The 256,890-nt window shown below is 31.0% G+C and overlaps 10 protein-coding genes and 1 long non-coding RNA gene across 18 annotated transcripts; 6 read left to right on the top strand and 5 right to left on the bottom strand.

Annotated features, from left to right (window-relative positions):
- Positions 1 to 3,915: 3,915 nt before the first annotated feature.
- On the top strand, positions 3,916 to 5,125 carry LOC129916940 (U5 small nuclear ribonucleoprotein 40 kDa protein-like). The gene is made up of 3 exons (XM_055997239.1): positions 3,916 to 4,183; positions 4,265 to 4,887; positions 4,952 to 5,125. The coding sequence occupies exons 1-3, from the start codon at positions 3,973 to 3,975 to the stop codon at positions 5,123 to 5,125; spliced, it is 1,008 nt and encodes a 335-aa protein (XP_055853214.1). The 5' UTR covers positions 3,916 to 3,972.
- Positions 5,126 to 5,818: 693 nt separating this feature from the next.
- On the top strand, positions 5,819 to 10,714 carry LOC129906352 (U5 small nuclear ribonucleoprotein 40 kDa protein-like). The gene is made up of 4 exons (XM_055982085.1): positions 5,819 to 6,043; positions 6,102 to 6,231; positions 9,802 to 10,427; positions 10,484 to 10,714. Exons 1-4 carry the CDS (start codon positions 5,936 to 5,938, stop codon positions 10,661 to 10,663), a joined length of 1,044 nt encoding a protein of 347 aa, XP_055838060.1. The 5' UTR covers positions 5,819 to 5,935; the 3' UTR covers positions 10,664 to 10,714.
- Positions 10,715 to 15,991: 5,277 nt separating this feature from the next.
- Positions 15,992 to 20,865, top strand: LOC129906868 (uncharacterized). The gene is made up of 3 exons (XM_055982823.1): positions 15,992 to 16,350; positions 16,418 to 16,569; positions 20,401 to 20,865. The coding sequence occupies exons 1-3, from the start codon at positions 16,165 to 16,167 to the stop codon at positions 20,669 to 20,671; spliced, it is 609 nt and encodes a 202-aa protein (XP_055838798.1). The 5' UTR covers positions 15,992 to 16,164; the 3' UTR covers positions 20,672 to 20,865.
- Positions 20,866 to 28,794: 7,929 nt separating this feature from the next.
- On the bottom strand, positions 28,795 to 205,422 carry LOC129921295 (protein split ends). Of its 8 annotated transcripts, XM_056003054.1 has the most exons (17): positions 205,279 to 205,422; positions 198,367 to 198,974; positions 192,467 to 192,864; positions 93,894 to 93,952; positions 58,784 to 58,990; positions 54,242 to 55,194; positions 53,256 to 54,155; positions 52,487 to 53,182; positions 52,245 to 52,405; positions 35,849 to 49,004; positions 35,675 to 35,778; positions 35,473 to 35,550; positions 32,421 to 32,542; positions 32,194 to 32,351; positions 29,978 to 30,325; positions 29,565 to 29,908; positions 28,795 to 29,334 (listed from the first exon to the last, which is right to left on the bottom strand). In XM_056003054.1, exons 4-17 carry the CDS (start codon positions 93,896 to 93,898, stop codon positions 29,047 to 29,049), a joined length of 17,520 nt encoding a protein of 5,839 aa, XP_055859029.1. In that variant the 5' UTR covers positions 93,899 to 93,952; positions 192,467 to 192,864; positions 198,367 to 198,974; positions 205,279 to 205,422; the 3' UTR covers positions 28,795 to 29,046. The 8 variants fall into 8 exon arrangements, with proteins under 8 accessions (XP_055859029.1, XP_055859031.1, XP_055859025.1 ...); XM_056003056.1 differs by lacking the exon at positions 58,784 to 58,990; XM_056003050.1 differs by lacking the exon at positions 93,894 to 93,952.
- On the bottom strand, positions 107,784 to 135,168 carry LOC129921296 (uncharacterized). The gene is made up of 3 exons (XR_008773494.1): positions 134,259 to 135,168; positions 133,852 to 133,915; positions 107,784 to 108,535 (listed from the first exon to the last, which is right to left on the bottom strand). It is a non-coding gene; the product is annotated as an uncharacterized LOC129921296 (long non-coding RNA).
- Positions 205,423 to 210,167: 4,745 nt separating the features above from the next.
- Positions 210,168 to 211,857, bottom strand: LOC129916875 (kelch-like protein 4). Its single transcript, XM_055997111.1, has one exon. It carries the CDS (start codon positions 211,827 to 211,829, stop codon positions 210,168 to 210,170), a length of 1,662 nt encoding a protein of 553 aa, XP_055853086.1. The 5' UTR covers positions 211,830 to 211,857.
- Positions 211,858 to 214,090: 2,233 nt separating this feature from the next.
- On the top strand, positions 214,091 to 215,392 carry LOC129916803 (kelch-like protein 4). The gene has a single exon (XM_055996989.1). The coding sequence runs from the start codon at positions 214,091 to 214,093 to the stop codon at positions 215,390 to 215,392; it is 1,302 nt and encodes a 433-aa protein (XP_055852964.1).
- Positions 215,393 to 224,431: 9,039 nt separating this feature from the next.
- Positions 224,432 to 254,470, top strand: LOC129921292 (uncharacterized). The gene is made up of 3 exons (XM_056003047.1): positions 224,432 to 224,590; positions 224,653 to 226,232; positions 254,344 to 254,470. The coding sequence occupies exons 1-2, from the start codon at positions 224,514 to 224,516 to the stop codon at positions 226,058 to 226,060; spliced, it is 1,485 nt and encodes a 494-aa protein (XP_055859022.1). The 5' UTR covers positions 224,432 to 224,513; the 3' UTR covers positions 226,061 to 226,232; positions 254,344 to 254,470.
- On the bottom strand, positions 230,807 to 233,076 carry LOC129921291 (serine/threonine-protein kinase RIO3). Its single transcript, XM_056003046.1, has 2 exons — positions 231,301 to 233,076; positions 230,807 to 231,233 (listed from the first exon to the last, which is right to left on the bottom strand). Exons 1-2 carry the CDS (start codon positions 232,870 to 232,872, stop codon positions 230,907 to 230,909), a joined length of 1,899 nt encoding a protein of 632 aa, XP_055859021.1. The 5' UTR covers positions 232,873 to 233,076; the 3' UTR covers positions 230,807 to 230,906.
- LOC129921294 (serine/threonine-protein kinase RIO3-like) lies at positions 235,549 to 237,585 on the top strand. The gene is made up of 2 exons (XM_056003049.1): positions 235,549 to 237,039; positions 237,105 to 237,585. Exons 1-2 carry the CDS (start codon positions 236,032 to 236,034, stop codon positions 237,330 to 237,332), a joined length of 1,236 nt encoding a protein of 411 aa, XP_055859024.1. The 5' UTR covers positions 235,549 to 236,031; the 3' UTR covers positions 237,333 to 237,585.
- On the bottom strand, positions 240,143 to 242,012 carry LOC129921293 (serine/threonine-protein kinase RIO3-like). The gene is made up of 2 exons (XM_056003048.1): positions 240,795 to 242,012; positions 240,143 to 240,724 (listed from the first exon to the last, which is right to left on the bottom strand). The coding sequence occupies exons 1-2, from the start codon at positions 241,845 to 241,847 to the stop codon at positions 240,482 to 240,484; spliced, it is 1,296 nt and encodes a 431-aa protein (XP_055859023.1). The 5' UTR covers positions 241,848 to 242,012; the 3' UTR covers positions 240,143 to 240,481.
- Positions 254,471 to 256,890: the final 2,420 nt, after the last annotated feature.

Below are 256,890 nucleotides of genomic sequence, written 5' to 3'. Positions count from 1 at the left end.
AAATATATTTTTGAAGTGAAAACTTCTTTAGTATCGTAGTGATTTGAAACAAGATGAAACGAAAACGCGACAAGACTTCAACTTGTTATAACTTTTTTTGTTTTAATAGATAGATAAATGAAATTTGTACTGTAGATAGGTAATTAAATAAATTATAATTGTTCAAAATTTCAATTAATTTTATATTCAAAACTCGGAGATAACGGTAAAAAGATGTTCTTTTCCAACACACGTTATATCTTTTGATCTAGTGCACATACAAATTTGATTTAACTTTAATACGCATGCTGATAACATAACCTTTTATTTGATATATCACACATAACATTACGTGCTCTACAAGTTACACAATCTTAAATTAAAAAAAATTTAAAAATACCTCAAACCACCTGTGGAGATCTATTGGCGATGACCAGCTACCAGTGTAGGAAGTACCGTAATCTCAGTCTGGAAATTAGGCATGGTTGACTTTAAAAAATTCTAACTTCTCTTGTAGACATCTTTGAAATAAGATTTATGCATCGTTATACAAGGTGAAACAATAAGCTTTCACATGGTATAAAATTTTGTATAGGTTGTCAAACAAAAAAATTGATTTATTAGCATGAGAACATAAAAATAAATGTTTTTTTTTGCTTTTTGGATGAAATTTCATCGAGTTTAATTCTAGCTCTTTTTGTAGAAGTCTCATACACCTTATCGATATACACTGCCGGTCATCTGAATACGTCCACATTTTAGTTCATCTTATTTTTAGCCTGGCTTGGTATTTATTGCAATGGTACATCTTTTTTACATACGTAACGAGAGAACATCTTTATGCGCTTAGCTTAGGAGAAAAAAAGTTGTCTTGGGACCTACCGTTCTTCTCACACGGTAGCTAGACAAAATCTATTCATAAAAACAAGTATATTTTTTGACTCATCTGAATAGACTCAAAAGCAAAAATGTTAATAAATGATGAGTTGCATGGGTCAGTTGTACTCAAAATTGTGTCTGTCAATAAATCTGATTGTCTATAACCTATAAGGACGAAAACGGGTCTAAAAAATCATTAGGCGCGGGAAAAATGGCGAAAATAAAAGAAGTCTTTGAATTAGGCCGAAATCAACGATGCATTGGGACAAAAATTAACACAAGTTAAAATTTAGTATGCAGTTATTCGCGCAATATCCAAGGGTATAGAAACAACATTTACAATCGAAGTTGCTTAGCCACAACATTGGCTGATAGATGTGCAATGATCTGAACAGCATGACTTCGCGCTAAAAATTAAGCTGAAAACCGGTATGAAATGCAGTTTAACGACGGAAAAACGGGTTGTCAGAAGTGGTAAACATTTGAGAAGAACAAATCTTCGCAAAAACTACCACTTTACAAACCACGAAAAGAAACTCGCCTCCAATAGTAAAAAAAAAAACATGTCGTGAAAGTCGAATTTCCAACCGGTGATTTTACAAAGGAAAAAAATGAATTAAGTTGACCCTGAGGTCTAAATTCCTATTTGTATGACCTTCGTAGAGAGAAGGATTATTTTAAGTTGTCTGCATAACTGTGAAGGGAGTGTCATTAAGTGCAAGCTATTTTTTTCTAGAAAACTTTCGATCTGCAATTTCTAACACAGTTTTTTTTACTATTGGAGGCGAGTTTCTTTTCGTGGTTTGTAAAGTAGGGACGGTAGGTCCCAAGACAACTTTTTTTCTCCTAAGCTAAGCGCATAAAGATGTTCTCTCGTTACGTATGTAAAAAAGATGTACCATTGCAATAAATATCAAGCTAGGCTAAAAATAAGATGAACTAAAATGTGGACGTATTCAAGTGACCGGCAGTGTATATATTTTGAGCTAAGACAATAAGCTTTCAGATGGTGTAAAAATTTGTATAGGTTGTTAAGGAAAAAAATGAATTAAATAGTGTGAGAAGATAAAAATACGTGTTTTTTCGCTTTTTTTGCTGGAAATTGATCGAGTTCAAAAAATTCTAGCTCTTTTTGTAGATGTCTCATAGACTTGATCGATTTATGTATATATTTTGAGCTAAGACAATAAGCTTTCAGATTATATAAAATTTATCTAGGTTGTCATATAAAAACCATTTATTTGAAGGTGATAGAATAAAAATAGGTAGATTTTTTCTATTTTTTTTTTGCAATAAAAATGATTTTTTAATGTTTCACTTCTACCAAGTGTGAATTGCACACATGATTTTTTTTGTAAATATACATTTATGTAATAATTTTCAAAAGAAGAAATTTCACTGATCTGCAAATAGAGAATAGAGCTTGAAAAAAAAAACATACTTTTCTAGATGATTTTTATTTGCTGCTCCCGAATCTGGAGTTAAAATTTAACAGGTAAACTTTGACGGAAACATTTTTTTTTTTAACAAATATAGAAAATAATTTCATAGAATTTCACTTAATAGAGACAATAGTGATAAAATAACATAAAATATATAATATAACTAATTCTTGTTTCCGACTTTTGAATGAATCCCAAACTTTTAACCACAAAATTTGTAGTTAAATGTGTTAATTAATTATTCTGCAAACCTTAGGGTCCAATAATGCAAAAAGCTCCATAATTTGTATCTTTTCTGTTTCTGAGGAATCATGTACTTCTTAAGATGAAGAAACTGAGTTATCATTAGATCTGCTTTCCTCGTTATTTTATTACTAAAAGCATATTTGTTGCCTACATAATCCTCCAAGGTAGCCCTATCATCCTTTGGGGTGTTGTAGATGGTTTGATAACCAATATCTAAGGTCAAAGGGTGTTTTTTTCGAGAGAAATTAAAGATTAGATTTTATAAGGAGAAAGAAAACAGAAAACTAAAATAATGAAAATAAATTCATAATTTTGTTTTACATAGTGTGTTTATGCTGTAATTTTAATAAGTGTTGGTAATCATCGACCAAAAATTTTGTGTCTTAGAAAGGTTACAACAGCATCTAACTGATGAGCCCAACTGTTGTACCTGAGCGAAATGCATTTTGAACTACAGGTCATAAAAACTTTATTAAATTGAAGATTAGATTAAATAGCTTAAATTTTATTTTGGAGCAATGGAAGGAAGCATATTAGAATTGTATTTCTTAGTAATGGAAGCATATTGTCCTTTGGACATAAATGTTAGATCTGTTAAAAGCCAAATTACAACAAAGTATTAAACCATTTATTTACATCAAACATTAATTTTTTATATCAAATAAATCAATTCAATAAATTAAATCCCGTGAATTAAATCCATTAAAATTACAAACAAAATACGTATAAAGATCGAATAATGTTATAAACATTTCAATTTCTGAGCATGGGACGTGACGTTTTCAGAGCTGGTTTTAAACAATAATTGACAAAAATAAAATAAGCATGATCGAAAAGAGATGATGAATAAACAATATCTTAATCCAAATATTTGTTCCCGATCTCTTATTTTATATTTATTCACATAATTTATTTATGAGTTCCTTTGAACTCTAAAGCCTGGTATGCTGCTCGCGCTAAATTTTAGCTCCCATACAAATTTTCGAAAAATTTAAGCTGGGCTAAAATGAGTTCCATACAAATTATCGATAACTTGTATGGAAATTTTATCTCAGCTAAAATTTAGCGCGAACAGCAGCGTACCAGGCTTAAAATAGAAATTTTAAATTTTGGTATTCCCACACTAATTATTCCAGAAAAGATGATTATTTTCTTAATTATCTAATAATAGGCTTATATTGCCTATTTAAGAAAATTGAGATTAGAAAGGATAATAAAAATAAAAGTTGCACATATCCTTTCTCACCTTTGTAAGGTAATTAGCATAACAGGTAGGGATTGTAATCTTTTCGACACTTGCGTAAGTTCCATAAAAGGCAGACGTAAATAAATTTTACCATCAGTCAAATATTAGAATCAAGGAGTGTTGCAAAGACTTAATTTTTAAAGTCTATTTTCAAGCAGTTTTAACTGAAAAAAAATTCAAATGGGAGCTATTACTAATAGACGATCACCATCATGGATAAAGCGCATGGAACCTCACAAACGAACCCATTTCAATCCATTAGGTGCTCCTGCACTTTCAAGTCTTCGTGCTCCTATTGTACGTATTGAAGATCACAAAAGTGAAGTGACTTCTTGTGATTTTCATCCTTCTGGAAAATTTATTTTATCAGGAAATAGTAAAGGACAAATTTGTAAGTGTATAATAAATATTTTTTATTTTGTTTTTAAATAAAGATGTTGGTACTATTTACTAATTTATATTTTATTTCCAGATTTGTGTGATATCTATGGAACTTTTTCAAAAACAATGCTTTTTAAAGGACATGCAGATTCAGTGACCGAAACACATTTTTCTAGAGATGGATTTGACTTTTACACATGTTCCAAAGACGGTACCATTGGTATTTGGGACACTTTTAGAGGTTATAGAAAAGCCAGACTGGAGTGTCATGAGGATGGTGTTAACTGTGTGCAGGGAGGAAGATTAGCGTATCCAATTCTTTGTTCTGGGTCAGATGATGGAACAGTGCGTCTTTGGGATGCTAGAGAAAAAGAATGCGTCTTGACCTTAAATAATACTTCAACTGTTACCGCAACTTGTTTTACTGCTGATGGAGACTACGTCATCTCTGGTGGACATGATAGTGATATAAAAATCTGGGATCTTCGAACATGTGAAATTGTTTGCAAGCTTCGTGGTCATATTGGAAAAGTTACAGGACTATCGTTGTCGCCTTGTGGTTCGTACTTGCTTTCTCATTCAGTTGACAATACACTTCGCGTTTGGGATATTCGACCTCATGTTACATTTAAAAGATGTGTTGGTTGTTTTTCTTCATATCAATTTTTCCCAAGTGCACTTTTGCGTTGTGCCTGGTCACCAGATGGCACTATGGTAAGTTTTATTAAGAAAACTCATATAAATTTAAACTATAATTTTATTTTTATACTTTTTTTAGATATCAGCTGGAACATCGGATCGTGATGTTTTCGTTTGGGATGCTCTGACTGGAGAAACTTTACATGAATTATCGGGACACGAAAGTGCCATCAATGATGTAACATTCCACCCAAAGGAATCTATCATTTTATCAGCATCAAAGGATAATTATTTATTCCTACATGAATTATAAAACAGTAACTTGTGAGATTTATTTGTAAACTAAGCCAAAAAGAAAGTAGATTTTAATAAACATATTTTTAAATAATAAAAAAATGTTTGATTTTCTTGACCCAAAAATTGACTTCAGCAGCAATCTAAATATCTCGAAAACGGCTCTAACTTTTGATTGAACTTTGCAGACGTAATTTTGTGGAGAATTATAATCGAAAAATCCTCTACAAAATCATAAACGAAAAATTTCGTTGATTTTCATTTCACACTACGCTGCTTGACATACGAAATACGTATGTGTATGTATGCTAGAATATTTTGAGGTATTTAAATCATTTGTCAGTCATATTATACACCAATTTTCCCCCACAGTCATAACTTGTGAGAGTCACAAAAAACATTAATTCTTTGAGAATTTTTCTGACTCTCTTAAAGTTGTGACTGGTGGGGGAGAATCGAGGTATTAAAAATATTTTCGTTTCGTTTTAGCAGCGTACTAGGCTTTAACGTTTAACCGTGTTCCTCTTCAGGTGGCATCGAGTACTCAAAGAAAGATTAAAATAATAATCTAGTAGTATCTTTGCTCGAATAAACGAAAGTACCTACAGCAATCAGGGTCTTAGTAAACTAGTACATTTGAATTTATGAAACTATTACGTTATTTTTTTTTTAAGTACTAAATTTTGTCCTAAATTTTAACTGTCAAAATTGACATCCCAAAAAAACCAAACACGATTCCATTTTATTTCGTTTGCAAGCGTATTTAATCGAAATTAAACAATTTAATTAATTAAACATTAATATTTACTAATAAATAAAATCATTTACGATGGGAACTAAACGTGTATCAAATAGTGTTGTTTTAGCTCAAGAAATTAAACGCTCCAGACATGATATCGTTGCATATTCCAACAGAGACAAGGCTTTACTAGAAGCGGTAACTTTCTTCAAAATCTTTTCAAGAAACATAAAAAACATACTCTTATTGCTTTTAGGGAGTTCAAAGGACATCTAATTTATCTGCTTCCATTATGCTACTTGAGGGTCATCAAGGTGAAATATATACTTGTGAATTCCATCCCGATGGAGAACTACTCATGTCTTCTGGCTACGATAGACAAATATGTAAGTAGAAGCACAGCACAACGAATTCAATCCTATGTGGGTTTGAGGTCTTGTTTATATCAGTGGGATTGTCTTTCGTCTAAAAACATTAAACAAATTACAAATACGTTCTTCAAATTCCTTCCCCTTGAATATAATAGGAATAGGAACATTAGTCTTGTCATTGAAAGTGGTAGTCTACTAATAGATGCGATTTGTATTGAATCCGTTGAAAGTGCGTTCACATGTATAAATTTGCCATCTCCCAAAAGAACAATCCATTTATTTAGACAAATTTTGTTCCAAGTCAAAAAAAGAAAAAAAAAAAATCCAAATCGAATGCTAAAATCTGCACAAGGTTTGCGTTTGACTCTACTGTCATTAGGTTTGTTTAATGAAGAAAAGCTAGAACAGAACAGATCTAAACAGCACAAATTCGTGAAAACTGTCAGAACGAAAAGATCAAAAAAATAATTGGAATATTTGTTCACATTTTGAATTTTTCTTCATATTAAAAAATTTCCATTATTTTGAATTTATTTTATTATACAGGGTGTCCCCGAATGAGATAAGAAGATTTTGAGGGATGATTCTTGGGTATATTCTAAGAAAAAAATTGTTCTACAATTGATATCCATAAAGCATATCAACTTTGCAGATAGAGAGTTACTGTAGAACAATTTTTTTCTTAGAATATACCCAAGAATCATCCCTCTAAAATCTTCTTATCTCATTCCGGGACACCCTGTATATTTGTCAGAATGAAACAAATCAGCAAACATTCGGCAGTCGAATATTCGGCCAACGATATTGGTATTTATCTTACTCCTACCTGACCTTTTTCATATTATAACCTATCTTATTCTATTTCATTGCACGTGGGCCAAAAGATTAGAAGTATTTTTAATTGAATTTGCGAGTGATAGAATATTTTCAAAAGCTGGAATTGTTTAAGAAGATAGTCGCAATCGTTTGCTACTAACTAATGCTGAAAAAAAATTGTTTTTATTAGCCTCAACTTACCATTAGTAAATTTGAAATGCTAAAATAACAGGTTTTGCATAAAAAAAAAATTGTAAGATAAATGTATGTCTTCATTCTCTTTTTAATATTCGGTATTCGACCGAATATGGTGAAGTATTCGGTCAAATACCGAATATCAAAAATAGGCCGAATACCGAATATTCGCGGCATCTCTAATATTCCCCATCTAATAGAAATATAGAAAATGTTTATATTGCTTTTCAGTCGGCAAATATTTTAAGATCCTCATTGTTTTCGAATATGAAAGACATTTTCTAAAATTGAGAAATCAAACATTGTCTATAAAATAAAATGTTTAGGAGATGGGACAAACCATTGTCCTTCGGTTTATGTAGGAACTTCGATGCAAAAACTAATGAATCGTATAGCTGATCATCTTCTTCTTCTCCATTATCGACGATAGTCATGATCTCGGATGGGGTCACAACTCTCCCACTCTACTGCTTCACACTACGGCTCCGCATGTGCTTTAGCTTTGCATTGTATTGATAAGGGACATAGACCAGGGTTCGAATCACGGCATACGTTCGTTAACATATGGCCGCTATCTGTCCCTATCTTTTCTACTGATTAACTAGAAATGGCAAAAGTCAAAACGTTAACGTATGATCGTAATCGTTTGCCGTAATTCGACCTCATATTTCACTAACGTAGATATTTTACTGATAGAAAAACATTACAATAAAAGAATGTTAATGGAAATCTTATAACTTTAAACGAGCTAAAATTGTTTATATATAAATATATATATATAAAATTGGGATCTCGGAAACGGCTCTAACGATTTCGATGACATTTTCAGGGTTTGTTCATCTAAGCGAGTAAAAAGTTTTGGAAGTATTTTTGGAAAAATCCGCCCACTGCCACGCCCACTTTTTTAGATATAAGTTTTTTCGGGAACGGCTCTAACGATTTCGATGAAATGTTCAGGGTTTGTTTATCTAGCGAGTAAAAAGTTTTGGAAGTTCTTTTTGGAAAATTCCGCCCACTGCCACGCCCACTTTTTTAAAATATAAGTTTTTTTGGGAACGGCTCTAATGATTTCGATGAAATTTTCAGGATTTTTTTTATCTAAGCGAGTAAAAAGTTTTGAAAGTGTTTTTGAAAAAATCCGCCCACTGGCACGCCCACTTTTTAAACATAGAATTTTTTTTCGGAAACAACTTTAAATATTTTGATGAAATTTTGAGGGTTTGGTCCTCTAGGCGAATAAAATATTTTGGAAGTACTTATAGAAATATCCGCCCACAGCTACGCTTATTTTTCTCACATATAAGTTTTTTGGTTATTGCTTTCCTCTAGGCAAATACAACATTTTGGAAGTATTTTCTCTTATATTAGTTTTTTTCGCGGAGACAGATTCAACGATTTCAATAAAATTTTGAGGGATGTTCCATGTTTTACGCATTGTTCTTTTTCTTTTTGTTACAATAACTAAACAAAATTTTTTAGATCATGACTTTTTTGATCATGTATTGAAACTTTTAAGTAATTTGTTAATTTGTCATCACTAATTATCTTTGTTTAACGTTTTTTTTTTGTTTTAATGCGACTATTGTTAACGTATGTATAAGAATAAAATAACTCATAACAAGCAACTGTGAAATATTGTTCCACCAATTGAAGAAATTTCCAGAAGAATATATTGAGAACTAGAAGTTGTTTATTGAACAATAGTTTAACGTAGAATGAATAATATAATAACAAATTAATTTATACAGAGAAAACAGATTTGTCAGAGTAAAGATTTAGAAAATATTGTAAAGTTGAAATTATAACAAAGTAAATATAAGTATATGAAACAGCAACACCATTGACCTAATGTCAATCTTTAAATACATACATGAGTAAAAAAAAGAAAAAAGTAAAGCATCCACTGATACAAAATAAAACAGAGACAGGGATAAAAATAGTATTTCTTCATACTAAGCTTTGCCGACAAGGTTAAACTTGAAAAAAAAGATTAACTTTATATTCACCATCTAAAACTTTCTGATCCGTAAATTAAAATTTTAACAAAAAGGAATCTCATTACTGTAGGCATTATCGATAATGCAGATTCCTGTAACCCTTCTAGCCATTGCTGATCGTCGCATGTATATTCAAACGTAAATAAACTGGATTATAAAGTGGGAATGCGGTGTTTTGTAACCCGCGAAAAAACTGGTCATTGCAAACTCAAACCCACTCCAAAAAATTGCTGTTTACATTTGACTTTTTTCACTGAAAGTTATAACATTTAAAGATACCGAGCAAAGCTCGGTCACCCAGGTACTGTTACATTTATTTTAGATACAGACAATTCGAATTTTTTGAATTTTTAAAATTATAACAAACAAAAACAAACCAAAGCTTGAAGTTATAAAGATTAGAAGGCAGAATACTCTGTCTCTGTAAGTATAGATATTAGATTTTTAGCATCTATTATAATTTTTTAATTTTTTTTTTAATTAAAAACTGAATCAAAAAAATTAAATATATAGGTCACGAAGATAGGATAATACCACAACGAAGAAATGGTTTCAAACTCTTGAATTTCGATTTTAGATATATGGAATGTGTATGGAGAGTGTGAGAATATAATGGCCATGTCTGGTCATACTGGAGCTGTAATGGAGGCTCATTTCTCAACAGATGGAGCCAATATTTACACCTGCTCTACTGACAAAACCCTTGCAATCTGGGACATTGTCACAGGAACTAGAATACGTCGACTTAAAGGTCACACTACGTTTGTGAATTCAGTTCATGGAACCCGAAGAGGTGTTCAAATGCTATGCTCTGGTTCGGATGATCGAACTGTAAGAATTTGGGATGCCCGTAAGAAATTTCCAGCGCATACCTTCGAAAGCAATTATCAAGTGACTGCAACTTGTTTCAATGACACCGGTGAACAAGTTATCTCGGGAGGAATTGACAATGAAATTAAAATCTGGGACATTCGTCGCAATGATGTAGTCTATAGGTTGAAAGGTCATATGGACACAGTTACAGGCATTTCTCTGTCTCCTGATGGATCTTATATCCTATCAAACTCAATGGACAATACACTGCGGATTTGGGATATTCGTCCGTATGTCTCGGGTGAGAGGTGTGTTAAAATATTTAACGGAAATCAACATAACTTTGAGAAGAATTTACTGAGGTGTGCCTGGTCATCGGATGGCAGCAAAGTGAGTTCTAGTTTTTGTTTTGTTTTCAAGAAACTAAATTTTATTTCTTCTTTTAGATATCAGCAGGTTCTTCTGATCGACATGTGTACATTTGGGATACAACAAGTCGTCGGATTTTATACAAATTACCTGGGCATAATGGTAGTGTTAATGACGTAGATTTTCATCCTAAAGAACCAATCATTCTATCGGCATCAAGCGATAAGAATATGTTTTTGGGGGAAATAGAAGATTAAGTAATAATTTTTATACCATTTCTGATATCAATATAAAAGAGTTCAAACAAAAACAAACTATTTTAGAATTTATTTTGAGATGCTTTCTTTTGATCTCAGTAGATCTATAATTTTCTTAACGTTGCCAACGTATTATAGGAGGGTATAGCTATTTACAAAAAAGTAAATGCCTTTTTTGTATTTTACTAGAGTGTCTTTAGCGTTTTTTTTAAAAGCAAACACTTGATTTTTTCTCTGTTCACGTAAAGTGTATCCAAACGTTGCCAGTCAGAAGGATATAAATTATTTAGACCGAGAGCTCAGCAAATTTTGGGAGTGAAGTTATTACCAAAATTTGAGTATTATAGCCTTATGAAAAAGAAAAATTTGATAAATAATATTACGATTTGATTTTCGAAGGAATTACATATTAAAAATATAAATAAACGTTTAAAGTCAGCCCTATCGTGAGTTTCACTATTCCCCTATTGTGAGTTCCGGACGAAAAGTTGTTTACGTTAGGATATCTCTCGGCATTTGTCAACTGCGAGAGATAGTCAACAGCTCTTCTCCCACTTAAATTTAGGAAAAAATCGAAATTCGCTTGAGCCTTTTTTTTAGTAAAAAAATTTTGTACATAAATATTATCAAAATTTTCTACAATAACATCTTTAAACAAAAAATTAAAAATACACACAAGTGTTTTTTTTTTATTAATATTAGGCGTCGTGTTTTTTCTACAACTCAGTAGCTACTCATTTATTTATTTTATTCGACTGAGTATTAGAAAAAACACGCATATTGTAAAATCGTAGTGACTATTTGTATGAAATTTTCCATTACGAATGGATTCCGTGATTGTTTTTTCGGGAATCGCAGGAAATTTCCGATACGAATGGAATTTATGATAAGGCTGATTAAAGCCTAGTAGGTACGCAGATGGCGGTAAATTTTAGCTGGAATTTTTCTCCGTATGCAGATCGAGATAAGTTTTAGCTCCTATACAAATTATCGAAAAATCAGCTTAATTTTTTTTTTTGTTAGTATTTCGCCCGCTTATCGAGACAGATTTAAAATGTACAATTGAAACGAATATGTAACTTTTTAGCTAAATATTAAATATTAAACAAATTTTAGCTCGGCTTTAATATTTTTGAGAATTTTGTATGGGAGGTGAATAATGATGGTGAAAGCCAAGATATACAGAATACGAGGTAATATACATACATCCATTTTTGTGACGTCATTTGAGCTTTTTAAATGGAATGAGAACTCGCCTAAAAGATTAAAGGCAGTCGCTCTTGAATGTTTTATGTATGGAATGCAAAAAATGCTACACACATCGCTGCCTGAAAACTATAATGTTCTATGTTTCCAAAAAATGTTTCGAGAAAATCGGCTACAAAGTTTGGAGTATCTGAATTTCACCCTTTATTTATGTATTTTAGCATGAAAATAAAAAATTAACTACCGTAGCTATCTATCGATTCAAATGCTAAAATTTCTTTTCTGATGTTGGAAATCTATTTAATTAACGTTTTTCTTTTTTGACACAAAACATTTATTTGATTTGCTTGCATTTCGAGTTGATTTTTTTGTTCTATGTTCGACATACAACATTAGCCGTTTCTTATTATCCCACCTGATCCATATAGATCACTAATTAACACGTATTACAACAACTACATGATCCTGATGAACAGCAAGATCACGATTCGTGATCCTGATGAAAAGCAAGATCTCATGTAGTTTTTGTAATACGTGTAAATTAATGATCTATATGGATTAAGTGGGATAATTAAAAAACGGCTATTATAGTAATGGGACGGTATATGAAAATAACCAACTTACAGTCAAGACAAACAATATTTTTGGAGTAATTATATTGCTTTTTAAGCTTCTTGTTGTTTTTTTTTATTTAAAAACATAATTTTAATGAAGTGCATCACGTCCATACGAGTTCAAAGATTTCAAATTAAATTATTATTTAAATAAACATTCAAGTGAAACTTACAAACTATTGCTGATTACACTGGTCGGCAACGAAAATGGAGCTTGAACCAATCCATACTTTTCTATGGGACTTTTGTATGCTGATTCCGAATCTGAAAAAATTTCACTGGCACGTCAAGTTTTAGAAATATTTAAATATTAACAGGTCAAAAACGCGTTTTTGTGGTACTTTTGGCGTTGAATTTCATCACCGTTAAATTTTTTTTCGCAAAACTACATATGCAATATTCAAAAGCTATAGGTATTTCATCGTCTTAAATACGTTTATTTTTATTTTCAAAATTGTTTTTTTCTAAAAGATATTTGGTTAGAAAGGTAATATATCTCAAAATCTTGGTGGTTAAGGTAACTTATGGTTTTTGAAGCAGATTTGAAGTAAATTTCTGTTTTCGACTAAATATAATAATATTTTTAGATCAAATGTCAAAAAACATTTCATTTAAAATTAGTTTTTGGGACTTTATATAGCTAAAATTGTGATGATAATCTTGCATTAAATGTGAGATGTGTTAAAAGTAAAAGTTTTCATGGTAATTTATTTTTGTATCACTTAAATTTTTAAAATAAAAAAAAGAATATTAAAGAAAAAAAAGAAAAAATTACATGCCCTAACTGTGACTTGAACTTGGTACCCTCCACTCGCTGACCGACTGCTCTACCTTCGGACTACCGAGCCTTGAGATATTTATTGTAAAACTATGTCTATATGACCTTTGATGGCCAAAGGTACAAATATTTTCCCTTTTTTGACAGTTTCCAATAATTCCAATGGAATAAAAAATTTACAGGGTTGCTTCTCACATCGAGATACAGACACAGGTTATTTTTCCAAATAGAGAAACGTATGGAATTTTTGTTTTAAAATTTTTCGATGCGAGAAGTTCTCGACTAAGTTACAGAACGTAGGCACAGAGCTCGAAAACTAGACGTGATGGAAAAAATCTGTAAACTGTTTTGAATTCAGCACACTCAAGATTAATAAAATCACCTTACAGTGTTCTTGCTCCCGACTTTTTTTTGTTTTTTTGCCGACCAGTGTTATTGTCAGTAAAAAAACAAAAAAAGTCGGGAGCAAGAACTCTGTAAGGTGATTTCAATATTGCTTTAAAGGATTTTGTTGTGGAGTTTGGCAGCTAATTTTTAAATGTAAAATGTGGAAACTTCATATTAAAAAAATTTAATTTTTAATTCATACTCAAATGACGTCACAAAAACAGAAAGAGATAAGATGAAGAAAATCTGAATATATTACACTTTATTCTGAATTATTTTGGGTGAAACTCCAGTTTTCTTAAGGGAAATTCTCAATGCCGAAAATAATTAAATTAGGTGTGTTTTTTTGTTTATCTATATAGATTTTGTGCAAAAAAACGACATCGGGATTTTTGAAATCCATGCAAACATTTGGCACCACTGTACATTATACTTTGGCAGCTGTCTGTCAAAAATGTTGCTTTTGTTTTTTTTTTATTTTAACTCCGAAGTGGGAAGGCCATTACATCCATGTTGGATGCAAACAAAAATTTTCATATGGCCATGGCATCCATGTTGGATTCAAAAAAATTGTTTTTTCACAAAAAACCAAAAATTATCTGTATATTCTTAGCTACATTTTAAGACCATGACCATTAACATTAGTTGCGTCGTTCTTGTGTTATAAGCGTTTGAAGGTAGCCATATTGAATTTTTTTTCGATTTTTTAAAAATCAAATGTGAAACCTTTTTTATTTTTATTTCTAATTTTTCGAAAAAACTTTGGTAATTTTATATACATATCTGTTCAACAATCTTATCAGTGCCTACGTTCTGTAACTCTCGCATCGAGAAATTTCTCGCATGAAACACGCAAATCGGAACAAAAATAATGTGAATCGACACAAAAATCATTTTCTCACATTCGTTTGTTTCTATAAACAAAATTTTTCTCGCCTTGAAACATTTCTGAATGAAAATGCTTGACAGACTGGAAAAATGTGAATAAAACTGTGTCTGTAAGAAAATAATCGAGAAAATTTCTCGATTGAACTGCCAAAATTTCTCACAAGCAAAAAGGATGCGAGAAAGTAAGATATTTGAAAAAAATTGATAATCTTGCATTAAATGTGAGATGTTACTACTGAAAATGTGTTCACGTTAATTTATTTTTGTGTCACTTAAATTTTCAAAATAAAAAAAAGAATATTAAAGAAGAAAAATGAAAAATTTTTATGTCCTAAACGTGACTTGAACTCGGTACCCTCCACTCGCCGACCGAATGCTCTTCCTTCGGACTACCGAGCCTTGGGATATTTAATGTAAAACTATGTCTATATGACCTTTTATGGCCAAAGGTAAAAATATTTTCCCTTTTTTTGACAGTTTCCAATATATTCCAATGGAATAAAAAACTTACAGGGCTGCTTCTCACATCGAGATACAGACACAGGTTATTTTTCCAAATAGAGAAACGTTTGGAATTCTTGTTTCAAAATTTTTCGATGCGAGAAGTTCTCTACTGAGTTATAGAACGTAGGCACAGGATCCATTTAAGACTTTTATCTGAAAAGTGCATTGCGTATATCTCGAGATATTAACATTTCAATGCAACCATGTCAAACAAATTTTTGATTATTTTTTTATATGAGATTTTTTTTCAAACCTCGTTTTCTCCGCTTTTTTTTTTGTTAATATTTTCAGATTTTTTTTTATGAACACAACAAATAAAGTACTTGGCACTACTGTTTTTATCGAGAGAAAGTAAAATCTGGATAATTATCTGGATTTTTCAAAAATCTATACTGATAAAGTTTTTGTTGTTTTTAACACGTAAATTGTTTTGATTTCAAAAATCTCGATGTCGTTTTTTTGCACAAAATCTATATAGATAAACAAAAAAACACCTATTGTGTACCGTTTGTCCATTAGCACATTGTATTTTTTTCCAGCATGTTTTTCTTTCTGTTTCTCATGGTAAATTGTTGTACAAATTATAAAATATTTGAATATTTTTTATTTATACAATCTGGGTCGAATTACGGCACACGATTACGATCATACGCTAACGTTTTGACTATTTCTGTCTCTATTTAATTATTAGAAAACTATAGGGACACATAGCAACCATTCGTTAACGAACGTATGCCGTAATTCGACCCCAAGGTTTTGCATAAAATTTCTGTAGGTACTTGCTTATTAGAACCATGTTTGCTGCGGTATAAATTGTATCGCTGCGATACCGCTTGCGGTCTACCGTCGTAATGTGAGTCCAGCCTTAGATACACTCATAACCAAAATTTTATTTATCTTACCAAATCTACTACATTTCATTTTGACATATTTCTGACAGCCAGACGTCAAATAATTTTGCAAAAGCAAAAATAAACATTCGTGGCAACAAAGATTTTCTTAAAATTTCACAAAATTTTTATTTATTTATGTGCCTAATAAACTAATCAAAAACAAACGAATTATTTGTAATTAATTACCTACAATCCAATCTCAAGGAAGCCAAAAACGAATAACTTAAAAATATGGCCAATTTAAAACAAGACCTCGACGAGTATTTACTTTTGCAAAGTGATCAGAAGAAAAATTTTGGCATAAAAATGCCCGATATTAAAGTTCCTGAATTTGGAAAATTATTTTCGCGCACTGAATCTGCTCCCGAAGCAAATAGTTGGTTAAAAGAAACTCAAGATTCGTGTTGTCCGAAATTAGTAAGTTTCTTATCGTCACATCAATAAAATCTTTGAATGAAATTTCTTTGTTTTTTGTCTTTTACAGTCACGGTTACAAAGAATCGTCGGATTTGTTGCATGTTTGGGCATGGGGGCGCTTTGTTTAACTATTTCCACATTCTACATTCCTGTCCTTATGTTTAAAGCTAGAAAATTTGCTCTTCTTTACACACTTGGCAGTGTTTTCTTTATTTTAAGGTAAATTTCAATAAGTGCAGGTAAAATAGTACACATACAACCAACAAAAATAATTAAAAAAATTGTTACACATGAAACTTGCAAAAAGTTTGCTCTTTGGATAAGAACCAATGACAATGACCAAAAAAGTCGATACAAAAAAAAAAAATGGGGTGAAAGGGTTTTTTTTTCGTGACAGTAAAATGTCCCAAAAAGGCAATGATTCTAGTAAAATGCTTAAGAACATACACTGCCGGTCAATAAAATAGGTTCACCCTGTAAACAATAAAAAAATTGCATTTTGCGCCTACAAAAACACTTTACGATTTAAATGATCAAGAAAAAAATCTCGTCTCCTCGTCTCGCAATATTGTAAATCAGTTGCCGAATTACGGCATCGCATACGATTACGATCATACGTTAACGTATTGGCGATATGTGTCTCTTTACTTTATTACTGATTAAATAGAGACAGCAATAGTCAAAACGTTAACAAGTGATCATAATCGTATGTATGCCGTAATTCGACTTCTTTTATTGAATTTTTTAAGTACCTATATTTTATTGAAAATATTTATCTTCACTCATAGAATTCATAAACAAGACTTTTCCGACTTTTTCCAACAAGTTAAAGGTCCAAAGAGTAGAAAGACTATTACAAAAGTGCGAGATTTTACTCGTTTTTCTACAGTAAAACTGTTCTGACGGTGTGAATACCTCTCTGCAAAAAAGTCTACCTAAGGGATCAGTTATAGCTGTCAGTAAAATCCATCAGTAAAAATTTTGTTTTGCTATTTTGAATACTTTAATCTTATATTTTGAGGAAAATTTTGATGTAATAAATTGAAAACATATTTCCACAAGATTTGCAAGCGTCCTAAATTTGGACACTTCTCATCAATGTTTCTACAGTTCAAAGACTAAGAGTACTTGCAGGGGAAGATTTAATTTAAGATTTTAACACGGAAGAATCGAATACCATTCAAAGAATAATGAGTTTTTTTATTTTTAGGCTCTTTTAAACTCGTATCATGTTTTTATACCTTATAGTTTTTTCTTAGTTTTCTTTATTTCTTAAAAAAAATGCTAACGAGGTTCTTCGATTTTTTCTTTTTTTTTCTTCGAAACTGATTCACTTGGACCGTCTCATTTTCCTTAAAACATTTTTAAATAAACCTCACTTAACTCCACCAAAAAACCCGCCCCTAATCTAAGTTTCTTTGAACCCAAATATACAACGTTTTAACCAAATTTCATTAGGGTGGCCAATTTTTTGTGTTTTCACTCAAAATTACACCCTTTCTTATAGACTCTTCAGATTCTTGTTTCCAATCTCAAAAGTTACATCATTGCTGAATTTCAATAGGGTACTACTATATATAGACTTATTTTATTCGTAATTCACATGGCAAAGGCAACATTTTTAATAAATGAAGTAAGTATACCTTTTATACCATTGATTTTATTAAACTTATCGCGGATTTTCCTTATTTCCCAAAAAAAAAAAACACTCTTTCACCTAAAATATTTTTATAGACTACTTACAACAGTCGGAAAAAGTATTTTGACAAAATGAACATTTTTCTAACTGATGAGAATAATCTGTAACGGTTAAACATAAAATAAGGAAGTTGACGGTTATTTATTAAGTATATTATGGTGAATCTCACGATGTCATATAGTTGGTATTATGCTTCGTGGCTGCATTTTTTGTATAAAAAGTATTAATTTTTGAGGGAAAAAAGTATTTTGACAAACGTTCTTTTCCAACGTTGGTAAGGTAAGGCAATGCATTTTACGTGTTTCAAGCACGTATACAACTGACAGACTTGTTAAGGCCCCGATTTGTAAAAAATTGGGCAAAACGGCGGAACTTAACATTGAAATTAGTGCATCTTCTGTTGCAAGTCATAACTTCTGTGTGTCTGTTAAAAAATCTGTGGAGAACTGAATTTATCGCGGGAAACTAAAAATTACCAAATATACAAACACAAAAATATAATTATACTATTCAAAATTTACCACAAATGGACAAAAAATGAAAAAAATGCACTAAGAAAAATTGAAGCATTTTGAAGAATTCACTTTATCGCGGATTGACTCCAAAAAGTCTGAATTTGGAAATGCCATTCTTTCATCAAAAACTTTGTTAGCAAAAGTACCCTTTGCATTGAACTCAAAGAAGACAATTTTTCCATGTTTATGGGAAGATAATACAGTATTTATCTCATAAAACAAAAATTGAAAAAAACTGAATTCTCAAAAGAACATATTAGTATGCTTCTTTCACCCAAAAACAAAGTTTTATAGACCACATTCTCACAAATTTCTATCTCAATGATCCGGGAAACAAAAAGGAACTGTTGAAGCTCCGTAAAAATTTGGTCAAGTTTATTCCAGAAGCGAAAAGCACAACAACATGTCCCTTTGAGAATTAAATTTTTTTCGATTTTTGTTTTATGAGATAAATACTATATTATCTTCCCATAAACATGGTAAAATTGTCTTCTTTGAGTTCAATGCAAAGGGTACTTTTGCTAACAAAGTTTTTGATGAAAGAATGGCATTTCCAAATTCAGACTTTTTGGAGTCAATCCGCGATAAAGTGAATTCTTCAAAATGCTTCAATTTTTTTTAGTGCATTTTTTGTCCATTTGTGGTAAATTTTGAATAGTATAATTATATTTTTGTGTTTGTATATTTGGTAATTTTTAGTTTCCCGCGATAAATTCAGTTCTCCACAGATTTTTTAACAGACACACAGAAGTTATGACTTGCAACAGAAGATGCACTCATTTCAATGTTGAGTTCCGCCGTTTTGCCCAATTTTTTACAAATCGGGGCCTTAACAAGTCTGTCAGTTGTATACGTGCTTGAAACACGTAAAATGCATTGCCTTACCTTACCAACGTTGGAAAAGAACGTTTGTCAAAATCCTTTTTTCCCTCAAAAATTAATACTTTTTATACAAAAAATGCAGCCACGAAGCATAATACCAACTATATGACTGACATTGACCATCGTGAGATTCACCATAATATACTTAATAAATAACCGTCAACTTCCTTATTTTATGTTTAACCGTTACAGATTATTCTCATCAGTTAGAAAAATGTTCATTTTGTCAAAATACTTTTTCCGACCATTGTAGATTCTTGGTTTTTGTTATAAATGAAATATTTGTACCAATTTTCATTCGGATAATATTATTGTCCTGATATAAGTGGTACTAGTTCTGAATTTCATCCTTTCTTAAAAAAACACCCTTTCACTCAAGTTAGTTTTGTAGACTCTTTAAATTCTTAGTTCTTAGTTTAAAAAATTAACAAAATTTATGCCAGCTGTTATGATACATTTCTGACACATAACTCAATCCCTCTAAAAAGCACCCTTTCACCAAAAATATTTTTAATAACTTTATGGATCCTATTTCCCTACTTTATCTTAAACCTTCATCCCAAGTTTCATCAGTGTATCATGCTTTTCACATAGGTTTCGAATAATTTTACCTGTTGAAGTCAAAAAACAAACACCCTTCTTTTTAATCGGCAATAACTAATCTTATTTTTATGTCATTAGATTCAGCATCAAAATACCTTAAAAACATGTATGTCATATGATTATATTCCACAATCAATTTTTTTCACTATATTACTGACCTTCACCCTCTTCCTCTTTTCCGCGAGAAAAACACATTTCCAACCAATTTGTTTTTAAGATTTTTTTGATCCTTGGTTCTTATTCCAAGAGCAAATTTTTTGCCAAGTTTCTTTTTTTTTTTAAATGCCTATTTTACCTGTACTAAATTGAATTATGATAAAAACAATTTTAACATTTATTTTCAAATTATAGTTTCTGCTTTCTATCTGGCTTTACGGCATTCTTCAAACAAATGTTCTCCAAGCCGCGACTTCTTGTTTCAGCTTCTTATACATTTTGTCTCATTGCTACGCTTTACTGGTCTTTGTTTGCCCAAAGCACTGCACTCACGGTGCTCTTTGCTGTGGCGCAAATAATCGCCTTGCTTTTTATGGTTTTGGGAACTGTTCCTGGTGGTGCAACAGGAGTTCGTTTCTTTGGTCAATTATTTAAGAGCAAAGTTACCAATACACTGCCGGTCTAGACTAACAACAACTTGCCTCAGTAAAATAGGAAGAAAGGAGGAAGCAATATTTAATCGATTGCTGAATAAATAAAAAGTACCACACTGTAATTGGTATTTGAAATTAGTTTTAAAAATGCTATAATGTAAGTTTATGTGATATATTTTCTTTTTTTTTGTATATATAATTACGAAATACAATCGAAAGCACAGTATTTGTAAACACTATTATTTTTTGGAATCTTGAAAAACAGCGTAAGTATTTCTGAACGTTTTAACTCTGTATTTTTAATCGATTGAAAGGGTGAAAATCGACCCTTGGTTATCATAGGTGAAGCAATTTCAAATTTCAATTCGTGTATGTATATTATTTTTTTTTGAGCGGTGACCATTGTTAAAACTCGAGGTTACGCCGTACCTTTTACAAGTTAAGCAATCTTAAAAAAAATTCGAGAATGTACTTACAGAGGGGGGAAATTGGAATTGATTTTTTAGTATAATTAATTAAAAAAAATTAATTAAGTTATTTTATTTTATTATTAGTTAAAATGCTAGTTTTTAGACAGGATTTACCTTTTAATAAAATAAAAAGATTTTTTTAAAGACCTATATACCTACAAAAGAACCTTTTTTTAATTCTGAATTTCTCCAAAACGACTTGGTCAATTTCAACGTAATTTTGTATACAAAATTATTTATAAAAATCAAGACATTAATGAAGTTTTTATTGTAAGTATTAACGGAGTTATTAACATTAGCAAGAGTAAAGGCATACCAAAGTAAGCGTTTTCTTAAATCATCGCTAAAGGGTATCAACTTTGCAGATAGAGAGTTACTGTAGAACAATTTTTTTCTTAGAATATACCCGAGAATCATCCCTCAAAATCTTCTTATCTCATCCCGGGACACCCTGTATAGTTTTAATATAAATCAAAAATAAAAACTTGCAAATACAATTTTGGATTTTTGAAAAATCAAATATTCGAAAACGGGATGAACTAACTGTACAATATTATTTCAAAAAAATTATTTATGAAAAGTAAGTTTTTTCTTTAAAACGGCTCTAGCGATCTGTATTAAAGAGATCCTAGTTCAAGAGAAAATTGTACATATGCTTTTGAAAAGCTCAACGCTTCTTCTTCAAGCAAGAATCGGTTATTTTTATACGTCCTTTTCGTGAATTCACTTCGGAATCGTTGATTTGCTACAAAACCTGAAAAAACAATAACAGAATCCGTTCTTCATGGAATATTTCATTCAAATTGTCGTGCGCCTAAACAAAACAATTTGTTTCTTTTCATCAAGAGACACATAAAAAGTTTAGTTTATTTAAGGTCTAGTTGCTGAGTTATATGCATCCAAACATTTTTTTTCCTTACATTCGGAGGTAAATATCTGGGGCCAAAGTCTCAAAACAAAATTTGGTTTACAAATATGAGTTCTCCTTATGCATTTTGGTAACAAAATATAAATATTTTTTTTTTTTTTTGGATTTTTGAGAAAAAATCAAGGTTAACCCCTTGTCGAAAAAAAATGGATTTAAAAAAATTTCATCCAAATTCATCGAGTGAGAATTCATCAAAAGAAAGGTTTCTTTAAACTCTTTTCATAACTGAAAACCAAAAGATTTTTGGAGGCCTGATTTCTGAGTTATTTGGATTCAAACATTGTTTTTTCTCACATTCGGAGGCAGATATCTGCGGACTTAAGTCTCGAAACAAAGTTTGGCTTACAGATAAGTTCACACTGATCAGCCTTACGCATTTTGGTAAAAAAAATTATATATGTATATTTTTTGGATTTTCGAGAAAAAATCAAGGTTAACCCCTTGCCGAAAAAAGCTGCATATAAAAAAAATTCCTCCAAATTGAACGAGTGAGGCATCAAAATAAAGGTCTTTTCAAACTCTATCCATAGCCGAATACCAAAAGTTTCTTGGAGGTTTGGTTGCTGAGTTATTTGCATCCAAACATATCTTTTACATTCGGAGGCGGATATCTGCGAACTAGTCTTGAAACAAGTTTTGGTTTACAGATATGAGTTCACAGTGAATAGCACTATGCATTTTGGTAAAAAATTATATATTTTTTTGGTGTTGTATTTTCGAGAAAATACAACAAAAAAAAATTCATTTTAAAAAATTTCCTCCAAATTCATCGAGTGAAACATCAAAAAGGGTTCTTAAAACTCTATTCATAACTGAAAACCAAAAGTTTCTTGGAGGTCTGGTTGCGGAGTTATTGCATCCAAACATATTTTTTCTTACATTCGGAGGCAAAAATCTGCGGATAAAAGTCTCGAAACAAGTTTTGGTTTACAGATATGAGTTCACAATGAAAAGGCCTATCCATTTAGTTAAAAAAATTACAAATTTATTTTTTTGGATTTTCGAGAAAAAATCAAGGTTAACCCTTTGCCGAAAAAAATGCATTTTAAAAAATTTCCTCCAAATTCATCGATTGAAACATTAAAAGAAAGGTCTCTTTAAGCTCTATTCATAACTAAAAACCAAAAGTTTCTTAGAGGTTTGGTTGCTGAGTTATTCGTATCCAAACATTTTTTCTTACATTCGGAGGCAGATATTCAGATATCTGCAGACTAAAGGCTTGGCCACACCGGAGGGTATGCGGTATAGCGGTAACGATATTTGTACTAAAAAAATTCCACACCTGAACGTTGATGTGTCAGTTTGGAATTTTTTTCATACAAGTACCCTCACCGCTACCCGTACCGCTACCGCATACCCTCCGGTGTGGCCAAGCCTTAAGGCGGATAATAGTTTTTTTTTTGGATTTTTGAAAAGGTTAACCCCTTGCTGAAAAATCCCGAAACAAGTTTTGGTTTACAGATATACATAAGTTTACAGTGAAGCAGCCTTATGCATTTTGGTTAAAAAATTATAGCCGATTCGGCTCCTGTATAGTTTCCGTTAATATTTTACTTACTTTACGTGCCCCGACTTGGAAAAATTTAGCTCAAAGTATTTTAGAGCCATTTGTAGACTCAACTAATCGCTCAATCCATTCAAGGGGATTACAAATTAACTCAATATTGCCGATAAATCTGAAAACAAGAAAATACAATCCCTTTCAATAGAAAATGCCATATTTTTTTAAATTTTATTATTTTTTCTCATATTTTATTTCTTTTAATCCATTGACTTTTTATTACTATTTACAGTAGTTTATTAGTTTTTCATAATTCTTTTTTCTTTTTTGTTTTGTTTTTCTTTTTTTTTTTAGTTCTTCAGTAATAATAATATAATAATAATAATAATATAATAATAATATTCTATATTTATATGCAATACCTACAAATTAAATTCATTTTTTACAGATTATATTATATAATATATTATATATTTATTTGTTTTGTTTTTTTTCTCATAACATTAAAATATTTTTTGTTTATTTTTTTTTGTATTTTTTCTTTTACTTATTTTTATATTTAATTTATTTATATATATATATATTTATCCAATTTGTATATTGCTAAATTAAATATTTAAATTTAATTTAATCAATTTATTATGAACTTTTATTTTTTTGTTTGTTTGTTATTTTTTAATTAAATTATTTTGTATGTTTTGTATATATATATAGATAATATATATATATATATAGGTATAACATTTTTTCTTTGTGTTTTCTAAAACTACTTTAAATTATCTTTTTCTTCTTTTTACTTTTCATTTATACTATGTTTTTTTTTCTTCGTTTCTTGTGTTATTTTTTCTTTTTTTTATTAAGTTAACTATTCAAATGGTATTTTTTATCTTTGTTATTTAATAATAATGTAGTTTGCAGTTTTTTTTCATCTTTTTTTATTTAAGAAAAAGTTGCCTGTATACACATGGTTTTTTGTTATTTGTTGCTTAGTATTTTTCGTAGTTTTCTTTATTTATTTTTTTCTTGTGTTTAATTTAATATTTGAATTTGCTTCTTGTATACGAAAGAAAATTTGTTTGTTTGGAGAAAAAAAACAACTCTTTATTTTTATTCAGTACAAAGTGATTATTGTGTCAGAAAAAAAGAAAATAATAATAATAATAAAAATACAAAGAGAAATAAAAAATTAAAAAAAAAAACAGAAAGACAAAAACTTACACAATTTTATGCTACAAAAATTAAATTAAAAAAATAATTAAATAATCTGTACACTGTTTTATTATTTTTTATTTATTATTTTTGAAATAGTAATTATTTTATTTTACAAATTTATTACAGTAGTTTGTGTATAAAACCGACAAAACATTTAGTTTTCTTATTTTTTGTTTTTGTAATTTGCTGAAATTCACAAAACAAAAGAAGTATTGTTTTTTTCTTCTACTTTAAATAAACTCGATACAAATGGTTTTTTTTTTTTTACATACATGGCAGTGACAAAACAAACAATTCTGTTTGAATAATTTTATTTCTTGTTGTAATTTGTTTGAAACGAAGGTTTATTTAAAACGAAACTGATTTTGCATAGTCGCTCTTCAATGGACTTATTTTTTAATATTTCATAAAATAATAAAAATGTAATTCAAAAAGTCCCAAATAACAATGTATCCGTTTTGTTCTATTTTTTCTGAAGATTTCTGCCGTGCAGTTGCTTCTAATAGACCTTAAGTCTTTCTGTTAAATATTGTTTTTATTATAATTTAAAATATGTATTTTTATTTTAAGTATATAAATGACTTAAGTCACCATTTTGAATTTATTGACTGGACTGCGTAAAATAACTAATGGAAAAATTTCGACATTCCAAACTATAGCCCCATAGTCGATACAAGTTGTTTCATAAAATGAACATTTAGCCCTCCTAGTTCTGCTATATTCGACTCACATGAAAGTCTCAAATAAGAAGGGTTTTTAAAGGCAGTAAAAATTTAATTTAAAAAAATATTTTTTCTTGGAAAGTTCCAAAAATAACAAAAGTAATGTTTGGCTCTATAAAGGTAGAAGATTTTGAAAGACAAGTTTCAGGTGAATCGAATACCAGAAAACGCCTAATTGTTCCATCAGATAACACTTTTACGTAGGCTAAATTTAGGACAGAAATGGCCTAAGAGTAATTAAAATTATAACGGGTGAGATACAAAATCAAACTTTTTCGATGCCAATTATTTAGCTTTACAGTCAATAAGATTTAGAGCAATAACATTTGATATATTTGTTCTTAAATTGCTGCATCAGAATATTTCAAGATAAGACGTAACTATTGTAGTTTCTAAATGATACGCTCCTTTAATATATCGTGATTATGCAATAAAGATTTTAATAAATATAATTTATAGAAAAAAGAAATATAATAAGAAAGGTTTTAGAGTTAAAATACTTTACTGTATACGATTAAGATCGAAGAACTCGTATCACACCCGTTACAATGCAAACATTTTAAGGTGATTTATGGTAATTAACAATGAGTGTAAAAAAACACAAATCATCTTAGCCAATTCATTTTAGTTCATAATGATTAAACCAAGTCGTATCAAGTATGGGGCATTTTTGTATGTGCTGTTTCGAAAACAATCATCTATATCACCGATATCGTCAGCAACTTAAAAAAACAACAAACTTGGAATATTTTCAATTTTGCGTTTAAACCTTCAATATAGTCACAACGACATTGATAATAGGATGATTGATATGGATAATCATTGATTGCGGATTCAATGAGCGTAAAACTTAAACGATCGAAGGAAGCCATTCGAAGATGTATTCCCCTAACGACATCGTTAAAACAAAATAAAATCAGGAAAATTAAAAATATTATTTTCATGGAAAATCTACATTGATTATGATTTTTTATAATTCATCATAAGAGTTATAAATATTTATTAAAAATATTTATAGTAAGTGACATAAAAACATAGATATGAAAGGAAATACATACAAATAAGTTAGCTCCTTTGGTTGAACTGAGTCTACTGAATTGTACTTTAATGGCTTTTGTAAGTTCTAAAGAACTACCAAAGTCATTTGCTCTTTTAAGAGCAATAAATAATAAATCCATCTAGTTGTTGGGATGAAAAAAAAAAAAAAACTGCGGGATGCATTTTCAATGTATTCATTTAAAATGGTTACCCGTAGGTACATGTATAATTATACATGTGTCTGATTGTGTATAATCAACAATATCAAACTTATTTTGAGTTCCATGTGTTTCTAATCTTGTATTCCAAGTGAATTGGGAATTTATTCTTAGATCTTTTTAAACTTATATTTTTAGGTAAACAATATCGAGTATAAATTTCATTTCCATTTCTGAACGAAAACTCCCGGCGAAATGTGTTCCGGAGAAGGGCTGCCAATCGAAAAATTTCCAGTATACATTTTCGGAAGATTTATCAGTTGGACCCTTCTCCCAAATACATTTCCCCGCGAGTTTTAATTTAGAAAAGAACTGAATAAATAGGATATAAAGTTTTTCTGTTTAAACTCTCAACAAAGCTGGTTGGAATAATATATTTTTTTAATTAAGGTTGGCAGCACTCATGTTTTCAATTTAACCGCTTTAATAAGTTACGAAACATAAAATAGAACCAACAAAGGTATTATATATTTTTTTTTAATATGACAAATTATTGAAAACTTTCAATATGAATAAGTGGGGAGAGTTTTTATTTTTAAAATGAACGTTATTCTTTTCTAAATAACATTACATAAAATAGAACAAAAAATAAAGGCATTTCATTTTTTTTTTTAATTATGACAAATTCATAAAGATTTGAAAATTTGTGTGAAAAACCATTTTTGTATCAAGAATTTGTTTTCCTTTAAAATTTCGGAAATCGAATGATGTTCAAAAATTCATACAGTTTTGAGAATTTGATTCAAAATCCATTTCCGTAGCAACAATATATTTATTTTTTTTTATGGAAATGTTTCCCCTCCCTTTTTAAAATTCATAAACGTGAAAGATACTCAAATGCTTCCCTTCGCGGAATTCACTGGTATCGGAAATTAATTTTCCAAGGAAGTTTTTGACTGTCATTTCAGAGTAAATCAAAGGAGATTCCTAACACTGCCCAATGTCATTACATAATTGTTTGTTTTCTTTATCATTTAAGCTATTATTTTTTTTTTGTTTTTTTTTTTCAAAAAATCGAAATTCAACTATTTAATCCTTAAGGTCACAAATAGAAGAGAATGTCGTTGAAACAAACAAAAAATAAAGAATTATTACAAATTTTGTTATTTGAACTTCAACAAATTTAAAAATACGATTGTTTTTTTTTTCTTTACAACAGAAAATAAAGCATATTTAAAAAAAAAAAGAAAAAAATAACAACTTATTTCTTTCTTTTCAACAGAAAAAATAAAAACTTCATCATATTTACACATACACAGTACACATCTTTTTGTCATAGTTTTTTGTGTTTTTTTTTTATTCACATTTTTGTTTATTTAAAGTTTACAGTAGTAAAAAAAAAACTAAAATCGTTTCAAACTTAAAAAAAAGAAAATTATAATTATTATTTAAAAAAAAAGAGAACATATACATTTTGCTTGTTTTTTATTTGTTTTCTATATAAGTTAAGGGGCGGGGGGAGAAAAAAAGAGGAATAGTAGATAACATATATACATATTCAAATATTGAGATCAAATAAAAAAAGTATTATTTTATCGTTTTTGTTTTTTTTTTTTTTGTGTATTTATATAATAATAATGTTTAACCTATTTATAATAAGAAATAAAAACATTTAAATATATTTATATAAAAAAAAATTAAATTAAATTATATATCTTCACTTTTGTTTTTGTATCCAAATAAGCATGTTTTTTGTTGTTTTTGTTTTTTCTTTTCGTTTTTAAATACAAAAGATTTTTTTTTTTAATTTAATACACTTTTCATAGTCGTGTGTGTTATTAATTTTTTTACATTTTTGTTGTTTTATTTTTTAAATATTTTTTATGTATAGCTAACTATTTATTTTATTTTTATTAACCTATTTATACATTGTTTTTTGTTGTTATTTTATTTTTTATTATATTCCTCTTTTGTTTTATTATTTTTATTTTATTTTAAACTTAAATACAAGTCCTTCTTCTTTCTTCTTCTGTTTATGTTTCTTCTTCTTTTTCTTCTACTGGTTATATTCAGAATATTTTTGTTTTCATTTAGTTTTTTTTAATATAGTATTCGTCTAAGTCTAGTTTTATTTATTTTTTTTTGGTGTTGATGTGCATCATTTTGTTTAATTATTTGTTGTTGTTGTTGTTATTGGTAAATGTACGCGTAAAATTGATTGGGTCGTGATTATTTGACTGTTTTACAGTCATAATTATAGTTCATAGTTGGGTTTCAGAAATTTTAGCTAGTCTTTCACTAGTTTTTTTCTTTTCTAGTTATAATTTTGTTTTAATTGATTACCTGGCTGAGTTTTGTGCGGCTACAATATAATTGTTTTACACAGTTGCAATTACAATAAGTAGATGAGCAATTTCGGCAACTCGATTTTTAAGATCTGGTGCGGCTCGTTCTAGATTTTCATTGGCAAAGTCACATGATGGGAATATGTGAACTACATAGGCAGCTTGTTCACTACCTGGCATGGGTATGTTGACAATTCCAGCTGCCATCTTTTGTTGTAGATAGGTGATAAATCCGGTTTGTAGGTTGCGTGATTGTTGAAGGACATCCGCATGATCACGACCACATGGAAGAGCCAGCAACATACAATGTTCATTTTCATACTGAGAAAAAAGAATGTTTATTAATACAAAGCACTAAGTTTCCAAATCAGCCCTATTTTGAATGAAAACTCCAGGGGAAATTTTATTGAGAAAAGGCATTATTAACAAAAAGGGAACAAAATTAAAATGGAAAACGAATGATTTTCTTCACCTGAACACATTTCTCCGAGAGTTTTCCTTCAGAATAGAGCTGAATACGATTTATTTTTTGAATTTCAAATACAACTTACCTGCATTTTCTTAGCAACTCCTTCCAATTGAGTCTGTTCCAATCGCATACGCTGTGCAATACGTAATGGTGGTGTACTACCATCACTATTGCATGGCAATGATGCTCTCGCTACTAATGGATTACCAAAAACGAAATGCATCTGGACAGCAGCTTGATCGGTCTTGAGAGCCAACAGACCTTGCCACATGACTGGATATCTTTGCAGGAGTGTCAATAGCGAGTCTGGTTGAGGTGGTGGTACCTGACTGGCATGTGGTGGTGTAGCAACTTGTAGATTTCGGCCACTAGGTGTTGGCAATGCTGGAACCAAACTATCATGACTTGGCATACTTGTGTGTCCTCCTAAAATTGATTCAAGCATATTATTAGTAAACCAATTAAAATTAAGAAAATTATTAAGCTCATGCATACCTGGAATAGATATTCGTTCTTTCTCTCTCAAATCACGATGATCGCGTTGATCTCGAAGTTCACGTTCACGTTGTTCACGTTCTCTTTGTTCTCGATCACGTTCACGTTCTCGTTCGCGTTCACGATCGAATATCTTTGGATGCAAATGGGAATGATTTGCTGGTCCTGCAGCTTGTGCAACATAACCAGATGGAGCAGGTGCAACAACACTGTGCGATGGTCGATGAGCTGGTGGTGGTTCGGCTGGCAATTGACGAACAGATTCGTAAAAGCGTCCTGGAACTTCAGGAAAGTGAGGATGTGGAATACGAGTGTTGTGTACGTAAACTTGAGCAACTTGTGGTGAATCTTTAACAAAAAAAAAAAAAAGAAACGAAAATTGAAGTTAAATAAAAACTTTGAACGAAGAATGTCATTTATGATTTTTTGTCAGACTGGTTTCAAGCTACAAACCAGCGCTGCAAAGAAGGACCAGAGTTGCCAATGATCTCTAAAAACGAAAAGAACGGAGCCACATCGGCTTTTTAAGAAAAAAAACAAGAGGCAACACGAGAAGGGAGCGGCCGAAGAAACACAGAGAAGCTAAAGCAGGGGGCTCGGAATTTTAACCACAAGGTAAAAAGAAAATATCAAGGTTATAAACCTAGAACTGAATGATGATTATGATGAATGAAAATTCATGAGGAGAGCCCTGGTTTCTGCAAGAAAAATAAATCACTTTGCACCTTTTCACAAAAATTCTTTAGCTATTGGAAAACTTCGGTTATGATGTACTCGCCAATCCCCACTATTGTCCTGATTTGGCACCATTACACTTTCATCTGTTCCCAAGCATACAAAAAATTGTATATTGGAAGAGATTGGGGTCCAATGAAGAAATTGAAAGGGCTGTAAATGAATATTATGAAAGCCTTACAGATTCTTACTTTCGGGAAGGAATACAGTTGGATAAACGCTGCACCAAGTGTGCCTAGGTCCGAGAAGATTACGTTGAAAAATAAAACCAATTTCATCTGAAAATCTCTGTCGATTTTTGAGTGTGGGTTGACCTTGCTTTCTGTCCAAAAATCAATAAAATAATATCTGGTTATCCCTATTTCTTTGGAATGTAAAAGTAACTGAAGAAGAATTAAGATGAAGCTGGATACAAACATCACCATTACGCTCTTAATATATGGCGCAGGAGCATAAACTCTCTCTCTCTCTCTCAGAGAATTGAAAGCTCTTGTCATATTCTAAAATAAATTGTTGCGTAAGATTTACGGTCGTTGTGATAAAACCAACAAGCTATATACTTTAATAACGTGTTTAGACACGTGCCACTTGCCAAAAAACTACAGATTAGACATTCAGAATGACTATGAGAGCGATTATAGAAACTGTAGGTACTCCAACCCATAAAGTTTTCAACTCCAATTCGAGGGGTTATTGAGTGCAACTTTGGCATAACCAGAGGTTTTATGCTATAAAAAGAAACCTAAAGCACGTTACACCTTAGGGTGATTCCATGAAATGGTTTTGATAGATTTTTGTATGTTTTTCGATCTTATTTATTTAACTATTCACCTTAGTTACGTATTTTAATACCTTAACACTTAGTATATTAATTTGATTAAATGTTCTTATTATTAAAAGAATTAAAATTATTGTGCTGTCTGAGAATATCTTAAAATAAGATGTAACGGGTGTGACGTTAGAAAGTCACAACAGTTGTATCTTGTTTTAAGATATTCTCAGATAGCACAGTAGTTGGAATACTTTTAATATTAAAAACTATTAAACAAATTAATATACTAAGTGTTAATGTATTAAAATAAATTAACTTAGTGAATAGTTAAAGAAATAAGAGCGGAAACATAAAAAAAAACTGCCAAAACCCTTCCATGGAATTACCCCTTAGTAAGGAATAAATAAAAAAAACTAACTCGGTAAATTCTGTACTTTAACAGTACATCCAAATTTGAGCTAAGCTTTGAACTTAACAGCATTCCTAGAACGACCAGTGTTTCAGGAGAATTTTTCAAGGGAAAAGATTCAACTTGCATTCTACAAGGTATTCATTAAACATTATATTTTTTATTATTTTTTTTCATCCTAACTTTCTAAAGGAAAACATTTAAAAAGGAAATTACTTCGTTTTGGACAATTTTCGGTGAAGAAGAAAACAAAAAATAAAACCTAATGCACCAGTTGAATTTTCAAAATTTGAAACTTACCTGTTGCTCTATCCTGTGGACTCTGTAAGCTATGTGGCACAGCAACTGTTCTTGGTACACTTCCTGGCCTACGCAATTCAAGTGGTGGACTAGCCACCATTGATTCATCAAGTTCAACAACATCTTTTTGATCAGTGGCACCAGGCAATAAAGGTGATCTAAAAATACAAATAAAAAAAAAAAAACAAAATTTAGTATTGAGTTTGTATTAAAAATAAATAACTTACCTTGCAATATATGGTATTCTGGCAGTTCCAAGGGCATCTTGAGCTCGCAAATATTGCTGGTACATAATGATGTGATCACGAGTAACACCTCGAATTGCACCAGCAGGATATGGTCCTTCGCCCTAAAATAAATTTAAAAAAAATAAATAAATAAAATAGTCATTCAAATTATATTTAAATTTTAAAATCAAACTAACATTCACTACAAGAATTGAAAAAAAGTACATTTTTACATTCAATTTTATACAAAATCAATCAAAATGTATATTTTGTTACTTTAAATTAACTATTTATTTGTTTTATCAAATAAATAAATAACTCGGGAATGTATGGGAAACAACATCCCTTCGAAACTAACTCTGAATCTATACTAGTATACATTTATAAAAGGGATATTTACAGGAACTTTAAATTCTGGAAATTACATTTATTACATATGTTATGTATATAAAGGTATGAGAATTCAACCATGCACATACTACTATTATTTATGCTTGCCTAGATATAAAATACATATCTGCCCTGCGCAATCATTCGTGTAAAAACATGACGTATTTGGTTCGGATGTAACATTACAACTCCACAGGACATATTTTTTTTTTCATCTCTGAATGTCAAAAACTTAAAAAAAAGTTGAAATTGTATGTCTTATTTGACTTATTATGTTAAAGTTTGACGTCCAGAAAGAAGCGTAAGTATCTCTTGTTAGGTGGGGTGGAAAATTGTAGATAGAAAGATATACCTACGAGTACAAAATGCTATACATAGTTTAAAATCCCTTCGTGAACTAAAAATAAATATTCCCTATCATTTAAGTCTTCAAAAAACACAACTAGAAAACGACTTGTTATAGATGTTTCAAAAACCAGGTAGGCAAACATATGCAGAAAGATATGGTATGAAAAGACCTCATACGAGTAAGTCAAAGTTTTTTGATTTTGCGTTTCTTTAGCTTTTCGATGATAAGGTTGAAAATATCTTAAGTTAGATAGTTTTACAGAAAAAAAAAATGTTCGAACAAACGTTCAAAGAAATTGTTTAAAAATATTGGTTTGATTTTTTACCACCATATAATCATGTCGATTTAGAGTTTTTTTTTTCTCTGAAGGACTCAGAAATATTCATAAATGAATTGAAAGATGAACTGATTGATAGATAGTCGGTAATTGAAGCAAAACAATATCACTGTTTGCAGTGAAAGAAAAGAATATTCCATTTATTGAAGAAAGTTAAAGCGAATCAAGCTGTTATAGTCAAACAAATGTCTCCTTTCCATGTAGCTTCGCACAACTACAAATAATAAAGGTCTAGAAAGGGATACCCAACTTTATCGTACGTTATCCTATCGGCTAGTTTCCTGGTATTGGATTCAAGAGATGCTTAAACAAGAGCCGTTTAAATAGTGGTTAAAACTAAATTTAAACAAACAGTTTTTCTTGAAAATTAATAACACAGGCGGAAGAAACAATTTCCCATTGAAAGCTAGAAATTTTTCAAAGCCAGATTGACGGGCTGTATATTTTGCCTGGATTTGCCTATAAGGTCGTTTTTTCATACATTTTTTTTGCTGAAATGAACATTTTTATTTTTAATATTTCTCTCTAATATTTGATTCTTCTAAGATGGAAAATATTATGTTATTCACAATTTCCAGATGAGTGTTATACTTTTTCCTCAATCGAGTCACTGCTCTACATAACTTCAGAAGATATGCAAGTGGAAGATGGATGACCAACGTTTGCTATGATAGGCATTGGATAATATTTTTTCATAAAAAAATTGTTCAAAATGAACAAAATTGAGCTGGGGTAGTCATCAGAACATTTTTTGTTGTTTATTGAAAAATAATTTGCCCGTACCAAAAAAATTTAGGTACCCTCAATATATAACAACACAGTGCGAGCTTTATGAAAGAAGGGAAATGTTAAAAAGGAGTAGCCGATAGACATTGGTTTTGAAGTTCTGAACTTTAAAATGGCAGGGAAACACTGAGGTGGGTATTCGTTCCACATTCTCGTAAGACGAATAAAGAAAGAATTTCTCCACTCCACTATAAAAAGCCGGTGCTCAAGAGATGGAATTGTATCTGTAATGAACCTTTAATCTACAATTTTTAAAGCACTAGTTTGGATTCTTGAATCAATCTAATTGAACAGTTCGAAAGCTAATTTCTAGTACCAGTAGATTAGAACCGATGAACATGCAAACCACTGCTTTCTCCAGCTTGGAGGAACACCTCTTCAATAACATTATTGTTCATGAATTACAATCAACGGCGTTTTTTACAGATCTATTATTAATGGCTTTCGAAATATAAAAAATACTTAAATTATTGAAGAAAATATCCAATGGCTAGGAACTAAAAACTAGCCCGATTTGAGATTTTTTGAATTTTTTCGTTGCGGAAACGTTAAATTTTTAAACAATGCGTAACAGAAACCGGTCAAAAACTTCGAGTTACAATTGACAATCCTGAGGTGACGCAGTGGTCATATGCTCGAAGTTGTGTATACAAAACTAATTGCAGAATGTATTCATTCGATTGAATCGAAATGAGTAATGTCTTAAAAAAAAATACCAAGTTTAAAACTACATACCATCGATTATCGATCTGGTTTATGTTCTAATTTGACGTTTACATTTTTATTTACTACTGTTTGCAATTCTACTGGAAACTAAACTGATAACATTTAACAGTTCTGTTCTATTTTCCACAAACAAGTTTCAATTATTTCCTAAAAGATTGGAAACACTACAAACAAAGACCCAGTTTTTCAATGCAAGATTCAAGTTTAACCAGAGTTAAACCCACCAATTTGGTGAATTAACTCGAGATCAAGTGAGCAAGAACTTTTAAATGTTTTATTTTCTTATTTTGAACATTTTGTCCTTTAATTCTTTTTGAATCTACAAGATTTAAGATTATTCGTAGGATTTACTCGCCATTGAAAAACTGGCCCTAAAATAATACGAAAAACTACAGACAAACAAAAAAAAATTATCTATCTAAACTATTAATATAAATTAATTTTTTTTTTGTAAGAAGCTTTACCGCTGTAATAGGTGTTGCCTGCTGATGAGCAGGCGGTGGACTTTGCGAACGAGTTGAACTATAGTTTCCAATTTCATGCTGCTTCCATTTAAAAAAAATAATAATAATCATTTTGTGTGTTAGTAAAGTTTGTAAGAAAATAAGTTGCTTTGAGGTTAGGAACATTATTAAAAATTAAAAAAATAATAGAAAAAAAACTCACCATGTTTGCTTCAAAAGCAGCAACTGGCAGACCAGGCTGCAACAAGTGCCTTGATTGTCCTTGGGGACTTATTGGTGGTACAGTCGCACGTAAACTACTTGCACCTGCAAGACGAAATCAAAGAAAAAGAGTTATAAATTAAATTTTTACTAAATATTTTAAATAATAACTTACCAGTTACAACTGGTTGCTGACCAGCAAGATGGGCTTGTTTGAGCGGTGGACTTGCTACAGCGCCCGTCATTATTTGTGGTGCTTGTAGACCAATAACAGCTTTGCCCGCTGGTGGCACTACTTGCTGCTGGTGTGCTGGTTTGGCTTGAAGCAACGATGCACCAGTTGGTTGATGCAAATGCGCCGTTGGATGTGCATGAGCCATGATATGTTGGGAGCCTGATATTATGTTTGTGCTGGTGTTGGTATTGCCACTGGCTCCAGCTACAGCCTGGCTGGTTAGAACTAAAGGCTGTGCTTGGACAGCTTGTTGCTGTTTCACTGATAAGAGATGTTGTTGCGATGGCGGTTGTTGTTGCTGTTGTTGTTGAACAATATGATGTGGAGGCGGCTGTTGTTGTGGCACTGGTTGCTTGATTATCTGCTGATGTGTCACAATAGGAACAGCCGATAGTGCTGCCTTTTGTTGTTGTGCCGCCTGCTGTTGTTGTTGTTGCAAATGCAAATGTGCATGAGGTATTGGAACTTGAATTGTTGCCGAATGTTGTTGCTTGCCCACTGCTTGTATTGCAGATTGTTGCTGGATGATCTTTCCACCTTGGACCATTTGCTGTTGAGCTTGTGATGGACCATATGGTAGATTTTGTGGATGTTGCTGCTGTTGTTGCTGTGGCGGCAATTGTTTGCCATGCATCACTACAGGTTGATGTTGCTGTGGATGTTGAGGATGCTGTGTATGATGTTGTTGCTGTTGCAATTGCTGGTGGGAAGTTGGCGCTTTGGAGGACACCACATGAACAATTTGTTGTGGATGGAATTGTTGTTGCTGTGACTGTTGTTGGGGTCCAAATGCAGCGGGGTGTAATTGAGAATGTTGTTGTTGTTGCTGCTGTTGTGGTGGCGGTACTCCCTGTTTTATTACAACACCTTGTTGGATTCGAGGTGAATGGACAGCACCGTGCGGTGAATGAGCTGGTGGAATGTTCACTACTAAATTAGGATGCGTCACTGGTGGTGGGACTGTTGGGTTTTGCGATTGCAAACCTCCTAAGGCGGCTGCATGTTGAAGATGTCGTGATACCATGCCAGATTGAATCACATGACTAGCGTTGGTGACAACAATATGAGGTTGTTGATTAGCATGGGCTTGTGATTGTGTTGGATTGGCGTGTCCCATCTTAACAACACTTTGACCCAATTGCTGGGGTCCATGATGTTGTTGTTGATGATGGTGTTGTTGTTGTTGCTGGTGCTGATGTTGCTGCTGTTGTTGTTGCTGCTGCTGTTGTTGTTGCTGCTGCTGTTGTTGTTGCTGCTGCTGTTGTTGATGATGCTGTTGTTGTTGCTGCTGTTGATGTTGTTGCTGCTGCTGTTGTTGTTGCTGCTGTTGTTGTTGCTGTTGTTGATGCTTTTGACTATTGAGCACATGAGCTTTCAAAGTTGTTGGTCGTGTTGAGCTCAATTGTGGCTGCAATGGAGGTTGTACTTGTTGCACTACAATTGCCTGAGGTTTTGGAATATGCTGTTGCTGTAATTGTGATGAATTTTGTGAGACAACAACATTCATTTGAGGAGGAGCTTGTGGTGTCGTCAAAGGTAGATTTCCAATAGGCTGTTGAGTATTGGTCGGCTTAACAACAACACTCATTGGCTGCGAAGGTGGATTTGCTGGTATTTGTGGTACAGGTTCAACCTTTGATGGCATATGACTGGTTCCAGATGTTGGAACTGATGAAGGGAAAGGTGTCACTTTTTCCGTTTCAATTACTTTGATTGGTTCCTTAGTGCTAGGAACAGGTTGTACAACCACAGGAGCAGTTGGAATTGTTGGTGGTATAGATTTCTTTTCAACTATTGGCTGTTTGACTGTACTTCCAGGTTGATTTGCAAATTGATTCTCCTTTGGTGGTTGTGTGACCACAGTTAGATGACCTGTGACCGGATCTATCAAGAACGATTCTTTCATCGATGATGTAAGAACAGCAGAATTTGATACTATGGTCTTAGTTACGGGTGTGGTTTGTACTACACTGGGCACAGTTGTTGTTGTTGTTGTTGGTTGTGTTGCAGTAACAACTACCTTGACATCTGGTATGACTTCAGTTTTCTCAGGCAATTCTTTCTTCTCTGGCTCAGGTATTTTCTCTGTGCTTAGATCCTCATCAGTTTGTGGAGATTTAAGTTTATCAAACTTATCTTCAGCTTCTGAGGAATTATCGCCACCACCAACCTTGGAACGATCTTTGGATCGTCTGGGCTTAGGAGTTGATGAATTATTCAACAACTCTGCTGGCTGGCCTGGTTTCTTTGGCTGAGCAATGCGGGTTGATCGACGAGGTGGTGTTTGTCCACCTTTGGGCGATGTCTGAGTATTACGAACAACATCTTCAATAATATCATCCACTGTGTTGCGATCTTTCTCCTGAAGCCGACGTGACTTTCGAGTGTTGGGCGTTTGAAAGTCTTTCTTTGAGTCTTTCATGTGACCTTCAGTTGGTTCAGGAGTCGATGGCGATTGTGGAGGCTGAATTGATGGTGCCACTGATTGGGAGGAAGGCGATGATATGGGTGCTTCTATTGGAACAACTTCTTTTTCGGTTGTTTTTACAACAGCTGCTGCAGCTGGTTGACCTGGACTTTTTATGGTTAAAATGAGACGAGGACGATCACCACAAACTGTCGATGAAGTTGCTGATTTTGGTTGTGTCTCTTCACCTGAATCTTCATGAAATTCATAAACATCTTGGTCACTAGCTGAAACGGCATTTCGTTTCTTATCGACCACCACTGGTGTAGAAGTTGGTTGCAACACCTGGTGTTGAATTGGTGGAAGCGATTTAGTTGGTGGACGACCTTTACGACCACGTGTACTAGGTGTTCCTTTAGCACGTCGTGTTTGTACACCAGTTTCTGGTGGCGAAATGGCTGCCGCAATACCGGACGTCTTTTTACCACCTCTTGGTGTACGTCCACGTTTGGCAGATGGACCACCTCTCAGTTGTTTTCCAGTGCCAGAAGTATCTGTTGTCTCACTTTGACTCTCTTCGGTTGTTTCGTCATCATCATCGTGAGTATCTTCACCTGTACGATCAACTTCACTAATGTCCACACTAGCCGAAGAATTGTGAAGTTTCTCTTCAGGAGTTATTGGCGGTGGAACTACAGAAGCTTTAGATTGACTTGGTTCTTTCTTTTCAATTTTCTCGATATTAGTAGAAATTGTTGGAGATGGTATTGGAATGACAACATCTGGAGTTGGAACTTTCTTGCTCTCCTCAGTGGAACATATAGCAGCATCGACCTTTTTGATCACCGAATCGATGTTCAATTCTTTAGCAGACCAATAATCACTGTCCTCTTTAGAATCTTGTTCGATTTCATCTTCTTTAGGTGGAGAAATCTTTGTTACATTTTCTTCCGTCAATAGAGATTTTTCTTTATTTTGATGTTGTTGGATTGGTGAAGATACAACAACTGGAGAAATTGTTGGTTGATTCTTAATAACCGATACATTTTCTTCTGCTGGTTTAGATTCTGTAGGTTTGACTTCAGCAACCACAGGAGTTGTTGGTGGTTTTTCTAGAATCTTTATTGCATCAGAATCATTTGGTTTAGGAGTAACCTCTTTAGCTGGTGTAGATGGTGGCTTGGTGATGACTGGTTCATCATGGAGCAACTGTGGCATATGAGGTGCATGACTCTTTTGTAATGTAGGCAATTCTTGTTGCGGAGGCTTCACAACAATGTTTGGTTGTTGTGGTGGTTCCGGTTGTGTTGGCAGGTGATGTCTAGAATGCATTGGTTGTTGTTGTTGCAATGGCAGCAAATGTTGCATCGGCTGCTGAGGTGGTTGTTGTTGAAGTTGTTGCAACGGTTGTACATGTGGTGCCGATTGCTGATGTGGTGGCATAGACTGCTGCTGCTGAGGTGTCATCGGTTGTTGTTGAGGTTGAATCTGTTGTTGAGGTTGTGGCTGCTGTATAAAGGATGTTGGAACAGGTTGTTTCTGTTGAATGATTAGATTAGGAGTTGAAGGCAACTTATGATGCTGTTGTTGTTGTTGCTGCATAATTATTGGAGGTTGTGGTTTGGCGGTAGTAACTTGTGGTTGCTGCGGTTGCAATAAAACCTTTTGCATTTGCGGCATTTGAGAACTTATTGGTTGTTGTTGCTGTTGTTGTTGCTGTTGTTGTTGCTGTTGTTGTTGCTGCTGTGGCTGACGTACAATTACAACATGTTGCGATTGTGATTGTATTGGTCGGCCAATGGCATCTTTTCCACCGTTATTGCAATGCAAAGTTGAACCAGGATGTGGTGTGCTTGACGGAACTCCACTTGGTGCCGAGACTGGAGGATGCAAAGTTTGCAATAACCTTTGTTGTTGTTGTTGCTGAGGAGGTTGTTGTTGTTGATGTTGCTTTAGTTGAGAATTCTTTTGCTGTGCATTCTTCATCTGTAGCTGCATCTGCAAAAGTTGCTGTTGTTGTTGCTGATGCTGTTGGGCTTGCTGCATTTGCATCATATGCTGATGGTGCATAAATTGCTGGTGAGTAGCCATCTTACCCATCTGCTGCAAGACATGTGGTGACATGCGATGCGGCGATTGGGAAGGTTGCTGTTGTGGCGAATTGCCATAAGCATTTGCAACTGGTTGACCAACTTTATTTGCAACAGTCGAAAGGTTTTGTTGCTGCATCATGTGCTGATCAAAAGCGTTCGGTTTCATTGGCGATGCTTGATGATTCTTCGAATGTTTAGTTTCTTTGTTTTCAGGCTGTTCAGTTGGAACATTCATATTACTAGTTGCGTTGATCATATTGGGAAGCACAACAGGATGAACAGTGGCTTTAGTTGCCGGAGACAACACCGACGAGACGGTAGTTACTGTCATTCTGTTAAGTCCAGTCGCCATGGAGCTCGGACTGCTTGTTTGTGGTGGAGCTGTGCATGGCGGTGACATCAACTGCCTCTGCTGTAGGATCACATGTGGCTGTGGAGGTGTCGGTGATGTTACCGGACTTAGCTGCTGCCGAATGTTACTTGCACCACGTTGTTGCACATTTGGACTATGTGGAGATGGTACCCGGACACCGCTAATTGATGGCGAAGGCGGTTGTTGTTGCGCTCGTGGAGAATGCATTTTGAGATCTGTCGTAGATCTCGGTGAAACAACAACATTTATCGAAGGATGTATAAAATGTGCTGGTGGCTGTGAATCGGGTATACTTATTGATGGCGGTTGAATGGTAAATTGAGGCCGAGCAATTAGTACCGATTGATTAGTAGGTACAGGAACTTTCGGAGATTGTGATGGTGGTGCTACCGGTGTAGCATTAGTTTTAAGAGGTTGAATTTGCAATGGAGTCTCAACTTTAACAACCGGAGTTGTTTGCGCCAATGTTTGTTGCTGCGGAGGCTGAAGAATAGTCTGTACTGGTTGTACAGCTGGTTGTTCTTTTGTTATGGTCGGTGGTTCAATTTTAGGAGGAAGAGGTTTCTTCGGTAGCTCAGATGATGAGGGTTTCTTATCTTCTTCCTTCTTTGTAGAGTCTGTTACTTTTGTAATGACCGATGGAGTTGTGGCAGCTTCAACTATGGACTTCTTTATTTCTTTGGTCTCTTTAGGAGCCGACGACACTTCCGTTGGTTCTGACTTTTTACCCTTCAATTGATCAAAATCAACATCTGGTGTTTTTGGTCTTTCATCTTCGGGTGACTCTTCAGTATCAGTATCAATTTGCAAGTCTTGTTCGGATTGTGGTGTGTCCGCTTTGATATCAATGTCTTCATTGCTAAGTGATTGTACAGCTTTCAACATTTCTTCAGCATCTTCTTCAGGAATAACAGCAGCTGATTGTTCTTCTTCAACAGTCTGTGATACCACTTCATCAATTACTGTCGATTGTAAATCACAAGGATCATCGGTAAGAGAATAATCAACTGTGCTAGAGTTGCCAAAACTTTCTCCAAGCAAAGCAGCTACAGCATCTTCGGTTTCTTCTTGAGATATAACCACACGTGATTTTTCTTCGATTTTTTCTAGGTGTTTGGTTGAATCTGGTGGACTTTGTACTGGAATCTTTGGTTCGACATCAACAATCGAATCAATTGCTGATGCAGTAAAATCAGCCGAAATTGATTGCACTGCTGATTCACTGATTTTTTCATCAAGTTCACCATCAAATCCAGGAATGAAATTCTCTGGTTTCTTCTTGGGTTCAGTCACTGTTGACATGGTTGGTTTAGTCAATGATGGAACCTTTGATGATGGCGGTGTGGTCGAAGTCAAGACAGCTGTAACAGGTGTTACTGTAGAAGATATTAGAGTTGGAGTCTTTGGAATTGGACTTATCAAAGTCTTCTCTCTAATTGGTGATCTCAAGAGAATATCTGCAGATGTCTTGGGGATATTTGTAGGTTCATCATCATCAAATAGACATGGTAGGCTTGGTGAGGGCTTACATAAGGGAGCTGGATCTTTAAGCTCATCTTCAATGTCAATTGAAAGCTTGCTAGAGCACAATGGTGGAGGCGACATAATTGCTGTCTCATCCAATTGTTGCTGCTGTTGTTGCTGTGTTTGTTGCTGTTGTTGTTGATTATGATGGTGCTCTCGCCGTTGATGATGACGTTCCTCTTTGGATCGCTTCTTTTTCTTCTTCTTTTCTTTATTTTTATGATGATCTTGTTGTTGTTGCTGCTGTGTTGGCTGATGTGAAACATCTTTCTTTTCAGCTGTTCCTGTTGCCGTTTGAGGAGGAATAACTTCCATACTATTTTCATCACCATCAGAGAATCGAAAGACGTCTGTCATATCACTGCGATATGTCGCAGCTGTAGATGGTGTCGTTTCGTCTGTCATTTTGTTATCAGAATCTTCCATTAGTTGAGCTTCAAGTGCTCGACCAGCTTCATCCAAGTCCACGCTATTATCATCTTCCACCTTGGCTGTTGTGTGGGCAGAAACTGAGGTTTGGAGTGCTGCCAGAGCGTGTTGTTCTCGAGACTTCTCACGTTCTTTGCGTTTCTTCTCTCGCTTTTCTTTGCGGTGTCGCTCGCGTTCCACATGTGAAGAACTCAAAGTCTTTTGCTTGTTTTCTTCATTTTCTTCGACAGTGTGTGACTTGGGTGTAAGAGGTTCGGTTTTGTAGGGATTTATTGCAGCTGACACGACTGGACCACACTCTGATTTGGTGTGAACAATCGGTTCACTACCCGACAGTTGGGATTCCTCCTCGTCCGAGATGGGACCAAATATGTATTCCATTTTTTCTTCAGTTCTCTTCTGATTTTGTGAAGAAACTGTTGAATTAATGGAAGGTGTTGTATTAGCAGATGAAGGAGTATACCGAGTAAGATCAGCACTTTTTGACTTTTTAGATTTCTTAAGTCGATGTCGTTCTTCTTTGGATAAAGTGGACTTGTCAAAATCAACACTGCGAAACTTCTCACGTTTCTTATCCTTGCGATCCTTATGACGCTTCTTCTCACTTAAGATGGTAGTTGGTGTAGAAGGAGCAGCAATATTGTTCACTTGTACAGTTGTTTGATTTGGCGGCGGAACTGTTGCTGCTGCAATGGTTTCTTCTTTGAGTTTATCGAAAAGATCAATCATTGGAGCTGAAGAGCAATTGGTTTCGAACTTCTCAACAGTATTTTCAATCTTTTCCATTTTATCAGATACATTTGTGTCACTGTCCAAGGGCAGAGGTGTTTTCTGTCGTTTCTTGCTCTTTTTATGTTTCTTTCGACCCTCTGGTGAATAATGAGAATCAAATATGGATTCTTTACTTTCGAGAGCACTTTCAGAATGTACATTATTATTGTCCGATTCGGTAATCAATTCGAAGAAATCTTTACTTTCTTTTTTGACTTCACACATAATAGACACTGGTGGAGGTGGAAGTACATTTGGTTTAGTTTCTTCATCGACTTCACAATCTTCACCTTCAGATTTGATTTTTTCTGTCTTCACAACAATTTGAACTTGTTCATCTTCTGAATGTTCTTTCTTAATTTCAGGCTTGAATTTATGTTCGACAATGTCTTCTGTGTCTTCGTTGTTTTCTAGTTTCACAGATGATGTCTGAGTTGGAGCTTCAACATCCATATCGGAGGAATCCGATTCTATACGAGTTGATCGAGAGTTGCGTTTTGAAGAAATCTTTTTGCATGGTGAACTCTTGCGGATGTAGATACCCGTTTCAGAGCTATCATCAGCATCACAAAGTTCATTGAGACGTTTGCGATTGAAGCTCATTCGACGTGTATCCGAGTCAGAATCATCGGATATGTTATTGCAGCCAGTTGCACTAACTCGCCGTTGAATTATTACACTTTCATCGGAAGAGCTTATAAAGCCTCCGCAGCGATTCAATTTGTAGCCACTACGATACCGCTGTTGGCGATCTTCAAAATCTGAATCGGAATCTCCATCATATGAGGTGGAGCGTTTCTTTTCTTCTCTTTTCGCTCGACACTGCTTCAATTGAGAGAACTTCGCCTTGATTTTCTTCTCTTCTTCTTGCTTTTGCATATTCTTGCAAGAACGTGCTTTCACTTTGTCGTACATGGACACATACGGTCCTTCGTCTGGGATATCAAATATGGAATGCTTCTTAGACGTCTGCGCATCAGAATCGGAATCATTGGAATCACTCAGCATGAGACGACTCGTTGGAGTCGATTTATTTCGATGCGATGATGATTTTTCACCTCCACTATTGCTACCACATGAAGATGATGGCTTTGGCGGATGGTGTTGTTGATGTCGATGATGCGAGTGTGAACCCTCATCAGAGCGGGATGATTTGCGATCGTGATGGCGACTTGATGATTCGCATTGATCTTTCTTTTCGCGATCTTCAAAGTCTCCAATGCTGTGACGCTTCTTTTCACGATGCTCACGTTTGCTCTTGTGTCGTTGGTGATGATGATGATGGTGTTGCGATTGTTGCCGTTGACGATCTTCTTCATCGGACGAAGCTGCACCAGTGTGTTGTGGGGTTTTAGGAGCTACATTTTCTGATTCTTCTGGCTGATTATTGACAAACATATGCTGGTCTTCATGTTTCTCGTTAATGTTATTTGTAATGGCATCTTTGTCGTCTTTATTGTTGTGCTTTTTGAAGCGTTGCATTAGCATCGAAAAGGTACCTGGATCACTTTTCTTGAATTTTTTCTCTTCAAAGCCAGAATCTTTACGGTATCTATGCTCAACAGATGTCGCTTCATTCAGCTGTTGTTGTTGATGTTGTAGTTTTTCATCATTATTAGTGTTTTTGTGGGATGACGAGGACGACTTATGGTGCTTCTTGGAGCTGGGATCTTTAGAGTCCCGTCGATCGCTGATTTTATGATTGTTTATCAGGTTTGCAGATGTCTCTGTTGAGGACGTCATACGAACACGCTTAGCTGGATCTTCAATTGTATCCATACTATCTTGCGAACTAAGGCGACGCTTTGGCAAACGAATGGGAGAATTTCGTGAAGACTTGCGGCTACGATTCTTTTGACCTTCGGCTGATGGCAAAAGAATATCGTCTCCGCTGTTTTCTTTGTTGTGCTTGTCTTCAAAGTGCTGCATGTGACGAAAGAATCGCTTTTCAAAGTCGAGAGTGTCGGCGCTGGTGATGTCACTGCCATCGGCACGAGTGTGATTTTTGCGATTTTCTTTTTCGTGACATTCATTTGGTGGAGGTGCTGGTGGTGTGGGAACTTCTTTTGGCGGTTCGAGAGGAAGTGCTGGCTGTTGTTCACGCTGCTCACGTTCGCGTCGTTCTTGTTCTTGACGCTTTTGTTGCTGCTGCTGTTGTTCACGATATATTCGTTCGTGTTCTTCTCGGCGTTCACGCTCTCTTCGTTCTTTCTCTTCACGTTCCTTTTGTTCACGTTCTTGTTTTTCTTGTTTCTCTCGTCTTTCTCGCTCTTCTCGTTCTCGTTCTTTTTCTTTACGCTCAGCTTCTTCACGTTCGCGACGTTCACGTTCTTTGCGCTCTTTTTCTTCTCGCTCCCTCTCTCGCTCACGTTCACGCTGCTGCTGCTCTTCGCGTTCTTTCCGTTCTCTTTCTTCACGCTCTTTCTCTTCTCGCTCTCGTTGCTTTTTGAGTTCTTTTTCACGTCGTTCTTTTTCTTTCTGTTGGTGTTTTTCTTTCTCTTTTTCTTGTCTCTCACGCTCTTGGCGTTGCTCTTTCTCCTTTTCTTCGTGCTGTTGATGTTTTAGATCGGTCTTATCATTCTCAGCATTCGTCGCAGAAGACGATACCAACGAAGATTCATCTATCGATGCAGCTGATGAAACAGAATGTTTTCTTCGTTCTGTTGACGATTCGCTTTTCACTTTCTCACTTTTGGTCGAGGAGGAGGAGGATTTTTTGTCACTATTCGTCGAGTCACTGCGATGATTGTGTTTGTAGCTTCTTTCGCTTTTTTCACAGCCTTTTCTGCTACTGCTAGATGATGTCGAAGTTGAATGTTTAACCTTTGGCGTCGCCGTTACTGTCATAATTTCATCATCAACAACTATTGGGTTATTATGATGTTGTTTTTGACTGGATGACGAAGTCGAATGGGAGGAACTGCTACCGGTTGTTGTTTTAATTGTACCAATGTTTGTGCTGCCTGGAATTGAGGCGGATTTCACAAGAACCCTTGAGGGCTGTGCTACAGAATGCGACACCGTGGGCGTTGTCGTATTCACTAGCGTCGCTGTAGCTACCACTGTGGCCACTGGGACGGAAGACATCTTATCTCCAGGCATACTCAAGCTTTTTTGTATAGAATTAGTCTTTGGTTTTGTTGGTGGTTGTGGCGTCGTAGTGGTAGTTGCAGTTGCAGTAGCATCCTGCTTGCTACTACTACTATTACTATGTTCTGAGCCATTGGGCGAAGCACCACTAGCAGAGCTAACCAACGGTGGGTGGCTGGGAAATGGATATTGTAATCCTTTAGCAGGCTGGGGAGTTATAATTGCTGACGACTTCGAATCAATCGACGACGGCACAAGTTTACTTCCATTCGGTGCTGTGCCACCAGTCACAATTGGTGATGGCGATGGACTATTGTAAGGCGACATCGAACCCTGTGGACTGTTCATGGGTGATGAATTACTTAGCCGCTGTAGCACTGCCGCAGATGTCACTGTTACACTTTGTGTTACTGCTGGAACTATTTTATTGAGTGTAACGCAGCCGACAATAGGTGTTTTGGTTGCGGCCAGATTTGGAAGCGCTGGCGATGTTGATGCCGCAAGAACTGCCTTTGTCAAATGCGACACATCTGCTGGTTCGTATTTCTCGTTGATATTCTTCAGTCGCTGCAGGTCATCGTCGAATATGGACTTTTTCGCCAGAACTGATTTAACAATGTCCGACGGTTTCATTTCCTTGACGTCCAAATCAAAGAGTTTGTGTCGCGTGGGAGTGAATGATGATGAACTGTTGGTCACAACACTGTTCGGATGTTGATAGTGCGGGAAGGTGGTATGTTGCAGCGGGTGAGACGAACTATCAACAGATGATGCTGAGGACGGCGTTGTCGATGCTGTCAGTTGGTTTAACCGTGAAGTGAGACCACTGCCTCCGCCGTTCCATTTCTCATAGAGCTCATCGAGTGACTTGATTCGCTCTTCAAGCGTTGGACTCGAACTGCGTCTCGCTCCCGCATCTGAATCACTTGAATTTGTACTCAGTGAACGTGATCGCAGAGAGTTGGCCAGTGACGAATCTGGTTGTTGTTGATGATGCATTTGGGAGGAGGACATATGATGCGCATTATTACCACCACTTGTATTATTATGCTGCTGATGATGATGGTGGTGATGATGGTGATGGTGCGGATGATGATGCATCGCCGACGACGACAATGATGATGCTGTATTGGAGGATAATCTAGAGCCACCTAACAGCATCGAAGCAGGCGGACTTGACAGCGTACTACTAAGACTAGAATGATGGCCGCCGCAGCTACTGTTTGACAGTAACGCCGGCCCCGCATTTGCAGACGAAGAAGAAGAAGAAGAACTTGAATTTATTAAGCTATTACTAGGATTACTATTACTATGATTTGCCGCTGCTTGCGCTGCCGTTCCTAACGACAACGATGTAGATGATAGCGCTCCCGCAATAGAGGACGTTGAGGAAGACGCGTACATCTGTTGATTGGTGGCGGCCGCCGCCATTCGATACTGTTGAAAAAATGGTATGCCAAATTTTGGCAGCGGTAAAATCATCGGCTCGTGCGGCCGATCGCGTGGTATTCGTCGCGGTTCACTGGGTACTGGAATTTCGGGTCGTTCATCGCACAACGGAGTACCGGGCCGTGAGCCGTCCGCACTTTCACCACCGGACGCTTCATGCGAGTGATGGGAATGTAATTGATGACCGCGACCTCTTGAAGTGTGGTATTCGTGGTTAGCATCGTTAAGCGTGTTTGTTGTTGTTGGGTTTGTTGATGATGATGTTGATGATGAACCTGGTGCTGCTCCGCCACTTGCCGTTGTGGAAGAGGATTGCGCTCCACCAAGTACACCACCCGCCATAAGGCTACTACTACTACCCACAACTCTTCGTCTTTTACAGGCTATCGACGACGATGAATTCATAGTTAACACTGATGACGAAGAGCTCGATGTGGCAGACGAGTTAAGAGTTGAGTTTTGCGTGTGCGTGTGCGTATGCGTATGTGTATGCGTATGCGTATGATCGCTATTACTGCTAGAACGGGCAGTTGCAGCCAACGAGGATAATTCAATGGACGGTCGCCGGCTACTACTACTGTTATTCGATAGCTGTTGTTGCAGCTGTTGTTGCAGCTGTTGTTGCTGATGGTGATGATGATGCAGCAATGGAGGTGGTGGTTGTTGCTGCGTACCATACTTAAGACTATTGCATTCTGATAATCTACGAACTTCAACGCCGCCACACATGCTGCTTTTCCGGTGAGGGTGAGGGTGCGGGTGTTGTTGTTGCTGCTGTTGTTGTTGCTGTTGTTGTTGTTGTTGCTGCTGCTGTTGCTGCATTACTGCTGAACTATTTGTATCAGTGCTTAAAACATCACAGTTGGAATCACCGATTAAGGCCGGTGGCTGTACACTACTACTGCTATTGGTGTTGTTGCTGCTGTTGATGCTACTACCATCAATTGAATGCGACTGCGGCTGTAATGAATATAAAAGAAACAAAACAAAATAAATTAGTTAAAAGTGTTTTGATTTGTTTTATTTGTTGTTGGTAATTTAATGAAGAAAAATTTTATATAAAATATAAGCGTAGACTATTCAAGATCAATTAAAAAAAATATTGAAAGTGTAACATTATTTTACTATTGTTTCAATAGTAGTTGGAGATCATATAGGACCACTTTGTTGTATAGGCTAAATGATAAACATTTAAAGCATCAATATAAAATAAAATAGTAATTGATTTTTTTCTATTTTTTCTGAGAAAACAAAAATTTATAAAATGAATTACAAAAACAATGGAAGGAACAAAATATATATTTGTGCATAGTGAATGAGACATATGGAGAAACACATATTATGTAGTTGTAGAATTTCATAACAGACAATGAACATCAATTAAGAATTTGAACTGAATTCAATAAAAGTTCAACATTCAACGCAGGTTTGCCACCATTCTTTGATTGAGTCATCAAGTGGCAAAGCAAAGTAAGGCTTTTTATTGATTTTATTCAATATTTTCTATTGGTTACATTCACACCTAAAAATTAATATACATATATTGTATGTATGTCTTTCATTTAGAAGGTACTTGATAGCCTTCCACTTAGATCAAAGCAACAAAAGAACAACTTCCCATGAGGTAGTGCGTCATCATGAACTTAGTTTATAATCGTGGTAGAAAAAATTTTTTTTTTTTTTTTTGATACTTTACAAGCTTCAACTACTTCAAGGAGATGAATTTTGAGCAATGGCAGAGATTTTTGATTGCTACATTGCAAATGGTGTGAAGTCATGTTTTGAATAAATCTAAGAAATCTCCTCTCTACCGAAGGTTTTCTATAACAGTGTGAAACAATTTACACAAGGACTGTGATTAAAACGGGAATAGATAGATTAAAACTGGTATAAAGTAGTAGGTAGGTAAACTGCTAAAGGGCAAAGATGCCCAAAAATCTGCTTAGCGCAAAACAATCCATTGTTCTATCCATCCACCTGAACAATTAAAAGTGAAAACAGCGGTATCAAGACACAAATCGAAAAGTTGGCGGATGCCTTCCGGCCAAACTGTTTAAAACATCTAGAGATGATTTTTGCCGGCTATCTTGTGTGATCGCCTAGAACCTTTTGCCAACGACCTGACCCATAAGTGTGATTTTAGGCTAAGTAAATATACCAAATCTTCACACTCCGACAGATCTTAGGAAAAACCCAAGAATACCAAATTGATACACACCATATCTTCATATCGATTTTAAAGTCACCAAACTCGTTCGCTCATGCAGGAAGAATATGCCAGAACATCACAGGCGCGTTTAATGTAGAGAAAGGTTTACGAAAAGGCAATGCTCTATCATGTAACCTCTTTCACATCATGGTTGAAGCAATTGTGCTTAACTCAGAAGTCAACACCAGTGGCACAATTTTTCAAAAGTCCGTTCAACTTCTGGCTTAGGGAATGACATTGAAATTATTGGCAGAACAATGCGTTCTGTCAGTGGTGCGTTTGCTGATATTGAGACGGAGGTGTGTTTGGCTTTGAATGAGACGAAAACAAAGTATAAGCAGTCTACAAGAAGAGAGGCACAGCACCGTCGACTTGGGCAGAACATCACAATTGGCAAATATAACTTTTGAAGTAGTCAGAGCCTTGGGTTCCACTATAACCTCGCACAATGACATCAGTGCAGGAACAAAGCAAGGAAGCGCTGCACAAGACCTTTATCATCCCAGTACTGCTGTAAGGTGCGGATGAAAATTTTCTGGGTTACTTTGATAGAAAAATTGTTCACGCAATGTTTGGTCCAGTGTGCATCGGCGGGGAGTGAAGGAGAAGATACAACAACGAGCTATACGGGCTTTACAGTGATCTTGATCTAGTCAGAAAGCTAAACATTCAGCGGTTAAGATTGCTGGGTCAAGAGGAGCGAAAGTATATTTGGAAAGCAGAACTTTTTGTTGATCAGTTAGGAATTTTCTGTTCCAAAATGTTCTGATTGCTCATCAAGATGACTCATTCAAAACTTAAAAACAGTTAATTTTGAGTTACACATGTTTTAAAGCATATTCGTCAAAACTGTTAGTTAAGTGTATTTGTTGCTGAACAGGAGATTAGGATGGGTAAAACATGGCTGTCTCTAAAAGCGGGACGTTGATATAGCTTCTTATGAAGAGAAAGAGATTATATTTCTCATTGTGTATCTCCTAGAAGAAATTCATGTCTGTAAGAAAGAGCAATGATTGAACAAAGAAGATGTAAATTGGATTCGTCTTTCAATTTTGAAGATTCGATTTAAAACTTGTCGTGTCGTGCGACACTGCCCTATGGGAGGGTTTAGATGATTTTACCCATTAAAGCTTTATGGTTATTTCTTTTCCAATTTTTACAGGTTCATTAGTCTTACAAACAGCATGAAATGCCTCTATTTCCCGGCAACCAACAAAGTGAATATTTGTTTTGGGCTTTAGAAAGTTTGAGAAGACTGATTCGTGGGATGTTAGGACACCCTGACTATCTCAGAAAATACGGATAACCGACCTGGAATCATGTTTTCAGTGAACCAAGCTTCAAAAATAACAAGAAACCATCCAAGAAGAAACCATCCAACTGTGTTGGCTGCCTCAATAGCAGGGTTAAAAGATTCATATTTATATAAAAAGTAGATCTGGAACATAGAAGACATCTAAACTATAACCAAAATAATCGTTTTTTATCCTTTGTGGACCACATTTTTTGCAGAGATTCATAAATTTATATGTTAGGTTATTATGTCTCCAAATTTTTGACATCTGAGAAGGCATACATAACATAAAGTGCATAGTAAAATACAAAAAAATATAAGTAAAATACTATGAAACTCTACATAGTCATGCATAAAATGTTGCAATTAAATAGACACCTGTAAATAAAATAAGAAACAAAAACAAAAAATGTGTTAAAAAAAATAGATGCAAACGGCACAAAAAAGTTCTGTAACACCATAATTATTTCTCTTTTTGTTTATTAAAAAAAATGAAAAAAAAAAATTATGTTAGTAAAAAAAAAATCAATAAGCAAAAGCAGAGATGTAAGTATTTATAATTTTGCGTGTTTTTTTTTTTATTACAACCTTTTCTACTATCAGCCTCTTAACTAATAAACATTCATTTGCATAAACATATAAAAAAAAGCCTTACAAATAATTTTTTTTTTTTTTTTTTGAAAATATATAAACTCACCAATCCGGCTAATGTGTGATGATGATTGTGGTGATGCAAAGACGATGGATGATCGAACTTCATACGTTTCTTAGGACTAACTAACTCATCACCACTGGACGGGCATTCTTCTAGTTGTTCCAGCAGATGGGAACGTTCCTTTTGTAAATTTCGTATATCACCTGGGAATAAAAAGTATTTTGTTAGCAATGAGCGAGAGAAATTACCTTTAACAAGTCCATTTGAAAGCATTGTACAACTACCTTTTTGCTTTCCAGGACTTTTGTCGCAACGACGTCGTCCATTATTAGAATTACTAATATCAAACGTATCGATGGTATTGTTAATGCCTGTAAGTCCAGCAATGCTAATAGCACTGCTGAGGCTGCCAGCACCACCAACAACACCACCACCACTCCCACTGCCACCACCACATATTCGCGACAAAGGCGAGTCCGATCGCTGTGGATATCCGCTGCAATGTTGACTCGTCGGTGTCGTATCATCGTCGTGAGACGCTGTCGATCCTTGGCTGTATTCGTCGTAACTGCGAAATCTACGCTCCGACAAGTACTCATAATCACCGGTATTGTGGCGGGAACTTCTGGATCGTGCACCTCGAGGTGTTGTGCTGCCTGCAGCTGGAAGTACACCACCACCAACTGCCGACACAACTCCAACAGACGGAATAACACCGGAATTTGCCAAGCTGCTGCTGCTAGATGATGATGCACCACCTAAAACAGCAACGCTACCAATACTTGATGCCGCTGCTGGCAAAGATGAACAGCCAACAACAGATTGCAGACTACTGCTACCGGATGAACCATTCGCACTAGTCGATAGTACTGATGACAAATTACTTGGCGAACAATTGCCGCTGGAATTCTGATGACGACTGAAGGAAGACGCCCGCGATCGTGATGATTGTGAATCGTATCTATTGAAACGACTCCCAGCTAAAATAAAATGGAAAAACAAGGTTTTAAAAAACTGAATCAAAGAATTCAAACAGGACTACAAGTTCTTTACCTGCAGTTTGTTTTTCTAATTTCTCATAAAATGCCTCTTGGCATTCACGTGAAGCAAAATCCACCTGCAGTTTGCGACCTCGCATCGTTGTGCCGCGCATTTCTTTCACAGCCGTTTGCGCATACTGAATCTGATCGAACATAACCAGCGCCAGTTGCCGCACTCGATCGATAATCACTTTCGAAACTGATCCATACCGCGAAAACTGTCCCATCAGATGACTTTCGCTAACATTGTCCGCAACGCCATCTATCCAGACACAGTTTGTTGGCATCGATTTGCCAAACCCCAACTTTATCCGATTATTGCCCAGATGTTCCCCGTCCATTTTACGCATTGCCTTTACCACAGACAAAATGTCCGAGTATTGACAAAAAGCATACGCATTCATTCCTTGCTTTTTGATGTCGATTTCGATGATTTCACCAAAGCAATCGAACTGAGCCCGCAGTTCACTTGCTGTTATATCCTTCTCGAGGTTACCAATGAATAGTGTACGCGTTGATTTCGGATGGTATTCGTCCAGCTCGGCTTCATACGGTCGAAACTCATTGTCGTCGACATCATAGCCCTGATAGGGTTCAACTTCGATTTTACAACCGAAGAATAATTTGTCGTGTGATACCTCGAGGGCTTTGTCGACGTCGTCGGGTTTCTTGAAACAAACTAACGCATAACGCTCTGAGTTTTGGCCGACCACCTTTACCCAGGTTACTTTGCCATGTTTTTTGTACTCATGGAAGAGACCATCCTTAAGGGATGTGTCCGAGGAACGGGCCGGTAAATTTCGAACTCGTATTGCCAGCGGCCGGTTATCTTCGGAATGCACAACAGGATTGCCACTGCCTCCACCACTGCCACCACTGGATGTTGATGATGATGATGTAGCCGTGCTGTTACCTAGAGTTTATAAAATAAAAACCAACAAATTTGTGAGTTTCTGCAGTCAAAATTTTCCGTCTATTAACAATTGATTAAATACTTACGTTTACCTTGACCGGGAGTTGACACAGCCGATTGTAGATTTCTCGTTCGAGTCGGAGGTTGTTCACTACCGGACACCGGGCTGGACGCATGCGAATTAGACGACGAACTGTGCGTCGAACTATAGCTGCTTGGACTGCGTGAATGTGATCGACTTGACGCCGTACTCCCACCATCACCACGGCCATCGTGATTATTCTGGCTGTGATTGCTGCTTCCACTGCTGTTCCCCCGATCTACCAGGTGACAACTATGACTACTGTTTGTTGGTGTTGTCGTTGCATTGTTGTTGTTATACGCAGCAGACGACGACGTTGTTGAAGAGGAGGAGGGGATATGGCCAATGTTTAAAACACCGCCACTACTACTTGTATTATTATTATTATTACTAGTGCTGCTGCTTGGGGCAGCGATGATTGTACTACCACTATTACAACTACTACTACTACTTGCGCTACTATTGACGCCCGCTGACGATGCTGCTGCTGCTGCAACAACAGCTGCAGCTACCGCCGATGTTAAATTATGTATGCTACCGCTGCATGGCGACTCCGAGCCACAACGGGATTTTTTACTTTTACTCTTTAAGATTTGTAAATCATTGTTGTAGCTATTAGTAGCACCTAATCCAACTCCACCTCCTACTCCACTTCCACCAATACCACCTATACTGCTATTGCTGCTGTTACTATTTGTATCTGGTTGAACAACAGCGCTGGCCACGTTTCCGTAGACAGTTCTTGAAGCGGCGGGTGATTGTTGAGATGACGAGGAACCGGCAGCGACGGCGGCTGATAATAGGGTCGCAGCAGAGTTTGGTGCAGAAGTTTGATTTGGTAGACTGCTGCTGCCGCTGCTGCTGCTTCCACTGTTGTTTCCACCATTGTTGTTGCTGCTGGGACTTGTGTCGTACCATGACGGCACTCTATGGTGGCCCACTGATGAGGGTGACGGTCTGTAAATGACAAGAGAAGAAAAGAAAAAAACATACAAATAACAGTTAAGCGATTTTTACAGGCAGATCTCTATATTTACACAAAACTACGTGTTTTTTTTTTTTTTCAAAGATTATATAGAAGATTTTATAACTCCAATTAGCAGGAGTTAATTTTCAAAAAGAAAAACAATTAAAATCCTATTTAAGTTATATCCCAAGAATAGCCATAGGAAATATTTTGGATAAATACTAAAAAAACAAGAAAGTTCCAAAGGCAGACTGTTCGGGTGAAACTTTGGAATTAAAATTTCATTTTACGCCGTCAGGATCACAAATAGTACATCCAAAATCCAGATTTTCTCCTCAAATGGTTGTTCCTAGAGAGAGATTAAAAAATATTGCCGCGTTTGAAGTTGGTTAGAATTGGTTAGAACACGCAGAAACACACAAACACAAACCAACAATTGCTATTGCCAATAATTGTTGTAGAAACTTTTGCAGAAGCAATAAAAACCTGCACATTTGTTAAAAATTGCCTCATTGATTATTTTGAAAATCACAGAATTAAAAAAAAAGAAGAAAAAGAATGTTTATGTTGCCAAATTTGTTAGTTGATTTTGTGAGCTTAGTTTTTGTATTTATCAATTAACATTTATTACCTATCATTTAAGGGCCAATTTTTTAATAGTCAGATAAAACCTCAGATAGTGCTTATTCCTAGGAATTAAAGTCTTTTTTATATTGAAATTTATTATACCAAGAAACGTATAACATATAGGACACCCTTTTTTTTAAGACCAGTAATTCGTAATAAATGCAACGCATTACTCCCCTTTGTATATTGTCTGCAATTCTAATATGCCAAAATCAAATACCAGCCTGCATAGGTATTGGCTTTCTAAACCCTCCATGTTCCACTCTCACGACTGACCTTTTAAACGAAAATTAGGGCTTAAAATAAATAACCATTCTCTACATGGGAAGAAAGATGAAGAACAGATGTCACCTTTTAATTGAACTTTTACTTAAATTTCTTTGTTCGCTAGATCATATCGTAATCATTTGTTTTAGAAAAACGACTACGATGATAGGCTGTTTGAAAAAAAAGTGTTTGCTTTTGCCAATCACTTTCAAGCTACATGCTTAGAATGTACTCGTAAGTCCATCCAGGAAATGCAGTGCTCTTATTTGGTAATAAACTGTTGAAGAAGACAAATGCTTCCACCCCAAGACAATAAATAAGATTTCCGAATGAATACCTCGAATCGAGACTTCTTGATTGATAGAGGCAGTTCGGAAAATGAAGTACCTTGGGATGCACAACAAGAAATGTTATATAGTGGTCTTCCCCACTAGTCCAAATAAAGCTTAGCTGAATTTAGCTGCAATTATTAACAATAACAAAAACAATCAGGGCGACCTTCACAAATAACACTAACGATATCTACCGGACCTTACACCCACCTGTAGCCTAGAGTACTCAGAAGAACCCTGTTATCAGATCAGATATCTTCTGCTTTTGGCAAAGAAGTTAGAAAAAAATATATACACTTAGAGGCCAAATATACCTATTAGGAAAACGCATCGAACAAAATGAACAGTTGAATAATTCTTTCTGATGGTCGTTTATAACGATAGTGAAAATTGTCATTTTCCAGGCCAGTCAACCTACCTAACGTATTCATTTTTTTGGATTGAAATACATACGAAAAAAAATGTTTATTGGAAGTCAAATCAGTAAAACAGTCAATAAATTGGTAGGAAAAAAATTTTTATCAGGAAAAATACATATTTTAGAACGAAAATCTGAGCATTGGCGTTGTAAATTAAATGAAAACAGTATGTACTTTAAAATAGCCCTCAGGCCGATGAATATTTCAATCCCTCTTAATGTCACCTTCAGTGCTGATTTATGTTTACCAGCCAGGGTTAACCAATTGTAGCAAGAGACAACTAGGATGTTCTAGTGAATCTATTGGAGCTGTAAGTTCAAGTTAGACAGAGTTAACATAAAAGACAAGTGTTTTCTGGGAACGCATTGGATAAGGACTCTCACTTTGGAATTGATACAATATTTTGTAGAGTGGTTGTGGATAACAGTCACTAAGTTTATCATCTTGATTGATATCACCCACCATTTTATAGACACCAATCTTCACGAATCATTGAATAGCTTCCACCCTTCGTGGTGATAAATTTTGTTGTATTTCAAAAAATCTAATCTTCCTATATCAGAAATGGTATGTTTTCAGTTAGGGCGGCACTAAAATTTAACATCGAGAAAGTTCGTAAAAACTAAAACGCGTATAAGCAACATTTTATGTTAAAAAAAAAAAAAAAAACAAATCGTCGCTGCTATAGAAAACCGACATAACCCAAAAATCTTAATTCTTCAGAAAAGCTGTTTTAAATTTCAAAGATTGTCAATTTTCCATACTAGATATTTTCATAAAATGAAGAAAAAGAATCAGCTGTATGATAGAATGCAAATCGTTTAATTTTATACTGAGTTTACAAAAATGAGGAATGTATTATTGGCAGTATACTGGCATTAATGACTCAAAAAAACAGGATAAAAGTGGGCGCACTTGCGATTGTATAATAGGGTTTTTTTCCAAGAGCTACTAATATACATAAGAGGATTGAATTTTCAACAAGGGACACAGTTTAATTGTTTTTTTTCTATATATGAGGCATTCCAAAGTAACGTAGAGGAGAGTTTATCTGGATAAGCAATTTTTTTTTCTTGAAATTTGGTAAGTCTTAAGAGCATTATTAAACGTAGCCAAATTATGAACAGTCAAAAACGGAAAACTTTACGATGAGCTCTTTAGACTGGTGAGTCTAAATAATAGAAAATAGATATATGCAATAGTAAAGTATACATTTTGTATTCCATATCCAAACCTAAGCAAACAAAAGTTTAGAGACCGGCTGGGCTTTATGGAGCTCATAGAAAACAATGATCTGGCTCTCAAGATTTGGTCATTTAGCAGTGTTTCTAGCTAATTGGATGTTCTTATGACCATAATCTACAGAAGTATTATTAGATTAATATTCCCCAAATGGATTTATAAGAAAATTGGAGTTGTTTAATTTCATAGATGAGTCTAGTTTACATATACAATTTTAGATCCAGGAGACTCTTACCCTTATAGATTTCTTAATCAAAAATGAATTTTATAGAAACCTCATTTTTATCTTCGTCACGTAACCTGAAGGGTTCGGGAACAAAGATTTCTGTAAGATCCCAGAGTTATATTAGGAACCCATTGCTAAAACAATCTCACAACCTATGTGGGTTATTTATTTATCTAAAAGTCTTATTGAAAAAGACTAGGTAAAACTTTCCAACAACAAGTTTTGAGGCCTACAACTCCAAAATTGTTTCATCTGGTTAAAATTATCAATTGGAGTTGGGGAGGCATTTATAAGGAAGACCTAGTAACAAACTCTGTTATCCTATTCTACCACCCTATTACCCAACCAAATGCAGAATGAAATTGTATAATTTTTTTTTTCATAAGAAAAAAGAGAAAATAAATGAAAAAAAAAAACTAGACTTTTTTGAAAATTTAATGAAATATTAATTAAGAGTTACACTCACCTATCGATTATCGAACTATATGGACCATTTCTGTACAGTCTATCCCTAGTACGACCCCGGCTATCACCAGACGACGAAGAAGAATGATAATTAACATTTGGTCGTCTAATATATTGTTCTGTATCAGTAACTAATCTCGAACTGCGTTCATAGTAGCTACTGCTGCTACGCTGTTCGAAATTCGGTGGTGATACGTCTTCTGTGGACCTGTAAGAGATCAAATGAGAGAAAACACTTCGTAAGCAAATTTTTTTTTTTTTTGTTCAACAAATTACAGACTCTCGGCTGTAATATATAGTTTTTTTTTATATTTTGAACTTTTTTTTGTAATAAAACAAAAATGGAATTTTATACCTTTTCATTTTGTTGAGAGAAGAGAGAATAATTTGTGTATTGAATGTTTTTTTTTAACTTAATTTTCTAAGTAATCCCACTTAAGCCACTTCAATTGTTAAAGATCACTTTTACACAATTCCAGAAGCATTTTTTTTTTTATAAATAAATTCAATTCAATAAAATGCTTCTGTGTGTTCGAGACTACTTTTGGTTGTGAAAATAACAAAAAACAAAAAAAAAACATTTGAATGAGTTTTTTTTGTAATTGTTTTACCACGCGTGTGGTACATAGAAGCTAAATTGTTTATACAAATTCCACTTTCCACACAAATTGAAAAATTAAAAATAAGAAATAAACAAAAAAAAAAAGTAATAACTTTGCGCGCGGCGTCAAAAAAAAAAGGAAAAACCCAAAACTATTTTTTTGTTTGTATGAAACAAGGTTCCCCCCTCAAACATAAACAACAATGAATTTCCAAATCAAATTTAGAAAACTTGATGTGTTATTAGTTAATAATTTATTGATGAATTAAATTTTCTATTTTATTTATAACATTTATCCACTGGAAGGTTTTTAATTTCGCTATTTTTAAGAAATTTTTAAATTTTTGTTTTCGTCGCTTTGCAAATGAAACGTCAGTAGTGTATTTATCACACAAAACAAATAAAATAAAAATGGCGTCTCCAATGCATTTCTATATGCAAGAGGGAAAGAGAAGCATATTTTTTTTTTTTTTTGACAGCAGATTTTTTGTATTGTAGTAGATTTTTTAAATGTAGCAAATTTAAGGAGTTGATTACATGTTCTTTGATACAAAACAAGAAGAAAGAAACGATTTAAGGGGTTGTTTTCTCTCGAATGACTTTTATAACTTAGAAAAGGTGGTATGGGAAAGATGTTTAGGAATTATTTCATTTGAATTTAAAGGGAAATAATGATACAGATGTTCTAATTTATTTATTTATTTTTGAAGATTTCGAAATTTCTTGGAAGATTGCGAAAGATAAACGAATTCGAGAAAAGTACAATTTTTGGAGAGTTTTTCCTATAATTATAATCTCCAGCAATGAATTTATTAAAGTTTATAACTTAATTTAACTCTACAAATGATTAAACAACCAGTTTTAGAATTATTTCATTTAAAAAGGGAAACAATGCTACAGATGTTCTAATTCATTTATTTTTGTAGATTTCGCTGTCTCTTAGAAGATTCTTTCGCAATGAATTGAAGATAAATACTATTTTTGGAGAGTTGTTTATATAATCTCTAGCAATGAATTTATTAAAGTTTTAAACTCTTAAGTCTTCAAATGATTAACCTACCAGATTTCTGCAGATTTCGTTGTCTCTTAGAAGATTGCGAAAGATAAAAGAATTGAAGATAAATGCAATTTTTGGAGAGTTTTTCCTATCTCCAGAAATTAATTGTTAAAGTTTATAACTTAATTCAAGTATAAAAATGATTAAACAACCAGTTTTTTTTTTATATTCGCTGATATTCAACCTTTCTTTGTTCTTTTTTAGAAACAAATAAGAAGCGATTTGTCGTTCTTTCTAAAACATTTAACAACTTCTTATAAAGGTGGTATTGGAAAGATGATAGAAATTATTCCACTTGAAATAAAGGACATTGATGAAGAACTTAATATTAGTTTATTTATTTATTGTGTCTTAGAAAAAACAGAGTAGATAAATTGTCAGAGTGCGAAAAATAAATGAAGTTAAAAATAAATTCTATTTTTGGAGAGTTTTTACATATAGCCTCCAGCAATTATTTATTTAAGTAAATAACTTAATTTAAATGAATTACTATTTCTAATAAAGGCTGTTTTATTTTGATGAAAAAACTGCGTAAATTAAAGGAAAAAAAATATAGAGTACCTATTTCCGCAGTCTGTTAGGAAGGAGAATGCGAAGTATAAACAAAACTGAAGATAAATTCTATTTTTGGGAAAATTTTTTGTACAAATCTCCAAAAATGAATTGCTATAGTAAATGATTTAATTTATGACTACGAATGATTTAATAACCAGAAATGTTACTGTACTCTGCTTTATTTTGTTTTTGAGTTCAACTAAAAACTTAAATAAATCTGTCTTGATGAATAAGTTGCGTGATATTATGACATATAAAGCTTTACTAGAATTGAAATAAAACTCACCCAGAAATGGAAAAAGAAGGAATATCCTGCTGTTTAATGAGCTTTATAACAACTAAACATCAAAAAGTTAAAAACAAAGTTAAACGCAAAATGTACATTAGGTGATAGGTAGAACAAAAACAATATGTAAAACAAAATCCTTCTAACATTTAACTCTTATATCACAAGAAAATAGGTCACATAAAAGTTGTAAAAGAAAAAGTTTTTTTATATTTAAAAAAAAAATAATTCTGTTAATTAAAAACTTTCTTTTAAAGCAGCCCCTGTTTTTAAATGATTGTGCCTCGTGGGGATGTTTTTTTTTTATTGAATAAAATGAGTTTTCTGTTCATGTTATTTTTAACACCCAAATTAAATTAGACCTTTTGGGTATATTAATTTCTTTATTTTTATTTTTTCAAGTTTAAAAATAAAGTTCTTCTCTTATAAATAGAAGAAATATTCCCTTGATGATTCATCTATACAAAAATCAAATAGGCTGTAGGTTGAGCAGAAGATATCAGATAAACACCAGATATTTTTTTCACGGAAGTACAAAACTCAGAACATGTAAAAATGCGATGCCTAAAAAAGAAATCTGTGCAACAAATATTTCGTGAGATGTTCAACATGACAAACAAAAAATTGAACATTTTCTTTTTTTATTCAGATTTGACAAACGGGAAAACGTTGTGTCTGATGATGGCAAGGGGTTACACCACATAGAAGTAGTAGTATTAGTATATAAATAGCTTGGTACATAAAAAAATATATATAATTATAAAGAACAGCGACACGAAAAAGGGGCGATTTCTCTATATCTACCTCTGCTCTGCTCTGTCTTTGTTTACCCAGCCATTGATTGCATTAAGCAACAAGCAACCTTAACACGACTTAGAGACACACAGGGCAAACCAACAAACAGGAAATTTATACCTGACTCTTTCAGTACGGGACAATAGACACACCTTTGTTTTTTTGAATTTGTTTGTGTACCTATGTTTTTATTTATATTTATTGATGAATAAAATCTTATGGTTTTTTCTGCAAACATGATATATTTCATTGAAATATGTTTGATATTTGTCAATTTGATTTGTTTGTGTAATAAGACAAAAAGTTGCAATGCAAATATTATAATTATTCCAGATGTTATTTATTATAAAAATGGTAGCTACATAAAAATTATGAATTATGAATGTAATAGTAAGGAAAAGCGAGTTTTGGATAAGTCTTCAAAAATAGGATAGCAAAAATTATCCAGGGAAAGGATTTTTCAAGTGAAAATAAGTAACAAAAGAATTAAAGGACTTAAATGTGGAAAGTCTCCAAGGCCATTCTATGGTGTCAAATCAGTATGCATATCTTTTTCTTTAACTACTAATCATATCAGGGTGTCTATGACAACCAAGTTTGAACAAGTTAGTTAAGGAAAACCTTCAAAAATTGTCCAAAGAAGAGATTTATCAAACAAAGAATTTAAAAAAACGGAAAGTCTCCAAAGCCAAGAATGAAAGATCTATTATATAGTTTTGTCTCATTTTTGTATGCAACTCTTTCTCTATGATTACTAACCATTTGAGGGACCATAGACACCCAACTTAACTAATTTAAGTTCTATTGATATTGACTAAAAACTAAGACAAAAATAGGCCTAAACACTGTTTTTCTCCATAAGACATTTGAAACTGTCAGTTTGTTTTCCAATTCCAAGACTATATTGATAAATTCCACAACGTTGGTTGATTTTTTTTTGTGGCCAACAACCTACCTTCATGATCATGTTAGTTAAGACATAGATGACCCTGATCAGCATCGGCAGCATAAAAACAAAAATAAAAACAAAAACGCACCTAATGTTAACAAACTCTTTTAAACGTATAAGTACATCTATACGCTTTCTATGTAACCTAACTTAACCTACCTACTTTTAAGTGTGTTGTTCACTTGAATTATTGTGTGATTGTCATAAAATTTGTTTTTGTAAAATTTTACCTTCAACTAGGTTGGTGCCATCTAAAATTTCAACACAACTTTAAATATATATTTTATTTAGCAATAGTAGAGAGATAGCAATAGTAGAAGAAAAATAAAATAAATAGTAAAACACTCAAACAAAATGTGAATGACTCTGTAATGATGTCAAGTTGACTTTGTTTTTAGTTTTTTTTCTTCATTTTAATTCTATCGGTTTTTAGTTTTTTTTTTTATTTTTTCTTTGTTGATGTACGGTTTTCTTGGGCGCAATAATAATATGTAAAGAAACACATGTGGACGGTGTTGGCGAGGTTGCTGTCGATAAAAGAAAACTTGATTCTAATTGAATATGAATGTTAAGAAAAAAAAAAAACCAGTAGGTTTATGCTACTTGTAATAATAGGTACCATATGGACATGCATAGAGATAGAAACGTGTGGGTGTTGTAGGTTTAAACTATAATATGCTCTGATTTTCTTCAAGATAAAATTTAAACAAATTTTGATTTTATATCAGGGCCATTATTAAACGTTATGCAAGAAAAGATGAATTAATAGATAAATATTTCGAAAATATATTTAAAACAAACGTTTTCCATTTAGCTCTATCTTATTGCCTTTGATGATCTTAATTGATGAATTTGTAACATTTGTAATGCAAATAATTATAATTACAACCAATAGAAGTTTTTGTAATTTTCTTTTGGAATTTTTCGTATCATCTTTCCGCTGTCGAACATAAGTTAACACTGGGTAATATAATTGTTGATCAATTCCGTTAGCATAGGAGCGTTTATTTGGTTTGTTGTAAACCCACAAAGAGAGTAAATCTCATGATCAAGGCATACCCGCATTACAAAAATAAATTTTGATAATCCAAGTTTTTTTTTGTAGATGAAATTTAAAAAAAAAACTATTCTAGTTTTCAATCGTAACTTGAACGCGCCTATTAGATCTGTTCCCTTAGGAAGTGGAAGAGTACTATTAGCACTTTAGCATGAGTAGAAATCTAGTACAAAAACTAGATATTCCAATCTCCTCGAGTAGGAGATCATGACGTGTTAATTGAAGTACTAGATCAACTCATGAGTTAAGTACCACCTCCAATAAAACAGCGCTATGCATACATATTTAGCTGAGCAGAAGATTGCGTTTTGATTTAAGTACTAGATCTGCTGATAATAGCCCTGTTCCATTGGAGGTGGTAATCTACTAATAGTAGATGTTTTGGTTAATCCATTGAAAATCGCTAGTAAACTACTAGTAGTACTTAGCCACCTACCATCTCCAAAGGAACGCGGATTTTACTAGCGATTTTCATTTTTACGCACTTTCAACGAAATCAATGCAATTCCTATATACATATGTACATTAGCAGAAGAGTATCAGCAGTTCTCTTAGTAAATGTAATAGATCATCTACTCATGAGTAGTTTTCTACCTCGAAAGGAACAGGACTATTAGCCCTGTTCCATTGGATGTGGATGTGGTTATTCTTAAAATGTAATAGATTTTGCGTATATGGAAAATATCTTCTTAAGCTCAGTTTACACTAATGTTTTATATTATTTTAAAATTATTTCAACATAAAATCGAAAGTCAAATTTTAAAATCTAGAAAAAGTTTATAAAAAACAGAAAAATCTACGTATTAACCCGTGTTCAACAGGTTTCAACCCTCTTGAACATAAATTGATGAATTTGACCAATTTTAGCTTAAATTGGGTTTAAAAACTATCGATATTTTGATAATAAAATAACAATTTTGTTTTTAGAACCATTGTAACTTTATACAGTCTCTATAAAACGTTTCTAAAAAAATGTGGGATAGGCAATTTTTGCTTCATATTTGTATATTTGTATTTGCCTTTTTTAATAACAATGCAAAACTGCCTTACATTACCAAAAGACATGACAAACACAAATTCTGAGCTCTTCAATGTTATTAATTAACGAATGAAACATCAACCAAACTTTAGGTCAAAAGAATACAAATTCCACGATTCTACAAAAAATACCTAGCACCCTTTTTAACTCCAATCTATTATGACGATCTAAAAATATAACAAAAAAAAAAAACACAATCTGTCTGTTGTATCTTGTATGACTTATAGTACTTAACCTCAACATTTTAATTTAATTTAAAATTGCAAAAAAGAGATAGAAAGAGAGAATCTATATAGAATCATTATTATACTGTGCTTTACATAACGACGACGTTTTTCTATATATGTATATACAAGTATATTTTCATCTGCTGCTGCTAGCTGTTGTTGGGTCTTATTCAAACAATTGCAGCAGCTCACAAATTGACAGACAGATAAGAAATCTTGAATACGCTGCTGCTGCTGCTGCAGTCCCGCAAGTAAAAACATAAGTTGAAGGCAGTTTATATTTTGCCAATGCAAATATGCATACCTACATACAAAGTTATAGAACAAAAAAATATATAAAAAATAAAAAACAGCCTATCCAAGGAATACATACATACATTATGTACTTAACTTTCGAATTGCAAATGTGAGTTAAACTTAGATATTTTTTTATTATTATTTGTTTGCTTATGTTCTGGAATATTAAATTACCTTAGTGTGGTTGCTGTGATTTCAATTTTTTTTTTATTTTTTTGGTTTTATAGAAATAGGAAACTTTTCAACTAGAATGTAGAACAGTTTTCCATAAACTATAAAAAAAAAACAAAAGCGAAGAACATTTTTGACAGTTGATGTGAATTGTGACAAACTGAAGTACAATTTTCTAAACATTTTTGACATTGAGATTTCTTAACTTGTAAAAAAGAGGATATTTTGGCTTAAGATTCTCTCAATTTTTAGTCAAGTTAACATTTTTTGACAACTTATAAGAATTTTGACATTTAAACAGAAATATTTGACAGAACAATTGATAGTTGACTTCAAAAACTATTAAAAAAAACTACTGCTTTAGTACGTATTACAATCATTTTAAGACCTAGCAGAAGATCCATTAAAAGGCGGAGTTCACATTGCACTTAGTCCTCTGACACATTTTGACGTTTCTGTGTTGCTTTCTCATTCGCTCTTCATGATGGAAAAAAGATGCCTCATTTGGCTATTTCGTTCTCACCGTGAAGAGATAGTGACAAAACAACACAGAGACCTCAAAATGAGTATAAGGAATATCGAAGTCTAATATGAAGACCATGAAATGTTGGTAATGTACGATCCCTAATAAAATTTTTGACGTTTCGCACTAGTGTCAAACTTACAAAGAGACATAATATTACTTATGTTTTAAGTTCTCAGCCAACTTTATTATACAAAAGTTCATGACACCAAAGAAATGTCAACTGACATGCAGAAAAGCGAGGGTCACACGGTTAAAAGTAGCCGTTGTCATCAGCTTGTTGTGCACAAAATCGTTTCTGAAAGAGACTGCTGATGACCATTTAACAGTCACTTTTAAATTTTTAAATCAAGCGAGGGCTACCAGATGGTAAAGTTTAATATGCAGTCAGTTGCGTAATGTAACCCGTGCTTAATCTCTCAACACTTCCAATAAAGTTCTCTCAAACTCACACCTGTCACGTCGGAAATATTTCGACTTAACAAAAAGTATAACACTTTAAGACTATAATTTCAAGGTAAACGTAAAACAATATATTCCAAGTTTAAAATTTCTGTGTTTTTTTTCGCAAAAGTATGGCAGCACTGATATTTTTTTTAGAACAAAAAAAATGCAGCAGCTTCGCCAGTAACAAGCTCTTTTTTATGTATCTGCAGCATGCATATACCGACAAGATACATACTCTTAACGTGTATATCTTTTTTTTTCTATAGAAAAACTATCTGTGGGAATCCAAAAAGCTCGGCCTACTTTTTCATTTAATTTTTTTTTATTTTTCTTATTTTTTTGCTCATTTGAGAGCAAAAATTTTCTCGTTGGTTGCAAGCATTTTTAGTGCATGTGCATGCAGTTTTGTTATTTCTCTGTGTATATTTAAGTTTTTTGCTACTATATAGCACTGCTCTGTGCACTATCACGATGCAATTTGTATTATTTTTTTTTTTTTTATTTTTGTTATTTTTATTTTCGCTGCATGACGTTTTAACGTTTAAAACGCCTGCAGGCAATTGAAGCTACAAAAGTGCTGCTGCTGCTGCACACATGGTTGGGGTTGTGTTGAAGCGTATAACAAGTTATTGCTTGGTAGGAGCTTATAATGAATTAGACATCTAGAGAGAGAAAAAAAAATCCTTTTAGATGAGATCTTTTAGTGCAATGTGCAACAAAGCTTATATGAAAGGTCACACAGTTGCTCGAATGCGTTTTTATTCGAAAATGTCACACAGAGAATAAGTGGAGAGAGAGGGATTCTTCTATAAGGAATTTCATTGCAAGTGCTTTAGATTTTTTATTTTATGCATCAGTAGGAGAGAAAAAAGTGTAGAGGTAAGTATCTCTAATACGTTGGAAAACGGCATTAGGTTTGACATCAGAGCGACTACATAGAAAACCAGCAAACGATGGTTTGGTATAAGATGGAATTTTTTCATTGTTTTTTATTTTTATAAAAAAGTCGTGATTGTTTTAACTTTGATGAACTTTTCGATAAATAAATTAAAGTCGAAGAAGACAAGTGAACTGAAAATCTTAAGAAACGAATTTAAACGGAAATGCTGCTCCCCTTGGAGTTTATATTATAAAAGTTCAGGAAACTGGATTTTCTTTTGTTCTAAATCTAATTGAATCTTGAAAAAAATACATACATATTTTTCAAAGAAAGAAATAGTGACAAGACTTAGAGAAGTACAAGTAATAAATAACATTCTTGCAGTTTGTAGTTAATCGCAAACAAATCATATTGAATTGAAAACATGTTAAACACGCTCATTTGGGATTTTATTTTTCGAGAAAATCAGAAATATATCTGGATACATATAACAGATACTTGAACGCGCCTATTCTTGATCATAAAATGTAATAGATTTTGTATCCACGGTGAAATCGTTTCTTAAGCCGTACTTACACTAATGTGTTTTATGGTTTTTAACTTTACATCCATCGTAAGATTTTAAAAGATGGTTTAATTTTTTATTTTTAACTAAGTGGCCTGATACAAATAAACTTGAATTGATTTTCCTTGAAAACATGTATAAAACACGTTCATTTGGGATAACTTGAGATTTTATATATTTTGACAAAAACACAAAAATATATCTGGATTCTTTTGATACAAAAAAGTAATAGATTTGCGAATTTGGCAATACAAAAATAAAAAAATTACGATTTTTCAAAAAAGTTGTCACAAAAAAGTCTCTTTATAAGGGTGAAAATATTTTTTTTCGGAATTGTGAATACAATATTCGAATTCCTCGGAATATTCTACATCAATTTCATACTTGATTCTTTATAAAATATTGTGACCGAAAAAAGTTCTAGCGACATGAAAAAGTATAAACCAAATTCGCACCCGTGTGCCTATCATGTCACAAAAAAGGGGTGTGCCTACAGAGGGTTAAAATAGTTTCTTAAGCTGAACTCACACTACGCTTACATTAATAGTTATATTTAAAAATTTGTGTTAAATTTTTATTTGACGCTAAGTAGCTTAAAGTTACTACAACTGTTTCTTAAATTTTTTTAATTAGGCTGATTTTTATTGTCCTATAGGTATTGTTTTTTTTAAATACGATCCACACTTTTTAATCAAGCTATGTTGTCAATTCCCAAATATACGAAAAATAAGTAGAGTTTAACACTGACTTTTACCTTAGAATTGAAACTGGAATATGTTCCACAATAATTATGAAAATACTCAGCATATCATACCAAAGTTAAGTAATAATTTGTAAATACGTTCCACAAACTAAGGTCGAATCTAATTCAGTTTTCTTTGTAAAGGTTTGGGTTAAGCTGGGTCCACACTAGGTTAATCAACACGTTCAACATACGTTCCAAATCGACATATTGAACAATTAAAAATTTCTAAATAATTCTTACTGACGCATAAAGGACATGTCTGAGCCTAAACATCAATTGACTAAGTTTGGAAAGGTTTAACTATTTATTATTTCAATTTGGAACGTACATATATTTAACATGTTGATCAACCTTGTGAGGATCCAGCTTTAGGTTTGCTTCAGTCGATTGTAAATTAAAAACAATCCATAACTTAATTCAGTCAATTTTTTTCAATTTTCTTGCTATGCAAGTAGACGGGTATTTAATTCACCTTGTTAAAGTGGAAAATAGTTTTCAATAAACTTTCTAAGTCGATTCTGCCCAAGTGTACCACGAGGTAGAACATTAAATAAGGTACTTTAGTGGAAAAAATGCAAAATAACTTTCATTAAATTTTAATTCAAATTTAAAATCACAGCAATTAGTCAAAACAATACTGGAATTTACCCAGCTAATTCTTTAGGTAATTATTTTTTACGATTAAATTGTAATTGCCTTTCTAGGTACCTATACCTAACCTAACACTATGTAGGTATCTCTATCTACCAACCTACTCATTTTTTCATCTTATGTAAAAAAAAAAAAAGCTTACGCTACATGATTTAACAATTAGCTAATCAACTATGTATAATCTTATAACATGTTTTAATGTAAAAATGTGCAAAAGAAAAAAACAAACTTACTATCATAAGGTGTCATTAAATTTTACCAATCACTATGTATACACTGTACTGTATACTTGAAGCCTTAAATCTCCCAGAGACACACTTTCAAGTGGATAAAAGGACGGCAAAGTAGAGATAAAGTACACACAAGTAAAAAAAAAAATAACATTTAATCCAATGTAACAGCAGTTCGGCTTTAAAGGATCCATTAAAAGTGGGAAAAAGTAAATGACAAGAAAAAGAAAATAACAAACTCCCACAGCCCGAAGGAGTAGGTAGGTATAACTACCACCTTGTAGTAGTAGTAACCACCATCCATACCACGTCTGTCTCATTAAATGAGAAATCGCAATTCGTAATTTAAAGCTTCCCTCTCGCTGTTATATCCTGGGTAAGCTAACTTAACGCACACACCCATAAAACAAAATCAACCAAAAGGATCAGAGAAGTATTCCAACAAAAACAGTAACAGAAAAAAAAAACAACAACAAAAAAAACGGTACTGTTTAACCGTAAAAAATCAATTCAGCTATGTACAGTAAAAAAGACCGGGCCGTGAGAGAGAGAGAGACTCGAGCTCTTGTTGTTGTTCTTCTTCTTCTTCGTTTTCGTCTATTTGCTTTTATATGATGCTCCTGCTGCTGCATTATAAAACCAGAGTTCATTTTTCACATCAGACCTAGAGTTTCATTTCATATCCCGGCAAAAAGTTATGGGATATACAAAGTTTTCACTCCCAAAAAACCACTGCAAAGTATTTTATGTTTCATGTGTACTGTGTGCAGCACCATTACTGCCACCATCTCTCTATATTCTACTAAATGGGCAAATGGGTTATGGTGATGGGGTTGGCTGGTTTACATTATTACCTCTCTTCCCAACATACCTACTCGTAATACTCTCCAAAATTTATTACCACCCTGTGTATAGTGTACATTGTACTCTATATAGTTATACAACTTCCTTCCATTACTTTGGTCAATGGATGGGTTTACATTACTGTGAAATTTATTTTATGTGCGCAAATGTTTTTTCTCCTCCATTTTTGAAGCTGGATGATACAATGTTTACCCCACATTTAGAGTACCTACTACCTCGATGTATATAAAAGCCACCCCTACAATATCTGCAGAATCCTTAAACCTTTGCATATGTATGTGGAGAGAAAACCCCTTTAAATGGGGATTTAGCTGGGATATTTTATACCCCCAGCTTTAGATGTGGTTGTGGTTCATTCATTTTCCAAAGTATGTACATATAAACGTTGGGGGTACATAAATATTTTAGGTATACCCCGCTGTATAACAGAGAACGTCCTTGTCTGAGGTTAAACTAATACATTGGTAGAAAACTTTTAGCTCTTTTTCAATGTGTTGGTAGTGTACCTAAAGGTGGAAGTGATGGCAAATGACCTCTACTTCACCATGCCAATCATCTGCCCCATAAGCTGATAGAATTTTCCGGGAAATGGTGAGAAAAAAAAAGGAGGAAATTCGATATTATTCATGAGTAAGCTATGTTTCTCTGGTATGTACTAGATTTATGTACTCATATACTGTACATAATCTGCCTTATATAACAGTTTTTTTTTTTTTTGTATATTTTTCTGTCAGATTTTTTCGTAGTGTGTTCGTGATGAGGTTGTATTTTGCTTGCATCTACGAAATATAAACAACAACAATCCCCCATAGCATGTGTCATCATCTGTTAAATTTGTGTTTTTGTTCCATATTGAAGAAGAAGATGAGTTTCGACGACTGGTGAAACAGTATATTTCTAAAGTTTGATAAGAATGCACATCTTCTGTTCTGAAACTTTACTTAATGGTTTTTATTTTATATAAGTACAATTTCTATACAAAGATATAAAGAGATAGCGACATATAGTTATAACAAACATTAATACATATAGACGGGAAGTACTTATTTTTTTTTTAAGTTAATGGTGTTTACTAAGTGATTTCTCACATTAAGGCGTAGGTTATAGTTGAAATAGGCTTCAATTACAATTTGTAATATTGCAAAAGTTTTTTATCATGCTGTGGTATTTTTAGAAAGCTATAAAAACACTTGAGATGTATAGAAGTATATTATGTTTCGTTAAATATTAATTGATATTGATTTTTATATAAGGGAATTATGAATTTTAGAATCATTCATCAAATGAATACAAAACTATCTTATAATAGGTTTGTGGTGTTAAGTTAGTTCGAAATATATTTGACGTTTAAACATGACGTTCTCAAAGACAATCATCTGTTGAATATTTATCGACACTGTTGATTGTTAGCATATGAGAACATTAATGGTATATTTGAACAGTGTTATACAATGCATGCACCTGAACACGCCTAATATTATTTTTCTTTCTACCAATCTATTACTTTTTTTGTAGGTGGTAGATTAGTTATGAGAAGATGATTAGCAAATCTATTACTGCAATCAACACATGATCTTCTGTTCAAGTTGATAGGATGTGTGGTTCATAGTACTAGATTTCTTATTATTAGTAGACTTCCACTTCTTCTTTCTACATAGAAAAGTTAAAAAGGTAAAGAACTTGTTATAACACTTCATTTGAAGCCAATTTTTATATACGGCGTGCTTTATGAATATCAGTGGAATAGCCTTTTTCTTTTGAAAGCTGATAGATAAGAATTCATGAGTCATGTCATGCTGAAAAGCTTAGTCTAGTACCTTTTTATCTTTACAATTTTCAGTTTTGAAGTAACAATTAGTTAAAAATCAGTCTCCCATAACAATTTTTGTATTGGAAAAAGATAAACAAATGTTCTTAGCATCAGACACTGTAACGTAATAGAATGTGGGGTAGTTTTTGAGCCATTCCTTAACTTTTCATTCATAAATGTTTCGAAATTGTATGATAGATCCTCTTAGAATGCGATTTCAAACATATGTATTAGAAGACATCATGAACTTCCTAAAGAAAACAGCTCATGTAGTTGTTGATCTTGTAGAAATGTTAATCAAACAAACCTATTTTAACCGAATGTCATATTTGCAATGCGACACTTGTCATTAAAATTGACACATAATTAGGCGAGTTCAGCCTCTACAATGTCAGATGTTGAAACAATCATGTTTGAAATTCGACACCTGTCATTCAAATTGACATATTAGGCGTGTTCATTTTCCTGCAATCTCTGACAATATTCTTCGTGAAAAAATGAGCAAGTGAATTAAAATTTGTTTCCTCCTGTAATAGAAAGTAATAAGACGTGGTTCAGGAATTAGTTTTCTCATCTCTTCTGTGCGGTCGGCCCTTTCTGAAAGTTTGGTTAATGTTAAACTAAATAACATTATAAGTTCATATAATGTATTTATTTTTGAATTTCTAAACTAAACTCTTCAACATTTACTTTGGTTAAGATTTCCAGATTCACATAAACGATTCTGTAAGATTAATGTTTGCCTATATGAGTTGCTATTTGAATCCAAAAATAATTCTGTGCTCGGTTTTTCAAGAAAAACATATAAATTTACATACATATTAACTGCTTAAAACTCTACTTAAACTATCTCAAGAGAGATTTAAGCAAAAAAAAAAAAAAAAACAATCTTATCCGCACAATCTCTTAAAAGATAAAGTTATTTCTTAAAATATATATAACCAAAGTTCATAAAATTGCTTCAATTTATAGCCTGCAGACCATTAAATAAAGCTCCATTCTGCCTGCAGGCAGACATAACCTGCTTCAAGCCACCACCTCTCTTCTTTATACCCCCTCCTTTAACCTCAAGATGAAAACCTCTTAAAAAACATAAAAAAAATACAATTTTTCTTTTCTATTTTTTTTTTCTTTCTTTGTTATTTTATAAATTATAATTTCATCCCTCGCTGGATTTACCATAAATATTTCAAAGAAAATTCCATTGAAGATCTAAAAGCATCAAAATAATAAAAGCAAGAAAAAAAAAATAGAAACAAAACTCTCCAAATGGAAAAATACCTCTGGAGAGAAGACAAAAAAAAAGTATTTTTTCTCCGCAAATCGATGGGTTTTATGTCAAAAAAAGTAAAAAAAAAAAAAACAATATGTAGTGTGCGCGTAGCCTAAGTGAATGGAATACAAAATAGAATTTAAAACAACCCGGTTTGTGTATGTGTATTGGTGAATACTAAATTTTTTGAATACACTCTCAAAACAAATAGGTGCAAAACGCTGTATTGGAGAGGGTGGAAGGGAAGATAATGTGAACGTGCATGAAAAACAAAACAACAGCGCCCCCTATAAACCCGTATCGCCGTTTTTGTCGACGGTCGGTCTGAAAAAATATAGAATTTAACAAAAACAAACATATTTTGAGTGCATTGGAGTTCGAACAGAATCCAGGAAAATACCACCAACTCCAAGGATTCCCCTAGAGAGAGCGAGAGCGAGAGGGAGAAAGAGATGGAGAAAAACAGAGAGAGCGAGAAATTATTTAAAACTTTCGACCTCTTTCGCTGAGAAAGAGTGAGAAAATTGTTAACTCTCTTTTTTTTCGTTTGAAACCCGGGAGCTGATTAAAATGAACCCAACCATCCTCAAGCTGTGCAAAACCAAGAAAAAAAAAACCAACGACATGAATGACATACAACATTCCTCGCTCCCCTTTTTTTTCTATTTTCAGAAGTTATGTTTTATGTATAGTATGTGTACTTTGATGGTAAATGATTATTTGGGTTGAGTACACTGCTGCAAAAACTCAGGGGCTGTGTGATGAAGGAGGAAGAAGAAATAGCACATCCAACAACCATCAGCCGCACAGCACAGAACTCGGTGTGTACAGATATTCACAAACCGAACATTGACAGGAGGACCATGAGAAAAAGAGCGAGAGCATGAGCGAAATATTTCGAAATTCCTTTGCTTTTAACCATGTGTCAGACACTCAGCGTCACCGGTTTCAAAATTCGTGTATAGTGAAAATGTAGTAGAGTGTGAGTGAGTGTTGGCACTGATAAACCCCAGCCCCCGTTTTAATCTAGAAAATTTGCACTTTATGGCCAAAATGAGGTCGAAGAAACGGAAAACGAAAGCTCATGAGAGCAACCCTGATGAGCTCTGTGTTGGCTGTTTCTGCTGGTACTGTGGCTGTTCTGGTTGTGTGGGGTGTGTTTTCTTGTTCTCTCATGTTTTCTGTCCGTAATAAATTTTTTGGGCTTGGACAATATACGACTGACAATACGACAAACGCGACGACCGAAGGACTGAATTGAATGCAGAAAAGTGTAAGTGCACACTTATACACATACACCCAACGAATAATTTGGATGGTTGTGTGTTGGAGGGTGTATTTTTGGGTGAAAACATATAAAACATGAATGCTGGACATCCATGATGTTCATCATCGTCAAAATGTAGTAGTGCGGATTACGACAACGAACAGTGCTGGCGTGGCATGGCGTGATGATATAGAATGGAGTAGGGTTTGGTGGGTGGTTTCACCGAAGAAGAAGCCTGCGGTGGCATTGCTCATGGTGGTTATTTCAATTTTGCGCCCGGTTTTATCGAATGTACTTGTGTATCCATTGCACGTCCGGTGAGCGACCCTTTTAACCCGGGGTAAGCTATATAAGCATAAAAGAAGAAGAACAAAAAAAATATTATGAATGAAAGACACACAAATTGAAGGAAGTTGAAACCCTGCAGGTCTGCAGCAGCAGCAGCTCTCCTCATCAAAGCTATCTTGCAATTTTTATACAAAAACAAAAAAAAAAAAAAACAACATGGAGGAGGAATTTAAGCACTAGAGATTTAATTCTGTAATCCTTTGTAAAGTTCTTGAATATAAAATAGTTGGCAACTATGTTTTTTTTTTGGAAGTTCTTTTTTGTTGAAATTTGTAAAAATTGTTTTATTTATTAAAATACTCTCATATTTTTTTTTAACCTAACTTACGAAGGCAATCATTCTTTTAAAATTCAACCCTGGTTTCAGTTATAAACCGGAGTTAGATCATAGATAAACCATCTTCTTCAGTCAGTTTTGATCTTGGTCTTAACTCAACAAAATTTACTAAATTCACTCTGGGATCAAATAAAAGTAAATTTTTGACAGCTCTGTATTCAAAATCTATTACAATAAAAAAAGCTTAAAACATGTCCCTAAACATTCCGATCTCTTAAAATTTGACAGTTGCTCTTCCTTTTTAATATCAAGTGCGGCTTCCTATAAAGGAGCTGTCACAAACTGACACCAGACTACTAGAGCAACAACTTGGCATCTGCAGCAAACGTCAAACAAGATAGCCGGTTTGAGTTTTTATGACTTTGATGATGACTTATTAAAAGGTAGCAGAACAGACGTAAACAGAAGAAAAAACAGACATAAAATGTCATAAATAATTAACCAAGGACATTTATAATTGTAATAACTTACAACGCGCGCTTTAATTGCAAAACTAGAAACGTTCATTTGGACGAACGACCCCTACACACATAACGGACAACGAACATCGGAACGGAACCAATGATCCAAACTTCATGTACACTCACATCGTATCATTACAAAAATAAAACTGTAAAAACAACTATTCTGCATAAATTTTATTTTTGTCATATACATATACGTCTCTCCTTCACGTTTACACCTTCTATATTCGTCACTGTTTTTTTTTTTTTTTTTTTATTATTTTTGTCTTTTAACTTGCAGTGCAACATAATCCAAAGATGTCTCTGTCGTCGTCTGTCTGATCATTCGATGTTGTAGTTTTTGTTTTTTTCTGACAGGAGTAGTTTTTGTGACTGAATGTTTTTCTTTTTTTTTTGTTGTATTTAATGCAAGCTGCATTTTTAATTTGCCATTGTGAACTACAAAGAACCTATATTTATAGCATAGACCCCACACAGGCGCTTATAATAATAAAAGATGATCTTTGATGTTTTTCTTTCTTTTTTTCTGTATTCTGTATTTTGCTGTGTTGGTGGATATTATGCACTTTGTGTGGGTGTTATAAATAAATGCAAAATCAACCAGACAAAGACTTGCAATTTGTTATTTGAATTGAAAAGGTAAACCGGGAAATTAATCTATTACAATTTAAAAAAGCAAGAAGAAACTTTTGAGTTATGTAATTTCAAAACTATTTTGAATTGTAAAATAAAACATTTCCAATTTGTGGTTGATTGTTGGCAGCTCTTCAGGATTGGTTTTAAAACCTTCACATTCTAAACGTATATAAATTTTTAGTCTGCAAATCATAAATTTGACACTTTTATGTTGACATGAGTGACATTTCACCTTAATTCTTGTCAAGTTGTCATTTTGACGTCTTTTTGTTTTCTCACTCGAACTTCTTTATCACCAAGAAATTTGAGTGAGAAAACAAAACAGATACGTCAAAATGTATCGGAAGCCTGAGTCTAGTATTAACACCATCTTTGTCTTCAAAACTGACTTTGCGATTTTCCATGAGTTGTAGTACATTCACAGAAATCAATGCAGTTTCGCGCAGCAGAGCATGTGCAATTGGTATGACTAGATTTTGTGTTTATCCATGATTACTTTTCCAACTCTAATGGGAACTTGGTACATGTGTCACAATTACAGCCGAATTCCTTTGGAGGTGGAAAAGTACTTGTGAGTATCTACTTTAATCTACTTCCACTTTTTATCTACTCTACTCACACAGAAAGCAGGTGTAGATGGTAGTAATAGATTAATGTATAGGACATACTTTCAACGAAAATAATGCAAATCCCATCTACTCGGGGAGTAGAGCATGAGTAGATCTACAAGTAAATGTACTAGATCACCATACGTATAACTTTGAAACCAGCTGTCAGCAATATCGCAGCAAATATGGCAGGTATCTTAAAAAAAATATGACGTATGGTCTATCTGCTACAATTTTCTACAAATGTATTTAAGCTCTGTTCAATTAAGAATAAGTAGAAAAGAAACTACGCAGAAGAAAACTGATGAAATGTGAGTACGATGATGACGCAAAAGTTTGCCAAAAACGGACATAAAACTTCAGGTCTCTAAACATTTTGTCAAAAAATTTTAATGGATATCACTTTCATTGAAATCAATATGCAATTCCAATTTACTCGGGCAAAAGAGCATGAAAAGATCTAGAAGTAAATGTACTAGATCAACTACTTATGAGTAGTTTACCACCCCCCAATGGAACGAGATCTATCTTAAATTTCAGTTTAGTAAACCAATGACAAAATATTTGACTATTTGGTGACGATATTTTGGAAATTTTGTTAAAAATCAAAATTTTCCGTAAGCTTTTACGATTGTTTATAAAAACAGTCACTTTCAGTTTAATAGCGCCTCATGCATAGAAATAGAAATATTGTTCAACGATAGCAGCATGTTAAAGGTGTTTTGAATTTCTGTACAAATATTTGTTTAGTAGAATTTTTGACACACTAAGCAATTACGTTTTAAAATTACCCAATATTTTGTTGTTTCTAAGTCCCCAAATCCACCAAAAGTTCATTGAAATCAGACTTTTTTTTTTATTTTTGTATTTTGAGTTAAATAATGAAACACAGTACTTATTTTGATATTTGGCAAGTCAATTTCTAAAACCTTTTTTTAATTTTTGTCGACGCAATAAAAAACGTATGAGTTTTTTATTAGCACAATTAAAACAACACAGCTGTACAAAAATTCCCCCTAATAACAGTCTTTTTTTTTTTTTTATTATTAGACCTTTGACAAGAAAAAAACGGAAATTGTAAAACTCCATAAGGAATGTGGGTAGAAATGAATTTCTATATACCATACCTTGATACAGAAGCCTGTAGGGTTTTTAAATATTTAAAAAGGTCCTTTCCAACATATATCGTCAATCGTCTTACGCACGAATTAAAAAACAAAAAAATCGACATAACATTCTCTTTTGAATTCAATAAAATTTTTTTTTTTGTATTTCAATTTTATACTGTTGCTTAGTGCCAACGCATATACCATACACATACATATAGATACATATATAAAAGAGAGTTTATCATCAACAATCTCTGTCATTCTATAGTCGACCCTTGTCGACTATAACCCATCTCTCCTCGGCAAGTTCCTGTATTTTGTTGGAATTTCTGCTGTTGTTATAATACCTATTGCTATTCTCTATCAATATATCACGTTGGAAGGCTCCTTTTTTCGAAGGGAACATTGTCCGGATTGTGTCACACCCTCAATTCCCAACCCGTCCACCCATATTTTCTTCAGATATCACATTCTAACAATAGCACCACCACCATCATCGTCATCATCATCATCATCATCATCACTAACACTGTCCACTCCTGCCCATTCCATATCCAAAATGCCCTCAACACTACAATGTATATCCTTTCTTCGAAACATACACACACACACAAGAAACAGCTCTGAATTGAGAATTGAGAAACTCTGTTATTGTTGTTCCTTGATTAAATTTCCCTAGAATATATCGATCCGAAAATCAATTCTAATTACATGACGAAAGGATGGGGTTGACTCAACTGGCTGGCAGGACCCAGGACAGGCTGGCTGACAGACTGTTTGGTGTGGTGGTAGGTACTTTCCTATAGTTGCTGTGGGTTTGTTTTATTGCGGAAGCCTAGAGAAGAGAGATGTTATGTATGTTACGAAAACTTGAAGCAAGTCCATCGTAATACAAAAAAATAAGAAAGAATAAGTAAAAAAGGACCATAAGATTGCTTCGTATGTAATGCAATCACTTTGATTGTTATATTACGTTATATGATTGCATTACACAACATCACAAGCCAGCAGCAGCACAAAGCTTTACGCAGAAATACGTAGATATAATAAAATTAACAGAGGGTAGTTCTTTTATTTTTTAATTATTTCTCATTCTTACAGTATTTCTGTTTCTAGATATAATGTAGAAAGAGAAAAAAAGAAATTACAATGTTGCAATGTGACAACGTGATTGCAATTCCAAAAAGACTGTCTCACTTTTTGTATGGCTTAGGAAGAAAACTTGATCAAAAAAAGATGACATAATCATAAAATATAGCCAACAATAAGATTGTAAACATCGTTTGAATCTATTAAACATAAAAATGACGGTCATTACATTACGTTACGAAACTGACAGTTGTTACAAAAAGATGATTTTTTTCCAATTTTTGTTTTAATCAATTTATTATTTGTTTTTTATAAAAAATAATAACACAAATTTTATAGAATGCCAGTGTTTTAGACAATAAATTATAGCAAATTCAAAACGAATTCTATTACAATTTTTTTTTCATTTCATTAAGGACACTTATTGAAGTAAAGTACATATTTGTGGGTAAAAACAATAATCTAGTACTACCAACTACACAAGCTCTACTTTATTTTTATTTTATAAGGCACTCATGAAAAAGGTACCATCTTCTATTACAATTTGCTGTCAAAGACGTTTCTGGGCTCTTGTTTTAATTCAAAGTATAATACAAATTATACATAATGCCAGTATTTTACACAACGCGGTAAGAGTGAATTCAATTAATATTCTACTACAATTTTGTTTGAATGTTTAAAGACGCGTCTGTAGGTACGTCCAATCACAATCGACTTCCAATTTTAAGCGGGATGGCTTTACGAGTATATTTTACAGTGTTTAACTCTATAATAATCTTATTTCTATCTATTTTAGCAGAAAAACCTTATTACAGAGGAAATTCGTACCCCTGGTATTTTGTATTATTATTCTACTACAATTTGCTATGAGTCAATATATATGGCCGCGTTCTTTTGGATGTAGTAGACTACTTATAAGTAAAATATTAGTAGATCTAGTACTATAATCAACACCTGATCTTCTATTCGAGTAGATATGTTGTTGTACTAGATTTCTACTCATAAACGTGAACACGGCCAATATAATATGTAAATTAGGATGATCTCTTGGATATGACAAAGTACTTCTAAATGCAACAATATCATATTCTAGTACAACCGAATAGGAGTTCTTGTAAGAAAAACACAACCCAGAAAACCCATTCAGGAATTTTGTTTAAATATAAAAAGTAGTAGATTAATTTAAAGACTTATTGAAAACTGAAAGGGAACGAGCCAACTAAAGCATTGTATTTATTTCTAGACAAACATTAAATAATTAATATACCTTAATTGCAATTTTTGATAACGAATTATCCGAACAAAATTTCATTTCTACATTTCCTTTGAATAATTTAAGTCCTTTTTTTTAAATTGCGTTTCTTATAATTATTAATTTTCTTTTCATAATCCTTATAACAACCTCATATCCGAATCACATAATTCATTTTTTGTTTCATCATTGTTGTATTTTTTTTTTTTCGTTCGTTATTCTTTTTTCAAATTATGTAAGTCTTTCATCTTTGTAAATGACCACAAAATTTTGTAAATTCCTGACCAAAGCTCATTTTTGTGATGTTATCCTTCCCCCCGTGTCCCTATCAGGATCTCATTATACGTTCTTGTCATTTCGAATAAATTTTATTAGGATTTTATTATACGTTTTTTTTTTTTTTTCTTCGACTTCTAACGGACAAGAAAATTGCTCACGTTGGCAATTTTGTCATTTTGAAATGATAAATGAGATTTTTGGAAATGAAATATAAAGAAAAGAAAAAAAAACAAAAAAACCTGCCAAGGAACCCGGCGCTAACGACAAAGATGAATGGAAGGGGAAGAAAATGCTTTTAGGATTGCGTTTAGGTATATGTTGGAATTGGGATTGTAATAGAAGTATTCTTTTTTTTTTATATCCAGGTTTGGGGGATATTAAAATTGGGTGTGGTATTACAAAAAGGTATGTAAAACAAAAAAAGAAAACAAACACACCTTATTATTGAGAAAATTCTTTATGTACCTATCTAAACATATTCAACAGGAAGAAAAATATACATAAATAATTTTCGACAATGAAATAAAAAATCTATCATTGTGTAAGTATCGATTCACATCAAGTTGAATTTCAATATCCTCATTATTTGACAGTAAGCCAGGATAATTTGATTTAGCAAATTTATATATTTTAGAAAAGAAAATCACTCAACTATAAAATTTTTGTATAAAAAAAATATTTTACTTAACTCAGGAGTAGAAATCAGGTACAACAACTGCACATTCCTATCTACTCGAGCAGAAGATAACGTGTTGATTGAAGTACTAGATCCGCTAATCACCTACTCAAGAGTATTCCCTAAAGGAACGCAGCTATTGCTTTCGATCTATACGTTACGTTATAAAATCTGGAATTGTAGTAGATTTTTTTAACAAAGACTTATAAGAAAGTTTTATATAGTTAAATTTTTGTTTTTTTTTCGAGAAACAATTTGAATCGGAATGAAGTTCATTTTCCGTATTTTCATTAAATACAATAATCTACTACTACCATTTCTAACTGCTCTTTTTTGCAAGTAGATGAGAATCGCTGATATCTTTAAATGTACGCTATACTAAAATTAACCGCTTATCAAGTCCTTATGAGTATTTTGTCATTTCAAAATGTACAAGTTTAATTTCAATAAATAAATCTAGTACAAAAAGATTACTGACAACAAATTGCAAAATAAGCGCAAATCTTAAGGCAATAAAGAATTTGTGAATAAACGTTCGATTCTGATAAGTCAACCTTAAAAAATATCACTATCCGCCTTTGCTTATCTCAATGCTGGCCAAGACCATGGCCATGGGACATGGAGTCACAAATATTATCCAGTTTTGTTAGGATTCAAATTTTTTGTCAGAGCACGTTCCATATTAAACCCAGGTGTTTAATAAATTCAGAAAAAAAAGCCATTCAACTTAGCACCTACAAAACTATAAATGGCCAGGCAACGATTACGTGACGTGTTTCAAATTTTAAAACTAAAATACACCAAATAGAAATCTAATAACTCTTTTATGATCTTTTTTTTTGTATTATTTTAATCGGTTTATTTATTATAATTTTTTCTTTGAATTGAAAAATGGTGACTTTATTCGGCAAGAATAGAGTGAAATTATACGTTTAAATCCAAAAAGAAATATATTATTATAAATTTTTTATTTTCTATTCAATAGAGACGGGGATTTTAAATCGAGCAAATAATATACCCCCAGCAGCAGCAAATTGAGTACGAATAAAAAATTCAAAAAAGAGAGAGAAAAAAAATATAAACGTAATGAAGAATACTAGCTAAATTACAGTCACCTATTTGCATTATAATGCAAATTAGGTGCACATTGCGAGGCGCAAATGAACTTTTGTACTGCCACAAAAGCCATTCAATGCACTCCTTTTTCTCTCCCCAACTAAAAAAAAAACCACAATTCGTCTATTACTTTATGGTTATTATCGTTTCTGACTCTGCGCCTTTTTGGTTTTTTTATTTTCTTAGTTTTTTATTGCATTTCATCAACGTTTTTATTACTTTTTTTTCTTGTTTGCCATCAATGTTCTACAAATGGATTTTCATGTTAAAAAATAAATGCAATTCATTCAACTTTAAATTGTTTTCTTGTACGATTATAATCTTTCACTATATAGCTCAAGCTGCGCTAGAAATTGGGAACAATAGGAGGAATAAATTATGAGGAGAATGCGCTCAATTTGGCTTTTTTGCATCTATTACGTTTTGGTAAGATTCTATTCTATATTAAAACTATTTTTCAGTAAAATTACAGGATTTGATTTATTTATGACATTTTGATATTTTTAAATAAAAGTTGTAGAGAATTTGCCAATAAAAACCTAAATTGAAGACGTAATTTTTAGATAAAAGGAATTTCTATTTTTAAATTGTAAACATGGGAACAAAATACAATTCTCCTATTTATTGCATCTACTACAAATAGACATCAGATCAAAAGGTCAAAGTTAAAACACAGGGAATGTTGATGAGAAAATCTCACCTCTAATTTCATTTGATCGTCGTTTTGTTTTTTTTTTTTTTCTCTTATTTTTTTATTTAATTTAATTTAACAAATTTCATCATGACAATCAAAATTTAGAGAGAAGAGCTTCAACGATAAACAATATTGTCTTCAATGACAGTAGAGGAATAGATAATATGACGCCCCAAATGTGCTCGATATATTAGTACTAGAACACACCAAACATTGAATATGAGTCACTTTAGCCACGTTCCAATAAAATGATGGTAAAATTCTCATTAGTAGATGATCTAGTACATTTACATCTAGATCTCCTCTTGCTCTTTTGCCCAAATGGATATGAATTCAAGAATTCAAATGTTCTTTCATACCCACTGACGTTAAACACAGCTCATAGCTTCTGTCTGAGCCAATATTTTTGACAAAAAATCACAGACAAATTCTGTTTAATCTCTCCAAGTCGAGCAAGGCATTTTGATAATCTAGTACAATTTTGTCAATAAACAAAATCTAATCAGCTCTGGAATCAAGGAAAATTACATTTTTTTTTTGTTCTGTATCAAAGTAGTTTATAATTTTATTTTGATAATCTAGTACAATTTCGGTCAGAAACAAAATTAATAGAATCTTTAAGAAAATTATTGACAACTTCGTTGTTAAAAGATAAAAAGTTGAAATTGACCAAATAATGGATATATATCGATATGAAATAGTAAACTTGAAAAAGCACTGAGAGTAGTGAACACGGCCAATTTTGACAGTTTACTCCTCATCACATTAGCCACGTTCCCTTCGAGGTCGTATACTGCTCATGACTAGGAATCTAGTACAAAAACTACACCTTTCTATTGACTCTTGCGGAAGATCATGTGTTAATTGTAGTAGGTACTAGATCATCTACTCCCGAGTAGTCTACCATCTCCAAAGTCAGGAACGCTCCAAATAAATAAATAAATAAAGATAAAGGCCCTAATCATTTAAACCATCAAAGTCTAGCCGTGTTCATAAAACACAGTGAGCAACACAGTGAGCACACAAAAATTCAATGCAACCCGGAGAAAATGCTTTTTAGCGAGCGACATAATAAGCGGTTTCGCCAAAGCGCGCACGTCATGTACTCGTTTATATTGCAATTTGGCAACAATTACCAAAACGAAACGATCGAAATAGAAATAACTTGTCGTTCATGTTTTGTTGTTGTTGTTCCTTTTTTGATATATTTTTGCTTCAATTTTATTTCTTTCTTTCTTTGATTTCAAGGTAGAAAGGGAAGAAAAATATATATTTTTTTTGGCAAAGTACAATAATTTATAGTAATGCACAAAAGCAGCAAACACGAACTGAATGCTTTTTTTTGTGTAGAGAGAAGACGAGTGGGAGAAGGTAAGGTTGTGTGCATCAAACAATTTGTTAAATTATAGTAACAATGTTTGATATAGATTATCTAATTTGGTCAAAAGGTACATACAAAAAATAAATATCACTAGAAAGTGACAAATTAAATGAATTTTGGTGGGGATAATGAAGAAATATGATAAATTGAAAAACATGACAGTTCACTGATGCAGTCAGCTTGACAGAAGATAATATGGGCAATTTATAATTTCACCACGTAAGTTGCATTTGTCAAAAAAAAAAAAAAAAACAACTGTCGTTTTACGGTTATTAAGTTTTGTTTTGATTGCATACAATGAAGATTCATTTGACATTTTGTAATCGTTTAAGAGAAACAGAGTTTATTTCAATTTTAAATTTTATAAATTGCAAATCGAAAAAACATGTTAGCATTTTATTTCAGCTGTCAAATGGACAAATTTGTAGTTTAAAGAAAAAACTGTTGTCATTTGTTTGTGTATACGCAATGTAAATGACAGAGGTTTGGAGCAGTGATCTAATAAGTTTTAGTACTTTCATATTTCGTCAAAACCGTCACTATTTTAGAACTGTCAAAATTTGTGAATAAAGTAGAACTCGTAATATTTTTGACATTTGCAGCCAACTTCATTTCAGCGAATCGCTATTTATAGTTTTGAACTGTCAAATTAACTAGAGATGTTATGCATTGATTCGTTACTTATAACAAAAGTCTCTAAATTGACATTTAATCAATGGTTTTGACATTTGAAACCAACAAAACGATGACGCTGCTGATTAAATGGAAATTAATTTATGGTTAATATTCTAATACAAAGAAAACCAAAAAAAAAATGTACTAAAAACTCTGTCACTTCAAAACTGACCAAGGCTCTCCTTAACTGAGGTCATCACCATCATCATCATCATCTATCTATTCATTCAGTCATAACATTTAAATTGTTGAATTTATTATTCGGCATGTATATACTTTTTTGTTGTTGTTGTTGTTGACTAACTCTATATTCAAACTGATGGTGATGATAATAATGGTACCAGCACTAATAGCCATTAGTTGACATACCTATTATACCCCAGGACAAAGTTCACATTTAACCGACACGACGACGAACGACGAAGTCTAATGAATAATTACAATAATTTTAATTATACATTTTTTTTCCTACTACCGCTGCGGGTGTGTCTTATTATAATAGTTCCTCATTGAAAACGATCGTTTATATGTAACTAAACTCGTCGAATTGAATAACGAGTTGGTATAGCGGTTCACTTGTTTTATGTCTATACATTTACACATATAGACGACATCTATTGGTAGGTTTTTGTACTAGTATTATAATTTTGACACAATAAACCGGTAAAGCAACACAAATTTTATGGTTGAAATGGTTGATGGTGCAATTATATTACCATTGTTATTATAGCAGTTTGGAAAATCTTTTGAAAGTGTCATTACTTATGGAAAATAATAATAACAATAATTTTTGCACATTTGATTAGAAACATTTTCAAATGAATTTTACTGGCAAAACACATTTTATCCTAAGTATTGTTTTATACAATAAATGATGGTGATGATGATGATGCTGCTTTTCAAAGTGAGATGAGGGAGTGAAAACCGTTCGTTGTTGTGCGGTTGTCAACAAAACCACTTTATTGTCAGGTCTAAAGCTCACACCAACAAATATACCGAAAACCATTTGTATGAAATGTATATAATGCGTTCTAAACAATTATAATGATAATTATAATTGTTACAATATATGTGTTATAAAGACATATACACACAGCAGCAACAACGACGGCAAGCAGAAGCAGCTTCTGGTAATCTCTCATGCAAATCAATTTAATTTCCTGTTACACATGAATGCATGACGTTCATTCGTTGTGTCGTCGTGTTGCATTAAATTTTAGTGTGAATTTATTGAGTGTGTGATATGTTATCTCTCTTTAAAACAAAGTAAAAATTTTATAATTTAAGAAATTTAATAATTTGTTGTAATGCAACAAAGTGTTATAATGCTTTTAATGTACTAGATTACCGACTCCTTGACATTTAGAAAATGTCAAAATTGAAGTTTCAAAGATTTTAAACAATTGGTTTATGTTTGGGTTAAGAGAAAGTTTATAGTCCAAAAGGGGCTTATCTGTCAAAATCAAAAGTGACAACTACAATTTTAATGAAAGTGACAGGTTTAAATTTGCAAGACTTAACGATTCTTTTTTCAATTTTATTAATTTTTTTTACTAAAAGTTGCCGAATTTGCTTCCAAAGAAATAACAAAATGTCAGATTCATCAAAGTGAAGATTTTGATGTTTGTTCTGTTTGTACATTTGCTTAATTTTTACACACAAAACTGGCATAATCTATTATACAAAAATGACAGATATACAGTTCCAAAAACAGTAAAAGAAGATTAAAAAAAATGAAATTGTTGATTTGTTTCAGTACAAATATAATGTACACAGTTTCTGTATTTGCTTCTCAAAGAGATATTCAAATGTCAGATTCATCGAAGTAGAGATTTTGACGTTTGTGAATATTTATTAAGAAGCCATGCATACCATCAGACCAAAATTGCTTACAGTTGTTGTGTTTTTTGTTTGTTTACTTAATTTTTGCAAACAAAAATGAGATAATCTGTTATACACTGTTATAATTTGTTATAAATTCGTTTGAAAAAATTGTGTAATTAATATTACTGTACAATTTTTCGTCAAATTGAAGATTGAAATCATTTTCAATATACAAAGGCAGTTTAAATAATTTGTGTTGCACAAAAGTAACATTATGACATCTATATTCTTAAATATTTATAAGGTTTTGCAATCAATAATATTAAATCGACAGCTGTCATTGATTCCGTAACTGAATAATTTAATATAAGAACTTTTTCAACCTACTAACCAATTTTATATAAAATCAATAACTATAATTGCAACGCTTTGCAGCAACTGGATTTCGATTTACGATATAAGAAAATTTTACCTTATTCTAGTACTTTTTTTTCAGTACTTACGTCATAATGTCAATTCTAATGGATTAAAATTCAATGAAAAATTAAGGAAGTCCTTTTCCAAAGAGATTTGAATAATGAAAGCTACTGTGAATTGGAATTATTTATCAAGGCACACTGGGAAATTAGTGTGATAATACCTAATGTGCTGAGAATTTTGAATACAATTGACAGCAGTGAGGGAAGTTTTAGCGAGAAAATAACAAATACTTGTTACCATACCAAAGGTGTAGTTTTGAGAATATGGAACGTGTAATTTTTGAAAGAATCACAGAATCCATAAGTTATTATTATTTTATTTTTGAATAAAACGGTAACGATCTATTACTTTTATGTAAACCAAAATGTAATTAAATTTGAAAAACTAAGGCATATCTATCAGAGGATTTTTTGCACTTGCAAAATTTAAGTCATCCTCATCATAAACGACAGTTTAATCGTTTTTATTTGATTTAAAATAAAATAATAAAATCGCAAAAAAAAAAATTAAAATGCACACAACCATAAATAATGGTGTTAAAACTGAGATTTTATTTTATCAATTTAAAAAATTGCACTTATTTCATTATTTTGTCTTTACATTTTCATGAGCACTTTAAATTATAAAACAAAACAGAAACTCTCTCGAGTGCCCTTATTTCTTATTTTCGAAACTGAGTTACATAAACTCTTAAAACAATGACACAAAGTATAAAGAAACATCCACTGGACGAACGAGTCCTCAGAGACAACATGACATTAATTAATAAAATTTCACATTGAAGAAACCATAAACCCATCATCATTATCCACAATTTTTTCCATTAAATATATATATATATATTATATATAATATAAGAGTGTATAAAAAAAAATATGGGATGGACAACTGACGTCAACTTAAAAACAAACAAAAAAAAATTACAACTCAGGAAAAAAAAAACTTAAAAGATATCTATACATTTTACAGCATTATACAACACTCTCTCATACCACATTTATGGCGTAAACAGAATTTATTCTTGCATTTAATTGACATATTTCATACAAAAAAAAAAAACGGAAAAAAAATAAATAAAAAGGACGATTAAGGGATTCCAAAAAGGAAGAGGACCAAAAGTAAAAGGGATCTGTAAATAAATAAAAGTTTCGCAGTGTGTATTTTTTACTTCATTATTTGGAGAGAAAGCAATGAAATTTAGCTCATCATCATCGTCATCATCAATGTCATTTTGTTGGATTTTTTTTCTTTTTTGCATCGGATTTTAAAACAGTATGAAGAAAATTTTCATAGAAATTTATTTTTATTTAATTTCTTGTATTTTTATATGTTAAAATTAGTGACTGCCTAGTATTTTTCAGAAAAGCTTTTGGTTTGGATAGCAAAATTACTTCCAAGCTCACCTATCATCATAAAGAATCTTTTAAAAGTTTCAAGTAATAAATTGCATTTAAAGAAATCTTAGAATTGTTTAATTGATTTAAACGATTTTAAAAGCACGCCAAAAGCTCAGTTAACATTTAAAAGTTTAAGGCTTGGGAGATCCAATTTCTTCTTATTTGTTTATTTAAAATGTAGCTTTTTAAAAGAAATTAGAAAGCTAATATGTGTTTTAAATATAGTAAAAAAGAGCTTTTCAAAAGCTCTTTTAAACACTTAGTTTTTGATATAAAAACATTTGCCAGTTGATGATATTGGATTGTTTTTTATTTGGCATTCTGTACCGCTAGTTGGAAGATCTTAAAGGATCAAATGAAAAAAGCTTTATTGTGATTTAAAGCTTTTTTAAAATTTTATTAACCTTTTTTGTGTATTACTGTTGTCCTTTTATTTAGCATGTCGCAGTATTTAATGAATGATCTTTAAAGAAAAAGTCAATTTTTTTCACAGAGCTTTTGAAAAAAAAAATGTAATATATTTTCCTTTGATTTTTTTTTTTTTTTTTTCAAATAAATACTCAAAAAGTAGGAAAGGATAGTAAGAACTCGAGATGTGGTGTTTTCTATTTATCATCCTACAACACTTATTAGATCTTAAACAGAAAATTCAAATATAATAACAGAAAGTAGAGCTTTTTGTGAGCTTTTACAAAATATATTATGTCTTATAACATCCTACCAATGCATGACACAAAATTTAGAAGAAAAAAAAAAGAGGATCGAAATCAAATTGAACTGAACATCATAATTATAGTATGCAAAAGCTTTCCCAAAGTTTCGTAAGCTTTTCGTATAAAAGCTCTTACTAGTCGATGATTTTTATTGGATTTTTTATTTTTATTTTCTTTACCATCTACTTCAAAATTATAATTTTAGGTTTAAGTACAATTTTCCAAGAAACAAGAATGGAGCTTTTTAGGAGCTTTTTTTCCAGAAATATAACTAAAACTAGAAAGAATGTGAGAGTAAGTGTTCAAGAAATTAGAAGAATTTTATTCATTACAAGTCGAAAACTGGTTCAAAAAACAAAGTTTCAAACAGGTCTGTAGTAGATTTAACGAAAAGGTTTTGATACCAAAAACAAGAATTCTTCAAAATCAGCCAGTTAAGCATATACATATACGAATTTGTTCAATTGGGCGATCTTCCCTTAAACCTATTAAACTTCTTATTTTCTTTTCTATTTATCTTCCATTGAAACTGACCCAAAGAATTCACATTGTATGCAGGCAAACGATAAAAACTTTTAGCTAAAGAATTTTTGGAAGAAACAAAAAAAAAAATAAACTTTTGATGTATACTGCAGGAGGAAAATGGGAATGAAGACGGTTGAGAATTATTTTCGCAAAGACCATTAAAAAGGATTTCTCTACTTTGTCTTATCCGTTTTAATCTTTTTTATGGTGAAATTTGGCAACAATCTTTTTCTTCTTCTAACAACGCAGTATATTCCTAAAAAAAAGAAAAGAAGATTCAAAGAGCACTCAAACTTCACATCCTCCTTCTTCTGCGTCTTCTTGGTTCAAATTTTCAACATCATCCCTATGTGCCTCCCCCATCGCATCGCACAAAATGCTTTCTTTGGTCTCTCCTCTGCAGATAAGTGTGTAATACAATCTAAGCATTCAAAACAGTTAATCAGCAAGAATACCCTCAAAAACAAAGAACACACACAGAACAAAAAAAAAAAAAAAATAAAGAAAATGGATAAAACCAGAGACGGCAATTCTTTTTAGTAAAAACGTTTATTTTCTTTTTTATACAAACACACTCACACAGATACAATAAATATCTCTATGTATATGTATAAAAGTATTATAATAAACTCAATGGTTTTGGGTAAAGGAATATCTGCAATAAATTGCCGACTAGATAAGAATTGGCTATAGCACAGTACACAGCATGGAAGTGAAAATCTACATAATGTAGACTTTGTTGTATTGCGTCGCACACAAAACAGAAGCGCATACCGTACACGACACATAAGAGGCAGCAGCAGCAGCAACTATAAGTAGGTATTGATAAGAACATTGTTCAACTTTCATCATGTGCTATCTGTCATCGGTGGCGGTGGTGCCGCAATGGAACAAAGTCTACACACATATCTACACCAGAGTCATATACATTATAATCATATAAAAGAAATCATAACAAAAAAAAAAAAAAAAAATACACAAGAAACAAGAAACGACAACCCAAAAAATTCCGAGACAGTAACGCATGAAAAGTTTGAAGAACTTAACAAGAGAATGGGGTGATGGTTTTTGTGCGCCTGGTGTCACATTGGCGGCAGTGGTAGTGGTGAGTCTCCATTTTGCGGTCTTTGTCAAACGTCAGATATGGGGGTGTTCTATTCAGACATGACAAGACATAACTCCACACTCTGTGTGTAGAGGGAAACACTCAGAGAAATAAAAGAAGAAATCGACAAAAACTGTTATACAAGTGTTTTTAGAAATGTTTATGTCCAGAACTCTGTTAAATTTGCAAGTTCGAACTAGAAAATTTGTTTATGTGATCAGTTCAACTAAGTAAACTGCATTTTTAGGAACCACAGTTAAGTTGATTCCAATTTTACAAATCAATATCAATTCATCCATCCATCGCATCGCACTTGGAAACTATTATAAAGTCATCAAACAAACCTTCAATTATTAATTTGTTCCAGTTTCAGTACTACGGTAGCGACTTATACAAAAAAAACTTTGCACTTTTACAACCATCGGTAATACAGTTCGCTTTGGAAGCCCATCGCAAAAAGCACTACCAAGATTAAAAACAAAACAGATACATACAACAGTACGGACACATAAAAACATCGATCTGCGTACTATTTTACCACTGAGTAGATGATCTAGTACATTTACTAGTACCTAGATCTACTCTAGCTATTCTGCATCAGTAAGGAATGTTCCATGCAGTTTCGTAATACATGTACAATGTAAAAAATAAAAGCACTACCTTACCGACCCTTCACCCTCTAGTTCGATGAGCATTGTTACAGTCGAGTTAATGGCACAAAAGTGGCCGCCATTGGAAATAGTGTCATTTTCACAGTCCACACTCAAGTTAAGAGACGGTAAGGCAGTGTACATTTTCACATAGACAATGCCACTTAGGTATCCAATATAAGCCACTTAAATATTACGTACTGACATATTTCCGTTTTTCAAACTATAGTATCGACGTTGCTAGTAAGAGAAATATAGTGTCGATAATACAGTTTGTTGTTAAAGTCAATATCAAAAATTGTAGAATTTACTAAAGAGTTAAAATTTTGTTTAATATGAATTTCTTGAAGTTATTTTTCTCAGTGTATATACATAATACAACAAGGGAGCCATCAGCTATTCTGGGAACCATCATCATCATCATCTTGGGGGATTTAACAAGACTGACGGATGAAGGTGGAATAAGAAGAATATAAAAGAATTGCAATTTGAGATAAGACAAGACAAAATTCTATAGCATCACCCTCTATCGACCAGGAAAAAGTTTCATCTCATCATCATTGGTTTGGGGGATTACTCAACTTAAACTTAACAAAAAAAAAAAAAAATTATAATAAAAACTACGAACAACTTAAGAATTGTTAGAATAAAAACTTTAATTTGAAGTCAAGAAAAGGTTAAAAATACAAGACTATTTTTGGTTTTAGTATAATTTTAACAAAAAAAAATGAAAAAAAAAAAAACATTTGTCTCCAAAAGTTGTGTAGAAATTTTTAATTTATTTTTGTTTTTGTGTTTTTTTTTATAACAAAATGTCATATTTTATTTTTACAGAAAAAACCATTAAATAAAATAACAATAATTTTTTGTTTTGTTCCAAAATATATATAAAAACTAAATAAATAAACAACACTTTGTTCCTTTTCTTTTTTTTTTTATTTTTCTTTGAGTTAAATTTCAAAAAAGAAAAAAATCAAAAGAATAGAAAAATTAGAATAAAAAAAAAAATAATCTGAAAAATAAAAACAACTCGAAATATTAGTCATGTGTGTAATAATAAGATAAGATAAAAAAATTAAATAAAAAAAAATAGAGAGTTTAATAAAAAGTAATATCCAAATATTTGTAGTAGAATTGGTCGTAAGTGGTTTGAAAAAAAAAAAAAAAAATATCTAACTTAAACAAATATTTTGCGATTTTTGTTTTTTTGTTCGATAAGAGGCTGATAACATCTTTTTTTTTAATTTTTTATTTCTAAACTGCAGTTGTAGTAGTTATCGCGGGGTGGTTAATAATAATAATTATAAGTAGTAATACTTGTGTTTTTTTTTTGAGATAGTCAGTATACTTATATATATAAAAAAAAATATTTATATGTATGGTAATGTTGCTTTTTTGAGGTTTAGTTCTATTTTTTGTTGTAATTTAGCAACTCACACAAATAAAAGTAATCATTCAACTTACATCATTATTTTTGGTTATGCACTATTACTACGCATTTGTAATCCAAAAAGCACACGTACCTGAAATAGAAAGAAAACAATACAAAATAGGAATTAGATTTTACAGAATTAGAGTTGCATTAAAAAAATAATAGAATATAAATGGAAAGCTTAAGGAAAAGTTTGCATGAATTTGAACACGTCTTAAAAACAATTTGGGTAAATCATTTAAGTTCATAAAACGTCAAACAGTTTAGACCCACTGTCAAAAATTTGTTAGGGCCAGTTGCAAAGTATACAACTTCGTTGACAGAGAAAAAGAAGTGTCACTCACTCTTTACTTATGAGTAGATGATCTAGTACATTTACTTCTAGAACAACTCTACTCATGCACTTCTGATCGCGTATATGAAAAAACACGGCATATTTTCACCATTTAAGTTTCACCGCGCTTGGCTGTCAAAATGAATCTAAAAGGAGCCTTTGCATGTAATTTGTAATAGATTATTTGACAGATTAGCCGTGTTCATATTTGGAGTTCTCATGTTATGGAAACTTTGTCAAATGTAAAGTGGATCTGAGCTTAATGTGCAAAGTTTAAACCAATTCAATTTTGAAACAATAAAACAACGACACACAAGATGTTTATTAAAATGAAAAAAAAAAAAAAAATTAATAAATCAAAGTATTTTTAGTAAAATGCCACATTTCTTATTAAAATCGATTAATTGATTTTTCGCAAAAATCGGTTCATTCTTAAAACACTATTTTTAAAGTATTTATTTATCAATAGAAAAGTATTTTACTTAAAACATTTTTTTTTTACTTTTCTGCGTGAATCAATTAGTTTCTCAATATTAAATTTTAAGAAATCGACTACCTTGAACTCCCATTTAAATTTTTTTTCGTTTACTTGAAAAAAATGTCAAACCTAGAGCAGTAATATCTTTGATTTTCAATAAAATATGGTGTACCACATGACAGTCACCTAGGGCCACTTTTATTTAGATTATAAATTACCTGTCTTCTATTAAAAACAAAATTGTCGGTCTTATATCCTTTTCACAGCAAACTTAGGGTTGGTTACCCAAATTTTCCGTTTATTCTTTCTTTCGTTAAATCAAGCAGTTAGAGGTAAAAAGAAAATGGGATTTAAAGCTTGGTGTAATACAGATTTAAAATCACGCCTCAAAATGGAATATGTGTAAATTCTACAAGAAAAAAGTAAAGAAGAAGTGCGTCCTAATTTAAGCAAAGAATACAGAAGACCTTTGACGACTCCCCAAATATATTGAAAGTTACCTTTAAAACATCAAGCTTTAAGTTTGAAGTTACAAAATTCTTCATACATTCCATGTCAAAACTACACGTAAGATGTACTGGCAAAAGCTGTTTAGAAATTTTAAAATTCCGAAAACCTATCGAAAAACTAAGGATTCACAGAAATATCCTAGTGAATAAAAAAAAAATATTCTTAGAAAGATTTTTAGGGACAAACCCTTTTCTAAAGAAAACCAAATTTAAAACGGAAATTATTAGAACCTGATCGTTTTTTGAGTTGTTAATACTTTGTGATTTCATACTTTTGGAACAAAATAAAAAAATCTGGCATAAATAGTCTCCACTTAAGGTATTTTAAAAACAAACAACAAAGTTAACATAGATTGAAAACTACTCTTTCAGGATTAAAAAACATCAACATGTACCTTTTTTCAATGTGCCTTTATGAATAAACTGTAACCATAAAAATACATATTAGAAACATAATTCTTGAATATAAAATAAGGGTATTGGTTTATGTTTAAAAGAATAAACCGAAAAGTTTCACCTCAGTGTGAAGAGTCTTTCCAAAATTCACATATTTTTCCAATTCACTCCAAAATCTTTTCTTATATCCTTATTTCTCTATAAATTACGTATGCCATCTGTATAATATCGATATCAACTAAATATATACATATATAAAAAAAATCTTATTCTATATTTCGTTGAAAATATTTCAGCTTTTATATTCGTTCCTTGTCGAAAAGGGTTAAATTCCTTAAACGTTATAATCCTGAAAGGAATTTTTCAATTGTAAAATATTTTTTTTTTTTTTTTTTGAATGCCAAAAAATATGTACATTCAGTATGTGCATTCAACCATGATTTATTAATGAAATTGGGTAGGTACATACTTTTTTTTTGCTTCTTGGATTTTGTATAAAATTGTTTGGATAGGTAGCTATTGTGAATTGTGAAGAACGCATGAATCAGTCTAATTTTTTATTTCTTTTGTACAAAAAATAAAAATAAAAAGTGGAATGTTATTTACGAAATAATTTCTTTAACGCGTAACATACAATTGAGGATCTGAAATAACTCTAGTTTTCATTAGAAAAGATTCACAACCAAACAAAAACTAACAAACTTGTCAATAAATACTTTACCAAACTTGAACATTAAAAATTTTTCAAAGGTTACAACTATCAATATTAAAATAATAAATTTGAGAGAACATTAATACCATAAAAAGAAAAAAAGTCGTTGTCTATATTCCACATACGCCCCAGTGACCCAGCACTTAAAAATTTGAATTTCTCTTTGAAGGAATATCTTTGTATTTGATTTTGATAATTTTTATTTATTTAAAAGCGAAGCAACTAATTTTAAATATTATGTCTAAAATAAAAAATAAATCTAATATTTCTTATTTAACCTTTAGACTTACAAAAAAATGTGTGTTTAAATTTACGAGTACTAAAATATAACTAAAGAATTCGAATATAACTTTATTTTAAAGTTATATATTTTTATATCACATAATTAAGACTTTAAAACAACATCATGTGAGTATTTCCGATTCACACAATGTCATAAAGATTTATTTGTACACTTGATAGCACATTTATGTGGATATAGCTAAGATATTTTTAAGAGAAGAATAAAACAACGCAAAAAAAAATGTGTCAATTGTGAATCATTTTAAACAAACGTAGACTAATATTATTTAAAAAAAAAAATATATTGTGGGTGGATTATTGTGCAGAAAATTATTTGGTAAAAATTTAATGAATCATAACAGAAACAAGATACAACATATTCTAGTTCAGGTGATTAATCAATCTGAAAAGTCAACGTTCTTTTAAGTAGGTGATTATTTTCTAGGTTGTCCTTGATTTTTAAAAAACTAAGTTGTTCATAGTTTTTATCATTAAAAATATCAAAACTATATTTTGTGCCTTGAGTGTCCTTGATCGGATGTCTACAATGAGCAACACAATTTTGATGTCTAGAAACATTGATTTTTAATGATTTGACATTTCAGTACAAAGTTTCAATAACACATACCTAATAATTTTTATTTGCAAAAACCTCTCACAATGAAAATAAAAAAATATTGAATAATGAATGCTCTTTACCTAAGATTTAATGTTCCCCAAAATCCCCCTTTTTTTTCTAAAATATAAAATATGAAGCTCTAGCCAATCTTTATTGTTCGATGAAAACATATTCTAATTAGTTATTTTTTGAACACACATTAACAACAGCACAACGTAAAACACAAGGAATCTACTACATTTTTCATTTATTAATTTTAGGGATTCGGATAAAAGATTACTCTTCGACCACCATGTTGACTTGACTCGGTGGTTAAATCAAAAGAAGGCATACGAAATTGCATAAAACCACTATTTCTCACATAAAAACGTGATTTAGTATGTTTTTTTTTTTAAGATTCTCACATGAAGACGAGATCTACTACATTTTTTCTTAAGATTGTCACAATGGTTACCTACGTGATCTTGAACGTTTTTGCAAATGTTACTATGAATTAGATAAAATGCCTCGATTGATCATAAACGTTTGAATAGTCAAAATACCGTTTTGTTATTATCATTATCAATCTAAAAATGTTACAAATGTGACGTATATATTTGCGTTTTCCAAAAGTATTAAAGCTTGTGAGTATAAATAAAAATAAACGATTCCGTTGTAAAGACAGACGATAATTTTTATTCTTGTTGAGCTACAAATTAAGAAATATTCTAGTACGTTTTTTTTTTTTTAAAGGGAATATGCTTCATTAGCTACGTTTCATTGGATGTGGTTGACTACTCACGAGAAAAAGATCTAGTACAATCAACTACACATTCTTTTATAATCCAGCAGAAGATCATGTAAACATTTTAGTAGGAGGTAATAGACTACTCATGAGCAGATTAAAGCGATAATCTAGTACTGCCAAACGGACTCGCATCGCAGAAGAGCATGCGTAGATGAAAGTATTAGATCAAATGATCGTTTTCTCATGATTAATTTGTCACCTATTTAAGTCTAGTACAATTCAAACTGGAATATTTTCAATTCCATTCCTCATGCAAACTTATCTTATTAAATTCACATAAAATGTCAATTTTTTCCACAAATCAACCTTCAAAACCATCTTTATTCACTAATTAAAAAAACTAATCATTTGTTTCAAGTTATAAATGTGATAAACAAACAATTATTATATCATCCTTCAATTTATAACCCTTATTACTGTACAAATAAACCTACACAGAAAAAAAGAAAAAAAAAAAAAAACTTTGACAAAAGCCGGTTTATTAAACTAGGAATTCTTAATGGCAACAACAAATAATTTATAATGAAACCTTCCTCTTCGTAAATCATGAATCACTGCTGGTCATAACAACTTAAAAAAAAGAAGAAGAAAAAAAAAACAGCACAAGGAAAACAAATTGCTCTTATGTCACAATGTAATTATTGTGTTTCCAGCTAATAAAATCCATGTGCTGTCAACTTAAGCATCAGGGAATGTCATTAATTTTTCTTTTCTTTTTTTTTAAGAGATAGTAGGTACCTTTTACACTCATACTGTCAAACTTATACTATATGCAAGTACAAGGTTCTTTTTTGAAAAACAATATTTAATCTACTACAAATTCGTGCATAGTGGTGAAATATTATTTTGGTTGTTTCTATTTAAACTATATTTATTTTTTTTTTGTTTTAAAGGTTGAATGAATATAGCAAAGGCGGTGCGCGCATGGTGATCAGTAAACATTGAATTATACCAGAAGCACACGTTTTTTTGACAAGCACAAACCATATCGCCGCTGCCATCGCTGTGTATTTGTTGTTTAAACTGATATAATCTACTCGGAAATATGTACATATGTATGTGAATATGTATATTTGACGTTTATCGTTTGTAAATATTGTTAGCCTTGAAATTATTCAAAATAAGCGGGCGGAATTTTGTACAAGTATAAATATATGTATGTACCTACGTGTACCTATTATACATTGATAGACGATATGACGCGTTCAATGTTTCTTTCTCTTTCGATTTTGATTTCCTAATCGTGTTTGGTAGTTTAGTTCTTATTTTTGTTATTGTTTCTCAATAAATTGATTTCAGGTTATGGATTATTATACATGTGTGTCCCTATTTGTATAAATGCTAATTATATTTACATGGAAATATTTATTTGAACATAAAAAATTCGTCCAATAAAGGTACGGTCAAATTAACCGCGTTCATTTGTAGGTGGTAATTTAGTCATGAGTAAATGATTAATAGATCTAGTACTACAATTGTGTCCCCTAGAATCAAAAACAATCTATTCCACTTTTTGTGAAAAATGAGTTAGAAACGCAGTTTATCTCAATTTTTCAACCTCTTTCTTTGAATGTGGTTAAGGACTTTCAAAGCCAACTTGTTCCAGAGTTATACTTTATAGAAATATTACAGTTTGAATCAAAACGAATGTATTCCACATTCTTCACATTCTTTGAGAATCAAAACAACACTATTCCTGATATAAACCAAAATAATTCTTTTGCTAAGTTTCAAAACAAAACTATTCCTCTGCATGACTTTCAAAACACTTCTATTCATTAATTATTAAATATTTTGGGAACGCGTTGGGTGACAAAATAAAGCACAGTCAGTTTAAAATCAAAAGTACATCTTTAATTCGATTCAGAAGTTGTTTTTTAATAAAGCGGGAAAAAGTGCTTAGGAACGTTTTTTTTTAAATAACTCAATAAAAGAAAAAGTGGAATAGATTGTTTTTGATTCTAGGGGACACAATTATTAACACAAGATCTTATCGACGAGTAGATGGGAATATGTAATTGACAGTACTAGATTTCTACTCATGAGTAGACTAACACCTCCAAGGGGATGCAGCCGTTATTGTTAATAAATGAATGAAAAAAAAAGCAAGAACATCTATTCTGCCCATAATCTCGTAAAGGCCCTAACTACACTTTTCTTAGTTCTGAGTTAAAGAGGGAAATAGTAAATGTAATATCGCAAATTTCATATAAAAATGAAAAAAATCAAAAGTTCATTTTCAATTTTCTGACGTATTTGAAGACCTAGGCTAAAAAAATAAATAAGGATAAATCAGAGACAATGCCCTAACTCCAAATATGCAAAAAAATCAAAATCGAAAATTTTGTAGATAGGGCCTTTACGAAATTATGGGCAGTATTACTAGATGTTCATTTTGTTTTTTTTTTTTTTTTTTTCAATAAAACTTCAAAATTTATAACAGTGTCTTGAAATTTGATCTCATTTACAGAATATTTACAATCGGTGAAATGACACTTTCTAGTACACTGCCTTACCGTTCTTTAAACTATGTTTCGACTGTTAAACTGTGTCAGACTTTTAAAAGCTCCGTTTCTTTTGATGTGGTAGACTACTTGTGAGTTTAATCTAGTACTATCAAATCCTATGTACTGAAGATCATGTGTCCATTTTACTACTACATCTACAATTTATTTACACCTGTGAAGGAACACGGCTAATAATAGCTGCGTTCATTTTACTCAATAGTAAAAATCTAGTACTATCAACTACACATTTCTAACTACTAGATCAGAAGGTCATGCGTAGATTCTAGAACTAAATCCACAGCAGCAAATAAATCTTTGCGGTATAGGAAAGAGGGAGACTGACTTTTTAAATGCAGTTACTTTGCATTATTGCTTCTTTTATAAGAACCTGCAAAGTACCAGTTAAGTTAGAGTTTGAAGCGACTGCATTTAGGAATTTAGTTTAAATTTTACGGTCAAATCTGACCAATTTTCATAATTCATAATGTTCGATGCCTCCTCATAAGCTGAAGCCAATCGAGAAATAAATGGTGCGACAAAAAAAGAGTACGAAAGGGAATAATCATTACCATGTTGGCCAGCTATGAAAATTTAAATGAAACTCCATGTGTAAAAATTGACACTGCATTATCGACTTCATGTAAAAGAATGGACACTGCTTTATCGTTTAAGAATGGGAAATGCCTTATCGTCTCTCCAATTAAGTGTTGATTGTGACTCTAGCCCTAAGGTAGCCGCAGACAAAGCTTCAGTGGTTTAAGTTATACTTTACATCAGACAGCTATCCAAAAATGATACTGATTTACAAAGCAGTTAAGAGTGATAAAAAAGGAAAATTGCATCCATACAAAAAATCTAGTATAAAAAATGGCATCGCAAACAATCTAGTGGACTTGATTAAAAAGAGTCTTCAAAGTTCTCAAAAAATCGGTGAAAGACGACTACCATGTTATAGGAATAGAAGTTCGAAACACAACTCAGTACAACTCATATCAGCAACTTTAAGTCTTTCTCTCTATCCCTCTCTCTCTTTTTCTCTCTCTCTCTCTTTCTCTCTCTCTCTCTCTCTCTCTCTCTCTCTTTTTCTCTCTCTCTCTCTCCCTCTCTCTGAAATTCCATTTCAATATCAGCAATTAAAACAGAAAATCAAACCAATTTAACTATTTCACTAATAAAAAATCAAAACTTTTGTTAGTCTTAAACATTGTGTACATTCTACATACAATCACCTGCTGAAACCATACAAAAAAATAATACTGATAGAAATGACGTTAGAGAAATTCATCATCAGTACGTCCAGGTCCTAGTCTCTATAATAAATAAAATGTATAGGTACATTTTATACAAATAATAACAGTGCACTCAAACTAAGGTATAATAAAATTCAAACTCAACGAACCATTTGATTTGAAAATCTAAATTGAGTTCCATTTAGTTAAAATCTAATTTAGTGACAAGCAAAAATATATATGTATTTGTATAGTCTAGTAAAACTGTGCTTCTAATCAACCTGACCTCGGTTAGAGAAATGTTCTATTGTTGATTTTTTAGATTTTTTTTTTTTTATTTTTGATTTTATTTATCCCAAACACTGATTGGAAATGTGTTCAATGCAAAAAACCCCAGAGTCCGGGTATTATTTTTTGAATTTAATAAAATGAATTTTATAGCTATGTGTACCTACATAAATGGAGAGATAGATTGCCCACTGCGGCAGACATGTGGCTACAATCAGTAGCAAAAAAAAAAGAGAGAATCGTGTTGTGCGTTATACAAATTCCAACAATGTTGATATAGCACAAGTACCGCTATGGGGGTTGATCAAATTCAAAGAAGACTAAAGAGTTCTTAGAAAATTGAATACGGTTGAATTTTATTAACTGAAATGGAAATTTGCTAAAATTTTGAAGCTCAGTTGGAGTATTTTGCTTTACCTAATGAATTTTGGGTAGCAACAAAAAAAAAATTTACTTTAAATTCGAGATTTTTGATTTTTGTTTAAATCATTTATTTAACAACATGAGCATGAATATTCTATCATATCTTCTAGACTACTTATCAGAATTTTACAAATAATGTATCATTAGAACAGTCTTTCTTGTTCGCGTGTAATAGGTTTTTTAAAGTTTTAAATGAGATAATCTTTAAAGGCGAAAATCATGAACTCTCCAGGTTTTAGTTTTTGAGCTCTAAGTAGGTACATTAAAATTCATGTTTTAAGTTCATGAATGTTGCCATATTACAAAGTTTTACATGGCATTTAACCAGCGGCCAAGGAAATCCCTTTTAAAGATTTTTTATTTGTTAAGTTGTGGTAAAGTAGTTTAGAAGTTTTAATGAAATATACATCCCCGCATTCATATAAACTCGGGGCCTGTTTCAGGACTTACTGCATAAACATCTGCATCAACAACATCAGCGACCTCAAAAATCAATAGATGAATGTCGCACAATGGGGAAAAATGGCACTTGAAATTTGGAACAAATCCTACTTATACAAATGTTAGTTCATAGGCAAAATGTCGAATGGCCACGCCCATTTTTAGGGTTACCACCCATACATTTTTTTAAGATTTTCGAAATTTTTCGGAAAATCCTCAATCAGTTTAATTTAAGCTTTGAATGCCTTTTATAAAATAGTAATACAATTGCAATTATAAAAAAAAAATTAAATAAAAAATAGGGTCGCTAATTTTGAAATTTTGTGTTTTTTTTTATTATTGTATTACTATTTTTTTGAAATAAATTTATTAAATTTTTTTTTTAATATTTTATTATACATAAATACGCATTTAATAAATGAACGAATTTAATAATTTAGATGTCTTTTTCACTTTCAATTTTTACTAAAAAAGGTGCATTTAGAGAAAATGCCGTCACTAACTAAAAATCAACAATTCACACAGGGTAGCTAAAAGTAGCAAGAAAACTTTTCATATTCTAAAACTAGACAAAACGCAGAACAAAATAAAACTTATTGGCGTTTTACGGCAAACACAATTAAATAACTAAGGCTTTCAGAAGAGAGCTGAAAAAAACATTATTTTCAGGTTAATTTTCATTTTTGACAACGAATTAAAATATTTTGATAAAATGCCAGCTTTTTTGAGCAAAAAATGAGAGATTGTTCCTTTCGGCGCAACAATACCTATCGATACGACCATTACTTTCGTCTAAATCCTTGAAGTAATGCATAATAACGCAGTAACGCATCAAAAAATCTTTAACTTGCAAATAAATCAGTTTCGAGTTTACATGTCACTTTGCGAAAATTCTTTAATAAATTATACAAATATGTAGTTCAAAAATGATCAGACCTTGACTTTTAAGACTAATCATTCATTTCTGTTTCATTAAAAACCTCGCCTTCAAATTTATTTGTCAACTTCTATACCAGGAAAAAAAAAAACACGCCATGTTCAATTTGATCGAGCTAAAATAATAATCTACCTAACTTGCATACAGACTCTTTAAAAAGGTTTTTTTTTTGCATAAAACATTAATTTATAAACCTCATTTATTTACATGAGAAGAATCAATTGAAACAAAAAAAAAAACACCTGCTGTCATATATCTAGTTGAAGCTCTTATACGATCAAAACTTAATCATTCAGTTCTTTTATAAATTTTCAAAAATAACCATCGTTTCGTATAAACTTTGGTATTTTTTTTTATTGATAAACCACTCACAAAAATGCTATCTCACTATTCATCTATTAAAAGCAAACCTCAAATTAAACCAAAAATAAAACAAAAAAACAACAAAAACAGCCAAATAACGACCCACTGAATACAATAAAAAAACAAAAAAAAAAAATCAATAGATATGTCGTTAAATAAAAAATAGGACGAACCCATAAGATATTCTGTGATCAATAAAAGCTATGTATATCTCCTATCCGTCACACAGCCATCAATCAAAAATCTTTTTATCTCGACAGACTATATCTAGGCACTTTAAGTCCATGCGCCATTTGAATGAATAAAATTTCCATTTTTCGTTTCAAAAAATCAGAAAAAAAAAATATAAAAAAATCAAAAAAAAAAAAAAAAATGTATAAATGCCAGCCAAACGAATAACAAAAAGATAAGGACAAACCATCCATTAAGATTAAAAACAAAACAACATTTCTCATTTTTATTAATATTTCAAGTTAAGAACACAAGTGCTTCAAGCTCTGCACTAGCACACATGTGGTTTTCCTTTTTAAAAATGGACTTGCGTCGCGTCAGTTGCGTGCGTCATTACAAAGCAAAAAAAAAAGTAACTAGATATAAAATAATGAAAAAAAAGAAAAGAAATTTATATAAACATAATAAAACTCAATTTCCTTAGATGAACTAAGCAAAAAAATTACATAACATCTATTCTAGCTGTAGTAGATTCACGTCGAACATCATTTTTATTTCTATGATATTACTTCACCTTTTCTATCTATCTATCTATTTAGTAAAAGATACATCCACGTCGGTTGTAGGGTATATATTATTTTACTCTTATTGTAAAAACCTCACGTTCAAAATACTAAAAAGAAAAAAAAAAAAAAACGCACCCTTAAAGTTAGATAAGGGTGTGTGTTTCTGTTTCTGCCTCGTATCATTTTTAATGACGACGTCGACGATATTCCAGTTCGAGGGTGGTTATGATGATATGTTTGCCTATAGAATTGACCTTGAACAATTTTTTTGTTCCCCCCTCCCCGTCTTTTACCCCTCTGTTCAAAAAATATGATGATGACTTGTTTCGTTTATTTTTTTTTTTTTTTTTTTGTATTATTTTGTTTCCCTTCAACGAACAACGGTTGTTTGGTTTGGTATGAATAAATATGAAAGTGTGTTTTTCAACCATTAAAACAGAGGGCGGATTTCAGACGTCATAGACAAATATATGAGTCGTAGGTACTTTTTTGTTTTTGTATTTGTTGTTGTTGTTGTGTTATTTTTTTTTTTAATGGGCCACATTTTTTTTGTTTAATATTTATTTCTGTACATTCTCTTATCAAGTGTACTTGTTTTTGCTGTTGTTGTTGTTTTTTTTTTTGTATGCCCAACAACACAGATACAAAGGTAATTTACTTTTTTGCTAGTAGTAAAAGGTATGAAATATTTATTTTACCTTAAGTAAAATACCATGTCATGCCATTAGTTGTGAAGAACACAAAAAAAAAAACATTTTTTGATATTTGAAGTATACAGTTGCTTTTGAAAAACAAAAATAAAATACACAACGGGGTACAAAAACTTACAATTAGAAGAGAAATAAATTTAATAATTATGTCAAAATTATGGGTTTTATGGAAATGTGAAAGATAATATCAGTTTTTGTCTGCTATTACAAAGAAAGGAATAGAAGAACTGACAGTCAAGATTTTATTTATGTATTTTGATCTTAAAACAAAGTAAAATTAATGCAACAGATAAAATGTTTGCGCTATAAGAATTTTTTTTCCGATTGTTTATTAGGAAATTAGTTGAAATGTGTTCAAAAATTTTCAAACGAAACAATTACATATAAATCCATTTCAAATTGGTTGTAAATAAGTTTCAAAGTAATTCAATCTGGTCAATATTGTATAAACAACCATTTCTGAGTTTTTATAGGTGGACAAATTTGGTTCATCAGAAAATAACTTTAAATTGATTGCAAGTTTCAAATCGATTGTAATCTAGCAAATAAGTAATTTTTCATCACAGCAAGGTCTTAATTTTTTAAGTCTGATCAGGAAATCAGCAGAAGTCTTTATTTATATCAACTGCACATTTCTTTCAAATTGATTGCAAATTCCAAAGCATATAATTTTCAAATATTTCTAAATTATTCTTTAAATATTCAAGTATCGAAGGATGTAAAACAGTTTAAAAAAAAAATTAAGTTACAAAATGATTGCAAACAAGTTCAAAAACAATGGCAGTCTAGAATATATTTTGCCTTGTCATTGATTTCTGAAAGTTGTTTTGCAGTTTTAAGACAAAAACGCAAGTAAGTTCGAAATTTTTTGCAAAACCTCATAGAAAACAATGCAGTTTAAAATCGATTGCAAAATAATGCGATTTCCAAGTATTGTAAATATTTATTTTTTTAAAACTTGGTGGAAGTTTTGGAAGTTTTCAGCTTATTGAAAAATAGGTTGAGATTATTGGAATTGGACGTTTTTACCTTTTTAATGTCAAGTTGTCCATTTGTAAAAATACCATACTTGAGGTAAAAATCAACTATGACAGAATTCGAAACAAAGTGGGTCTCATTGTTCCGCAATTATTTTTGTATAAATTAACAGTCTAACCCCATTTATCTAATATTAACGGTTCTAAGAAACTCCTTAGAGGGTTTTTTTGTATAAATATTTGTAGTGCCAAAAATAAAAGGTACTTGCAATATATATCGTCACTTGAAAAGCAAAATGACCTAAATATTTCACTTTGATTTACAATATTAAAATAACAAGTTTGAGAGGTCACATTGGAAGTCGTTTTTTATGTTACACATACACCCTAGTGACCCAGCATTGAAAAAACGTTTTCTCTCATGAAATCGATTTGTTTTTATTTCTAACTTTCTTCCAAACAAATGTAAAAAATTTCACATGATGTGATAAAATAAAATAAAACAAAATAAAATAAAATAAAATAAAATAAAAATAAAATAAAATAAAATAAAACAAAACAAAACAAAATAAAATAAAATAAAATAAAATAAAATAAAATAAAATAAAATAAAATAAAATAAAATAAAATAAAATAAAATAAAATAAAATAAAATAAAATAAAATAAAATAAAATAAAATAAAATAAAATAAAATAAAATAAAATAAAATAAAATAAAATAAAATAAAATAAAATAAAATAAAATAAAATAAAATAAAATAAAATAAAATAAAATAAAATAAAATAAAATAAAATAAAATAAAATAAAATAAAATAAAATAAAATAAAATAATATAATATAAAATAAAATAAAGTAAAATAAAATAAAATAAAATACAATAAAATAAAATAAAATAAAATAAAATAAAATAAAATAAAATAAAATAAAATAAAATAAAATAAAATAAAATAAAATAAAATAAAATAAAATAAAATAAAATAAAATAAAATAAAATAAAATAAAATAAAATAAAATAAAATAAAATAAAATAAAATAAAATAAAATAAAATAAAATAAAATAAAAGAAAAGAAAAGAAAATAAGATAAAATAAAATAAAATAATATAAAATAAAATAAAATAAAATAAAATAAAATAAAATAAAATAAAATAAAATAAAATAAAATAAAATAAAATAAAATAAATAGTAATTGATATCTTGGTCTTTAATTTGGATGTATATATCTGAGATCCTTGCAGATCTTATTGCTCTATTTCCGAAGGAAATTGAATTAAAAATGCAGTTTTCTAAGTAAGTATACATAATACCTTCAAAAAATTGTTGCAACAAGATATAGATCTTGTTTGGCTTACGTCTGGTTTATAAAAGTCTTTAGGGATCCATCTAAGCACAGTATTCACTTAAAGTTTGCCTTTTCGAGTGCAATGGTAACGTTTTATTTAATTTTTAATAATATGGTTACTATGTTATTTTTTCGCTTAAATTTCCTTAGGAATTTTAATGTTATTACTTGATAAATGTCGTTGTTTAAACATTTTCACATCAAGTATAATCAATTCTCTATTTTTTTTTTATTTTTTATAATCTATTGATTTCTTAATTTCTCAATAAAATATCAATATAGAAATGAAAACAAAATTTTAGAGCATAAATAATATCAAATTTGATTATTTTTGAAATTTGGGAAACAGATATGTGTGTCAATATTCTACTTTCTATGGGACAAATTTTGATCAATAGCTTATCTAAATAGAAAAAAAAATATATTTACAACAGGGTCAAATAATCACACATATCTTTAGAAGCGTTTAAGCCAACTATGTATTGAGGTATATATCGGTATAAGTTTATTAAATTAAAACTTACAATTTGTGCATTTTTATATGGTATATCCAATTAAATAATTTTGATTATATTCCAAAGAACTCCATATAACATTACGTACCTGAAAGTATATAAAAGAAAACAAGAAATTAATAAAAATTCAAAAATTATTGTTAATTAATTCTAAAAATACATTTAGTTTTTTTAAAGGTAGATATGTAAAACTGAAAATAAAACAAAAGTAATAGCACGAGCATGAGAAATACAAAAACAAACAAACTTTGATATTTAAAGTACTGACCCATTTTTTTGGTGAGTGCACTTTTATATTTCAATTATCCTTTTTTTTTCAACAAATTGCTTTATTCAAAAACAAATACTCGTAAGCGTTTTTTTTTTTCTTTTTTTGTAAAAGTAAGTTTCACAAAGGCAAATTATGGATGGAAGAGAAAGAACATCATCATATTCCTTCCTCTATACTTTTTTACTCTCTCTCTCTTTCTCTAGGTTGATTATTTTATACACGAATGCATCTATTCTTTATAGTTAACGACCGATATGGAGGATAGATGCCCTTTAACATATTCACACAACCATTTTTTTTCGAGCTTAATTGGCCAACAACGTTAAATTATAAAAAAAAAAGAAAAAGAGAGAATATAAAAATGAGTTACTACTAAGAGTTAAGGACTCTTAAAAAAAGCCTTTGTAAAAATGGCTAGGTAAGGTTTTTATTAGGTTATTTTGTATGATCTTGTTGGGGTTTCTTTTTTTTTTTTTGCTTTTGGGAAACTAAATAATTACGGATAAACTCATGTTCCAAAGTTAAAAAGTAGTAGATTTTATTTGTTTAGAAATTACTTTTTGTTCCAATTGAAGGCTTACTGACAAGTTCGTTAATCGAATATTCAAACTGTAATTTCTTCTTGAAATAAAACATATTAACATAGAAATCATTGAAATGCTTTCAAAAATTTATACTAAGTTAGTAGTAAGAAAAAACCATTTTAATGAGAAAGTAGCTTAAACCGTCACGTACAGACAAATATTCCTAATTTTTTGTTCTAACTATCTCGCTTAAGATTGTATCTATTAAAGGCACCATTCTTAGATTATTAGGTGATTACAATTAAAACATAGGAATGTCACGTACAGACACATAAAATCAACCAAGAAATGATGTGAAAGTCAAAGAGTTATCCAAATTTTTGTAAAGAGACTTGATTTAAGTTTTCTTGTTGTGATTTTCAAGAATTACTAAAAGCAAAAGATTTGCTGTTATAGTTTCATTCGACACCTGTTGGAAATTTTTGCCTATAATTTATGTATATTCTTTTGTTTTTCTTTTGTATTGATTCATTCTTCAGAATTATGTAAATCAATGAATCGAATTGTATATATCTTATTAATTATATTTTTTTTTAATTTACATCTTTATCTAATTTGTATGCCTTCATTAATCTATCTTATAAGCTTATTCAAATAAACTATAAATGACAAAAAAAAAAGTCATAACTTTTGTTTAGTAAATTTCCATCGTTTTTTTCGTCGCCACCAACAACACAAAAAAATTAAACCTAGGTAAATCATAAAAACAAGATTAAAAGAGATATAATTAAGTTTTTTTTTTGTTGTTGTGTTATTATTGTTTTTGTTTCTTTTTTTTTTCATAATAGAAACTAAAGAAGATGCAAAAGCAGCATGATGATCTTGTAAATTTATTTAAGAAAAAAAAAAAGTACCACAAAAAGATCATTGAACTCCATCACAAAGAAAAGAAAAAAACAAATGAAACAAACAAACGAACACACAGAAAAAAGGAGAAAGAAAAAAAAAAGATATGAATTGAAATTAACAAACAAAATAACAATCGTTTTTTTTTTTTTTTTACAAAACTGCGTCGACGAAATGTCGACTATGATGAAGAAGTTGTGGACGCACGAACACCCAACCACAATGTTAATGATGGAGTTGGTGGTTTCTTTCATTTGCTGATGATTGTGATTCAATTTTAATGCCATAATTACAAATTTATGATAATTGCAACAAATTGGTTTAATATCTGTTATATGTAGTAAAAAAAAAAAAGAAAACATAATGAATTACAACTGCATGATGATGATGAGGTTACGAAGTTAAAGGATTTTTTATTAACTACCTATTCAACAAAATTGTTGTGTCTTTTGAAACTATATCGATTTTTATTGATGATTTTCTTCTTTCGATGTTAATTTTCTATATATAAGTTTAAAATCAATTGACCATAGTTATCACGGTAATACTAAGGTCTTCTATTCGTATTTTAGTGTTTCTAAAAACAAGGTTTGCTGAAATGCGTCTCTAAATTTGAAAATTATGGAATAGAGATAAACTTATCTTGAAATGGTTCTTGAATGATTTTCTATTAGATAAATATCCGGAAAAAAGTACTGAAAACTCCATAAATCTTATGTTTTTGGACCTTAAAATAATTTACTGAATTAAATCAACGCATTTGTTTGCTTAAAAAAGTTATGATAATATTTTAAATCTTGCCTTAATCTAGGCTTCAAGGAAGAAATGTCATTTTAACGTAACTTCCGACTCCGATGTTCCACTTAAAAATTTTGGTCACATCAATATCATTTAACCTCACGAAAATTTACGATACTAAAAATTTCATTAAACTCCCCAAAATCTGGATATAAAGGACCAAAAAGATCTTTGGACGTTCAGCTATTTTTTTTTTTTTTTTTGGTTAGAAGAAAACATTTCTTACGATAAAATATTATAACTGAAGAATTTCAAAACTATCTTCATAAAAAACCACCCTAATGTATGTATTAATGTATGTACGCAAAATTATTTTCTGATTTTTATTAGTACCAACAACAATGCAAGCATTTGCAACTTGTTCGTGCATTTTTATTTGATTTTAACTGCACTGCCAATCCGAAATGAACAATATCTTTTCTTATTTGTAAAGCATCACGATTTCCAATGTTGTAACTAAGCACACCTCGCCCTAAAAAATACAACACAAACTTACTTACTTTTATTTATTTTTTTTATTTTTCTGCACAAATTCGTGCCATAGAAGTTGAATTTTATTGCAAAAATTGTTGCACATTAACTTACTAACGAAGAATACGAAAAAAAAAAAAAATAATAAAAACAAATAAACATTATTGCAAGTGCATCGTTTTATGACTTGAAAGAGTTGCCAGAAGGACTCGAAATGGATCAAATATATTTTAAAAATCCTGAATAACTTAATTTTTTGACACAAAAGAATTGTCAAAAAGGTCAAAAACAAGTCTTTTCAGTTGATTTTAAAAAACTTATTCCAAAATCCATACATTTTCTTTGACATTTCGCAAAATATTTATCTTTCATTGTTCGAAAAAATATATTTTTCGATAAATTATTACAATTTTTTTGCGGTGGCAACACTGCAAGTAACCAAAAACTAAACCAAAAGGTTTCTTCATCAGACAAATGCACTGACTTTTTATAGTGCAGCAAAAATTCAACAAAAACCGACGAAAGTCGTTTTGATTGTGTGCCACCATCATCATGCACCGCCTCCAAGTTGGTTTGTTTTATTGCAATTTGCCTCCTTTTTGCAAGTCTCAACCCCAAAAAAAGAAATCGGCATTTTGAATTTTCTTTCCATACGCGCTCATTTACAATTTCCGGGCGAAGAATTGTAGTTTTTTTTTTGTTTGTTTCCTTCGTATCGTGCTTGATGGAAACTTTTATTGTTGAAAAAAAAAAAAAATTCTCTCCAATGCTGGATTTTAAATTGTTTAATTTAGTGTATTTTGTTTTTGAGGTAACCCCAACCTAAAGAAACTGCAATTTTATCATCAATCTTAAGTTTTTTTTTTTTGTTTTAATGTGTCAAAACTTCAAAAATAATTGACATGAAAATGAATCACGGAAGTTCCATATTAATTAAATTAATGTCACTTTAGGGCATCAAAAAAAACAACACCCAAGTCCGGCACTGGTTGCACATCCACTCAACTCACATTGGAATATTGTAATTCCACCTCTTTCCACCCATTTTTATTGTTGAAAAGACTTCTTTTTCTTCGTCTTCTTGATGGCTGCTAGAGTTGAGTCAAGTCGACAAAGACGCACGAAGTCGGACTATGGTGTCATTGACTTTTTCTCTCATTTTAAAAAATTTTTTTTTCCTATTTTTCCGCCATTTTTGTGTTCATTTTTTTTTTTTATATATATCTTCTATTCATATTCGTTTGGGTCACTTCAATATTCATTAGCAGCAGCATGGTTAACTTAAAGAAGAAACTTCTCTCCATCATCACCACATGAGTTTTTTGATTATAATAATTGGTTAGTTTTTTTTTTTTTTTGTATTTGCTTCTTTGTTTTGTTTTTTTTTTGGATGGAATATTTTTTTCTTCTTCTTCTTTGCAACTTTGTTTAGTCATAGTCATACACATATTGTTGTTAAATGAATGAGGTTTTTGCGTCAATTTTGGCGGCAAACTTTGGATCAGTTTTTTATTATTATTCAGTTCTTGTATAGTTTGTGTCTAGGAATACTGTCAGGGAATTAATAAATAACAGTTGGATGATGCACGTTTTCAAATTTGTTGCCCTGATTATTTAAAATTAAATCTATTGAACTGAAATTTCGTTGCTTTTATAATCCATTAGTTTTTCTGTTTGCAAGATTTCTTAAAAAAAATTACAGCTTTTTTGAGATTTTTTAAAAGAGGCAACCTAAAAGAAAATCTTTTCTTCCAAAACATACGAATCTCTAAAAAACAAAAAATTGTAAAATAAGTTATTGAATTCCCCCACCGAAACAGAACAAATATCTTTTTAATTCCAAAATGAAAAGGAGGTTACGAAAAATTAATTAATAAATACAAAAGGCAAGATTATGGAAGTTCGATGCATATTAATGTTCACTATGGCGTATACGTACTTTTTTTTCTAAATATTTTTTTCAACTTTTTTTAAATGCACTTCAAACATTATAAACGAAATTTGTTAAAGTTCTGAAAAATCTTTTTTATCTGACCCGATAAAGGTTGTTCTTTCGGAGTGTCTTAACCCCTTCTTTCGAATTGAAGATGTAAACATACGAATGTTTTTTTGGGCATAATAAATCATTATTCAATAAAAACTTCTTCACTAAAAAAAAGAGTTGAAACATTTCTCATTTGTAAACGTTTTGAAAATAACTGATACTATTTGTTTGTCTTATCAATTATGGGGAGGTACTTTAAATAAATTAAAAAAGAAAAAAAAAAGTTTATCAAAGTTCAATAAAATCGTGCTAAATTTATGAATTTTCTATCAACTCTCGAACAATATCACAATAAATATAGACGTGAAAAAATGACAAAACGTGCTGCCACACTACCTATTAATAATTATTTGTTGATGAGTGCATCAATATTTATTGTTAATTTCATGTTATCAAATGTTTATATAATTTTGAAAAAAATATATACAAATATTTCACAACAAAATATTTGAGAGGTTAGTTTTTTTTTTCTAAATTACTAAATATTTTTAGTTTTATATAAAAAATGCATTTTTTTTGGTCGTTGCACTTACGACACACATCACACGTTATTAGGTTAATTATATTGTTATTTTAAAATATTATATTTGTGCAATAAACCTTCTACAAAATAAAATAACAAACACTATTTGTTTAGATTAAATATTTAACAATTAATTAAATGCAAAAAACAGAACAAAAAAAAATTAAATATTTTCTTTATTTATTCATGTGCGTGTTGAGTGCGTTTATCTGCTGCAATACGAGTCTATGAGTGTACCTAGTTTCTAATTTGCATTTGTAAGTTTGCAAATAGGCTATACAAAATCAGCATTTCCCAACAACAAAACAATAACAACAAAGAGATCATAATAAATTTTAAATGTTAACCGAAAGAGATAGAGAAAGAAAAAAAAAAACCTTTAGTCTGACCCATCAATCTTATTAAGGTGAAAGCGTATACAACACACATTATAAACGCGTCTTCTTTTCCTGCAATGGTCTGGTCATAAACCCCCCAAACAACAATGATTCAAACCGAACTGAACTGAAGTTTTGTTGTGTTTACATTGTGTGTATTTTTGCTTTTGGAAATTTCACTCTTTGTTTTGTTTTTTTATTTTATATTTTTTTTTTTATTACATATTAACTAGTTATTTGTTTATTTTTTTTTTATAGGTAACGGTAAAAAGGTTCTTTACCTTTGGCGCGAAGTTTTAATTTTGAATCATTTTACTTTGCGGTTGCATTTTGTGGTGACTGTGTGCCTTGGAACAAAAAAAAAAAGGTTAAAATAATGACGTTTCTCTAAAAAAAAAAACCCAAACGCTGCTTTCACCTCTTTTGAATATTTTTTGTTGTTCTTTTTTTTTTTGATTATTTATTTTAAAATTGTTTTTTTTTTTTAATGATGATAGGTGGGCGGTTTGACTTCGACAGAAACAAACTATTGTCTGCCTATAATAGCTGTAAAGGGAAATTTATTTTATTGGTTTTTTTGTGACTGTCAATGATTATTTTAAAATTTATGCTTGGTGACAGTTTTTGAGTTATATATTCAAATAAAGAGAAAAAAAGATGTCATCAATATTTTATACTGCTGAAAGTTTCAGACCTTTTTTAACTGAATATGGATCGTTTGTGTGGTTAGCAGATTATATAAATTAGCAGAACTTGAGGGTAATTGAAAAGATTTTATGATCTTTAAGTCCTTTAAATTAGGTAGAATGTCATAAAATTATCAAACGAAAACTAATTACCGTTATTCATGATGAGACTTTTTTGACAGTTCGTGGTATCTACTTAAACAAAGTTAGATTTATGCAAAATATCAATTTGCGAAATAAAGTTGGCATTCAAATAATTATGGATTTGTTTTGAGTTTGTGGAACTAGTAATGAGCGTTGCGTTACTGGATAAGAATGTGAATTTTTATTCATTAAACAAATTGGAGCTTATAAAAAGCGTTGCAGACGACTCCTTGAAGGTCGATCGGAAGTTTTTGCCTGATACAAAATTTTTGAAAACATACAATTAATGAGTTACATGGCTGTTTGAGAAAAGCTGATATAATTTGTGGAAAATTAGGTTTTTTTTTTAAGTCACGACTGATCCTCTTGGATGGCTTAGAGCAGGCATGTCAAACTCAATGGTTACTAGGGGCCAAAACAGCGAGATGTTAATTTTTATGGGCCGCAAAAAAAAGTTAAACCAAATTTTTTATAAAACAGATTAATAAAAATAAGAAGAATGGTAACATTAATGTTTTCTTCCTGAATACCTGGAATCTCTTCTCTACTATCATTTTTTCTTAAAACCAAAGTGTAAGTTAGGCTGGATCTAAGTGACTTATTCCTCTCTATACATAATTAAAACATGTGCTCGCAGGACAGGACATCATATTGCTCTTGAAATTTTTCGTGGACCCTCAAAATTTCAAGTTATCGTCAAAAAACCGTTTTTCAATGTTTTCAGATTTCAACGATTTTTTACTTAGCCGTTTTTCGGTCAATTTCAGATTGTTTTACAGTTCTAAACAGAAGAGTACTTGTTCTTTTTGAAAATATTTTTTTATTATGCTCAAGCACCTAATTGAGTGTAGATTTTATGGGCTGAATCTAAAAGCACAACATTTTTTCACAGTTTTTTAGAGTTCGGAGACCGTTTAAAGCTACATTTTTTGTTTTGGAAAATATATGCTTGCATCGATTTTATATGGCAGTTTTAAATTGTCCCAAATCTGATTGAAAAATACTTATAAAATTCGGTCATATCCACTTCACAGAAATTTTGAAATTACTTCAGAGTCACACTAGAAATCGCATTCCTCCATTTCCATATCATTCGCCATTATTCTATTTTAGTGGAAAAAATCAAAGAAAATGAAGGGCACTTGCCTTTCTGGTATCCCAAAAAGCTAAGTTGCTTTTGAATGCCGGCCACGAAAAATGATTCAACCTATAGTTGCGAACAGAACTTCCTTCCATGATTTAAGCCATAAGATTTCATATTTTATATTTATTATTATATTTATTTGTTCATTAAAAAAAAAATGTGAATGTGCGTTCAACAGAAAATATAAATCATAACCTTAAGCTCAAAATTATTAAAAATGTCGAGGGCCGAAAAGTTATTCGTTGTGAGCCGCAGGCCGCGAGTTTGACATGCCTGGCTTAGAGAAAACTCCGATTTGTGAATTACCAAAGGAATTTGAGTGAATTACTTCAGAATGGACCAATTTTAATACATCTGTACCAAATTTCATTTAAATCGGTTTAGTAATTTAGTAATTCATATTTTATTGAATTTTGACCAATTGTCCCATACAAACAGAACCACTGTACATCGTCAATGAATACAGTCATTGAATTCTAACAAAAATTTCGTCAGTCCAATGTTCCATTAAATTATGGATAGTAGAACCTAGCGAGGTACAGATTCTTTTACATAAAACTCTCGTGATATAGAGTCGTCAAAGACCATTCAATTATGACGCCATTGAAAACAGAAAATTTTAAAATTCACATGAGGTTTGATTTATCTCATTTTTAATGGTTTTCTGCACTGAATTTTTTTAATTAGAATAGTACTGACTATTTGAAAAGCATTAATTCGTATGCCCTTTAGCCCACAGAGACTGTTATAGGCTCCAATGATATTACTTTAGAGAACGTGTTACAGCCTTTTTCTCAAAACTAGTCTAAAAACTAATAAAAAAAAATTGTTGCATTTAAAAAAATTATGATTGATAACTTAAAATATTCATTTGCCTATAAAAACTTTGTCAAAACTCAAAAGTACCGGATTTGATGCACGATAAGGGTCCTAGACGCAAGTAACTAAGATTGTGTGAATTTCATTTGTTGTAGTATTCGGCACTGAAATCATGCTTTTTTTAAATTTATCCACCACTATTCAAATTAAATTCTTTCTTTTGCAAACCAAATTCACCCTCTTGCAAATCAAATTCATCTTCTGGATATAAAATGCTTGAATTTAACAATAAGTATAATTTAAATACAGAATCATTTTCCTTAAGGTTGAAGACATCAATTTTGGCTGTACGATGGATAGAACATAAGATATGATAATTTTAAACAGTCCATAACTTCTCATTAAATATAGAATTCAAAGTTCAATAAAAAAAGTAAACAGAAATTCCTCCAAAACAGTTGCTTAACAAGTAAACATCTTGAGTTCTGTACATCGGATCAAAAAAAAATTGTGAAAAATGACAGAGCATCAATTCCAATAAATGAATTGTAAACTTCAAGCTTTTATTTTTCAGGAGGTGAATTTGATTTGCAAAAGTCTTAATTTATTTTGTAAAAAGCTTTTGAAATAGTTGAGGAAATAGAATTTCCCACAAAATTACAAAAAAGATCGGATGCCAATATTTCGAGAACTCAAACTGCCAAAAAAAGTGAAGAAAGATTGGAAAATCTTCAGGCAACAAAGAAAGTTTGATATATTTGAATAATTTTTAATAATTTTGTAATATAAAAATGAAAAAAAAAAAAAAAAAACACAAAACAATAATAAAATCAGCTGATATGTATCGTTCAATAAAGAAAGAAACAAACTTGAACTCAAATTTACTTTGTATAAACTTCAAGTCCAATAAATAAAGCAATTAATAAGACTTCCCTGCATATTTTTTTTTTTTCTTTGTATGAAAAAGATGTGATCACAGTTTAATCTTAATAACCATCCATTACATGCGATGCGACGAACAGAAACAAAACACGATACAAATCGTGGTCTCATGGCGTGGCCAAACCACACTATACATCACGTTACAAGGACGAAGTCCACACTTGTTTATATTCCATTCAGAGTTCCCATAGGATATTCTACTCCTCTGAATAAATATATTCTTTTTTTTGTTTCTTTCAGGTCCAAGTCACATGCATCGAAGGAGAACTGTTTTTTTTTTTTGAAAAATAATATAAACAAAAAAAAAACAAAAACTGCAGCGCAACCAACTAAATATTTTTTTTCATTTCCCACATAAATCTCAATCATTTGTTGTTGGTTTTTTTTTTTCTGGTTGCTACTACACTACTATTGCTGCTGCTGCAGGCCTCCAGGAATTCTTTTGTTGCTTCAACTATACTCTTGATCTGTATGTGTGTGCGCTTCAGCCTCTGTGGCAGCAACATTTCTTTTATAAAGATGCAATGGATTCTGTTGCTGATGCTGATGGATTCTTATGAATAATTTTTCCCCCTACAATGATGGTATAATGTTGCAATGTATGGAAATGGATGTATGTGGGGGGAAGAGAATATTGTAAGAACGAAATAGAAATCCACCTGCATTTCAACTCTCACAAAAAAAAAAAAAAACCTGATGTTATGTAGTGTTGCCATCATAATGAACTTGAAAAACAAAACAACAAAAAAAAAGTAACAAAACAAAACTGCATTGCAGATTTCTTAGAAAAAAAGCAAAGTAATCCAAAATTTAATCTTAAATTCAAACGTTGTTAATAATTGAAAAGAAAATGTTCAAAATATCATTCAAAGTCAATCAGGAACTAAGTTTCAAATTCTTGCATTAGTTTCAAACCAGTTGCAAACTAGAAAATGCTAATAATGCTTTTTTTTTATGTACAATTTCGTTAGGTAATATTTTCTGAATACAAATTTATATCAATAACTTTGAGTTCAAAAAACCTTTTTACTGCAGTTTTACAACTGAACAAAAACTGTAAGAAAATGAATTTTTTTTTACCAATCTGATTTTTTAAATATTAGTTAAAGTCGTTTGTATTGAGCTCTTAACTTTTACATAGTTAGCATATTCGTAAACTTTGACAACAGTCAATTAGTAAGCCGCAGTCAAAAACTATTGCAGTCAATAAAAGAAAATTTATGTTCTTGCAAAAATATTTTAGTAAAACCATCCAGTATTTTGTGACTGAGTTCGTCAACTGTAAAGCAAAATACTGCCATTATTTTACTAATAGGCTGCTAATGCAGGCTTCAGACAATCTGTGTGGTTTAAACACTAATATTTTTAGTTTGCTAGTATCTAAATTTTAACTGCAGTCAGATTTTTCTAGTATTTTTTGGGGTGCTGAATCCAAATCTGAAGTCAGAAAAATTTTATTGGCCTCCGTTTTTTGAAATATTACCGTTATAAAATGCTAAAAATCGTCATTTTGGCTGTTTTCGAGCTTCGGTTTTTATGTGGGGTAATTCATTATAAACAAATTTGTGATTATAAGAAAAGATATTCTTCTTTATAAAACTGTTTAAATTTTCCCGATATCTCTATAATTGCTCGAGATATCTTAAGTTTCAGTTAGTAAGCCAAAGAGAAACTAAATTTAATCTAAAGTTTAAGTCACTGGTCACAGAATTTTTGCCACAAGAACCAAAATATACTTTTCTGAAGGTTTTTGGGTTACTGAACTCGAATACGCAATCAGAAAAATTCTATTAGCCTCCGTTCTTGAAATATTACCGTTATAAAAAAAAAACCGTTTTTTGCATTTTCTAACGGTAATATTTCAAGAACGAAGGCTAATAGAATTTTTCTGATTGCGGATTCAAGTTCAGTAACCCAAAAACCTTCAGAAAAGTAAATTTTGGTTCTTGTGGCAAAAAAAGTTTCGTTTTGTTGGCCTGTGTTGTTTCTGATTCAAAGACCGCTACTTAAATTTTAAATATCTCGGGCAGTAAAAGAGATATCGGAAAGATTTAAATATTTTTTGAAAGAATAAAACTAGCTCTTATAGGCACCGTTACAAATTAATTCATAACTACCTCACATAAAAACATAGCCTCGAAAACAGCCAAAATGACGTTTTTTTGACATTTTCTAACGGTAATATTGCAAAAACGGAGGCCAATAACAATTTTTTGACTTCAGATTCGAGTTCAGCCACATCAAAAACTACTAGAAAAGTATATTTTGGTTGTTGTGGCAAAAACCTTGTTGACCAGTGTAATATTAAGAGTTCTTGTCTTCTTTAAGTAACTTAACGTCAAAGTATTTAAAAGTTATTATCAAACAAATTTTAAAACTTTCTTCAGTTAAAATGTTCATGGCCAAAAGTAAAACAGTGTGCAAAAAAAAAAACTTTAAACTGGCCTTAAACTGGTCAAAATATCTGAGCTAAGAGATACAAAACTTAAATTTTATATCATAGTGCAGTTAAGTAAAGCAGGTGCAGTAATAAAAAACATCAACTATCTAAACGACTAAAAACCCAGTCACAAACTACTGCAGTCATGAAAGAAAATAAGGAGCCCGATTACGGTTCTTAAATATCAATTGACAAACGATAGAAACTATCAATTGCAAGAAATGTTGGTATTACGGTTGTCAATTGATTGATTTGAAAAATCATTTTACGTTTCAGTTGGCGTTAAATTTTTATTTTTTTTGATGTTTTGTTGGAAATAATTTGTTTTATATTAATTTTAATGCTTTTAGTTCCTATACCAATAGAAAACTACAATTGATTGTTGCTAGTAATTGATCAACGTGTCTAACTAGTATTTAGTGAGAGAAACAAACTGTATTTAGTGCAAGAGTATGCCAAAGTTACGTTTTCTTAAATCCCATATAAATTACGTGATTATTGGAAATAATTCTTCAACTAGGATCCTTCACAGCATTTTAGCAACTACTATCAAACTGTAAAAGAAAGTTATTCTAGGTGGAATTTTTTGAAAGACTCAAATTAGAGAACCAGATTTGATCCCTGAGACTACTAAACATAAGATACGAGCAGCACTTAGTGAATTGAAAAAGAATAAATCAATTCAGATGGGTTGAAAAAACTTACAAAACATCGATTCTCGTGAAAAACGAGGATTCTTCAGTGGTTTCTCGATTTGTATTTTTTCAGTTGTCGAATAAAAAAAAATTACCACAATAAGTTCAGAATACACTAAACATGATTTGCATTTGCTTTGATTTGAAAAAAAAGTTCAAAACGCTCCACTCTACTGTTCAACTCGTTGAGTCTTTTTTTTTTTTTATTAAAGAGTCAAGAATCAGGATAAAATGGAAAACTTGCAGTCTTTGGTGAGCATTCGTCTTAAAAACCGTGAAAGTGATACAGCGCTGGGCAAAATATGTGGTTCACTGTCAAAACTAACTATTTTCCGGTTATTTTGAAGTTTCTGATTTATATTAACCGATTTTGGTTTAAAAAAAAAAAAATAATTTCTTTAAGTTGTTCTGATTCTATTGTACATTTTGGAACTGGAAAGATTTTCTGAAATCCAGTGATATTCGGCCTTGAAGCCCAAGGGCGGTCTTTAGCTATATATTATTCAATTGTACATGTATTTTTCTTAAACAAAGATGGAAGAAAAAAAAAAACTACCAAACTATAAAATAATTAAAGAACAATGTAAACACAATTTTCTGCACATATAAGTGTCATACAAAAAATTGAAACACACAGAAATAAAAAAAAAAAACTTACAAATGACAAGAGAAATGATGCAATCTCTAGGCAATCTAGGGTCAAGCCTATTTGCCAAATGTCAAGCCTTTGTTTGTCAATTAGCAACGTTTTCATCATCATCTTCATCATCATCATACAGAGATAGATACATATTCTCTCATCATTGTGTCGACCTCCTTTTCTATGTATAATATTTTATATATATGTAAATTGTATGTATTCTTTTTCTGTACTTCTTCAATATTCTCAAAAACTCTTACTATTCTACTCGCGGACAACAAGTACACAAACCCTTAATACAAACAAAAAAAAAATAATAAAGAATATAAAAAAAAAATCCCCTGCGGTCCTTAATTAAATATATCAAATGATGATCTGGAGTTAATTTTTTTTTTATTTTATTTTTTTGATGAAAACTGTGTCACGTTGTGTCAATAAAGTGTGTTTTTTTTTTATATAATCAAGTATCATCATAATCGTTGCCCATTGGTATATTGACATGCAACCCAGTCATGAAGTACATCATCAATTAATTGTAGTCATTAAAAATTTCTTATCAGTTTTTAATTGGAAAATAAATGTGGTTCTTTACATATATAAAAAAATATATATTTGTATTCACATGTACATGAAATATAAGTAGACTTCATAATTTTTATTTTTATTGTTTAGCTCAATCGATGCGTGATGCATGTATTTTTGATAATAAAAAAAAAACAAAGATTTTTGCTTACGATTTTATTGAGACACAATAATAAAATCGTTAAACAAAAAAATTAATGTACAAAGCAAAAGTTGCAATGTTTTGCCATTTTTCAAATAAATAATTTGGTTGATATCTCAAATGAGTCATTGAATTGTAAACATTTTTTATTGCATTTTTGTCTGCTTTTTTTATGAAATTATTGAAAAATAATGGTTTTTTTGTATTGATTATTTTGATATCAAAAAAAAAAAAAAAAAAAAAAAAATTCGTTTTTAACTTTTCATAGTGATTTACTCATCACTGGGTAAAATATTTGGCTCATTGTACAAACTTAAACATGCTTTTTTTGCATCAAGTTCATTTTGAATCTAAGTTTTCAAAATATTTTGTTTAAAATTTTCAAAAAGCGGTAAGATATGTTCAGTTTTCAACTCGTCCCTTTTTGGCCTAGGACGCAGTTAAAGAATCCCTTAAAGCTTAGCTAACAAAAAGAAAATATCAAACTATTTTTTGCGTTGTTATAGAAATAAGTATTTCTTTGCAATTTTGTTAAGACTAATATTTTGTTCCTTATCAAATACTGCCGAATATGTAAAAACTTATGTTTCACTTGAATATTTCTAAAGAGTAATGTTTTTACCTTTTGCAGGATGTTTTAAACGTTTATCGTTCAACTTTTAAATGAAACTCATAAGAAAACAAGTGCAAAGCGTTTTAAGGTTATTCATAAAACCTTACTTCAATTTCAGTAATCTGAACAAGATTTGTCAGAAATAGTTTTCATTTTATCTGAAATGAAAGTCTGAAGTGGTTAGCTGAAAAGTTACTAGTCGATAACCAAGTTTTTTGGAAAATGATTTTGGTCAAAATAAGATAGATTTCCTGGTGATGTGTCTAATTAAAAGTTAATTAGATAGCTTCATCGTTTTCCGTTTTATTGAAAATAATTTTAATCCAAAGCTTAAACACTGTACAACATGCATGTGGTAAGTCTACATTTTGGACTAGAAAAAAATGGACACAAAGCATTGAGAGCTAACTTTGCTTCTTTATTTTGTTTTGCTGAACTTAAATAAATAAATTAAAAAGACTATCAAAAAAGTTTTTTTTACGAGCTTTGTGAGCAAATGTCTGTTAAAGAATGAAGTCAATCCGGTACCATTTAAATGATAATTTGTATGCGAAATTATCAGTAAGCATTAAATATTAAAAATTTTGTAAATACTGATGCGGTCTCTACATCATTGGAAATAAGCTTAAAAACATCTTATCGATAAGATAACTTTTTAATATGGAACAATACAAAAGTCTTTCAACTGACAAACCAAACTGACCACTAAAACTAGTCCAAAAATATAGCAGTTTATAACACTTAGCAAGGGAAGAGAAGAGAGATAGGGAGGTTGAAACAAGATCATGCATCTTCTTGGGAACACTAAAATTTTCCAATGAAAAAAAAATGATTGCAGAATCCTAAAACCGAAAAGCAAAACTTTTAAAAGACCAAAGATAACCTTGTCAAAAAGCCGCAACTTTTTAAATAAATAAACACATTTTTAACACGGTGAAACTTTGTCTCATTACTCTTGAAAAAATTTCGAATTTCTGGCCGGTCGATCAGACTAACCATTGCAATATGGGGAACTACAACCGCAGATATTTATTAAATTTTTTGCAGATAAAGATTAAGTTAAGGTACTTCAGCATTACTATAATAAGTAACAACAAACAAATAAAACGTAACTGTTTATAACAGCTACTTCGAGTACGCAAATCTAATCTTTGATTACTAACTTGACGAGCAATTATTTCTTCAGTTACAAAAATCAATTTAAAACTTCTGAATCGCATGATGAACAACATTGACAGCTCTTTAAGTTCCAAAAAGAAAACTGTGGCCAAATTATTTTTGAAAACCGAAAGAAAATATGCGACAGATACAGAACAAATTATTTCGTGGCTCAATTTGTATGAAGCAAACCGTTTCGTATGTACGAAAACGTTTGTTCGTTACAGAATCAACGCTTTAACAACCAATTAACTTTTGTTTCTAGAATGATAGATCTGGCAGTACGTTATTAAAACAAATAAAAGTGTTGGGTCTATCTAGCAATGAAAGGCGTGAATGATGTCCGTATTCTAGGAATAGCTGTTCTTTAACGCTGAAATCTACCTCTTTCTTCCAATAACTTCTCTTACTATGTTGTTATGATTAAGAAAAATTTATAATTTTTTAATAACTAAAATGTATGTTTCGTTCTATTTTGATAAGAAATAAGACAGATTGGTTTGATTATTATATTTTACAAGTCCCTTCGATTTCGATTGACATCGAAAAACCTTAAACCTTAAAAAATACTGTTCTACATAATCTTGAAAATGTTGCTGCACCTCAATTTTGTTCCTAAAATTAATGGTTAAACTTCTACCAATTACCGTTTCCTACTCAAGACAGATAAAGGTTTAAGGTATTATCTTTTTCTAAGCCGATTTCAGCTTAGAAATATAAATTAATACAATTCTTTCTTTATTAAACCTCCCCAAAACCCCACCTCACTTATGAATACCATCTTTTTTTTTTGATCATATAATCTTTTCATCATCATATAAGTCAGGGTCACATGTTTGAAATGTTGTTCTATAATTTCTCAAAAAAAAAAGAAGAAAAAAAAGAAAGAAAATCATATTAGAACATCATGATTTCATGATAAAGGCGATGTGAGCCACGTGATAAAAAAAATATCAAAATCTTTCCGGCACGGTAGGTTTTTTTTTTGTATTTTTTGTTTTGTTAAGAAAAAAAAAAACAAGTGATAATGACGTTAATAATATAGGTACCATCATTATCATCCTCATCATCATCACAATCATACCTAACCCCCTTCTATTTATATTTTCATTTCTTTATTTATTTTTTTGTTTTTCTTTTCAAGATGACGAGATATATTTTAGAATGGTACATAGGTACACTTATCTACTTCCATATATCAGAATTCCATATATAATTTATATATAAAATGAACCTGTCATCGAGAAAACGATGAAAACATACAATTCTCAAAACTCGTTTTTGTCGTAGGAAGCCAAACATTGTGTACAGGTTTTTTTTCAATTTTTTTTTAAGTTTCAAAACAACAAAAAAAAATATATAAATCAGATACGGCAAAGAAGAAAAGAGAAGGATGAAGAAAGCAAATACAAGAAATAAAAAAAGTTATTTGTTGTTTAAACAGAGAAAGAGAGAGACGAGATTGAAGGCAAAAAAAAAAAAACCTCCGAACAAACCAAAGAAACTTGAAAGACGGGTTCTTAGTGTTTTGTTGTTCGGCTTTTGTTTAAATCGTCTTAACCCATCTACGTTAGAGGTTTCTTCTTCTTCTTTTACATCTTTTGCTCAAAGCTATACGAACAACACAATAATAAAAGCGCGTTTTCAGACTTAGAGCAGCTATACCAAAACCAAACCAACCAACCAACCCAAAAGCCATTATGACCGTCAGCATCATCATTATGATCTTGTTTCTTGGTAGCACCATCATCATCATCATCATCATATGTTTCAAGATATCTTGATGGTTTTCTTTTTGGGATCATCTTCATTTTTTTTTTTTGTTGTTGTTGTTTGTTGCTTTTGTATATGGTAAAGAAACTACATTCCAGATAGTAAAAGAAGAAAATATATCAAAGAATCCAACAAAGACTTTTATTATGTGGAAGGAGTTTAACTTTGTTACTCGTTTTTTTTTTTTAGTTTGCTTGTTCCAAAGAAGCCAGATAATTTGATCGTCTTTTTTTTAAAAGAAGCTTCAAATTCTTTGGGTTTCATATTTCTAACTTCAAACTTCACAACAAAAAAGAGTAAAGTAGAAAATTTCCAAAAAATGCTTTTAATTTCTGAATTGATACGAGTCTCAATCGGAGACTTGAGAATTATTCCCAAAAACAAAGAAATTGCATCTCTTTGCAGTTTAACAAAAATTTTATAAATCTCAAGAAATACTCAAGTTTCACCCAAAGACACCTATGCTTTCAAATCAACCACTACGTTAAATGATTTACATTCGTGAAGTGCGGTATATTAGAGAATCTCTATTGTTGTCGAATAGAAAACTGAGGATCTGTTTGGCATTTAAATGGGTTAAAAGTTGCAACAGCAAGAGGAAATTAATACAAATAAGCGAAAAAGTGCAGGCCACAGAACAGAGCCCTTTGGAATACCATCGTTTGATTAGAATCATCCAAAGTGACACATGTTTTTTGTGGTACAATAGTTTCAAAATTAGTTTCGAATCAGAGAAATATGCTTTCTATCAAATATTTACCAAACGAAAACATTTGAAATGTCAGTTTTTTTTTTTTTTTTGTGTAAAACTTAACTTTTCTGTTTAAATAATCCATTTTATCATATAAAAACAAGATTTGCTGAAACACTAAGTCTTCTATCAGTATAAACCTCACAAATCACAGCACATATCATAAAAGACAACTCATCATGAGCAACCTATCATAGCAGTCATTAAAAGGTTCGATTGGAAAAAATGTATTGTATTTTAATATTCGTATTTTGAGGAGGGACACTTTTTGCTGTTAAGTAGGTATAATTTTTTTAAAATTTTTACTCTTGATGAAATGTTCCCTCTGGTGAATAGTCCTATGATGATCTGTCCAAGATGACTTGACCTATGATTAAATATGTAGTGATTAGTTGAGTTAAAACCTGAAATATAAATACTTGGTAGACTTTGTCGGTCTGTACGTGACGTTTTTTTTGTTTTAATCTATAAATAAAGTAAGTAAAAAGTAAGCTTTTTTGTTAGTCGAAAATGAATGACGTCTTCGCGAGATGCAATATTGATGCATTACTTTAAACGAGAAATTCTGAAGGCATATTTGTCTGTACGTGACGATAGAATGCACCTTTGGGTCAAAAACTAGCACTGCTCTTAGACAACTACCTTTAAAAAACAAAAAGAAGAGAGGACCGAGCTGCAATCTAAATACTGCATGAATACCAATTTGAACTTTTCAGTTCAGGGATAGACCCCTGGGAAATATTTGCGGACACCAACTGTAGTGTGATGTAATCTAATCGATCCGAGATGAATCTGAAGTTATTTAAAATGTTAGTGTGACCGATATAGTAACTGATCCACTGGACTAACAAAGGAGTAAACTTAGGCGGGGTTAAGCTTGAATAAATCACTCGAGCATACGTTTTTAGTCACACAAGTGTATCGATATTTTTCTAACACATGAAATTGAAGCGCGAATTTATGAAAGTTATTTCTACAAAGTGGTGATTTACCATTGTTGGCGATTTTAAAAACTCCTTGACAACTCTAACTGCACCGAAAAAAAAAACCAATATCAATTTAACATTTTTTAAATATCAAATTAACATTTTTTAAATATCAGCCAAAAATGCTCTATAAAATGTGTTTTATGATATTTAAAATGTTAAAACAACATTTTTATTATCAGGATGATATTTAAATGTCACATTTTGGAAATATTTTTTGATATTTTATTATCATTTTTTCATATCAATTTCTCATTCCAAATTATTGAAAAATATTGAATTAAAAATTCTTAATGTGTACTAATTTAAAGGCGCTTTGTGTTTTTTCGAAGTAAAATGTATGATATACTGAGAAAATTTGATCGGCACTAAGATTTTACTTCACATAGTTTGGGAGAAAATAACAAAACAATTATATCACCTATAATAGAAAAAATAATATCACCATTATTTTGTAAAGAATATTCCCTTTCAGTAATGTTTTGAAAAAAGAAAGAAAATTCTTAAAATAATAAAAATAATAAAAATGAAAAGGATAGAAATAGGTTTCATTATAATAAACTAAAACGTAAAATCTAGTCAAAATGATATTTTAATTGTCAAAGTGAAATTTTCACTGTCCGACCTGAAATTAAAAAATGTCAAAATGATATGATAAAATATCAAAATTGATATTTTAATTGTTGGACGACTTTTGTCACTGAAAAATGTTAATTTGATAGCTGTTATTATCAAATTTTTTTTTTCGGTGTGCTTTTTAAGAATAGACTAGTTCAGAGTTAACTTTGAATTTAGAATATGGGCTCTTGAATTCTAAAATAATCGATTGAATATTCCTCTAGAAAAGGAGAATGAGCATATTGGACGTTTGGCGGCCAGTAATGAAATTGGTATCAAATGAAAGAACTATAACGTAGAAAAAAATTTTACTATGGCCGTTTCGTTGTATTGCATTTGGAATGGAAGATATTGCAATATTAGTGTTGTTAATGCATCGAGCAATATGCGAAGGGCAAATTGAATTACTATCTTAATTAAATTATGAAATATGATTTTATGTCATTTTTTCTATGATTTAAAACCTCAATCTTGAATATCCGACCAATGGAACTCAAAATATAAGCTTTTTAAGCCAACCACTTCAAGATTTTGTTTTTGAGTTTTCAAAAGGAAAAAACAAATACAAAATTGAGAAAAAAGTCTTAAAATAGACTGGAAATTGATGTTTTAAAAAGCCAATATTTTGGGTTCTATTGGTTGGATATCCAAGAAAAAGGTCTTCAGGCTCAGGGAAAATGACAGATTATCATATCTTGCACTTAAAATACACGTTCAATTTTAAACATTGAGACAATTTGCATTAACTTTTAAATGCAAAAATGCATTTTATCGGTTTGTGAAGAACGTTAGAAGGATAAAACTTCTGCACAATGTATGTAAAACTTAACTACATCAAAAAATAACAAAATCGTTCTTGGCCGCGGAACGTCCAAGTTCCATACAAAATTGCCCATTTTCCTTTAATGAAGAATAAAGAGACGAATTGTTGAAGTTTTTCAGTACAATTACGCATTTGGACTTTCTCAAGCCATCATTATTTTCTAATCATGGCACAAATATTATGACCCTAAAAGGCTGCGTTGAACATAAATTTGGACAAAATTTTCGATTCGCTGGTTAGAACCAGTAAAATACTTAGGCTGTTTCTTCGACGTAGAAGACCATTTTTACAGTTTTTGAAAATATAATAAAGATCACTCAATGAGTTTTTGACAGACAAAAATTTGTTGATAGGACTTTCTTTGGATTTTATTGTTGTTGGAAGTCTTGTTAATAATTTTTGTGATGTAGGTACCCCTGAATTTTCGTCTAATTTGACTGACTATAGGTACATATTTTCAAAAGTTTTTTTTAAAGATAAAAACGTATAGATTGGAAATATTTAGATACATACTTTTTCTGTTTCTGTTTCAGTTTTTTTTTTTTTTTTCAATATTTACGCTTCCGTTTACATGTTTTTTTTTTTTGCAAAATTTCGTTCTTATTCTCTTTTTATATCTTTCGTCTGTTTTATATCTTTAGCACAACATCACCATTGGTACCTCTTTGCTATAAGCCTATACAAAACTACAAGGGCATACTTTGTATTTTTTGTAGCATCCGTGTGTGTTATCTTATTTACTCCCGGCTATTCTGTGTTGTTTATTGTTGTTGTTCTTCTTCTTTTCTGTACTATGGACAATGATAAATAGGAAGAGAATAATAGGAATCTGGAAAGCCTGTTATACTAAAACAACAAAAAACATCAACAAGAAGAACAAAAAAAAAGCCTGCAAACGTTCTGGTTTTACTACAAATAAAAAAAAAATTTTTTAAAAGAAGAAACAACACTCATCCACAGATGGGCTTCCCTGTTTTTGCTAAAAAAAAAATGTTTATTTTTCTCTTTCTCTCTCTTTTTCTGCACAAATAAGAATTTTTACAGATATACTATGGTCGACACATCAGAGTAGTATGGTGGATCATTAATTTTTTGTATTTTACTTTTTTCAATTGAACGAACGACAACGAAAAAGTTTTTTTTTTTTATTTTTTCATAAAAGAAAAATGCTAATTCTTAGAAATATGTATGAATCTACATGGTTGCGGGTACTTGGTGTTTATTTTTTTTTTTGTTATTTTTTATTTAAGTGTTCCGGTCTGGGCAAAAGAGTTAAAAAAAAATAAAAACTTGAAACCAAAAAACAAAGACCACGACAAGTTTATAATCCAGTCAAATAAGGGTTTAACCTCGGAATGAATGTTAGTAGAAATTTTTTTTGCTCAATATCTTCCTTTTGCCATTCTATAACATATCTCAAAAGTCTAGAAAAATCTCATGTCCGCTTGTCGCGGTTTCAAGGTCAAATCGCGAAATGGAGATTTTCAAAATTAGCAAAAAAACTCACAATAAGTCAACCTGAACATCCCTGAAAAGTAATGCACCTTATTCATGTTGATCTGACACAAATATCTGAAGTGTTGTTTTTCAATTTTTTAAAATCTGCACCTTATCTTCAAACCAGGAAAATTAGGACTTGCGGACATGAGATTTTTTTATATTTTTGAGGGTAGTTAAAGAATATCCAAACAAAGATTAAAATGAAAAAATTAGCCTATTACCACTTATCCCAAAGATGAACAAGAAGCTTCTTTAGTGCATATCCTAAAATTTGCCCCTCCTTCAAAAAATACTATTATTTCGTAGGTATATATATTTTTTGTAATGGATTGTTTTGATTTTTAATAATGATGGATTCTAAAATCTTCATGCAAAATTTGGTTCATCTACCATAACTTTTAAGGGGTTTTCGGCAGTAAGTTTGCAACTGTTATAATAATATGAGTTGACAGATGAAAAACAGGTATAACTTTTTCCAGAGACGTCAGATTGTCTTGATTTTAGATTTTTTGGAATCAGCATTAAAAAATACCTTGAAATCATGTATCATATGTGTATATAATACCATAGCCTATTTTTGCTAATTTTGAAAATCTCCATTTCGCGATTTGACCTTGAAATCGCGACAAGCGGACATGAGATTTTTCTAGATTTTTGAGATATGTTATAGACTGGCAAAAGGAAGATATTGAGCAAAAAAAATTTCTACTAACATTAATTCCGAGATTTACCCCTTTTTTCTCCTTATTTGACTGTATTATTAATTTTTTTTTTTTTTGGGAATTTTCAAGGACATAATTCGTTTTGACGACTTTATGGTTCCTTCTTTTTTTTTATTTTTCAAGATCTTAACAAAGGGTTTGGAAAAAAAAATTAAAAAAAAAAATATATGCGACTTCCAGACTACAAAAAGTTTTATGCTTTTTTATATTTTTGTTTCTTTAAAGGTAGCTAAGAGGCTACATCTGGTGAAATTGTGAACAAAGTTATAGGCACATTTTGTATTTAAAAAAAACCTTTATTCTCTTCGCGTACAGTGAATTTGTTAGAATGAACGTGCTTTTCTGTGAATTTTATTCCAAAATTTTGACAAAGTAAACGCGAATAAATTGAAGACTTAAAAATTTCAATCCTGAACAGCTTCAAAATCTTTAAACATTCTGCTTTCATAGATTTACTAGAAAGATCGCAAATGTTTTTGGAAGAAGCGAAGAGAATAGTAGAAATATGTGAACAAACTTAACTAATACCACAATTCACTTCCGAAAAGGGATTTTACTGTCAGTTATTGAGCGATTTGAACTACTGCAAGTTTTAATCTGTTAAACGAACTTTTACTTGGACTTTATTAAAAGTTTCAAGAATGAAAGAAACCCCTTCGCCTGTCGATGGGTGAGAATTTGAATTCAAAGCATATAAACCTTGCCAAAAATATAATTTACTTTTTTTTAAACTGCAAGTAAATATTCTAAAAATATGAATATGACAAAAAAAATGTTGTAGGAATTTCAAAACTAATTATCTCAAAAACCCGATGCGTTTGAAAAATTCTAAAGCCAAAATTAACTAAAAAGCTTCAGAAAAGTATATTTTCGCTATACTTTGTCAACCAAACATTATACTTTTCTGATTTTTTTTTTTAACCATAATCCAAAATTAATATTCAAACTTCAAAAAATAGAATTGATGGGTCAATCGCTTTACAGTTTTAACTTGCCAGCAAGTGAAGGTCAAAATTTTTACTTTTCACTATGATAAAAATGCTCTCATTTAATACCGTACATAAATCAAGTGATTGTTCTCCAATTATTTTCTTTATAAACTTTTCGAAAAAAAAAAAGAAGTGTTCTTATTTTGAACGGATAACGGATTTTACATTATTTAAAAAGCCTTATTTAGGTGTTTCAAAGAACTAATTTTTCTAATGGTTTCTTCGTTAGCTAAAGGCGATGGCTTACTTTCTATTTGCTAAGAATTTTCTTGAGAACCTATACTTCAAAATATGTGTGCAAATATAAATTTGAAAAAAAAAACCTTAAGCCTTTGGACTTTGTTCAGAAAAGCAACAGTGTTCAAATGTGCCTGAACTCTCCCCTAAACTTAAATTACTTGGTAACGTTAAATTACTCGAAAAATAATACTGAGATAGCAAGCGTCATTCTAGCTACGTCTGGACCTGGTATTCCACCGTTAATTCCCAGATCCTTAGAGGACGTTAAAAGTTAAGGCAATACTTCGTAACACTACTCGATTTGTACTGGATTTCATTGGTTCCTTTAATAAGTAGATGTGAATTGTATTTTTATAAGGTCTTGTTGCTTCTGTAAAGCTTTTAAAAAAGCACAATTGTTAGTTGAGTGTAATTATTTGTATTTCAATTCCAACAAATATCCTAAACTTGAATTTGACATAAAATTAGGTTGGACGAAAAGTTTTTATAAATTTTTTTATCTTTGACCTCGAAAATCTTTTAAATGGTTAGATTAATAAAGAAAGTATTATAAGATCTTTTTCGTATAGCAATCTGTTTTCTACAATATGTCTTACCCGTTTGATCTATAATTTTTCAATTTGTTACAAAATTAAGGAAAAAAAACGAATTTTTAAAAAAATTTTCAAACTTTGGACCTCGCATATCTTCTAAACGGTTACATAAACGAAAAAAGTGTACAAGGCCTTTTTTGTAGAGCGTTCTATTACCTACAAGAATATGTAAGGACATTTGCTAAGAAGTCGATTGATAAGAAAATGATTTTTTTTAAGTATGAGATCGATGTAAAAATAAAAAACTACGAAGGATCTTCCCATTAATATTAAGAGCTCATATTTGGTGAGAATGTTCTAGAAGTTTCTAGCAATCGATTTTGCAAAGCATTCCTACAACAACAAAAAAGACATTTGATTTTTTGTATCTGCTCTGATGTACATATATTCAATTTAAAAGGCAAATATAATTTATTTCATAAATTCTAATTGTACCTACTAATTTTAATATTTTAATTGTTGAATTTTATTGTAATTTTCAATACATTACCGCATGTCAGATTTTATTTTTGTATCCAATTAATCCAATTTGTGATTTCGTTTGGTTTACATACCTGGAAATAAAAAGAAAAAAAAAAGAAAATTAGATTTTTAATTTAAATAATTTTTTTTAATGAAGATTTTGAAGATTTTCAATCGATAAAGAATATTTTTTTACTGTATTAAATTTTTTTACTTAATTAAAAATAATTTCATTATTTGGAGAAATAATAAAATACCAAATAAAACCTTAAGTTGTTTGAATTTTTCCACAGTCCTGTACTTTTTGAATAGTTATACAACATATAATTATATTTGTATAGAATTCATTGCTTCTCTCTTCCTGTTGTTACAACTTAAACAAATAACAAAAAAAAAAAAGAAAAAAAATAAAAAAAAAAGTAAATACCAAATTACATTCAGAGTGTGATAGCTTTTTATTCTTTAGTAGACACAACGACGACGACACAAACCAACCCAACAACGACCACCAACTTAAATTGAATTAAACTAACAAAAGCCAAATGACAACACAATAAATTTTTTTTTTTGTAAGGGAAAAGAAAAGACACAACCTACTACATACAACAAAAAAAAAAAACAACAATGACTTTAAAAAAAATTATAAAATACAAAATGTGTGGAATTGTGTCGTGCAGCGAATTGAAAATTAAAAAAAAAAAAAAATTTACACCATGCATTCAATTGTACATTGTACAATGTACCGACCGAGCAAACTCACATATATATAGGAAAATTGTGAAAAATTGAACATAAATCAATTCTGTGGATGGCATGGGCATGGAAAATCTATTATGTGACTGTCACAGCTGTATTAATTTTGCCTTTACACCACAAACTACCTACACTATACAATACAGCCCAGCAGCAGCAGCAAGTCATTGTTGCATCACCATTCGCCATCATCATACAACATACACACAATCACAATGCGCCCCAGTACAAAGTTCACACACAAAATAAGAGTGAAATTTGCATCATGCAATGAATTGAATTGAGAACGTTTTTAACATAAATTTTGTACCGAATTTTTTTTTATTTGATTTCCTTTGGAATAGTTTTTTTTTTTTTTTTTTAATTGAAAATTTATGGAATTGAATAGTATTTGTTTGTTAAATGGTTTAGACAACAACTTAAAATTAAAAGGGCGTTAAATTTTTAGGAATATATGTATAATATTATTAATCCGCTGACGTAAAATACTAAAAAAGATATGGCTCATTTTATGAGATATTTCGGTAGTAAAATTAATTAAAAAATATTTTTCAAAATTAGCTCACACTGAATTTCTAAAATAGGAACAAACAATTGATTTTTTTTTTTTTGTTTTTACTTAAAAATTAAAAATAAATACAGATCTGATTTCAATTAATAGTAAATATTTCATGGAAAAAGTCTTCAAAGTTGATGTCAGATCATCCTAACATTTTTATTTTAACTTAACTTGACTTCTAAAAATTTATCATGCGCAAGGCCATAACCTTTAAACCTGTTAAATAACCACATTTTTTATTTTTTAACGGGAACATCTCAAAAATTGAAATTTTCTGAATTTGGGTTCAAGCTCAGCACGCTTCTGTAACAAAAATCTTTTTGACTAGTGTGATCAAAAACGACTTTATTTCGTTGTTCACCAATTTTTTTTTTTTACATGTCAGAATTACCTACGCTTTAAAAGTTTATTTGGTAAGGTTTTTTTTAAGTTTACAAATATTCTAGCCATACTCTGATTGAAAATATAAAAATCAGGCAGAATTATTTCGGTGAAACTACATTATTTCTTAGTCTAAAAGCGTTCACGGAAATATATCCCAAAACAAGCGTTCCCGAAATGACGGTGTACGCTTCTTATAAATGACAACTTGTGTATTTAATCCATTTCTCAATTGAATTTGGCGACGTAACGGATGCGACGGATTCTATTAGTTGGTACCTTTATGAACAAAAACTCCTGGGAAAACAATTTTCATCGTTGAGTTAGTATCAGATATGGAAAAATACAAACGAAAAGGTCCACTTTGGCAAAAAAGTGGAAGATTTGGACTTCCATTTGAGATCATGACAACTGGCAAGTTAGAAAAAGAAGGGACCAAGAGAGAAGGTAGAATTTGAGACTATTTGCAAAAAAAATTGGGAATTGTTGCTGTTCGAAAAAAGTTACTTCGGTCTAATATAAACTGAATACCAACTTTTATTGAAATCGCAGTAGATAGAAGTATTACGTACGTACGTCAAATTGAACTATTATTCTAGATTGTAAATGGTTAATTTAAGGTTCAACATTTTACATCCTGCAAAATATTTTATTTTATATATCGTCGGCGTAAAGCAAAATTGTTCTAAATCCACTTTTTACCGAAAATGACTTAATGATGCAGTTTTACTTATTTGAGGGGGCTCTTTCCGAATTTGAAAAACGTTTTTGTCAAAAAATTTTATTCCGCAGATAATATTGAAAATGAGCCCGAGTATTCTTGATTGTTCTCAGTCCCATCATATTTTGTTCTAAGTTTTATTTAAGAAAAAAATGTACTTGTATAGGAATTGTTCTATGTCCAATTTTGGGTTTTTAGTTTTATAAAATATTTAAAAATAGTCTGCACCTACTCATGAGGTAAACTTGTATATTTTATTTAAGAGCAAAGAACAAACTTTATACAAAACATAACTTGAATGGCAAACGAGCAGAAAATTGTCGCTTTATACCAATTAGAAATTTAAAAATCGTCCCCTGTAAAATTTGCTTTTTGTGATTTAGAACAATTTTGCTTTACGGCGATGATATAATTTTTTTAAACGATGGATGTATAAAGTATAAAAAAAAACCAAAATTGTCGAATTTGAAATGAAAATTTGATAGAACAGTGTTTCCTATTTGTCTAACATCCTATGTAAAGAAAAAGTAAAGCAAATTGGACCCAAAACACTACCTTGTGGTACCCCAGCAACTCTTTTACGTGTCTGCTTCTGGAATTGTGTAGAATTTTTTTCAAGCAGGAAGTCTTTTCAGCAAAAAAAAAAAGAAAAACAGCACGCATATATTCCATCAATATAATTTACACTCTATTTGTTCCGAGTTCAAATTCATTCTCCGTGTAAAAATGTTAAAACTAAATTAATTTTTAAAAAGAGTGCCACTTCTTTTTTTTTTTTTTCATTTTCAAAGCCATTGTATTCAACTAATTGACTGTTCATCAACTTGCACTTGACACCACAACACACGATGTCCTTTCCCATTAATTAATTATATCTTTTTAATAGGTATTTCAATCCATCAATTTATTTGACATATATAAATATAAACATTTACCAATTTATGTAAGTCTTCATATATAACCTTCCTACAAACTTATTTATATACACACATAGAAACATATCTACTTAATGGACAAAAACACATTGAACTTTGTATTTTTTTTTAGTAAAGTCATCTGTTACAAGATAGATACATAATGTATATTAAGAATCTAAAAATATCTTTCAATATGTAATACATAAGCGTATCATCTATACATGAAAATAAAAAAAAGAAGATAAATACACTTTGCTTCCTTTCTTTTATAACCTTTCTCTGTTGCATATAATACTCGTATAGTTATACGACGAGTTGAGTTCAGCAGTAACGAACCTCTCATCATAATCAACAATTCATAAGGCAGTCAGTCACAAGGAAGTCACTTAAGTGCACATCAAATCCCACAAAGTAGTTGATTCACTAATAAATATACGAAAAGAAGAGATAGACAGAGAAGATAGAGATGTGTGATGTGTGTACTTGATTACACAGAAAAGGAAAAAGAAAAAAAAAAAAAAAAGATAAACGAAAAGTCTGGCAACATGGCCCATATGATTGCCACATTTGCCTTATACAAAAAACAAAAGAGACTGAAACGAAAAAGAAAAAAAAATCACACACCATCCATCTCTTATACACCAGAGATCTATATAAACTTTATACTTTGTATATATTCTCATCTTTCCTACGTAAAATATGCACATTTAGATTTTTGTATCTCTTTGCATCATTCATTATGAGAGTTCAGCTGTGTGTGCGGATGGATACATTGGATACTTTATACTTTAGACTTTAGAGCTTATGTGCTGATGCATGGCATTTATGTAAATGCCATTATTCATATATCTGCGAGTATGTATACATATGAGTTAGATGCAGTTATTACTTGATGACTGACAACGACTGTAGGTATACAATTGACAGTCGTGTAGGTATGTTTGTATGTTGTTTTTCCTGTAACTTATTGTGTGTTTGTGATGTAAACTAGGTGATTGAATGACAGCTGGCGTTATAACTCGCTTCACCACTCACCAACCACCCACCCACCATATCTATACAATTAAAGCAAAAAAAAAAAATGTAAGCAAACATGGCCGCATTGAATATTACATATAAATTAGGCGAACAACAAAACAATAAATTTCCCTTTCGGAATAAATGAGATGTGTCAAACAAAAAAAAAAAAAAAAGGGAATTTACAGTCTTGACAAAGTGCACTTTCACTTTATAAATATTAAAGATTTCCAAAATTGCGTTTACTACTTTTTTTGTTAAAATATTCTATAAAAAAGGAACATAAATCAAACAAAATAAATGAAAATTTTTAAACTCTTCTTATGAATGCATTCAGATGTAAGTCCTTTGTGTTAAGGCTATAACACATTTGACAGATGTGCTAACTGTAATGATATTGCACTAAAAAAAATGGAACTAGACTGCAACTTAATTGATAATTAAATGGTCAAAAACAGATTAGTAAAAAGTATTAAAAAGTAATAAGGAAGGAAAGTACAAAATTTCGGTTATCAGTGAGAAATGCACGAAACGATTATTTTTTACAAGTAAAGTTTCGTAACGAAAACCACAAAACTTATTTTACCGTGAGTGAATGAGTTCTTTTGGACTCCAGCATCCACTGTCATGGACTTTTAAGTACTATTTTTATGTACTTTTGAGTGCTCTCAAGTATTCAAGTTTTTAGAAAAAAGGAGTTAAATTCAAAAGTTTTTAGCGATCTTACGATCAGAACTCGTTACGTAACGCATTGTAGTTGCAGGGGTTAATAAGAAAGTCTGTTTAACTTGAAGAGCGAATGTCATATGAAGCCTTTTGGGTGTGAATTTTGGATGAAACTTTGACGAAAAATAGGCTTTTGGGATGTAAGCGAGTTTCTTGGCATTATCGACAAGCTTGCCAAATTCGGATTAGTGTGTTACGGTGAAGAGTGGAGGAGAAGATACGACCACAAGCTATTCGGTCCGTTCAGCGACATCAAGCTGGTCAGAAAACTGATAATTCCACGGCAAAGATGGCTGGGTCCTATGGAGCGTATGAACACAGAATTTAATGGATTTATAATTTGTTCGTATTGCTTTAACAGGTCTCAAACTGAATTCTTGTTTTTGGATAGATGCTTTTTGCTTAACTTAGGGTACAAAAAGGATTTTTTTCCTGAAAAAATAAGGTTTTCAGGTTTTCGATAAGGGCTCCAAGACAACTTTTAAGTTCACATAAAAACGAATAGTTTGATGCCCCTTAAGTTTATATTTAAGGTTCTTTTTGACGTTTAAAATAAATGACTTTTTAAAAAATCCTAAACAAAAGAACCATATCGGTTCGAACACTATGAATCCTTGCTTTTGAGGTCTTAGGCGAATTTTCATTGTTCTTGAAAATTAACAACACAGAAAAAAACGTTTAAGGGGGGAAAACCCTCTGGACGACAGCTTTTTCAATAATTTTTTATGAAAAACTGAAAGCACTTATTAAAATTTTTAAAAGAACAAGATATTACTGACATTATTAAGTATTGATAAAAATTTTTTCAAATCAAAAAATAACAAAATGGCGGCTCTAGAGCCCTTCAAAGTTGGTGCCTCTAGTTTGCGCCGTGCAACGCACAGGTCCAGGAAACCATCTTATATCAAAAGGGAAATTTTTTTCCGTTAGATGATATTAATACGCATTGCATGAACCTAAAATTATTTTTTTTAAATGAAAAATAAAAATTAGAAATAAAAAAAAAAAAGGTGTTTTTCTTACAAAGAAGTAGTTAAAAAAATATTTACTGTACAAATTATATTCAACTTTTAGGTTCATGCAATGGCCAATGATTCAAGGAGTAATTTGCTTCAAATTTCATGTCGATAGCTTCATTAGTTTTTGAGTTACGTTGCACGGCGCGGAAAAAAATGTGTTTCGAGAAAAATGTGTTAATAGTTTTCGTTTTTGTACTGTGGTAGGTTCGGAACGCATGGGTTTCGGGACTATCTGGGGTCTTTTGAGGCTTCATTCAAGGCTAAGACCAATAAAATATTCGGCTAATAAATTAATTTTTTAGGGAAAAAAATAATAATGCAAAAATTACAAAATTCCAGAGGGTTTTCCCCCCTTAATGTGGACAAATTAATTATTACCTTTTCTATTGGAAATTATTAGCCTTCGCTTGGACAAAAGAAAACAATTGAAATCTCTCTGAGTTCTCATTCATAGGTAACACACCAGATTAACAGAAAAAAGTTCCTTCCTTTATTTCAGAATTTCCATTTTAGGGTCCTAAATGATTTTTGTTCAGCTGACATTGATGAAGCTTACTTCTTTTTAGAGAAAAGGAAAGGAACCCAATCAGTTAATTCTCTTTTAGAGGTCTTAAGCCAGTTTTTAACAATAAAATGTTGGCGCCTTTTTTTCACTTCTGCACGGTTAAATTCATTGCTCTGAAAAGTATAGAAAGTTTTGAAATTCAAAATATCATAAGAAAGAAAAATAAAAAATCAAAAAAGTAGTGTGCCTACGTCACAAGGAGTGTTGTTCAAAAGGTATGTAATAAGTAATTTTGTTAGTTTACTCCTCAACAATAACTCATATGTGTTGTTTTTTTTTTTTTGTCTTTCTTTCTTTTTTCATTTTAATTGTTGTTGTTTAGTTTGCACGGATACAATCGCCTTTTATTATACAAGAATATTGTTACATGAACAACCTACAACGTTACTGTCGCCATTGACGTAGGCTCACAAACATTATATTCTCACATCCACCATCAAAACCAAACAAACTTGAAACAACATTACACCCAACAGAAAAAAGATACAATTTATTTTTTGTTGTTGTTTTTTTTATTATTGTATGTAGATATATGCCCACCTTTTATTGTATGCAAACAAGAATTAATACAAAAAAAAAAGACAACAAAATAAAATAAAAAAAAGAACAAAAAACATAACATTCTACTCAGTCAGCAAGTTTTTTTTTGTAATTTTTTTGAATGACGGAAAAGTCAGGTCATGCGACAAGCGACAGCGCGACACCTTAAGCCGGCTTCCCGCTTGCGTTGCCACCTTCAGTCATTAGAACAAAAAAAAAAATAAAATAAAATATAAAATTACTCTCCCTTCACATGTATCACCCAACAACAACAAACTCAGTGTGGGGTGAAAAAAAATATAATTCTGCTGCTGCTGCATGTCCTCGAAAAACTACTCATAATGTATGAAATGTTCTGCTCGCTCACTAGACAGATACTAGTTTATAGATACATTCTATGCCAAGGCATATCTAATATAGTAGATAGATACACACATTTACTTTAGAGACATACTATTTAGTATTTAATAGAAGAATTATGCTAATTATATCAACGCAGAATAATTATTTATTCTTGAGGCAGCAGCAGCATGTGGATGTGGATTGAGGAGGATTGAGGAGGACTGCGACAACTATGGCGTGGAATTGCGGTTAATTCTGGTGACAGAGACGTTGGTAGTGCGGATGATTTGATGGTACATTGGCGGCTCTCGGACGCACACTCTTTATTGTAGAGGATTCAAAAAGCAACAACAACTACGAACAAAAAAAAAAAATAAAATTAATAATTCAAATATATTATATGGGGGGTCAGGCATTACCGTATGAGAATATTAAATGTGAAAATAGAAAAAGAGAGAGGGTAAAAAATTACTAATTAGATTTTACCATCATAGTCATTAAATAGACGTGTTCATGTACAACACTGTACTTTACACATACATATGCATGAAAATGAAAAACGAAAAGCTAGTAGGTATCTATGGGAAACCTTTTTTGTTAGATTGCCTTGCCCTAAAAGGGTGTTAGTTAGGGGGTGGAGGGAGGGAGGGTTGAAAGAAACATTTGGGATTGAGATTATGAAGTTTAAATGGGCTTCAAAGTATTAACATAAAAGATGGAATATATGCATAGTTAAATATTTTATTTTTTTGTACATTTTTTTTTTTTTCATTAGCCGGACAAAACCTCTCATCGTTAATTATTCGACAAGTAGGTACTTTAAGGGTAGAGCACAAAAAGGAATTTAAAAAAGTCATATATAGCAGAATAATGAGAAGCAAAAAGGCAATTACTTTTTTTTTTTAAGGAAAAAACAATTATTTTTGAAAAATGAATTAGACCCTTCTTTTTTTTTGAAGAATTCAAATTAGAAAAAAAAAAAACACAATTAGATATGGGTATCATAAATTTTTATCTAACAAGCGGATTAAAAGGTATTTTAAAAACAATTAAGGATGCGAAAAAAAAATCATGAAACCGATTTTTTGTGAAATTTAATAATATTTAAAAGAAACAAGAATTATATTTTTGTTCAATATTTACGTTAACGTTGGATCTAGATTACCAAAAAAAAAAACTAATTGTGAAATTAAAATTTTAACTTTTGATCAACCAACCAATTAGTCCTTTTTGCACTTATTGCATGCAAGTGATATATAATTTTCGAGATATCATGCAAAAGTTAAGTGAAACTTAGCTTAATTTTTGTTTATCCCAAAATACTGCTCACGCAAGTTTGTGTTAGTTTTAGAAATTTAGGAGAATAATTAATAAATTCAAAGCTTTTCTTTGAACTTATTTTTACATATTTTATCATTTCAAAAAAAAAAATAATAAAATGCACGACTGGGTCGCACGAACTTGCTCTAAGGGTTTAAGTTGCTTAAATTTTTAAGACTTTTTATATAGAAATAGGGAAAAAAAAATAAAATTCGTTTTAAAAAAAAAATTAAATTAAATCTGAAATTAAATTGCCCTCCAAAACAAGTATGCAGTTTTGATTGATATATTAACATGCATTTTTAGAAATAAAATTTTCAAAATCGTTAGAGCCGTTTTTTAAAAAACTAATTTTTTATAAATAATTTTTTGGAAAAAAAGTTTTAAAATAAAATTGGTATGCGATTTTGTATAAATCACTAATCAACATCTAAAAACAAAATTTCAAAAAAATTCAATGTCCCGCTTTCAAAAATTTGATTTTTCAAAAAAAAAATTTTCAAAATTTTTTTAAAAATCCAAAAATTATTTTTTTTTTGAAATTTTATTTTTGGTTTATATTCATATTATAAAAATGCTTCTTCACAAAAAGTTTCGTTGAAATCGAATAAGCAGTTTCGGAGATAATCGGATTTGAAAAAAAAAACGGTTCTATGGCAGGTACCGTTAATAATGATTTTCAAAAAAAAAATATTTTCATTGAAAGATAGATCTTAGCTTAAAACTTACATCTGAATTTTTTAAACAAAATCGTTGGAGCCGTTTTCGAGATATTTCAATTTTACTAAAATCGGTATATGACAAGTACCGTTATTTTTGGTCCAAAAAAATTAATTCCAAAAATCCCTCTGGAGAGTCGCCAAATAACGCTACATACCAAGTTTGACATTAATCGATCCATGCGTTAAGGCTGTAGCTCCTTATACAGACAGACAGACGGACTTCCGGGACCCACTTTTTTGGCATTGTCTACCATCGTAATGTCATGGAAAAATGTTATCTCAACTTTTTTTTTTTTTTGTACGAATGCATAACTTGATATATAGTACCTATATCGCAAGTAAAAATTGGATTTTTGTTTGATAAGTTCAGTGAAATTGTAATTTAAAGTGGAATACATATATTGATTTTTGATCTGAAGTTGTCGAACAATTTTTCTTCAAAAATGCGAAAAAAAATTTTTAAATAAGTAGGAAAAGGCTGATAAAACTAAAAATATGTTTTCTCCAAAAATGCTATTAATTTTATCCCAAATGTAAACAAATCAAGAGCATATTCTTACTCGATCAAAAATTTGGAATTTTTTTAATATAACCCTGACATTAAAGAATTATCCTTTTGGAAAAATGCATTTATGAAATTTAGTTAAAAATATCAAAATTACAACGAAAGTTAAGATTCAAAAGGTTAAGTTTATTTTAACTCTAATTTTACATTTACAGTTATCCAACATTTTAAAATGATTATCCAAGTCGAAGAAAACAGTTATTAAAAGGGTAAAGAGCGACAAAACCAAACTAAATTTATATTAAATAAAGTCTGTAGAGAGAAAAATTTTTCGGACTTCTTTACTTTACATGTGCAAATTTAGTTCAAGTAATGAGCAGAATTTAGCTTTGAAAATGGCTGAAATTGTTTATTTTTACAATTAGCTTAAAGATATTTCTATAAAATAGCAAACAAATTGAAGGAACGAAGAAAACTACTTTTTATCACTTTTTTATAGTTTTTTTTTTTTTTATAAAATTTAAATATCCTAAGTTTAAAACCGAAATCAAAAATGCTATATAACATTAGGTTAAAAACTAAAATAGAAAAATATTAAAACCCTTTTTTTGGAAAAAAAAACCCCATGATTTTTCATATAGGATGTTTCAATTTTTTGAGATATAAGAACTTCAAGATGATTTTTTATCTTCGAAACGTCAATACCTAGGTTTATATATTTTTTTAATTGGGATTCGAATTAAGAATATTAAAATCTATCAGAAACTAATTTTGGTTCAAATATTCAGTTTTATTGAACATTGTTTTATGTATTTTTATTATTTTATACGAAATGCACCATTGTAAGGCGGAAATTCTGAGTTCAAATCCAGCCTCTGCAACCTAGGCATTTCCCCCCAAGTCTGGAAGGGTAAATATGTCTTAAATAAAACGTTTAAACCCTGTAATTGAAAAAAAGAATACTACAGTGGTTCTACAAACCCTACTTCAAAGTAGCCAGAAAGTATTTTGAGTAACACAATAAAAAGTATTGACTTATTTTCCTGTCTGTTTTTTTTTTTTCGAAAAGAAAAGACTTTGTTTTTTGTTTTTATTTGAATGATCTCACATGTACAAAAATCTCATTAAATCGAAAAATGTTTTTAATTTGAATTAAAACAATTTTAAATAATAATAAAAAATATGTATATATACTTTTATTAGTCGAGTTTTCAAAAACTGATTATGGTAATTGTAATGCAGTGTAATAACTCATTTGCTTAATATAAAATTCTATTACAATTTAAAAATAAAGTAATAATTTATGATTATTATTTTTTAAATAATTAATATAATACATAATTGAATTGCCTGTCGTGTTAAATTAAACATTTAAAAAAGCTTCTAATTGATTATCACGTACCTACCAACAACATGCATTTATGTATATTTTTTCCAAATAAAAAAAAAATAATTTTTAATTTATTTATTCTCAATTTTTGTGTGTGGCAGGTTGGTAGTGACATAATCGATTGTATGTTGGTTGGTGTACCTAAGTAAATAAAAGACTTTTTTTCAGTCAACAAACTGTATATACTGTAGATTAATTGCATATTTTTTTTTATTATTTTTCATTTTTCAATTTACTTTTTTTTTGTAGGTATGTATGTTATTGTAGTGGTTTGGTTGAATGAATGGTTGTTTTTTTTTTTTTTTTAATAAAAAATAATAATAATTACTATTTCGGAACCGGAAACACTGTAGGGTGACATGCGGTTTGTTCATTGCGTGGAACTTTGTTTTATAGAAACGACACGCGCACCGGACGACGACGCATGGCGGCGACGTTTTAAAGGGGATTTATACCCATGAATAAAATGTAGGTAGGAATGAAAAATGAAAAATAAAATATAAGAAGGAAATAAATAATATCAACTTGTCAATTGTATATGCAGACATTTATATATACAATTTATGAATAAATCACATTACCACAACAGTAGTAATCTTCGTTTGAAAGAAGTTTTTAATCCAACAATGTTTTGTAGATACTTGTGTATACGTAACGCACCAACTGTCACAGAGTTAAATTAAATTAAATCAATGTTGGCAAGGGGGTTTATTTTAATATTGAAATGCGGTGGTGCACATAAATTATAGATTTATTGCATTATTTTTTTCATTTTTTTTTTTTTGCTAAGCCTAAGATTTAAACAAAAGCATAACGCGTTACAGGAAAATTTATGTATGAAAAGGATTTTCACTATTTAAATTTGTTTGTAATGGATTTAATTGTTTAATAAATTCACACATGTAGTTATTTATTGAGTTTTATTTAATTTAATTAATTTTTAACTAAAATTTTTGTATAAGGTCTCAAAAAAAAAGCTTATTGAGAAACCATTTCAATGAAATATTTCTAATATTTAAGGTTATTACAACTAAACAAAAAAAAAACAATGACATTTGTTCAAATAAAAGAACAAATAACAAACAAAACATGATTCCTTCAAAAAATATGACTCAAATGACCTTCAATTTATTCATTAAGTTATAGCTTTTAAAAGCAACAAACATTTCAGCCTTTCATGTTAAGGTTATGCAAATTAATCCCAACCACTTGAAACACAAAATGAGACAAATATTATCTTTTATGAAAAAAATAAAGGAAAAAATACAAAAAAAAAACGCCCCTCAAAAACATACAGCATTATACAAATTTTACACGACTGACTGCCAAGATAAGGGCTTTGTCAATAGTTTTTTTTTTTTTTTTTTTTTTAATAATTACATATTATTGAATATAGGAAACTAACCACGTGTTTTGAATTATTCAGTTAGTTTCGAAATTATTTACAAGACTAGGTATGTACATTTTGTATTCATTTGACAAATATCAATAATAAACAAAATAATATCTACAAAAAAAAAATGTATAAAAGTGACACGAAAATCAATTTTCTTTTGACATATGGATATCCCTTAGTAACACATATTTTTTGTAGGAAGCATATTTATTGAGTCAACATACTTTAGATACGCAAAATCTTGTCACGTTAAAGTATAAAACGCACAGTGTGGTCTTATCAATTTGACCTACTGAAAAAATATTTTAACGTAATATAAAACAGATTTTGACTTTAGTGTTTTCTTTTGAAACGGGTGTGACATGTGACATATTAACTTAATTTTTTGTTCTTGATTTGTGCAAAAAAAAGTATTAGATAGCTTTAATTACCTAATTATTTGTTTACCCGCTTAAAACAATACGATTTCCGCTTAAAATAAGTGGATTTCTTTTAAATTTGCGCATTCAAGAAATCAAGAAGATTTTTCCGCTTAAAAAGGAAATCATCTTGACAAAAAAAAAACATGCAGAAATTCGATTAATTTATTTATATGGAATCCGCTTGTTTTTAGGTGATCTTTTTGCTCCGTATTAATATGTTTTTGAAATTATATTTTGTTAATTTTTCTTATGACACCATAATCTCTAAAGATTTTCTGTAACGGGTGTGACCAGTCTACCGCGGTGACTTTGAGGAGCCATATTATGTATTGATTTTTGAAAGAGATTTCGTGGATTTTGATTCAAAAAATCCAACTTTTTTGACATTTTAGCAGTTCTTTTGCAATTCCGCATTATAAACAAAATTGTAAATGGGTTTGATTAAATGGAACTTACTGTAAAAAAAAAAGTAAATACTTTCAATTTATGAATCGCAGTAGGCACATACAATTTCCAACATCTACGTACATATAAAAACACACACAAAATGTATACAAAAAAAAAAAAATTATAATTTAATGGAGATGTGTTTGTATGTTAGAGAGATATACTTTGCATTATGATCAAAAGACACATCAGACTTGATTTGATTCCATATCTTATCTTATCAAAATGAAATGTTAGATTTGATAACGAGTATATTCGTGTGTAAGTATACAAATTTTATATTCGTTTTAAGCTTTTTCATTGTAGGTGTATTTTTCCAATTGAATTTGCTGTCTAAGATATTGTATAGATACAGTAAATGTTTTTTTTATTGTTATCTTTGTGACACACTTTGTACAGCTGAATTTAATAGATAAATATTATATGCTTTTTTTTTTTGATTATATAAGAAAAAATGTCTAAGAGTTCTGATTCATCAAGAAGTAATTTAACACCATTGAAGTTTTTGTCGTCGTAAAAAATACAGTGGTTTTAAATGACAATTTGAAAGACACTCGTATTCAGTGTGATTAAATTATAATAATGATCCATTTGTGCAAGATTTTATTTTGGGAATGAAAAAAAAAACTATTTGTCAAATGAAATTTATTTATAATCTGATTGATAACTTAATTAAAAAGGTTTTTTTAAAAATTATATCACCTAGTTCAATCACCTCATTCTCATTTTATAATATATTTTTTGATAGTGACAATCACATGTCACACCACCTCCTTTTTATGTTATTCAATTAAACTTTTTTAATAACAATATAGCCCAATCTAAATGTACTTTCACAGCGGAAAAATACAAACTAATGTTTTTTAATGCAATTTTTTTTTGTCATAAGGAATACGTACGCGAATCGTGACCGTTGTTATAAGTTATGACAAAAATAAAATACAATTTTAAGTATAAATATACTATAGATAAGGGCAGTTCTTAATTTGATAATTGCTTAATTTGTCCTAGAGTAAAATGCATGGTACTTTTTATCTAATTTAGTTGCGTTACGGGCGTGACATAAAAAATTATTATTTTCGAGTAAGATATCACAATTCTATTGTTTTACAGATGCCCAGTTTTTCTTCACCTTTAGATACAACAAAAACCAGGAAAAACTTTTCGTTTTAATAATAAATTTAAAAAATCACGGGTAGTGATATGTGTTATTTTGGTTTAATTTTGTTTACATTTTGAGCATTTTTCGTCCTTTCGTTATTTAATTAATTTGAACTGATAAAATTAATAAAACAAAGTTTTTCCTATTTGTTCGGAATATTTAAATATTATACAATTAAACATTGTCCATAATTCACGACTTCTTTAACGCTTACAATAAATTCACGGAAAGGGCTCGATATGTTCGAACACAGACAAAAATTATAATCATTTTATTATTTGAATGACTCAGATTACAAATGTGTAGCCTCATTTATTTATAATAAATAATATTTTAATTATTTACATTACCTATATGCTTTTGAGATTTTATTTCGAATTTGCACGTGTCTCCCCCGTGACAAGTAGTTCAGGCCGTGGCATTAATAACTCAATTTTTTAATATAAAAACAACTTTAATATTAGTTAGCTTTTTGTAATAGAAGCTATGATTGTTTTCTGTGGGAAATGTAGAGTTCCTCACTTTTTGTCCCACCCGTGACAAAAGAAAATACCTTGTCTATTTTCAAAAATTGGGCACAGTTTTCTTTACAAGTTTAATTTTACTGTACAAATTATAGGTACCCTTGATGTTATGACAGTCTATGTTCATTTTATTCAATTATTTGTCCCACCCGTGACGATAGCTTAGATATGTGTGCTAAGAAATAAGCGTTTAAAAAGTTTACAGGCTATAAGATTTTGACGTTTTCGTTTGAAGTAAAATAAATTAAAAAAATCCATGATAAATTATTCAACTAATTTAAATTTCTGTTTTATATTTTTTATCAAAACATAATTCTTTAACAAAAAAATTATGTTCAAATGCAAAATAAATTGTTAAGGTGTTTAAAATGAAAAAATAAGAAATCTAGTCTTGAAACTAAAATAATAACATTTCAAATTTAATATATGCCGGTTATCGACTGATTTATATCTGGGCACTTGGAAATATAATTTCTCACAAACTCTAATTTGTTAATAAAATGTTTATTACACTCTTGTTCTCAATCCGTTTGGATTTGTTTTGTAATTGAGAGACATTCCAAAACAATGCATTTTTTTGTTTGTATCTCTCCTTCTTCCATTTTCATTCATTCAATCAAGAACAAAATTTCTTAATTTTTTTGTTTAAAGCTTAAGACCATTACTACTCAGATATAAGATTTGAATAAATTATTTCAAAATATTTAAATTAGTATTAACTATTATATTACCCGTTAGTTTAATGTGGACTGTCTGCAGCTAATCATGACAAATTAAGGTTTATTCTTATAAAAACACAAATATACATTAATAAAAGCCCTATATCTTATTTCATTAAAATGCCCTTCCAAAATTTGAACAGGTTAAAAAATAAATGTCATTAAGAAAATGTTGCTTGGCTTTAATTTGTCATAGTTGCAAAATTGGTATGAATAATTTTATTTTGAAAGCGATTTCTAAACAAATTGTAATATGGTAATGAGAATAACTTTAATTATGATGTTTTTTAACAGCAGTGCATAGACAAGCTTTTAAAAGGTTCTAATTCTTGATTCAAGTTCATTCTTATTGTTATAAATACTTCATCAAAAAACAGTTTTTCTGCTCAAAGATTAAGAATTTTTTGGTCATAAATCTTTTGAGAATCCAATTCGATAAAAAATAAAATAATTTACAAACAGTTTCGGAGCACCTTTGTTCATTTTTATTTAATTGCTTTTTAGATTCCTAATTTTTTTTTACTATTCACATCAATCATAAAATTAAACAGAAAAAAACGTCCCTAGGCCAACGAATTTTTAATTCAGTCTTTTTCATTTTATTTTTTAAAATGATCATAATCCATAAACAACAGCCCGTCATTTATTTGAGTTGGATAGAAAAAACAAGAAGTAAGCAAAAAAAAAATAATGCGCACTAGAAAAATAACAACAAAGAAGCAATATCCTTCCAAAATTAGACATTTTATTGACGTCGGATAAGGGAATTCAATTTTAAAAAATCAGACAGAAAAAAAAATAATATAAATAAAATATATTTTACTTCTTTTTTTGTTTTTTTTTTTTTATATAGAATTTATTTTTTCCTTCATCCATTTGCATTTTTTTTTATTTAATTCTTAAATCTAGAAGGTATACGACGACTTTGACGAACTGACACTTTGACAGTTCTTTTGTCAGAATTGTTTTTTTGTTTTTATTTTTGTTACCTTTCATTTTTTTGAGACAAATGACATTAAAAACAAAAAACACTTAAAAATAAAAAAATAAAAATAAAATCATATCGATTGCAAAAATTTGTTTACCACACTTTTGTTGGAAAATCCTTTTAAAATGTAATCCACAAACATACCTGCAAAGATAAGAAGAAAAAACAAAATTAGTCATTTGAATATTATAGAGAAAATAAATTTATTAATTTCAGAAAAAAAAAATTTCAAAACAAACAGAACTACAAAAAATATTTAGATTTGTTCATTTTCCTGTTTAAAGTGTCAGTTTAAGAATTGTAGACACTTTTGATCAAAGAAATTGCCCATAAACAACACAATTTTTATTCTATTTTTCTTTTTGTTTTTATATACATACATTTGATGAATTAAATTTCAAATCACGTGCCAAACGTTATTTTAAGCTCAACTTTTTATTTATGAGCATGTTCAGGACTTAATGCGTTTGACTTATTATGGATAGAAGGAGATTGGCACCACCAAGCTTGCTGTTGCTTTTGCTTGTACTGGCTGATGAAATCTTTTAAATTAATTCAAAAACACACACATACAAAACAAACATTGAAGAAAGGATCGACTTGATATTTTATGGAAATAAATTGAAAGAAACAAAAAAAAAAAACGAAGGAAACAGTTTTGAAGTTTGGTCTTTTCGAAGATGGAAAAGAAGTACAAAAAAATATAAATGGCGGACGATAATGACAGCAATGACAAGTGAATGATGTGAGAATTTAAGCTTTTCTACAGGTGGTTGTCAATTTGTTGTTTTTTCTTGTGCTGTTCCTCTTCTTTTCGATTTTATTTGATTAAAAATTATAAATTTATGTAAATTTAAAGAAGAAATTGATTGTAGTGTCATCAATAAGGAAGACAGGATAGTCTCTCCCGGTGAAATCACACAAAAGTAATTTTTCTACTCAATCATTAAATGTCATAAAATTACTTATAGGAGTTTCAAGATGGAATGTCAAATCTAATTTTCATAGGCTTAATGCGGGTAATAAGGCCTAGCTTAGGGAAATTTTAAATAAAGTAAAAACTATTAAATTACATAATATTGCTGTTACAAATATAGATCAAAATAACAATCAAAGTATAACAAATTCTGAAATTAAATTACATTTTAAGAATTAAAAAAAAAAACATTTTAAGAAACTTTGTAAATGGGCCTTATTATACCATGATAGGGTAATAAGGCCTAGTGCCTTTCTAATTGAGATCAACATGAATAGATACTTTTGGTAAAAAAATGGAAATTTATTCGTTCATTACAAGCTAAAAACTCAGTGAAAGGGTATTAACTGTTCCTTCTTCAGATTTTGTAGATTTAGGATTTATATGTGCCTCATTTTTAAACCAAATATTTAATAAATATTAAAAATGTAGTTTGTGGTTTTAAGTTTAAATATTAACATATTCCAAATTGAAGGTACCTAAGAGGATTATCTTTGTGGTTTTGTTTTTTACCACAAAATAAATGTGCATCAGCCATCGAGCTTTTATTTAAAACGTTCATTATATATTCTAATAATTCTTTACAGCTGATCTATAAAATAGAATCTGTTAAGGATTTGCTTCAAGTAATAAAAAATTGATTTGAATAAAACGAGAATTATTTATTCTACAACTAATGACTTTTTGTCATCAATTGTAACTCATAAAACTAATTAGATATAATTAAATATTTATAAAACCCAACTTTTCTAATCAAAATTCCAAAAAATAACCCAAAATAAATGACAACTTTCAAGTATTATAGATATAATTCCATACAAATAACCAAACTGTCACCAGGATTAATGTTTATGTTTATTTTTTTTTCTTTGGATTATTTCTTGACTACTACTTTTCAAAAAACAAAAACCACAAACTTATACACATACAGAAAACAAAGTTAATCCTTTATCGAAATAGTTTTGACACTAAGACCAACAATATTGTTTATATAAAAGATTAAGGACTAAGAAGCTTATCACTAATCATTTTATATACATATATAAATCTTTAACATGCTGAATATTTCTTAGATAAAATTAGAACAAAAAAAATTTTATTTCAAAGTTAGAAAAGGACATGTCCAGTAGTACTACAGGCATTAGGGAATCATCTGAGAATTTTTGGAAAGGATTTGAATTTGATATTTCATATAAAAAGGTGCATTGGGACAAACATAAAAAAATATTTTTTTTTGTCCCAAAATCGTGTGGTTTGGCCGCCATTTTGAAAAATGCGTTTTTGTGATTTTCTCGGCTCCTGTTTAACGTAGAACGGATTTTTTTGTCTTGTTTTGTAGAAAACCGTATTCTAAAACTTTTTTATTTAAGAATTTTTTTTTGTAATATTGCTCTATAAAAAGTTATTGACGAAAACATGTAAAATTTTTGGAGATGATCGTGAGTTTTACATTTTTTTTTAGTGTAGGTCCATCTGAGCGAAAAAGTTCTTATGATAACATTGATACAACTCTAAATTTCCTACATTTTGGTATATTAAGTTTTCTTGCACGTCCAAAATTATCTCAGTTATAACCTGACGAAATCAATATTTAGGTTGGGTACAATGATAATACTGCTCAAAAAAATTTAACTTTTTTTTTGGCAGAGGAATCAAAATATACTTTTCTGAATATTTTTTGGTCCGTTCTACGATAAACACTAGCCGAGAAAATCACAAAAACGCATTTTTCAAAATGGCGGCCAAACCACACGTTTTTGAGACAAAAAAAATATTTTTTTATGTTCGTCTCAATGCACCTTTTTATATGAAATATCAAATTCAAATCTTTTCCAAAAATTCTCAGATGACCCATTTTCAGCTCCCTGTTTCCTGTACTATAGAAAGAGTGAGATAAGCACCTACTTTTGTATACAGAAATTAAGATAGTTAAGTTTTAGAGTAATCCATAACGTTGAATTACTATAACTTAGGGAAAAATTAATTTTATAGTTTGGATTTTAAATAATCTGAATATTTCATAAATAAATGCTCATTTCAGTACTTTGATTTAGCATTGTCACTTAAAAAATTGGGAAGAAGAAAAAATTGAATTTAATTGACGTTAATTTGTTGAAGTTACACCAACTAATTAGCGACAAATAAACGAAAAATCTTCAAACTTATCGGTTATTGATTGAGAAATAGTAGACTTAAGTACTTCTCTTCGTAATTTTAGCCAAAATCATTTAAGGATAAAATTTAAAACTTTTATTATTAAAAATTCTAAGTAGATACCCATTTTTTTTTTTTAATTTAAAATTCACATTCAACACATTTTTGTTGTTAAAAAATTCTCTCATGTCTTTAATATTTCACCTGCAATATTATTATGTATTTAGAAATTGTGTTCGAGTTTTTTTTTTTTCTTTTTTGTTTGAGCAAGTATAAAGTACCTACACCATAATGTATGTGCATACGAAATATCTAAAACAGATAACTAGACCACACCCCAAATATAAATTTTCTTTTTCGTCCATAGATTGGGGATAGGTGATAAAAAGGACATAAAACAACAACAAAAAGAATGAAGGAAGAAAAAATTGAAAAAAAAAGCAAAAGAAAATAACAAGCTCTTTATACTTTGGCACAAAAAAGAAGAAAAAAAAAGTGAATATAAAAAGAAAGACTGGAGTATAAAAATGTAGGCCCCGATTCTTTATCCAAATTTATTCTTCAATTTAGGCCTCCCAAAAGCACCCATCATCCCCAACTAACGCTACCCCACACTTCACGTCATTTCCCGATTGGAATCTGCATATTTCTTTTTAAATTTAAATGCTTTACGCTTTTGTTTGCCTTTGTCGGTGGTTGGGGTATATTTTTGTGTAGGTATGAACTTATACTCATTGCGAATCCTCACGTACACATTCAATAATTGTACGTGTCGTGTATGTCGTTGTTCGTCATCATCATCGGTTCTTGGTGGCATAAAATGTGGTGGTTGGTGGTCTCTAATCAAAGACGTTCTCGTTTCGACTATTTTCGTTTCTTATTTTTCTTTTTTTGTCTATTTCCTTCTATTATTCATTCCTCGAGGACATGAATGGTTTGTCCTGTGTTATGTGGAATAAAAAAAAAAAAAGTGTGTTGTCAACGTCTTTTAACACTCACACACAAACACAAATAAAAACGGGACACGCAGTTTAAGGCGACACTTGTTCTATCCTTATACACGAAAGAAATGATAAGAAAACATCTCTAATACACAAATAACTAACACTATACATACAAGCAAGCTAGCAAAGCACAAAAAATGAATAAGGACACGACCAAGTTGAGTTTCGACGTAGTTAGTGGTAAAGTTGGAAAGTTCTTCTTTTTTTTTTTTTTTTTATTTAGTTTTGTTGAGTTGAGAATTGGAAATTCCCAACACATTATATAACAAAACTGGGATGGGAAGGATCCTCCCTTTACTTATAGATATAGGATAAAAAAAAAGAGGAGTCGCTTCAGGGTTCCTTCATTTCTTTCGTTAGGGTCCTTTATGCTTGAATGTTCTCTAAGGAACAAGTGTTTCGTTAGGGTGTGATAAATATTTAGTTTGTTATATGTTTTTTTTTTTTGCTCTTGTCGATAAAGTCCCTGTCTTTGTGATGTAACTGCAAATTACAGCCACACCAAGGGAGTTTGTTAATTATAGTTAAAAAAAAAGAAGAAGAACTACGAAAGTTATTACATCTTTTTTGTTACAAAATATTTGAAGTATATCATGTAGTATAACAAAAAAAAATAATCTCAATCTGGAAAGGAATGATATGAAAACAAAAATCTTTTGCAAAAAAAAAAAAAAAAAAAAAAAAAAAAAATTACGAGGGGAATAACGAATAAAGATAAACAAAAGGGTGAAATTAAATATTTTAAAAGCGTGTCTGAGTCGCATGTATTTACTTCCTAATTATAGATAAACCATAAGAAAGAATTTTTAAAAATCACAACTGTTTTTAGAACTGAAAATGTGTACCTAAGTATGTAGACTTCAGAATTTAGGTCTTTACTCTTGAAAGATGTAAATAATTGAAAATTTTTTCTCTAACTACAAACCAGTATTTATTCATTTTTTTTTTTTTTTTTGCTCAAATAATTTTTTTTTATATTTTTTTGCATTAAAGTACTTAAAATTGAATTATTAAGGCGGAAGGTTACGAAATTTATCTGTTTATTTATTTTATTTATTATATTATTTTTATTTTTTTTTATTATTTTTTTTTTTTTTGAATTTATTAATTTATTTATTTTTTTTTTTTTTATTTTTTTTTTTAATTTTTAATTTTTTTTTATTTTTTATTTTTTTTTTATTTTTATTTTTTTATTTTTATTTTTTTTTATTTTTTATTTTTTTTTAATTTTTTAATTTTTAATTTTTTATTTTTTTTTTATTTTTTATTTTTTTTTTATTTTTTATTTTTTTTTTTATTTTTTATTTTTTTTTTATTTTTTTTATTTTTAATTTTTTTTTTTTATTTTTTTTATTTTTTATTTTTTTTTTCTTGTTTATTGATTTTTTTTTTAATTAATACATATTTTGTTTTTTATTTTGTTATGTGAACCGTTCATTTAATTTTTTTTTATGTATATTTTTATCATTTCATGTACCTATACCTATTTATTAAGATCAAATTTTGTTTAAGGATCAAATGATCCTTGAAGTTTTTACGTAAGTTTGACATTAAAAAACTAAATCCCCTAAAACATATAAAAAAGGACCATTTAATAAAATATTTTTGCACAAGCAAACATTTCTTGAATTTGATATAACGCATGCTTTCTTTTCATAAAGCGAAAATACTAAGACTTTCGTGAAACGTGATATTTCATCACTATTTTTAAGCTAACTTAAATTTCAGACAATAGAATTTATAATAGATGTCCCTTTTTCCTTTCCAGATCGTTTGAAAATAAATACCAATATCCCGAAAAGTTTTTCTAAAAGTTCAAATTGCCTCCACTTTCTTTTTTTTTCGGAACGAACAAAAATTTTTAAATTAAATTTGCTTATTTATTTACAAAACGAAGAAGAAAAAATAAACTAAAAAAGGATATCTTTTAATGGCGCAGAAATTCTATAAACACGCATCACACCACTATACTCCCCACCACCACCCCCTTTCACTAACTTTAGATCTATTCTATTTCGAAACTATGTCATCACTTAAACCAACGATGAAAAAAACTCATCTAGATGAGAAACTAAGCCTGTATATTTTTTTTTCTATCGTTGTTGTCCTTTATTTTGTCCCATTTTCTATTTTGGAATTTTGTCATTCGTATCATCTTCTCAGCTCCTGAGTCACATTTTCGACGTTGACAAAAAATACAAGCAAAAAAAAAAATGAAATCACTTCAAACCCAAAAAATCACAGAAAATAGAATTCCATGCCTCATAGAATATTATAGAGTTGGAGAAATTGGAAAGGAAAAGGAAGCACATCCTCTTCTACTTCTTCGGTGGTGGCAGCGATGGCAGCGGCCATATCTCTTCCACATCCTTTCATTTCAAGTTTCCACCATTTGCTGACAAATTGAATTCCTTCAGTTGCACCACAGAACAAAAGTCGTTTATCTTTTTGTGAAGCCTTTGCTATATTGCTGGTGTGTATATTTGTATGTGTGTGCGTGTGTTTATTAGAAATGTGGGTGTGTTTGCTATTTGCTTATAAACAATTCTGTTCTCTCTTATTATTTGCCTTACCCTTTTTTACTACTTATAACTTTTTTTTTTCTTATTTTTATTTTTTTTTTGCTGTACTTGCCCTCTGTGTGTCTTCGTTTTCTTAACATTGCCTTGATGATTTTGACTGCCACTATTTCCATTCCATAAAACCCATTATAGCCGGTGATATACACAGATACACTCCCGCGCTTAAAGGATAGATAAACGACTTCCCATTCTCTTATTTTTCCTCTCTCTCTCTCTATTTCAGAATTTTAGCTTAACAAAGAAAAATAAAGGAAAAAAAACTTCTTCTACTAAAGAAGAAGATGGGATTTTCCATTTTCGCTAGGATACTTTTTTTTTTGTTCTTTTTCTTTATTTTTATATTTTATTTATATGTGTTTGTATGTGTGTGCTAAAGAATAATAATAATAATAATAACGATAAAAAGGAAAGTATCTTTATAGCAAAGAGAAGGAGTTCCTTTTTGGAAGTGGATATTTTTATATCCATCTACTAGAATGATGGTATAGTAGGAAGGATAATTGTTTTTTTTTTTTTTTTTTCTTTTTTTGATAGAAGATACATTTGGGAATTTTCTTTTAGGGGAATTAAGAAACATACCAAAAACTTTTACGATTAATCTTTCACAGAGTTGTACGTAGTAGTAGTCTTTCAAGGCAATTTAATCCCTTTTTCTTTATTTATTTTGTCGACTATTATACATAGCTACATATAATAATTGTTAATTTTTATTTTCATCTAAAGTTATTGTGTAGGAACGAACAGACTGTTGGGACTAATGCTCTTGAGTCTATTATTTCAATCGAATAATACAATTTCCTTTCTTTTAAATTATTGAATGACTTATATATAATATAAAGACAGAAAAAATAACATTTATCTACAGAGAAAAACTAATAAACAAAAAACTATTTTATAAAAATTGTTAAGTCTTTGTTTTTTTTTTTTTTTTGATTTCTGCAATTTGGAAATTTTTTTTCTGTTTTCCTCATTCCCAAACTTATTGCCAACAAATTTTCTACGCAAATAAAAATCTAGTATTTTTAAAGATCTTTTTGAAATGAAAATGTTTAAAAAATACTTTTTGTAATAATTCATGTAAAACCTGTTTTGTCGAATTTTGTAGCTTCAATTTGTTTTTATCTTTACAATATTTTTTCCTTTTTTTTATTTTATTTTTTTTTTTATTTTATTTTTTCAATTTTTTTATTTTATTTTTCTTATTTTTTATTTTATTTTTTTATTTTATTTTTTTTATTTTTTATTTTATTTTTTTAATCTATTTTTTTTATTTTATTTTTTTTTATCTATTTTTTTTTTTATTTTTTTTTTGTTTTATTTTTTATTTTTTGTTTTATTTTTTTTTTGTTTTAATTTTTTTTTTGTTTTATTTTTTTGTTTTATTTTTTTTTTGTTTTATTTTTTTTTGTTTTTCATTTTTTTTATTGTATTTTTTTTTTGTTTTTCATTTTTTTTATTGTATTTTTTTATTATTTTAATATTTTTTTTCTTTCATATTTTCATTAATTTGTTTAATTTGCATTTAATTTATTAACATCATTGTTTTAGTTTTTTTTAAACATTTTTTGTTAAATTTTTTGTATTTTAATTTTTTTATTCAACTATATTTTTTTTTTTTTATTTTAATTTTATTGTTATTTCAATTTCAAATTTATTTTTGTATGTTATTTTTTTTTTTTCTTTCATTTTAAGTGGCATTTGGTATACATATTTTTATTATTCTTACATAGTTTTTTTAATGTTTCATCTTTAAAAAATAGTAAAATTGATTGTTTTTTACCATTATGATATTAAAAAAAAATGGCTACCAGACATCCCTGAAAAAATAAATATTTCCATATTGTCATGCAAGGTGTTAATGTCCTCTCAAGACTGTTAACCTTCTACTATGAACATATATAATGCAAACAAAGAAACACCAACATAAACAAAATAAAAACGACAACGGAAACAACAAAAGAAGATTGATATTGGTCCTTATGGAAAGAAATTTTCTAGGCCAACCATACAAACAAACATAAAATTTACAAAAAATATTACCCTTGAAATTGTGTATTTATGTGTGATAAACAAAACAAAAAATGTTGGTTCTATGTTGTATACAATAAATTTAACCCTTTAATAAAAAAAAAAATTCAAAAAAATCCCTATAAAATGACAAAACAACATACATTTATACATATATGCAAATGCATGCACAGAATGTCCTTGTCCTTAAAAAAAAATTAAATACCAAGTAAACATGTGAAATAAAAAAAAAAAATTAAATAAAACTTAAAAAAAAAACCGGAACGCAATAAAAAAAAAAAAATTCATCCCCCTTTTTTACCCATTTTTTATTTCTTTTTGTATTATTTGAAGAAAAAAATATTATTTAAATTCAGGAAGCATACGAATAAACAGGATATTACTTTACTTCTACCCCCGCTAAAATTTACGTGCGATACCATAACACCACCATTTCTGCTACTACTACCATCAACATCAAGGCAAAACAGCAGCATTTTTTCTCTCTGCCAGCCAGTATGGCTGACAAAAAAAAAAAAGAATCCTTGGTGTCAATGTGAAAGCTGATATTATGCTGTTTGTTCTTCAATGGGCTCTCCTCACAGCAGCCGGCATCTTGTTGTTCTTGTTCGCGCAAGGGGTGCGCTGCTGTGCGCCTCCTGCCCTGCCCTGCTTCTGCCTCAGTAATGGCTGATTTCCTGCTGTTTTGCGAACTGCGATATGAATGGAAACGCCATCACACACATCTTTCACGTGCATCTAATTCTAAAAACACACGCAGGTTTAAACAGGAGCCTGGCAGATCACAATCCACACACTTTGAATAAATTACTAAAGTCGATACATTTATTTTGTTTTGTCGATTCAAAATATTTTCAAAAGTAGAAAATTACAAAAAAAAAAACAACTGATTCCATCCTTGACTGACACGTGAAAATTGTTTAACATGATCTTTAAGTCAAATTGGAACGTTTTTTATTTCATTTATTTTTTTTTTACTTCTTTTTTTTTTTATTTTTTTATTTTATTTTATTTTTTTATTTTATTTTATTTTATTTTTTTTTTATTTTATTTTATTTTTTTTATATTTTATTTTTTTTTTTATTTTTTATTTTTTTTTTTTTATTTTTTTTTTTTTTTTTTTTTTTTTTTTTTTTTTTTTTTTTATTTTTTTTTTTTTTTTTGTATTCTATTTTTTTTTTTTTTTGTATTTTATTTTTCAATTTCAACTTTTGAAGCTTAAAGTTTTTCAGCTCAAATTCTAACAAAAATTTATTTAGGACGGAAATTATTTGCAAGGATTAAATTTACTCTGTCCAGAGTATCATAAAATAGGTTATCTTCTCTGAAACATGAGTTCCAATAATGTATTTTCATCAATAGAGCTAATAAAACTATGTATATCGAGGGAATTTACAGCCCTCTTGTTTTTGAAATGAAACATGTTGAATTTAAAATGTATGAATTTTACCTATCATAGCCATAGGCAATATACACATTTCTACATTAGGTATCTATAAATTTGTAGGTAAGTACATAATGTCTGACCATTTTATACTATTGGGTTTTTTTTAAAGAGTCGATATAATGTATTTCTGTTTGTTTGTGAATTGCGCATTGCATTTGGACCGATGCCATTTATCCTATCCTCTATACACATTATAAAAAAAAAATGTTGTATGTATTTACGAGACAGTGTACAAGTATACAGAGAAGTTACACTAACGAGGGGAACGATTTATATTTTCGGTAGCTAATGCTCTACCTATGACAGTTCCTTTTTTTTTATTTTTGGGATTTGGTTGTTGCCAAATTTCATTTCAGTTGAGGAAGAATAATCACACAATTTCGGATATGGCTATCTTTAATTTCATTTTCAGGGTTTTACAAGTCAAGATATAGAAAATTTAATCTTGAGATATCTATAATAATGGGGAAGGATTTTTTTCTTTAAAGGACAAATGATTGTAATTCTGGGGAAATATTTTGAAAAACCTTGGGAGTGGATATTTTCGTTTTTGAGGAACAATTGAAGGCAATCGATATATTTACTATTCGAATTTCAATTTTGAAAAGTTTTAACAGAATTTTTTAAACTGTCTTAAAACACAATGTAAATGAAAATTTTCAACCAAATATTATTGGAAGCATGAATTATTTTAACATTTGTTGAAATGTTTGGTCCAATAAATACCTATACCCTACCCCTGTTGCTTCAATTTAAGAAAATCAATTAAATCTAGGCAGTTTTCAAAATGTTGCTGATTTTTTCCTTTAGATCTAATTTTATGAGTTGTGTCCAAATATCAATTTTTGGCATTGTTGAGTACTTGTTCACTCTTGGAGGAAAACAAGGCACTTTACAATTCAATAATGCACTTTAAATCCCATCTGCTTAAAACAATTAGATTTCTTATCAAATTAAAAATGGAATTCGTTTGAATTCGGTTAAGTTTAAAATGAATTACTTCCCATTTTAGTAAGTATATTCTATAAAAAAGAAACTTAACTAAAAATTAAAAGATTTCTTATCAATTAAAGGAATCACTTTAAATAAATGCCCAATTTTTATATTTGTCAGAAAGTTTTTGATATTGATACATAAATAAATCAACTAGATCTTCAAAAACATATTTAATTTAAATGTTCTACACTTTTTTTTTAAATAAAAATCCTATAAGAATGCGTTTTAAATTTTTCTCAAAAAATTTGAATAACGGAAATTTCGTATTTTTTGTCAAAGGGCCAACCAACTTTATTCAAAGTTTACAGACAAATATTTCTTATCATTTTTAAGGATCGAATGTATACAAATTTCCAAAAAATTGTTTGGAAAAATAATAAAAAAGTTATTATTTAGACTATTTCCAATGCTCATTTAAAATGTCTGTGATTTTGTCGTGCGTTTTATTTAATAACAAACTATTTCATAAGTTTATGTCTGTCTTATTTTGAATATATATTATTTAAAGGCAATTTAAATCTACTTTTAAACCAATTTTCTAAGAAAAAAATAACTTATTATTTATTTTTTTTATTTACGTGAGCTTTGCATAGCGTTAAGTGTCGTATTCATGAGGATTTTACAAATCAAATTCTCTACTATTTGTAATTGTTCAGAATTTGGAAAAGAACCAATATGTTATAAAATAACTTTGACTCTTAGACCTTGTTTTCTGCCTGACATTATACTAAGTTCTGTCGGTGCAAATAATAATAACTCGTTTTTAGCCAAACTTGGTATAATTTGCCTTTATATGAATTTCCAAACGATAGGAGTTAAAAAAAATTTCCTCCATGGCTTTTCCAACCATCATTCCACGAACTTTTTGACCCCACTAGGACATCAATACAATTTTAATTTTTTAACTTTCGTATTTAGCTTTATTTTACATAATTTTCTGTTTTTTTAATATAAAAAAATAATTTTGTCTTTTTTTTTCTTATTTTTTTTATTTTATTTTTTGTATTTATTTTTCTTTATTTTTTTATTTTATTTTTTTGTATTTATTTTTCTTCATTTTTTTTTACTGATTTTGTATTTAGTTTTTTATCAATTGTTTTTTATTTATTTTTATAATTATTATTTTTTTATTTTACAAAAATAAAATAAAAGATTTTATTTATTTTTTGTATTTATTTTTGTATTTATTTTTTTATTTATTTTTTTATTTATTTTTTGTATTTATTTTTCTTTTAGTTAATTATTTGTTTTTCAATCTATTTAAATTTTTTTTTAATTTTTGTTTAAGAAATAATTTCTTGTTTGTTAAAAAAAAACCGTTAACAGAAAAAAAAATCCACGAAAGAAAATGAGGTCGACGGAAATAATATAATTTTTTCGTTTACAAATCAGGTAATCGTATAATCAATTCGAAACTAATTTTTGTAGCAAACAATTTAATTAAATTTCACCTTAACAAATTGATAAAATAAATATCTTAAACTTTGTCTATAGATAAAAATCCCAAAAAAAAATTTCTTAAACGGTTAAGAACGATATTTTCTTTGGAAACATCTGTTTTTTTAAGAAACTAATAGAATCATAAAATATTTCCCATTTTTAAATGATTCACTGCAATTACACATCAGGTGCAGCACAGTTCGATCTTTGTTTGACAGAGAGTTAATTTATTATATAAATAAATAAAAAATACATAAAATTAAATAAAAAATATAATAAAGAAACAATTATCTAGAAAAAAAAAATTCCCCGCAAAAACCATACTGGCTTTTGTAACGGTGGGATTTTTATTCTTAAAAAGAATGTGAAACAACAACAACCTTCGGTCTGATCTCAGACTTGTACAGAAAGCACAACAAAATCACAGACAGTTCATAAACCTTTTGTTGTTGTTCATTCCCCTTTCTTGACAGTTTTTTTTTTTTTTTTACCTTACCTTATCCAGTTAATTATAATTTTTTATTGTTGTTGTTGTACTTTTTAAGTCAATATATACCTATTTGTACACACAATCTAGATACAAAGGCGATATACAGAGCAAATAGTAAAAACAACAGAAAAAAAAATCACAGTAAAAAATACAGAGCGCAAAAAAAAAAAACAACAGCAATACCAGGACAGGCTCTCTTAGCACCTATATTTCATCACAATGTGTGGCGAAACTAGTCAATCTCGAATCATTCACAGAAAACCTGTAATATGCCTTTGCAATATTCTGCCCATACCAAGTGAATCCCATTCCAAAGCAATGCAATGCAATGCAATGCAACCAACCAACACATAACAAACAAACGAACGGGCCACAAGAAACATGCCAGATTGTGTGTTGAAGCTAGGCTCTTGATGGCTCTAGTTTTTTTGTTTTTTTTTTTTTCTTGTATTTTGATATAAAGACAGATTTGGACGTGTAGGTAAAAGACAACAGCAAATGCAACAAGAATTCAAACAAACAACACAACCAACTCTCTCGGGTGGCTTTTTTTGCGCGGAGGAGATTATTGATACCACTATATTTGCTTTTAACAGGGGTGGATTTGATACATAAAAGGACCCTAACTTTCAAAAAAAAACTTTTTAAGAAAGTTGTAGAAAGTATCAACAATGACCGTTTAACCATTAAACTTATAACTGGCATACAATTTTTTAGAATTGTGCTAAACAGCGATTTTAAAAGAGCAGTGAAAGCATTGAGTAGCATATTAAAAATAGCAGCGATTGATAACTGCTATTTAATCACTCTTTAAATAGCAGTTAAAGCCGCAAATTAATATTCAAATTTCTTTCTGATTTGAAATATACAACAGTCGGAAAAAGTATTTTGACAAAACATTTTCCCCTAAACATGGTAAAATTGTCTTCTTCGAGCTCAATGCAAAGGGTACTTTTGATAACAAAGTTTTTGATAAAAGAATGGCATTTCCAAATTCAGACTTTTTGGAGTCAATCCCCGATTTAAAGTGAATTCTTTAAAATGAGTCTATTTTTTTTTGTGCATATTTTTCATTTTTTGTCCTTTTATGGTAAACTTCGAATAGTATAATTGTATAATTATTTTTTTTTTATGTTTTCATATTTTTTAGTTTTTCGTGATAAATTCAGTTCTCCACATTTTTTAACAGACACACCGAAACTATGACTTGCAACAGAAGATGCACTAATTTCAATGTTAAGTTCCGCCGTTTTGCCCAATTTTGTACAAATCGGGGCCTTAACAAGTCTGTCAGTTTTATACGTGCTTGAAATACGTAAAATGTATTACCTTACCTTACCAACGTTGAAAAAGAACGTTTGTCCTTCAAAAATTAGTACTTTTTATACAAAAAATGCAGCCTCGGATCATTATACCAACTATATGACTGACATTGACCATCATGAGGTTCACCATAATAAACTTAATAAACAACCCTCAGATTATTCGCATCAGTTAGAAAAATGTTCATTTTGTCAAAATACTTTTTCCGACCATTTAGTTCAAAATATGGAATAAAAATATATGCCTAAAAATAAAATAAAATATTCGAATTTTTTAATAAAAATGCATCCTTCAAATAGAACTTCTCTATTTCGTCATCATCATGCTAAATTTGTATCTACATCTTTTATCTACATCTTTTGAACAACAGAATGATAACAAAAAAACAATGAGAGAATATTTTCTGAAAAAGAGCAGTGAAGAACAGAGAGCAGTTTTGCTTATAAAATCAGTGAAATCTTGAAGAGCATCGAATATTGTTATTATTATCTATTTACCCTTAATCATGTTAATCATTGTAAGTATAAGAAAAAATTAGATTGGATATTGTATTTTTGTAAGACTGAGAACTGAGCAGTAAGCAGCTATATTAAAGAGTAATCACAACTGTTCAATGTTCATTGCTCAGTGGAAGAGCAGAATGATTGAAAGCAGCTTTTTTAATAGCAGCCTCAGCTCTACAAATTTGTTGTCTTTGGTTTTTAGAATGCTCATCGACGAAGGGCCCAAGTTTAAGGGGGCCCCTTTTGCAGGGCCAAAGTAGTCCTTAGAAGTTTTTTTTTTTATTTCTGTCCAAATACACAATCAGTTTATTGAAACAACTTAGAATATATAGAAGTGAAATTAGGGCCCAGCCCACATTTTCAATACGGTCCTGCATTTTTTTTTTTTAATAAGATCTCTGCCACTCGCGCGTAGTTGCATTTTGAATTTACACTTGATGGAGTATGTGGGATTTGTTTTCTTCATATTCTTGATTTTCTCTTCTGTATACGTCTTTTGCCATGGGTTTCCCTCGTAAGTTGTTGTTTTTTTTTTCGATTTCGTACTAAAGCCACAAATGAACAAAAAAAAAAAAAACTAAAATAGGTGGAAATTAAATGAGAAATCAAAAAAAAAAAAAAAATTGAAAAAATACGCAACAACAACAACAATAAATAAAATAAACCAATCGAGTATTAATTTCAATCACAGGCACAACTATACAAAAAGTCGTGGAAGTCAATCGGCGTTAAAGCCAGTTCAAAACCGGCCAACATGTATTTTTTTTTTTTTTATTTTTTGCTTCATATGGTGGCAAATAGGTAGGAGGTTGTTAGTAGAAAAGAATGGGGGGGTCGGTTGTTGTATATGTGTGTTTTCTGTAGGCAAGTTACGATTGATTTAAGCAAAAAAAACAACAACACATCAAGAAAGTAGGTAGAGTTTGAGGGACTGAAGCATGTCTAATGCTGTCTCATGGTTGTCCCCTTTTTGGATCAAAATACAGAAAAAAAAAATAAAAGAAAAAACTACTAAAAAATGAAAAAAAAAAAAAAAGATTCAACAAACCGTGGTGGCATATGCGCGATGTTTGAAACCGTGTGCATTTATAAGCAGTAAAAATGCGCCCGACTTTTGGTTTTATATCTTTTTTTCTTAACTTGTATCTTTTTGGATATTGTTGTTCATAAATTTTAAACTGTGCACACTTTTGCACACACATTTTATATTGCAACAAAATGCTGCCACACTTTAATAGTAGTAAAGTAAAGCCTTACAAAAGAGATTTTCGCTGCATATTTCTATTACAAATATGGTGCGCAGATGCAAACTGTATATATTTATGTATATTTATTGTGAATGCAAGTGGGCTGCATATTTTTGTAAAAAGTTATGTCTCTCTTGATATAGAATAAATTCCTTGGGTTTTGATAAAAAAACATTTATTAATCGATTTTTTTTTTTGTTGCAAATATTTTCACTCAAAGAATTTGTTGATTTATATTTTTTAGGGAGCGGGTCGTGTTTTTGTTTGCAATTAATTAATTTTAATTTAATTTTTTTTAAACTGTGTAGGTTCAGCAGATTTATTGATTTTTATTATGCAGATTTTTTTATAGAAAAGAATTTTTATTAAAAAATTTTAAATCCTAGTTTGAAAAACAGTAGAAAAACCAACCAAGAGCTCGTTTCGAAAAAAAAAAACCTTACGGGTGTGACAAGTCTATCTTATATTAAAAGGATTTAAACTCCAGTTATCTCCTAAAACTCTATTCTTGTTTTCTTTATAACATTCATAACTATGTAATTAATTTTATGATTGACTTAATTTCAATATTCATATTTGGCGTGTAAAGGCATGAATATGGATTTTTAGTGCCCATTCCACAGTATGACAAAAAAAATATGTAAACTATCCACAATATACGTTGTAACAATGTTACGGGTGTGACAAATAAACATTACGGGTGCTAAGTTGATACTTTAGTTTACTGAACCCATAGCTTTCTCTATAATAAAAGCGTGCATAGTTATGTAATATAAATAAAATATACTTGACTAAGATTAAATATTTGTGCGTTACGGGTGTGACATTAAATGGCACTTGATTTTTCAACAATAGATTTGAATATTTAACTTCAGCATCCATCCCACAGTAGGACAGAACTAAAATGGGATAAACTGTTAGAATCATGTAACGGGCGTGACAACTAAACATTTCAGATGTGAATTTGATACTTTAATCTACAAACCCTAGAGTTTTCTTTATAATAACATGCATAATTATTTCCTGGAAACCATACTTGATTCATGTTCAATATAAATTTTAAGTTGGTTTACTGGCGTGACGTTAAAATGACCTGATTTGTTACCTATTCCACAGTAAAACAAAAAATTAGGTAGGATATTTTTTGTTTTGTTTTAGGTTGTTTAAGGTTGTGACAAATTTGATTGCATTATTTGATTAATAGAACATTTTAAGAAATTTATGACAAAAAACCCGATTTTGTAAAACAACCTTAAACACAAATCTAAAAGACCCCTATTTTGAAAAACCTGTGAGAAAGAGATTAAGCATAAATCAATTACTACTTTATCAAACAATTTAAAAAAAAAAAACAATATCGATGACAGGATGCACCCTTGTGGGACTCCACATTGATTGGCTCATCAGTCATTCTCATCATTCAAATAAAGTCAAATTTGACAGATAAAGAAGCTATTGAATTAAAATAAATTGATGTTAATTCACAATTCAAGGGTTCCTCGAAATAAATTGGTACTTGAATGTTCATACAAAATTCACTAAAATATTTATACAAATGGACTTTGGTACATTCACATACCAGCCTACCTATATTCGTATTAAATATAAATCTCATGAATTTCGTAATAACCAATTTATTTCGAAACTAAATTATTACCCTCCTCCCACATGATTTGAAGAATTTAAGCCCGCATTTGAATTAATCTTGCTTCCTCTTTTTTTTTTTGTTTTGTTCAAATAAAATTTGTATATATAAATTCTTTGACATTTGATCAAAACAATTGATTTTGTGGTACATGAATAGAGATAATCTAAGTTAGACATTATTTGTGTGTGACGGTTAACAAAAAAAAAAAAAAATAGAAAAAAAGTCAATTGTCAGACATCAATATTGCAAGACCACATAGATTACTAAAAATACGGGCTTAAATCTCAAATCAAGATCCATACCGTGTGTTGGACTCTTTTTACAAACAAAATTTTAACAAAAAAAAAAATAAACATTGGCTTGATTTTTTTGTTCCAAATTTTATACAAACGACACGATGCCGCGACGACCGAACGGCCGGCCGACGACGGAGACGTTTGTATTTTCAGTTTGTTCATTTTTATTTAAATGCGAGTACATTGACAGTTGTTGATGAAATAAACGTGACTTTATTCAAAGTTATGCAATGGCCGAACTTTAGTTACAACTATACAAATTTATAAGTTCACTCAACAATTGTTGGCTGTGCTGCTGGTTGTTTGGAGTCACAGTTTCTCTTTTACTCCTCTCATTGACGACGACTAACAAGATGAACGACCTTTTTTGTGAATGGTTATGTTGAATTATAGTAAAAATCATTGTTTTGGTGGAGAAGGGGGACAGCAGAGGGATGACAACAATTTATTTTAATGGGAAATTTATAGTTAACCAATGGACTTGGACAACAAGTGTAATTTGACTATGTGTTTCACAACAATACTTTTTTTTTGTTGGAGAGAAGGAAATGAAATGTCAGATTGACATTTTGATTCTAAAGTTTATTTTTTTTTTTTCAAAGTTTAGTTGCCTGGAATAATTAAAATGAGAACAAGGTATAAAATATTTAAAGAAAGTATCCAAAATGTTTGTATCGAAAATAATAGTTTTTTTTTAGATTTTACGGGTGTGACAAACAACATTTTGGGTGTGTAATTTATATTTTCATCTTTCAAAAGTAGTGTTCTTTCTGCTAAATCCATAATTTTCTTTAATAATGAGTAAAATAATATAATATCCATATTTGGTACGTTGCGGGTGTGACTTACACCACCTAGTTTTTTCATATATGGATTGAAATGTTGGTCTTCAGTACCTATCTCACAATAAGAGAAAAACAAAACGATCTAAATAGAAATATTCGTTTTATCAATGTTACGGGTGTGACAGATAAATATTTTATATTTTTATCTTTCAAAAGAAGTGTACTTTGTGTGCTAAAAGCATAATGTTCTTTATAATAACATGAAAAATAATCTAATTGATGCGTTACGGGCGTGACTTACAACACCTAATTTTTTCATTTATGGATTGAAATTTTGATCTTCAGTATCTATACCACAATAAAACCAAAACAAAACGATATAAATAGAAATATTCGTTTAAGCCATGTTACGGGTGTGACAAATAACCGATACGGGTGGAAAATGGTAGGGTTTTTGAGATTGATTAGAGCTATTGGGCCTTCTATGGCTCATCTTCGTGATAGGCCGCTGTTTTACACTCCGGCGCCAATTCAACTTCGCAAGACCAGAAGAAAGTTCTTTCAACGTAAGACCACAAAATTTTTATTAACTCTTTTGATCCTTCTTTCTTATTCCAGATGAATCATTTTTGCCAAGTTTGTTGATAATTTTCCCAAATGTTAGAGGCTGATATATGTAAGTCACTACTTATTTTAAATAAATTCAACATTTTTATCAGTTCTACTTTTGTCTTTAAAAAAGTTAATATAGGTACAAAAATTGGTATTTCTAAAAAAAAGGTATAAAATCTAAATTAGCCTAAAACCCCGTTTTTTATATTAAAAACTACTGTTGCAAAACGATCATTTCAAAATCTAAACAATATTATATATTTTTTTTTTTTTGTATGTGCGTATGGTAGGGTGGTGTCTGATTTAACACACCGTAACTACACCATGCATATTATACTCTAAGTTACGTGTGAGAATACCATTCCCATTTCCCACTGTACAAAATGTGGTATGACTCATTTTTCAATTACAATTTTTTTTCTTTATATTTATTTTCTTACAGAAAAAAAATATAACCAACGATGATGGCTGCTGCTACGGGACTTTAGTGTGTAGGCAGTAAGGTACTTATTTTCATGTTGTTCTTTCTCGTGTATATTTTTTTTATTTCGTCTCCCATCATGGTGCTGCTGTTACTGTTGTATTTTTTTTTTTATTTTGACAAATATATATACTAAATACATACATACAACTAAACCTATATTTTAGCATGTTGTAAGAGTAAAGAAAAAAAAACAACGAAAATTGTTTTACTTGGCAAAGTGCATTCATCGACTATGGTGAGATTTTTGTGCAGGGTTGTTATATGGTTTTACCTTCTTCTTCTTCCTTTTTTCTCGGCGCTGTTATGATCTCGATGTCGAGGGGATCATAACCTTCCCACGTTACTGCTTCACACTAGTGATCCGCCTGTGGGGTTCGCCGGGTTGACCTCAGAAATCGGCGGCAAGCCTCCCGGTTTTGTATTGTTCCGTTTCTGAGGCCAACTGAATGCTGGTGTTTTTGCATTTGCTTGTACCAGGAGTTTTTAGGCCTACCTTTCTTTTTATTTCGTGTTGGAACGTTATATGATATTGCTTTTTTGACGGGGTTCTCAGGATCTCTCCTTTGAACATGGCAATACCAACTGAGTCGGTCGTGTTCAATTTTTTGGGAGATGGTATTTTTAACATGAAGGCTTCCTCGGATCTTCGTACTTCTAATTCTATCAAGCTTTGTTACTCCTGCTGTCATGCGAAGCATCTTCATCTCAGCTGCCGTTAACTTACTCTCATACTTTTTGTACATTGTCCAACATTGTGAACCGTATGTGAGTGCTGGACGCACAACTGCGGTGTAGAGCCTTCCTTTCAGCTTAGGGGGCATTTTTCGATCACAGAAGATAGCAGTTATATAGTTATATGGTTTTACCAATGTAAACAAAATTCAGAAGGCAAATCTTCATTCAGAAAATTTTGCTACTCTCTTGATTGAATTATCTCAATGCTTTGTGTTCTAAAACCAAAAATGAAAAAATATACAAAATTGTATTTTATCCTATCATAAGAAAATTTGTAAGAAGTTGTTTAGTTGTTTTTTATTCAACTTATAACAAACATTAAATGAAATGCAAAACCAAAGACATTTCGGGAACGTATTTCAAAATATCAAAATTGATAAATAATAACCTTATTCATTCAAAATGGTATGCTTTAATTTATGCAACAACGCACTAGAAGATTTTGAATGTATAGGCATTTAAGAAACATTAAAAATCAATTAATGTTTAAAAATACTTTTCAAAACTGTCGTGCGTTTCCGAAAAAATATATGAATAATATATGAAATCACAACGAAACTTTTTTTTCCATTTGTATTTAATTTATGGAGCAACTCAGCAATCACCTGACGTTGAACGATATTTTTGAATCAAAAATCAATTTTTAATTATTTAAGTCTGCGTTCCCAAAATTACAGTTACTTCTTAGGACAACTTTAATTTAAATTGACTCAGTAATTTGTTTTCCTAATTGTTTGCGATGAATGTAGAATTACTTTAAAAATGAGTGTAAGTAGGTAGTATATTAAAACAGATCGATTTTAAAGTTTTTTTTTACCACTTGAATATCAGTTTTTAACTAATAAAAGTGTTCCCAGAATGTTTTGTTTTTTTTTTTTTGTGAAATTTTCACCTTTTTTTTTGATGGACAATCAAAAATTACTTTCCGATTGTTTATTATAGAAACCCGAAAAAATAAAATTTTATGAAAAACCTCTCGCAACTTAGGTTCTTTCAAGCTTCGTTCACAAACTCACACATTTTTAAAAATAACTACGTACTTTGTTTCTAATTTTCTACAAAGCATTTAAGATATTTTAAGAAATGTGGCCGATAAAGATTTATTTAATGTTTTGATGTGGTTATGCGTTCCGGGAATGATTTTACGGTTATGTTCATTCTGGGAAGCGAATTAAGAGCATAGAGACAAAAATCAAATTCGAAAGTGGCGTTCCCGAAATGACGCTTATTTTATGATACCAATTTGAGGAAGCATCTAAGTACTAAAAAAATATAAATATGTAAATACATATATAAATAGTTTTGAAGCGCAACAAGTGCACAGAACACCAAAAATAAGCGACTTTCAGTTTATAGCCTGGAATGTAGAGACCCATAATTTTGTATCAAGTTACGACAAGATTTATTTCCTCACGGCAAGACGAAGTCTTGGACACTTTTTTTAGTTCTTTGTAGGAGACTGGTTTAGAAACCAGACACCAGTTTAACAGTCCATCGTTCTAACAACAACGTCCGACCATTAGATTTAATATTTTGAACAGTGTTCAGCTGGATAACCAATCATAGTTCCAGAAAAAAGTGAACCCTAGCTTCTTCAACAAAATCAAGTTCTTGTAAGTGGAACCTTTATTAGTGCATTACAAAAAAAATGGATGTTCTTTCTTTACGTAACATTTTCATAATGTTAACATTTTATTTCTCATAGGCATCGTTATACCAAGTTTTAAAGATTTGTTCAAACATGAACTCTTCGACTTTCATGCAATTTCTTAAATGACTTTGTCTGTCTGTACGTGACTTTTTTTTGTTTTTTTTTTCTTTAATATCTTTAATAAAGTAAGTAAGAAGTGCAACTTTTTGTTTTCGAGGAAGAAAAAGAAGGTATGCTGCTAAGTATTTGTTGAAACATTGGCTTTTCCATTATCATACTTAGGTTATTGGTTGATTTTGACTGTCTGTACGTGACGGTAATTTTAAATCTTAAAAAAAAGTTTTTAAGGAGCTAAATTTTGTTGGTATTGAACGAAGACGAATGATGCGTTCTTCGAAAAATGAAATCTTAAGGTAGAGTAGTTAACTACACCAGATCGATGGACAGGATTGTCTGTACGTGACGATGGAATGGACTTTTGATCTTGATGAAAATTTAATTCTTATTACCAAACCTATCTTTTTAGATTGTTAATCCATTTAACAACTAAATTTAAAGCCATCTGCTAAAAATTTAAGGAAATAAGAACAATTTTCGGGAATGATATTATACAAAAATCGGGACCTAGTATGAAATTGAGGATTGTACTAGATCTTCCCTTCCCAAATGGAAAACTGTGTTGTTTTTTTTTTGACAGATTTGTCAGCTTAAAATTTCTAGTTCCCAAAAATTGACAAAAACAAGGGAAAAATTGTACTTATAACAGCACTGCCTTCAATGTTCGTGGTGTTATTTCTCGTTTTTTCTGCAAAGAGCAATATGTAGGGTGGTGCAGTAGTGAGTGTTTAAATGTTTATTTTTGTGTTGCGTTTGCAATTTGCCTTTTGCCATGTTTTTTTTTTTTTTTTTTCTTCCAAAATAAAATCATAGTAGGTAGGATGTAGGTATACCAACATACCTTTTACCTATCTGTAAAATGTGTGTGCAACAGCAACAGCAAATATAGAAATGTATACAGAAATCTATACCTATAGAGACCAAAAGAAAATATAATTTTCCATACCAAAGGTATACCTCTACACCACATCTCTCCCACATTTCATTATGTATGTATGTAATGTAATTTATGTATGTATACATAAATGTGTATGTATGTATGTATGTTGTCATGGCAGAAAATTTTCTCATGCTGTCACCGTATTTGCAGAGAAGTAGGTATACAAAAAAAAAAAAAAAACAACACAACAACATTGTTTTTGTCGTTATGTATATATCTCTTTCTTTTATATCCCTTGAAAAAGAAAAGGAAAGACAATAGACACTGAATGACTGAAAATTTTTGTATGTGTACAGTGTACAAATGGTGAGAGAGGGTAAAGAGAGAGAAGGGAACATTTTTTTTTTGTTATTGTTGTTATTTTGAACAAGTCTCAATACTTTTCATGCTACGTTGCCACATTTCACAATTTTTCAAGCCCTGGCCAGGCCACACAGAGTAGATTCTCACCAAACAAAATATACACGACGATGACAAACACACTCATACTTTTTTTTGTAATTTTTCTTCGTCGTGTTTGTCGTCGTCCGGTGTTTTTATATGCAAGAGTCCACCAAAGAGTGAAAAAAAAAAACATTTTAGTTTCCATACACATAGAAAGAAATATAGTAGTACAAAACCGTCTTTGCTGAGGCAAACAAAAAAAAAATAAAATATAAGAAAAGAAAAAAAAATTGATTATTATTATAATGATGGTAATAACGACGTTGATGTGACGTGTTGTTATTCCGACGTACAAATCATCGAACCATTTATGTGTTTTCAACTTCCATATGATAGACAGAGAGAGAAAGATGAATACAAAAAAAAAAAAAGTTGAAATTAATTTATTATAAAGATATTTTCTCTGTATATTATTTTTCTTTCCATAGGTAGGTAGCTCTATAAAAGACTGAAATGACGAAGACAGAAAAAAAAAATAATATTACCTACGTCCCGCGTCCCGCAATGCGACGTAGACTTACTCTCTGTTAAAGGAAATATAATAATAATAATAGACGTGCGGCAATGTTGTCAAGTTTCAAACGCACCTTCTTTGATAGAATAAAATTATGATGATATTTTTTTTTTTAATTTTTTTATTTAATAAATATTCATATATTCTATACTACGACTACCTATATCTTTACTACCTAACTGGTGTATCTATATTTTATTTCCAGCAACCAGCAGCAACTCTATTGTGATCTTTCCAAGAAAGGTTTGTTGTTTTTCCGGATTTAACTGGAAGACAAAAATTCCAACTTGAGAATAGAGTTTCTTTTTTTTTTTTCATTTTTGCTACACACTCATCAATGATATTGAAGAAAAAAATAAAATAAAGTCATAGAAAGAACTTTGAGATATATGCACAAAATATGGGAAATATTTGAAACAGGTAGGTATGGGAGAGGTGCATGGTTTCTTATAGACAATTATAGGTAGATTTTAGAGTTTAAGATTACTTTTTTTCCTGAGAAAATGATGACATTCATACATTATTGCATAGCTCCTTTTTGTTATTGAGTAGTGATTTCATTGAAAGCAATTTTTTAAATTTGAACAAAAAGAAATAAAGCTCCCAATAAAAATAATTTCGCAAATTTTGAAAATGTTTAAAATGACATTTAAATTGTTTTCTCGATGGAAAGCAATTGCTTTAACTTCTAAAGAATCAATTTACTGCCTGACATATTTCTAATAGAAGCTCTGGATCACTTAGTTTAATTTAATTTCCAATATAATATTGGTTTCCGAATAGAAATGATACCTTTTCAAAACCCATGAAAGAATTTATGAGTATATTCTTCACTGGTTAACAAAATGGGACTTATGAACTTTTTTAAAGGAATTACATTCATAGGACTTTTAAAAAACGCTTAGTAAAGTGATTTATAGCCGAGTTGTAGACACAACAAAAAATTCATTTCTGGAACGCATCGATAACTGAAAAACTGAATTTTATGTGCGCAAAGTGAGGATTATTAATCAATTGATTTTTAATAACTGAGCTTTAAAAACTACACTGCTATTTTTTAAAATAAAAGTTGTGTTTGAAATAATGTCACTTTGGGAACACAGCTTTAAATTTTTAGAAATCTATTTGTAAAAAATGATTAGTAAACTCAATTCAGTACAAATTTGTATAATCCAAGTAGATAACACAAACATCATTCTGGGAACGTACATATACTTTTTACTGAGATTATTAACATTAAAAAAAAAAAACAAATAAAAACAAAAATTGGGATAGTCATTCTGGGAACGTTTTTAGAATGATTACACCGGCACACAAAAAAAAAAGTGTCATGAACCAGAAACCAGACCTATCTATCTATATGTTTTTGGACCCGCTGAATCCGAATTTCAAGTCCGTTTGGCCCTGTCACCCTCCAGTTTTGAGTAATATGCAAAAAACTCAAAAAAGGTAGTTTTTGGGGTCTTTTTTACACTTTTCTCAAAACTGGAGGTTGACCGGGCAAAACGGACTTGAAATTCGGATTCAGCGGTCCCAAAAACATATAGAAAGATAGGTCTGGTTTCTGGTTCATACAACTTTTTTTTTTGTGTGCTAGCACTGTCGCGACATGTCGCTGTCATACCCGGCACACAAAAAAAAAAGTTTCATGTACCAGGAAGCAGACCTATCTTTCTATATGTTGTTGGGACCGCTGAATCCGATTTTCAAGTCCGTTTTGCCCGGTCACCCTTCAGTTTTGAGAAAAATGCAAAAAACTCCAAAAAAGTCATAAAAACTCAAACAAAATGCACTCACAGCTCAAAACTGGAGGGTGATGGGGCCCAACGGACTTCAAATTCGGATTCAGCGTGCCCAAAAACATATAGAAAGATAGGTCTGGTTTCTGGTTCATGACACTTTTTTTTTTTTGTGTGCCGGTGTTATTATGTCTATTTATGGTATTTTTATGGAGAATTGTATCTTGAATGTGAATTCTTATAACAAACCTGGATCCTACTCTCGAGCACACTAATGTTTTCTACGCTGATCTTAGTAAAGCATTTGATAGAATATGCTAGTCTTTGCTATTTATAAAATTAGCAAAACACGGTTTGTATTAAATCATATTTAAAACTTGTACAAAATTTGCCATCTTTAAGAAACGTGTATCTAAGCAAATTTATGATTTATCTGGAGTTCCACAAGGATGCCATATTGGACCATTTTTATTTATTTATTATATAAATGACATTTGTAAGAATATTTCGCATAGTAAAACTCTGAAATTCGCTGACTTTAAACAATTTTTGACGATAACGTTTCAAAGTCAATCCAATTTTAACACTCATTTTATACGGATGTTCCATGTATTGAAGTGGTAACAATTCATTTATCCTAACTTATTTTTACTTGCAGAAAAAAAGTAATCCCCAGTAGATTTTTGTTTACTGGCTGAACATAAATATTGATTGTCACGAAAATACATCGAATGAGAGCATTCACAAAAAAAAAAACTTTTTAATTTTTAACCAAACTTAAATATAAACTAATCTGGATTAACCCATAAAATATCTCCTGTCCACTTTGAATATTAATTATTTATTCAAATACCGATGTAATAGCATTTCCTTTTTTTTTACAATTAAAGTTGACCAAAAACCGGATTATTATAAGAAGGTTTTCCCATAAATTGTTTCATATTCTAACATTCTAAGTCATTTCAATTCAGTTTGCTATAATGTTTTAGTCGAATTTGTATCAAGTTTTGTGAATATGCGTTTTTTTCTAACATGTGCGCCCACGTCATATAAAAACGTTTTGGGAGTAAGCTAAGCATACATAAAGTCTTATTTATAAACGCATAATAAGGACTACTTAAATTGCCTCTCAGCAGAAGAATTTCACTTATGTATAAAATAAACGTTTAATAAACGCATTTAAAGCTTAACTTATTTAAAAGTTGATTCGAGCTTCTGTTTGTTTTGCCATAGTGGCCAGTTTTTTTTTTTAGTGCTGAGTTAACTTAGTTAATTAAAATGCTGTTTAAAAAAAAACAATATCAATTCATTAATTTCTTTTTTATTTATTTTTATTGTATACATTATTGTTCTTCAAAAAAAAAATAGGAACTACAAATATATTAGTTCCTATTATTTATAAAATTCGTTGTTCAGATATTCAAAATTATGGTTTTTACCATGATTAGTAGACCACAAAGTTCAAAACGTGTTTTAATCTTGTGAAACCGGTTCCAAGAAAAGACAAATTTTTTGTTTGAACGCAGAACCAATCACTATTGAAATTTTTGTGAATAAAAATTTGTAACTTTTTGTGAAATGTATAATTTTAAATTTTAAAAAGTTTGTACGAAATTTTGTTTAAATTTTTTGAGTCTTTTATTTAAAAAAAAAAAAAAAACAGAAATAAAAAAGTATTGGTTTAGAAAAAAAAAATATTCTAGATACAAAATTTTGAGTAAAATCTAGTCGTAATAACTCTTTGCCAATCAAAAGTCAAATTAAATTAACATACATTTTGTTCTAACAAAACTGGACAAAAATTAAGCAAATTTTATTCGTTGTCAAATCATTTTGTCCCCTTTTTATTAAACTTAAATCTATAAATTTTCCATTTTCCAACTAAGTACTAAATGAATACATATATTTATTCATAGGGGAATATTTAATTGCCTTCTTAAGACATTAAATCAAGAAATAGAAGTCTGACGCATGTACTTAACACCTTCTATGTTACCCAGTCTAGTCTTAACACCAGCAGTCCCATTATAATGTGTGACTATTTCTCAAATGACCTTGATTTATAGTGAGTTGACAACATTTATAAGCTGCCGTTGTTGTTGGTTTTAAAACTTGTTTAGCAGAAATTTGATTAAATTAGTTAATTTTTTTGTCACCATTTAAATGTCTGCATAAGGATAAGAAATTAACAAATAACTCGAAAAATAACCAATTTAATATTTTAATAACTTGACGATATCTAACAGTTAGTCAATACTAATAACTATTAGATATAGCATCTTTCCATCCATCTACACAAAAAAGTTTAATCCTAAAATAATTATCCATCAGACAAGTTGCGATCTTTGTCTGACCAAAGTCCAAATTGTATTTAAATATAGGTGATTAATTTGGAAGAGGGAATTTGATTATATCGATTAAATGAAATTTAATTGCAAATGATTATTATTGTGTTGCAGTAACATTTTGCATCTGTCAAAATACCATAAACTGTTGACACTTTAACAAGTAAATTATTATTCAGTAACTGATATAATTCTCTTGGAATTTTGAATTGACATGCAATTTTTAATTCGTATTTTCTTTGGCATGTTTGAAAAAAAAATCTGGAAATAACTTGTTCTTCAGAAAAGTAGTAAAAAAAATTCAAGCTATTAAAGTCGGATTGAAAAATCGACAATTACACGGTGTTACAAAAATGAGGTTTTAAAATATACGCGGGCGGAGACCTATCAGGTTTTGTAGAGCTAGTCGCACTGAATACGAAACGGTATTTGAAAATCCCCTAACACCCCCAAAATCTGGAGTTACGGGCAAAAAACGGTTTTTTGGACCTTCACCCATTGAAAAAATTCTAGCTTCGACAATTTTTTACCCATTTTCGATTTTTTTACAGTTTCTGATAGAAGATAAATATACCTTTTTAACAATGTATAAAACATGTAACTCGGTTAAACCACTTAGAATTTTTAAGATGTCAAAGTTCAAAAATTCAATTTTTTTTGTCATTTGCCGAACTTCGGCATCAATTTAAAGTATATGTTTTCAAAACAACATGCTATTTAAAAAATATATTCTAAAACTATATCTATTTCCCAATTGATAGAGGTATTTTTTATGAAAATCACTTCAAAATTGGCTTAGAAAAAAAATTTTTTCGATTTCAACCCAGATACAGAAATTCGAACTTTTAGGTATAGAACAAAAATGTTGTTTTGGCACGTAGTAGGATAAGTTGGGCGCCAGGATTTGGTGAAGGGTTTTTGTAGAGGAGCTCAATACAAACATTTTTTTCTTTGGGAGGGGGGTCTATCTCCCCCCGTTTAGGTGGGAGGGGCATTTTTCTAAAAAAAAATTATCAAAATAAAAAAAATTATTAAAAAACAATGGCAACACTTACAGTAATAAATGATACCATTTTCAAAAGGCAAAATTGTGTATTTGATTCTAATTTTTAAATCAATATAATATAACTAATAGTTTTTGAAATAATCGATTTCAAAGTTAAAAATAGGGGAAAAAAATTTTTTAAAACTCATTTTATACTACTTTTGTCCAGACTGTGAATTTTAGTAAAAAAAATTTCTCACACAGAAAACTGCCCCAATTGATTCCTTATCGAACCGTGAAAACTATATGTTTCTATGTCTTCTAGTTTTTGGAAAAATTGAAAAATTATTTTATCAGATTTTTCTTTTTTCAAAATATTTTTTGTTTTTATTTGTTTTTATTTTTCAATTTTATCAAAAACTAGAAGACATAGAAACATATAGTTTTCACTGTTCGATAAGGAATTAATTAAGGCAGTTTTCTGTCTAAGTAATTTATTTACTAAAATTCACAGTCTGGACAAAAATAGTATAAAATGAGTTTTAAAAAATTTTGTTCCCCTATTTTTAACTTTGAAATCGATTATTTCAAAAACTATTGGTAATATTATATTGATTTAAAAATTAGAATCAAATGCACAATTTTGCCTTTTGGAAATGGTATCATTTATTACTGTAAGTGTTGCCGTTGTTTTTTAATATTTTTTTTTTTATTTTGATAATTTTTTTTTAGAAAAATGCCCCTCCCACCTAAACGGGGGGAGATAGACCCCCCTCCCAAAGAAAAAAATGTTTGTATTGAGCTCCTCTACAAAAACCCTTCACCAAATCCTGGCGCCCAACTTATCCTACTACGTGCCGAAACAAGGTTTTTGTTCTATACCTAAAAGTTCGAATTTCTGTATCTGGGTTGAAATCGAAAAATTTTTTTTTCTAAGCCAATTTTGAAGTGATTTTCATAAAAAATACCTCGATCAATTGGGAAATAGATATAGTTTTAGAATATATTTTTTAAATAGCATGTTGTTTTGAAAACATATACTTTAAATTGATGCCGAAGTTCGGCAAATGACAAAAAAAATTGAATTTTTGAAATTTGACATCTTATAAATTCTAAGTGGTTTAACCGAGTTACATGTTTTATACATTGTTAAAAAGGTATATTTATCTTCTATCAGAAACTGTAAAAAAATCGAAAATGGGTAAAAATATGTCGAAGCTAGAATTTTTTCAATGGGTGAAGGTCCAAAAAACCGTTTTTTGCCCGTAACTCCAGATTTTGGGGGTGTTAGGGGATTTTCAAATACCGTTTCGTATTCAGTGCGACTAGCTCTACAAAACCTGATAGGTCTCCGCCCGCGTATATTTTGAGTGTTACACCGTGTTATTTATCGATTTTTGTTGACCTTAATAAATATCGAAATTTCATTTCATTTTCATTTAAAATGTGTAGTTTTCAAGGAATTTCTTTTTAAAAATCTTTAAAAATAAAAAACTGTTTTTTTAGGTTCATTCAAATATCTTCACTTAAGTAGTTTTGAATGCTTGAAACCTTCAATTTACATTGGTTAAAGGCGGAACCAAGTATAAACTAGACAAACAAAAACTTCTCAATTAATCCTCAAGAAACTCTTTTCTAAAACTTACAGTAAAATAGATATTCAAGTCTCAGAAATTGGTTATTAATAATAACACCCTTTGAAAACTTTAAACGAATAAGCCAAGTTTTCGACAGAATTATAGCAACTTAAGGATGCCTGAGAACACTCTGAATGAAGATTGAAAGTTTCTCTTTGAATTTAATGGTGTTTGGAATCCATTTAAGGAAATAAAATATTTCAAAAAAAAAAAAAAAAAATACTAACAAACAAAACTACAAAAATCCGTCCCCAAAATTTTAAAACAACAAATTTTGTTGAAAAATTAAAGTTTTGAAAGAATTTTGGGTCATTTAACTGGAATATATTTTTAATCGTAGTTTTTATGTTTATTTAAGGTTTTTTTTTGTTAACGATACCACGAAAAACGAAAAAAAAAAACAATTCATTTATTATCCGACCGTTTTTGTAAAAACAGTTTTTTGTTTGTATCGAAAATGTTAAAATGTTTCGTCAAAAACACTATAATCTCAATCTATCGGAAAGTTAAAATACCTACTCATATAAATCACACGTAGTTGAAAAGTAATTATTTATTAATAGGCACCTATATGTATCTAAATAGAAGAAAAAAAAAAATAAATATTGTTTTCGTGATTCAGCAAAATGAAAAAGACTGGCAATAAAATATCAACTACGCCTTGCTTATTTTTTTTTTTGCTCAGTTTTTTTTTTTTTTTTTTTTTGAGTCATCATGGTTAAAATAAACTAACATATATACAAACTTCCGCAATAATCGCACAGATACGATATCAAATTTTTGTTGTTAGTAGTTATTTTTTTTTTTTTGCGCACAACTAACAAACAACAAAAACACATCATCACCACCCCCTCTTATCGAATAAGGACGCCACAAATGCTAGTAATTTGAACTCTAACCACATATAACTGTTTATCGTTAAGTAACAACTAACAGTGTCCATTTCATATCCATTTTGTCATTACTTTTTTTTAAGTTTTTGAAAATTATGGAAAGATTATTAAACTCTGGAAGATTAAAAAAAACGCCCAACTGGACTGGACATTAATACATAAAATAGTCATTCAATTTTTGTTTTCTGATAAAATATTGTGTGGGTTAGTTATGGTGAGATAAAATGTATTTGTTTCCATGAACAAAAAATGATTTGATTTTTATGCGCATAGTAATTGGAATTACATTAATTTCTTGTTAACATTAACATAAATTAAGAACATAAAAATAAATGTTTGTTAAGAACTAAGTTATGGTGTGGTTTTTTTGTAATCATAATCAGCATTCTAAGAATGAAATAATATAATGTGTTTTTAATTTTTAAATTGAATCACAGCAAGAAAAGAAGCACATGACGTACATGCATGTGTACATTCAATTCTAATAAATTGCATCATATTATAGGAAACGAACAATTTCATTTAAAACATAAATATTGGGGCGTATTCATGACTCTTTTTAAGCTTCAGATTAACTTAGACTGATGGGGTCTAACCTTTAAAAATGATGTTTGATAAGCTCCAGCTTTCTTAAGCAGCTTAAAAAATGTCTATGGCAATCATATCATATCTTTGGTTAAATAAAAAAAATTTTAGTTAAAATTTTATAGAATGATAATTTTTTGTACTTTAGATTTTTAACTCAATAATTAAAATGGAATTCTAAAATTTACTGAAGTGTTGTTTAATTAATTTTTTAATCCAAATTAATAAAAATCGCCTTTTTTTCCAGCATGAGTATTCAGATCTTTTACACTGGCCAACAATTTTCAACATTTTAAATTTTGTATAGAAAGATTTGTATGAAATCGTATGGATTTGGGCTCAAAAATCATACACCCACCGAAATAATTATAAAGACAGTCGATTTTATTCGTTTTTAAACCATATAAAGGATATTTAATTTTTACTCCTTGCACGAATAAGAAGACAAGTATATACTAGATTGTTTGCCACCCTTTATTTTTATTTAATTCGTTACACTTAATTTAAACAATTATTTTTTGCGTTTCTGGAGCGAAATAATTATAAAGGCACAACTGATTTTCACATTAAAAGTGTGGTTTATCGAAATCAAATGTAACCAAAAGTAACTAAACAGTTGGAAAATTAATTTTAACCCATTATAAACATTTTATAAGTAAAATTTTTGGGTTATTTTTAAATAAAGCGTGAAAAACCCTTGACGCAGGCAGTAATGGGCAAAATTAAGGCTTACCATGAAGAGGGCTTGTCCAACCGCGAAAAATCTGGAGGATTAGAAAGGTCCGATTGTGTAATTCATAATTGAATTTACAAAGGTGACAAGTATAGTTACCTAAAACGATCAAGAAGGAAACCTTTGGTCGAGAGAGCGCCAAAAGTGACAAAAAATGAAGTAATTTTCGTTAGAATTTGACAGCAAGGGAAGTTTTCGAGAAAATAAACTTGGTTGTGGGAGTACGACAAGTGCAGCAAATAATTAAGTCGGACTTAAGCCATTTTTACGAAAGAAAATGTGGAAAACAGGCGCTCTTGCCAAGGCATAAACTTTCCCGCCTTCGCCTCGGTGAAAATCATAGATTCTGGGATGAAAAATGGAAAAACCGATGTGTACACCATCTAGGTCTAGGCTATCCAAATTAAACTTTCTCTCATTTTACAACTTAAAAGTTCAAAATTTAAGAATTAAAATTTCCAATACAATCTACTACATTAGAGTATACATACAAATAAAAACAACAATAACAAAAACAACAAGTTTTTGTGTTCGTTTTCTTTATCGAAAACAAGCACCCTAAATGCATTAATTTAGTTTTTTTTAGAGAGAATATCATTAACTATGAAATTCTTGTCATTATTTTTTTTTTTTTCAAAAATTGATAGTTTTTGAAAAGTTTTCGAAAAACAGAATTTCAATCCAATATTTTTTAGTCCTTTTTAGCAATTGCTAAGGTCATACAAAATAAAGGTCTTCGGCAAAGTAAAACTTCATTCGGTTCGGTTTCTCCGATGAATTCAAAAAATTAGGGTAGAGTTGCTAGTAGCCGGCCCCTTCAGGATTCTGTCTCATAAAATAAAGCACAGAAACGTCAAATATCAACATTTTCGAATAATTCTTGAAATAATATGTACTTTTTATAATAATTTTTCAGTATGTTTAAAAAAAATAGTTAATAATAGTTCCCAAAAATATTTTATTTAAGTTTTTGTATAAAAAAGTCCGATTCTCCTAAATCCGGCCTTTGTTTCCTATTTTCGGCCATCTAGTGTCCCATTTCCGGCCACTGACTTTATAAGGTCAAGCTTAAATAAATTCAATGTTTTTTATTTAAATTTTTGTGTTTTAAGAATTTAGAAACAATTTTGATTGTTAATAAGTTATAACATCAAATGATTTAAAAATGTATTTATTTTTCCCCATTTTTTAAACTTTTATCAATAAAAGGGGGCCGAATACAGGAAACTCTTGAATTTCAAAGCTTTTTTTGTTTTCTATCTCCGGCCCCCCTTAAAATTACCAAAATTCACATCTTTTTCCTATTTAAAACCTATTTTATTTGAAAAATAATATATATTTAATAAGAAAAACAACATTTCAAAGCATTGGCTCTGAAATTGTTTCCACAAAACACTAATTACGATAGTAGCTTTTGGCAGTAAAATTAAAAAAAAAACCATACCCGATTGGATCACTTCACAAAAACTTATTTTTTTCTAAGAAAACTGAATAACAAGAATAATAAGAATATTGTAATTTTAGGAGAGACATTTAAAAGAACAGAATAAGAGCAAAAATTTGGAATAAATCCTACGAAATCACTAGTTATAAGGATTTTTCTGAAAGGTGGCCGGCTACTGGAGAGGGCCGGAATTAGGCAACTCTACCCTATTAAGGGACAAAACATAGTTATTGAAGACCAAAATTGTTAATTACAGAATATCAAACTAACACCAAAATTAAATGAAAACTAAGCAAAAATTCATTTATTTTGAATAATTCTGATTTACTGGAATACTACTCTGCAATAAAATGTCCGTAACAACTTCCTGATAATTTTATAATCCTTTTGTTCGTATTATAATAGGTAACTCTTTGACCTTTGACCGCAGTGATTCAGCTGCTTAACCTCAATTTCAAAAGAAGACATTTGAAAAGTACTGAGAGTTCTATTTATAGAAATCTCCTGTCATCCTAAAAATGTTAGAAAAAAAACCCTCTTTTTTTTCTAATAATGAGAAACTGTTTTTTTTTTTTTTGAATAATAGGTAGTTTACCTATCGAACCATGTACAAATAGAAACATAAAGGACTTGAATCCTTCCCTTTTCCGCATTGTCTATAATTATATGTACTATTATGAATTACACCTGAGGGAATTGAACCAATGCCTTTTTATCACATCTGTCATTTTATTCTGCCACTCTGACTCTACCTACGTAAAAAAAAAAATGACAAATAAATACCAAGCCGGTATAAACAATGTCATAAATCATCGAAACACTATTACCTACCTACTTATTCCAAACAACAACGAAAAAAAACTGCATATCTCTACCACACATTAGTGCTTTCCTCAACCTTCTCTCAGTAAAATACTGTTTGTTTTTATTAAAACCAAAAAAAAAAAAACATTACGTAATTTTTTCTGTGAAATTTGGCAACCTAGCCCATAGTGCATATGTTCAACTATATTGTTGTATTCCATCACTTCTATACACTATTGCCACATTCTCACTGTTTGTTTGTTCGTTCAGGTTCAGTCACTATAATGTTCTATGCTTCTATAAGAACAGTCAAAAGGTGATGATTTTTCAATATAAAAAAAAAAAAAATACAAAAACAAAGAATACCTAAAACATAAAAATTCCTGTTCTCAAATTCATCTTCAGTACAAAATTTTGGCTATGTTCTAATGTACCTTGGGAGTGAAAAGGAAACAAATATACAAAAAAAAAACTGGCAACGTCTCAAAATCAAGTAAAAATGAAATAAAAATAAAGAACATGGCCAGCAAAGTAGCGCAACTAAAACCAAACATCATCAGAATTCAGCCAGCAACCAACCAACCAAGCAAGCAAACTAAGCAGGCAGAGGCAGTCAGTCAGCCTCAGCAGAGTCAGAAAAAAAAAAAAGACAAACGAACCCCGAAAAAATCGACCGACCAAACGACCCCGTCCGCTGACTTGGCTGGTACGGCACCACCAACAAATTGAAAGCGCATACGTTCTTTTGTTGTTGTTGTTGTTCTTTGGTGCTGCTGTTTCTTCTGCTTGCTGGCTGCTTAGCCCTGTTTTTTGTTGTTGTTGTTGGTTTTTTTTTGTTCTTTAGAAAAAAAAATCATAACTTTTGAGAGGGTTGCTAAAAGGGAGTGAAGTGGTGCAAAACGAGGAAGCTCAAAATCAGAATATTTTTTTTGTTTTGTGCTGACAAAAAAAAAAGATGCGGTGACGATGGTCGTAGTCTCGTTGTCGTCGTCTTCGTTGTTGTATTTTGTGTTTTAAGTATTTGGGATATGACATTTTTAGCTATTTCAACTTTGCCTTTTTTTATTCTGGTGTCACTTTTTTGGCTTACCAGTTAGATATACCACACCACACTTGTATAACTCACCTCGTTTTGGGTTAACATTTCAGGCGAAAAGACAAAAAAAAAAACTAATCTATAGCTTCTTTTTTTTATAATCTTATAGGTTAGGTACCTATCCAGCCATTAATGAATTGAATTGGAAATAATTTTTTAACAAAGAATCACAACAAAATGTTACCTAAGAAGACTTTAATAAAACAAAATATGATATAGTAGGTACCTAATAGGTTCCATTGAAATATTGAAATACATACAAAACAACTCAAAGTTCAGAATAAGCAAATTGAAACTTGAAGGCATAACGTAAGGTGATCTTCTTACTTTAGATTTTGATATATAAAATTTCAGATTGTTTTTTTTGTTGTTGTATCTAATAAAATTAAAATGAGATATATAGTGCGCAAGTTGATATAGTTGATAACTGGTTCGGTTTTGGTTACTTTTTTGTTCACTTTTGGTTAGATTACCAAATTCAGTTCTAGATCACTGTATAGACTCAGTCTTTCAGTGCAAATTGCGAGATTTATAGTTGACTCATCCAAATTTGGTAAATTACTTAACTCTGAATCAAATGAACTTGTTAAAATCTTCATCATTTATCAACTAGGTACTGAAAAAGTGACTGCTTTTTCAAATGTGGGATCATTTATTTAGATGACTAATTAACTGTTAACTAATTTTATTTCTGAAATTCTATAAATATCTACTTTGTCATTTAAATACTGTAGAGTTAGATTTAAGTCTTCTGGGAAAAATTCCAACCATGCTGAATTTGACATAAAACATGTGTGTCAGCCAAAGCCAGCTTCAACTATTGAGCTGTTTCTTTAATAACAATGTGTTACACACAATATACGCGTTTTGTAGAGCTTGTTGCACTGACTACGAAACTTTGTTTTTAAAACTCCGTAACACACCCAAAATTTTGAGTAAGGGGCAAAAAACGGTTTTTTTTTTTTACCTTCACCCATTGAAAAAAATCTAGCTTCCTCAAATTTTTACCCATTTTAGGTTTCTTTACCGTTTTGGATAGAAGACATTTAGGTCTTGTCAACAATGTATAAAAAAAAGTGGTTCAGTTAAACAACCTAGAATTAATAGGCTGACATAGTTCAAAAAATTCTATTTTTTTTCGAACGTTTAGGCACAGAACAAAAATGTTATTTCAGCACGTTATCGTACAATAACTTGGGCGCCAGAATGTGATAACGGTTTTTTATAGATGAGTTCAATACAATCATTTTTTACTATGGGAGGGGAATCTATCTCCCCCCGGAGAGGGGCAATTTTCTAAAAAATAATTTAAAATAAAAAAAAAAATATTAAAAAACAACGTCAACACTTACAGTTATAAATAATATCATTTCTGAACGGCAGAATTGAAGGTAGGTACATTTAATTCTAATTTTTAAATCGATATATTTAATAAACTAATCGATTTCAAAGTTTAAAATAGCCAAAAAAAAAATAAAAAAAGCTCATTGAATACTTTTTTTTGTCCAGACTGTGAATTTTCATACAAAATTGACTAGTTTAAAAAAAAAAAAAAAACTGCCTCAATTCATTCCTTATCGAAAAATGAAAACTGTATGTTTCTGTGCCTTTTAGGTTTTGAGAAAATTGAAAATTAACAAATCAATTGGCTTCGTCTTTGAGCGTCAAAAAGATTTGACTGCCTAAAAACACAGACAAAATTCAACCTGAGTTTGGGTGTCAAAGAAGATCTTTAGTTAACCATTTTAGATGGATTCTTTAAAAAACTCAGTGATCTGCTAGTTGTATGGTCATCTATTAAGTTCCAGTTTTCTAAGATGGTATTTTTACAATTCGAAAAATAATTGCTAGAATTTTAATTTAAGCTTTTAGAAGATGATTAGAAGCTTATCCACGATTTACAAATTCTAAATTCCTAACACAGAAACGTCTCAGAAAAATAGTTTTTTTTTTCTGAATTTAAAAAAAAGTCGACTCAACCCGGTTTATGATAACGTTGGCGAAGTCGTTAAATAGGTCGAAATTTTCAGTGAGCCATGGAGAAAAAATTTTGTTTTGCTTATGGTAATTTTGAACATTTAGTAAAAAAGTACAAGAAAGTTGTAAAATTGCTCTCCTATAACAAAAATTTTGCAGATCGGAGTGTTGTTTAAAAGCTTCACTGCATTATTTCTCCATTTAGCGACTAACTCCTCACCAATTGTTCCGATATTTTATTCTTTTTAGAATTAAAATGATCTGTTGAAGTGCTCATACGGCTTAAGAATAATGCACCTAGCGTCATACCTTGAGCGACTCTGGCTTTGGTGACCTCCATTTATTTGCAATTTTGCAAATGAAAAGAGAATTTTCATTAATAACGAAGTTTATTGACAAGTTCCATAAACTGTAGATCGTTTTCTCGATATCCAAGGCTTATTGCTGCTTTGAGAAGTTTTTTCATAACGAATTTTGAGAATCAGTTTGAACTAGCTGATCTTTTCGAAATTCATTGAGTTATTGGTGAATAGTTGTCGTTGAATCTTACTTCTTCAATGTTCGCCCTCAGTACTTGTTGAAATGATACCTTGACTATGTTCAAAACGAATACGAATGTATCCGAATTTTGGGTATAGTTTTGAAAAAATCTGATATCTGACCAATATTTTGATAAATACAATCTACAAATTTTGTAGCACAAAACAATTTTTCAAAACCTAAAGTTTCCACTTGAAATACCAAAGTTAAAATCGTTTTAATGGTTTTCATTTATAAATTTTAAAATTCTTAGCATAAAATTTCGAAAACCATCATGACGAAACTTTTATTTATTTATTGTGTTTTTTTTTTCTTCGTCTTCAAAATTACTCATCGCGCATCAACTTGCACACTGAAAACAATACATCACATGTGATTTAAAATAATAATAATTAATTAGTCTCGATTATATTATTTTTCAAGTGTATAATCTTGAAGAAAAAACAAGAAAGAAAAATAAAAAAATAAGAACTATAATGTTTTATACGTTAACGTACATCTCTACAACAAAAAGTGCGCTACTAATTGATAAAAATAAATTTAAAAAAAATCAATGTGTTTGAGCTTCTTGTGAATGTGTGATATTTAACTGACCATGAGACATTGATACAAATTTGTTCTCTAATATTTAAATAGCTTATAAAATACTTTTAATAGATAGGAGTATAGGTATAGAAATGCTTAATTTTAATCGAAGGTCATTTAAGGTGTTTATGTTGTGTGAAATTTTTTTTTTCTGTTTGTCGGTCAAATTTATTATCTAATATAATAATGTGTGTAGGGTAGGTATTTTTTTGATAATAAATCATATAGGATAAAAATGTTAAATTTATTAATAACAATATTTTATATAGAAAGAAGAAATTTGACGTAAATAGCACATCAGGATCAAGAATAGGTATCTATTCAAAACATAGGGAGATTAAAGATTAAACATTCATTTATTTATATTTTGTTTAAATATATTGCAAAATGACCTTTACTCTTTTTTTTCTTATTGAAATATTAATTTCATGATGTGTTTAAGTTCAAAAACTCTTGTACCTTCTATTTTTAAATTCGATAATTTGTTGAAAAATTCGTAGAATTCGTATTTAGTAGGTATTTCAACAAGTTTAAACAAATTTCAAAACCTACTAAAAACAAGCTTATAGCACAAAATGTAAACATCCATTTTTAACTATATTTCAAAAATTTAGATTTTTTTTTTTAAATTGTGGTGTCTTGATTTTTTAAATAACTTTTATTTTTAATTAAAATCAATGATCTTTGAAATACATGTTTCAAAAAAGTTTGAATCAAAATCAATTTTTTTTTTTTAGTAAAAAAGTTCTATAAATTATCACCTTCATTTTTATACCCCTTATGACCATTTTTGCTAACCGATTATTTTTCTTCCGATCTTTTCTTAAAATGAAAACAGTACGAATTTTATTGAGGTAAAAATATTACTTAAAAAACCCACATTTATTATCTCCGTTTCTGAAAAGATACAAAACATGACTTGCACACCTGAGGGACGCAACAATATACTACTTAAAAGTTACATTTCAAACAAGAATTTCAAACGATTGAATTCAGTGCTGAATTAGGTGTTGACTTCATTACTGACATGAGTGCCATTCGCAATAATATTTAACACCAAAAAAATCTGTCAAAATCGTAAATCGTCAAATCTGGAAAGTTAACTCGATCTTGTATGTCCAATTTTACAGTCCTATTCTGATATTCGATTCACGTGAAAGTTTCAAATAAGAATCGTTTACCAAAATGATATTAAAAATTGTAAGCAATGGTTATTCTTGATTTCAACTCCAAAGCGTTTCGCCCAGGTACGATAGTGGGCTCATCAGTTAGATCTGTCCTACCCTTACTAAGACGCTTAATATTGGTCGATATTTAGCGAAACTTATAAAACTCACAGCAAATTGCCTTAGAATATTAAAATTCACAGTATATTCATGTTGTTTCTCTTTGCCTGTCTGTACGTGACGTTTCTTCATGTTAATCTCTTGATAAAGTAGGTATACCTAATAATTAAGGAGTTCAATTTTTTGTGTTCGTAAAAGATGACAAAACAAAATACTACGAACAAACGAGGTGGGTCTGTACGTGACAGCAGATTTTGTCTGTACGTTACAGTCGAATGTATCAATACCATAGAGCTGGAAAAAAAAAATGGTAGAATAAATTCGCGATTGCGATAGATTTATCGCTTTTTGAGAATGGCAATTTTGTAGATACTAAAATCTTGAATTTTCAAGACATCTTTTCAAAAGGTTGTAGATATTTGTTTAAAAAAAAAAATGCTTACCGTTTAAAATGATCTCGTATCCTATCCTCACGTGCTGTATCGGGTAAATGTCCAACCCAAAGGTTTCGAGTCTCTCGTACCATTTTGCTTTATGTTCTTCATGGAGGCGATTCTAATGGGCGACCTCCTCCCAAAAGAAAACTCGTATATAGTAGAATATTGTCGATAATTTTTTTTTTATTTTTTCTGATTTTTTTTTTAATTTAATTATTGTTTAAAAATATATTGTATAATTGATTTTATTGTCAATCAATTTATATCCATTAAAAACGATGGGGATTATTTATTATTATTATGTTATCCTTAAAGGATTTTCTTTTTTTTTTTAAATTAATTAAAAATTTCACAAAAATTTAATTATTATTTTTTCATGGGATTTACTATATTTTGAAAAAAAGCTAAAAATGATAAATTGATATTATAGGGTATTGGATTTTTCATCTAATTTGGTTAAATTTTATATTTTTCTTTCCAAAAAAAATTATAAAGAGAGAAGTTTGGAGAATATAAAAATGTGCCTATAATATATCTACCCAACAATCTACTACCTAACAGGGAGCATTATTATATTATTATAAAAAATATATATGTAAAAAAAAAAAAAAAGATAATCCGTCTTTTATATTTAATTCTATTAAATTAAAGTAGATATTGCATGTGTATAAATGTTGGTATGTTCGTTCGTTCTACGTTTTCTACCCATATAAAGATTTATTTAATTTGCTCTCATGTTCCCTGAACACACTCAACTCAACAAACTATACCCTATCGTTCGTCGTCGTTTGTACTAAATTGTCGTTATTCTCTATCTCTCTCTCTCTCTCTCGCTTACACTCACACTTGTCGTCTTAATCCAATAGAACTATTCAATGCAGTGAATGAAAGAGAGAAAAAGTGAGAAAGGAAGAAGCAGGGATTACCTTCCTACAATACTAAGTTGACGGGACGGAACGGGGGGCCAAACGCAAGTCTGGTAATTGTAATCTACGTTTGAAAATTTCCTACATTCTTTCTATACTTTTTTTGCCTTTTTTCTTTATTCATACCTATTCTGTTACTAATATAATATTACATATATACCAAAAAAAAGGGTACCCATGTACCTATTTTATACATATACTAACTTATATAAGTATAGAATGTGTATACTACCTAACAGAGAAAAAGAGAACCTTAAAGAAAAATAAAGTTCTTAACTTTGATAGTAGTAGATTGGTACCTAGGTACCTACCAAAAAATAATATAAAAAAAAAAATTCTGTTTGGGGGTGTGGGGAATAAGGGGGGGGGGGCAAAAGATGTGTTTATGTAAGTATAATCCAGCATTAATTTTGGGTTTCCTTCAATTTTGTCTTTCCCTTTGGGGTTTTTTTTTTTTCATACATATTCATCTTTTATCATTGCTAATTCACAGTGTGGTTTGATAATTCTGTTCCTTTTTTCTCATATCTTGTTGTTGTTGTCTTTTTGAACAATCTAGTAGGTATCTTCTCTTCTTGTATACTTGTGTAGTAGACTTTTGTAGTGAACTGAAGTGAACTGCTGCCATTAAAAAAAAAATACACACACACACACATGTACATTTTATTGGTTTTGGTACTACCGTCAATATAATAATAAAAATAAATGTTGACGAACGCGACTCACGATAAAAAGTAGTAGATGGGAAGAAAAATGGCAACAGCGCATAGCACAAAATGACAGACCGTGTATTTTCAATGATCTACGACGAAATTCTACATACATTCATATAAGAGAGAAGAGAAACGCGACGTTGCACAATTTAATAACAATTTTTTTTTCCCTTCCCTTTTTTTTTTTGGTATTATCATTTATACCACTTACTCTGGCGATACACTTTATACATTTTTTTTTTCTTCTTCTTTATTTCATTTAATATTTCTAGCTCTTTTACGCACATACACAATATATACCTCTATACGGTAAAAAAAAAACTCTGAATATAGGAATTTTTATTAAATCTTCTCTTTCTCACTCGTATTAAATTCGTTGATTTGATGATGAAAGAAAAAAAAAAAAAACAATTTTTAAACATGGCATTTTATTTCCAAGGCACAAAATAAAATATACACCAAAGCAAAGCTAAATTTTTTTATAAAAAAAACACACTTACACATATACTCATGTGTTATATATGTATAATACACAATTAAGAGTAAACACAGCATTTTTTTTTTTTTGCTTCTTTCTTTGATTATTTTATATCTCTCTGCTTTTTCTTGCTTTTGCTATTATATACTAACGTGAATATATACCATGTATATCATTGAGATATCTCGCGCTCTTTCACACAACCGTTTTTTCTCTCTTTCTCTCTCATTTTCTCGACGGATTTTATACTGCGTTTTTGCTTATGGGTGAGATATAGATAGGATATGTATATATGAGAAACATTTCCTTATATGCAAGCGCGCGCAAGGGAAAAACTACAAAAGTTACATATACACATGCACATAAATGGGCACACAACAAAAGTTTTGTTACACATAGAGAGCTGTCGAACGAGCTCCCCTTTTCAGATTCACATGAAAACCCCCAACAGCCGCCACCACCACCCGTTGCAAATATACTCCACAAACAGTACTAGCCAGCAAGCAACTATCATCTCTTGATATCTCTCTCCTTTTCTTACACACAGTTTAGGGTCTATATTTACCATTTGCTATCTTTCTCCAACACATTATAAATTGCTATATTTATTGTAGTAGATAGATAGGTTTGTAACAGAGTGTGTTTATTAACTTGTGTGTCTAGATGAAGATGGATGGAAACAAAAAAAAAGACCTCTATGTATGGTGTGTGGTGAAATCCAAAAATGGGAGCCCTCTTGATACACACCACCGCACCGCCATCCAAAAACATCCATCTATATTCAACTATACACACTATTCCTTTATATAGAATAAATACAAAAAATTCCATTTATATTGACGACACCAACTTTTGTATATACACAATTTCTTCATACATATATAAGAACACCACCCCCCTTGCAGGTTAAAATCACATACACCCGCTTTGGAAAATATTTTGCTGTTCATAGGGGTTTTTTTTTCATTCGTATTGGGTTTGTTCCTTCGTTTCGTTCTGTTCGTTTATTTTTCGAATTGAACCAGCTTTTAGCTTTAGCACACGCGCGCAATATCCATATAAAGTGAACGCCCGATTTATTTAGGTACAATACTATCACAAATCTAGTACATAAGAAAAAAAATAAACACAAAGTTTGTTGTTTTTTACTTTATTTACATTTGTATGCGTGATGATTTCATATAAAGGTATACAAGGGAAAAAATAAAAGGAAATACAACAAAAAACGACATAAAGGCGACAACAGAAGCAACAACAGGGGGGTTCGTTCGATTTGAAAATATGTATGAACGAAAAAAAAAAAAGTTTTTAATTTATTTTCAGGTTCTGGTATTCTCACTCATTTCATTTCATTTCGTTAGCTGCCATGAAATGGGGTGGCTGTGTTTTTTGTTGGATTGATAGATGGGTTGATAATAATCAATGATAACGGAAACGGCCGACCGCGGCGATTAGCCTCCGGAATAATATTTTTCCTCTTTTTTTTTAAATAAAGTTTATTTTTTTTACGAAATATAGAGAAAAAAAACCGCTGACCGAAATGATTCGTGTTTTTTTTTTATTATACGTTCTTTTTGACGTTTGGCGATTTAGAAAAAAAAAAAAATAGTTCTTATGTCATTTATGTCCCGTAATTAATTACATAAAATTAATGAAATTATTTTTTTTATCGTATGTATGTGCAAATAGTTCCCATACACAGTCATAATATGGATACACTATTTTTATTTTTTTTTTTCTGCCCAGAAAAAGAATATACAGAAAAAATTTTATACACAATGGCAGCCATTACAGTTCTGCAGATGGTCGTGCCGTGTGGTTTTATTATGTTTTTTTTTTTTCTTCTACTACATTTTTGCCCATAAAAGTCTCATTGGAAGAAAGAAAAAAAAAATCTGTCTCACTAAAAAGAGTTTCTATCCCGAAAGGAATATATGGTCAGGCTATAATCATCATCATCCATCCAAGAGGAAAGCTGGGAACAGAAAACAAAAAAAAATTCATTTTTTTTGTACTTTTTTGGTGTTTTTTCACGTTTTAACATGTTTCTTGAAAGATATTCTCGTTCGTCCTCTGCTGCTGTGGGAGAGATGGTTTTTTTCTGTGTGAATTTGTATAGTTTCCTTGGACGGAGCAAGGCAAAAAAAAAAAATACTAAAAAAAAAAGGAAACCACAACGGGGAGCAGTGTGAAACTTCTTCTTCTCTTGTGTGGGGTGGGTGAACGCTGGTGGCTTTTGTTTCATCTGCTAGAGAGCGCTACGTGACCGAAAAAGTTGCACGTCTCTTTTTGCGTTGCTGTTTTTTCTTCTTCATCGTCGTCGTCTAGAAAATAGTTTACGTTCGTTTGTTCAACTACTTTTTTTTCTTCTTCTCTATATAGAATATAGATATTGTAGTAGTTTTGTATGTTGCTCTTTAGTTGGAGTTATTTTTCTATCCTACAAAAACAACATGAAAAAAAAACTACCTTCTATAATTTTTTTTTTGCTCTTGCATCTCTTTCTATCCCATTGATTGTAATTTTTTTTTTTTTATTATTTTCATTTCATGTTTTTAAAACCGGAACGCATCGATTTTTGTTTTATTCTTTTCCCGTATGCCTTTTATTATCTTCAAAGTTGTTTTTTTTATTCTGTGTTTTTTGCCTCTCGTTGTTTTGTTTAACTTGTTTATTTTCTTTTATTGCTTTTATTTTTTTGGATCCCCCTGTATGTTTCCATGTTCCCCTTGTTTCTAGCGAGAGATTTGATGATTGGGTTCGGTTCGTTTCGTTTCGTTCTTTTTTAGCTAATGCTATCAGGAGAGGAGAAGAGAGACACTACTTCACCCTCACTCCTATGACACATCGAAATGTTCCATCTCTTTCGTTTTCATGAGTCTCGTGAGTTTATGACGATGATGGCGGCTAGTAGCAGCAAGCAGCAGCCACCCGATGTGATGAGTGTGTAGATGTGAGGAATTTTGTAGTCGTTGTCGTTTTTCTTCGTTTATTTTATAAATTTTTTTTTTTATGTTTCTCTTCTTCGTCCTTTACATTTCTGCTTGCTTCTCTTGCCTGCTGCTGATGTTCTATCTTGTGTTGTTGGTTTGGTTGCGGTGCGGTTACTCCGTCGTTGTCGTTGTCTTGTTTCTCTTTTCCTCTCATTCATTTACTTAGGTTTTGCTGCTGCATATAAACACACACACACACACACATACAAAATATATGTATGCATATAATCTTGTCAAGGGTTTTTGTAAGTTTTCTTCTCTGTGCTGAATGCTGACTGTGTATAGCTGTATACTTTATTTTTTTTACGACATAAAAGAGAGTTCCTTGGGAAATGGTGAATGGTGCATAATTTTTCTTTACTGTAGACTGTTTTTTTTTTTCTTCTTTTTCTACTTTATTTTAATTTCTGCAGAATTTAACTTAAAAAAAAACAACAACAATGCTATACTTTGATATAAATATGTACCTACACTTTTCGCTGCTGCTAGTGAAGTTGTATACACTTCTTACATACACTCTAACAATAGCTACGCTCCTCTCCAGTTCAAAAGAAGGAAACCCTAATTTAATTTATCCCTAATTACGATCTGTTTTATTTCTCTTTTTCATGATTTTTTTTTTTGTTGGTTGTTGTTGTTGTTGGTTCCTATTAAAATAAAAACCCTGCGATGCCTTCTCTCTCAATTAAGATGGAAAGAAAAATACAAAAATTTAATTAATTTTAACACAAAATTTAGAGAAAAAAAAGATTTTTTTTTTTGAGAGGGAGGATAAAGAATTAACTAAAAAACTTACATTTCAAACACTTTTCTTTTGCACAATATTTATTTATTTTTTTATTTATTTTTTCTTACACTTTTTTTCACACTCTAACTCAATTGATTTTTGGGGAGAATTATTGGAATTGTTAGAAATAATTCACCAATTTTATCAAGAGATAGGTAGTAGGGGAGGGCGGGGCAAATACGCGCAGAGGATCACTCGGAACAAAGACACATCAACAAAAACGAACGATAACAATAATAATAAAAAAAAAACCGAATTCAATTCGAATTTTTATATACTTTGTGGATCTTGAAGGACTTTGAAGGATTCCGCGTAACTTTTTTTTTTCTTTTTTTATTGGACTATTGTTGAATCTTAAGAGTTTTCAACAATATTGATATTGTAGATATACGACGACAGAGCAGAGCTTATGTGAATCCCCATTCGGACGCGAGGGAGACGAGCTCACTTTTGGAGCTTCTGCGGCGACCGCATAGCGCGACACTTTTCTGTTTCGATACGATCTTCACTTTTTAGGATGTTTTGTTTTTTTTTTTATTCTTTACACTTTTTTGGAAAGTATTTAAATAAATTGATTTAGTACATCTTCATTAACCGGAACTGAGTGCGTTTTTCATCTGAAAAGAAAAAGAAAATAATTGTTTAATAGAAGATGCTGATGAAGAAAGCAATCAAATAAACATGAAAAGAGTTATTTGACATAGAAAACTGTCTATTTCTGAGAAGTAAGAACTAAGAAGCAATTTAATAAAAATACCTATCTAATAGACTGATAAATTAAGATAGGAATTTAGTTGAGCTGATACTGATTGGGTTTACGTATAACCACAAAAATTAAGATGGCACGAAAGTTTCGTCTTTTTTTTTTAGATTTTTGTCAACATTGAAGAATTAGATTAATCATTTGGTCAGCTCCATCAAGACCTGAGCCAAGTATCACAGGTGCTGCTATTCCTCAAAAGTCTTCAAGTACCTAGTCATTTATTGCAGAAAACAGACCTTAAAAATCACGAACTCGCTTAAGAAAAATAATCAAAATTTTATATTTAGCTATTTTGTGATATAGCGGATAAAGTAAAAAACATTAAAACAATCAGCTTAAATGAGAAGGAAAATCCATAGATTAAATTAGAACTGATAGATGACAGAAATTTCTTCGACGAAAGACACCTGAGTCTAATCGATCCTAGATAGAAAATTGAATTGTGGTCATAATATTAAGGAGATAGCTGATTGTAGTAGAATATTTGGTAAAAGTGAACCTTTCTGCACCAACAATTTTCACTTATAAATTTTGTAATGAAAACTTATCAAAAATGAACAACAACGATCGAACCAACAATCGATTCTTGGTTCAACAAGTTTTTTTTTTTTTAAATTTGATGTTGCTTATTTTAAATGAAACATTGTTGATGAAATAGGACCTGAACAGACATATAAAAAGTTGTTTTGATATAGGTATGTAATGCTTATGAAGAGGGAGCTACGTACTATGGTTGAAATTAAATACGATTATTACCTGTTCTTAAACAGACAGAATCACAGCTATGTATTTTTGTTTGCTTGTTTTGATCCAGATGTAACTGAAAATGTTTGAATTTGGAGGTCTCAGATTTATGTAATATGCACTTCAAAAAAAAAAGATGTAAAATATTTTTTCCACAAAAAAAAAAATTTTTAACTTAGTTTTTTTTTTTATTTTTTTGATTTTTGGTTCTTATAAGCCAACATTTTTATTGAATTTAAGAACTGTAGCATATTTTTCAAAGAGTATATTCGTTTTATAGGTATTTTCCTTTTCCTTAAATGGACACAATTTTTTAATATTTGACACTGAATTTCAGTAGCAAATTTGATCGGTGTATCTAGTTTTTTTTAAATGAGAATTTTTCAGACATTTAAATTGTTGAAGATACTACTTATTTTGGTTATGATTTATTTCATACACATACATCTAAGTAAGTTTAAGAAAAACCTTTTACTGAGGCGCAGGGCCAGTATTTTAGTAATGAGTTAACCACGTTAGTCAATCTGGCAAATGAACTTGATTCCAAGTTTTTAGTTTATATTTTACTGAATTAACCCGGGATAAACCTTAACTCTGCACTGAATTGCGCCTTATTGAGAAGAGTAGCAATTGACAGCGCCGTCTTTCGATGCATACATTAAAATAACTTTTAAGAAAAATAAGAACAAAAACCAGCAGAGAAAGTTCTTACTTAAAAGAAGAGCATTCAAATGAATTTAAAAAAAAAATAAATACATTTGTCCCATCGAAACTTGTGATAACTTATCTCATGATGAGTTGTCTTGCGCAGCGATATATTGGGTTGATTCGACAAATTAGGACGTAAAAGAAAAACAACTCAATAATTTGTTATGAGTTTTTAAGTGACTCAAACTAACCAAAAGCTCTAAAATGTTGGTTTAACAAGCTTATTTTTTGTTCTATTATTAGGAAATTCTAAATTCTGGAGTTCAAGGGAAATGACACAATCACTTTTTTTTTTAAATGTACAAATCTAGGTACATACATAATTGCGTTCGATGACAAAACAAAATTGACAGACTTTTGAATTCAGTAGAAAAGTGAATATGACTAAAAACCGTTCAAATATAAATCTTCACAGAAGAAGTAAACTTAGATTGAATTTTAAAAATAGGCTGTTAAAAAATGTTTACAGGTGGAGATCCAAAACACCCAATTTATTATTTATGCTGAACACTTGCCATACATTACAGTTGGAATGATTTGTTTCATCTTTCTTTTCTTCTTTTCTAAATCAAATCTGTCTTAAATAAATTCGCAACAAGATGAAGAACCAAAAAATTTGGACATTATTTGAATTCTGCAGGTGCAAGGAAAACTAAGTACCTATCCTACAGCTTTCATTCAAAATTTTTTTGGATGGAAAATAACAATAGGTCCCTAACTCTGGTAAGTAATAATTTAAATTCAGTAACAAATCAATTCTTTTTAAATTCTGACTAATAGATAAGTTTCCTAGTGGATTTTTTAGAGGGAGACCGTGCGTCAAATCCAGCAGTTCTGATTTTTGGCTCAGTGGGAAATTTTGACTCTTATGCGAACTAAAATCTGTGAATATCTAAAGAGTGTTTGCTCCACTGTTTTGTTAATTTTACGAAAAAAATTTTGAAGACCAAAAAATGATCAAACAATAGTACAATGATATAATTTGGTTTAAACGTTTAGTTTTTAATGAAAATAACGAAATTCATTTCAAATTCTGAACTGTACCATACAGCTTGATATTTTGTTGAACGAGTTTGTTTTACACGACTTATTTCTGATTCACAAAATTGCGAGACGACGAGACGAGAGCGTAAAGTAAAATTGATATTTAGTTTTCGATGTTTTGGCCAAATAATTTTCTTTTTTTTACACACATTCTTCTATTTCCTTTCAAAAATACACAATTACCCAAAAAAATCTTTACATTATCAAATGGCCGTCTGGTCATCTTGCAATATTGTAAATCAGACATTAACCAATTTATTAGAAACAAAAGTATATGGTACGATATACTTTTCCAAAAGTTTTTTTTTGTGCTGATTCCGCAGTCAAAATTTATCGAAAAAACTAACAAAAATTATTTTTTTAGTTTTATGAGAAAATATTAAAAAATAGAAAAATTGTGGGGATCAATTCCCGATCTGTGAAATTGTGAAGTGATAAAAAAATTTTAAAAAATTATCATTTGAGTTTTCATAAAAAGTTTTTTTTTTAGCAATTGCTTCTAAACTAATAGGACACCTTATTAACCAATAAAAAAAAATATTCCTTCTACTAAAGTTCAAAAACACGGTTTTTTGTATATTTGACGTCGAATTATGGACCCCCTAATATTAATTTTTTCTAATTTACATTATCCAATGTGAAAACAATGATTTTTTTATCTTCTGAAATAAATTTTAGAAATGTATGGAATTACAAAATCTTTAGACCTAGGTCGTTGATGGAAATACCAATTCGTAACTTGAAATTGAGATTAATGAACTCAAAATACGTAATGACAGACATTTTTTGGATTTACATTAAAAAAAAAATGATTTCATTGGAGACTAGTTTTTGGACAAAATTAACGTTTAATAACAAAAATAGGGACTAATAAAATTACGTATTTTTGCATCCTCCTTTTCATGTCATGTGAACGTAAAATAAAAGTTTAATAATATATATTTTTCAAAATTCGGTAAAACTATGATTTCAAAATTCTGGGTTCCAAAATTCATTAAATGGAAATGAAAAAATTGTTTTAGTAAGTACCTAAATATCAATAAAAAAAAATGCGCACTTTTTTCATTATCAAAAATAAAATCCAGTTACAGAATATTGTAACATAGAATTATTTGTTCCGGAAAAGAGTTTTGAAAAAGATTTCTGAGAAAGAGTTTTGGATTTATAAAATTAAAGCTAGAACTACATCGAAACATAAAGTCAAAAAAAAGTATAAAAAGTAAACAAAAGTCCAAAATAACAAAAACAATTTAAAGTACTGAATTATGGATTAACGGATTTAAAACGCAGAATTATGGCTTACAGAATTTTGGAAACCGAACTTTGGGATTCTCTAAAAAAAAATTAAAGAAACAACACTTTGCCATTAAAAACGAGAAGTTTTTGGAAACTAATTTGACGTAACTAATTACTAAAGTACCTATATCAAACATTTTTCGTTAATCGGATAACAGAATGGGCTTACAGATGATGGAATTGATGTAGTTGTTTGTAATTGTTAATTGGTATTTTTGAAAATATCGCTTTTGTTAAAAAAAATCTTTTTGGCTTCTTCTAGGTATGACAAAATATTGTTTGTAAAAAGCTCTGACTGAGCCTTTTTCATCATTATTGGCCCTAAGGAATCTAGAAAGCATACCAATTCAATTATGACTTAAAAAGCAATTGTTGTAGGTACCAGTTTAAATTATGAAAATTACAAAATTTCGAAAATTTTGCTGTTTCGTTAAATTTGGGCTAAAAAATAATAATAACAATTATGCAGATTGCGCTCAAGTGTAGCTCCCATAAAATTTTCTTAAAGTTTGTAGTTTGGTTAAATTGGAAAGATTTTATGTATGGGTGCCTAAATTAAGCTTGATCTGCATTAAAAGCTAATATGTACTTTTATTTACTAGGCAAACTGAATATTAAGGAGATTTAGATTCAACAAAGTAAACAGATTTTTCTAAGTCCTGATTTTTCAATCGTCAGTTAGACGAATATATGTCAATATATAAAAAACTTTTATTTGTAGGAATAAGCCTTAATTGGCGTTTATCTGGCTAATGAAAAAAGGGGTAAAAAAAAAACAATTTAATAAATCTGAAAATGATAAAATTTCTCTGAAACCAGATTTAAGCAGATATTTCCAATCGTTCAGTTTCAAAAATAAAAAAAAAAATTAAGAACAAGAAAAAAATATTTTTTTAATTTGTTATAAATTATAAAGGTTTCACTTCGATAAAATTAATACCAACTTTTTAGATAAAACTAAAACAAAAATTAAATTTACCCCTTTTTATTCACTATCCATTATATTTAAAGGCTCCATTAAAAATTAGAAAAACGGTCAAATCGGATACAAATTTAAAAATTTCCCTTTCTTAATGGCGGGTTTAAATATAATGGAGTGTGAAAAAATTGGGACCTAGTTTTCTTCTAAAAAGAACGATTTTGATGTTTTTTTTCTTATTGTTTTTAAATTTTCTTATTGGGTTTAAAAAAAAAAAAAATAAGTTTACTTGTTTTCTTTCTTAGTTTGAAGGCATGACAAAATTGTTTATCATTTTAACTACGATCTAGTACCTAGGTAAGGTACATTTCACGAAAAATAAATAAATCAGCCCTCTTGTGAGTTTCGCATGGAATATTTTTGTTCGCCCGGAATTTTAAAAGCTATAAGTGAAAAAGGGGCTGTCAATCAAATTCATATTGTCTGTAAAAAAAAGTTTAAAATACGATGAGTTTTTCAAACGTGAACAAATTTTCGTCCGGAACTTACAATAGGGGTAAAGCGAAATTGGATTTTTCCGGGTGGAATCTTGTTCACGTGAAACTTTCAATAGGGATGAATATTCAACGATTTTGCTATATGAAGCACGTAGTTAAAACATTATTTTTTTTAACTTTAAATGGCCTAATGTTATACATAGAAAAATCTTTGTTTTATTAAAAACAGTTGAAATTTTAATTTGACTTATCGTGAAACACTTTGTCAAAGTGTACATTTTGTTTTCTTTTTGAAAATTTTACAGTGAACATTTAGCCTTGCGATGATTTCTGAAAATTTTCAAAATTCTAGCTCAAGTTTTTTTTTAAACTGTGTTCGAAAGAAAAAAATAAGGTAGGGTAAGGTGTTTGATTTTATTAGACTGCATTAAGTTGCTACTCCCACATAAGTCTACTAAAGTGGGTTGAGATCTCGCCAGTAGATCTTGTCATGTTCAGAACTTTTTTACCAAGGTTGGTAGGTACATTAAATTGAAAAAAAAAAAAAATAGTTTAAAAAAATCCAAGAAATTGCTAAAAAAAACTTCTATCGTCTTTAGAAAATCCACTAATTTCCAGGGATGGCTTAATTTTACAGGATGTCTTTTTCAGTAATGTAAGCAAAAGAACTGATTAGAATTATTCCAAATTTTCTTCCTATAAACTCAAAACAAAAACAAAAAATTCTCATTTCCCAAAAAATAAGTACCTGTGAGATTAAAAATGGACGTGGGCGTAGTATAACAACACACAAAAAAATGCTATTGTATACATACAAACACTAAAATAATTTTCCTATCAAAAAAATGTTACCTTTTTTTTCCTAATTACATAAAAATTGTTTTTGAAATTAAAAAAAAAAAAAATTTATTATATTTTTTTTTTTTACTAAAAATAAACTAAAAACTTACATCATTCACGAAAAGTTGAACCCCCAAATAATATTTTTCATCCTTGTAAAAGTTTCCTTTTATTCCTCATGTTCGCGATTTTACACACGTGAATTTTTTTTTTGTTTTGTAATTATTTTTTTTTTTTATTTAATTATATATTTTTTTTTTAATTAAATTCACACAAACGGAAGAGAAGAGAAATAAAATTTTCTTCTACTTCAAATGAAGAAAAAAAAAACACAATTTTTTTTTTTTTTTTTTGAGGAAAAAAACTGATTGAAATAAATCAAAAAAAAAATAGGGGAAACAAATTCGCGGGCTCTCTACAAAAAAAAAAGAAGAAAAATAAAACAACTGCACTGCTTTCTTTAAATTTTGTTGTTGTTAAATTAGCGCGGTTAACTTTTTTTTTTGTGATTTTTATTTTTTGCTTCTTTTTCTCACAAATCTTTCTTCTTCACTTTTTTTTTTTCATTCACTCTGCAGATTTATATTGTTTAAAAAAACTTTGAATTGAATTTTCTTCTTTTTGATGATTATTTTTTTTGTTTGTTTTATTTTCGTAATTGTTTTGTTAATTTATTTTTTAAACAGTTTCAAGCAAATTACTTGCGTGTATAATTTCAATGTATGTATATAATTATTTTTATTTAATTTTTTTTTTTTTTGTTATATACAACGGTTACCGTAAGAAAACGCGTAACACTGACGATGCACACTCATCGCGATTTACTCAGTAACTGAGAAAATGTTCCTTCCAAATAAATGGTGAGAGTCCGGCAAAATGGTGGCTGATTGTAGAGGGTGAGACAAATTGTTGAATATTTTGTTCATATGTAAAATGTTAAATTTTCTTAATAATTTGTTATCATAAATATATAATACTTTTTAAAATTTGTTAAATAATTTAAATAACTTAAATAAATTAAGAAAATTTAATGGTATTTATTGATTTGTTATTGTTTTTAAATAAAACAAATTCAATTTGTATCACCCTTTTGTTGATTTCTCTTGAGAATTTTTATATATTTTATGTATATTCTCTATTCTCTTTAAAAAATGTATAATCTCTCAGTATAATCTCTCTTATGTTTTGTTTTTTTTTTTTTTCTTCTTCTCCATGGAAAATGTTAAGTAAATAGAAATTATTTTCATAAGTACATCTCTTTCTTACCTGTTAGTTATGTTGAGATAGAAATATACGGCAAATTAGATTTCTCCATGTGAAGTACTTAAAGAATTTTTTTTTTCTTTTTTCAATTTATCAAGCAATTTGGAAGAAATGTTGTTTTTTGACACTTTTGTGTGTTAAATTCAATTGATATAGCGATTAAAATAATTACTTTTATAGAAGATTGTAATTTTCCTAATTGAAAATGAAAAAGAAATAAAAAAAAGTCACAAGAAAAATTTTTTGTTCAATTTCCAATGGAAAAATATTGTATGTACCTGAAGAGGGGAAATTTTTTTTTTAAATGAGAACTTTTGAAGAGAATTTTTGAAAAAGTAAGAGTTATGTAATTTTAAGAGATTGATAAAAATTGATTCAAGTAGTTTTTAAATAGTGCTGACACTTTAATAGAAAGGTATTTCTGCTAGAAAAGTGTTTCAACTTAATTGTTTTCTGATTGAGTTTTCCATTGGTAACAAATTTAATTTGAATTTTTTTACACACATTTTATGCTTAACCCCTTGTAACCCAACATTGTAAATTTTAAAATTATTAATCTCAATCGAAAGGGCTTTAGCTATAATAAAACACGTATTTTTTAAAAATTCAATAAATTCATTATTTGCTTAGTTATTTCGAAATTTAAGCAGTAAAAAAAAGGTTAAATAATTTATTTTTGTATATAAATGCAAAAATTCAAACAAAAAGCTATCTAATACTTATTTTTAGGCGCATTCCTAAAATCCAAAAATAAAACCCCGTTAGTTTATGCACGAAAAATATTTTTTCTGAATTTCGTAGTTTTTACATAAATTTGCTTGTTTTCCAAAAAAGCCAAATTTTCTACATTACACAGTGGTACCGGTTTCTAAGAAGGGCGGCCATAGGGGATTATGGTTAGGATAGCAACAAAATATACTTGAATATGTGTGAGAATATATTTTTTCAGCAATAAAAAATGAATCAATTTAATAACAATTGTTTTATAAAGAAATCTTGTATATATTTAATAACAAAATGTAAAAAGAAGCCTTGAATCTACATACAAACAAATGATAAGTTATTTTTTAAAATTATTTATTTGGTTTTTTTTTTCAATTTCAGTCATAATTTTTATGTTACATTTCAGATTTAAAGCTTGCTTAATATCATATATTTTTATAAAAATATGTGCAAAAACTTAAGGAAAACATAAAAACTTAAAAAAAAAATTTTTTTTTGAAAAAGTTTTAAATATGAGAAATATGGGTAAAATTGAAACAATGAGTGTGAAAGAGTCAGTCGTAGCCCGTCGCACTTATTCGCAGACAGATTCAATTGTTTAAGAAACTACACGTGCTAGAGAAAATTTATGTATATGAATCATGTATTTATATTGATGACAACATAGTTAAAAGTTTCGGTAAAGTGAGAAGAAAAACAAAAGTATGGAATTTGAGCCTGTCCTTTTCTAGTCTGTTTTTTATTGAAAATTTTAAATAAAATAGAATTGTAAACTCTTTAAATAAAGTACATACCTTCAACTTTAAGTTCCATAACAAAAAAAAAACTTTAAAAATAATTTTAACCGAAAAATACACTTAAAAGTTTAAGTTGATTTGGGACCAAAAATAAAGCATTGAAATCAGACTTTTTTCGACAACTTTTCATGGTCGATATGAAAAGTTCCGTTATTTTCTCAAAATGTCTGTTATGCTATCTTAAAGAATAGGCTTTTTATAACAAACATAACGAAAAATGACGTCATTATATTGACATCGATATTTCGGCCTATGGCCTACTACGGAACCACTGTGCATAGAACCGTTTTTTTCAAATCCGATTATCTCCGAAACTACTTATTTGATTTTAACGAAACTTTTTGTAAAGAAGCATTTATATGATGTTAGTATAAGCCATAAATGAATGTGAATATTTAATGGAACTGGACAAAATTTACACATGGCTTTGTAAAAATAAGCTGAAACTTAACGTTAGTAAGACTCAAAATCATGTGTATAAATAGTAGTGAACCTAATGTCAACGTAAAAATAAATGATGAAAGAGTCGAATGTGTCCGTGAAATCAAGTATTTGGGAGTATATATTGACAACAAGCTTAAATTCAATGAACATGTTAATTATCTGTGTGCTAAGATATCAAAAAAGATCGGGTTTTTCAAAAGAATTCGTAAAAATATAACTCGAAATTGTGCACTGACTGTTTATAACACGTTGATTCTTCCACATTTTGATTATTGCTCATCTATAATATATATGTCAAACATAGAAAACATTAGAAAACTTCAAATATTGCAAAATAGAGCGATGAGAACAGTGCTTCAGTGTGAATTTAGAACGCCAATACAAGAAATGCTATCAAATCTCGGATGGCTAAATGTTGAGCAACGTTTAAAATTTAATGCTTTATTGATGATTTTCAAAATAAAAAATAATCTGTATCCTATTTATTTGCAACGAAATGTTAGTTTTATAACAAATTCTTTTTATAATTTAAGGAATATCGGAGACTTTAGATTGCCACTGTACAGAAGAACTGGTACGCAAAACAACCTGCTTTACAAAGGAGTGCAATTATTTAATAATCTGCCTACAAACCTCAAGACTGAAAGAAACCTAAATATATTTAAGTCTTTATTGAAACCTTTATTAAAAAATAATTTAGTCTAAAATCACTTATAGTTTTAAGTATTAACTGATGTTAAGAGTTTTTTAAACTAATAAAATACACAAAACAAAAAAAAAACAAAAAGCCAAAAATAAAATTTCCGAAAAAATAATTTTTGGATTTTTAAAAAAAATTTGAAAATTTTTTTTTGAAAAATCAAATTTTCGAAAACGAGTCATTGAATTTTTTTGAAATTTTGTTTTTAGATGTTGATTAGTGATTTCTACAAATGGCATACCAATTTTATTTTAAAACTTTTTTTCCAAAAAAGTATTTATAAAAAATTAGTTTTTTTTTTTAAAAACGGCTCTAACGATTTTGAAAAAAAAAAATTTTCTAAAAATGCATCTTAATATATCAATAAAAACTGCATACTTGTTTGTTTTGGAGGGCAATTGATTTCAGATTAGATTTAATTTTTTTTTAAACGAATTTTTTTATATAGTGCCTACATTTCCCAAATTCCTATATAAAAAGTCTTAAAAATGTAAGCAACTTGAACTCTAAGAGCAAGTTCGTGCGACCCAGTCGTGCATTTTATTTTTATGTAACTTATTTTCTTACTGAAAACGATTATTTTCAAACACGTCCATGAATCATTTCCGAAATCATAGTCCAACAATTAAGAAATCTTGAACATATATTCTCCACCTGTGCTAAGCAAAAAAAGCGTATGCGCCAAAATTGAGTTAAATGCATATTTGGTATCCTGAAACAATGCCTCATTTGTATGCTAAAACAGCGCCTTTCCAATTCCAAGTGGCTCAAAATCGTAAATGAAGATGAACACAACGACTTTATTCCGCTGTGCCCCTAAATAGTAAAATTCATATATTTCTAACTTAGAAAATCAAAAAATAAAAATTAGATACGCATTTTGGAAGCTTTAGCACTGACCCCTTACACTCTCCCACCCCTTAATCCACCACTGCTTTAAGGCATCATTAACTTTTCCAATAAAAGAAGGTAAATGTTCTTTAAATAAATTGCATGACATCGACTTGGCAAGTCCACTGTTCCATTCTTTTCTTAAAAATAAACCATTTTTTTTATGCAAAAAACAAAACATTTATTTATTGTATTTATGAATAGTCATTCTGTTCAACCAGTAAACTTCTTCTGGTAAACAACCCAAAGTATTCCATTTGTCCATGTCAATATTATATTCTTCAATGTTAAGTTCACTGCAAGTTATAATTTTATTTCCAACAACTTTTGAGGTTGGGCATTCTAGACTCCTTGATAAAGATGCCATTTCACACCAAAAATCATTAGATAAATCGTATCGTTTAACAGTTTTCAAATATTCTCCGTTTTCATACCCACCAATTACAAACAGAAACCTTTCAATTGCTGCAAAACCAAAAGATCTGAGTGAAGATTTCGCAACAGCTTTGCAAGTAAATTTATTTGAAGAGACATCAAAAGATTGCAAAAAGCCATTTTCAAAATCGAGAATGTATAATTTCCCATTGTGCCCAGTTATTCTGCTTGCTATACTTGGTTGAGATATTGGTTGTAGTTCATCCCATTTGCATGTTGAAAAATTATAGATTTCTATACATGGCATGTCAATGTTATCCCAACCATAAACACATAAATGTCCATTTAATTCAACTAACTGACAATAATATCGAGGTGTGTTCATCGACGGAAAATCAGCCCAATCCTTTGTGTCCATTTCTAAACATTCCACTTTATTTGTCAATTCACCATTATGGTATCCTCCAACAACAAACAGTTTATTATCAATCATAATTGTTTCAGCACAAGGTCGTTTCGATGGTAAAGTTTTTTTTAATTCGATGGACCATGAATTTTCTTTGGAATTGAAAGTTTGAATACAAATTTCTTCATCTTCTAAGACTCCTACTACTGCAAGCTTCTCAGTCTTCTTCCTTGGAATCAAAGCACAATTCGGTTGATCATTTGAACGTGTCTCAGGGGACAAATGCCATTGGAGCCAACTGCAAATCAACTCGTAGCTTTCCAAAGTTTTACAAACCGATTTTCTATTTTCCACAATAAACTTGGGTGTAAGAGCCTCGAAACGAACCATTGACAGAAGCTCAAAGCATTCTTGAGTCCGATTGAATTTGTCATAATTTATCCAAGCCACCATGGCCAAAAAGACACTTTCTTCAAAATCCCCATAAGGATTGTCATTAAAGAGTAAATCCTTTAATTCATCTTTACTAAGCATCAGAATTTCCTTTTCCTTTGAAATCTGCTCAAAATGAGTATAAATACATTCTAGCGACTTGGCTTTCAGTGTCGGCAGGCTCAATTCATTAGCTAATCGAAGGTATCCCAACGAGTTGCTTGAACTTATGTTTTGTTCAATCAACTCACAACAACCTTCAATCAATGTTTTTATTTTCAAAAACGACACAATTCTCAAGAGTTCATCGATATTAGCGAGACTCAATTCAATAGAACCCGTGTACATGAAATCTACTATCAATTTCAAAGTAGATGCCTCGATCTCTTTGAGTTGGATTATATTATTATTTGGCTGTAAAGTTGTACGAAACTTTTCTAAGAAATACTCACTAAATGCACACAAGACGACTCTATGAGCTTGGATATTAACGCAATCACTTCCAGCAATCAGAACAGTGTCGAATAATTCGTTTTGTTTATAGAAACTGAGGAGTTTATCAGAAACAATTGCAGCTTGTTTATCGCATTTGAAGATCATTTTGTCTTGTGGTGGATTTGACGATGTCATTTCTATTTCTCTGAAATCAAATTAAGTTACTTTTTGTTAGAATATCTGAATGAAAACTTTACTTGGCGTTGTTATCTTTTTGTTTAAGAAATTATTTAATCGAATGAAAATGGACGCTCTTCAAGTCAAGAGGAAAAAAACAAAACAATGCAAATGCAAAAAAAATAACTGTTTGTGTTTTGTTTACGCAGCGAAATTAAATCTTTCAAACGAATCGGCGCTGTTTAATAACTAGTGGCTAATCTGAGAAATAAAAGTAGATAATGACTTAAGGTCGCACACACACTATAGTCAATTATGACAGGCTTATAGCCTTTTCACACCAAACCCAAAAACGCGGTTTATGGCAAAAAGTTTTCAAAAACCTGAAAAGCGTTCACACCACAAGTTTACAGGTTTTTGTTTGACGTTTATAATGTTTTGACATCCAAATGTCAAGTTTTCAGTGGGATTTATTTATTTTTGTTGTTACAATCAGCTTGAGCTCACCAAATTGATCAAATAAAATAAACTATGACAATTTAAATACAATTTTATTTATTTGGTCGTTAAATTATGTAGTTTCATTTTAATATAGAGAGAATAATAAATTGGCCGCCTCTCAAATTCTTTAGACAAAGTTCCAACAGGAACTCCTCATCTTTGGTCCCCCACATCATTTTATTTTTTTTGTTTTTTTTTTGTGCTATGCCATTTTCTGTAATTAATGAAAGAAATAAAAAAACGAATTTGATTTATATTATCAAAAAAAATTAACAAACCGCATTTGTAAAACTACTAGTTATCTTTGCCTGTCAGTTCTTTTTTTTTGTCTGCTGTCAGTTCTTTTTTTTTTGTGTGCTGAATTGTTGCTGAATTTCTCAAAAGGTTTGTTTGGTTATTTCGTTTGGAGTTGAATGTTTTCATTTTCAGGTTTTTGACGAGTTTAATCAAAAACTTGTGTTTTACGAAAACTTGTGGTTTATGAAAAATGTATGGAAAAACTTGTGTTTTTGATATAGGTTTTTGGGGTTTTTCGCAAAAACCGCGTTTTTGGCTTGGTGTGAAAAGGCTATTAAAGGTATAACTACAACGGAAACTTTTTGCAAAAAAAAAGTGGGAAGTATGGAAGTGAAGTGAATCCATAAATTTTTATTTGGTCAGGCCTGGTACGCTGTTCGCTCTAAAGGAGAATGGACATTTTGGACGTTGAGCGGCCATTAATAAAATTGGTATCAAATGAAAGGACTATAACTTAGGAAAAACTTTTACTATGGACGTTTCGCAGTATTGCGTTAAGAATGTAAGAAAATGCAGTATTAGTATCGTTAATGCATTATTCAATGTATGAACGACAAATTGGTTAATATTTTTATTTGGAACATAAAATATGATGCTCTGTCATTTTCCCTGAGTCTGAAGTCATTACTCTTGAAAATCCGACCAATAGAACTCATAATATAAGATTTTTAAGACAACCACTTCAAGATTTTGTTCGAAAGTTTTCAAACAATTCAAACTAACAAAAAATTGAATAACGAAACTCTCAAAATAGTCTTGAAACTGTTGTTTTAAAATGCTTATAGTTTGGGTTCTAGTGGTTGGATATTCAAGATAAAGGTCTTCAGATTTATGGAAAATGAGAGAGTTTCGTATTTTGCACTTAAAATACACACATAAGATACAACTTTGAGGCAATCTACATAAAGTGTTATATGCAAAAATACATTTTATCTGTTTTTGGAGTACGTCACAAGGATAAAACTTCTCCACAATATATGTAAACCTTAATTACATCAAAAAATAGCAAATTCATTCCTGGCAGCGCAACGTCCACATCCCATACAAACTTGCCCATTCTCCTTTTAGCCGAGATAAAATTCCCATACAAGTTATCGATAATTTGTATGGGATCCATACTTCCTACTTTTTTCCAAAAAGTTTCCGTTGTAGTTATACCTTTAAGCCTGTCATAATTGACTATAGTGTGTGTGCGACCTTAAGTCATTATCTACTTTTATTTCTCAGATTAGCCACTAGTTATTAAACAGCGCCGATTCGTTTGAAAGATTTAATTTCGCTGCGTAAACAAAACACAAACAGTTATTTTTTTTTTGCATTTTACATTGTTTTGTTTTTTTTTTTCCTTGAAGAGCGTCCATTTTCGTTCGTATAAATAATTTCTTAAACAAAAAAATAACAACGCCAAGTAAATAAATAAATCTGTTTTCATTCAAATATTTTAACAAAAAGTACCTTAATTTGATTTCAGAAAAAATAGAATGACATCCTCAAATCCACCACAAGACAAAATGATCTTCAAATGCGATAAACAAGCTGCAATTGTTTCTGATAAACTCCTCAGTTTCTACAAAGAAAACGAATTATTCGACACGGTACTGATTGCTGGAAGTGATTGCGTTAATATCCAAGCTCATAGAGTCGTCTTGTGTGCATTTAGTGAGTATTTCTTAGAAAAGTTTCGTACAACTTTACAGCCAAATAATAATATAATCCAACTCAAAGAGATCGAGGCATCTACTTTGAAATTGATAATAGATTTTATGTACACGGGTTCTATTGAATTGAGTCTCGCTAATATCGATGAACTCTTGAGAATTGTGTCGTTTTTGAAAATAAAAACATTGATTGAAGGTTGTTGTGAGTTGATTGAACAAAACATAAGTTCAAGCAACTCGTTGGGATACCTTCGATTAGCTAATGAATTGAGCCTGCCGACACTGAAAGCCAAGTCGCTAGAATGTATTTATACTCATTTTGAGCAGATTTCAAAGGAAAAGGAAATTCTGATGCTTAGTAAAGATGAATTAAAGGATTTACTCTTTAATGACAATCCTTATGGGGATTTTGAAGAAAGTGTCTTTTTGTCCATGGTGGCTTGGATAAATTATGACAAATTAAATCGGACTCAAGTAACTTTTGAGCTTCTATCAATGATTCGTTTTTGGGTTTTAACACCCAAATTTATTGTGGAAAATAGAAAGCCGGTTTGTAAAACTTTGGAAAGCTACGAGTTGATTTGCAGTTGGCTCCAATGGCATTTGTCCCCCGAGACACGTTCAAATGATCAACCGAATTATGCTTCGATTCCAAGGACGAGGACTGAGAAGCTTGCAGTAGTAGGAGTCATAGAAAGAGAAGAAATTTGTATTCAAACTTTCAATTCCAAAGAAAATTCATGGTCCATCAAAATGAAAACACCTTTACTTTTAGAAAAAGACTTATGTGCAACGATTGTAATTGATAATAAACTGCTTGTTGTTGGAGGATACCATAATGATGAATTGACAAATAAAGTGCAATGTTTAGAAATGGGCACAAAGGATTGGGTTGATTTTCCCCCTATGAAAACACCTCGACTTGAGTGTCAGTTAGCAGATTTAAATGGACATTTATGTGTTTATGGTTTTGATAACAATAACATGCCATGTATGGAAATCTATAATTTTTCAACATGCAAATGGAATGATCTACAACCAATATCTCAACCAAGTGTAGCAAGCAGAATAACTGGGCACAATGGGAAATTATACATTCTCGATTTTAATAAAGGCTTTTTGTAATCTTTTGATGTCTCTTCAAATAAATGGACTTGCAAAGCTGTTGCGAAATCTTCACTCGGATTGTTTGGTTTTGCTGCAATTGAAAAGTTTCTGTTTGTAATTGGCGGGAATGAAAATAGAGAATGGTTGAAAACTTTTAAGCGATACGATTTATCTAATGATTCTTGGTGTGAAATGTCATCTTTATCAAGGAGTCTAAAATTCCCAACCTCAAAAAATCTTGGAAATAAAATTATAACTTGCAGTGAACTTAACATTGAAGAATATAATATTGACATGGACAAATGGAATACTTTGGGTATTCCAGAAGATATTGAACCGTTTAGTGTGTCTCTATCTATCACTGTTTTAAAATAATGGGTTGTTCCTATGGGTTTGGTGTAAGGGGTCATTTTTTGTTCAAGATTTCGTTATGATATTTCAAGAATAGCGAAGATATCAGTTTTTCAACAAAATCAAAATTAAAATGCGCTCTGAAGCAATTCCTGCACATAAATAAAATTGTGGGAAAAAATGATTAATTAATACAAAAGTTTTGTTCTAATTGTTTTTATTTCTAGAAATATAAGAAATAATAAAAAATGATTTTATGTGTTTTAACTAAAAAATATGATTGACATTCTTTTTAAGATATTTCTGTTTCTTTATTTTTGCGTTATGGATATTCTGGATAAACTATTTTGTCTCGCCGTTCTATTCTATTCTTTATCTTTCATCTGACATTAGTTGTTCTCGATACAGACTTTCTTCGCGTGATCATACCTTCTTTTCTTATACCATATCTTTTTGAACTACATTTTGAACAAGCAAAAGTAGTTTTAAGTACCTACTAAGCAGTAGATAAATGTTCCAAAAGGAACGCAGCTATTAGCCCTGTTCCTTTGAGAGGTGCTAAAATACTACTAGTGATGGACGTATTATATATAATACGTCCATGCTACTAATAGTTTACTAGCGCTTTTCAATGGAACGCACTTTCAACAAATTCAATACAAATGTGCCTGGCTACACAGTGATTTTTTAAACGATTGAAAAATCACATGCGGTGGCTACACACTGTTGTGCCCAATCACGTTCCACTTTTACATTTTCTAGGAACAAACGTCAAAAAGAGGAAAAATTTAGCAACAGAACTGTACTGCCCTCAGAAAAGTCAGTTCCCTTCGTGAGCATCTTCCCCCTTCCATAAACCAAAAATACTGTAATGTTTTATTCCGGGTTCACAATAAAACTTATTTCGTTTATTTTAACTTCCACTTATCTTTCCGTTCAAATAAGAACACACTTTATTTCAAATCAATTTACTTTTATTATTCGCTCAAACAAACACACTTTTCAATCACTTTATTTACTACTAACAATTTCCAACACTTTATTTCACTTTGTACTGTACTCTTTCACATTCAAGATTAAACTGTGTCCGGTCGGTGTCCACGCTGCCCTTTTATACCTGAAATTCGGAATTCGAGAATGTCTTCGAAGGTTCTCGTCTTTGCTTCTCGAAGCTTCCTTTCCAAGAGGGGGCGCTTCATACTTCCAGTCCAGTGGGATATTTTGGGATATTCAGCAGTCGAGGGAATTTCTTTGGATGCGTTCAGAGGGTAGTTTCTTAATTACTAAAGGTCCGTTCACATTTCTACCTTTACTGTAGCAGGTAGTGTGTTCAGACTTTTATCTTAAAAGTAGTTCGTTCATCGTTACATTGCCCCCCTCTTAGGATTGTTCGTCCCGAACAACTCCATTGCTTCTTTCACCATTATAACGATGTAAACGGTCACAATGAACTACCTTTAATTTGCCTCTTACCCCTCTCTGTATACGGTAAACCACGTCGTTGATTCTGGTTATTACTGTGTAAGGGCCTTCCCAGTTTTGTTGTAGCTTCGGTGATAGTCCCTTTTGTCGGTGGGGATTGTAAAACCACACAAGTTCTCCTTCTTGAAACCCTGTTGCTGTCGCTCGCGCGTCATATCTTGTTTTCATCCTGTCACTAGACGCTTTTATATTTGTCCTTGTCCGTTGGTGAATGTCAGCCAGTGTTTCTTTCAGGTTATCAACATACTCATCTATTTCCTGTGGCTCATTTGGAACACATCCGAATTTTATCTCACTTGGCAGCCGTATTGTAGAACCAAAAAGGACTTCCGATGGTGTATGTCCAGTGGAACTATGTGGTGCACTTCTATAAGCCATCAAGAATAATGGAATATGTCGATCCCAGTCTCGTTGATTATCGTTGACTACTTTTGACAGGTGTTCTTTAAGTGTCCTGTTAAATCGCTCAACCATCCCATCAGATTGTGGATGAAGCGGTGTTGTTCGCGTCTTCTTGATGCCAAGGAGTGAGCAAACCTCTTGAAAGATCTTAGATTCGAAGTTCCTTCCTTGGTCGGAATGAAGTTCCATGGGTACTCCGAACCTGCTCACCCAATGAAAGACAATCTTATCCACAACTGTTTTGGTTTCCTGGTTTGGAATGGCAAATGCCTCAGGCCATTTGCTGAAGTAGTCCATCACTACAAGGATGTATCGATTTCCGTTGTTGGTTTCGGGAAAAGGACCTGCTACGTCTATTGCAATTCTCTCAAAAGGTGCACCCACATTGTACTGCTGCATCTTGCTTTGTATTTTTCTAGCTGGTCCTTTGCTAGCGGCACAAGTATCACATTTCCGGCACCACTTTTCAACGTCTTCTCTCATACGTAACCAGTAGAATTGCTGTCGTAGCTTTTCCAGCGTCTTGTTGATGCCTAAATGGCCTCCAGAAATTCCACCGTGCATCTCTCGGAGAACATCATTTACCTTTGACTGAGGTACGACTAGCTGCATTACATAGGATTTACCATCTGCGGATTCCCACTTACGCCTGAGTAGCCCTTCTTGCACATGAAGTGAGTCCCATTGTGCCCAATATGCTTTAAGAGTGGGGCTTCGGTCGGAGATGTCGGCCCATTCTGGTTTCTCTTGATGTTCCTTCCATGCAAGGATGGGTTCGATGTCCGAATCTTCTTGTTGGGCCATTCTGAGTTCTTCATTACTCCAGCCGCAAATGGGATCAGCTCTCGTTCTTCTAACAGCGACAACTTCCTTTTCTTCTAGTCGTGTGCAATGCTTGCAGTCTTGCTTGCACGGGCGCCGAGATAATGCGTCTGCATTTGAATGCAGCTTTCCTCTTCGATGTTGAATCTGACATTGATACGTCTGAAGTATCTCGATCCATCTTGCTACTTGACCCTCTGGATTTTTGAAGTTCAAAAGCCAATTTAGCGCACCATGATCTGTGCGAAGAAGGAACTTCTGTCCATAGATGTACTTATGAAAGTGCTTTGTTGCCAATACTAGAGCTAGAAGTTCCCTTCTGGTCACGCAATAATTTCTTTCTTGTTTTGAGAGTACCTTGCTGAAATAGGCAACGACCTTTTCTTCTCCGTCATGAACTTGCGATAAAACAGCACCAACTCCAACATTACTTGCATCTGCGTCAATGATGAATTGTTTGCCTGGAGTCGGATAGGCCAACACAGGAGCTTCACATAACCGTAGCTTCAGTTCCTGAAAGCTTTTCTCACACTCACCTGACCATTTAAAGGGTTTACCCTTCTCCGTAAGCTGGTGCAAGCTTTTGGCGATTCTCGCAAAATCCTTCACGAACCGTCGATAGTACGTTGCCAGACCGAGGAAACTCCGAAGTTGATGCTTGTCCTGAGGGGTTGGCCAATTCTTCACAGTGTCAACTTTTTCTGGATCAGTCATTACTCCTTGGGATGAGATGATATGCCCCAAATATTTAACCTCGGTCTTGAAAAGTGCACATTTCTTTGGATTTAACTTAAGATGTGCCTCTCGTAGCCTCTGGAATACAGCTTTTAGGTTTTCACAATGGTCATCAAATGTTTTCCCGTAAACGATGACATCATCCAAATAGACTAGGCAAGATTTCCAGGTTAATCCATTTAAAACGCACTCCATTAAGCGCTCAAAAGTAGCTGGGGCATTACATAGCCCAAACGGCATGACATTGAACTGCCACAGACCATTTCCTGTGGAGAAAGCCGTCTTTTCTCGATCTTCTGGATGGATTTCTACCTGCCAGTAGCCACTCTTCAAGTCCAAAGTCGAAAACCATTGTGCTCCTTCCATTGCATCTAGAGTATCGCTGATTCTTGGCAGTGGGTAGCTGTCTTTCTTCGTCACATCATTCAGTCTGCGGTAGTCGACACAAAATCGAGTGCTTCCATCCTTCTTTTTGACGAGAACTACCGGTGATGCCCAAGGGCTTTTGGAATTTTCGATCAGCCCGTCTTTCTTCATTGTCGATATCATTTCTTCAACTTCACCTTGTTTGGCCAAGGGGAGACGTCTTGCTGGTTGACGAATCGGCCTAGCGTCTCCTGTATCGATTCGGTGCTGCACCAGTTGTGTTCGGCCGTATTGCCCGCTGGGTGAAGAGAAGATATCAGCATATTCATGAAGAAGCCTTCCAGCAACATTAAGCTGATGTTGACTCAAGTTGTCTGATTTGAGAATTTGAGTCTTTAGTTTCTCAGAGTTCATAGTCATCTGTGTATCCACCTCGTTGATCTTAGTTATTGCGGCCACAGATTCACATTGCCCAACAACTTCTCCTTTCTTAAGCTTGATTGGGTACGGTTTGATGTTAAGTATCCGTACAGGTACCATGTTGTTCTTTGGTGCCACAAGAGTCTTCCCGATGAAGATGTTTTCGGAACTTTGCTCAACTTCTGGTTCGACCATGAGGTATCGATGGCTTCCACAGTTCCCCTTTAACTTCGTCCACACAAAAACTTCTGAAGAAGGAGGCAAGCACATATCTTCTTTGATGACAGTTCTAATTGTTGTTGAATTTTCGTTGCCATAGACCATTGGGATCTCCACATTTCTGTATTTCAGGACTTGATTACCGATATCCAAAATGATTCCATGCTCCTTCATAAAGTCGATTCCAATGATGCACTCGTCACATATATCTGCCACCAAAAACACATGCGAAAACTCTAGTTCTGCCATACGGATCGTAAGACGAACTTCACCGTACACCCTTGCTGCTTCTCCTGTGGCGGTCTTCAGACGGTAGCTGTTGGTGTTATGTAGCCACGTCATCTTCACCAAGTCTCTTCGTACAATAGAGGCAGTGGCACCGGTGTCAATTGTAGCCACGTGTTGGTTGTTATTTATGGTTGCCTCTACTGTCAGACTTTTGTTGTCTCGTTTAGTCTGTGAGACTTGAATTGTGGTTCTGGGGCCATCGATACCAGAAACCAGCTTCTGCCCCTCGAAGTTGGTTCTTACTCGTTTCCCGAATGGGAATCAAGTTGAGGATGAGTGTTGGTTGTATCGCTTACCTGTTGTTGGGCAATATTCCTGTTTCCACAGTGTTGGCAAGCAGTTCTTCTTCCAGCATCGAGCAGCTCCGTCTCGCTGGTTTCTTTGGAATACGAGTTTTTGACAAGAGCATTCCTCCACTCCAACTTCTCTTACCCGATGAACACCTTGAGAAGCCTGTTCTGCTGCTTCCATAGTTAGTGCGAACGCTAATGCTTCAGGAAGGGAACGTTTTCCAGCTGTTCGAATTGCTCGCTGAAGATTTATATCAGATACAGCACGTACAAAGGCTTCTGTCGCAAACTGATTGATAATGTCGTCTCCTGCTGTCGGATATGCCAGATGAGCCAACCTTTCAATATCTGCTTGAAGTTGTTGCAGAGTTTCTCCTCTTTTCTGGACTCTTGTATTGAGTTGGACGCGGAAGACTTCCTGCATATGGCCATCTCCAAAGCGTTTTTCAATGACCTGGACAAGAGCGTTAAAGTTACCATTCTTTTCTGGTGGTAACGTTTGTAACAACTCAGCAGCAGGACCTCTAAGAGCAAGAGTCAGCGCTATACATTTGTCTTCGTCATCCCAGCCATTTGTTGTGGCAGCTGCCTCAAACTGTTTCTTGTAGATCGACCAAGAACTTTGTCCATCAAAGGTTGGTGGATGCATTTCTTTCTTCTTTAAATACTCACCAGAACTTTCTCGCACCTTAATTTTTCGAACTTTGTCAAGTTCTTCGGTAAAACTTTGCATTTTAACTTCCATTCCTTTCAATTTGTCATCGAATTTTATTTCTACTTTCTCGAGTTTTTCTTCAACTTTCTCGAACTTTTCTTGAGATTGTTTTTCAACACCTTTGATGGAAGCATCAAGAGCAACGAACTTGTTCTCGATAGCATCAAGCTTACCTTCGATGAGGTTTTTCTGTTCATCCAGAAGGTTCTTTTGGGTTTCCAATTTTTCGAGAAGATTCTGTTGTTCACTCTTTTGTTCTGTTCGTTGCGCCTCGATTTTTTCTAGAACACTACTCTGTTGTTTTTCTATTTGTTCGAGAACATTCTTCTGTTCATCCTTTTGTTCTTTACGTTGTTGTTCCATTTGATCTTTCTGTTCTTCAAATTTTGCAAGGAGAACAGCCATCATGGATGATATATCGGAACTAGTACTTACTCGTTCTTCTATCATTTCAACTTCGAATTGAAATGTATCCAAATCTTCGTTTTTCTGGGTTAAAAAATCCTGTAGACGAATAATGAGATCATTTTTCGATCCAGCAGTAGGAAGACCTCGCTTAGTTAATTCCGCCTTCAACTCAGTCAAACTTAACTGATTTAGTGTTTTACCCATTTTAACTTTTCAAAACGCGAGCACTTTCTTATTTCAAAATGTTTTACACTTTGTTTATTGTTAAAACACACGCGCACTTTTTATTTTATTCGCGAAATTATCTGATTCGCACAAATAAATAAGTTTTATTCCACTTTTCTGACACCAATGTAATGTTTTATTCCGGGTTCACAATAAAACTTATTTCGTTTATTTTAACTTCCACTTATCTTTCCGTTCAAATAAGAACACACTTTATTTCAAATCAATTTACTTTTATTATTCGCTCAAACAAACACACTTTTCAATCACTTTATTTACTACTAACAATTTCCAACACTTTATTTCACTTTGTACTGTACTCTTTCACATTCAAGATTAAACTGTGTCCGGTCGGTGTCCACGCTGCCCTTTTATACCTGAAATTCGGAATTCGAGAATGTCTTCGAAGGTTCTCGTCTTTGCTTCTCGAAGCTTCCTTTCCAAGAGGGGGCGCTTCATACTTCCAGTCCAGTGGGATATTTTGGGATATTCAGCAGTCGAGGGAATTTCTTTGGATGCGTTCAGAGGGTAGTTTCTTAATTACTAAAGGTCCGTTCACATTTCTACCTTTACTGTAGCAGGTAGTGTGTTCAGACTTTTATCTTAAAAGTAGTTCGTTCATCGTTACAATACCAAGACTGGAAACTTTCGTACGTCTTTTCCCCCAAAACCCTTTTGTGTACAGTGCTGTCTGTGAATATATGTGAAAGCCACCACGTTCGTAAATGACGTTAACACGCACACATTTATAGATTCACGACATTCACCACACATCGGACACGAACACAACGATAGGTTCACGCATAAACCAAAAATACCAAGACTGGAAACTTTCGTACGTCTTTCCCCCCAAAACCCTTTTGTGTACAGTGCTGTCTGTGAATATATGTGAAAGCCACCACGTTCGTAAATGACGTTAACACGCACACATTTATAGATTCACGACATTCACCACACATCGGACACGAACACAACGATAGGTTCACGACATTCGCCCATAAACCAAAAATACCAAGACTGCACGGAGAAAACATAACGCCAGGGATTACTTTACTTCTAGTATATTTAATCAGAATAAAGTTGAATATACCAGAAATAAAGTTAAATATACCAGAAGCATAGTCATCCCTGCCTTATTTTTTCTCTGTGTGGAAACTCGGCGGTCAACTGACGTTTGCCTACAAGCTGCTTGGTGTGGCGAATGTCGTGAACCTATCGTTGTGTTCGTGTCCGATGTGTGGTGAATGTCGTGAATCTATAAATGTGTGCGTGTTAACGTCATTTACGAACGTGGTGGCTTTCACATATATTCACAGACAGCACTGTACACAAAAGGGTTTTGGGGGGAAAGACGTACGAAAGTTTCCAGTCTTGGTATTTTTGGTTTATGCATTCGCCACACCAAGCAGCTTGTAGGCAAACGTCAGTTGACCGCCGAGTTTCCAGTCTTTGTATTTTTGGTTTATGCCCCCTTCACTCCTCATCCCTCTTGCCTACAACTCACTGCTTAGGCGATTGAAAAATCACTGTAGCCAGGCAAAAACGTATCTACTAGGGAAGAAGAGCTAGAGCATGAGTAGATGATAGTACTAGATTAACCAAAACATCTACTAGTAGTAAACTACCACCTCCAATTGGAATTGTCGAAAAAAAAAACAGAAAAAAAAACTTGACATTTCAATTCTGAGAAAAAGAGTGGCGTATGTTTTCCTCAGTATGCGTTTGTTTTCCTCAGAATTGATTTGATTTGATTGGTTGGTTTTTTCTTGTTCTTCTTTAATAAACAGTTATGATAGAAAGGAAAAAGACAAAGACAAATTGCTTAAAAGCCCAATACAAAAAAATTACTAATGCCGTTTTCCAAAATTACGGGAGTGAATCACTCCTTTTTCGTGCAATTTTGGAATTTGTTCACGAAGAATTTGACAAGTGGAGTGATTTGACGTTTGCTTTGCATGTGTTTGTAATACGAAATAATGAATAAAATAATAACACAATCTTTTAAATTCACTTTTAGTGATTTTTTACAATACTTTATTGATTTTTTTGTAAATAAATATAATTTCCTTCACAAAAAAAAGTTAAAACAACCACCCAACAATTTGGCAAGCAGTACATGAAGTCAAATGTAGAAGTATTGGTAATCACTCCGTCACTCCCTCAAAATTTTGGGAGTGAAGAATTCACTCCAAAAATTCACTCCTTTTTCAATTTTGGAATTTGAAATTACTCCTTTTGGAGTGATTATATAGCTAGGAGTGTCACTCCTTGAATTTTGGAAAACGACATAATCAAACAAACCTTAATATGACATTTTAAATTTGCGTGCGTTTGTTTTTGTTTTTCTCTCAAAAAAAAATTGTAAAACGTCTTTCCTAGTAGCCTCCTCAAAAAAAAAATCCAAAATTATTTTAAAATGGTTTTATGTAAATATTTTATGAATGGAAATTGCCGATTTGGTACAAAATGTGTTAATGAACATTTAGATGTCAAGTAAGTCTTAAATTATTTAAATTCGATCTAAATTCCTAACAATTTCATTACAAACAAAAAAGACAACTTCTAAAATCCGATGTGGAATCTGCTGTTAATGGCAACCAATGGCCAATCTCTTGTTTTGGTCCATTTAAAGAAAAACCTTCCATACCAAACTTTATAGAAGATCAATCATTTGAAGAAATCAGAATGTTATGTTATGGTTCGAAGAAACAAAATTTCTTTGAACAATTTAACCAACAATTTAGCAAAGAAGTAATGGAAGCAAAGAATAAAATGAAAATGCTTCTAACACTTAATAAAGAAGTGATGGATGTTGTTGTCAATCTATATAATACAAATGAACCACCGAAAGGTACAACACAACCAAATTCGAATCCATTTGCTGCAGCAAATCCACAACAAATGACAAATAATAGTTTATTTGGTACTCCATCTGCTACTACACAAAATAACGTCTTTGGGGGAACTGCATTTGGTGCCAGTAACAATGCCTCCTCAGGAGGAGGCATTTTTGGTGGCGCACAGAAACCCTTACTCGGACAGAGTGCGTTTGGTAGTTTTGCTGGCCAAACCCAGCAACAACAACCAACCAGTGGACTTTTCAGTTCACCACAGACGCAGCCACAACAAACAAATGCTTTTGGAAGCAATATTTTTGCTCAATCTGCTCAACAAAACCCAGTTGGTGGGGGTTCCATTTTCGGTGGAGCTCAACAGCAACAACCACAGACTCAGTTGGCTCAGCCCCAACCATTCGGAGCAGCAAACAGTTCAGTTTTTGGGCAGCAGCCTAATGCTGGGGGAATATTCGCCCAAGCTGCCCAACAGCAGCAACCGCAAGCTCAACCACAACAGGCTGCTATTGGTGGGAATATATTTGCCCAAGCAGCGCAGCCTCAACAGCCAACGGGTTTTGGAATGTTTTCTCAAACACCCCAGCAACAACAACAACAACAGCCGCCGCCACCTTTTGGAGCTCAAATGACACAGCAGTCGCCATTTGGTGCTGCGCAGCCTCAACAACAAGGTGCCTTCTTTGGACAAATGCAGCAGCAGCAGCAGCAGCAGCAACAACAACAACAACAACAACAGCAACAACTTCAAATGCCACAAGCTCAGCCAAATACAGGCAATATATTCAGTTCACAGATGCAACCACAACAACAATTTGCCCAGCAACAACAACAACAGTCAGGAGGTCTATTTGCACAAGCAGCTGCCTCAAGTCCATTTGGAGCACCTCAACAACAACAGCAACAGCAAGCTAATATCTTTGCCCAAGCTGCAGCTGGTTATCCACAACCACAACAACAACAATACCATATACAACCAGCAATGATTGGTGATCGGACTTATAGTAAAATGGAAAATTTGACACCAGAAGAAATTGAAGCTTTTAAAGCGGAAACTTTTGAATTGGGAAAAATTCCCTTTTCACCACCACCAAGGGAATTAGTTAACTAGAAACTAGGATAAGCTTGAATTTGAAGATTTTTTTTAACCCAATGTTTTTAGAATAAGTGGGACTTGTGATGATGTTGAAAAATATTATAAGAAAGATTAACAAATCTGAGATGATTAAACTGAAATCAGACAATAAAAATAAATAAATGAGAAATGACCAAAGGACAAAAAGGTTTGTTATAACTTTTTATTTATATTTTAATTTTTTTAATTTTTTTTTTTAAGAATTTTTATTTATAAGTTTCAAAACAAAATCTTGTACAAGTACTTTGAAAAAAAAAAGGATTCTATTCTGCAAAGAATTTATTCAATAGATTTATGTACTAAAATTTTGTATATTAATTGGTTGCAGTTGCAGCATAGCATAATGGCAAGTAATAACATCAAGTATTTGCAATATTTGAGTTATTTTGTTATTTTGCGGAGCCAGTTAGGAGGTACAAAATCTTTCTCCAGCCAAACTGCATTTAGAGCTACAAACGATCATAGGGTTTAGTGAGATACTTTTTAGTTGACTATATTTCTGGGAAACAAAAGCGAAAAACTTAAAAATGTAATATGTATTTAGGTCGCTACCAACAAATGAAAACATTGACATTTAGCTGACATAAAAAAGAAAACAACAACCTAACTGCTCTAAACCAAAACTCTGTTGTAAAGTGTTCCAGACGGCGTAATTGGACAGCAAATAAGAACATTTTGGAAAAGGAAAATCTTTAGGGATTGGATTTTCAAGCAAATGTATATATTTTTAGGAACTCTTTAGAAACAAGGTAACAAATTATGTATACGAATCAGGAAATTACCTTTAAAATGGCATAGAATCTTTAGTGCATATTTTACTATAAATACATAGTTTGCATTTATTTGCATATTCTTGCACATTTTAAAAATAAATGCATGTTTTTCGTACAAATTGGAAAAAATAGCTAAATTACAAGCTTGACTGGTAGAAATTGGATTATTTCATAAATACTGGAAAATTTTCTTTGAAAGCAAGCCCCAAAATTCTATAAAGACTCTGAACTCAGGAATGGTTTTCAATCAAGCTATTGATATTGGCATGAACAGGCAATTAAATTTTCATGAGATTTTTTTTTTTTTTTAATTTCGAAGAAATATTTATATTTTTTATAAAATAATGTGGTTTTAAGTGCATATATTCTATAAATATAGCGATTATTTTTCGTTTTAAAGTGCATGAATATCCGATCCCTAGTCATATTTATAAGGCAACTATAACCCAAAAGTGTATACCAAAAGTGACATCGAAATCGTCTGTTAGTACGCCATTCAAATTTTTAGGAATCAAAAAAATCGTATTCAGCCCTATCGGGAGTTTCACGTGAAAAAGATTCCACCCGGAAACATTTAATTTCACTGTTCCCCTATTGTGAGTTCCGGGCGAAAAGTTGTTTACGTTCGGACATCTCTCGGTATTTTCAACTTTTTTTCAGGTAATATGCGAGGTTGTTGCGGAAAATGTATATTCCCTTCAGGTAAAACTCACGATACCTTTTAAAATTCCAGACGAACAAAAATATTCCGGTTGGAAAACATTTCACGTAAAACTCACGATAGGGCTGATTGTACGAAGGAAATTTGTCAATCACATTTCGATTTCAGTGTCACTTTCGGTACCCATTTTTGGACATATTGGTTTTTTATATGAAAGTTTAATGGCGCCTTTAATATTTAAATTGCTTAAGTTTTGCTTTTTGCATATAAAAGTTCATAAGAAATGGTTTTATTCTAATTTCATTTTAACTTAAAAAATAAAAGTTGCTTTTAAAGTTGGAAAAACATTTCTTAAGTCCAAAAAAGTATGCAAGTTGAATTTTTGTAAAGTGAGCCTCATCGTTCCAATGTAGTACCACAAAGAGTAGAAACTCTTACAGATCGTACCTTTTTTGTATATTTTTTTAAAACAATTAACATACGCGAATTTTGATAGCTTTTAGGTAAAGCCTAGTATGCACATCGAGTTAATCATATAATCACATTTTCGTTTGCAATAGTATATTGTTTTATGTCAAATTCCTGAAAAAAATCGAATTCAAAGCTATTTTTATTCAATATATCATGTTCCGCACATAGTTTATTACAGAAAAATCGCCTGAAGGTCGCTTTAAATTTAAATAAATTCGATTTTTTTTTAAGAATTTGACATTAGATTTTACAGATTTAGTCCCATTCTGAGTTTCATGTGGAAAATGTTTGCATCTGAAATATTTTGTTTGACCGCAATTTTAAAAAAAATATTAAAAGTTTCACTCGATTGGAATTAAAAGGGTTGGGGTCAAAATTCTGCCGGAGTCAAAATTCTTTTTTAAAAATTCTGCTTTCAAAATTCTGCTTTTTAAAATTCTGTTTTTCAAAATTCTGCTCTTCAAAATTCTGCTTTTCATGGTTCTATTTTACAATATTCTGCAAAAAATAAAAAAATGTTCCAAACCATTTTTTTATTTTTTGCAGAATTTTTTAAAACTCATCTCCTCGCTGCTTATTTGATTACTTGCTTAAATTGTAAATTAAAAAATATTAAGAAATTTTTAATGATAAAGCTTCTAATAGTTTTTAACGATATATAGATTTATTATAAGAAAGTCAGTCTATGCATTATAAAAAATATTTAACACAGTTACACAATAAACAGTTAGGAAAGTAGTAAAGTTGAATTACATTAATGGATTAATGAGATGTTAGCGCATATGGCATAGGTATGCTATGCCAAAAATAAAACACAATTAGCAGAATTTTGTTGTTTAAAAATATGCTGGCAGAATTTTGAAAAGCAGAATTTTAAAAAGCAGAATTTTGAAAAACAGAATGGAAAACAAGAATTTTGAAAAACAGAATTTTGAAAAACAGGATTTTGAAGCCCAGAATTTTGACCCGCTCCCGAATTAACATTTTGCCCAAAGAAGATTGATGTCGCCACCAAAATCTATCGAATATCTTGCATTTAATTTTAAATGAATTCACATGAAACTCACAATAGGGCTGTCTATGTTTATTTTTTTAAATAAAGTTTGGCTATACAATTCACCGTTAATTAAAAAAAAAAAACAATTACTATTAATTACGTATACAAACACAATTGCTCATTGTTTAGATACATCAAGCCCTATGCTTTCTTGTTAATTAATTATATGATTTGTAGTAACATATGGTTTGGCTTTAAAAAAAAAAAAACTTTAAATAGCTTTACATGTGATCATAGAACTCTCTGGGCTAGCATACAATATACAATGCTTTAAAATGTGTTTAGTACGAAACGCTTCAGTATAGACTATAGATGTCAGTCTGTAGCCTGTAGCTTGGCAATATACAACCACGGCCTGACGATAACCGTACTACCCATAATCTAGTAAAGGCCCTAACTACATTTTCATCATTCTAAGTTACAGAGGGAAACACTAAATCGCTTACCGCAATCTGAATTTAGAAATTAAAAAAATAAAAATTTTCTGGCTTACTTGAAGACCTAGGCTAAAAAAAATGAGTATAAATTAGAAACAATGCCCTAACTCCAAATATATGGAAACAATATCAAAATCGAAAATGTTGTAGTTAGGGCCTTACGAGATAATGGGAATGATTTATTTGTTTTTAATGTATTTGAGCCTTTTCCAATACATAAATTATATTCTAAGTTATACGAGTATTTTTTGATTTTATAAATAAGTATCGTTTGAATTGGGGTAAAAATTGAAAAATATTTTATGGTGACAGTCTCCAAAATACCAAAAGTTCGACACATGCTTTGTTTTTGATAAGTATCTAGCACCATTCCAACAATCTTGGCTATCTCCTAGGTTCCCGAAACCGAGCGAAACTAAATTAAAAATTGAGTGCAATTGCTTTCAGGGTTCTACTTCTACCTTTCTCTTAAAAGTTTTAAAATACTGCAAGAACCTAGATACAAGGAAATGTCCTTTCAACCAACATTTTCATTCATTCATGTTTCCAGTAATAGGTCTGTTTAATGAATCTGATCCGCACAGAAAAGAACAGAAAAGATCTGAAAAGTACATTTTTATATGTTCCATGAAGAAAAACCTTGCCCCAAACTATTCTACATTCTGTCACTTTGTGTTTCATGAAGTTGTACAGAACAGTTAAGTTCAAGTTTTTCTGCTCCTACTTTTGAGGTAGAGCAGACGAGTGAGAAGTGTCAAGCTGCAGCTGATTTGTTTTATTCTGACAAAAATAAAATTAAATAAATCCAAAATAATGGACATTTCCTTAGAATATTCTAAATATGAAGGAAAAATTAAAAATGTGAACAAATATTCCAATAAATAATAATTTATTTAAATGAAAAATCATAACAAACACAATTTTTTTAATTTTAAATTTCGAAACTGATAGTCAACAGTCAACTCTAATAAAAAGGAAGCCGTACTTTTCTGATCTTTTTTGTTCTGACAGTTTTCACGCATTCGTGCTGTTCTAATCTGCTCTTTATTAAACAGACCTAATTTGATTCCAATTGATATTCCAGTTCATTTGTCAATGTAGCTTGAAAAAAAAAAATCTTTAAATTTAATTTTTTTTTAAATAACGTTTTCACTTGTTTAAAGTAAAATTATTATTTTTTGAATTTATTTCATCGATTTTGCTTCTATTTGTTTTAAACAAATGAGTAAACGCCTGTACCAAATTCAATTCTTTTCCAATACATTTTTAATATTCCAAAAATCATATAGGTTACTATTAAATACAAAAAAAAATTGGTAAGAATTTGTTGAACAATTAAATAAATTGACTTTAATTCCGTCAAAGTTTATTTTTAGTAGTCTTTTTTTGATAAATTTCAATAAAAAAAAAATGAATTTTGTAACTAAATTTTTGAATCAGCTGCAACATAAATCTCTTCTCCACCATCCTTAACACTGAGTACTTTCAATGCATCTGTTACTTCAACTTCTTTTGCAAGTCTTTTATCTTCCAATGATTTCTCCCAAGCTGTTTCAAATGGATATGCCAATGGTTTAAATTCATCTGGAACTTCTTCTTGATTTGGAGCAGTTGCTTCTTTAATAGACGCCCCACGAGTATGAATTCTTTCCAACATGGCAGCATTATGTTTGGCAGCATCCAGCGAGGTAATATACTCAAATAGTTTTTCTCGTGTATAAACATTTGGCAGTCCACGTTTTTTAAAGAACTGAAAATGAAAATAAAAAGAGGATTTAGGAAAAATATAGAATCATAATAATGTGAGGGTAACTTACAGTTACAATATTTCCACAATCACGCATTAGAAACTCCAATGCACTCGGATGTTCCGGCTCAACAGATTGAGCAACATCAATAAACCAACATTTTCCATCATGCCAAAGAATATTGTACTCAGACAAATCAGCATGAACCAACTTGGCAACATTATGAAGCCTGTGCATCATTTCAATAATCTCCTCATAGGCAAGACTCAATTCAGCTTCGCTAAGACGAGCATCTTTAAGCTTTGGAGCTGCATTATGATTGTCTCCAATAAATGACATGACTAGAACATGTTTCTTAAGAGTAACAACATCAGGACAATTAATCCCAGCATCACGCATTCTCATCATATTATGCATTTCCTTCTCCGCCCACATATTTATAATAACTCGGTTATTTTGTTTACTAAAGCGGTCCTTAAAACGATAGTCATCTTTAATGTAACGATCCCGCTGCTTAAACTCATTCAAAGTGGTTTTAAAGATTTTAATAGCGCATTCTTTTGGAAGAATTAAATCTCCCACATAATTTGGATCAGGGGAGCCATGCAAAATGACTGCTTCCTTTCCAGTCGATACAATTCCATTAACTTGCTCTAATATTTGATTATTAATCAATTTGTAAAGCAACAAACGAGTTGGTGCATCGACTCCCATCTCAGCAGTTGCAACATTCTCTTTACGATCTTGCATCTTTGATTTCTTATTCTTTTTACTCGAATAAGTTCTCAACTGATTAAAGACCTGATTCGACAATTTCATATCAAATGCCGCTGCATCACCCGTGGGGAATTCCGGTGGGAATGACATTACCCTGCAGGCATTACGAACACTGCAAATATTGTCATCGTGTTTGGTAATCTTTTCACCATCTTCGCCAATCTTAAATCCCCATTTCGGGATTGTCTCGAAGAGCTTCTCGTTGGTTTCGAAACGATCCCAATCTCGTTTTTCACCAACTTCATATTGCTCTTCTTCGGTTAAGAATTCTAAATCACCATCGCGCATGTAATTGTCCAAGGATATTGATACCTTGGAATCGCGATTGCGTTTCTTTTCAATTCGCTTGACTTCTTCGTTGTATTCATGGTCGTATTGGGATTGCATCATTTGTGCAATTAGTGCATCTGAATCGCAACCCATGTCACCAGCATCTTTACGCAAGACGTCCAGAATGAATTCTGGAATTGGTTCAGCTTTGGGTAAGGCTGATTCGGGTGATTTGGGTTTTTCAAGCAATTCAGAGCAATCTTCCCATTCTTCGTCATTGTCTTTTGCGTTCGAGTCGGTGTTTTTGTCAATGTCAGTAGGAATCTTTAATGCTTGTGCATATGATCCATTCGTAGAGCTTCCTGATGCTTCACAGTTATCTTCCCACAACGAATCTTGTTGTGGTGGTTCTTCTTTGCTATCTAAAGAAAGTTCTTTTTCTTTAATTTTTGTAGCATTCTTTAATCGATCAAGAAGCAATTGTTCATTCTTTTTGATTTCTTTATTATGCATTTCACGTGCATATTCTTCGGACATGATTTCAGCGAAATTCATGCTTTGCACGTTTTCAACTTTACCCCATGGTGAAGACATTTTTTTTGTGTTTTGGTTAAAATTTATAAATTTACACTTACTTAATAGAATTATTCTTAATTAATATCACAATTTTGTACGTAATATATTTTTGAAAAAAATATTACGTTCCAATTAAAATAAAGTTAGTTTTTTATTGGTGAAAGAAGAGTATCAAAAAGTTTTTCTGCTTTTATACCTATATCTTTTATTTTATTTTTCTGTATGACAAGAATAATGCAATCCACATACAAATTTATCGTAGTTGTGAAATATCATGTAATAATCTAGTACGATTTTTTTATGGAAGAGAAATGTCAAAAAAGTGAGGTGAAATTTTTATTTTTGTATGAAAAGGTTTTGTTTACTTGTGAAATTTGGATAGTTTCTAAGCAATTAGTGTAGATGGCAGAGTAAAATGGTGAATTTTTTTTGGGTTCAGGAAATTGATAGAACAGTTTGAGATGAACTGTAGATTTGTTTTTGTTAAAAAGGGTGTTTCTTATGGGGTTTTCGTTGGGTACAAAAATCAATTTATTTTTCTGTCAAAAAGCTGGGGTCGTATTACGGCATACGATTACGATCATACGTTATCGTTTTGACTATATCTCTCTCTATTTAACCCTCTGTAGGCACACCTCTTTTTTGTGACGTGATATGCACACGGGTGCATTCGAATATTGTATTCACAATTCCGAAAAAAAATATTTTCACCTTTATAAAGAGACTTTTTTGTAACCACTTTTTTGAAAAATCGTAATATTTTTATTTTTGTCCTGCCAAATTCGCACCCGTGTGCCGACAGAGGGTTAATAAATAGACAAAAATAAGGACAAATAGCAACCATACGTTAACGTACGTATGCCGTAGTTCGAACCCTGGGGTCGATTTGCGGCATACTTTCGTTAACGAATGGTTGCTATGTGTCCCTATCGTTTTCTAATAATTAAATAGAGACATAAATAGTCAAAACGTTAACGTATGATCGTAATCGTGTGCCGTAATTCGACCCCTGATTTTTTCAGATTTTGCCTTCGTTTGGCCAAAAAAAATGATTTATTTTTTGATCTTAGATCAGTTTTCCAGATCTGAATTTTGCGGCAGTTTTACCCCTCAGATTTACTTACACCAATATGCATCATTATTGACAGCCATTAGATTGAAAAGATTTTTTGTTTGATAATAATTTGTTTCAAGAAATAGTTTTGAATTCAAATGAAGTAATTTTGAGTGAATTAATTTATTCGTCCAGCTCATCTTCGGATAAAAAAAAAAACGGTCGAATCAACATTTTGACAGCTGCGGTCGGTGATCTGGTTCACAGACATAAATACACACCAATACTATAGCAAATAAAAATCAATCTGAAAAACATATTCGTTTCGTAACGAAAAAAATCAATTTATAGATCAAAATACAAATTTACCAAACGAAAACCTCATTAGATAAAGGGAATGCTTTTGTTTTACTGTCTTTACTAAAACAAAATTTCAAAAAAATTCCATGTACCATTTTAAAAAATTGATTTTTGAAAAACAATTTTAATTTTAGGTAGGTACCTACTTAAAAAATTAGAAAATTTTTTTTTTATTTAATTTTAATATAATGGTTACTTTAACGTTCTGTTTTGAAGAAAATACTAATTTACATTTAAAAAAGAAATTGCAAGTAAAACCACTAAGCCGTTTTCAAATAATCGATTTTTGAAAAAATAATACGTAAATTATTAAAAAAAAGAGCAAAATTGCAGCTATAAAAAATTGTCTTTCACATGTAAGACAGTGGGAAAGGGGAAGTTTTAAATTATTTGATTTTTTCGATACCTAAAGAAGCTGTAGATGAAGTTTTTATAAGGAAAAACAACAATTTTCTGGTCCATTACAACGTTTGGTAAGGAATTTTTCAAAAAACTAGTTTTTACATCTTTGATAATTTCCTTAAGCACTATGTAAACACCTTAAAATGTTCTTTTAAGAACCCTTTAAATAATACAAGTATTTCTACAAGGTTTTTGGTGTCGAGACTAAACTATACCTACTTTTTCAAAGGGTTACAGAACCCGAATCCGAAGACAAAAATATTCCATCTCATCTCGTTTTTGAAATATTACCGTTATTTAAGCCTTTCCGACATCTTATCCTTTTATTTCAGAGAGTGTAGTGCCTACCTATGTAAAATATTTCGTTATATTTTTAGCTTTCTATTATCAAATTGTTTCAAATTAGAAATTTATAGTTTAATTTCAAATTGAAGTACTTAGCTCATGCCAAACAACTTGGATTATTTAAAATTTTTATTTCTAAGTTTTCCCGATTTAATTTAGAACTTAATTGAGTAATAGAATATATCAATTTTGTGCTACAAAATTTCAGTGCGAGAAAAATTTCATTTATCAATGTTTTTAAATTTAAATTGTACGAACTAATTTTTTGTATAAAGCCTAATATAATGGTTCAAATTTATTTCTTCAAAAAAATTTTCTTACTCGCTAACGCTTGCAATTTATATCAAACAACTTATCACTCTTTGTACCAATTTAAACTAGAGATGCCACCGAATATTCGACTATTTTATATTCGGTATATTCTTAAATTACTCTACGGTAAGCAGAGCTATTTTAAATTATGAATTTTAATTATGAATTTCTCTCCTAAAATTAATTATTAAGAATCGACTGCAGTTACATATAGTTGATAAAAAAGTTTTGTGATTCCTAAAAAATTTCTTCGGCCTGAGGTAAACGTCTAAACCGCTTTTTCAGTGTATCTGAAACTGTTATATCAATTTCATGAACCGAAAACCTAAAATAATTCACCATTGCATGCTGCCATCTTCAGTATTTCCTCAGAAACTATTCAATTTCACAAGAAAACAATAAATAAAACAAAAAGGGGAATTCACCAAACTAGATTTTTGACTTGATTTCGCAAGTTCTGAATAGTTCTGAATCACCGTATAACAAAATGGTAAACAAATGAAAAGTATATAAAAGCAGACAGCTTCTCGATTCGTTACTCCGTTGCCAGTTGAACCTTGAACCCTTAAATTAGAAAGTATCTAACATTTTTGTTTTTACTATACTACCTACCTACCAAATTGTGATACTAACCAAGACTGTTCTTTAAGAATTCTAGTCATTAAGTGTAAATTTACAAATTTTAACAAAGTCCTATAAATATTATGTCGTCGCCATGGGGTAAAGTTGAAAACATCCAAAGCATTAACTTTGCTGAAATCATGTCCCAGGAAAGACAAAATAAAGAAATCAAGACAAATGAACTTGATCGATTAAACGATCTAACCAAAATTAATAAAAAAGAAACACAACCTTGGGAAGACCAAGATTTCGTTTTTCTTGATAATTACATAGTTGACGATGATGAAGATTACTATCAAGTCGATGAAGAACAAAACTTGGATCGTTTCGAGACCAACGAAAAGTTGGATGAAACACTTCCAAAACGAGGTTTTAAGATTCCCAAACAAAACTTTATTCAAGTAAGATCTTACCCATGCAAGAAGATTAAGGCAATTGAGAAGAAAGATATTGAGGAAAACCGCGTAAGGTTTAAAATGGGATTCGATCAACCAACTCGTTTGTTGCTCTACAAATTGATACAGAACGAAATCGTCAAACAAATAACTGGTATTGTTTCCACTGGCAAGGGAGCAGTCATTCTCCATGGTACTCGATACCAAAGAAAGTCCAAAAAATTGTTGTTCCCCAATGCAAAGGAATACGCTATTAAAATCTACAAGACTACTCTAAGTGAAGAACCCAAGAACCCTCTAAACAAACTAAATAACCGACCCATCTTGGATTTATGGGCGGAGAAAGAGATGCACAATCTGAAAAGAATGCAAGAAGCTGGCATCAATTCTCCCAGTGTTGTCACTGTCAAAAAGCATATTTTAGTTATGTCGTTTATCGGACTCAACCATAAGGCAGCTCCAAAACTTAGACATGCTAACCTCGATGACGACGATTTGAGTGATGCCTATGATCAGATTGTCGAAATGATGCACAAACTCTACAATGTAGCCAAGTTGGTTCATGCTGACTTGTCCGCTTACAATATTCTCTGGCATGATTACAAATGTTGGTTCATTGATGTGGCTCAATCTGTTAAGGTCGATCATCCTAATGCACTGAAATTGCTTTTGCGAGATTGTGGCAAAGTTGTATCTGTAAGTCCATTTTATCATTTGACTGGTTTTATTTTTCTTAATTCAACTCTTTGTTTCGTTTACAGTTCTTTAAACAACGCGGACTACCAAATGTTGATACAAAAGAAAAACTCTTCGAACAAATTACCTCATTGAATGCTGCCACATTTGAGAGAATCGATCCTCCATCTATCCAAGAAGACACTGCTCCGAATCTAAAAGAAGTTCCTGGTGAACCTAAACCTCAGTCAAATGTAGAGTCGAAAGCAGAGTCTTCTATTGAAGATGAGCTAAAACTTCTCCGTATTCAGTGATACGAAGAGTAATTTTAAATAGAACCTATTTACATACATCCGTCTGGCTTTCTTTCTACGAAGATACGGCATTAGATGAAGGAGGAAACAGCTTGCTAGGAATTAAGCTGACTGGAAGAAGCTATTGAATGCGTCAATAATGTGCAAGGCACTTTAGTGCCATCATAAGTTAAGCAAAAACGAAGACTGATGAAAGTAAATTCAAAACGACCATTTTTTTGAAGAATAAATTGAAACCTTATTAAAAATTTAATTTAATTTAATTTAATATTTTTTTTTAAAGAAAGACTTTATTTATCCATTGTTATTCAATTTTTATTTTCCCCATCCAATTTCAACATAATACAATGTCAATTTAGCTCAGTATATCATAAAAAAAGACTAACGGTTTTCGATTTTAAATACCTACTTATTGTCGAAAGATGTATTTGATAAAAGAATGAATAATGGCCGGGTTCAAGAAAAATTTTCAAAAAGGAGTGGAAGTAATAATTGTTTACTTACTTACTTATGGTGACCAGCGCCGTAAGGCGGATACAATACGCTGTCGATTTGGGCCTCGAGCAACAAGCTTCTCTATCCTACTCTACTACGACGTCACCATGGTTTGGAGCCGGAAACTTTCTGGACTGGAGCAAAGTAGTTGTCCATGCGCTCCACATAACCTTGCCATCTCAGGCGCAGCATTTTTTTTTTTATTTACTTATTTTTAAATTCAGTCAAATGTAAGAAGAAAAAAAAAGTGCACGTTTACAACGTACTAAAAATGTAAAATCGAAATTAAATAAACACTGAATGAACTGTTTTCCGTCATCAGCATTAATAAATAAACGAAACACCAAATGTATTCATCCTGTCATATTCGATTGGCCAACCAGAAGCTTCCGGAGATATTCAGATAGTCTTCCGAAACCTATTTATTTGGACGAAAATGACAAATAGAATGCTTCCCTGAAGCGAAATTCTCTTCTCAATTTCAAATCGGAATCCACTCAAAAGCACTCTAGTCCGGTAAATTTAGACATTCGAGGGTGGAAAAATTCGCAGCTAGCTCAAAATTGTTAGGTTTGTTGAAGACACAACATCATAAATGAGACCTAAAAAGTCCTCATCGATCCGACCCCTGCAAAAAATTTTACTTGGGGTCAAAGGTCACAAAAACGGTAAGTTTTATCATAGAATTTGCAATTTAATGGTTAGTTTTATCTATAAAACATGTAAACACATTTTTTTTTCCTAAGACCCACCGTTTTGGCAGTTAACGATTCAAAAAGTTGAAGTTAACTCGTTATCTTAATCAGGACTATTCCAACCAATTACTCCCGGGGATATGTTTTCGGGAGAATGGATCCCAAATGACATTTCAATTTTGTTCCCCCATGATTAAGCATAAGGGAAAAGCAAAAATGAAACGAATTTTTTGCGATTAGGGGGGTTCACATTGACTAACTAACCGGACAGACCAGCCGCCATTTGGTCTGATCTGATGCTGTTTTGATAGTGTGAACACCCATCCGACGGCCTGTCCGGTTTGCCGGATGGTTTTCAAAAAATTTTGATTTTTTGGTGGTCGAACGGGCATGTTAGTCAATTGAACGACCTCTGTCTGTCCGGCAGACAGTGATAATCCATTCTCATTAAATTGAGAGCAGAATAGACAAAAGATATATTAAAATTAAGCTGAAAAATGGCTTTTGATGAAAAATGTCTGATGAGTGTGAACGAAAAATATAATATATATAACCACTTCCCCGGATAATTACTTTTGAGTGCCATTCCGGAGTGCAAACGAGTGTATATTCAATATTTAACGTATTTCCTGCTGTTTTCAGTTTTATCACAAAAATGTATATGAATATTTTTTTATTTGTTAGCATCGAATATTGCGATCATTAAAAAAAAATTACAAAAAGAAAAATAAATAATAATAATAACTTTAACTATATGAGCAGCATCTTTTGAATAAAGTTTCCATTAATTCATAACCAAAATGTCCCTTTCGTTTTCTGTAAAGCGACTTTTCAACGGCTTATTTGCAGTGGCCGTTTTTCTCGGTGTCACTTCTATACTATAATTACATTGGTTCACAGGCAAAATGGGACTCAATCCCACTATTTTTTTCTTACGTACTTTGACCTCAGGGACTCGGAAATCACTTTAAAAAAAAAAATTACGATGGATACGTTTTCGAGATATGATTTTTCAAAGTTTTTTGTCATTGTTTTTTCCAGCCTACTTATAGAACGGGCGGCCACTGCAGAAACGTTCAACTCATCGAGCTAAAGAAAATTTCAAATGGGAAGTGAAAGAGGGGTATTAGTAGTTACGAAAACTACAGGTCTTCCCGTCCGCATCCTGGCACGATTGGTGTGGTAAAGTGCATTGTGCATCTCATAGAGTTAAAAGACGATATTGATGTCAAATTAAAGGTGATATTGTCGGCTATCAAAATTCAGAGGTCTTCCGGGTGAAAGTCTGGCAGCTTTGTCATGCAGCCCGTAAGTAGACTGGAAAAAACTATGAAAAATCATATCTCAAAAACCTATCCATAAATATTTTTTTAAATAAAATTTTCGAGTTTTCTGGGCTCAAATCTATACGAAAAGTATAACGGCACTTGGTGTCCAAAAAATTTGCATTTTCTTGTAAACTAAAAATTAATTATTTTTATTTTAGGTGGAGTGATTGAATATATAAAAAATAAATGTATTTATGTAAATTATTTTTTTTTAATAATGTTTCGTTTTTAATTTATTTATCAGTCATCTTTGGTTTGTTTGTTACTAACTTATGATGGCAATACAGCGTCTGTTGCATTAGGAATACATTTCCTATTCAATATCCTATTTCAACCAGATCGATGTCGAGTTTCGAGTCACGATTTCTCCAATATTTCAGTACTTCCCTTACCCTTACTTAGGTGAAACGATGTTCGTTCGTTATTGTTAGTGACAGTTGTGTCCTGGCCTGAATGTTTCGCACTATCTTCTCAAGAAAAATTGAAGAAGCTACATGACAGCGCAGTCCTCTAGTTGCAGTGTGAATATTTGATCGATGGTGTAGTTGTCGACGGTTGGGTCCAAACAGATCCTTAGTTAAAGGCTTAATTTAACGTTTGATAGGGTCATATAGGCTGGTTCAACTCAAATTTAGTCTCCACCGTCCTTAATACTGAGTAAACTCAGGGTATCTGTTACTTCGTTAGAAGATTCTACTTTCGGCTCTACATTTGACCGAGGTTTAAGTTCACATGGAACTTCTTCTAATTTTAGAGCAGTGGCTTCTTTGAAAGATGTTCCAAGGGGATCAAACGTGGTAGCATTCAATGAGGTAATATGCTCAAAGAGTTTTTCTTTTGTATCAACATTTGGTAGTCCGCGTTGTTTAAAGAACTGTAAACGAAACAAAACGTTAAAATAGGAAAAATAAAACCACACAAATGACAAAATTCTTTCAACTTACAGATACAATTTTGCCACAATCACGCAAAAGCAATTTCAGTGCGTTAGGATGATCAAGCTCAACAGATTGAGCCACATCAATGAACCAACATTTGTAATCATGCCAGAGAATATTGTAGGCAGACAAGTCAGCATGAACCAATTTGGCCACATTGTATAGCTTGTGCATCATTTCGACAATCTCCTTATAGGCAATACTTAATTCGTCGTCAGAGAGAAGAGCGTGTCTGAGTTTTGGAGCTGACATTTGGCGTTTTCCAAAAAACGACATGACTAAAACATGCTTCTTGAGGACGATAACATCGGGACAATTGATGCCTGCATGACGCATTCTCAACAAATTGTCCATCTCTTTCTCCGCCCATAATTCTAATATGGGTCGGTTATCTTGTTTCCGGTCCTTACAAAGGTAGTCATCTTTGATATAACGGTTATGTAGTTTGAATTCAATTAAAGAGGTTTTGAAGATTTTAATGGCGCATTCTTTGGGACTGGGAAGTGACAAATCTCCGACGATATTTGGGTGACGAGAACCATGAAGAACTACTGCTCCCTTGCCACAGGACACGACTCCATTGATTTGACTGACAATTTGGTTATTGATCAATTTGTGGAGTATCAAACGAGTCGATGGATCGAATCCCATTTCAAGAGTAACTTGGTTTTCCTCATTATCTTCCTCCTCGTCAGATGCCTTAATCTTCTCGTTTGGGTAAGGCCTCCAATGGATATAATTTGGTTTGGCAAACTTAAAACCTCGCTTTGGAAGTGTTTCACCCAACTTTTCGTTTGTCTCATAACGATCCCAGTTTAGTTCTTCGTCGTCTTCATAGTGATCTTCGTCATCGTCAACCATGTTATTATCAAGAAAAACGGAATCTTGGTCTTCATTGGGCTGTGTTTGTTCTTCATCAATTTTCGTTAAATTCTTTAGTGGACCAAGTTCGTTTTTCTTGAATTTTTTATTTTGCCTTTCACGTGCATATTCTTCAGACATGATCTCAGCGAAGTTAATGCTTTGAAAGTTTTGAACTTTACACCATGGTGAAGACATATAATATGCTTTGTGTTCGTTACAATTTATGAATTTACAACTAGTAATAACAATTATTTATAAATTACTCTTAAATTAATATCACAATTTGTGTATTAAAAATAGAAAATGTTAGTTCTTAATCTAGTAAAGTTTTAACTGGCAAATGAGTATCCAGAAGTCGTCATGTCTCCTTTTAAAGAATTTTATTTTGTTTATCATTTTATTGCGGTGATTCACAAATTGTGAAATTTGAAAAAAAAAACAAGTGAGGTGAAATTTCATTCGTTTTTTGTTTTGTTTTGTTTTATTTGTGAAATTGAATAGATTCCGATAAGAGGCAATAGATGGCAGTACACAAGGCTGAATAATTTTAGGTTTATGAAATTAGTACAACAGTTTGAGATGAGCTGTAAAGAACGATTAAGTGAGAAAGGGTGTTTTTTTTTAATAGGGGGAACCTTAACATGCTAAGGTACACAATCACAAGTATGTTTCAAGTTGTGGTGATGAAAGTATTTTTTTATTTTATTTGTTTCTACATCTTAATACTTTTAGCTAACACCTTTAAATTTAATATAAATTCAGTTAAATAGATGAAAAAAAAAAAACACCCTTGCGTCCATAATATAGGTACTTAATATATGATCTTTTTTTATTCTTAATGCCAATGACCATAGACATTTTTAAAAAAGTGGTCACAAAAAAGTTCTTTTAAAGGTGAAAACATATTCAATTGTGAATACAATTTTTGAATTCCTCGGAAAATTCTACATCAATTTCATGCATGATTCTTTATAAAATATTGAAACCGAAAAAAGTTCTATCGACATGAAAAATTATAAACCAAATTCGCTCGTGTGCTGAGACGTGTTCAAAACGCGTTCAAAACGCGTTCCAAACGCGTCCAAAATGCGTCCAAAACAAGTCCAAAACGCTTTGGACGTTTTTTGGGCCAGGTTTGTCTTTCTCTTTTTTCTCAATAAATGGAGAATCAGCGGCATTTTGGACAAAAATGAAACACAAATAAGAAAAAAAACCGTATCTCCCCAGTGTAGTGTAAACTTGTTACAACTTACCCCGGAATGAAATTTTACACAAAAAATAAATTAACGGAAAACCAAAATTTACACGGGTTGCATGGATACTCAATTTTAGCGAAAACACAACTCCTTGACAAAAGAAGACGTTGAGGAACGTATCTCTTCTCTATTAATAGAAAGACAAAAAATAAAAAAGTTACGAAATTGCTTTTTTGGCACCATCCACTTCCACTACTAACGTTTGAAACTGCAAGAGTTTGGAGGATAGCTATGAACATTGTTTGTTTTAGTTTTAGCTGTTATTTTTCATACCCCTGTTATTTTTAATCCCCCTCAACGCTATTAAAAAAATATTAATCTTTTCATAAAAAGGATTATAATTATATTGGGAGATAATAATATTAAGAATTATAAACTTTTCTAGCTTGATCAACGGTCTCCTCCCCTACTATTGCATAAGCGGTTAAAGAAAAATAGTCAATTCAAACAAGATCGCGTATACGCCACAGTGTATTTTGACAACGTGCAAATAATATGAATTACAACTTTTGCCTAGATGCGAAATTAAATGAACACATTCACTCAATAATGCTCATATTCTTGTTGTCAGTGTTAATAAATAAACCAGAAAAAAAACAAAATCCTTTCAATCTTTATATTGAAAGGCATTAGTTTGTAGCACGATGTTTACATTGAAAAGCATTAGTAAGCAACAGAAAAGCTCATGGAGCAAAAGGAAACTTTGATACCGGTCGATGTCAACACCAAAAAAAGCCAAATTGAATAAACACAAGCTATATTTATATGAACTTTGGAGGCTGGACCACAAGTATTATTATTATTTTGTTATTCAAAGAAAAAAATTGATTTGTTTATGTTCGTTATCAATAAAAAGAATTATTTGCATCACAAATTGATTATGCAGTTCGGTTCGACATGAATAGAATAACGTATGACGTATCAAGACATTTACGTAAATTTCTATAAACATGATTTGAAAACATTTCCTTCTATAAACATCTCATCGGCTATGATCTACTAAAAGTTGTATTTGACGTAGGTAAGAAGATGCGTATAAGTGAGATGACGGTTTTTTTTAAATAACAACAAATAGTATCTAGAATAATCTTCCAATGTGCCAAAGAGTGGCAGAAATATGAAGAAAATATATCTCCTTTATTTTGTTTTTAAGTAGATTCAGGTAGTAAAAAAGTTTTGTGTGTGTATTCCAACTTTAACTGCTATCAATAAAAACCCAGAAATTCAAATTTCGAACAAATTTTTATGCCATCTGCTTTTATATAAGTCCTTTATCGCTTTGAGTTTTTTAACCTGCTATTGACTCTGTCTTATGATCATTTTTACTTGCGATATAGGTACTATAGGGCAAGTTTAGGATTCGTAAAAAAAATCGAACTCGAGATAACAATTTTACATGACATTACGATGATGGAGAATGCCAAAAAAGTGGGTCCGGCAATTCTGTCTGTCTGTCTGTCTGTCTGTCTGTCTGTCTGTCTGTCTGTCTGTCTGTCTCTATCTGTAGCTGCAGCCTAAACGAGTGAAGTGATTTTCTTCAAACTTGGTAGTTAGCAGTTTTTGGTGATTCCCTAGAGGGGAAATTGAAATTTTTTTTTATGACCAAAACTAACGGTACCTGCCATATAACGGAAATAGAAAAGTTAATTTTTTTCAAAAACGGCTCTAACGATTTTGATTAAAATTTTTGTGTGTAGTACTACACTTAAGAGCCAACTTTTTAAATAAAAAAAATATTTTTTGTACCGTTATTAACGGTACCTGTCATAGAACGGTTTTTTTCGTTTCTGAATATCTCGTACAACATTAACCCGATTTAAATGAAAATTTTTATACGAAAGTGTGTAAGTAAAGATAATATTAAAATTTTAGAAAATTTTCAAAAAACGCATTTTTGGTTTTTTAAAAAATATTTCAAAATTTTTTTTTGAAAAATCAATTTTTTGAAAACGGATCAATGAAAAATTTTGAAATTTAGTTTTTATGTGTAAATTAATTATTTCTTCAAAATGGCATACCTACCAACTTTTTTTTTGAAAAATGTTAAAAAATTTGTATACATAAAAAATTATTTTTTTAAAAAACGGCTCCTACAATTTTCGAAAATATTTTTCTAAAAATACCTTTTTATACAAGAAATAAAATGGCATATTTGTTTTTTGTTTTAAGATAATTTAAAACGGAGTTTAATTAATTATAAAAACAGATTTAATTTTTTTATACTACTTATGAAATTTCTTCAAAATATCAAATTTTAAATTTTTTGAATAAAAAGCTTTAACATTATAGTTACATTAAGCATACGAGCAAGTACGTGCGACCCCAGTCGTGCAATTTATTTTGTTTATTCATTAATCATCTTATATTCGTACCCCATCAACATGTGCGAAGTGAAGTGGGGCTGGTTGGGCATTGGAGCCCATAAGTTCATATGAGCTCATCGTGCTATCTTAACTTAACCAATTCAGTGCTTGAATGCTGCTGACGTATGCGGAGGCTTGGTCGTATTGGCCTCCACAAATTGTGTTGGCACGTTTTTATATTTTTTTGTTGTTGTTTGTTTAGTATTTTTATGCTTTCAAGTTAATGTTCGTATTAGTTTGAATACGTTGGTATTTGTTTAAATTTTATATATTCATACGCAGACAAGATACAAAGCAAAAAAAAAGATTCTGCGATAAGATGGCAGTTCGCGCAAGTAGCTAATATCGTTTCGATAAAATACATATGTACATACATATATCTTTCAGAGCTTATGCTAACAATAAATAATACGAGTGTCAACCTTGAATTGAAACTTGTGTGGATAAAAAATTTAAAAAAAAATTAATGAAAATCTGTTATTTTTTTGTACTTGCGAGTATTAACTATATATTAGATTTGTCTAGATATAAAATGCAAATTTAAAGTAATTAAAATGTTGCCTACATAAATCGTTCTGGTTTATAATGTAAATTCGTCGATACAGGGGTTTGCGAAACCTAGAACACATCAGTTGCGGCAATTCTGACGGCCCATCGACCTGGTTGTAGGTTCTCTGAAAGATAATGAGAGACGCGAGTTCTGGCGGTACCTTATGCTTGAAGTTTTTTTTGAAATCGAACTTACCTACATCCGGTTTTTGTTGTCAATTAGCCCGAGGTGTTTTCGTACAGGCTAATTTCCGACAGTCGGACCAAAGATACCTTATTTTCCGATCTTCCCTTCAAGGAAACCAGTCTGACCTCGGTCCGAATCCGTTCCGCCTCAGGCGGAGCTGAGTCCGACTTCGGCTCAGAAACGGGTCCGAAGGTGGCTTAAATTAGTATGGAAATTATAATCACCGCGGAGCCGATTTTATATGTATTGGTTTTTTCACCACGATTTCTCCTTCGACTTTGTGTTCATACACAAAAAGTTGCAAGTGTGTGAGTGCAACCCCGTTTTTTTCGGTCGGAGTGTCTTTTCTGAACTCCGTTTTCTTGCTTGAAGGGTTGACATTAAAATTGTCAAGAATAATCTTGACGTCGTACGTTTTGCAGTTACCATTAACATACGTCTCGTATCTCGTTTAGAAGTCCGTAGAATGCTTCCTTGGTTTTGTCTGCTTCTTTCTCTGTTAAAGGCATAAACAGAAGGACAGATCAGCGAGATATTTTGAAATTTTGTCCGGATGCGAGTTGAAACAAAGCACTCGCTTATACACTTGAAGCGTATGACTTCTTGACTAAATCTTCTACTTCTACTTACAACAAAACCACACCCAAACAAATGATGTAATCACTTTTTGTCGAAGATGGCATAGGTTTTTATCTTCTGCATGCCTTCTCCATCCCTTATGCCGACTTTTGACGAGTGATTTTAGCCGCACAATTTATCGCACGGCTTAACCCAAGTAACAATTTAGCTTTCATAAGGGTCAATGCAAGCTATTTTTTGGCTTGCATTATAAGAACAGGTCTTATACAAATCATTTTGGCGCATTTTACCGAAATAGCATAAGACTTTCCTTCACAGGTAATCCACAAGCTAATAGCTTGTGACAAACAGCTTAAAATGGCCTTACGGAGGTTTTCCTGTAGAGTGTTTATCTAATGCACAAACCGGACTTCTTGCGTAGGATCTAGGATGTTATAATAAGGCCTTATAGAAGTTGTTATAAGATGTTGAATATGCATACAAAAAAGAATTTATTGAATTTTATTTGCTTATGTTTGTTTCTGTTGATTTTTTCTATTTTGCATTTTCTACAATTTATTTAATTTTAATTTTTCCCTATTTTGTTTCTTCTCCTTTTTTGGAAATTCCACTGCTTTTTCTGTTGTTCTGAAATGATGAGAATATTATTTTAATTGAAAAAGAACACATTTTTTTTATTTTCATCACATGGCCCGGTCAGGAATCGATCCCACTTACTTCTGCATACCAAGCCAGCACTTTTCCAGTAGACCATACTCGAATATTAAAGATGAGTGGAAAAAAGGGAGCTAATTGAAACCTCACATAAAAATGCAATGTTTTTTCTAAAGCATTACAAACATTGCATATCTGCAGGATAAAAGCTTTGCATACTTATTGGTGAAAAACATTGCATACTTGAGAGATGAAAACATTGCATACTTACAAGAACCTCTTGGAACAGGTCTTATGAAAGCCTTCTGTCACTTGAAAATAGAAGGCTTCTTTAGAACGGTTCAAACAGGTTCATAACAGGTCTTCTTTACCTTATATTTACAAGGCTTCTTCTAAACACTTCCAGATAGCCTTAAGGAGACCTCCTTTTTTCCAAAATGGATGACTTGCGTAAGTAAGCCTTAAACTAAAAGTATACAAACTATAGCTTGTCGAATTGAACAAAATGGACCTTATGCAAGTAAAATTGTTACTTGGGAATCCATCAAGTTTTGAATACAAATATGTTGTACATTGTATGAATTTCTAAAAAAAATTTCGGGGTGGGGGGGGGGGGGGTAAACCCTGTAACCCCCCCCCCCCCCCCCAAAAGTTTCGCAGCACGGCAAAAATCGACTCGTGAAAAGTCGGATTTATACTGACGTTTGGACTAAAACTTGTGGTTTACATTTTCTTAATATCTGGATAAAAGAAAGTTAAGAGAAAAAGAGTTAAATTTTGTATGTCCGTTGAAGTCTTATATGAATTATCGCGAAAATACGAGAGCAAACGATGTCAAACGAGACAGTCTGAAAATATAAATCTTAATATAATGGATTTGTCTGTACGTGACCAGATTTCTAATGACTTCAAAATTCTTCAATGGGAAGAAGAAGTCTTTGCTTTTTCTTTAGGCAAGAAAATCTTCGGAAACTTGCTCTGAGGTAGCTACCCTCTATCTCTATGAATATAATATAACAAATATATATTATAACAAAAAATAGATTCCTTGTCAATCAAAATTTTATAACTTCATGTTTTTCATTTGAATATCTGATGTCTGTATAAAACAAATATTTTGTCTCAAATCGCACACAAATCCATGAAGGACTTGAGATAAATTCTCGTTTGCCAAATTTTAACTTCCTTTTTTCCTTTCCATGATTATTGTACCAACGAACTTCAAAGTTCAACGTATCTTCAGTCTTCACCTCTATAATGATTTCCCCCCAGTATACAACACTCCCTTTTCAAGTTCTCTCTCAGACAATAAAAAGTAGAATTTAATTAAAAAAAAATCAACTAAGTTTATTGAAATTGGAACTGACTGTGACTGGAATGGACCAGAAGTCCGAGCCCCTTTCCTTGGTAAAGTCATTGACACTGAATCGCCCATTGCCCTTTTAAAGGATATTGACACTGTCTTGCTGGGTTATTTTTAACAAAACGACTGCCCACATCATTATGATCACTTCAAACCCCAGGCACACTGTTCAGTTTTCACCTGTACCTTATTGCGTGTCATCTCATAGCACGCGATTTTGTTAAATTATATGTAGGTACCACCAGCATAAATCCACTCAACGACTGACTCTGCGACAACAAAGCGAAGCGTCGCGACGCACCATGGCTTGGATTTTGTAGCATACAACATACAAATAAGAAACCATTATGTGGAAATTCGCCAGTACTTATTAGTAAATAATGAATCTCTTAAACGACAATCTTGATTTACTCGATATTGGATTTAAAACAACTACATATATGTATGTACATGGATAAAGTTTAGAACAGAAGAATGTACCCACATTTTTATTGAAGCATTGCGTTCATTCCACGGTAACGTAAAGACAAAGCTAGGCGTCACGTACAGACATAAACCCGTCTTTTTACTGTTTGCTGGATGTTGCATTTGTCGAAGACGATATCATTCATCCTCGAAGAACAATGAAATCTCTACTTACTTTATTAAGAGATTTAAAACAATAATAAAGAAACGTCACGTACAGACAGGAAAAGTCTAATTTAGGAATTTTTGCTGTAGAGTACATCATTGTTGTGCTAGTAGCACCCACAAACAAATAAAACAAACAAATAATTTAAACAAAAATATTTCCTGTTTGTCATACATTTAACCTTGGTTAAAAAAAATTCCAATGACCAAATTTTTGAGGAAATAATACGAAACAATTTATTTTTATGTGAAGTGGCGTTATCGGTTCATTAGAAGGCAAAAACCTTATACTAATTTTTTACTTACTTGTACTAATTGTTCTAACTTACAAATAAATAGTAAAAACGAAATTTAGAAAAAAATATTGACATAATGTAATTTAATTACAAGATTCACATTAAGCAAGCTAAAAAAATTCACCTTGACTTTACCGGATTTGACTAGTTGTTTTTTATTTATTTATTCTTTTTTTGTTTTTGCAGTCTGGGATCCTCATCTCATCACCTTCACGCACACAAACATTGGGTCTACGGCTTTAATATGTTTCAAGGAGTTTCTCCAGATTTATTATTAGACATTGCAGATCGAAAGAATGCAAAAGAAACATTTAAGATTCTTCTCTCAAAGGCTATTTAAGGCATTGACAAGGTAACTAACTATTCTTGATTAAAAATAAACGATAAGGATGCTTTGGTTAGACACTGGACAGTGTGCAATGAAAGTGAAATAAATGCCGGTTACACGTGTTTGGACTGGAGAATTAAAGTTGATGTTAAAACAACAGGAAAAAAATATCAGACTCAATTTAATTTTATTCTAGTAAAATACGGATTCTAAAAATATCTTGGCTTACATGAATTAGGCAATGTTTTTTTAATCAGCCTTTTAATATTTAAGTAATTCATTCTATGGCTTAATGTTATTTACTGGACTAAGGCGCTCATTTTCAGTGCGAGATTAGAGTGAATTCCGAGTGAAGTCATCAAATTTGATGAAATTCCTTCTTTACTTACTTACTAAGGTCATCAAACCTATTACGCCCGTATCCCTAAGTGGACATAGGTCTCCGTGATGTACTTCGGACTCCTCCAGCTCTTCTAATGTTGTGGTTGACTTTGTTCCGCCATGAGCTCAGCGGTCTTCTGAGTCTTCGGCTTTCTTGATTTAGCGGGTTTCACTGTATTGCTTGGCTTCCAATGCAATGCATTCGTTGCCTTCCCTAAGCGTGAATCCAATTCACTGGCACTTATTCTTTGTATAATAGATCTAGTAAATTCCTGACCCGTTCTGCTCACAGGCTCTTCTAAAAAGTTTTACGTTACGGATATACGGTTGGGCTTAAGATATTTCGCGAACATCTATTTACAACGTTTGGAGATTAGTTGTTACAATTGATGTAACTTTCTAGTGCTGCATCCTTTTTTGAGAACTCAGCGTGATGTAGCACCTTTGTGAGCATCGAAGTGGAAAGGTAAGAAATGGATTTAACGGTCAATGAGGGTGAAACCTAGTGTAATAATAATGTGATTAAAAAAAGGACAAAACGTCACCTAGACAGCCATTACTTCGATAAGGACTTTTTCTGCTTAAGATCTGCCAGAAACATAGACAATAACACTAGCGCTGACATTAAAGCGTGAATTACTCATGCCAGCCGCTTCAACTTTAATTTTAGAATAGCCCAGTCGGGGTGTACAAAAAATTAAGCTGAAATGGAAAAAATTGAATCGTGCAATTTTTTTTCATAGGACGATAGAGGGAATCACTGAGAGCTTAAAACCAGTTTTTCGGGAAAATCGACTTTAAACCAAAGCACGTTTTAGTGAATAACTCGGCCATTTTTGATTTTTGACAAAAATTATGTAGGTAAAACTTGTAGAAAATTTCATTTTTTATAACTTTTATCCTAATAACATTTTCTATATGACCCATTTTTCAAAAAAAAAAAAAAAAAATTCAAAGACTTTATTGTCTTGCTACACATCAATTATAATATTTATTCATTTTGTTTAAAATGACTTTTACCGATTTTGAGATAGTTCCTTTTGTTTATGAAATTTCAAAAATTTGCAAAAACTAACATTGCAGCTAGATTTCTCATGCCCAAAAACATATAAAAACACTCCCATATTGCGTTGATCTTAAAATCAATAACACTGGTCAACAAGAACCAAGATATACTTTTCTATAGGTTTTTATGCTGAACTCGAATCTAAGTCAAAAAAATTTGATTGGCCTCCGTTTTTGAGATATTACCGTTATAAAATGCTAAAAAAACGTCATTTTGGCTGTTTTCTAGCTTCTGTTTTTATGTGGGGTAATTCATTATAAACAAATTTGTACCGGTGATTATAAGAACAGATATTCTTCTTTCAGAAACTGTTTAAAATTTTCCCGATATCTCTTTTATTGCTCGAGATTTCTTAAGTTTCAGTTAGTAAGCCAAAGAGAAACTAAATTTAATCGAAAGTTTAAGTCCCTGGTCATAAAATTTTTGCCACAAGAACCGAAACATACTTTTCTAGAGGTTTTTGGGTCTCTAAACTCGAATCCGCAATCAGAAAAATTTTATTAGCTTCCGTTCTTGAAATATAACCGTTATAAAAAAAAACCTTTTTTTTGCATTTTATAACGGTAATATTTCAAGAACGGAGGCCAATAGAATTTTTCTGATTGCGGATTCGAGTTTAGCAACCCAAAAACCTTTAGAAAAGTATATTTTGGTTCTTGTGGCAAAAAAAGTTTAATTTGTTTGGCCAGTGCTATTTCTGAGTCAAAGACCACTCCTTAAATTTTAAATATCTCGGGCAGTAAAAGATTTTTTGGAAGAATAAAACCAATTCTTATAGATACCGTTACAAATTTTGTCATAATGAATTAACCTACATAAAAACATAACCTCGAAAACAGCCAAAATGACGTTTTTCGACATTTTCTAACGGTAATATATCTCAAAAACGGAGGCCAATAAACATTCTCTGACTTCAGATTCGAGTTTAGTATATCAAAAACATATAGAAAAGTATATTTTGGTTATTGTGGCAAAAACCTTGTTGACCAGTGTAATCAAAGCGGGTATAAAGTTTAAGCTGAGTAGGGGTATAGTTTTTTCAAATTAACTCGAAAAATATGGGTCATATAGAAAAATGTATTAAGATAAAAGTTATAGAAAATGAAATTTTATACAAGTTTTGTCTGCATAATTTTTGTCAAAAATAAAAAATGGCCGATTTATTCACTAAAACGTGGTTTACCTTTAATCCAAGATGGCGGCTTTGACTGGTTTTAAGCTCTTAGTGATCCCCTCTATCGTCCTTTGAAAAAAATTGCACGATCTAATTTTGTTCCATTTGAAATGTTTAATTCGACTGGGCTAGAAGGCAATTGACTAGCAAAGCCCCCTCTCGAGCAACTTAGGTGTTAAAGGTTCATTAAATACTGATAAGCTACTTTTAATTTCATTCCGAAACATTAATAAAACCAGAAAAACTAAAGGATTGTCTAAAAACTTACGCTAAAATATTTCAAAATTTGAAGTAGTATTTTTAATTTATAACCAACACACACTTGTTATAATAAAAACACCATGTTACCACATGTAAAATTATTACTAACTTAAACTATCAATGTGCTCACTAATTGAATAATAAATATCTAGTGCCAGACATAAAAATAAATATTATTTTGCTTGCATAATAGTTTCTATTGCTTACAGCTTTGAGATACCGAAAGTGTAATTAGATGGGTATTTTTTTTTTCTATTATAATCATATCCATAGAAAATGCTATCAGACTATGTCTACGTATAATCGCTTCGTTCGCATGCTAAAAAGGAATTTAATTCAACCTACCTAACTAGGTACATGTAGGTTGTAGGTAGTAAAGTCAGTTAAGACCTCGTATTCACTTAGAGTTTACTCATCAATTTCAGTTATTTGATGAGTGTCAAAATTTTGACGTTTCTGTCAAAATTTAGTAAAACTACAATGAATCGTTTAAAATTGTTAAAAAATTGCAAAAAAAAAAACTTTCAGCGGATTGAAAAAGGCACAAGCTAAAAGTAAAGTGCCTATGTACCTTCACCTACAACAATTTATGATACTGTTTGCTTAATCAATTATTGCCATTATGTCACAGAAAGTTCCCCATTGCACTTAAAGTAACAAAGACATAACTTACGTTAATTTTTATCACAAATGCATTTTTGTTTGTGTGAGACAGTCGGTATTTATTTTTCATATTCTATACGATAATTAAAATTACTGATGGAGTTTATAAGAACAGTTATAAAAAGAGACACAAACCACAAACACTTCAATTTTTGTACCTGGAAGTTCATTATGATTTTGCATTTCTGACATAGCATTTTTTGACAGTAATCCATCAGAACTGTACCATTTTTCATACCTTACCAACACTACCTAACCTCTCAAGAAAATATCCTGCACCAATCCAATCTATGGATACTTGTTATAAGGAGGGATTGAGGATTCCCTATATTTGCGATCGCCAGATGTTTAAAAAATTGTAGGTAGATTTTACTAATAAAAAATATGGCTTAAGTTGAAGCAACTGTACTTCAATTTTTCTAATCCTCAGAAGTCGTATGAGGTTTTACCTGAGATCGAAGGTGATATAGGTGTGAGTAGGTAAAAAAAGTAAAACACTTTCGAAGGTAGACAGGTAAGGCAGATCTAGAACAGCGTGCATTTGTTTTGTTCCATTTCTGTAGATATCGTTATTTAATAATATCCATTTCTGGTACTTAAGTCAGACAACAAACTACTCATTGTTTGTTGATGCTGATTGCTTTGAATAGAAAACAAAAAACATATGTGCGTTCGCGGGTGTTCCCTTACGGTAATTACAACTAAGTATAAGATTTATGAGGCAGTCTGAGTCTGTTTTGTTTTATTTGTTGCTATGGTAAAATTATATAAAAATGTCTAAGTCTATCGTGTCGGGTGAGTGATGAAAAAGTATGAATGATGTTTGCTGTTCGTCATCAAGAGAAAATGATTTCTAATTATATTAGGATACGCATTCTTAAAGCTGATATATGCAAATATTTCTATGAGAATTTATGAGTTTGTTCTACTTTTGCTTTCAGGATTCCATATGACCGATGAACCTATTAACCCTTTGACTGCCAAGCTTTTAAGTGCCATGATATTTCATATTGATTGTCGCACGAAAACGTACGACATGGCAGACAAAGCCTTAATGAAGATTGAGATTGTAATATTTCATGAAGGATGGTAAGTCATAAATAAATAAATAAATAAAATAAAAAGTAAAAGGCCTAAATGGCTGCCTTTTGGTATTCCAGAATGAACCAAGAAGTATTTTGAGTATTTAATGTAATCCATTAGACTTTTGTTAATGGAATTTTCGGTATACTCCGTGAGAAAAGACACTGTAGAACAGCCTTAAGTAAATCCCTGTAGATTTTGGGATAGTGACTAGTTTATAGAGCTGTAGCAAATCGTATGTATTCGTTACTAAAATGCGGGTATTCACTTCAGTAACGAGTAACGAAACGTTACTTTCTAAACAGTATCGTTACTCGTATGTTTCGTTACTGGGTACTGAAGTAACGAAACATATGAAACGTACGAGATACGAAACATACGAGTAACGACGCGATTCCAGTTTCAATACTAAATCCGATGTAAGAGATACGAAATGAAGTGATACACTCAATTTGTCGCATTTCGCATCTCGTGTCGGTATCGTAACCATAGTCAGAATGCTAACTGCAGATAATTATCTGGAGTTTACTTTTGTCTCGATTAAAACAGTAGTGCCAAGGTTCAATATTCATTGTGTTATCGATAATTTATACAGAAATATCAAAAGAGACGTTTTTGTATTTTCTCTATTTGGCCGAAATATGTATATCCACGACGCAGCCAATCTGTTTATGGCCTTGGTGTTAATGGTATTGATATTTAGCTTATGAATGTACAAAAGATTTTTGGTTTTTCAAAAAATTAGTTTATTTTCGGTGCAAAATTTTCAACACAAAAAAAAGCAGAGAAAACGAGGTTGTATTGAAGTGTTAATATTTCGAGATCTGCGCGTTGCACTTTTGAAATAAAGGTCTCTAAAGAATTGTGATCAGATTACTGAAAGAATATAAACAAAAAATTACCAAAGTTTTGTTTAAAAATTTGGAAAAAAATCAAAAAAGTTTCCACGTTTGATTAAAAAAAAAACGAAAAAAATTCAATATAGCTACCTTTAAACTCTTATTACATGAGAATGCCGCAACTAATTTTAATGTTTATGACCTTAAAATGTAGCTTAGATTATAGAAATTGTTTTTGGTTTTTCTCAAAAAAAAAAATTTTACACCCTTATACCAATGTACGAAACATACTTAAAACATACCAAAGATACGAAACGTATCAAATACATGAAATATACGAAATGTACGAAATATGCGAAGCATGCGAAAGTAACGATAGTAACGAAACATGCGAAACACACTAAACATACGAAATATGCGAAAAATGCGAAACATACGAAAGTAACGAGTAACGATATTATTGATGCGGGTACTAATATCAAAAGTAACGTATACATGCGGGTACTCATTTTGTCGTTACTTTTACAGCCCTACCTAACAATAAGAAATAATTAGTTAATCAAAATATTTTTTATTGCATACGCAATTTTTCTGCAAATTAATTAACAGTTCCATGTTTTATAAAAACCCAATTTCTTACTTTTATTTCAAAGCAACACCCTGAAAAAATTTGTATGGTGTGACACTGGTTTATTATTTTGAAAACTTGCCGTGTTATTCTAGTTTTCAAAAATGTATAAAAATTTCCAAAGTTGAAATTAGAACGAAAGATATTACAATTTCAATGCATAAAAACAGAGGTTTTCAGAGCAAAATAATAAACCAGTGTCACACCATACAATTTTTTTTTTCAGGGTGTTGCTATGAAATAAAAGTAAGAAATTGAGTTTTCATAAAACATGGAACTGTTAATTAATTTGTAACAAAATGGCGTATGAAATAAAAAATATTTTGATTAATTTATTATTTCTTATTATTAGGCAATGCTTAAGTGAAAGAATTTTAAAAAACAAAAATCAATTATGAGCGGAGGAAGCAAAATTCTGTTGCAACGTCGGGATTTTTAGAAATTTCACAAAAACTGCATTAAATCGAAAACCGTAAAGATTTGGGATAAACAAGTTACCAAATTCTGAGAGCCCTAAAGTTGGCCTATCAGCATATTTCGTTTGATCCATTACTTTTGGGACATCCTGTATATACAATTTGCTTAAAGCTAGTTATCTAAAAATTTACATTGATTATATTAGTATTATGTTGGCACAAAAGGGGCCTAACGTTTTTACATTGTTTTTTTTTTTAGCTAAATTTACAGTTAATTGTCATTGTGAAGGTTGGATTAGCGAGAGGTGAGGCTTTCAGCCACGATAGTGAGCTGACCCAGGATCAGCGTAGAAGGGAATGTTCTCTTCGTCGTTGAATTTTAATTTAACGATTAAACATAAACAATTATCATTTTTATCATGAAAAACAAACCCGACTTCCATGGATCAAAACAGGGTTTATTGTTTTTCTAATAGTTCCTGTGGTCAAAAGAATTACCAAAATTAGTTCAATAAGTCCAAA

The sequence above is a fragment of the Episyrphus balteatus genome, chromosome 1 (genome assembly GCF_945859705.1).
Source record: "Episyrphus balteatus chromosome 1, idEpiBalt1.1, whole genome shotgun sequence".
NCBI lineage: Eukaryota > Metazoa > Arthropoda > Insecta > Diptera > Syrphidae > Episyrphus > Episyrphus balteatus.
This window is presented reverse-complemented; position numbering and strand designations above follow the sequence as displayed.

Coding starts and splice junctions, on each gene's coding strand:
- LOC129916940 (XM_055997239.1), top strand. CDS start 3,973: ATGGGAGCTATTACTAATAGACGATCACCATCATGGATAAAGCGCATG. Junction 4,184..4,264: donor AAATAGTAAAGGACAAATTT/GTAAGTGTATAA, acceptor TTTTATTTCCAG/ATTTGTGTGATATCTATGGA. Junction 4,888..4,951: donor GGTCACCAGATGGCACTATG/GTAAGTTTTATT, acceptor TACTTTTTTTAG/ATATCAGCTGGAACATCGGA.
- LOC129906352 (XM_055982085.1), top strand. CDS start 5,936: ATGGGAACTAAACGTGTATCAAATAGTGTTGTTTTAGCTCAAGAAATT. Junction 6,044..6,101: donor ACAAGGCTTTACTAGAAGCG/GTAACTTTCTTC, acceptor TATTGCTTTTAG/GGAGTTCAAAGGACATCTAA. Junction 10,428..10,483: donor GGTCATCGGATGGCAGCAAA/GTGAGTTCTAGT, acceptor TTCTTCTTTTAG/ATATCAGCAGGTTCTTCTGA.
- LOC129906868 (XM_055982823.1), top strand. CDS start 16,165: ATGGCCAATTTAAAACAAGACCTCGACGAGTATTTACTTTTGCAAAGT. Junction 16,351..16,417: donor ATTCGTGTTGTCCGAAATTA/GTAAGTTTCTTA, acceptor TGTCTTTTACAG/TCACGGTTACAAAGAATCGT. Junction 16,570..20,400: donor AGTGTTTTCTTTATTTTAAG/GTAAATTTCAAT, acceptor TTCAAATTATAG/TTTCTGCTTTCTATCTGGCT.
- LOC129921295 (XM_056003050.1), bottom strand. CDS start 192,549: ATGGTACGAGAGACTCGAAACCTTTGGGTTGGACATTTACCCGATACA. Junction 53,183..53,255: donor ATTAGAAAAACAAACTGCAG/GTAAAGAACTTG, acceptor ATTTTATTTTAG/CTGGGAGTCGTTTCAATAGA. Junction 29,335..29,564: donor GAGTTGCTAAGAAAATGCAG/GTAAGTTGTATT, acceptor CTTTTTTCTCAG/TATGAAAATGAACATTGTAT.
- LOC129916875 (XM_055997111.1), bottom strand. CDS start 211,829: ATGACATCGTCAAATCCACCACAAGACAAAATGATCTTCAAATGCGAT.
- LOC129916803 (XM_055996989.1), top strand. CDS start 214,091: ATGACATCCTCAAATCCACCACAAGACAAAATGATCTTCAAATGCGAT.
- LOC129921292 (XM_056003047.1), top strand. CDS start 224,514: ATGGTTTTATGTAAATATTTTATGAATGGAAATTGCCGATTTGGTACA. Junction 224,591..224,652: donor AATGAACATTTAGATGTCAA/GTAAGTCTTAAA, acceptor CAAACAAAAAAG/ACAACTTCTAAAATCCGATG.
- LOC129921291 (XM_056003046.1), bottom strand. CDS start 232,872: ATGTCTTCACCATGGGGTAAAGTTGAAAACGTGCAAAGCATGAATTTC. Junction 231,234..231,300: donor ATTGTGGAAATATTGTAACT/GTAAGTTACCCT, acceptor TTTCATTTTCAG/TTCTTTAAAAAACGTGGACT.
- LOC129921294 (XM_056003049.1), top strand. CDS start 236,032: ATGTCGTCGCCATGGGGTAAAGTTGAAAACATCCAAAGCATTAACTTT. Junction 237,040..237,104: donor ATTGTGGCAAAGTTGTATCT/GTAAGTCCATTT, acceptor TTTCGTTTACAG/TTCTTTAAACAACGCGGACT.
- LOC129921293 (XM_056003048.1), bottom strand. CDS start 241,847: ATGTCTTCACCATGGTGTAAAGTTCAAAACTTTCAAAGCATTAACTTC. Junction 240,725..240,794: donor ATTGTGGCAAAATTGTATCT/GTAAGTTGAAAG, acceptor TTTCGTTTACAG/TTCTTTAAACAACGCGGACT.